The sequence below is a fragment of the Felis catus genome, chromosome D2, assembly GCF_018350175.1.
Source record: "Felis catus isolate Fca126 chromosome D2, F.catus_Fca126_mat1.0, whole genome shotgun sequence".
NCBI lineage: Eukaryota > Metazoa > Chordata > Mammalia > Carnivora > Felidae > Felis > Felis catus.
The window spans coordinates 45479370-45766963 of NC_058378.1; the positions used below are offsets into that span (position 1 = coordinate 45479370).

At 46.7% G+C, this 287594-nt stretch overlaps 5 protein-coding genes across 16 annotated transcripts; 1 reads left to right on the forward strand and 4 right to left on the reverse strand.

Moving 5' to 3' along the window:
- Nucleotides 1-34259: 34259 nt before the first annotated feature.
- On the reverse strand, nucleotides 34260-151979 carry LOC102900063 (anthrax toxin receptor-like). 8 transcript variants are annotated; one of them, XM_045040260.1, is made up of 23 exons: nucleotides 146297-146841; nucleotides 124704-124775; nucleotides 123284-123355; nucleotides 120731-120812; nucleotides 120597-120630; nucleotides 119848-119927; nucleotides 119703-119771; nucleotides 119048-119128; nucleotides 118884-118944; nucleotides 100258-100353; nucleotides 98958-99027; nucleotides 98309-98387; nucleotides 96494-96709; nucleotides 95190-95225; nucleotides 93978-94061; nucleotides 92449-92526; nucleotides 87463-90676; nucleotides 44271-44346; nucleotides 42973-43044; nucleotides 39734-39949; nucleotides 38607-38683; nucleotides 38461-38529; nucleotides 34260-34403 (listed from the first exon to the last, which is right to left on the reverse strand). In XM_045040260.1, exons 1-17 carry the CDS (start codon nucleotides 146557-146559, stop codon nucleotides 90449-90451), a joined length of 1701 nt encoding a protein of 566 aa, XP_044896195.1. In that variant the 5' UTR covers nucleotides 146560-146841; the 3' UTR covers nucleotides 34260-34403; nucleotides 38461-38529; nucleotides 38607-38683; nucleotides 39734-39949; nucleotides 42973-43044; nucleotides 44271-44346; nucleotides 87463-90448. The 8 variants fall into 8 exon arrangements, with proteins under 8 accessions (XP_044896195.1, XP_044896196.1, XP_044896200.1 ...); XM_045040261.1 differs by lacking the exon at nucleotides 38461-38529; XM_045040265.1 differs by lacking the exons at nucleotides 34260-34403; nucleotides 38461-38529; nucleotides 38607-38683; ... (2 more) ...; nucleotides 44271-44346; nucleotides 146297-146841 and adding an exon at nucleotides 151532-151978 and having other exon boundaries at nucleotides 90310-90676.
- On the forward strand, nucleotides 146861-163688 carry ZNF488 (zinc finger protein 488). 3 transcript variants are annotated; one of them, XM_023240646.2, is made up of 3 exons: nucleotides 146861-147123; nucleotides 155066-155212; nucleotides 159328-163688. In XM_023240646.2, exon 3 carries the CDS (start codon nucleotides 159486-159488, stop codon nucleotides 160455-160457), a length of 972 nt encoding a protein of 323 aa, XP_023096414.1. In that variant the 5' UTR covers nucleotides 146861-147123; nucleotides 155066-155212; nucleotides 159328-159485; the 3' UTR covers nucleotides 160458-163688. The 3 variants fall into 3 exon arrangements, with proteins under 3 accessions (XP_023096414.1, XP_023096413.1, XP_023096415.1); XM_023240645.2 differs by lacking the exon at nucleotides 155066-155212; XM_023240647.2 differs by lacking the exons at nucleotides 146861-147123; nucleotides 155066-155212 and adding an exon at nucleotides 152085-152197.
- A 6870-nt stretch (nucleotides 163689-170558) lies between these two features.
- Nucleotides 170559-180017, reverse strand: RBP3 (retinol binding protein 3). 2 transcript variants are annotated; one of them, XM_003994154.5, is made up of 4 exons: nucleotides 176852-180017; nucleotides 174479-174669; nucleotides 172819-172961; nucleotides 170559-171292 (listed from the first exon to the last, which is right to left on the reverse strand). In XM_003994154.5, the coding sequence occupies exons 1-4, from the start codon at nucleotides 179897-179899 to the stop codon at nucleotides 170898-170900; spliced, it is 3777 nt and encodes a 1258-aa protein (XP_003994203.3). In that variant the 5' UTR covers nucleotides 179900-180017; the 3' UTR covers nucleotides 170559-170897. The 2 variants fall into 2 exon arrangements, with proteins under 2 accessions (XP_003994203.3, XP_019669012.3); XM_019813453.3 differs by lacking the exon at nucleotides 170559-171292 and adding an exon at nucleotides 171791-172639.
- A 13301-nt stretch (nucleotides 180018-193318) lies between these two features.
- Nucleotides 193319-199327, reverse strand: GDF2 (growth differentiation factor 2). The gene is made up of 2 exons (XM_003994142.4): nucleotides 198757-199327; nucleotides 193319-196071 (listed from the first exon to the last, which is right to left on the reverse strand). Exons 1-2 carry the CDS (start codon nucleotides 199100-199102, stop codon nucleotides 195131-195133), a joined length of 1287 nt encoding a protein of 428 aa, XP_003994191.2. The 5' UTR covers nucleotides 199103-199327; the 3' UTR covers nucleotides 193319-195130.
- Nucleotides 199328-209131: 9804 nt separating this feature from the next.
- GDF10 (growth differentiation factor 10) lies at nucleotides 209132-222380 on the reverse strand. Of its 2 annotated transcripts, none has more exons than XM_003994143.6 (3): nucleotides 221463-222380; nucleotides 212097-213022; nucleotides 209132-210127 (listed from the first exon to the last, which is right to left on the reverse strand). In XM_003994143.6, exons 1-3 carry the CDS (start codon nucleotides 221776-221778, stop codon nucleotides 209936-209938), a joined length of 1434 nt encoding a protein of 477 aa, XP_003994192.2. In that variant the 5' UTR covers nucleotides 221779-222380; the 3' UTR covers nucleotides 209132-209935. The 2 variants fall into 2 exon arrangements, with proteins under 2 accessions (XP_003994192.2, XP_019669013.1); XM_019813454.3 differs by having other exon boundaries at nucleotides 212097-213019; nucleotides 221463-222372.
- Between the last annotated feature and the right edge of the window lie 65214 nt (nucleotides 222381-287594).

The following is a 287594-nucleotide window of genomic DNA, read 5'->3' on the forward strand; positions in this document are numbered from 1 at the left end:
GAAGAAGGCAGTGCAGTGTTACCATAGTCCTTTGTGAATGAGGGACATTCCTGTTACCTACTCCTGTGTAACAAACTACCCCCAAATTAATGACATAAAACATTTTATATGCGCACAGTTTCTGTGGATCAGAAATGCAAAGAGGGCTGAGTGGGGATGGCTTGTCTCTGCTTCATGGAAAAACATGGAAAACCCATTTGGTCTTTCATATAAATTTTAGAAGCAGCACATCCTCAGTGCTCCCCCAATCTTCTTAATCCTTGATTACAGTAACATTATAGATACACTTGGATGCGTTTGAATCTTCCCTCTAGACTCCCCTATCAGTGAACCTGGCAATGTTCTCATATATCTACTCGTTTTCCAGCACCTTTCAAACAAACTTCCCTATGAAGATCTTCACTTTTTTTCTCAAGTGCCTTCCCTAAATACCTTATATTTTTGCTGTTATTGTAAATGGCATTTAAAAAAATAAAGCTTTTAAACTGTTTATTGGTGTTGTGGACAAATGTATTAATTTCTTGATTATTCAACACAGCTTGTTAAGCTTCTTTATTCTAAAATATATCTGTAGAGTGGTTTTGGTTTTTCTATAAAAACAAAACCCAAAAAACATTGCTCTGACGAGTTCTCCAATGACATGTTGGCTGGAAGGTGTGATGGAGGTATTATTGATTTTAAAGAGAATACTTCTGGGGAAGAGCAAAGATGGCGGAACAGGATGGATGGTTTTTGTGTGTCTTGCATCCATGAGATACAGCCAGACCAACGCTAAGCCATCCTGAACACCCAGAAAACTGATCTGAGGATTAACACAACAATCTGCACAAACTGAACCACAGAACTCAGCAGGTACACAGTATGGAAAGGTGAACTTGGGGAGAGAGAAGCCACGGAGGGCAGGGAGCCGTTTTGCATGCGGAGAGAGGACAGAGACAGGGGGAGGGGAAAATATGGGGAAAGCACCCCCCTGCCCCAAAAGCAGCTGGAGAGAAAGTGGGAAAGTGGAAATAGCCGCAGGGACTGAACTAAAAAGGGATAAAGGAGAAAGGAGAGGGTTTAAATTCCATTAAGATTATAAACAGGGGGAGCTCAGAGACTGAAACTCTGAAGCTTGATACCTGGAGGAGCTCTGGTGGGAAGGGTGAATCCCCAGGAGCAGAGTGGAGTCTGGGGTTCTTCAGGCCACATGGGGAGAGGCAGTTCCCTTGCTGACAGGACACCTGGTAAAGGTTGTGTGGGTTCCCCATAGGCAAGGCCCCAGTGGACCTAGGAGAACAACCACATTTGCTGGTGCTGGAACAAGGTCGTTAAGGGTGAAGCCTGGTGCCAGATGTGTATTGTGATTTTCCCTAATCCCTGAAACGCTGCTGGTATACTATCTCGCAAACTTTTTCTGGGGCAGGCTGGCACCTAGCCACAGTTTCTGGGTACTGGCAGCAGCATGGTTCTGCAAATGTTCCTGGGTGCAGCCGGCACCCAGCCATTGCTTTGTGAGACCCTCCACAGAAGGACAGAACAGGTAAAAGCCGCTGTCCCTCAGAAGTAAGGAGTCGGGAAAAACAGCCACATATCAGACAAAACTCAGGAGGGAAGTGCTTCCTGGGACTTGGTCACAACAGTGTAAAAGTGGGGAGTGGATGAAAGCTGAAGACAAAGGACGGGTGTGCGATTGTTGATTGGGGAGAAGAGAGTTCTGATACTAGAGACTGGGTAGTTACGTGATGCCATTTTCACCACTCCTGGTCATGTGCATATGCACCTACAAGCGCCACAACAATCCACCCCAGTAAGCTAAGCAGCGCTATCTAGTGGAGAATGGAGCTGTTACACTAAGCCCCACCCAACTGGGCCAACCTTGCTCTTCAGGACCACAAGTCTCTCCTCCTGCTTAGTTTATGGACTATAAAGCGCTTCATAGTTTGACTTCTAGGGGAAAATGAAGTAATTTCAGACATATTTCAGTCTGTTCACTGGTCCATCTAAAAACTTTCTTTCTTTCTTTTTTCTTCTTCTTTTTCTTTTTTTTCTTTTTCATTTCTTTTCTTTTTCTTGAATACAGAAAGAGAAGAAATTCATTTTTATTTTCAATTTTTATTAAATATGTTTCTTTAATTTTTTTCTACTATATTTTTTACTTTTGTGTAAATTTTTTCAAATTCTATTTTACTTCCATCATTTCAGTTTAGTCTCCTTCTGTGTATTCATTTTTTCAAATTTTCAAATGATTTCCTTTTTTTTTTCTTTCCCCTTTTTTCTCTCATCTACAAAGCTCCTTTCAACACCCAGACCAAAACACACCTTGGATCATTTATTCAATTTTTTTGTGTGAATGTGTTTATTTTTAATTTTTTAAATTTTAATATTTTTTCGATTTTAATATTTTTACAATTTTAATTTGTTTTACCCCATTAATTCCTTTTCTTCCTTCAAAATGATGAAATGAAGGAATTCACCCCAAAACAAAGATCAAGAAGAAACAACAGCCAGGGACATAACCAACACAGATACAAGCAAGATGTCTGAACCAGATTTTAGAATCAGGATAATAAGAATACTAGCTGGAGTTGAAAATAGATTAGAATCCCTTTCTGCAGAGATAAAAGAAGTAAAAGCTAGTAAGGATGAAATAAAAAATGCTATAACTGAGCTGCAATCTCAAATGGATGCCATGGTGGCAAGGATGGATGAGGCAGAGCAGAGAATCAGTGATATAGAGGACAAACCTATGGAGAATAATGAAGCAGAAAAAAAGAGGGAGATTAAGGCAAAAGAACAGGATATAAGAATTAAAGAAATCAGTGACTCATTAAAGAGGAACAGCATCAGAATCATAGGGGTCCCAAAAGAGGAAGAGAGAGAAATAGGGGTAGAAGGGTTATGTGAGCAAATCATAGTGGAAAACTTTCCTAACCTGGGGAAAGACATAGACATCAAAATCCAGGAAGCACAGAGGACTCCCAGTAGATTTCAACAAAAACGGACCATCAACAAGGCATATCACAGTCAAAGTCACAAAATACTCAGGCAAGGAGAGAATCATGAAAGCAGTAAGAGAAAAAAAGTCCTTAGCCTACAAGGGAAGACAGATCAGGTTTGCAGCAGACCTATCCACAGAAACTTGGCAGGCCAGAAAGGAGTGACAGGATATATTCAATGTGCTGAATCAGAGAAATATGCAGCCAAGAATTCTTTATCCAGCAAGGCTGTCATTCAAAATAGAAGGAGAGATAAAAAGTTTCCCAAACAAAAATTAAAGGGGTCTGTGACCACTAAACCATCCCTGCAAGGAATTTTAAGGGGGACTCCCTGAGGGGAGAGAAGATGAAAAAGAAAACACAAATAAATAAAGACCAAAAGCAACAAAGACTAGAAAGGGCCAGAGGACACCACCAGAAACTCCAACTCTACAAGAAACATAATGGCAATAAATTCATATCTTTCAGTACTTGCTCTATGTCAATGGGCTAAATGCCCCAACCAAAAGACATAGGGTAACAGAATGGATAAGAAAACAAGACCCATCTATATGCTGTTTACAAGAGATCCACTTTAGACCTAAAGACACCTTCAGATTGAAAGTAAAGGGATGGAGAACAATCTATCATGCTAATGGTCAACAAAAGAAAGCCAGAGTAGCTATACTTATATCAGAAAATCTAGACTTTAAAATAAAGACTGTATCAAGAGATGAAGAAGGGTGTTACATCATAATTAAGGGGTCTATCCACTAAGAAGACCTAACAATTGTAAACATTTATGTGCCAAATGTGAGAGCACCCAAACATATAAATCAATTAATCACAAACATAAATAAATTCATTGATAGTAATACCATAAGAGTAGGGGACTTCAACACCCTACTCACAGCAATGGACAGATCATCTAATCAAAATATCAGCAAGAAAAACAATGGCTTTGAATGACACATTAGACCAGATGGACTTAACAGGAATATTCAGAACATTTCATCCTAAAGCAGCAGAAAATACATTCTTCTCCAGTGTACATGGAATGTTCTCCAGAATAGACCACATACTGGGATACAAATCAGCCCTAAGCAAGTACAAAAAGATTGAGGTCATACCGTGCATATTTTCAGATCACAACGCTATGAAACTCGAAATCAACCACAAGAAAAAATCTGGAAAAGTAACAAATACTTGGAGACAAAAGAAAATCCTACTAAATAATGAATGGGCTAACCAAGAAGTTAAAGAGGAAATTAAAAAGTTCATGGAAGCCAATGAAAATGATAACACCACAACCCAAAACCTCTGGGATGCATCAAAGACAATCATAAGAGGAAAGTACATAGCAATCCAGGCCTTCCTAAAGAAGGAAGAAAGATCTCAGATACACAACCTAACCTTACGCCTTAAAGAGCTGGAAAAAGAACAGCAAATAAAACCCCAAACCAGCAGAAGACAGGAAATAATAAAGATCAGAGCAGAAATTAATGCCATCAAAACCAAGAAAACAGTAGAACAGATCAGTGAAATCAGAAACTGGTTCTTTGAAAGAATTGACCAAATTGATATCCCCTAGCCAGTTTGATCAACAAGAAAAAGGAAAGGATCCAAATAAATAAAATCAAGGATGGAAGAGGAGAGATCACAACCAACACAGCAAAAATAAAAACAATAATAAGAGAAAATTATGAGAAATTTTATGCCAATAAAATGGGCAGTGTGGGAGAAATGGACAAATTCCTAGAAACATATACACTCCCAAAACTGAAACAGGAAGAAATAGGAAATTTGAACAGACCCATAACCAGTAAGAAAATTGAATTAGTAGTCAAAAATCTGCCAAAAAACAAGAGTCCAGGGCCAGATGGCTTTCCAGGGGAATTCTACCAAACATTTAAGGAAGTGTGAACACCTATTTTCTTGAAGCTTTTACAAAAAATAAAAATGGAAGGAAAACTTCCAAACTCTTTCTATGAGGCCAGCATTACCTTGATTCCAAAACCAGACACAGACCTCACTAAAAAGGAGAACTATAGACCAATTTCTCTGATGAACATGGATGCAAAATCTTCAACAAGGTACTAGCCAACTAGATCCAACAAAACATTAAAAAAATTATTCACCACAACCCAGTGGGATTTATACCTGGGATTCAGGGCTGGTTCAATACCCGCAAAACAATCAATGTGATTCTTCACATCAATAAAGGAAAGGACAAGAGCCATACGATCCTCTCAATAGATGCAGAGAAAGCATTTGACAAAATTCAGCATCCTTTCTTGGCAAAAACCCTCAAGAAAGTAGGGATAGAAGGAGCATACCTCAAGATCATAAAAGCCATATATGAATGACCCAACGGTAATATCATCTTCAATGGGGAAAAACTGAGAGCTTTCCCCCTAAGGTCAGGAATAAGACAAGGATGTCCACTCTTGCCACTGTTATTCAACATAGTATTGAAAGTTTTAGCCTCTGCAATCAGACAACGCAAAGAACTAAAAGGTATCCAAATCGGCCAGGAGGAAGTCAAACTTTCACTCTTCGTAGATGACATGTTACTCTATATGGAAAATCCAAAAGATTCCACAAAAAACTGCTATGACTGATTCATGAGTTCAGCAAAGTTCTGTGCATGTAAAATCAATGCACAGAAATCAGTTGCATTCCTATACACCAACAATGAAGCGACAGACAGAGAAATCAAGGCACTGATCCCATTTACAATTGCTCCCCAAACCATAAAATACCTAGGTATAAATCTAACCAAAGAGGTGAAAAATTTATACACTGAAAACTATAGAAAGCTTATGAAAGAAATTGAATAAGACGCAAAAAAATGGAAAAAGTTTCCATGCTCCTGGATAGGAAGAACAAACATTGCTAAAATGTCGATACTACCCAAAGCAATCTACATATTCAATGCAATCCCTATGAAAATAACACCAGCATTCTTCAGAGAGCTAGAACAAATAATCCTAAAATTTGTATGGAACCAGAAAAGACCCCGAATAGCCAAAGCCATCTTGAGAAAGAAAACCAAAGCAGGAGGCATCACAATCCCACACTTCAAGCTGTACTACAAAGCTGCAATCATCAAGACAATATGGTACTGGCACAAAAACAGACACTCAGTTCAATGGAACAGAATAGAGAACCCAGAAATGGATCCACAAACATATGGCCAACTAATCTTTGACAAAGCAGGAAAGAATTTCCAATGGAATAAAGACAGTCTCTTCATCAAGTGGTGCTGGGAAATCTGGACAGCGACATGCAGAAAAATGAACCTGGGCCACTTTCTTACACCATACACAAAAATAAACTCAAAATTGATGAAAGACCTAAATGTAAGACAGGAAGCCATCAAAATCCTCAAGGAGGAATCAGGCAAAAACCTCTTTGATCTTGGCTGCAGCAACTTCTTATTCAACAGGTCTCCAGAGGCAAGGGAAACAAAAGCAAAAATGAACTACTGGGACCTCATAAAAATAAGAAGCTTCTGCACAGTGAAGAAAACGATCAGCAAAACTAAAAGGCAACCGACAGAATGGGAGAAGATATTTACAAACGAAATATCAGATAAAGGGTTAGTATCCAAAATCTATAAAGACCTTATCAAACTCAACACCCAAAAAACAAATAATCCAGTAAAGAAATGAGAACAAGAAGGACTAGTTACTTCTCCAAAGAAGACATCCAGCTGGCCAGCTGACACATGAAAAAATGCTCAACATCACTCATCAACAGAGAAGTACAAATCAAAACCACAATGAGATACCACCTCACACCTGTCAGAATGGATAACATTAACAACTCAGGCAACCACAGATGTTGGTGAGGATGCAGAGAAAGAGGATCTCTTTTGCACTGCTGGTGGGAATGCAAACTGGTGCAGCCACTCTGGAAAACACTATGGACGTTCCTCAAAAAATTAAAAATGGAACTACTCTATGACTCAGCAATTGCACTACTAGGTATTTATCCAGGGGATGCAGGTATGCTGTTTCGAAGGGACACATGCATCCCCATGTTTATAGCAGCACTATCAACAATAGCCAAAGTATGGAAAGAGCTCAAATGTCCATCGATGGATGAATGGATAAAGAAGTGGTATATATATATACAATGGAGTTTTACTAGGCAATCAAAAAATGAAATCTTGCCATTTGCAACTATGTGGATGGAACTAGAGGGTATTATGCTAAGCGAAATAAGTCAGTCAGAGAAAGACAAATACCATATGACTTCACTCATATGAGGAATTTAAGATACAAAACAGATGAACATATGGGAAGGGAAGCAAAAAGAATATAAAAACAGGGAGGGGGACAAAACATAAGAGACTCTTAAATATGGAGAACAAACAGAGGGTTACTGGAGGTGTTGTGGGAGAGGGGATGGGCTAAATGGGTAGGGGGCATTAAGGAACCTACTCCTGAAATCATTGTTGCACTATATGCTAACTAAATCGGATGTAAATTAAAAAAATAAAATTTAAAAAAGGAAAGTATATCAATTCTTAAAGGAAACAAGAGAATACTTCTAATATATCACTATTAAGAATAATATTTATGGAAGGCTTTTGGTAGAAATTCTTTATCAAATTATGGAATTTCCTTGCTCTTCTTGGTTTTCTACAAATTATGAATTTTATCCAGATTGTTTTTCTGCATATTTTGTATGAATATATATTTTCACCAGTAATCTATTAATATTTAATTACATCAATGCATGTAAAACTAATTTTAACATTTTACATATAAAACCTAACATGGCCATAGTAATTTTTTAAAAAAATGTTTATTTATTTTGAGAGAGAGAAAGAAAGTGTGAGTGGGGGAGAGGCAGAGAGAGAGGCAGTGAGAATCCCGAGCAGGCTTGCAGAGTCTCACATAGGGTTGATCCCATGTACTGATCATGATCATAGAGATCATACCTGAGCTCTAAATCAAAAGTTGGATTTACTTAGCTGACTGAGCTACCCAGGTGTCCTGGGCATGGTAATTTTTTAAAAAATTGCTGAATTGAGTTTCCCACTAGTTTAGATCACAATCATGAGAGAAGTTGGCTTATAATTTCCTTTTTTTGTCCTGTCCGTATCTGGTTTTGATATTATGTAATATTAGCCTCATAAAATGCACTTGGGAGTGTTTTTATTTTCTTTTCTCCTGGAAAAACTTTGAATATGAAAGATACAATTTATTTAGTATATGCTGAATATCATGGACTGAATTCTGCCCCTTCTTCTGTTTATACTTTGAAGTCCTAACTGTAATTTGACTGTACTTGGAGATAGGGTCTTTAAGAAGGTGATTAAGGTTAAATGAGATCCTAAGTGTAGATGCCTAATCCCACAGGAGAGGGGTCCTCATAAGAAAAGAAACACCAGAATCTTTTCCTATGCACACACAGATAAAGGGGCCATGTGAGGGCACACCAAGAAAGTGGCTATCTATAATCCAGGAAGACAATCCGCACCAGAAGCTTAACCTTGATGGCACTTTGATCTTGGACTTCCAGCCTCTAGAACTGTGAGAAAATAAATTTCTGTTGTTTAAGCCACTCACCTATGGTACTTTGTTATGACAGACCAAGCAGACTAACACTGGATTATTTAGTGCTTGTATGTCTTTTATAAGTCATTTTAGGTATCACAATTTCCAGGAATTTGAACATTTATTCGCATATATTGGTATAAAGTTGTTTACAGTATGTTTGATTTTTATATTTCTGCTCTATCTGCAGTTATATCTTCTTTATAATTCCTACTGTAATTTACTTATGTCTTTTCTGAACGCTATACATTGACAACAGGGAAGATACTGCCCTCAAGGAGATGAAAATTAATCTTACCTTTTAAAAGTATGAAGCACAGCACATAAAGAGATACAGATTATATCTGTGGTATTCCATTATTATTGTTGTTGTTGTTATTAGTTTGACCTTCTTTTATATCATCCAATTTATGTTAAAAATTTTTTTGTAGAATTTCCCACATTTCAGATTTGGTTGATTGTTTTCTAATAGTCTAACTTTTATCCTATCGTCAAATTTCCTGTAAGCCAGTAGTTAGAAGCTAGAAGCTTGGTGAATTTCAGGTTCATTTTTGTTGTTGTTGATGGTGTTATTTTTCCTGCATTACATCAGGAGACACATGTTGTTTAACAGTTGCACTTCTAGTGATGCTAAATTGGTCCGTGGGATCAGGTTTGTGAGTCTGCTACCACCATTAAACATGAAACAAGATTTCTACTTATGGTTATATCCCCTGACACTAAAATTTTTTTTTAATGTTTATTTATTTTTGAGAGAGAGAGAGGAAGACAGAGCATGAGCAGGGGAGGGGCAAAGAGAGAGAGAGAGGGAGACACAGAATCTGAAGGAGGCTCCAGGTTCCGAGATGTCAGCACAGAGCCCGATGCGGGGGTCAAATCCACGTGCCCACAAGATCATGACTTGAGCCGCGTTGGAGGCTTAACCAACTATAGCACCCCTATATCCCCTGACATTTTATCTGATGGTTAAAACAGTTATTGGTAGATGTCTGAACCTATTATTTTAATAGATTCAATAGCTGTCTGAATCTATTATTTCAATTGCAAAAATGGTGATTTCTAATTTTCTTATTTCTTCTGCATTTATTAACCGAGATTCCCCTTTTCCCAGTTTTATTTCGATATAATTGACATATAGCACTGTGTAAATTTAAAGTGTACAGCAAAATAATTTGACATATTATTATGAAATTAATACCACAATAAATTTAGTTAGCATTCATCATCTCATACAGATGCAGAAAAAAATTTTTTTTCCTGTGATGAGAGTTCTTAGAATCTCCTCTCCTAACAGTGTTCGAATATACCATAAAGCAGTGTTAACTATATTCATCATGTGAATTACACCTCTATTCCTTATTTATCTTATAACTGGAAGTTTTTACCTTTTGACCAGCTTCATCCAATTCCTCCTCCCACCCCTGCCTCTGGTAACCACAAATATGATTTCTTTTCCTATGTTTCTAAAATTTGATTTAGATTTCACATATTAAGAGATATCATACAGTATTTTTCTTTTCCTGATTTATTTCATTTACCACAATGCTCTCAAGTTCCATGTTGTTGCAAATGGCAGGATATCCTTTATTTATGGCTGAATAATATTCTTATTGTTTATATATGTTACAACTTCTTTATTCATTCATCAGTTAATGGCCACTTAGGTTGCTTGCATATCTTGGTTATTGTAAATAATGGAGCACTAAACATGGGGATGCAGATATATTTTTGACATAGCATTTTTGTTTCCTTCACATGTATTCCTAGAGGTGGGATTGCTGGATCATATTGTAGTCCTACTTTAAAATTTTTGAAGAACCTCCATACTGTTTTACATATTGGCTATACAAATTTCCAATCCCACCAATAGTGCACAAGGATTACCCTTTTTCCACATCTTTGCCAGGATTTGTTAACCTCTTATTTTTTTTTGATGATAGCTATTCTAACAGGCATGAGGTGAAATATCATTGTGGTTTTGATTGAATTTCCCTTTTGATTAGAGATGTTGAGCACCTATCCTGTATCTGTTGGTAATTTATATATCTTCTTTGGAAAAATGTCCTTCAGGTTCTTTGCTTATTTTTTAATAGGATTATTAATTTCTTTGCTATTGAGTCATATGTGTTCTTTATATATTTTGGACATTTTAACAATATTAATTCTTTCAATCCATGAACATGGGATACCTTTCCATTTATTTGTATCTTCTTCAATTTCTTTCATTAATGTCTTTAAATTTTCAGTGTAGAGATCTTTTGCCTCTTAGTTAAATTTATTCCTAAGTACTTTGTTTTGATGCTATTGCAAATAGGATTGCTTTCTTTATTTCTTTTTGGACTATGTGTTGTTAACTGCTTCTTATCATATATATGGTTTGCAAAATTTTTTCCCATTCTGTAAGTTTTTTTCATTTTGTTTATTGTTTCTTTTGTTGTGTGGAAGCCTATTAGTCTGGTGTACTCTGACTTGTTTATTTCTGCTTTTGTTGCCTGTGCTTTAGGTGTTATATCCAAAAAATCCTCACCAAGACTGATGTCAAGGAGACTTTTCCTATGTTTGCTTCTAGGAGTTTTATGCTTTAAGGTCTTATATTTATAAGTTTTTAATCCATTTTGAGTTAATTCTTGTGTTATAAGGGTGTACTTTCATCCTTTTATATGTGAATATCCAATTTTCCCAGCACCATTTATTGAAGAGACTGTCATTTCTGCATTGAGTATACTTAATTATAATGTATCTCAGAGTAGCCCTGCTGAGATTTAACCTGTTTAGAAGTCTTTTGGATTTTATGGATCTTGATGTCAATTTTTCCAAGATTTGGGAATCTTTCAGCCATTATTCCTTTAAATATATGTTCTCTCCCTTTCTGTTTCTCTTCTCATGTTGGAATTACCATAGTGTGGATATTGTTTCTTTTAATTGTGTCCCATAAGTCCCATAGGCTTTCTTTACTCTTTTCCATTCTTTGTAATTTTTGCTCCACTGGCTGGATAATTTCAAATATCTTGTCTTCTAGGTCATCGATTCTTTCTTCTGCGTGGCTGAGTTTTCTTTCAAAGGTCCCTATTGAATTCTTCATTTCAGTCATCATATTGTTCAGCTCTAGGGTTTTTATTTTATCTCTTTTGATGGTTGCTATTTCTTATTGAATTTCTTACCTTGTTCATGTATTGTTGCCTTAAGTTTATTTAGTTGTCTGTGTGTTCTTGTAGTTCACTTCTTTAACAAGATTATTCTGAATTCTTTGTCTGACATTCATAGCTCCCAATTTCTTTAGTATCAGTTATTGAAGTTTTGTTAGTTACCTTTGGTAACTTTGATTTTTTGTGATTCTTGATTTTTTTATGTTGGTATCTTCATGCTGGAGTAAGTGATCTCCTCTTCCAGACTTTACCGGTTCATTTTGGCAGAGACAGTTCTTCACCAGCCAGCTCAGTTTGGGTTTCTGGTCATATCCTTGGACAGGTAAAGCTTGCCATCAGTCCATTTTAGGGCAAGGCCACTGACTGAGCTCTGAGTTCAGGGTGTCAGTGTTAGTGGCTGAGAACAGTTGGATAGGACTGTTGGCTTAGTTATTTCCCCAAGTGAGACTGTGGGATGGGTCTGCAATTGCCTGGGTTCTCTGGTCAGGCTTACTCTGGTTAGAACTGATACTATATGCAGTAGTAGGTGGGGCTCTAAATTAGTTTCCCTGCCCTGGTATGGCAGTAGAATGGGCCTCAGGGCCAGCATGGCTCACTGTTTGGGAACCTGAAATGACAAAGACTATGCACTAAATTCCCTGGCCAGACAGGGTCACTGGTTTTGCTACACAGATGGGGAAATCCATGGGGTGTGTTCTCTGTTCAAGTGACACTATAATGAGGGGTGGTAGATGGCATACGAAGTCTCCTGTGTGCTCTGGTTAGGTTCCCTGCTAGGGAAGGCTGAAAGTTATATTCAGCAATTTGTGGCACTGTGGATGAATTTCCTTGTCTGGGTAGAGCAGTGGAACCAGCCCCAAGACCCATAAGGCTTTATTTGTGCTTTTTATTTGTGCTCTTTATATGTGCTCGTGACTCAATCCAACTCAAATCCAACTCCTAAGTTCCCTGGCAAATCATGTCTGTAGCTTTGCTCTGCAGATGATTGGCTTTGCATGCCAGAATATTTGCTCAAGTGTTGCTGGGCTAGGACGTTTTCTGGTGTTCTAGCTAGGCTTTCTGGTTAGGTGGGCAAGGAGCTATGCTCAGCAGTGGGTGGGGCTATGAATTAACTCCCCTGCCTGGACAGAATAGGAGGGCCAGCTCCAAACCGTCTTCCAGGTGTTCCTGGTCAGGCTTTCTGGTCAGAGGGACTGGGAGCTATGCTCAGCAGAGTGTGTTGGGTGGGACGTGGGGAGGGACTATGGATTAGTTCCTAAGAAGAGCATGGAAAGGATATAGCTCCAAGGCCAGAAGAGATCTTTGTGGTATTACAACAAGCCAACTTGCTCCCCAAGTTTTCTGGTTGAATGGTGCCTCTGGCTTTGCTCTGCAGATGACCAGCTCTGCCTGCTTTACTCTCTGCTCAAGTGTTGTTGGGCTGTGCAGCTGCCAGGTGTTTTGGACAGGCTTTCTGGCCAAGTGAGTCTAGGAGCTACACTCAGCACTGTCCTGGTCTATGACTCAGCTCCCATGCCTGGGTAGGAGTAGACCTGGCTCCAGGGCCACCAAGAACATTTATTGAATGATTATAGAAGGAGCAGGGACTCAGGGCTGGTTTCCCTTTAAGTTCCTCCAGAATTTTCTCTTCCTTAATTCTCATCTGCTCTGCATCCCTGGCTCAGCTAAAACAATAACCCAACTGGTGCAATTGCACCAATAATTTCAGTTATGTGAGACTCTACTTCCATTTTCTTTTCATTCACTATAGGGGACAATTCTAGGTTTTTCAAGCCTGGCACAAAGGTTGCATACTCAGAAGCCATTCTGTTTAATCTCTAGGATTTCTATCTTTGCTAGTCAAACCCTCCATGGGGAGTTAAGTTCCCTGAAGTCTTTGAATTCTGTGAGGTCACAGACCTCATCAGTATCTGGCAGAGTGCTGCCATTTCACAACTGAGGAGGCTTGGAAAAGGCAGAGAGGCAGGACAGCTCTAGAGCCTTGGAATGGGTAATAAACAACGACAACAACAACAACAACAACAAAAAAAACACGTGCTTTTCATATCATGGGGTGTGTGATGGTTCATTCTTCACAATGAAGCACTTCCTAGGTTGGTTAGCAGAACCCTGGTTGGCAGCCCAAGAAGGGTGGGACCTGAGGGAGAAGTATCCCCTTTGATAGGGAAGGGTGAAAGTGGTCAAAGGTCCTGTCAACATGGGGAGTTCAGTTTCAGAGTTTCAAAAATCATTACTTCATGATCCCATGCCCTAGGGCTCATAAAAGGTTGGACAGTCTGGGATTATTTTGTAGTTTCTTTCATTGTAAAACATGGTGTAGTACTGAAATATGTCTGTGTGGCTCAGGGGGTTGTCTTGCCGAGCTCAGACTGAAAAGAACCAAAGACAAGAAAAGCCTTTTTCAGGACACATAACAGAGACACGAAGATGAGTAAATAGTGTCAGGGGGTGACAGCCCAGAATGAACTGAGGCTATTGAGGACAGTGGAGGGACAGCAAAGGGCCCCTTAAGACTGCATAGGAACAAGGAGAACAAGGGCTGCATGCATACATCCACTGGAATGTCTGGCTGGGAACCGTCTCTAGTGGCAAAGGGCATGGATAGGAAGAAGGAGCAAGGCAGCACCAAGCTGCTGTGCCTGTGATCTCCTGACTCAGAACTCACTGGCCAGGGCATGATGTGATCCCAGAGGTGACATCATGCATCTGCACAGGTCACCTGAGTGCTGGATCACAGGTCATCTGAGTGCTGGATCACAGGGGAGGTGCATGGAGCCTGGAGCTGGATGAGACCCAGAGTCTGATGCTGACCCTGGGAAAGGGCCTGTGAGTCCTTCAACAAGAAGAGACGAGCATCAGGAGCTAGCACAGGCTCACTGGGGACAGGGCACGCCAGGCACATGTCATTTTCGGCTGTGAGAGGTTTCAATCTGGTAATGTCATAGACAGTGGACCAGTTAAATTTTTTTTAATGTTTATTTATTTTTGAGAGAGACCGAGACAGAATGAGAGTGGGTTAGGGGCAGAGAGAGAGGGAGACACAGAATCAGAAGCACACTCCAGGCTCTGAGCTGTCAGCACAAAACCCAACAAGGGGCTCGAACTCACGAGCTGTGAGATCATGACCTGACCTGAAGCTGGATGCTCAACCCACTGAGCTACCCGGGTGCCCCAAGAGTGGACCAGTAAGAGGGAGCCCCAGACAGAGTTTTGTAGGATATTGTATGCACTTGCCTGAGTGACCTTACCTCAGCAGTGCTGATGCATGAGACAGAGGTGACCCTCCGGGAGCTTGGTCATACCAAAGGTCTCCAGCCAGCTCAGTACTCTCCTCCTTTTCATCTTCTTCCTCCTCCTTGTTCTTCTATTTTCATCTCTTTTTCCTCCTCTATTTTCTTTTTCATCTTCTATTTTCATCTTCTTTCCTCCTCCTCCTTGTATAATAGTTGTTGTTGTTATTATTATTATTATTACATCATCTCATTTTCATCTCCCCCTTCTTATTACTATTATTATATATTCATGATATGATTTCTTCCTCCTCCTCTTGTTCCCGTTAGTAAGACTTGGGTGATACCATAGATGGAGATAGAAGTATGGATATCTAACACTGCAATTGGCAGAATCGAGACACACAATGGTCTCAAGAATCTGGGAGGCTGTGTTTAGGAACGTGGCATTTGGTGGGTTGGAGATGATGCACATGTGGCTTCCTATGTGTGGTTGTTAGAAAAATTACATGCAATAAAGAGAATTAAGCCTTCAGCATGTAGACACTTATGTAGTCAATAAATGGTGACTTCTGTAAAGGAGACACCATTACTTCCATCTTTTCAATGAGGAAATTATAGCAGAGATAAGTAACAGCCAGTGAGTGGAGAAACAGGTTGCATTCACATTTCAAAGATCTTTTGGGCTTCTTACAAAGAACAAAATTTGACTCAGACCCCATGCATCCAAGCCCTTCATGACAGATGAAGACCAAGCTGTAGGGAGTGGGGCACATCCACGTCTGCATCCATACATACCAAGGTGCTTTGTCCTGGCAGAAAGAGTATAGATACATTTCCTACAGTGGCACGATGCTCAAAAAGTAACAAACTCTCTTGTTGATAAGCAACAATTTTAACTCCTTTAGACCGTAAACCAAGACTCAATTTCTCTGTCCAATTTGGTACACAAAGAGCTCTTAACATTCTTGGGTCTTGGGGGTTTTAGAGGCTGGGCTATGGGGCTAGGAGTGGCAAAGTAGTTCTGGAGAGTGCGTGGGCAGGGGGAGGCAGCAGTGGCAGCATTCTGGAGGGTGGCCGGGAGCATATGGGAGAGGGGTGTTGGCACCATGAGCAGCAGTTATGGAGAGAGAAGCATTCCTGGCTGGCTGTAAGGCAGATGTTTGAGCCACAGGGCAACTGCCTGCAGAGGAGATTCACTAAGGTAAAGTTGAGGCATCGACCCTGCAGGGAAGAGAAGAGAGAAGATTGCTGAGAATACATTGGAGCTAGAACCAGAAAGCTGTGGTGCCCTTGGCTCAAGAGGTTCAGGCTCATGACCCATCAGGACCCACATGGTAGGACCTTCATGATGCTCTTCCTCTTCCTGGGTGCTGGCCTCCAGGCTGGGCTGTTATTTCAAGGCTCAGTTGGAGTCTGCCCTGCCTCCTCCAGGCAGCCCCAGTGTTCTGACCCTGGACTCCTTCTGTTCTGGTATTGAACTTGTCTGCTCCTCTCTGGACTGGGAGACTCAGGAACAAGAACAAAGCCTGACTGCCGCAGCAGCATGAGCCTTGCCCAGACTTCCCTCCCTCAGCGAATGTGTGCTGAAGGGTTAAGTCCTCACTACAACTCTCAGGCCAGGCACTGGGCTCCCAGGACAAGGGCAGCTAGGGGCATCCTCGGATTGGAGATGGGCTGTGGAGGCAGCAGCAAACATGAACCCCTTGGTTTGGGAAGAGAACAACATAGATGCTTCAGGACAGTAAACTTTGCCCCTAGTTTACTGTCATCCCCTCCTTGTCCCTAGCTCTGAATCAGCTGAGGACTCCTGGGTGAAAGGCTCAGATAAGCCAGAGAGGGTGGCCTGGGCACACTGGTCATCTGGCAGTATCTCTGACCACTCTAGACAGTGGATAAGAAAGGGCCTGCATCTTCCATAGGCAGCACACCTGAGAGGAGGGAGACCATGTTGGCCTTTCCCAGACCTCCAGCTCCCTTCTAGCAAGTAGTTCCTCTAGGGCCACAGGGTCTGCTTTTAACTCAAACAAACCTACCAGCACACCAAGGTAGCCAGACCTTTAGGAACACTGACTGGGCAAAGTCTCTGGGCGTGGCCCTTCCTTAGTGTGGTCTTTGCACACCCCCCTCCACAACATGTACACTTGCACCTTCAGGTCCTTATGACCCACTGCTCATTCTGTGCTGCACAAGGTGCAAAGTGCCAAATTGGACAGTCCCTGCTCTCAAAGGAGCTTCTAGTTCATTGGCTTGCTGTGGTCACTTGAACAATGGCCTTGAAAGATACCCAGGTCCTGGTCCTCGGAACCTGTAGCTGTTTTGGGTTACACTGGAAAAGGGCCTTTGTGTGATTAAGTTAAGGATCTTGAGATGAGGAGGTTATCCCGGGTTATCTGGGTGGCCTGCAGGCGACCACAGGGTTTCTGTGAGAAGGTGATTTAACCACCGAAGAGGAGAAGGTGTTGGGAGGAGTGAGAGGAAGGGAGATTTAAGGTGCTGCTCTGCTGACATATAAATGGAGAAAAGGGCCAGGAGCCAGGGAACCCTGGGAATGCAGCTCCAAAAGTGGAAAAGGCAGGAAGGGGATTATTCCCAGACCCTCCAAAACGAGAGCAGTTCTGGCGAGAACTGGATTTCTGCTCAGGAAAACCCACTTCACGCTGCCAGGCTCCAGGACTGTGAGAACTCCGGAACTGAAACCTATTGCTTTCTACTACTAAGTTGGTGACACTTTGTTAGAGCAGCACAGGAAAGTAGTGCACTTGCTCAACTGAGGACTCACAATGCGAGCAGTCATGCAAAGTGCTGGAGGAAAGAGCAGACTTAGCCTGGAGAGCACACCCCGTTTAGGATTCATGCTGAATCTTTGGAGTTGTGCACACCATTCCCCTGCCAGCTCCCACTTGTGTTGTGCATGTATTATGAGTGGCTCAGGCCACGAGTAGGGTTTCATCCACAGAGGAGGCGGGCAGACTCAGGAAGCAGGAGAGGGGGTACCTGTTCTGGCCCAGCTGTCTTTTGCCTGAGGGGGCCTGGGTAGGCTTTGACCCTCAGTGTTTTTCTCTGGAAAATACAGATCATGCTGCCAGGGATACAGCAGGGGTGAGATTAAGGCAGCAGACGTGAAAGAGCTGTGTTAATGACACGTGTGGTGACAGGCCAGTTAATGACAATACTGTACATACGGAGTGACCTAAGGATAGGGAGAGAGCTGTTGCTATGACATACAGGTGCTTCTGTGCCCCACCTGGGCTGCGCCCCTTGTCCTGGCTTCTGTAGCACCCCTGCCCCCCAATTCTGATGTCTGCTGTCATGGTCCTTACATGTCCCCATTTGTGGCCTGTCTCACTCTTCCCTATGGTCTTTTGCCTTGACTTCCAGTGGCCACAACCAGCTGTTAGGGCAGCCTGCACATGAAGACTCACAGGCTCCAGCACAAGGAGAAAAGGCTTTTCCTGGATGAGAGAATGCATGTCCTCTGGCACAAACTTGTGGCTGAGTGAGATGCTGTGTCTGAGCAGTTGTCAAGCCAATAATGTCACAGCCAGACTCACAGTGGAACTGAAGAGAAGCCAAAGAGAACAGAATGGGGAGGCTTCATGTCCATGCTATGTTCCTGATCTGGAGTCTCCTGGGAACGGAGAAGGATACAGGGGCCTTGGGAATGCCGGATGCTACAGCTCTTTGTCATTTTTAACATGGGTTTATTCAGGACTCTATTCAGTGTGGATGCTGTAAGTGCTCATGGGCCATATACAAGAATGACTGCACTGCCATAGGATTTATTTTTCCCCAAATATCTGTTCTCCCTTTTGCCAGTGTGCTGATGCTAATCTGGTAGCAAGGGTGCTGTGTTCCACCCAGAACAGGCTGCACAGAAAAGACTTTACTTCAAAGAAAGCTGGTGGGGGAGGGGGCTGGCAGGTGTGAAGAAAGACAGGAAAAAAGTGGTTCCTGATGCACTGGATGCCTGTCTTCAGAGGTCCCCATCCCTCTCTGCTCTGGACAGCTTCAGGCCCATCCCCGGCCCATGGGCACACATCAACAAAGGCCATCCGTACCTCACACAACAGCTGCAAGACACACAGTTTTCTCTCCAAGTTTCTCTGGGTTATTATGCCTTTCTGTGAAAAGTTGATTTGGAAAAGCACTAAATGTTGCACACTCTATGTGAAGGGGAAGGAGCTGGTCCCTATTGTGTCTCTGACCACAGACAAGTCACTCGGTATCTTGGTAACTATTTTCCCGTCCTTAATATGGGGCTAAAATATTTAATGTGGTGAGTGGGGAATGGCCATGTCCATTCTTCCTGTATTCCTTGGTAACAAAGACCTGATTTTGTTGGGGGAGGCAATGCACTCAGCTGTAAAATGACATTTCCAAGTCTTCTTTGCTGATCAAGATGGCCATGTAAATCAACTCTGGCCAATGGAAGGAAGATGGGGTTGTTGGACAGTGATTTGTAGAAAGCCCCTGTGCCTTTCCTCCATCTTTCTCCCTGGAATGTGGATGTGATAGCTGGAGCCCCAGAAGCAATCTTGTAAGCATGAAGGCAAATCGAGAGCCTGGACTATTAAAGATTAGGTAGGTTTCTCAAAAGGCTGTGCTCTGGAGCTTAGGATGCAAGCAATCTGATAAAAGTCTTTCTCAGAACCACTAAGTTCCCATTTATCAGTTTTTCTCAGGTTGTTCTGTCTCTGTGGAGTGCCTTTTTTATCTGGCCTGCCTAGGGGATTCCTAACCACCTTTCAAGACTGACTTTTCAGCCTTTCCATGTTCCAAGACCCAAAGCCCTAATGAATTGCTTGGCTCTTTTCTCTTCTTGGAAGGATTTCTGATTTTCATTCTATAGACTTCTTATCAATTGGCTCTCAGCTTAAATGTACTGTCACTGAGATTCTGCTCTGGCAACCAGGCACTAGGCATACTCATGACTTTCAAGTCTCTAGACAGTGTTTTTCACCACCTGATAGTCTTCAAAAGAAATGCATGACATGGCTCCTACCCCCTCTTCCTGACAGGAGATAGCTTTTTTTCTGGCTAACTTCTGTCTCCCAGCACCTGACATGCAATAAATCTTTGTTGAATTAATGGATACAGTTCAATCTGTGAATACGAATTTTTGTGATTTCCTTCCTCTGGTTTAATGCTTACCTAGACACCTAAGCTTAAATAAATATTTGTTTGCATTTTATTCTATTACTACGAGTTAAAGCTTTTAAAATATTTAACTTTCAAAGGTACTTGGAATTTATGTTGGTATGTTGTTAAATGTGCTTTAATTTGTATTTTTCCCCAAGAGCTTGCCAAATTAAAAAAAATCATGTTACAGAAAAGACTCCAAATAGCAAAGCAATCTTGAAAAAGAAAACCAAAGCTGGAGGCATCACAATCCCTCACTTCAAGCTGTATTACAAAGCTGTCATCATCAAGACAGTATGGTACTGGCAGAAGAACAGAGACTCAGATCAATGGAACAGAATAGAGAGCCCAGAAATGGACCCACAAACGTATGGCCAACTAATCTTTGACAAAGCAGGAAAGAATAGCCAATGGAAAAAAGATTCTCTTCAGCAAATGGTGCTGGGAAAACTGGACAGCGACATTCAGAAGAATGAACCTGGACCACTTTCTTACACCATACACAAAAATAAACTCAAAATGAATGAAAGACCTAAATGTAAGACAGGAAGCCATCAAATTCCTACAGGAGAAAAAGGCAACAACCTCTTTGACCTTGGCCGCAGCAACTTCTTACCGGACATGTCTCTAGAGGTAAGGGAAACAGAAGCAAAAATGAACTATTGGGACCTCATCAAGGTAAAAAGCTTCTGCACAGAATAGGAAATAATCACCAAAACTAAAAGGCAACTGACAGAATTGGAGAAGACATTTTCAAATGACATATCAGATAAAGGGTTAGTATACAAAATCTATAAAGACCTTATCAAACTCAACACCCAAAAAACAAATAATCCAGTAAAGAAATGGGCAAAAGACATGAATAGACAATTTTCCAAAGAAGACATCCATATGGCTAACTGACACATGAAAAAATGCTCAACATCACTCATCATTAGGGAAATACAATCAAAACCACAATGAGATACCACTTCACACATCACAGAATGGCTAGAATTAACAATTTAGGAAACAACAGATGAACAGATGTTGGCAAGGGTGTGGAGAAAGAGGAACCCTTTTGCACTGCTGGTGGGAATGCAAACGGGTGTAGCCACTCTGGAAAACAGTATGGAGGTTCCTCAAAAAATTAAAACTAGAACTACCCTATGACCCAGCAATTACACTACTAGGTATTTATCCAAAGAATACAAAATTGCTGATTCAAAGTGGGTACACACATCCCAATGTTTACAGCAGCACCATCAACAATAGCCAAATTATGGAAAGAGCCCACATGTCCGTTGACTGATGAATGGATAAAGATGTAGTATGTATATATATGTGTACACACACACACACACACACACACACACACACACACACACTGGACTATTACTTGGCAATCAAAAAGAATGAAACCTTATCATTTGCAAAAATGTGGATGGAACTAGAGTGTATTATGCTAAGGGAAATTCATCAGAGAAAGACAAAAATATGACTTCACTCATATGTGGAATGTAAGATACAAAACAGATGAACACAAGGGAAGGGAACCTAAAATAATATAAAAACAGGGAGACAAACCATAAGAGACTCTTAAATACGGAGACAAAACTGAGGGTTGTTGGAGGGGTTCTGGGTGGGGGGTTGGGCTAAATGGGCAAGAGGCAGTAAGAAGGACACCTTTTGGGATGAGCAGTGGGTGTTATATGTAAGTGATGAATCACTAACCTTTACTCCTTAAACCATTATTACACTATATGTTATATAACTTGTATATAAATGAAAAAACATAACAAAAAAAGATAAAACCAAAAAAATAATGTTAATAATTAAACATATGTGAGTACTGTCAAGTTCACATGCTCACACAGATGTGCAAACACACATACTCTCACCAACTGGGGCCATTCCTTATTTATACAATCGCTTCCAGTGTATAAGTGTTTAGTTGAATTGAGGCCATTATTCTATAGGATCATTATATTTATTCTTTAAATTGCTGGAGCTTAATGTATTAGTATAGGATAAGGTAAATCTTGCATTGCTTACTTTTCCACAAATGTCTATTTTTAGAGGAGAATTTTAAATGAGTTTGATCAAATTCCCTAAGCATGTTCATTACAATTACACTAAAGCAGAGCTAAGACCATGAGCTCCTTTGGGAAAAGCTGACGATGTGGTCTAGGTTTTCACATATCCAAATCTTCTGTTATAGCAGTGAGTGAAGGTTTGTGGTTTCATTATAGGTCAGTACATTTGCATTACATGTGTGCATGGGTGTGCTGCTGCTGAGAACAGATTGGAAACTTTATTTCAGGCTCCTTTATTTCTGCTTATTTACTCCCGAGCATAAACAGATTATCTAGACCTAGCAACCGCTGTGGGATCTCTCTGATTTCATCAAGGGATGACTGTGGGGCACCTGTGCTGAGCCCGTCCTGTCTCCCACGCCTGAGTCCATCTCCGGGAGCTGCAGGCTGCATCTTCCCATGGACCGCTGGAGAAAAGAGGGGCCCCACGTGGCAGGGGGAACCTGGACGGCCAGAGAGACCCTGAGACCGTGTTGCAAGTGTCATGGGCTGAGTGGAGGGGCCTGGGGGTGGAGGGGAGTCTCCTTCTTCTCTGCCTTCCTACCATTTGATGACCTAAGGCAGTGACCAATTACTGTTTACATCAGTTCAGTGCTGCACAGTGAAAGGATTAATCTTGTATCCACTGGCAAATGGGTGCTAGCCCGAATCTCCATGCTTTGGGGCATGGGCTCCATTACCTCGTTTCCTGCTACTTCATGGGGAATGTGTGCATGTGTCAGCATGTCCTTGCACATGCTTGGGTTGCCTGTGTGTGTGTGTGTGTGTGTGTGTGTGAGCGTGTGTGTGTGTTTGAGTTTCGGGTCAGGGGGAGGAGAGGGTTGCAGAACCCAGGAGAGCCAGCTGCATCACAATCCCAAGGTTATGATCTGAGATCTTCTCAAAGTTCACTGGCTTGACAGACAGCTATCAAGTTCAGTCTTCCTGGAGAGGGGAAACTACGTCCCAGCTTTGTCACACCCCCCTCCCTGATGGAGCTCCCTCCGTGCCATGGGCAAGGACAGAGGACTCAGGAGCTCCTTGGCATGAATACATCATAAGGCCGATCTGTACCCAGGTTCTAATTGTTCCATGGAAGAACACTTTCCCAGCAAACATACATGAGCTCATATTTAGAAGGAGGTCTGTTATCAGCATACCATCAAAATAACATAGTGACATTCACAATTGTTTGCATATATAACACACTGTGCTGTGGACAGATGGACTCTGTGGACTCTGTGGACAGAGCCCAGATATTTCCCTATGACCCTGGCAGCATGATATGGGTGTTGGAGCCTAGACTTGTACGTGAACCTTCCGGGGGTCATCACCTGCCCTGCCGCACCTCTCCACAGCCCCGTCACATTGAGTCCATCATGAAAATTCAGGCACTCAGTTTCCACAGCTGTGACATGCAGAGAAGTGACCACCTTGCTAGAAGAGAAGGAGCCAGGCTGGCGGTGAGGCGTCAGCTCCTGATGCTGGCCCTAGGGCTTCTGGGCAGGAGACTTAACTGTGTGGGGCCTCGGCTTTCTCCCCATGGAATTGTGGGGGGATGAAAGAGTTAGTTGTATTAAACACTTAGAACAGTGTCTGGCCTCGGGAAGCTCTGTGTCACGGGCAGGTGTGGTCCCTGCGGGGTGGCTGTGAGGAAGAAAGGAGACGCTGTGCATAGGGCGTTGTGTGGGGGACACGCAGGGTATGTGCACTGGGACACAGCTCTGTGACCATGAACTACGTGCAGTGGGGGAGGGTAAGGTTGGCCACTGTTGGCCAGATTTCCTGGCGGACCTAGCAGTGGTCCTGTTGGTGAGCTAAAGGGCTTCCCTGGGATAAAGCAACAAAGGAAGAGAATCAGGACCTTGGATGGAAGCCAGGGTTTGACTCAAGATTAAGAAACTAGACTGAGTCTTCTTGGGTCATTCTGTGTATGTGCGTAGGGAGAGACGGTCCTGAAGAAAACAGCCACACTCAGGTCTCCAGGAGGATGGTGAGAGGGACAAAATCACATGGGAGGGACCCAGGAGTGGGAAGGGAGCCCACACCCACAGGGCCTACTTATCGGCTCCCAGCTCTGCTCAGGATGAGGGGGGTTACTTTAGATGGCCCTGGGTGTTGCCACTTGCTCTCTGGGTGGCCTCTGTGACTTTGCTGGCCTCTCAGGACTGTTTTCCCATCAGCAAACAAACGGAGTCACTGTCACTCCCAGCTTGAAAGAGTACTGGGCTGACTCCAGAACTGGCATGGTAGGGGCCTGGCAGAGCGCTGGGCAGCTACAAGTGCCCCACAATCCATGACACTCCCAGTAGGGTCTTGGGAAAGGGACCATATCAGAGGGTGCCCAGTGCCCCTGCCCTCCCCTCGATGGGGTAGGATGGCCCTTTCTGGTATCTCTCCCTTGTCCTCCCTCTGGTCTTGGGCCTCCCTCCATGTCTTGCTCTGTCCCTCTGCCAGGAGTGGACGTGGCTGGGTGGGTTCAGGGCACAAGGCCGGTGTGATACTCTAGTGACCATAATGGGGCTGTGGCCCTGGAAGAGCCTCCAGGAGATCCGGATGCAGAATGGGCATCTGTGCAACATGGCTGGGACCGCGTGCTCTGTTTAGACCCAGAGCCAGGAGCCCAGTGGTCTCCTGAGGAGCCTTGAAACCTCTGACAGCAGACATGGCCCTGCTGGGTGTCAGCACACATCTATGTGTCTCCTTAGCAGGGTTCCCACCCCCAGGCGTGCTCAGGACTCCTAATGCTCACCTGGCCACCAGGGACAGTCATGCTTGCCTGAACCAAGCAAATGACTAATGCAGCCCTCACTGTAGATACTGGGGACACCACGTCCTCCAGGCACCTGGCCCAGTCTGAGGTTCTGATCATGGAGAAGCTTAGGCACATGATTCCCAGGCAAGCCAGGAGCATGCTCTTCATGGGCCCTAATTCTGAGCCCTGCATTGGTTTTGGGGAAACCATTATGGTTTCATGAGTGCTGACCTGATGGGGGGCAGGGCAGTGAGAAGGGTGGAGGCAGGCCCTGGGGTTCAAGTCCAGCTCTGCCACTCCTAGGCTCTGTGACCTGAGGCAAGTTGCTTGATTTCTCTGTGCCTTGGTTCCTCCTTGGTAAAACTGGCATATTAGTAGTACCTGCACGTACAGTTACTGGCAGGATTGAATGTGAAATTATGGAAAGTTCTTAGGCTGGCAGCTGGCATAGGAGGAACTCTAACGATTAGCTGTCACAACCATTAAATTCCAAGGGGGACACCTGTAACATGCAGGCTTCTCCCCGTTGTCACAGGCAGTGGCACGTGGAGGGATTCTACTAGCTGGCAAAAGCACGCAATGTTGGCCAACAACATGGGGGTGTCACCATGCTCTCCAGCATTCCTGGCACATGAGGGAGCTGCCAAGGAGAGTCTCAGAGGATGAGGGTGTGGATCCAGCAGACAGGTTGGGGAGCGTGGTGGGGAGGGATAATGGCTGGGGGTCAGGAGAACTTGCTGGCCTGCCTCCTTCTCCAGCCTCTTTCACTTAAGTTTGGAGGCACTGGGTAACACTCTCCCCAAGAAAGCTTCTTGTCCTTCTGATGGGGACCAGCAAGGAAATGCAGGTGCCCCACCCAGAATCCACACGGGAGGCTCATGAGCACCGCGTCTCCTCCTCTGGGGCATCCTCTCGGAAGATGCCTGGACAGGGCTTTCTGACCCATAGTCCCTGAGCTCAGCTGCCAAGGGCAAAGAGAAAAGGGCGCCTGCCCAGGGAACATCCCTGTGCCCCTGCTTACCGCGTTCCTGGGCTGACACCACATCAATGGGATCTGGTTGCAGCTTTGCACAAAGTCACACAAGGTGTCCAGTTTGCCTTGAAAAGCAGATGTGGCTGTGAGGAAGCTCCAGGGCCTGGCCGTCACCTCCAGAGGCGTAGAGGCCCCTCTGCCTGAGATGGCTCCAGAGGGCTCTGTCCCCAGGAACACACCGAGGCCGCCCTGTAGTCTCCGCCTGGGGCAGGGGCCTGGTGGCCTTGTGTGTTTCAGGGCAGGCAGTGTCACTGTAGGTGACAGATTGTTTTGGAACCCGAAATGAGTCTGTATTTCTGGTGTAGGAGGGGAAGGCAGGGGCTACTTTGAGAGGAAGGGTCCAAGGTGGGCGACATACGGGGTCGCAAGGAGAGGTCTTGCAGGGGAACATGATGTGGACATCAGGGAGCTGGGCAGGAGCTGGGAGAAGAAGACAAGGACCCGAAGTGGGGCACACCAGAGGCAGTAGGGGAAGAGGGCTGATCCCGGGGCTGCTGGGGAGACAGGAAGGGAGGACACCGGAAAGAGGCCCTGGACCTAGGGACAGGTGGCCTCAGGACTTCAGGCCTCTCTGGGCCCTACTGAGGGGGCAGGTGGGGCTGTGCCTTGTGAGCAAGAACAAGCCCCGTGACCTTTGCCCTGTCTGGAGGCAGTTTGGCTTCTTTGAGCCCCCAGGCTGACTGTCTGCAGGCTGTCCTGTTGCCATCTGCGGCTCCTTGCAGGGTCAACAGGAAGACAGCTGGACTAGGACTAACATGCCCGGGCCCTGGTATAGAATGGTTCCAACAGGTGCATCACCAGAGATGCAGGACCAGGAGGAGGGCACAGCCCACAAAGGAAGAATATGGGGTTCTTCCTTTCTCAGCCAGGGTTGCCTGGGGCCTCCCCACCCTGTCTTCATGCTCCCCTGCAGGGCCTGGAGCTCCCTCCCAGGGTGCGGCTCTAGCCCTTCCTGTGAGGATGTTTCCTCACAGCCTCCTCCTCCATGAGGCCCTTGTCCCCATGTCAGTGCGTCCAAGGACAACGTAGTTAGCTTAGTCCCTCACTCTGCTGAGCTGACTCATGGAACAAACTTTGCTCAGAATTTTCCTTAAACGATTCTTTTTCTGACCTGTGGGAGACTGTTTGTGATTGAGCTTGTGTTTTACTCCTCTGCCTGGTGGCCAGGAAAATGGAAGCCTTTGTTGGAGCTGCTGACAACCTCAGACAGCCTGGGACTGGTGGGCTGTGGCCAGCCACCAACATCTGCAAACCTGGGCCCCTTCCAAGCCTGGTGCTGGGCTCCAAGTGGTGTTGGTGATGGCAAGAGCCCTCATAGTCTTTGCCCTCTCCTGGGGCCCGGGATCGGAATGGCCTCTGCAGTTTTTCCCGTGCCCAGGGATCGATGTAGTGCCCACAAAGCTCATCTCCACCCAAGCCATGGTTCATGTGGGGCCATTGACTGGCTGCCTTCCCTTGTCCCTCAGCCCCACCTAAAAGCCCTTCTCACCTCTATCCGTCTTATAGTGTCTTCCTGGTACATACAAGAAGGGACAATCACCGGGGTACGTGTCTGTATACATGTCTCTGGCTTCTAGGAAGAGAAAGCACATTTTGCCGTTTTGTCTGGGAGCTTCGGGTGCAGACATATAACGTCTGTTGCTCCCGCACCTCTCAGTGGCCACTCAGCAATGGTGCATTGGGAGATTTTAAGGACACATCAGTAGCATCCTACACTATGGCAGTGTCCCACATGGTAAAGACCAGGAAATACAATTTATTTGTAAATATGACCTTTTCCCCAAAGGCTGACAAAGTCTCTCCCGTCCCTTTGGTCCCGGGGTCTGCCTTTGGTGGAAAATCCTGGTCTTAGGGCTGTGCAGTGGACAGGAGGGCTGTCAGGGTGGGAGCATTTGCAGGGGCCTGGGCTGCATTCATTTGCCCCTGGCAGATCCAGCCTCCTCAGCCAACAGTGCCATCAGTCAGTACAGCGCTGGCCAGTGGGGTCTTTTTTCTACCCAAACCCAGGCCCAGTCCCCTTCCTCTGACATAGTGTCCTGCTATAACTACTTCCTCTGGATCTCTTTTAGGCTTCTACCCTGAGGATCCACAGACAGCTCACCGGCCCTGGCTCCTTGTGCTCATCTGGGCCGGGCCTGCCTCACAGCTCAATGCCAAGTAACACACTCTCCTCCAACCCCCCCAGCCTGTAGTCACTAAAATATAATTGTGGCCAAACCTCTTGCCCTGGCGGGTGACAGGGATGGAGATCAACAAAATGCAGCCCAACATACATCAGAGCCTGGGCAGGGACCAAGTTCTGAAATCGACGGCTCCTTTTCTGAAAGTTCCCCTGTGTATTGTAATAATCTTCCCTCAGCATGAGAGGCCTCTTCTGGTGCTTGGTCTCCCTGAGTCCTTCAGAAGCCTGGCTGCTGTGATGCCTCTCTTGTCACTGGGCACTGGGGTGACTTCTCCCCAGAGGACAGGGTAGCTCATAGGCCACTTCTGGAAACAAGCATGAAGCAGGGGGTCCCTGAGATACAAGCTGAGTCTCTGCTCAGGAATGGTAGACACAGTCTGTGCCTGTGTTTGCTCATGTGATGAACTGGGAGCTGATGGGAACCTGCCCACTGGCAGGATCAGTGGGTGAGTGGGGCTTGGTTACCTTGTGGCCTGGGGACAGTTTGTGTCATAGGGTCGTGTGGATCACTCACAGGGGTCACTCACCTTCCTGCAGCAACAGAGACAGCAGATCACCACCACGATAATGATCAGGGTTGGGACAAACAATGGGAATAGGTAGTCAAGGGTAGGCTTTTCTGTGACAGCCATGGGTGCTGGTGCCTCCTGTGTGACAACTGTGGGCACTGTTGTCTTCTGTGTGCCAACTGTGGGGACTGAAGTCTCCTCCTTTGGGGCATCTGTGGGCTCCGATGTATTGCCCTGCAAAAAGCACAAAAGTCAGAGTCCTGGTTGGGTCTGGATGGCCCTCACTGGGTGCCTCCCCCCAGCACCTTACACAACACCCGTACATCAGCGTGTTCCCACTCACCTCAGATTTCCCCACCTCCAGGGAGCACTGAAGGCCTGGAGGACAAGACTGCACTCAAAGAGCCTCTGTGGAGCCCTGGGCCACAGAGCCCACCACTGGCTTCGTGCCGAGGCTCTGGCCCAGAGCCCTGACAAGGACCGGAATCCCCATGTGTGACATGCCAGCCCTCACTGCATGCCTCAGCCGCACGCGGTGCAGTCCTGCCCTAAACCAAATGCTCGGCTTTCCCTGAGGCAGGGGAGCTACAGGGGACAGAGTCTGTGCCCAGGAAGGGGAAGCAGGGTGGGGGCCCATGAACTCAGGCTCCTCCTGAGTTCTTTCCTAAATGTGCCTGCTGAGGGCGGCCTGTCAGTTAGGCTCCTGAGGGACAAATGGCCGAGTGTGGTCTGCTGGTCGGTGAGTGCCTGTCCTGGCACAAGTGAACACACAGTCAGAGGACTGTCTGTGCTGCTGGAACCCTCCCAGCTGGGACTGGACACTAGGCTGGTGGCAATCAGACACGGGCATCGCTCCTCCCAGGCAGCCCTCTTCCTGTGCCTAACGTGCTCTGTCGCCCGTGTCATGCTGCCCCGCCCCAGGTGCCCGGGTGACGTGGAGCTCCGAGAAGTGGGCACCTGGGAGCAGCACCCTCTTTCCCACGTGCCCGTCCCTGAGCTGAGTCCCAGGCCCTCCCCACAGCCCTGGCAGCTTCCCACCAAGTGCCGGAGAGCAAGGTCCAGCAGAGGTCAGAGAGTTAGCGGAGACGGAGCACAAGAAAGCAGCAGAAGCAGAGGGGAGGCTGATGCCCTCTGCAAAATGACAGGGGTGTTCCCCAAGTGGGCTTGGGCTTGCGGGCAGTGATGGGTGTGTGTGGGTTCAGCTGTGTCAGCAGCTGCTGAAACACCCTGATTGCACAGGGCCACAGTGGGTCCCACCTTCCAGATCCCCTGTGTCTGGGGCCTGGGTTTGGAGCACCCCGCTGTCCCCAGATGTCCTGGACTCGGGCTCCTAACACACTAGCTTCCCAGCCTCTCCCACTTGCCCAGCTGGAATGCAGGATGGAGCCCTGAGCTCCCCACCGCTATTCTTGGGCCAGCGGACGTGGCAAGGGGCGAGGCGGGGTGGCAGAGCGCCAGCAGCATTTCTGGACTCTGCTTAGAGTTCTAACTGTTCCCTTTCCTGTGCCTTCAGGGACACCTGGTTCCCAGAGAGAGACAGCAGAGGTTCTGTAGGACCTGGACAGGAGGCTACACAGCAGGTGCTCTTGTAGAAGCGCTCCCAGGGTACCTCACAAGCCTGATGTGTGGACAGCTTTCTGATGAAGGGCTGAGGGCCCCAAGCTGGCTCTGAAAAGTTGTCCCCAGCTGCCTGTCTGCACAAAGTAGTTGCTCGGACTGCCTGGGACATTTCCCCTTCTTTTGCCTCCCTGGTGTCTGCTCCTCCCGTACAGTGGTCCTGGACAGTCCAGGAGGGAGGCCGCAGCCCCACCCTGGCCCTCACACAGTCGGTGCCAATGAAAATCATGTTGCCTCTGAATGTTTTGCCCTTTTCCAGGCTGTATTGCACGACGAGGGTCCTAAAGCATAGAAAAGGAATATGGTAACCACCAATCTAGATAGGTATAGTTCTTGCAGTTGGCTCAGCTGTAATCAGCAGCTTTCTATATTGCAATGATTTTGATCATCAGGCACTGGGTCCATCAGTGGGCACGTGGCATGAGTAAGGAGGACTCACCCCAACTCCTACAAGATCAACCTCTGCACTGAAGTGTGTCTAGGCACAAGGAGCCCTGCATGGAGACAGATGCCTTTCCAGGGAGGGTGGCTTGGTATCACCAACACTGACTCTTTTCTATTTACAGTGCATGTCGACTTGGCTCTTGAATGGCTGTCTGGAGCACAGTTACCATCCCCAGGGACATCATCCTCCCAATCCTACCTTTCCCAGCAGAGGCTGGGCTGAGAGAATCCTTGAGTGCCTCTGGGGACCACCACCAGGGCAGGTGGCCAGGATGCCTTGAGTCCTCCCTAAGTTAGGCACGTACTGCCCACGACATGGCATCCCACACTCTGTACACCTCATGGTGGCAAAAATGCCCATCTGACCCCCAACCTGGGGTACTTACTCTCTATCTGTCTTAAATTCATGGCCAGGGCAAAGTACTGAGTCTCCTTTTGGAGGGTAAGGTTTATTAGCTAAGAGAAAACCACAAGAGAATAATGTCAATGAGCATGTCCATCCATCCATCTCCCCTCAGCTGGTCCCTGACAAGCAGACTAACAACATTCTGGTAGACGTGAGCTTCCCTTTGCTGCCTTCCTCTGAGCCCCTGCTACGCACCAGGCCCTGTGCAATGCCTGGTTGGAATGGAAAAGGCAGGCTGACTTCCTGCCCTCAAGGGCCCTATGTTTGAGGGATGGGAGGGAGACAGACAATGAAATAACTAACAAAGAACAAAATAAATGCAGAGAGTGACAAGTCATGAGACAATCATAAGCCACAGAAGGCATAGAGAACAGAAGGGAAGGGACAGCTACTTAGGAATGCAGGGCCTGTCCTGTCCTTTAGAGAAACCATTTCCCTTAGGGGAACTGAAACATTTATCCCACAATGATGTGATGGTTGGGATTTGCTTCAAAGTAATTCACGATGAAGGCATCAACAAAAACAGACTAGCCAGTGTTGATTATTGAAAGTAGGTAAAGCTGTGTCAAGTTCATGATACCATTTTTGCTACTTTTGTATATTGTTGAAAATTTCCATTAAAAATAAAGTATCTTTGAGGAGGAGATCCAGAAGGTGAAACCAGGTGAGGGGAAATCTGAGGAAATATTCAAGGGAAGAGTGTCCAACCTGTTGAGCGGCATGTGCCAAGGGCCTGGGGCAGAGCTAGCTGAGCTTATTGAGGAAAGACGTGAGTGAGGAGAGGTGTGCAGGGCATTGTGGGCCCTCAGAAGGGGTTTGGGTTTTATTCTAAGAATGATGGCTCTGACAAGGGGCTGGCCAGATCCAGGTATGTTTTGGACACTGGGGCAGCAGGACTTGTTGGTGGACTAGATACGGAGTGAGAGCAAAGAGGAACTACAGTTGATGGGCAGGGTTTGGCTGGAACGACTGGGATGGTGGTACCATTTAATGAGATAGCAAAGCCTGAGGAAGGAAGAGGGGCTTTGTTTTGTTTTGTGCTTAAGCGGGAGCTGGGAGGTGGCACTCAAGAGGCCCAGAACAATTCTGTCTCTTGTAGCTGTGGCACCCTCTCTCTCCTGAGACCTAACTCTTTTCATACCCCGAACTTTGGTCACAAGTCATGTATATTCCCTCAGAATGGTTCATTTTCTTGTGGGTGAGCTTTGGCCCTAACTCACCCGTCAGATTAGCTATAAGCTCCTGACCCTTTCACTGGGATGATAACAAAAGTTCATCGCCACGTATGGTTATGGGAAAAGAGTTGTATCGGCGAGGTAGGATGGTTGGGGTTAGTGGGGAAAAAATCCCTAAGAAATGCAGTTTACTTGACAGTAGGGTGTTCCCAGCAGAGAATAGCTGATGGCAGGCAGCCAGCATACTGAGGCCCAGAAGCTTGCCAGAGTGTAAAGTTTTCAAGCCACTATTAACTGATTAAATTGAATACTTAATTTGCCATGTTACAGAATTGCTTAAAACATAAAAACATTATACACTAAAGACAGAAAAGATAAAACACAAAGAAATGTTAATTTTAACACTTTCTATAAGCTTCTCTATATTTTCTAAAATGTTTTCTCAGATGTGTAAATCTCAGAAAAATGTAATTAGAAAAAAAAATCGAATCACTCCTCATCAGTGCATCAGAGGTCTTGGCAATAAAAAAAAAATCCTGCTGGGCCACTTCCGACCAGCCTCTGAATGGATTCAGACTGGCCATCAGCTGAGATGCACAGGAATTTATGCTGGATTCTCCCACGTGAGGCCCTGGCACAGGACCACACTGAGGAGAAACACTGGTGATCTCCAGAGTGGGAACCAGTACAGTCACAGACCACAGGGGAAGTATCTGTGCACATTTCCTAGGAGACAGGTTGTGTCTAATGTTCCCCAAGAACTATCAACTCAGCAAGGCAAAGGCCCAGACTAGGCAATCAGATCACCTGTCTATTTTCTGGCTCTTCCTACACTGGCTCCTGGCCTTGGGCAAAATCATTAATTGCCCCTGTGCCTCATTCCACAGCTCTACTGAGAAATGACAGTAGGCCTATTTGAGAATTTGGGGGATAGCATACGCAAGGTACTTAGCACATTACCTGATGTAGTGAGTGCACTATCAACATTAGTTCTCCATGTAAGTCATACTCAGTCCCTAAGCCACTCCCGAGGAAGTACAGAACAAAGAAAACTCATTTCCTGAGGACATCTACACACTGCAAGTGTGGAAATGTGGCAACAACAGTTCCCTGCCCCATTCTGTGTACCCACGGAAAGGAGAGGGGCTAGAGATGCTCTGGGGGAGAGGATTTGCTATGGGTTTACCAGATGGCCTTGCAGTAAGACTTCACTGCATATAATCTCATCAGGTCCAATGGATGCACTGGGGGCTCAGTGGGAGACAGTCCTACTGTATCACCCTGCTCTCTGGGGAGAATCACACCCACCTCAGTGCTGAGGGCACATCTGTCTGCCCAACTGTGTGCTTCCTCTGACCGCTCACCCACCATGGAAGAACACCTGATGCCTGAGCATTTCCCAATTATAGGCCTACATACGTGATATGACTTAGTCAGCCCAGCTACGATATTGGCTTCATTTTACAGTAGAGGAAAAGGAGGTTGAGAACAGAGCCCTCGTTTGGTCAAGGTCACACATGTGATGTGTGCCTGTGCCAGGATTCCAGGGTCCTGTTCTGGCAGCTGGCATCCTCTCTCAATCCCAGATGCACGCATTCTCCTGGGAGGCTACCAGTGAACCTGGCCCGGACTCGAAGCCCTAGGGCTGCCTGTGTTTCTCTTCAGCAGACTCAATGGATTTGGGTCCTTGTCTCTCAAGGTGAGTAAGAGCTGAGCCAAGGGAGGGGGAATACAGCTCTGGGGCAAACCCAGCACAGCACAGCCATTCTTGACAGGGGTTAAAGCCCTGCTCTGAGAGGCTCTTGTGGTGTTGGGGGTTGATGACTTCCCAGCTTTGAGGTGTAGGTGACCAGGCTTCCCAGTCAGGTCCCTCCTTCTACGTGTCCATGCTGATCTATCCTCACAGTGCCCACAGTGAATGGCCAGCAAGGGCACTGAAGGCCTAGGTGGCTGAGGGGAAGGCAGCCTTTTGTAGGGCATTTGTCACTTGGAGACACCAAGGGGTATACTTCCTAAAGACAGTGATGTTGTTCTTAACATATTTGCAAAGAAGTTGTTTATTATTGGTTAGATCCACGCCAATTACAAAAAATTGTGCATATGTGGTTCTGCAAAGGAAACATCCAAAGATCTTGTGAGGTAGTGCTGAGGGCTGCCTTCCCTCTGATTCTTCCCAGTGACTCCTGTGAGAAAGCAAACATGTCGAAACCTAGATGCGGGACTCCCTGGGGCCCGATCTTCACCCAGTCTCACTCTGAGGGTCCATTCTGAGTGAAAAGGGGCCTTGAGTATTCAGGGCCACTCTCCACTCCTGACTCTGGGACACCATTAAAGGCATTCAGCCTCAGTCTTGCATAGGGGCAATGCCAGCCATAAATTTCTGACCCTGAAATGCCCAAGTACACGCTGAAGGGTGCAGACAGTCCTCTCCATGGGGTCTCCCACATTAATGAGAGAAGACCCAGGACAATGAAGCTGGAGACCCCAGGAGCAGGGCTGGGACTCAGATGAGGCAGACAAAGAGCCCAGGACCCTGCACAGAAGTAAAGATAAGTTAAAGTAAAGATAAAGTAAAGGTAAGTTCTGTCTTAGCTGTGGTTCTGGAAATCTCACATGATTGCTCTTCCCCTGCCTTTGCCTGAGGCTTCATGGACTACACACAACCCACCCGGGATTCAACAAGCACTTCCTCTTTCAGTGTGGAGACACTAATATGTGAGGTGCAGGTCTAGACCCTAGACCTTCCCCAGGCTGCTGAGGCTCCCCTGAAGCAAACACCAGGGGATAGAGAAGACAGCTGGTAGACTGGATCCCTAAGGATTTAGCCAGGATAACATGTGGGTCTTTAACTGCAAGCCCAAGGTCATTAGCCTCCATCACTGCCTCCTGTCCCAGACTGGGTCATTCCAATCCTGGAAGCTTGGTTTGCCCTAGTGCAATTTATTTATTTACACAACCTTTATTATAGCACAACCTTGGACCTGGCTGCCCTTATTTCTCCTGCTTCAGGTCTCCCTGCAGCTCCCATTGATCAGGGCAGTGTTTGCAAATTCTCTGCTTTGAAGAAAATAGATTCTGGGCCTATGGCCCAATGCTGGCTGCTGTTGTGGTTTGTTAGGCATTCAAGTGTCTTCCAAAAATGGGTATCAACACTTAAAGCCTGCACATTTTCCCTAATAACCCAGATCACTAGCATTCTTCAAAAATGGGAACACCTGGAAATGGTGGGTTCATATTTCTGCATGTCAACCATTGTCTGGGCCCTGTTCACATCAGGGGAGCTCCTCAGGGGCCAGCGCCTGCCTTACTGCACTACACCCCACATGCAGTCAACCATCCTTGGCTTGGCCTGACACATGCCTCCTGCTCATGGCACCAGCCTGGCCCCCGAGGGCACTGATGGCAGTGGTCCACCCAGCGGAGGCTTGATGTCTGTAAGTGACACGTCCTCTCCCACACACAGTAACCAACAGTACAATGCTGCTTTGAACTCAGTTGTGCCAGGCTGCCTGCTCAAGGCTCACACTTCATAAGGACCCTTCCCACCATGACACAGGGCTCTGTGATTGGCCTGGAAGGAGCAGTTGGGCTTATCTCCTGTGCACCCTTTCGCCAGCCCGGCTAGGGCCACCCTGAGCAGAGCTTTGGCTCTCAGTCTCAAGGAAGTGTCATCTGCAATTTATATTCCAGGATTTTTTATTGCAAAGAAGCATTTCTTTGCAAGACAGAACTGTAACTTGACAGCCCACACTGTAACTAGATACAGGCAGAGAAGGGAACAGTCAGCTGGCTGCATGTGGACAGATCAGGCTCCAGAGGAGGCAAAAATAGTGAGTAGAGCCTTCCTGCCACAAGCACACAGGCAGAAGGAACCGGAAGTGGGCAAATCTGTGCCAGGCCAAGCCATGTAACACCGGTGTTCATCCAAAATGACACTCCTCACTAACTGGGCATATACTATGGGCAGATCTACACTTTCCTTAACCTCTAATACCCGTGAGCTAGGCATTCCTACCCAAGCTTACAGAGAGGGAACCTGAGGCTAAGAGAGAGCAGGTGGCCTCCTCCAGACCCCTGGCAGGTACAGGGCCAGGATCTGACTTCAAGTACCCATTCCAGGACCCACTTCTGCCCCCTTTGCTCTTGTCTTAGTTCTGAGCAGCTCTCATGAGGCTGCTACAGAGGGATGGCCCCATAGCGCCTGCACTTCTCGGGAAGAGCACATGCTGTCCATATACCTGTGACTCCCTTCCCACCGTGCACTCCCTGCAGCCTTCAGGCCCTGCTCAGTCACCACTTCTCCTCCACAGCAGCACCCCCTGTGTCCCTAGGCACTGCTGCTCTCAGAGGGTCTTGTCACTCTGGCAAGTGTCGGTGCATGGAAGCAGGGTGATGGTGTCAGACTTTCGAGCAAAAGACACGTGGAGTTACAGGATTTTGCTTTGTCTAGTAGTTTCTCCTTCTGCTCCAACACCCCTCACCCAATTCCTCCAACAGTAACACACACCGGAGGAGAATGAAGCCAAGGATGGATGAACACTGGCTTTCAGGGAGCTGTGTCTCTTAGGTAGACTCCCACTGTGTACCTGCTCTCAGGTGGCACAGGGACCATCCAGCCCCTGGCAGGGAAACCGATCCTTCTTTATGAGAGCTTTCTTTCTGGAGGAAGAGTTTTACATCAGGCCTCCTGGGCTCCAGAGAGAGGAGCTGGGAAGGCAGGCAGCCCGCTGAGAAGGTCAGGAGGAAGCCAAGCAGTGAGGAAGGACAACGAACCAACCATGAGACTGACAAGGGCACTGGGTGGAAGTGACCTGCCCTGGGAAGGTCAGGCTCTGGGACACCACCTGCTGCTCAGCACCGGCTCTTTGGGAGAAATTCAACTCTACTGACCAACGTTTAAGCTGGTGTGTCCTCTTAATGATGCGATTCTACTTCTGGAATTGATCCGGGGACTCCTGACCCATGCCCACAGAGAGGTGAGCCTCAGGGTGTGCACAGCCTGTTGTAGCCACATATTAGGAACCACCACAATATCAACCAGGGGAGACTAATGAAAGAAGTTTCCTCCATCCATGTAATGGAGTATGTGCAGATGGCTTGAAAATGTTATGAACTGCATGATCCCATTAATGTAAAAATACCTTGAAAAGCATATATAAATAGCTATTTGCATCTATATGATCAATTATATATGGTAGCTATTTCTGGGAGGCAGTAATAGTAGAAAAAGGGGAACTTTATGATCATAGAGGGACAGTAGCTATCCACGTTGGTGAAAATTGTGTCTTTGCACTGCATAGTGGGTCCTGCCTTTGCCCTTTGGGTCCTACTGCCCCACAGTCCGCTCTACCCTCTGCACACAGTGAGTCTCTTGGCCACCCTGTGGGACCTGTCCACCGGATCTCAGAAGAAAGTCTTCCTCTGCCCTGTGTCCCTGTGTGCCCCCACTGATGTGCCCTGGATATTGGGGTTCTTTGCAGACAGGACACATCAATGATGGCACATATTAGGGGCATCTCTCTGGGCCATCACGTGGAGGAAAAAGAATGACAACATGCCAGCCACAGCCTGCCACAGTGGATGAAAAAGCCTCGAGTATACCCAGCAAACACACAGGAGGGATAAATCTCCAAATCACCATGCTAAGTGCATCAACAAAACACAGTGTTAATACCACATGGACCCATTAAAGAGAGGTTTTTATACAGCAGCCAATGGATGGACAATCAGAACATTAAGTGCCTTTAGGTTTCAGGAGGAAGTTTTGCCAAACAAGGGTATAGAGTGAATTTTCTAGAAGCAAGTGTAATGGTCTGTGTTTTCATGGGGGTGTAGTCACACATCGGTTGTACACATTTGTCAGAAGTCATCAAATGATACACTTACGTTTGTCCTATTTCATAAAAATAACTCTTAACAAATATAGGTCCCTAGTTCAAGATATGCATATGAAGGGTTTGGCAGCAGAGTAGGCTGATGCATGTAATTTACCTTAAAATGTGACAAAAATTAATATGAATTGATGGAGAGAGAGAGAGAGAGAGAGAGCGCAAGATACTGGACAGTGGCTTGTCTTATGCCATGTTAGACTCCAAGGGCCAGACGCTGACCTTGGCCAGCAGCCCACCATTAAGGAAGGGAAAGCCCTTACACCTGCACATGGGTGTGGAGTGGCTACCTGCTGCCCAGACACTAGGGGTGGGTTAGAGAAGCATCCTCTGGTTACCTGTTCAGAATTACCTGGTTTCTGTCATATTCATTGAATGCCACAAAGTAAACTAGGGACTGCTTTCTCACAGCTTTTTTAACCTAAGAGAAATAAGGCTTTCAGTACAAAATACCCAAATATATGCGACAAAATACTGGTAATGATGGGCGGGACTCACTTGGATCTTAGTCTTCTGAAGTGATGTTGTTGATAGTGGTGTGGTGGTCGTAGCGATAATCAGGCTAGGCATAAGGGCTGCAGAGGAGGCAGAGAGTGGTCTGGTCAGTAAAGGCACCCAAGTGACACTCTGCAGGCTGCTGGGTCCACAGCACTTCTCCTCACACCTCATCCTCCAGAGGACAGGCACCCGACCCGAGCACCCACTATCAGAAGGGCCTAGAGGACTAGAAGCCCAATCCTGGAGGGAGGAGGGGCCTTAGACAGGAACCACATTACAGACGGCACTGAGCCCTGCTCCTACTACTGAACTGTCCTTCCTGAACGGCCCTTCCTACTGAACTGTCACTACGACCAGACGCACAACCTTTGCCCTGAAAGGCAACTCTATTGACTTCACTGGACAAGCGTCAGCATTTTAGATGAGCAAAGGGAGTGACAGCCAGACTCGATTGTACAAGGTGTCCTGCAGCTCGGTGGAAGGTGGGGCTCTGGCTCAGGGCAGCACATACAGAAAGACCTGTTGTATCCGTAGGCCCAGGGATCCAGAAGGTAAGGTCAGAGGCTCTCGGGCTGATGATGCTGTGCCCAGCTCAGTGCCTTTCCCCACCAGGTCCATGTTTCTTTCCTGGCAAGGTCTGGGGCCCTAACCTAGATGAACATGGTTCCGGGCAGAGCACAGCCGTTTCCAGTGTTGGAGGCACAGTCACAGGACGACATCAACCAAAGGGAAGGAACCGCAAGGAAAAGGCATCAGGGCCAGAGATATGATGGAGACAAAGTGTGGGCAAGGGAGAAATCCAGCTCTTTTTTTCTGAAAACAGAATCCTGTCTGCTCCTGGTTCCTTTGGCTTTTCTTGTTCAGGCAGCCCAAGTGTTGGTCAAGCACCTCACAGTTACCAAGAGCCTAGATGGTACACACATGATCCCATGTGGTTCTGAGACTCATCACTGGGGGTGGTTTTCATCCTCACTGCATAGAGGAGGAACCTGTGGCACAGAGAAGCCAAGCACTATGCTCCAAGAGTCAGAGATAGGAAAGGGGCTGAGGAGGGTCTGCACCTTGCTGAGGCCTAGGCCTGGCTCTGTCCCCACACCTGCCCGTAATTAAGTCACCAGGAAGCTTACCTTTGTGCCACTGATTATTAATCTGCTCATTTGACTGCTAGGAAATGAAGGAGTGTTGGCGGGGGCAGTGGGAGGACCCAGGATACTCTAAGAACTCCAGAAAGCAGAGATCCTCAGAGCTTTAGATTCGGTACCTCCATAAATGCATACTCTATGTTTGTCTCTCCTGAAGGCTCTAGATTCTTAAGGTCTTTAAGAATGTTTCCTAATTTCGCCCTGAAAAAAAAATTAGAAAAGATTTTGAGGTCTAATTTGGGGTTGAATTTACAAGCAGCCCAAGCCGTCCTGGAGCCACTGTGCACTGTGCAGACTTGCCTAGTCAGGACAGGACACCAGTCAAGTAGCCTGGTCGTGACCTTATGCTCTGTGTCCTCGATATGAACAGGCCTTGCTCAGGCCTCCTCTGTCCCCTATCTGGTGAACATGGTGTGGGGGGAGGCTGCTTTGCTGCTCCCATGGGTATGGCCTGGCTTTTTCTGTACTCACCACTGTCTCAGGCACACTACCTGGGGGACCCTCAAGAGCCCTGCCTTGATCATCCATGGTGAATGTGGGGCACACCCATGGATGTGCCACTGTGAATCTGTACTCACAGTGTAACTGGAAGGGCTTCTAGCACCTACTGGGTCCCTTGGGAAGGCACACTCTTCCTTCAGCAGGTAAGGCTGAGTTTGGAAAAGGTCATCCAGATGATAGCCCTGTCCTGTCCCATCTTCCCCTGTCACAGAATCCTGAGATTGACTTGTACCTGCCCCAAGCCTCTTCCCCTTCTGGATTGGCACCAAAGGAAGGAGAAAGCTCCTTAATGAGAGAACTAGGGCTCCTGGGTTCACATACTCCTGAAGAAAAAGGCCAAAAGCTGGGGAAGTGCCTTGAGGGCTACCCATGGAGGGGCAGTGCTCCCCTGGATGACAAGGGTATGTGGCCAGGTGGCTGCTGTTAAGGGGGATTTCACGGGTGGGACTGGGGCCCTAGATTCAGGCTAATCCCATGTGACAAGCCAAGTTAGCACAGCAAGGCTAGGAGAACTGGGACCCTGAGATGGGTTCTCACTGTGGGGAGTGGAGGTGTTTCTGTGGGGTGAGACCTGAGAGCCTTGATTGGAGCTGGGATCAGCCTGGGATTGGCTTTCCTAAACATGCCCCACTGCCTAGGATTTGAGGAGGCCTGTGGTGAGGTGCCTGGGAGGGACCTCATGCAGAGAGAATCCAGGAGGGGACACTAGTGCCTAATACAGGTGTGATCTAGCCCTGCCAAGCCCAGGAGGTGAGGCCTGGCACCCATGGCCAGTGGAGGCCAAACCAGGTGCTGCTCCACTCAGCAGAAGCCCTCTCCCTCCCTCACCACATACCAGAAGATTTTCTTCCACCCCTTCTCAGTGTCTGGCCCAGGAGCCCCCAGGCTTTTTCTTGCCCAAGCAGGCTCTCCCCAGGGAGTGTTGCCCCTCCAACCCTGCTCCCAGCTATGTCCACGGAGGGGATACCAGCTCCTTGTCTCCTAGCAGTCCTTCTTACTCTTTAACATCTGTCTCAACCCCTTGGATCCCCTCCATCTCTTCCCTGTCATCACCCTCCTCGCCATCAACCCTGGGGGCTTCCTAGCCTCTGGGCCCCTGGCTTTTCTAGTACCCAGAACAAGCCCCCTTTCAACTGTGTCTCCTCAGCCTACTCTCTCCTAGCAGAAAGGGCTCAGAAAGCATTAAGCAGGGTTCCATCCCTGCTCCCACATTCTCTGTAGACCCTCAAGAGTCACACCTATATCAGGCTCTAGTGTCCCCTCCTGGATTCTCTCTGCATGAGGTCCTTCCCAGGCTCCCTGCCAAAGGCCTCCTCAACTCCTAGGCAGTGGGGCATGTTTAGGAAAGCCAATCCCAGGCTGAGCCCAGTTCCAGTCAAGGTCCTATGGGGGTTTGGGAGCTGGCAGCTTTAGGGCCCTGATCTGAGTGTGAGCTGTCTTCCCAGCTGCACATCTTGCCCCCTTACCCTTATTTCACCTCATTTCCACTCCCCTAGGCCTCACTCCCACTCCTGAACCCTGGCTTGGGGGAGATGTTACTTTGTTCACTCTCCAGAGATGACCATGGAGACCCTACCTGGGCTCTCCCACAGCTTCTCACATCTGGGCTCTGAGTCCCCTACCACGGAGGAGGCAGAGGTCTTACCCTCCCCAGCGGGCAGCAACTTCTCCAGAGCCCCCCTGCCCAGCAGCCCTGCATCTCTCTGCCACCTGCCAGTGTCTCTCCCAATGGACTTGCTTCCTTCCACTTTGAACCTATTCAGGTCTCTCTATCCTAAATGCAAAACCCCACCTATGCACAAATTTTTGCCTCCCCTATTGCTTGGGACAGCCAGCCCTTTCTCCCTGCTTGTCCTGGAGTCAGGCAGGAGAGTGCCACCTCCATGCATTGACATCACCACTCTGCTATTCCTGGCTTCTCTCCATGGTCCTGAATGGTGGCTCTGCCACAAATACTGGGGCCCATTCAGTTCTAAGGGTGCTCGACTTCTCTTTGGTCCTTCACTGTCTCTAAATTGGGTTCCAGTCATTTGTGTCCATGAGAATCAACATCTCAACTACTCAGAAGCTCCATTATTTCCTATTTCCAGGTTTTTGGGGAAACTGTTTGCCCCACCATGTTCCACCTCAAGCACCTTATCCTAGCTTTGTGTTCAGGACCCCACTCATGGGCTCCCCTGCCTCAGACACACCAAAGGGCAAAGATCTGTTTCCTTGTGATGAATCAACACTTCAATGCTGCCTATCCCTCCTCACCAATGGCCCAGGGCAGAGAGTGACACATAACAACAGGTGCCCAACATTGGCCAGTGTTCATAAATAAGCTGCACACCTGACTTATCCCATTCTGGAAGTCCTCACAGCTGGTCTCTTCTAAAGACAGGGAAAAGCATAGGCAGAAGGATTCAGAACACATGAGGCCTGGCACCCATGGCCAGTGGAGACCAAACTGGGTGCTGCCCAGACCAGCAGTAGCACCCTTAGAGGCCTTAGAGGGGTGAGGGTGGTCTAGAAGTCCATGGTTGGCCATTGTCAGAGCAGCCAAGGATCAGAGGAATCAGGAGAGTTGGAGCTTGGGGTCACGGTGCACAATGAGGGAATGCCAGCCCAGCCCATGTTGCACAGCAGTGGGTGCCCACTGTGTCTCAGGGAACCTCTTAGCTCCTTGGCTTTTTCTGGGGTCTTGCCCACTAGGACTGCCTTAGGGTCAATGTGACACTTACCTGTCTTTGTTGAGTCGTAAATGGGTGAAGCCATATGAGGCATAGGTGATTATGGAGATCCGCAGATTTATGCTGGGGAGAAGCACATGCTTATGAGAAGTCATTAATGCAGTCTCAAAATGAAGCCAGAGAGCAGGCCACACTACTGGGGACACAGCTCCCACCTCAACTTTTCTATTTTTGGACCCACTTTTCAACCTCTAGAACTTCCTGTAACTTCAGTAAAGAATTCTGAGGACTGTGGCCTGGGCAGACTTCCTGGAAGAGTGTGCCAGAATGGCATCCTGATCCATCCTTATACTTACAGCATTCCAACACACACACACACACACACACACACACACACACACACACACACACGATCATGAGTACAGTGCATCACAAAGAGATAGACACCTTCTCACTTCTGAATGAGGACCTCCCAAATGGCCTCTTCTCTTCTGCAACCTATTTTGGACCTTCCTCTCCCCCTTCCCTCCTTCTAACTCCTCCTCTACCTCCCTTTCTCCTCAAAAAGTTATTCTCCCTTTTGGTAGCCATTCATATATATCCCTCCCTTTCTTCCCCTTGGTTACTGTTTTCTGGTCTGCTGACTCTCATTATCTTTTATCTAAACTATTTTGGTTCTTTTACAACTCATTTTACCACTACTATCCGACTTTTCTTCTTGGAGCACAACTTTGATATTATCACACCCCTGAACAAGAATCATCTGTGGCTTCCTATAGCTCACAGCAGGAAATTCAAGCCCCATGGCTTGGCTTGAGTGACTATGTTTTGGCTCCAAGCTGACCCATCTGGCTTAATCTCCCAACCCCTCCCTGAGTTAACTCTACTCTGTACCCAAACAGACTACTCAGTCCATAAGAAGTCTCCTTGTTCCTGTTATCCTGTCTTTTCCATACTTCAAGAAATAGATCAAATTTCCACACCCCCTGGGAAGACATTCTTGATTTTTTTCTGTGAATTCTTAATTTTTCCTTAAGGTTGCCATGTAAGTCCTGTGCTTTTTCTTTTGACCCCTGATACCTTTTAACCAGGTGCCTAATTACTGTGTTACTGGTTTGCCTGTTTCCTAACCTGTTAGGTCCTCAAGGGCAGCCTGTGTCCCCAGCAGTGTGGCCTGACTCTCAGGCAGAAGCCAGTTAAAGCTGTCATGACCTGATGGAATGACTCTAGTCTGTCCTTTTTTCTTGTGTCACAGCACTGCCCTGGGCTCTGTGCTCCTGACCTAAGGGACACTCATGCCCACTAAGCTAAAGAGCTGTGTACTCTGCCTGGCAGAGGAAAACACACACCTACTTTGTGAACCTCTTCACCACTTCCTCCACAAATTTGTGAATGTCCTTCCAGGACTTCTTTGCACTTTCTGACCTGAAAAACCAAGAAGACATTGAACAGAGGGATTGCATGCCTCCATTGGGTGGGCAGCATTTCTACCTCCCATAATCCCTTGAGCACTCCCTCCACAGCCCACATAGCTGATGTCTGCTACACCCCCTCAGTGGCCTTAGTGGGTCACCTTGGTGATTCTCATCAGTGTAAGTGGTGGGGAGGATGCCCATGTAGACCTGTGCTTGAAGATGGGGGACTTCTGGTGCAAACCTGGATGGGTGGTCATGAAAATTGCCTTGTTAGACAAGAAGGAAGGAGGATGGAAGAGCCCCCAGTGATTCTGATATGTTGTTCTTTTGGCTCCCCCACTTACCAACACATCAGTAGGAGCCATGGCCTCAGCCAGGAAGGATGTGATACTCAGAATATTTTATTTCCCTCTTTACTGTCAGCCTACAAAGCTGAACCACTCTGGACACAGTATGCCTTTTCCAGCCTCACTGCCATGGAAGGTGTTGGAACAGGCCCAGGACAGTGCTGTTCTAGTGTCATCATGATCCAACCATCAGGGAAAGCCACAGGTACCTCCTATCCCTACTTTCAGTTTCTTACTCCCATTGGCTCCCACTTTACTCCCTGGATGGAGAGTAGGAGTATAAAGAATGTTTGTGTCATGATGACCCCTCTGCCTAGGTGGGAAGTACTTAACTGTGCCCTAGGTGCCAAGGGTTCAAAAAGTCTTTGCAATGCTACATCTCTCTATGTCTGTACAATTCCAAATTGTGGAGGCTTATTAAATGTTTTGGTCAGGGTTCTGTAGATGGTGAGAGCAAAACATGCTGATGCCAATACCTGGACTCTTTCCTTGGATCTGTGATGTTTCGTGTCTTTCCCATATCATAGGAGTCAGAGAAACCCACAAGGAGGCTCTTCCTTTCGCCTCCAATTATCCCTATATTCATTAACATCCTGAATGTCATGTTTACATGTGTGATTCCCACACATCCAAAAGCATCCTTATCCTCTCTGCCATTCCTTCTGCCTCCTCTAAGATTCTTCTAAAACTGTTGATAGATGGTGAGGGAACTAAGAATAGATGATTCTAACCATGTCAGGATGATCACCATGAAGCACATATGTATGAAGCACTTTACATGCATGCTTTCCAATTCCAGAACAACTCTGTGATGTCAAAATTATTCCCACTTTACAGATGAGAAAACTGAGGCTCTCATAGGTCAAAGAATTTGGCACAATGGATATGAACTCAGATATAGCTGTAAAAGCCTTGCCATTGGACTTGGGAGACTGGGGTGACACTGCTGTGCCAATAATTGCTGGGAGCATAGCAGTGGACTCCAACAACTTACCCATAATATAGACTTTCTCATGGAAGCTCCGTGCTAAAGTACAAGGAAGGCAATTCCTTTCCTAAGTAATTATAACTCTTCCCACTTTTCTCCTCATTATTACTCTCCCCTGTTTTTCCCCAGAATGAGGAAGATCTTCCAAAGAAGATTCACAGGATGAGTCTTCAACCCATCTACCAGCCCTGGGAAAGCTTGTGGTGGTTTTGAAGGAAGGTCTAGCATCTAGAACATGGAAGAATGTGAGTGCTCTTATGTAGTGGGAAAAACCACAAGGATATAAGTGTCTAGGAGAGAGGCAGTATGGAACAGAGCAACCACATAGAGTTCCAGCACACAGAGCTCCAATCATATTTTAGCACCCCATACCGAAATGAGAATGGAGAGATGGGGATCACCAGACATTTGGGGGCATCTCTACTATTGAAGCTTGAGTCCAAAATATCTTAGTAATGTAACTACTCTGGGTGAATGGAAAACATGGGCAAGGTTCACGTAGGAGAGCCTACATGAACTATAAGAAAACTAAATTCTCTTCATTCCTAGGCAGAAGTCAATAGAGAATGAGTAAACATCAAACAAGAAACAATATCAGTACTAGCATGTTCTTAGAAACAAAGTTGTAATACCAGAAAAAATACCAGAAAAAATCTGGAAGATTTGTAAGTGCCTGTCCCTGGGGAACGAGATGAGAGGAAATGAGAAGTGGTGCAGGAGCCCCAAGTTCTTTATTGTCAAGTTTTTAATGTGTTTAAATTTAAATTTATGGTCAAACATTTCTTCCTAAATGTAAAAAAAGGAATTAGAGGGGTGCCTGGTGCCTCGGTTGAGTGTCCAGCTTCAGCTCAGGTCATGATCTCGCAGTTTGTGAGTTCGAGACTTGTGCTGGGCTCTGTGCTGACAGCTCAGAGCCTGGAGCCTGCTTAGAATTCCATGTCTCCCTCTCTCTCTGTCCCTCCCCTACTCACTCTGTTTCTGTCTCTCTCAAAAATAAACATTAAAAAAAAGACGATTTCTGCATTAGCTTTGTAGGAGCTTCAGAAAACAATGAAAAGTTTATCACAGTAAAGCGAATGTGCAATCAAGAAACAGCCATATTCAAAAATAGAGAGGTTAAGATGGTGGTGAATTAGGGGGACCCTGGGCTTTCCTTGTCCCTCAAACACAGCTGTATTGAGGTCAGATCACTCGGAACACCTAGGAAATCAATCTGTGGACTGGCAGGAGGACATCCATGGTTGGAAGGAGACAATGAGGCAGGTGTGAGGTGCATGGAAGTGAACTGGGGGAGAGAAAATTGTGGTGCTGTGGAAGGGAGGGAACACTTTCTGCAGGGAGGCAAAAGGGAGAGAAAGGGAGAGGGGTTGAGAAAGTGCGGCATCAGGTATGCAGAAGAGGAAAACTTCTCCCAACCACGGACTGGGGAAGGAGAAGTACTGAGTGTCGCACGTTTTTGCAAACAGCATGTGGAGCTCAAACTCTGAGGTTTTGGAAGTGTTTGACTTTCCCCAGAGTGGAGCTGTGGTATGCACTCCCGGGGATAAGGAAGGAGCTGGCCTCAAAATGCATAGCATGGTGTAGGGATTATCAGGGCACATTGGGAGAGAATAGTCCCCTTCCTGGAGTACTTTTGGAAGAGGAAATATTGCCTCTCCAAAGACAAAAGACCCTATAGGTGCCAGCAAAAGGTCTTTCATCAGCAGGGGACAAAGGTGTGCCCAGAGGGAATATAACCTTTGCTACTTTTAGTGGTGTTACACCATAGGTTCTGCACACTGTGCAGACTTGAGATTGTTTTTCTAGAATAAAGGACATCAGACAAAGTGTAGAGAGGCTCCATTCTGGAGGAGGGGGCAGGTATACATGGTGCCGGGTCCTGTAAGATTTTCAGTTTTGAATCCCAGGCACATGCCAAAGACAAAATGCAGGAGAGCTGTGTTGCAGGGCAAGCCACAGCATCCTCACTGCACCCTCACTATTCTGTGAAGGCTGCCTGAACAGCAGGGCTCTGAGATCCCCTGTCTGGGGATGAGATATTGGGGTGGCACCATATTCCTCATATTCCTTCTTATGCCAAGCACTGTCCCCCTTTGGCTGGGAACTGCTTATTTACTGGGGCAAGACTGACTCTGAAGGAATGGAATGGGCCTCTCCTCCAGGAGACCAGCACAGCCAGGTCCCTGCCCACACCAAGCGTACTGAAAATCAAGTGCTTCAGAATGACACCTGCAATTCTGGTGGAAATAGAACCAGGCCTACTTTTTTTTCTTTCTTCTTTTTTTCTTTTGAAATCAGGCTCAAAGTTTTTTGTTTGTTTCTTTGTTTTCATTTCCTTCTCTCTCTCTCTCTCTCTCTCTCTCTCTCTCTGATCAGAATTCTTCTGTTATTTTCTTTTTCTTTCTTTTTCTTTGGAATCAGGCTTATAGTTTTTTGATTGTCCATTTTTTTCATTCCTTTTCATTTTCTCTTTTTTGGAATCATGATTTTCCCCCTTTTTTCCAGGTTTATTTTAACAAACTAATCTAAGCATATCTAGACAAAGGTCCAGACACTCCACCACTGCAAGCAAGGAGGAGATCTGCAGAGGACTGACTAGTGGAAAGAGCAGCCAAAATGCAATAGCAGAGTGCACACAGTCTATACCAGAAACACTTCCTAAAGTGTCAGGCTCTGAACAGTGTGTGACCCCTTTTTAATAGAGCAGTACTCTCGGGTACAGGAAACATAACAAGCTTTCAAAACATGCAAAAGACAGAAACTTAGCCAAAATGACAAGATGGAAGTATTCTCCTCAAAAGAAAGGTCAAGAAGAAATCACAGCCAGGGATTTACTCAAAACAGATATAACCAATATATCTGAGTAAGAAGTTTGAACAACAGTCATAAGACTACTAACTGGGCTTGAAAAAAGCATAGAAGACACAGAGAAACCCTTGCTATAGAGATCAAAGACCTAAGAACTAGTCAGTATGAAATAAAAAAGGCTATAACTGAGATGCAAAACCAACTGGATATAGTCAAAACGAGTACTGAAGAAGCAGAGGAGAGAATGGGTGATATAGAAGATAAAATTATGGAAAATAATAAAGCTGAAAGGAAGAGGGAAAGAAAACTATTAGATCATGAGAGGAGACTTAGGGAATTTAGTGATTCCATAAAATGAAACAACATTCATATCATAGGAGGAAGAAGAGAAGCAGGAAAAAAGGGCAGAAGGTTTATTTGAACAAATTTTGGCTGAGAACTTCCCTAACCTGGGGAAGGAAACAGGCATCCAAGATCAAGAGGCACAGGGAACTCCCATTAAAATGAATAAGAACAGATAAACACCATGACATATCAATTTTAAACTTGCAAACTACAAAGATAAAGAGAGAATTTTTTTTTAAAAAAAGCTTTTATTTATCTATTTTGAAAGAGAGAGAGAGTAGGATAGGGGCAGAGAGAGAGGGAGGGGAGAATCCCAAGCAGGCTCCATGCTGTCAGTGCAGAACCCAAAGCAGGGCTTGAATTCACAAACTATGAGATCATGACCTGAGCTGAAATCAAGAGTCAGATGCTTAACCGGCTGAATCGCCCAAGTGCCCCAAGAGAGAATTCTGAAAGCAGCTAGGACACATGTCCTTAACCTACAAAGGTAGTCACATAAGGTTAGCAGCAGACCTGTCCACTAAAACTTGGCTGGCCAGAAGGGAGTGGCAGGAAATACTCAATGTGTTGAATTGGAAAAATACACAGCCAAGAATTCTTTATCCAGCAAGGCTGTCATGCAGAATAGAAGGAAAGATAAAGAGTTTCCCAAACAAAAACTGAAGGAGTTTGTGACCACTAAACCAACCCTGCAAGAAATTTTAAGGGGGGCTCTTTGAGTGGAGACAAACAAACAAAAGAACCCAAAGTGACAAAGACTAGAAAGGACCAAATAACATCACCAGAAACACCAACTCTACAGGTAACACAATGGCACTAAATTCATATCTTTCAATAATCATTCTAAATGTAAATGGACTAAATGCTCCAATCAAAACATAGGATATCATCAGGGAAATACAAGTCAAAACCACACTGAGATAACTCCTCACACTGGTAAGAGTGGCTAAAATTAAGAACTCAGGAAACAACAGATACTGGCTTGGATGTGGAGAAACAGGAAGCCTCTTGCACTGTTTGTTGGTGGGAATGCAACCTGGTGCAGCTGCTCTAGACAACAGTGTGGAGGTCCCTCAAAACATTAAAAATAGAACTACCCTATGATCCAGAAATAGAACTACTAGGAATTTATTCAAAGGATACAGGGGTGCTGATGCATAGGGGCACATGTACCCCAATGTTTATAGCAGTACTTTCAACAATAGCCAAATTATGGAAAGAGCCTAAATGTCCATCAACTGATAAGTGGATAAAGAAGATATGGTTTATATATACAATGGAATACTACTTGGAAATGAGAAAGGATGAAATCATGCCATTTGCAACAACATGGATGGAATTGGAAGGTATTATGCTAAGTGAAATAAGTCAGTCAGAGAAAGACAGATATCATATATTTTCACTCATATGTGGATCTTGAGAAACTTAACAGAACACCATGGGGGAAGGGTAGGGGGGAAATATAGTTACAAACAGAGAGGGAGGGATGCAAACCATAAGAGACTCAAATACAGAGAACAAACTGAGGGTTGATGGGGGCGGGGGGAGGAGAAAATGGGTGATGGACATTGAGGAGTGCACCTGTTGGGATGAGCACTGGGTGTTGTATGTAAGTGATGAACCATGGGAATCTACCCCCAAAACCAAGAGCACACTTTATACACTGTATGTTAGCCAATTTGACAATAAATTCTATTAAAAAGTAGGGTATCAGAATGGATAAAAGACAAGATCCATCTACATGCTACCTAAAAGAAACTCATTTTAGACCTACCTAAAGAAACCTTCAGATTGAAAGTGAGGGGATGGAGAACCATCTATCATGCTAATGGACATCAAAAGAAAGCCAGAGTAGCCATACTTATATCAGACAAACTAGATTTTAAAATAAAGACTGTAACAAGATATGAGGAAGGGTATTATATCATAATTAGGGGGTCTATCCATCAGGAAGATCTAACATTTGTAAACATTTATGCTTCCAACTTGAAAGACCCAAATATATAAATCAATTAAAAACAAACATAAAGAAATTCATCAATAATAATACAATAATAGTAGGGGAGTTTAATGACCCAATTATAGCAATGGACAGATCATCTATGGACCAGATAAACTTAACAAATATATTCAGAACATTTCATCCTAAAGCAGGAAAACACATTTTTCTCATGGAGAATGCACATGGAACATTCTCCAGAATAGATCACTACTGGGTCATAAATCATCCCTCAAGAGGCACAAAAAGATCGAGATCATACTATACATATTTTCAGATCACAATGTTATGAAACTTGAATAAAAAATTTGGAAATCCCTCAAATACATGGAGGTTAAAGAATATCCTATTAAAGAATGAAGGGTTAACCAGAAAATTAAAGAAGAAATTTAAAAATACATGGAAGAAAATGAAAATGAAAACCTGATAGTCCAAACCATTTGGATTGCAGGAAAGGAAGTCCTAAAAGGAAACTACATTGCAATTTAGGCCTATCTCAAGAAGCAATACAGGTACCAAATACACAATTTACCTTATACCTAAAGGAGCTAGAAAAGGAACAACAAATATAGTCTAAAGCCATCCAGAAGAAGAGTAGAGTAGAGATAAATAATACAGAAACAAACAAACAAACAAACAAACAGTAGAACAGATCAATGAAAGTAAAAGCTGGCTTTTTGAAAGAATAAACAAAATTGATAACCCCCCAGCCAGACTTTCAAAAAGAAAAAAGACACAAATAGATAAGATCACAAATGAAAGAGGAGAGATAACAACCAACACCACAGAAATACAAACAATTATAGGAGAATAGTATGAAAAATTATATTCCAACAAACTGGACAATCTGGAAGAAATGGACAAATTCCTAGGAACTCACAAACTACCAACACTGAAACCATACGAAATAGAAAATTAGAACAGACCCATAACCAGCAAAGAAACACAATTAGTAATAAAAAATCTCCCAAGAAACAGGAGTCTTGGGCCAGATCATTTCCTAGGGGAGTTCTACCAGACATTTAAAGAGGTGTTAATACCTATTCATCTCAAACTCTTTCAAAAAATAGAAACGGAAGGAAAGCTTCTACACTCATACTATGAAGCTAGCATTACCTTGTGTCTAAAACCAGACAAAAGACCCCATTAAAAAGGAGAATTACAGGTCAATATCCCTGATGAATCAGGATGAAAAAATTCTCAACAAGATACTAGCAAATCGAATTAAACATAACAGTAAAGGAATTATTCACCATGGTCAAGTGGGATTTATTCCTGGGCTGCAGGGCTGGTTCAATATTTGCAAATCAAGCAACGCAATACACCACATTAATATAAAAAGGATAAGAACCATATGATCCTGTCAGTAGATGCAGAAAGAGCATTTGACAAAATATAGCATCCATTCTTGATAAAAACCGTCAACAAACTAGGGATAGATGGAACATACCTCAACATAAAAAAATTCCATATTTGAAAGAGTCACAGCTAAAATCATCTTCAGTGGGGAAAACCTGAGAGCCTTTCCCCTGTGGTCAGGAACATGACAAGAATGCCCACTCTCATTATTACTATTTAACATAATACTGGAAGCCTTAGCCTCCGCAATCAGACAACAAAAAGAAATAAAGGTCAGACAAATAAGCAAGGGAGATATCAAACTTTCACTATTTGCAGGTGACATGATACTGTATGTAGACAACCCAAAAGACTCCACCAAAAAACTAATGTATGAATTCTAGAACTAATATACGAATTTAGGAGAGTCACAGGATATAAAATCAACATGCAGAAATTGGTTGCATTTCACACATCAATAACAAAGCAACAGAAAAAGAAATCAATCCCATTTATAACTGCACCAAAACCAATAAGATACCTAGCAATACACCTAACTAAAGAGGTAAAAGATCTGTACTCTGAAAACTATAGAATACTTATGAAAGATTTTGAAGAGGACACAAAGAAATGGAAAGACATCCCATGCTCATGGATCAGAAGATCATTGTTAAAATGTCTATACTACCCAAAGCAATCTACACATTTAATACAATCCCTATCAAAATACCACCAGCATTTTTCACAGAGATAGACCAAACAATCCTAAAATTTGCATGGAACCACAAAAGACCCCAAATAATCAAAGCAATCCTGAAAAAGTAAAACAAAACTAGAGGTATCACAATCCTAGGTTTCAAGCTGTATTACAAAGATGTAGTTATCAAGACACTATGGTACTGGCACAAAAACAGACACATAGATCAATAGAACATAATAGAAAACCCAGGAACGGACCTATAACTATATGGTCAGCTCATCTTTGACAAAGCAGGAAAGAGTATCCAATGGAAAAAAAGACAGTCTCTTCAGAGAATGGTGCTGGGAGAACTGGACAGTGACATGCAGAAGAATGAAACTGGACCACTTTATTACATCATACACAAAAATAAATTCAAAATATATGAAAGACCTAAATGTGAGAGAGGAAACCATAAGAATCCTAGCGAACACAGGCAGAAACATCTTTGACTTTGCTGTAGCAACTTTTTTTACTAGTTGTGTCTCTGAAGACAAGAGGAACAAAAGCAAAAATGAACTATTGGGACTTCATCAAAAAGCTTCTGCACAGTGAAGATAACAATCAACAAAACTAAAACACCGCCTAAGGAATGGGAGAAGATATTTGTAAACAACATATAAGATAAAGTTGTAGTATCCAAAATATGTAAATTACTTATCAAAGTCAACACTCAAAAAAAACCTCAAAAAACAAAAAAACAAACAATCCAGAGAAGAAGTGGATAGAAGTCATGAATAGATACTTTTCTAAAGAAGACATCCAGATGGCTAACAGACACATGAACAGATGCTCAACATCACTCATCATCAGGGAAATCCAAATCAAACCCATGATGAGATGCCACCTCACACCTGTCAGAATGTCTAAACTTAATAATGCAAGATACAACAGGTGTTGGTGAGGATGTAGAAAAGGGGAACCCTCTTGCATTGCTGGTGGGAATGCAAACTGGTGCAGCCACTCTGGAGAACAGTATGGAGTTTCCTCAAAAAACTAAAAATAGAACTACACTATGAACCAGCAATTGCACTATTCACTATTTACCCAAAGGATACAAAAATACAGATTCAAAGGGGCACATGTATCCCAATGTTTATAGCAGCATTATTAACAAGAGCCAAACTATGGAGGGAGCCCAAATGTCCACTGACTAATGAATGAATAAATAATATAATAATATGTGGGAGATATATGTATATATATATGGGAATATTGCTCAGCTATCAAAAAGAATGAGATCTTGCCATTTGCAATGACATGGATGGAGCTAGAATATATTATGCCAAGTGAAGTAAGTCAATCAGAGAAAGACAAATATCATGATTTCACTCATATGTGGAATTTAAGAAACAAAACAGATGAGCATATGGGAAGAGGAGGAAAAGAGAAGAAAGGGAAACAAACCACAAGAGACTCTTAATGATAGAGAAAAAACTGAGGGTTGATGGACGGAGGTGGATAGAGGCCGGGCTAGACGGGTGATGGGTATTAAGGAGGGCATTTGTGATGAGCACTGGGTGTTGTATGTAAGTGATGAAATCTACTTCTGAATTAGTTTCTACTTCTGAAACTAATATTGCACTGTATATTAACTTAAATTTAAAGTAAAAAAAACAACCCAAAATGGTAGTTTGGTGGCATTTTTAATCACCCTTCTCCCACTCTCTTTCTAGCTGGTGGCAGTTTTGGTCTTGATTGGTAGTCTAGTTCCAAGTTCTCCTTGAATCAGAGGGAGCAGTGAGAACCTTACTTACAAATTATTGTGTACATCTGTTAGAATGGCTATCATAAGAAAGAGCAGACATAACAAATACAGGTGAAAATGTGGAGAAAATCTTCCCCCTTATATAAAGAAGCAAATTGAAGATAGTGTATTAGAGGGTGGGTCAGTCCCTTGATATCATTCAGACTGCAATCCAGTTCTTTGAGTAATAAAAACAACTGCACTCATCTTACAAATTGAGTCTTTATAAGAACAGAAAGGATCTATAGAAGTGATTCAAAGCCCACCTATCCTTTTTACCAGTCCCAAGGGAGTACAGTACCAAAGGAACACTTCTGATCAGTGCATCATGGTATTGGAGTCACCAACGAAATCACAGTGGTTGAGCACTGGATGGAACAATGCTTTACTGACATAAAGTGACAGAACAAAATCAACTTCACTAGTGGGCATTGGTCCCCAGGCCCAGTGGGTGTATTCTGGTGGCTGAGTCATGGCAATTGGCCTAAGCACACCTCTCCTGCCACAGTGGAAGGAACCTTGTCCCTTTCCACATAAGACAGGTATAACAGTGGATTGGTCAAGTACCATGTGATGCATATCCTTTAAGCAGAGACAAAAGAACATTCAGAAAGTTAAACAAGGAGCAATATATCCAAAGTGATAAGCCTGACACAGGCTATATAGGCTCTTTCTCTTTGTATCAGGAAGCACTCCATACCCAAGGTCTATTCTCATGTGGCTGAATGGGGGGTCAAAAGCCTGCATGCATGAGACTGTATTTATAAACAATTTCCAAATAAGGTATAAAATACTGAAACAATTTGTTAACAGGTTTATCTAATTTTGGCTTATTATAGAGGAACTAAAAATATTTGGGCTTGTTAATAAATATGTGCCACACTGAAAAAATTCCTATGGGGAAGAATATACTAGCAGAAATTATGAAATGCATTAAAAAATTTGCCAATCTACAGATTGCTGGGATAACAGTCTATACATGCTTACTTCTTGGTTTTTGCAAGAATTTAAGGTTTCTAAAAGTTAATAATTCTAATCAATATATGTAATTAAAACCACTAGAACTAATAAAGAAAATGAGTTCATACGGGGAGAATAGGATGTGTTTCTGGTAAGACAAGGTATGAGGCATGGAAATGTGCTTTTGTTAAGGGGAAAAGTAAAATTGTTTAAAGGAGAATTGTCATTTCAGAATGAAAAAAGGAGGAATAATGGCTAAAAATTAAATAAATGGAACTAAAAAAAGGAAGAGAGAAAAAAATCTTATGTGGTCCAAGTGGTTAAAATGGAATTAATTCATTATAAGAATTTTAAAACTAAGCTTTGATACCAATACTATGCCTATCAAAATTAAAACATAATTCTCTTTCATTGGTTGAACAAAGTTTTCTTGGACTATTGGTGTGCTCTTAATAAGAGATTATGAAAAGTTGTTCTTTAACCTTTTTGTAATCTATCTTCAAAGGAATATTTTGTGTCTTACCAAAATATTTTCCTGCATCTCATGTTGTCATTAGCAAGTCTTTGATTACTTGGGAGAATTGAGTCATCTCTATTCAAAGACCTAAGCCTTTTTACAAGAGCTAGGGTTTTTCACGACTAGGTAACGTCCTGTGTTTGCCTTAGAAATCTCTTGTCACTTTGCTTAAATAGATAACCCAGAATGTATTTAATCAAGTGTTAATACCTTTTGATTTTTTTTTTTTTAGAAACTTCTCTTTGTCAATTTTGAAATGAAGTCTTTTTGACCTCAAGATAACTTTGGGATATTTAAGAGAGTCCCTGGAACATCTCAAAATATTTTTCGTCTCTCCTTATAAAAGAGACATGTTATACTAATTAGGCTAGTTTGACATGTTGAATTACAATGGAAGCATTGTCAAATAAGAAAAGATGTTAAACCCTTTTTAGGTTATATTTGTTTGGATATGTGTTATTAATATGTGTTCCAGAAATTGTATGGAATTCCTAGAAATCAATATGTCTTGGTATTACGTTATTAGTCATAATTCTCAGTCCAACAGACAAGTTGCAAATGGAACCAAGGCAATGTCTCCAAACTCTCCAAGCATGAAGATCCGACCCCTTTGTGGGCCACAAGCTGCCTAATGCACAGCTCACCTTCCCAAGACAACACTCAGTCAGATTTAACTGTTCTGAAAGTGCACACAAACTGTAATGTGGTCTCCAAATGACTGAAGAAAGAAGCAAAACACTTAGCAGCAGGAGGTCAAAGGACTTTCTAAGTAGTGACACTATGAGAATGTCCAACAGAAGTAACACAGCAATCTCTCTGGGGCCCAGTAAAAATAGAATCCACTTGGACAAAAAACAACACAAACAAAAAACCTCACAGATGGAAACTGAAACACATCAAGCTTCTAATAATTGAGAAGGAGCTCCTAGCAATCACCTGCCTCTCCACCTGTAAACGGATATGCAGACCACAGATCTACGCCTTGTCAGAGGAGGGAATGAGAGCCACCCAGAAACCCAATGGTGGCTTTTTTTTTACCTTCCCCAAAGCTCCAGGGGACAAATTCTTGGTGCATTCCTTCTGCCTCAGGATCAAGGGGGACACAGAATAAGGGGCTCTTATCTTGGGTGTTGGTAAGACTATCCCCACCTCCCTTTTCCCAAGGCTGGGGTCCCCTTGAACCCCTTTATGACCTGAGGTCAGAGGTGCCTTGAGGGACACCCAGGGCCAGCATGGGAGGGCTGCTCACATGTCCAGGAGAAGTAGACATTAAAATAACCCTCACAGGTTTTTGGCTTCTCTATCTTGCTCCTGTAGTGCTTGGTGCCCTGGTGTCCAGGCTGGGAGGCGGTGCAGGAAGCTCCCTGTGCTCAGCAATGGAGGTGGCAGCAGCAGGAAAAGGAGCAGGAGCAGGGAGAGTGCAGGGCCTGGCACCCAGAGGCTGCTGCTCCCCATTTTCTTAGTTGTCCCTGAGGCCCCACTCTCTCCTGGAGCACGGGGATCAGCGCTGGCCATGCCCGGCCACCACAGGCTTCTGCCTCATCTGCTGTCTCCCCTTCAACCCTGTGTCCTGGAGCCTTGTTCCCTCAAGCTCTTTCTCCAAGGTGCTCTTAGAGCCTCCACCTGGTACCTGCCCTTTGGGCGGAAGAGGCAAACAGCTGGATCTGGGGCAGTAGTCCCACTACCTGAGTGGCCCTTCCCTGCCCCACAGAGACAGAATTCCCTGTGATGTCCCTTATGATGGACAGGAAGGTTGGCATGGTGACTTTGTGACCTGCAGCTCTGCTCAGTGTCCTGCCTGTTGACAACCCCAGGCAGGAGTCATGGGATCTTTGGATGGGGGATAAGATGAGGCCTCCATTTGTCTCTTACCCTAAACCCTCATAGGTGGCCATTAAAATCTCCAAGACTCTGCCTTTTTGTAACTCAAAGAAGGCAGCTGAGGTGGTTTAGATAAGGACATCCCTGTGGGTGTCCAGGAGGTCGATGAACTGGAAGACTAGAGTACAGTAATTAATGGTCATTGGTGTGAACACTGAAGTCACCCATGGACATGGAAGGATCTAGAAGGCCTAGAAGGTTTGTGTAAACATTCAAAGTTCTTTGTGAATAAGGGACATTCTGGTGAATAAGGGACTGCTGTGTAACAAACCACCCAAATGTAGTGACATACACGAGAACCATTTTATATGTGTACAGGTTCTATGGATCAGACATGCAGAGAGGGCTGAGTGGGGATGGCTTCTCTGTGCCCCATGGAAAATCATGGGCATAGACACCTCTGAGTCTGATTCCATTACTTAGACTGTGATGTAAAAAGTATTTAGAAATTCATCAATCAACTTATTCTGTTTTGTTTTATTTTGTATGCACAAAGGAAGAGTGATACACCATAAAAATCATTCTAAGCCTAAAATAGATCTGTCAATACACATTACATAAAAAGTACAAGTGATGAAAAGCATGGTGTAGGTGTGATTTTTTTTTAATGGTATTTAAAAACATAGGATATCTTAAATAAATGATATTTTGGAATTAATGGAATTAGTATACATCTCTCATTAGCATATTAGCTTTTCTTTGCTTCACAGCCTTTGTAGGACTTGGTATTATCACATTTTTATATTTATCTATTGATTAGACATTTCACTGTGGGCTTAACTGGCATTTTCATAATTTCTGGTAGGATTGGTTTTTTGTTCAAGAGATTTTGGGTCACTCATTTTTCTTCATTTGTGAAGCACTGTTTCCTACCTGTACCCATTTCATGATTTGGGTGTTTAGCTTTTTCATACCAATTCCTCAGCATTTCTTACATAATCTGCATACTAATCTTTTATCAATTGTTGTGAATAACTTTTCCGAGAATGTAGCTGTTCACTCTATTTATTGCCTTTTAATAAACCAGAAGTTCTTGATTTTAATGGAGTTGATGTCATTTAAAAAAATTTTAAGATTTGAACTGTTTTTGTATCTTATTTAAAAAATTCTTCCTCGTTGGGGTGCCTGGGTGGTTCAGTCAGTTAAGTGTCCGACTTTGGCTCAAGTTATGATTTCACGGTTTGTGGGTTCCAGCCCGGTGTTGGGCTCTGTGCTGAAGAGCTCAGAGCCTGGAGCCTGCTTTGGATTCTGTGTCTCCCTCTTCCTGTCCTTCCCCTTCTCGTGCCCTGCCTCTTGCTGTCTCTCAAAAAGAAATAAACATTAAAATTTTTTGTTTTGAAAAAAAAATTCTTCCTTGTTAAAGTGGAACACATTTTATATTAAAGTTTTAAAGATTTGATTTCACATTGAAGTATTTAATCAACCCATAATTAAATAATAAGTGTGATTTGTGCCAGGAATTTAACTTCATGTTTTATTATAGAGCAATGTGTCTCAGCACTATCCTTTTTGATTTGTTGACTATTCCATCTTATAAATGATTTGCTTGTCACCTCTGATGTGCTCCAAGTCCCATGTAGGTGTTGATGTACTCTCTTATCCATTCCATTTATCCATCTATTGGCTTATGTTTGTAGTGTCAATACTACACTATCTTAATTATTATAGTCTGGATGAGTTCATTATTTTTCCTTGCTGTCCCTTCATCTGGTAGGGAAGGATTGTGCTTCCCTGCCACATTCATAGCAGGCTTTGACTTGATCCCACCAATGAAATGTTAACAGAAGTACATGTGCCACTTCTTGACAGAAACTTTAAGAATCTAGGTATGATAAAGGTAGACCCAACAGCCTGGTACCTGAGCAACTGTGTTGTGCAATGCCCTCCTGGGAACCTGAGGCAGATATGTATATGCAGGAGAGTGAGAAATATGAGTGGAAAATAAAGTTTGTGTTTTCAAGCCTATCAGATTTGAGTGTTGTTAACAGAAGATAATCCAGCCAAATCGGATACACACAGAGCATCGGTTACGTAATCTAACATACAGAGTTCAATGCAAGCCTTAGCAGGGTAAGGTAAATCATCCACCTTATTTTTCTTATGGTAATTGTTCACTATTTGTTTTTTGATGTACATTTTAGAATCAGTTCATTAATTCTCCACTCACCCAAACCCTCTTTTTTTAATGATCGCTTTTTTTTTTATTTTGAGAGAGAGAGGTGGGGAGGAGCAGAAAGAGAGTTAGAGAGAAAGAATCCCAAGCAGGCTCTGTGTTGTTAGTGCAGAGCTGGATGCGGGGCTCGGATCCACCAACTGTGAGATCATGACCTAGACCCAAATCATGAGTTGGATGCTTAACTGACAAGAGTCACACAGGCATCTCCTCCCAAAACCCTCTTAATATTTGATGACAACATTAAATATATAGATATACTTGGGGAGATTTGAATCTGCCATCTGGACTCCCCATATCAGTGAACCTGGCCTTTTCTCGAGTAACATTTATTTAGGTCTTTTCAATGCCTTTAATATAAAATTCCCTATGAAGACCTTGATCTCTTTTGCCATTTTTAAACCGTTTATTGGTGGTGTGGAGAAATATATTAATTTATTAATTATTCCCCAAGTTTCTGGCTCAACTTATTCTAAAACATATCTGTAGAATCATTTGGGTTTTCCCACCGTATTACAGTACTTCTCCAGTTAAATGCTATCTAGTAGCTGTGATGGAGGAATTCTTGATTTTAAAGAGAATGCTTCTTACACATTAGCATTAGGAATTATCTATATTGAAGGCTTTTGATAGAAATCCTTTATGAGATTAGGGCATTTTCCTACTACTCTTTGTTTGTAACAAATCATGAATAGTGTTGCATTTTATCTAAATTATTTTTCTGCATATTTTGTGAGGAATATATATTTTATTCAGTGATCTATGAATATTAATACCTGTAAAACCAATTTAACATTTTATTTAAAAAAACCATGGAGCACCTGGGTGGCTCAGTTGGTTGGGCGGCCGACTACAGCTCAGGTCATGATTTCATGCATGGTCTGTGAGGTTGAGCCCCACGTCAGGCTCTGTCCTGAGCACTCAGAGCCTAGAGCCCGCTTCCGATTCTGTGTCTCCCTCTCTCTCTGCCACTTCCCTGCTTGCTCTCAGTCTCTCTCTCAAAAATAATAAACAATAAAAAAATAAAAAAAACCAGCTTGGCCGTGAAAATATGGTTAAAACACTGCTGGATTAAATTTACCATTAGTTTATAATTTACCTATGATTATGAGAGAAGCCGGCCTATAATTTTCTATTTTAGTGCTGTCTTTTTCTGGTTTTGATATTATGTAATACTAGCCTCATAAAATGCACTTGGGAGTGTTTTTACTTTCTTTCCTCTTGGAAAGACTTTGAATATGATCACAATAATCTGCTTCTTGAATATTTGGTATGATATCATCTGTGCCTGTTTTCTCTGTGGGAAGTCTTGAAGTTACTGATACAATTTATTTAATATTCACTGAATGTTATGGACTGAATTGTAGCCTCCATCCCCAAATTCATATTTTGAACCCTAACCTGCAATGTGACTGCTTTTGGAGATGATAGAGCCTTTAAGGGGTGATTAAGGTTAAATGAGGTCATGAAGGTGGGGCTCTAATCCTACCGTCTGGTGTCCTTCTAAGAAGAGGAAGAAACACCAGAGCTCTCCTTCCATGCAACACAGAGAAAAGGCCAAGTGAGCACAGAGCAAGAAGGCAGCTGTCTGCAATTCAGGAAGAGAGGTCTTTTCAGAGACCAACCATACTGGCACCTTGGACTTGCAGCCTTCAGAACTGTGAGAAAATACATTTCTGTTGTTTAAGCTACCCAGCTGGGGTACTGTGTTATGCCAGCCAGAGCCAACTAACATGCTGGATTACTTAGTGCTTCTATTTCTTTTGTAAGTCATTTAGCTATTATATTTTTCTAAGAATTTGAACACCTATTCACATATATTCGTATAAAGTTCAGAATATGTTTGACTTTTATATTTCTGCTCTACCTACAGTTATATTTTCTTTTTTTTTTTTTTCAACGTTTATTTATTTTTGGGACAGAGAGAGACAGAGCATGAACGGGGGAGGGGCAGAGAGAGAGGAAGACACAGAATCGGAAACAGGCTCCAGGCTCCGAGCCATCAGCCCAGAACCTGACGCGGGGCTCGAACTCACGGACCGTGAGATCGTGACCTGGCTGAAGTCGGACGCTTAACCGACTGCGCCACCCAGGCGCCCCTACAGTTATATTTTCTTTGTAATTCCTACTGTAAGTTAATTATGTCTTTTCTTACTCTATGCATTCACAACAGAGAGGATATTGCTCCCCAAGGGGGTGGAAATTCATCTGTTTTTAATTATAAGGCACAGTACATTAGGGAATAGAGTAAATCTGCAGTATTAACATTTCATGGGAGGTTATAAGGAAAAAAATTGTTTAAAAAAGCTCTTGGCAGGGGCGCCTGGGTGGCTCAGTCGGTTAAGTGTCCGACTGCGGCCCAGGTCACGATCTTGTGGTTCACGAGTCGAGCCCCGCGTCGGGCTCTGTGCTGACAGCTCGGAGCCTGGAGCCTGCTTCTGATTCTGTGTCTCCCTCTCTCTCTGACCCTCCCCCCATTCATGCTCTGTCTCTGTCTCAAAAATAAATAAACGTTAAAAAAAATTTAAAAAAGCTCTTGGCAGAGTTTACAATGAAAACATAGTCTGGGTACTCACTGTTATCTGGTACAATCATCCCATTTCACAACTGAGGAGGGTCATCAAAGGCAGAGAGGAAGACGATGTGGTAACTTTCTTCTCTAATCTTTCTGCACTCCACCTGTTGCCATTGCACCAACAATTCAGTTATCTGAGTCGCTTCCTCCATCTCCTCTCACCTGTCACGTCACTACAGGGCAAAGCTCTAGGTTGTTTAAGCCTTGGCACAATGGACACCTACTCAGAAGCCATTCCCATCAGTCCCCACCTTCTTAGCCATTGCCTATTCCACCCTCAATAGGTATTTAGGTTCCCAGGTACATTTGCATTCTGTCAGGTCATAGAACTCACTGTTACCTGGTACAATCATCCCATTTTACAACTCAGGAGGATCACCAAAGGCAGAAAGGGAGAGGGACAGTATAGATTACTATCATTTGTAGTTCCACATGAATTTTAGAGGTTTTATTCCTATTTATATAAAAAATGCCATTGGGATTTTTTTTTAAGAGAGAGAGAGCAAGCACAAGAAGAGGAGAGGGGAAGACGGAGAGAGAGAGAATTTGAAGCAGGCTCCACGCTTAGTGCACAGCCTGATGTGGGGTTTGATCCCGTGTCCCTGGGATCATGACCTGAGCTGAAATCAAGAGTTGGATGCTCAACCAACCAAGCCATTGAGGTGCCCCACCATTGGGATCTTGATAGATATTGCATTGAATCTATAGATGGCTTTAAGGAGTATGGACATTTTAATAATATTATTTCTTCTGATCCATGAACACAGGATATCTTTCCATTTATATATACTCCTTCATCAATGACTCACAGTTTCAGTATGCTGATATTTTTTACCTCCTTGGTTACATTTATTTCTAAATACTTTATTGTTTTTAATCTTATTGTGAATGGGATTGCTTTCATTTCTACTTTTTCAGACAATTCATTGTTAGTGTATAGAAATACTACTAATTTTTATATGTTGATTTTGTATTCTGCTACTTTACTGAATTTAATAAATTTTAATAGTATTTGGATTCTTTGGATTTCCTATATAAAAAATCATGTCATCTGCAAACAGAATATTTTACCTTTTCCTTTCTGATTCGGATGCCTTTTATTTCTCCTGTATTATTGCTCTGGCTAGGACTTTCAGTACCGTGTTTAATAAAAATAATGATGGTGGGTTACCTTGTCTTATTCCTGATCTTAAAACAAAACCTTTCAATCTTTGCTCATAGTATGACATTGACTGGGGGACTGTCATATAAAGCCTTTATTATGTTAAGGTACAGTCCTTCCATATACAATTTTCTGAGGGTTTTTTAAAATCATGAATGGATATTGATTTTGTCAACAATTTTTCTGAATCAATTAACATGATCATAAGATTTTCTTCTTTCATTCTATTAATGGGATGTATCACGTTTATTTATTTGTGTATGTTGAACCATCCTTGCATACCAGGCATGAATCCCACTTGATTATGGTGTATGATCTTTTTAATGTGCTGCTGAATTTGGCTGGCTAGCATTTTGGGGTGGGGGTGATTTTGGCATTATAATCATCAGTGATATTGGCTGGTAGTGTCCTTTCTTGTGGTTTCTTTATCTACCTCTGGCATCAGGGTAATATTGCCTTGTGAAATGAATTTTGGAGTCCTCTTCAAGGTTTTGGAAGAGCTTAAGAACTGGTATAAATTTTTAAAATGTTTGGTAGATTTTGCCAGTAAAACCTTCTGGTTCTGGGCTTTTCTTTTTTGGGGAGGTTTTTGATTATTGATTGAATGTCCTTACTCACGATCACTGTGTTCTGGTTTTTTATTCATGATTCAATATTGGTAGGCTGTATTTTCTAGGAATTTTCCATTTCTTCCAAATCATCCAATTTGTTGGTGTATAATTGTTCACAGTAGATTTTTATGAACCTTTGGATTTTTGTAGTATCAGTTTTAATGTCTTCTCTTTCATTTATAATTTTATCGATTTCGGTCCTCTTTCTTTTTTTCTTGATTAGTCTAAGTAAAGTGTATCAATTTTGTTTATGTTTTTAAAGAACCAGCTATTAACTTTTGTTAATCTTTGTATTTTTTTGTTTTTGATTTATTTCTGTTCCAATCTTTATTATTTGCTTCCTTCTGTTAATTTTATGCTTAGATTATTTTTGCTAGTTTATTGAGATGTAAAGTAAGGTTGTTTATTTGAGATTTTTTTCTTGATGTGTTTATTGTTATAAGCTTTCCTCTTAGTCTGTTGTTTTCCCGCATCCTATACATTTGGTATGCTTTGATTCCATTTTCATTTATATATATATATATATATATATATATATATATATATATATATATATTTAATTTTCCATTTTATTTACTCCTGATCCACCGATTGTTCAAGAGTATGCTGTTTAATTTATATGTATTTGATATTTTCTAGGTTTCCTCATGTTATTCATTTCTAATTCCATAATTCCATACTTTTGTAGTTACAAAAGATACTCGGTATTTCAATCTTCTCAAATTTTCTAAGACTTGTTTTGTGGCCCATTACATGATCTATTTTAGAAAATGTTTCATTGGTTCTTGAAAAAATTGTGTATTCTGCTGTTGTTGGATGAAATGTAACATATATATATCTTAGGTCTTACTTGGTCTGTAGCGTTGTTCAAGTCTACTGTTTTGTTTTCAATTCTGTTTGGATGGTCTTCCTATTGTTGACACTGGGATATTAAAGTTCCCAACTGTTATTGTATTGCTATTTATCTCTTCTTCTGTTCTGCTAGCATTTTATTTATATATTTAAGTGCTGTGATGTTGGGTGCATAAATGTTTAAAATGGTTATATCTTCCTGGTGGTTTGACCTCTTTATCATTATATAAGTACTTTCTTTGTCTCTTGATCACTTTTTGCACAAAGTATATTTTATTTGACTTAAGTATAGCTATCACTGCTATCTTTGGGTACCATTTGCTTTAAATATATTTTTCCTTCCCTTCATTGTCAAGCTATGTGTTTCTTTAGGGCAAAGTGAATCTCTTGTAGGCAGAGTACAATTGGATCTTTTTTTGTTTTTATCTATCCAGTCATTGTATGTCTCTTGATTGAAGAATTTAATTTTTTTTCTCATTAATTATTGACAGGTAAGGACTTAACTATTGTGATTTTTAAAATTGTTTTTGACTGTTTTGTAGGTCCATTGTCTCTTGCTTCTTATCTTGCTGTTGTTTTGTTATTTGGTGACATTTTGCAGGTCTTTGCTTTGTTTTCTTTTTCACAATCTTTGTGTATCTACTATAAAGTTTTTCGTTTGTGGTTATCAGGATGCTTACATAAAATATCTTTTTTGAAGCATAATTAACATACAGTGTTCTATTAGTTTCAAGTGTAAAACATGATTCACATGATTCAACAATTCTCTACATTACTCAGTGTTCACCATAAATGGTGCTCAGTCACCATCTGTCACTAAACAATGTCAATACAATATTATTGGCTATATTCCTTATGCTGAAATTTTCATCTCCATGACTTATTCCTTTCATAACTGGAAGTCTGTACTTCTTAATCTTCTTTACCTATTTCGTCCACCCCCCACTCACTTCCCTTCTGGCAAACACTAGTCTGTTCTTTGTATTTAGAAATCTGTTGTTTGTTTTTTTGTCTCTCTGCTTTGTTTCACAGATTCCACATATAAGTGAAATCATACGGCATTTATCTTTCTCTGACTTACTTCATATTTACAAAATCCTACTTGAAGCTGACAACTTAATGTTGATGCCATATATAAACTTTATTCTTTTACTTCACTGACCCTCACATTTTAGGTTATCAAAGTTATAATTAATATACTTTTATGTTGTGTATTCAATAACAAATTGCTGTAGTTATAGTTAATAATTTTTTAAATATTTATTTATTTATTTATGGTTAATACTTTTTTATTTTTATTTTTTAATTTTATTTTTTAAATTTACATCCAAATTAGTTAGCATATAGTACAACAATAATTTAAGGAGTAAGTTCCTTAATGCCCCCTACCCATTTAGCCCATCCCCCCCCCCCACAACACCTCCAATAACCCTCTGTTTGTTTTCCATATTTAAGAGTCTCTTATGTTTTGTCCCCCTCCCTGTTTTTATATTATTTTTGCTTCCCTTCCCTTATGTTCAACTGTTCTGTGTCTTAAAGTCCTCATATGAGTGAAGTCATATGATATTTGTCTTTCTCTAATTTCGCTTAGCATAATACCCTCCAGTTCCATCCAAGTTGTTGCAAATGCAAGATTTCATTCTTTTTGATTGCTGAGTAATACTCCATTGTATATATATACCACCTCTTCTTTATCCATTCATCCCTCGACGGACATTTGGGCTCTTTCTATATTTTGACTATTGTTGATAGTGCTGCTATACATTGGGATGCATGTGTCCCTTCGAAACAGCATACCTGCAGCCCCTGGATAAATACCTAGTAGTGAAATTTCTGGGTCATAGGGTAGTTTTATTTTTAATTTTTTGAGGAACGCCTGTAGTGTTTTCCAGAGTGGCTGCACCAGTTTGCATTCCCACCAGCAGTGCAAATGAGATCCTCTTCCTCCACATTCTTGCCAACATCATGGTTGCCTGAGTTGTTAATGTTATCCATTCTGACAGGTGTGAGGTGGTATCTCATTGTGGTTTTGATTTGTATTTCCCTGATGATGAGTGATATTGAGCATTTTTTCATGTGTCGGCTGGCCATATGGATGTCTTCTTTGGAGAAGAGTCTATTCATGTCTTTTGCCCACTTCTTCACTGGATTATTTGCTTTTTTGGGTGTTGAGTTTGATAAGTTCTTTATAGATTTTGTATACTAACCCCTTATCTGATATGTCGTTTGCAAATATCTTCTCCCATTCTGTTGGTTACCTTTTAGTTTTGCTGATTGTTTCCTTTGCTGTGCAGAAGCTTCTTATTTTGATGAGGTCTCAGTAGTTCATTTTTGCTTTGTTTCCCTTGCCTCCAGAGATGTGTTGAGTAAGAAGTTGCTGCAGCCAAGATCAAAAAGGTTTTTGCCTGCTTCCTCCTTGAGGATTTTGATGTCTTACATTTAGGTCTTTCATCCATTTTGAGTTTATTTTTGTGTATGGTGTAAGAAAGTGGTCCAGGTTCATTCTTCTGCATGTCGCTGTCCAGTTTTCCCAGCACCACTTGTTGAAGAGACTGTCCTTATTCCATTGGATATTCTTTCCTGCTTTGTCAAAGATTAGTTGGCCATATGTTTGTGGGTCCATTTCTGGGCTCTCTATTCTGTTGCATTGATCTGAGTCTCTGTTCTTGTGCCAGTACCATACTGTCTTGATGATTACAGCTTTGTAGTATAGCTTGAAGTGTGGGATTGTGATGCCTCCTGCTTTGGTTTTCTTTCTCAAGATGGCTTTGGCTATTCTGGGTCTTTTCTGGTTCCATACAAATTTTAGGATTATTTGTTCTAGCTCTCTGAAGAATGCTGGTGTCATTTTGATAGGGATTGCATTGAATATGTAGATTGCTTTGGGTAGTATCAACATTTTAACAATATTTGTTCTTCCTATGCAGGAGCATGGAATCTTTTTCCATTTTTTTTTGTGCCTTATTCAATTTCTTTCATAAACTTTCTATAGTTTTCAGTGTACATATTTTTCACCTCTTTGGCTAGATTTATTCCTAAGTATTTTATGGTTTTGAGCGCAATTGTAAATGGGATCAATTCCTTGATATCTCTGTCTGTCGCTTCATTGTTGGTGTATAGGAATGCAACTGATTTCTGTGCATTGATTTTATATCCTGCCACATTTTGCTGAACTCATGAATCAGTCATAGCAGTTTTTTGGTGGAATCTTTTGGGTTTTCCACATAGAGTACCATGTCATCTACGAAGAGTGAAAGTTTAACTTCCTCCTAGCCAATTTGGATGCCTTTTATTTCTTTGTGCTGTCTGATTGCAGAGGCTAAGACTTCCAATACTATGTTGAATAACAGTGGCAAGAGTGGACATCCCTGTCTTGTTCCTGACCTTAGGGAGAAAGCTCTCAGTTTTTCCCCATTGAGGATGATATTAGCGTTGGGTCTTTCATATATGGCTTTTATGATCATGAGGTATGCTCCTTCTATCCCTACTTTCTTGAGGGTTTTTGTCAAGAAAGGATGCTGAATTTTGTCAAATGCTTTCTCTGCATCTATTGAGAGGATCGTATGGTTCTTGTCCTTTCTTTTATTGATGTGAAGAATCACATTGATTGTTTGCGGGTATTGAACCAGCCCTGCATCCCAGGTATAAATCCCACTGGGTTGTGGTGAATAATTTTTTTAATGTATTGTTGGATCTAGTTGGCTAATACCTTGTTGAGGATTTTTGTATCCATGTTTATCAGAGAAATTTGTCTATAGTTCTCCTTTTTAGTGGGGTCTCGGTCTGGTTTTGGAATCAAGGTAATGCTGGCTTCATAGAAAGAGTTTGGAAGTTTTCCTTCCATTTTTATTTTTTGGAACAGCTTCAAGAAAATAGGTGTTAACACTTCCTTAAATATTTGGTAGAATTCCCCTGGAAAGCCACCTGGCCCTGGACTCTTGTTTTTTGGCAGATTTTTGACTACTAATTCAATGTCCTTACTGGTTATGGGTCTGTTCAAATTTCCTATTTCTTCCTGTTTCAGTTTTGGGAGTGTATATGTTTCTAGGAATTTGTCCATTTCTCCCACACTGCCCATTTTATTGGCATAAAATTGCTCATAATTTTCTCTTATTGTTTTTGTTTTTGCTGTGTTGGTTGTGATCTCTCCTCTTCCATCCTTGATTTTATTTATTTGGATCCTTTCCTTTCTCTTGTTGATCAAACTGGCTAGGGGGTTATCAATTTGGTCAATTCTTTCAAAGAACCAGCTTTTGGTTTCACTGATCTGTTCTACTGTTTTCTTGGTTTTGATAGCATTAATTTCTGCTCTAATCTTTATTATTTCCTGTCTTCTGCTGGTTTGGGGTTTTATTTGCTGTTCTTTTTCCAGCTCTTTAAGGCGTATGGTTAGGTTGTGTATCTGAGATCTTTCTTCCTTCTTTAGGAAGGCCTGGATTACTATATACTTTCCTCTTATGACCACCTTTGCTGCATCCCTCAGGTTTTGGGTTGTGGTGTTATCATTTTCATTGGCTTCCATGAACTTTTTAATTTCCTCTTTAACTTCTTGGTTAGCCCCTTCATTATAGTAGGATTTTCTTTTGTCTCCAAGTATTTGTTACTTTTCCAGATTTTTTCTTGTGGTTGATTTCGAGTTTCATAGCGTTGTGATCTGAAAATATGCACGGTATGACCTCAATCTTTTTGTACTTGCTTAGGGCTGATTTGTATCCCAGTATGTGGTCTATTCTGGAGAACATTCCATGTATACTGGAGAAGAATGTATTTTCTGCTGCTTTAGGATGAAATGTTCTGAATATACCTGTTAAGTCCATCTGGTCTAATGTGTCATTCAAAGCCATTGTTTTTCTTGCTGATATTTTGATTAGATGATCTGTCCATTGCTGTGAGTAGGGTGTTGAAGTCCCCTACTCTTATGGTATTACTATCAATGAGTTTATTTATGTTTGTGATTGATTTATATGTTTGGGTGCTCTCACATTCGGCGCATAAATGTTTACAATTGTTAGGTCTTCTTGGTGGATAGACCCCTTAATTATGAAATAACTCCCTTCTTTATCTCTTGATACAGTCTTTATTTTATTTTTTTTTTATTTTTTTTTTAATTTTTTTTCAACGTTTTATTTATTTGTGAGACAGAGAGAGACAGAGCATGAACGGGGGAGGCGCAGAGAGAGAGGGAGACACAGAATCGGAAACAGGCTCCAGGCTCTGAGCCATCAGCCCAGAGCCCGACGCGGGGCTCGAACTCATGGACGGCGAGATCGTGACCTGGCTGAAGTCGGACGCTTAACCGACTGCGCCACCCAGGCGCCCCATACAGTCTTTATTTTAAAGTCTAGATTGTCTGATATAAGTATGTCTACCCTCGCTTTCTTTTGTTGACCATTAGCATGCTGGATTGTTCTCCATCCCTTTACTTTCAATCTGAAGGTGTCTTTAGGTCTAAAGTGTGTCTCTAGTAAACAGCATTTTGATGGATCTTGTTTTCTTATCCATGCTGTTACCCTATGCCTTTTCATTGGAGCATTTAGTTCATTGACATTTAGAGTGAGTACTGAAAGATATGAATTTATTGCCATTATGTTTCTTGTATAGTTGGAGTTTCTGGTGGTGTTCTCTGGTCCTTTCTAGTCTTTGTTGCTTTTGTTCTTTATTTATTTGTTTTTTTTTTTTTTCATCTTTTCTCTCCTCAGAGAGCCCCCCTTAAAATTCCTTGCAGGGCTAGTTTGGTGGTGACAAACTCCTTTAATTTTTGTTTGTCTGGGAAACTTTTTATCTCTCCTTCTATTCTGAATGACAACCTTGCTGGATAAAGAATTCTTGGCTGCATATTTGTCTGATTCAGCACATTGAATATATCCTGCCACTCCTTTCTGGCCTTCCAAGTTTCTGTGGATAGGTCTGTTGCAAACCTGATCTGTCTTCCCTTGTAGGCTAAGGACTTTTTTTTCCACTTGCTGCTTTCATGATTCTCTCCTTGCCTGAGTATTTTGTGAATTATACTATGATATGCCTTGTTGATGGTCAGTTTTTGTTGAATATAATGGGAATCCTCTGTGCTTCCTGGATTTTGATGTCTGTATCTTTCCCCAGGTTAGAAAAGTTTTCCGCTATGATTTGCTCAGATAACCCTTCTACCCCTATTTTTCTCTCTTCCTCTTGTGGGACCCCTAGGATTCTGATGTTGTTCCTTTTTAATGAGTCACTGATTTCTCTAATTGTTGTATCCTGCTCTTTTGCCTTAATCTCCCTCTTTTTTTTCTGTTTCATTATTCTCCATAATTTTGTCCTCAATATCGCTGATTCTCTGTTCTGCCTCATCCATCCTTGCTGCCGTGGCATCAATTTGAGATTGCAGCTCATTTATAGCAATTTTTATTTCATCCTGACTAGTTTTTACTTCTTTTATCTCCGCAGAAAGGGTTTCTAATCTATTTTTGACCCCAGCTAGTATTCTTATTATCGTGATTCTAAATTCTTGTTCAGACCTCTTGCTTGTATCAGTGTTGGTTAAGTCCCTGGCTGTCGTTTCTTCCTGCTCTTTCTTTTGAGGTGAATTCCTTTGTTTCATCATTTTGAAGGGAGAAAAGGAATTAATGAGGTGAAAAAATAAAAATTAAAATAAAAATTAAAATAAAAAATCTTAAATTTTTAAAAAATTAAAAATAAACACACAAAAAATTGAATAAATGATGCTAGATTCTAGATGTGTTTTGGGCTGGGTGTTGAAAGAGGCTTGATAGATTAGAGAAAAAAGGGGAAAGAAAGAAAGAAAAATGAAATCGTTTGAAAATTTGAAAAAAATCAATACACAGAAGGAGACTAAAATGAAATGACAGAAGTAAAATAGAATTTGAAAAAATTTACACAAAAGTAAAAAATATAGTAGAAAAAAATTAAAGAAAAATATTTTTAATCAAAATTGAAAATAAAAATGAATTTTTTCTCTTTCTGCTGATTTCTCTGGTTCAGGTTGTACAGATTGTTGTGTTAATCCTCAGATTAGTTTTCTAGGTGTGCAGGATGGCTTAGTGTTGTTCTGGGTGTATTCATGGATGCGAGACACACAAAACACTTCCATGTTGTTCCGCCATCTTGGCTCCTCCCCTTTGGTTAATACTTTTTAAACTTTAAACTAGTGTTCTACATGAATTATGCACTACTGTTACAATATTAGAGGATCTGACTTCCACAGTATTTTTGAAATTACTAGTGAGTTTTACAAATATATTTTTATGTTTTCATGATGTTAATTTTTCTTTATTTATGCTTGATGACCATCCTCTAACATTTCCTGTAAGGCAGGTCTCCTGGTGATGACCTCCTTCAGCTTTTGTTCACTGGGAGTATTTTTCATCTCTTCTTCATTTCTGGAGTACAGCTTTGCTGGGTAAAGTATTTTTAATTGACAGGTTTTTTTTTTTTTTTTTAATATTTGAATATATCATCCTTCTTTCTCCTGGCCTACAAAGTTTCTGTTGAGGAATCCAACCTAGGTCTGTTGGGGCTTCTGTGTTTGTGGTAACTTGTTTTGCTTGCTGCTTTCAAAATTCATTCTTTAACTTTGGACAATTTACTTAAAATGTGTCTCAGTGTAGTGTTGTTTTTTTTTGTTTGTTTTTGTTTTTGTTTGTTTTTTGGTTCAACTTATCTGGGTCCTTTGGGCCTCATGAAGCTGGATGTCCATTTCTTGTTCCACATTTGGTTACTTTTCAACCCCTATGGTTTACAAATATTTTCCCATTATCCTTATCTTCTCATTCTGGTATTCTTATAGTTCATAGTTCTGCTGATACTGTCTCATAATTAAGTCTTTCTTTACTCTTATTTCATTTTCTTTTTGTTCTCTTGATGGGATAATTTCAAATGACCTTTTAGTTCATTGATTCTTTCTTTTGCTTGGTCACATTTGCTTTGCTGTTGAAGCTTTCTATTGTATTCTTTAGTACAGTCATTGTATTCTTCAGATCTAGTATTCTATTTGCTTTTTTGATGGTGTTAACCTTAAAAGTAAAATTGTCAGACATTTTATCAGCAAAAATGGGGTTATTCAGGAATAGCAGAGAATTGCAATTTGGGACAAGTAAGCTACAGCAAAACCATAGGCAAGTTCTGAGAACAAAGGAGAGAAATGTTCTTTTATAGAGGAAAAGGGGAATTTGGGAGGGTTGCTTTAAACAAAACATCTATTGAAGTAAACTAGAGGATCAAAGTATAGTGAGTTCATTGGTTAAGTTGAAATAGACTCTCACTGGCTGGGCTGTTGCCAAGAGTGGAGAAAAGCTTTTCTACCTCCTTCTGGGGTAGTAAAGTAGTAGCTAAAATACTATGGACTTACAAGGTTCATCTTCTCTTGAGTTTGCAATTCATGATGGGCGGTAGGGCACAAGAGCTCTCCCTGCTGGCCTCCTAACTCCATTTTAGTAAGGTTTCCTTTTATTAATTTCCACATTTCCCCCTTTTGATCAAGATCTTTTCAAGCATCACTGAGTAAGAGTCAGGTTTTCCACATTTACTGGTTTTGTCCCTCAATGCTAGGAAAGACCTTACCTGGTTATTATGTCTTACATCAGAGGAACCACTTACAGACATATTTAAGCAACAAGAGCTCTCAGACACTTCCCATATAAAGTCTATGTCTTCTCAAGGCATCTGGGTGGCTTAGTCTGTTTGGCATTAAAGTTTGGCTCAGGTCATGATCTCATGGTTCCTGAGTTTGAGTCATGCATTGGGCATCATTTCCCAGTTCATGAGTTTGAGCCCTGAATCGGACTCTGCACTGTCAGTGCAGGGCCTACTTTAGATCCTCTGTCCCCTTCTCTCTCTGCCTCTTCTCCACTTGTGCTCTCTCTCTCTCTTCCTCTCTCTCAAAAATAAATAAACATTAAAAGAAAATAAAATCTGTATCTTCTCAATGTCATAAGTGTTGGAAATCATCTCAAAGTGTTGAGCTAGCCAGTCAGTTAAGTGTCTGACATCAGCTCAGGTCATGATCTTGCAGTTGGTGAGTGTGAGCCCTGCGTTGGGCTCTGTGCTGACTGCTTGGAGCCTGGAGCCTGCTTCAGATTCTGTGTCTTCCTCTCTCTCTGTCTGCCCCTCCCCTTATTGTGCTTTCTCTCTCACTCTCAAAAATACATAAACATTTGGGGCGCCTGGGTGGCGCAGTCGGTTAAGCGTCCGACTTCAGCCAGGTCACGATCTCGCGGTCCGTGAATTTGAGCCCCGCGTCGGGCTCTGGGCTGAAGGCTCGGAGCCTGGAGCCTGTTTCTGATTCTGTGTCTCCCTCTCTCTCTGCCCCTCCCCCGTTCATGTTCTGTCTCTCTCTGTCCCAAAAATAAATAAACGTTGAAAAAAAAATTAAAAAAAATACATAAACATTAAAAAAATTTTTTAAGTGTTGAGTCAGCATCACCTTATGGGATATGTCATCTATACAAAGTCTGACAGACAATTAAAGAATAAAAAGTAATGTGACAATTCCAAATTGCATTATAGTTCTAAGCCAGGACTCCACTCTAGGTCTGCAAACCACCAACTGAAACATTTATTGGCACTTATTCTGACTTAGGGGAGGAAAGTTTTTCCTATGAAGGCTAACCCAAAGTCATGTATCTTTCCTGGAAGTTTCTGTTTACAGCAGCCATGAAAATGGAATAGTGAACACTGCAGAATATACTGAAAAAAACTGAGTGCATTTGGGAAGATACGGTGTAGGTATAAACATAAAGCAATAACTAATGAACTTTTTGCAAGAATAGCAAAACTTCAAAAATGTTTAAAAACTATTTCTCTCAAAAGAACTGTTTACAATCAAATGTATTGTCAGTAATACAATCTGTAAACTTGTAAATTCAGAAATCATGAATTTGGATAAGAGTCCAGGGTCAGTTCATAGTTCAGATAAAGAAAAGACTTTTGTGAATTCTGAACCTTCTGACCCTTCAGAAAAAGCAGGTGGAAGAGTTATTTGTTATAGGATCATGATAAGGCTGTTTCTAAAAGACTATAATCATGGAAGAGTTTTCTCCCTTTTGCAAGAGTTAGGGAAAGGAATATAAGGGTCCCCCCGCCCCCACCCTAGAAAAGAGATAGAAGAAACAACAGTGAGAATAAAGACTGGTCCAGACATCTTGGGAAAGCTGTCTTGTCAGATGTCATCTGCTTCAACTCTAGGAAATCCTTACTTTCTCATCACCAGAATGAGTACAGGTCCAATCAGGTTTGGTGCTTTCTTTAGATGTGTCATATGAATCCAAGAATCTATTCCTGGAGTTTGGCAGCACAAGGGTTGGTTAGTAGTTCCTGATAAGAACCTTTCTAGCAAAGATAAAGAGTCTTTCTGGAGGTGTCCTTTCCAATAGACAAAATCTCCAGGTTGCAAGGTATGATGCCTAAGGTCAACATCTTGGAGTACACTATGAAAAGACTGTTCTACCAAAGCATGATTATTTTTAAATAGAAGCCATTAGGGCTTTACAATATTGAAGTATATATCCTTTTATCCATTGTGGGTCAAAGGAGGCAGGGGCCAAGTGCATTCAACATCCTGTGACTAGCTCAAGGGATGAGTCCATGAGTATCAACAGGGATGGATCTGAGATTTAGAAGGACTAATAGCAGTGCTTTTGGCAAGATGGTTGAAAGTCTCTACACATTTTGCCAAATGAGTCTTAATAGTGATGTTTATGTGTCTGACTAACCCTGAGGATTAAGGATGGCATGCACAATAAAAGTCTTGTGAAAACTCTCCAGACAGCACAAATTTGTCAAGGCACCCAATCAGTAAAATGGGTTCCCCAATCATTATGGAGTTTGAGGGTGGTTCCCCAGGTAGGGACAACATTTTCTTGCAGAATTTGAGCTACAAAAGAAGCACTGTCCTGTCTATAAGGGAAAACTTCAGTCCAGTGAAAAAACATACAAACCATGACTAAAACATCTTTACATCCACAAGATGGGGAAAGCTGTATGAAATCTATTTGTGCAAACAGGTTTAACTGGATTATACTTTGAACAGGTGGGACAAGAGAGGTCTTATTAATGCTTTTTATGGTCTTATTAATATCTCCACACAAATACTGGATCATGAACACTATCATTTTTTCAGTAGACTAATGGTTTAATGTATGTACAATGGTAAGTAGTGAGAATTTTAGAATTTCCGGTAGGGCTGGACTGTTATTTCATACAAACTAGAGTTTTTATCAAGCCAACAGTTATTAGATTTCCAATATTGCTTTTCCATTTCTGGGGCCAACTGTTGGGTATCTCTTGTCAATTTTTTCAAATTATCATTTGGGGGAATATTCCTTTGGATATGACAGAGGTTTGGCTATTGGTTTCCTTGACAGCAGAGTTTTTGGTGGAAGTATCAGTGAGGTGGCTTACTTTTGCTTCTAGGGATTGAGCCTGGAATGCCCAGGAACCTTAATAATACCCAGAGCAGCCAGCAAATGTATGGTATCTAATAAATATGGGGCGGAGGAGTCATTTTAAATTTTATCCCCAACTGGAGGTAAGAATACCTCATTGTTTCCATAATATTCCAAAGTCATGAACTACCTCAAAGACATACTAACTATTGGTATAAATGTTTGTGCTTTTACCCATGACTAAGGTAACAAGCTCAAAGGCATATAACTCAGCCTGTTGGGCCAAAATAGCCAAAGGTAAATGTACTGCCTGAAAGACTTCAAAAAGAAGTTGCAATAGCATACCAATCACAATTTTTATCATTTTCATACTTTAAATAAAAACCATCAGTAAGCCATGAAGAATCCGCAATTGGTAGAGGAGATTCGTATACATTGTCATGGGGAGTCAAAAAGTAATATGTCAGCATCAAACAGTTGTGAAGGGTTTTGTTTAGATCCAAATGCATTCCTTGCTCTGAGGTCAAATGCCCTAAGTATTGAACCTGAATTTGAGCAAAGTGCAATTTTCTCTAGAGCTTTTATGTCTTTTTAAGGCCAAAGATTTTAACAGGTGGATGCTATCTTCCTGTGAAGAGGTGTGAGAAGGGGAGTATTGAAACACACTGTCTAAGTATTTTTAACAAAGTAGAGCTTGAAGAAAATGTTCTATCATCCAAATCAGCTTCTAAGGTTTGTAAAAAGTAAGAAGGACTCTGTGAAACCCTGGGGCATTACTGTCCTGGTGTATTTCCATTCTTCCCATGTGAAAGCAAAAAGACAGTGGCTATACTTCTCAACTGGAATGCTAAAAATGTGCTGCATAGACTAATTACAGTGAAAAGTTCTTTCAGTGGGAATGGATGTTAGTGGCACACGGAGGTTAGGATCAACAGGGTACCAAGGGATAATAGTGCCACGTATTGCTTGAAGATCCTGGAAAAACTTCCATCCCAAGTCATTGGTTTTTCTCACAGGAAAATAGGGGCACTGCAGAGACCAGTGCAGGGAATAGTCAGGCCTTAATTCTCATAATCTTCTATTATGGGCTTAATGCCTTGAAAGGCTTCTTTATTTATAGGGTATTGATTAATTCTGGGGAGAGGGTTTGAGGGATATATATGAATCTTTATGGGAGATGTAGTGTTGATTCTTCCAGTATCAGTTGTAGATTTTTCCCATAGAGGGGATGGTAGCTGATCCAATAGGAACACATGATCATTGTCCCCAGCTCTAGTGCCATCAGAGATGGAGCAAACAAAAGATGTTAAAATGTCACTTAACTCTCCTGGTTGGCTATTTTGATTACTACTGTCAAATTCCAGGATTATTTCCCCCTTTTGAAAGATATTCTGGCATGATAACTTTTCTAAGAAATCTCAGCCCAATAAATGAATAGGGGTAGAGGAACTAAGGAGGAAAGTGTGGGTATATCTCAAAGGGCCTAGATAAAAGGGAATAGGTTCAGAGACAGGAACCTGTTGAGGTTTATTACAGAACCTTACTATCTGAATTGTTTTAGCACTCTGAGACTGGGGCTGCTTTATAGGAATGGGGTTGAGCCCCCAAGAGCATAGCTTCAGTGTCAATAAGGACAGAGACAAATTCATTCTCTACCTGGAGACAAATTCATTCAATTTCTCAGCCATTTAAGAGGGAGATTTGGGAAGCACCCCTCTAGCTCCTTGGAAACCCATCATTAGGAACTAAGAGGACACTGGAAAGACTGAGTAGAGGCCTGAAGGTGTATGGAATCCTTATATTTGTAACAACCTTTTGCTCAATGTTCTGGTGCTTTGCAATAATAACAGAAACTAGGAGGTTTTAAGTTCTCTTTAGGGCCCTTCATTTGCTGGGGCTGAAAACTGAGAATTGTTGTGGTCTTTCTTTCAGGTGAGTAATACAGGATGCAAGTGAGCTGGTTTGCCAAATCCACTAGATCTGGAGTGAACATAGTTTCCCATTCTTTCTTGGTCCTTTTATCTAAAGGAGAAAGCTCCCAGTTCAGTCCATTAATAAAGAGAGTTGAGTCCTATCTTGGTGGATTCAGTGTCTAAATGAAAACAAGAATTTCCTTTAAAAACAATTTATACTCAGTTGTAATGGTCATGGACAGGTTCATCAGGCTTTTGAGGACAAGACTGAAGTTTGTTCTAGTCAACAGGCTTGGGAAAAGCTACTGTAATTTCTCACTGGAGATTTTCAGCAAGTGTTCTAGCATCTTGCCAAAAATTAAGGGGCTGTTTCTCTAAATTCTTTCCAGGATATTATTTGACTAGTTTCATCCAGAGTTTAGCCTTGACCTTACTAAAAAGCATGTGGAGTAATTGATATAAATCTGAGAAACTGGGTTGGTAAGTTTGAAGCACTTCAGCAAACCTACGGAGGCCCTCAATTAGTTTAGGAGGCTCTTTATGCCTTGCAGTTCAGCCATAGTCCAAGGAACATAAGAAATGTGGGGTTTATTTAGATCCTCAGAAGACTTAACTTTAAGGAGTCAGATTTTAATATGTTCAAGAAAGGAGGTTGTGGGGAGAGGTTTAGAGCAAAAGTTAAGTTCGGCAGAGAGGATAGAGGTGGAGTCTGAGCACAAGGTGGCTGCCAAGTGTCTGCAGAAAAAGAAGACAGGGGAAGGGGGAAAAGGTCTTAGAGACCATTTTGACTTCTTTTAATTGTTTGCCTCAGTTAAGAAATAGTGTTTTTGTGAAGGAGGAGTTAAGATGGCAGAGAAGTAGGGGGACACTGGGCTTTCCTCGTCTCTCAGACACAGCTGTATTGAGGTCAGATTACTTGGAACACCCAGAAAATCAATCTGCAGAGTGGCAGGAGGATCTCCACTGTTGGAGGGCGACAGCTTGGCAAAGGAGAGGTGTGTGGATGTGAACTGGGGAAGAGAAAAATGATGGCGCTGTGGAAGGGAGGGAACCCTTTCTGTGGAGAGAAAGAGAGAGGCATTGAGATAGTGTGGCATTGATATTAGCACAAGAGGAAAACCTCTCTGGAACATGGACTAGGGAGCGAGAAGTACTAAGTGTCCCAGTTCATTTTTGCAAACAGCTTTTGGAGCTCAAACTCTGAGGTTTTGGAAGTGTGTGACTTTTTCTAGAGCAGAGCTGTGGTGTGTGTTCCTGGGGAGGAGGGAGCTAGCCCTGGAGTGCATAGTGGGGTGTAGAGATCTCTGGGGTGCACTGGGAGAGAACGATCCCCTTCCTGGAGTACTTTTGGAAGAGAGTTGATTGCCTCTCTGAGGACAAAAGACCTTCTAGGTGCCAGCCAAAGGCCTTTTATCAGCAGGGTGGAGAGGCTCTACTTTGGAGGAAGGGATCCACACCATGCTAGGTCCTTTAAGACTTTGGGTTGTGGGACCTAGCCACGTGCCAAAGAAAAAATGCAGGAGAGCTGTGGCTCAGGGTGAGCTACTGCCCTCGCTATTCTGTGAGAGCTACCTGAATAGTGGGGGTTGTGATTCCTGGTCCAGGCATTCGAGATTGGGGTGGCGCCATTTACCCCCAAACACCAACATGGTGGGACTTCAGGGAGCAACACAGCAACCCCCACTGGAAGTGGAAATGGCTTACATGAAACCCTGCCCCTTGGTGCCTGGCAACTGCTTATTTACTGGGGCAATACTGACTCTGACTCTCCTTCAGACAAGCACAGCCAGCACCTTCCATGCAACCACAGAGAGCTCTTTTTTCCTTTTGGAATTGGGCTCATAGTTTATTTGTTTTTTGTCATTTCATCTATTTTTTTTTTGGATCAGGCTTTTTTATTCTTTTCTTTTTCCTTCTTTTCCCTTTTCTTCTGCTTTTTCCCCCCATTCTTATTGTTTGCTTGTTTGGAATCAGCCTTACAGTTTTTTTTTATTCTGTTTTTGTTTGTTTGTTTTTGTTTCCCTTTCCTTTTCTCTTTTTATGGGATCAGGTTCCCCCTCCCTTTTTCCCCAGGATTGTTTCAGCAAACAAATCAGAGCACACCTAATTAAAGGTCCAAACATTCCACCACTGGAAGCAGGGAGGAGCTCTCCAAAGGACTGACCAGTGGGAAAGAGCAGCCAAAATGCAAAAGTAGAGTGCACACAGCATATACCAGAAACACTTTCTGATGTGCCAGGCCCTGGGCAGTGTATGAATCCTTTTTAATATAATAGTATTCTTAGGTGCATGAAACATAATAAGCTTTTAAAACATGCAAAAGGCAGAAACTTAGACAAAATGACAAGATGGAGAAATTCTACCCAAGAGAAAAGCCAAGAAAAAGTCTCAGCCAGGGACTTGCTCAAAACAGATATAACCAATATATCTAAACAAGAATTTTGAGCAACAGTCATAAGACTAATATCTGGGCTTGAAAAAAAGCATAGAAGACACCAGAGAAACCTTGTGGTAGAGATCAAAGACCTAAGAACTAGTCATGATGAAATAAAAAATGCTATAACTGAGATGCAAAATAAGTTGCATACAATGACAGCAAGGATTGAAGAAGCAGAAGGGAGAATAGGTGAAATAGAAGATAAAATTATGGAAAATAATGAAGCTGAAAAAAAGAGGGAAAGGAAATTACTAAAGTATGAGGGGAGACTTAGAGAACTAAGTTATTTCATGAAATGAAACAATATCTGTATCATAGGAATCCCAGAAGAAGAAGAGAGGGGAAAAAGGGGCAGAAGGTTTATTTGAACAATGTTTAGCTGAGAACTTCCCTAATCTGGGGGAAGGAAACAGGCATCCTAGTCCAGAGGCACAGGGAATTCTCTTCAAAATCAATAAAAACAGGTCAAAACGATGACATATCATAATGAAACTTGCAAAATACAAAGATAAAGAATTATTAGAGAAGCTAGGGAGAACACATCTTTAACCTACAAGGGTAAACACATAAGTTTAGCAGCAAACCTGTCCACAGAAATTTGGCAGGCCAGAAAGGAAGTGCAGGAAACATTCAATGTGCTGACTAGGAAAAATATGCATCCTAGAATCCTTTATTCAACAAAGCTGTCATTCAGAATAGAATGAAAGATAAAGAGGTTCCCAAACAAAAACTCCAGGAGTTCACGACAACTAAACAAACACTGCAAGAAGTTTTAAGGGGGACTCTAAGTGGAGGAAGAAAAAAAAGAAGAGCAAAGCAACAAACATTACAAAGTATCAGAGAACATCACCAGAAACACCAACTCTACAGGTAACACAATGACACTAAATTCATATCTTTCAATAATCAATCTGAATGCAAATGGACTAAATACTCCAATCAAAATATAGGGTATCAGAAAGGATAAAAAAATAAGATCCATCTATATGCTGCCTATAAGAGACTCATTTTAGACCTAAAGAAACCTGCAGATTGAAAGTGAGGGGATGGAGAACCATCATCTATCCTACTAATGGACATCAAAAGAAATCTGGAGTAGCCATACTTATATCAGACATATTTTAAAAAATTTTTTAAATGTTGATTATTTTTTTGAAAGAGAGAGAAAGAGTACAAGTGGGGGACGGGCAGAGAGAGAGGGAGACACAGAATCCAAAGGCTGTAGGCTCTGAGCTGTCATCATAGAGCCCACTTTGGGGCTTGAATCCATGAACTGTAAGATCATGACCTGAGCTGAAGTCAGACACTTAACAAAGCCACCCAGGCACCCCAGACAAACTATATTTTATTTTACTTAAATTTTTTTAATGTTTATTTATTTTTGAGAGACAGAGAAAGAGCACGAGCAGGGGAGGGGCAGAGAGAGAGGGAGACACAGAATCTGAAGCAGGCTCCAGGCTCCAAGCTGTCAGCACAGGGCCTGATGTGGGGCCTGAACCCATGAACTGTGAGATCATGACCTGAGCTGAAGTCAAATGCTCAACCAACTGAGCCACCCAGGCGCCCCTGGGAGAAACTTTTTTTTAAAACAAAGACTATAATAAGAGACGAAGAAGGGCATTATATCATTTTTAAGGGGTGTATCCATCAAGATCTAATAATTGTAAATATTTATGCCCCCATTTTGAAAGCACTCAAATATATATACCAATTAATCATAAACATAAAGAAAATTGATAATAATACCACAATAGTAGGAGACTTTACTACCTTACTTACAGCAATGAACATATCATCTAAGCATAAAATCAACAAGGAAACAAAGGCTTTGAATGACACACTGGGCAGATGGACTTAACTGATATATTCAGAACATTTCATCCTAAAGCAGCAAAATACACATTCTTCTTGAGTGCAATGCACATGGAACATTCCCCAGAATAAATCACATACTGGGTCACAAATCATCCCTCAACAGGTACACAAGGATTGAGATCATACCATGCATATTTTCAGATCACAATACTATGAAACTTGAAATCAACCACAAGAAAAAATTTGGAAAGCCCTCACAGACATGGAAGTTAATGAATATGCTACTAAAGAATGAATGGATTCACCAGGAAATTAAAGAAGAAATAAAAAAAAACATGGAAGCAAATGAAGATAAAACAAGACAGTCCAAATACTCTGGAATGCAGCAATGGAAGTCCTAAGAGGAAACTACATTGCAATTCAGACCTATCTCAAGAAGCAAGGAAGGTCCTATATACACAACCTCACCTTGCAACTAAAGGAGCTAGAAAAGGAGCAACAAATAAAGGCAAAAGCCAGCAGAAGAAATGAAATATTAAAGATGAGAGCATAAATAAACTATAAAAACAAACAAAAAAACAACCCGGTAGAAAAAAATCAATGAAACTAAAAGTTGGTTTTTTGAAAGAATAAACAAAATTGATAATGTCCTAGCCAGACTTCTCAAAAAGAAAAAAATGAGAGGATGCAAATAGATAAAATCATGAATGAAAGAGGATAGATCACAACCAACACCACAGAAACGCAAACAATTATAAGAGAATATGATGAAAAATTATATGCAAACTAAGTGGACAATCTGGAAAAAATGACAAATTATTAGAAACTCACACACTACCAAAACTCGAACAGGAAGAAACAGAAAATTTGAACAGGCTCATAACCAGCAAAGAAATTAATCAGTTATCAAAAATCTCCCAACAGTAAGAGTCTTAGGCCAGATGGCTTCCCAGGGGAATTCTGCCAGATATTTAAAGAAGACTTAATATCTATTCTCATCAAACTGTTCCAAAAAATAGAAATGGAAGGAAAGTTTCCACACTCATTGTATGAAGCCAGCATTAACTTGATTCAAAAACTGGACAAAGGTCCCACCAGAAAGGAGAATTACAGGCCAATATCCCTGATGAACCAGGATGAAAAAAATTCTCAACAAGATACTAGCAAATTGAATGCAACAGAACAGTAGAAGAATTATTCACCATGATCAAGTGGGATTTATTCCTGGTCTCAGGGATGGTTCAATATTTGCAAATCAATCAATGTTATACACCACATAATGAAAGAAAGGATAAGAACCATATGATTTTGTCAATATGATGGAGGAAAAGCATTTGGCAAAATACAGCATCCTTTCTTGATAAAAACCTTCAAGAAAATATGGATAGAAGGAATATACCTCAACATCACAAAAGCCATATATGAAAGGCCCACAGCTAAAATCATCCTCAGTGAGGAAAAATTGAGAGTTTTTCCCCTAAGGTCAGGAATATGGCAGGGATGTCCACTCTCACCACTGTTGTTCAACATAGAACTGGATGTCCTAGCCTCAGCAGTCAAACAAAAAGAAATATAATACAACCAAATTGGCAAGGAAAAAGTCAAACTTTCACTCTTTGCAAATGACATGGAAAACTCGAAGGACTCCACCAAAAAACTGATGATACATGAATTCAGCAGCTACAGGATATAAAATTAATGTACAGAAATCAGTTGCATTTCTATACACCAATAAGGAAGCAGCAGAAAGAGGTATCAAAGAATCAGTCTGATTTATAATTGCACCAAAAACCATAAGATACCTAGGAATAAACCTAAAGAGGCAAAAGAGCTGTATGCTGAAAACTATAGAAAGCTTATGAATGAAATTGAAGAAGACACAAAGAAGTGGAAAAACATTCCATGCTCATTGACTGGAAGAACAAATATTACTACAATGTCGATACTACCCAAAGAATTTACACAGTCAATGCAATCCCTATAAAAATAACACCAGTATTCTTCACAGAGCTAAAACAAACAATCCTAAAATTTGTATGGAACTAGAAAAGACTCTGACTAGCCAAAGTAGAGTTGAAAAGAAAACCAACGCTGGAGGTATCACAATTCCAGACTCGAAGCTGTCTTACAAAGCTGTAATCATCAAAAAGGTATGGTATTGGCACAAAAACAGATACATAGATCAAAGGAACAGAATGGAGAACCCAGAAATTCATCCACAAATGTACTGCCAACTAACCTTTGACAAAATAGGAAAGAGTTATCCAATTGAAAACATACAGTCTCTTCAGTAAATGGTGCTTGGAGAACTACTGGGCAGTGACATGCAGAAGAATGAAACTGGACCACTTTCTTACATCATACACAAAAATAAATTCAAAATTGATGAAATACCTAAATGTGAGACAGAAAACCATCAAAATCCTGGAGGAGAAAACAGGCAGCAATCTCTTGAACTTGGATGCAGCAACGTCTTACTAGACATGTCTCTGGAGGCAAGGGAAATAAAAGCAAAAATGAACTATTGGGACCTCACCAAGATAAAAAGTCTCTGCATAGTGAAGGAAACAATCAACAATACTAAAAGGCAACTAATGGAATGGGAGAAGATATTTGCAAATGACCTATCAGATAAAGGGTAGTACCCAAAATCTATAAAGAACTTATCAAATTCAACACCCCCCCCCAAATAATCCAATGAAGAAATGGGAAGAAGACATGAACAGACACTTTTCCAAAGAAGATATCCAGATGGCTAATAGACACGTGAGAAGATGTTCAACACCACTCATAATCAGGGAAGTACAAATCAAGACCACAATGACATATCTCACACCTGTCAGAATGGCTAAAATTAACAACTCAGTTAACAACAGATGTTGGCAAGGATGTGGTGAAAGGGGAACCCTCTTGCACTGCCGATGGGAATGCAAACTGGTGCACCACTCTGCAAAACAGCATGGAGTTTCCTCAAAAAATTAAAAATAGAAGTACCTTAGAGCCCAGCAATTGCACTACTAGGTATTTATCCAAAGGATACAAAAATGCTGAATTGATATGGTACTTGCACCCTAATGTTTATAGCAGAACTATCAACAATAGCCAAATTATGGAAAGACCCCAAATGTCCATTTACTGATGAATGAGTAAAGAAGATATGCCGTATATATATACATATACGTATATACATATACATATACATATACATATACATATACATATACATATACATGTATATATGTATATACACACACACACACACACACACACACACACACACACACACTGAAATATTACTTGGTGATGAAAACGAATGAAATCTTGCCATTTGGAACAATGTGGGTGGAAACAGAGTGTATTATGCCGAGAAAAATAAGTCCATCAGAGGAAGACAAATATTTTATGATTTCACTCACATGTGGAATTTAAGAAACACAACAGATGAACACAAGAGAAATTAAGGAAAAATTAAGGGAGGGAGGGATAAAACAGAGGGAGACAAACCACAAGAGACTCTTAAAGAGAAAAAGTTGAGGGTTGCTGGAAGGGAGGTGAGTGGGGGGATGAGCTAAATGGTGATGGGTATTAAGGAGGGTACTTGTTAGAATGAGCACTGGGTGTCATATGTAGGAGATGAATCACTGGATTCTACTCCTAAAACCAATACTACACTGTATGTAAACTAACTTGAAATTAAATAAAGTAAAAATTAAAAAATAAAAGAAAAAATAAAATACTATGCACATATATACTTATGTATACATTGATTAACTTTGGAAAGAAACAGAGGGGTTTGTAACTGAGGCTGCCTTCCAGGAAGGGCACTGGGCAGGCGTAGTGGCGGGGAGACTTCTTTTTCATTGCATACCCTCTATAACTTTTGAATTTTGTATATATTATGTATCAAAATGAATTTTTGATTAGGAGTAAATGAATTAAAACACCCCCCAAAAAGACAGAGGCAAACTTAGAATCCTGAAAATGTTTGGAAGTTTCAAGATACCAGTTAAAACAGACATCCCATTCAATTTGCTTGTTTGTTTTCATTTGTTTTTGTTAGCTGAAGCCATGACTTTCTAATTTAATTTTGAAAAAAACAAGTGTGGGAGACTGAAAATTCCCCACAGTGGTCGATGCAGTTCTAAATTACTTTTGGTTAAGTTGGTCCACTTAGTTATAAATGTGCATGAGGAGGCACCACAGATCTTAAATCTAAAGTCCCAGTGGAGGTGGGGAAAGTCTCAAAGCATTTTGATGACTGGGATCCCATTCTTGGAGGGTTTGTTGTTGTTGTTATTGTTGTTGTTAATCTAGAGCAAAAAGAACAATTTCTAAATGGTGCAGTTTCAATAGGAATGGGCTAGTTCCCAAAGGAATCAGACCAAAGGCCAGTACAGTTCAATAGCAATAGTCCATTTCCAAAAACGTGTCAGGCCAAAGGCTATACTCACAGAAAGGACAAGGCCTGAAAACAGATTCTGAATAAAACCAGGAGAACTCATACACAGAGAGTGGAGCACAAAATCCAGGAGAAAACTTACCCTCAAACTCCAGGGTTGGCAAGAAAGCAGTGAGTCCAATTAGCTCTGGGGGTACCACCATCTGTTTGCTCACCAGCCTTGGAATTGTTGGGGGTCTTCTCTAGATCCCACTTCTGATCACCAATTATTGTTAACCTTAGAAATAAAACTGTCAGTTATTTTACCAGGAATAGCAGAGAACTGCAATTTGGAACAGGCAAGCTACTGCAAAACCACAGGCAAATCCTGAGAACAAAGGAGAGGACTGCTCTTTAAATAGAGGAAAAGGGAAGTTTGGAGGGCTGTTATAAAAAAAAAAGTCACTGGAGTAAACTGGGAATCTGAAGTTTAGTGAGTTTCCATTGGCTGAGTTGAGACAGTCTCTCATTGGCAGGGCTGTTGCTGGGGAAGGAGGAAAACGTTTCTTCCTCCTGTCAGCATAGTAAAGTAGTTGTGGACTTTCTCTTCCTATGGAGTCTGAAATTGAGGAGGAGAGGTAGGGCCTGAGAGCTCCCCCTGTTGGCCTTTTCAATTAAAAAAATTTTTAAAAATTTTTTAGTATAATTTATTGTCACATTGTCTAACATACAGTGTGTAAAGTGTGCTCTTGGTTTTTGGGGTAGATTCCATGTTGGCCTTCTGACTCCATCTCGGTAAGGCTTTCTTTTCACAATGTTTCGATTTCCTTGCTGATCTTCTCATTTTGTTCATGTATTGTTTTTCCTAATTTTGTTTAGTTTTGTGCCTGTGTGTTCATGTAGTTCACTAAAGTTCTTTAAAATGATTATTCTGAATTCTCTGCCATAAAGTTCATATATCTCCATTTCTTTAAAGTCAGTTACTGGAACTTTATTAGTTTGTACTCACTGTGTCATGTTTACCTGATTGTGATTTTCAGATTCATTGTGTTGGTATGTACACATTTGACTAAACAGTCTCTTAGTCCTGACTTTACAAGTTTGCTCCGGCAGACACAGTTCTTCACAAGTCAGCTCAGCTTGAGGTTCTGGAAGGGTCAGTAGACAGTGTATTTGAGTAAGTGGGGCTTGCTATCAGGCTTTCTATTTGGGTGAGGCCACTGTCCAAGCCCTGAGGTCAGTGGAGTGATACTGGCTGGGAACAGTCGGATAGCACTGTTTTCTTGATTCCATGCACCAGTGTGGTTGTAGAATGGGCTCTGTAGTTGCCCAAGTTCTCTGGTCAGACTGCCTAGTGCTCTACTCAGTAGCATGTGGGGCCATGAACCCATTTCCCTCTCTAGGCAGGACAGCAGAACAGACTCCAAGATGGTTCATTGGTTATAGACAAAAATCAGGCAGAACTGCCCACGAAGTTCTCTGGCCAGATAGGGCCACCACTTTGGTCCTGCAGTTGGGAAGAGTCGCTGGATGCATTCTTTGCTTGGATGCCACTGTAAGCAGTGCAATAAGATGAGCTATGCAGCTTTCAGGTATTCTGGTTAGGCTTCCTGACTGTGAACTGGAGGCCATATTCACTCGTAGATGGGGGTAGAAATTTGCTTCCCTGCCTGGGTGAAGGGCTACAACAGGCTGTAAGGGCTGCATGGCTTGCTGGCTGGAGGCCTGAATCAGGCAGAACTGCCCAAAGTTTCCTTGACTAGATGGGACCATTGGCTTGGTTCTCTTTGAGAACTACTTGCTAGTATCTGTACTCAGGGATCACCAAGAGGGGGAACACAATCTGCCAATTTCTGAACACTGGTTGCTATGAGACCTTCCTATCTATTCCATCCAAATCAAATTCCACACTCAATCCCTACAGCTTACACCTGTGCTTCTGGTTAGGGAGACCAGAGTAGGTTTTCTGGGAGTGTCCCATAAAGGTGGGAAAGGCTAGATGTCCACCTTAGTCTCTCTCTCCGCCTCCCCCGCCCTGCCCCAGAGAAACCATAGGCCGAAGGGAACCCTTTCACTGTAGTGCAATGACAGCCTGGGAGAGGGGTGGTGAGGTCAGAATGTAGTAATTTCTCCTGCCCTTTTCAGACACCATGGTCCAGGGAAATGCTATAACGTCACTCCCATGTTCTGGAATTTTAAAAATGGAGCCTTGTCTATGGATGGTTTTCAAACATGTTAGTGTAGAAGAAAAACTTTGATCAGGTCAACACAGACTTAATGAGAAAGGGTTTGAACAACTGGGAAGTCTGCCTCTGTCAGGAGGGAAGCAGATTTGAAAGCTCAGGAAAGTGGGCACCACGGTTCTCCTTTGTATCATGAGAAATATTAAGGGTATGGAAAAGGAACTAACATTTTTGAAGGAGGTAGTAAATACCATGGCTTTTCCCATTGGTGTTTTGGAGGTTATGTGGGTGGTGGACCTGGGGGTATACCAACCCCATGCCCTGGTGGCCAGAGCTGAAAGGCTCAGGCATGGTTTCCATTCTGACTGTCCTGACCTCACCAGATATTTCTTGATGTCTCTGAGCTCATCTTTCTGTCCACTCCTAAAACAAAAAACAAAGACATTAGCTACTGGACATCTGAGTCTTTAGTAGGGACCTGGCCCTGTGCTAGGCACACTGCAGTGCACACCATCACCCTAAAGGCCATCCTGTAGAGAAGTCACCATTATCTCCATCTTTTCAATGAGGTAATTGAAACACAGAGAGATTAAGTAACTTGCCCCAAATATTAAATAATAGCCAATGACTGGTTGACACAGGGCATATTCACATTTCAAAGACACTATGGGTTTTCCTCAAAGAACAGAATTTGGCTAAATCTCCACATGACAGATAAAGAGTGGGCTGTGGGGACTCGGGCGCATCAACGTCTGCATCCACAGAACGACAGGGTGCTTTGTCCTGGCAGGAGCAGTATAGATACGTCACATACAGCGAAACAATGCTTACCAGGCAACAAATTCTTGTTGATCAGCCACAATTCCAACTCCTTTGATCGTAAACCAAGACTCAATATATATATATCCAATTCGGTACACAAAGAGCTCTTAACAGTCTTGGGTCTTGGGGACTTTAGAGGCTGGGTTATGGGGCTGGGAGTGACAAAGTAGTTCTGGAGAGTGCATGGGCAGGAGGAGGGAGCAGTGACAGCATCCTGGAGGGTGGCTGGGAGCATATGAAGGAGGGGTGTTGGCATTGTGAACAGCAGCTGTTGAGAGGAAAGCACTCCTGGCTGGGTGGAAGGCAAATGTTTGGGCTATAGGGCAACTGCCTGCAGAGGGGATTCATGAAGTTGAAGATGATATACTTCCCCTGTAGGAAAAGAAGAGAAAGAAGGTCACTGGGAAGCCACTGGAATTAGGACCAGAAGGCTTTGGTGTCTTTGGCTCAAGGGATTTAAACCCTTTGGACCAACACAGTAGGCCTTTCTTGATGCCCTTCTTCTCCTGGGTGCTGGTTTCCAGGCTGGGCTGCTATTTTAAGACTCTGTTCAGCTGCTGGAAGTCTTCCCTGTGTCCCCCAGCCACCCCAGGTTTTCTGACTCAGAACACCCTTTCCCTCTGGTATTGGACTTGATGTTCTCTGTTGGACTGGGGACCTGGGAAGCAAGGAAGAGGCCTTGCAGCTCCAGTGTTTCCCAGGCTTTCTGTGGGAGTATGTGATGAAGGGATAAGCCTTCATCTCAGCCCTCAGGCCAGGATCCAGGTCCCCCAAAGTCAGGGAGTGTAGGGGTACCTTCCCATGGGTGATGGGAAGATGGCAGCAGAACCCATCGGTCTCTTGGTGTGGGAAGAGAATGATACTGCTCAGCATTCTGAACGTCCATCTGCCCAGCCAGACAGTGAGTATTCATTGAATGTGACCAGGGAAGTCCTCACTACAGATACTGGGGACCACAACATTCTCTAGGCACTGGGCCCAGTCTTTGAAAAGGGTGTGATCATGGGGAAGCCCAGGGAATGATTCCCAGGCAAGCCTGGATGTGTGTCAGCACACATCCAGTGTGTCTCCTCGACAGGGTCCCCACTCCCAGGCATGCCCAGGAATCCTAATGCTCACTTGGCCACCAGGGAGAGTCATGCTTGCCTGAACTAAGAAAATGACTAATGCAACCCTCACTATAGATACTGGGGACACCACGTCCTCCAGGCACCTGGCCCAGTCTGAGGTTCTGATCATGGGGAAACTTAGGCACTTGATTTCCAGGCAAGCCAGGAGCATGCTCTTCATGGGCCCTAATTCTGAGCCCTGCATTGGTTTTGGGGAAACCATTATGGTTTCATGAGTGCTGACCTGATGGGGGGCACGGCAATAAGAAGGGTGGTGGCAGGCCCTGGGGTTCAACTCCAGCTCTGCCACTCCCAGGTTCTGTGACCTGGGGCAAGTTGCTTGATTTCTCTGTGCCTTAGTTCCCCCTTGGAAAAAGTGGCATATTAGTACCTGCATGTACAGTTACTGGCAGGATTGAATGTGAAATTATGGAAAGTTCTTAGACTGGCAGCTGGCATAGGAGAAACTCTGTAACAATTAGCCATCACAGCTATTAAATTCCAAGGGGGACACCTGTAACATGCAGGCTTCTCCCCGTTGTCACAGGCAGTGGCACGTGGAGGGATTCTACTAGCTGGCAAAAGCACGCAATGTTGGCCAACAACATGGGGGTGTCACCATGCCCTCCAGCATTCCTGGCACATGAGGGAGCTGCCAAGGAGAGTCTCAGAGGATGAGGGTGTGGATCCAGCAGACACAGGTTGGGGAGCTTGGTGGGGAGGGATAATGGCTGGGGGTCAGGAGAACTTGCTGGCCTGCCTCCTTCTCCAGCCTCTTTCACTTAAGTTTGGAGGCACTGGGTAACACTCTCCCCAAGAAAGCTTCTTGTCCTTCTGATGGGAACCAGCAAGGAAATGCAGGCGCCCCACCCAGAATCCACACGGGAGGCTCATGAGCACCGCGTCTCCTCCTCTGGGGCATCCTCTCGGAAGATGCCTGGACAGGGCTTTCTGACCCATAGTCCCTGAGCTCAGCTGCCAAGGGCAAAGAGAAAAGGGCGCCTGCCCAGGGAACATCCCTGTGCCCCTGCTTACCGCATTCCTGGGCTGACACCACATCAATGGGATCTGGTTGCAGCTTTGCACAAAGTCACACAAGGTGTCCAGTTTGCCCTGAAAAGCAGATGTGGCTGTGAGGAAGCTCCAGGGCCTGGCCGTCACCTCCAGAGGGGTAGAGGCCCCTCTGCCTGAGATGGCTCCAGAGGGCTCTGTCCCCAGGAACACACGGAGGCTGCCCTGTAGTCTCCGCCTGGGGCAGGGGCCTGGTGGCCTTGTGTGTTTCAGGGCAGGCAGTGTCACTGTAGGTGACAGATTGTTTTGGAACCCGAAATGAGTCTGTATTTCTGGTGTAGGAGGGGAAGGCAGGGGCTACTTTGAGAGGAAGGGTCCAAGGTGGGGACATGCGGGGTCGCAAGGAGAGGTCTTGCAGGGGAACGTGATGTGGGCATCAGGGAGCTGGGCAGGAGCTGGGAGAAGAAGACAAGGGCCTGCACTGGGGCACACCAGGAGCAGGTGGGGACGAGGGCTGATTCCGGGGCTGCTCCAGAGAGAGGAGGGGAAGAGGAGGGGAGGACACCAATGAGAGGCCCTGGACCCAGGGGCAGGTGGCCTCCCGACTTCAGGACCTGCAGTTCAGGCCTCTCTGGGCCCTACTGAGGGGGCAGGTGGGGCTGTGCCTTGTGAGCAAGAACAAGCCCCGTGACCTTTGCCCTGTCTGGAGGCAGTTTGGCTTCTTTGAGCCCCCAGGCTGACTGTCTGCAGGCTGTCCTGTTGCCATCTGGGGCTCCTTGCAGGGTCAACAGGAAGACAGCTGGACTAGGACTAACATGCCCGGGCCCTGGTATAGAATGGTTCCAACAGGTGCATCACCACAGATGCAGGACCAGGAGGAGGGCACAGCCCACAAAGGAAGAATATGGGGTTCTTCCTTTCTCAGCCAGGGTCGCCTGGGGCCTCCCCACCCTGTCTTCATGCCCCCCTGCAGGGCTGGGAGCTCCCACCCAGGGTGCGGCCCTAGCCCTTCCTGTGAGGATGTTTCCTCACAGCCTCCTCCTCCATGAGGTCCTTGTCCCCATGTCAGTGTGTCCAAGGACAACGTAGTTAGCTTAGTCCCTCACTCTGCTGAGCTGACTCATGGAACAAACTTTGCTCAGAATTTTCCTTAAACGATTCTTTTTCTGACCTGTGGGAGACTGTTTGTGATTGAGCTTGTGTTTTACTCCTCTGCCTGGTGGCCAGGAAAATGGAAGCCATTGTTGGAGCCGCTGACGACCTCAGACAGCCTGGGACTGGCGGGCTGTGGCCAGCCACCAACATCTGCAGACCTGGGCCCCTTCCAAGCCTGGTGCCGGGCTCCAAGTGGTGTTGGTGACGGCAGGAGCCCTCACAGTCTTTGCCCTCTCCTGGGGCCCGGGATCGGGATGGCCTCTGCAGTTTTTCCCGTGCCCAGGGATCAATGTAGTGCCCACAAAGCTCATCTCCACCCAAGCCATGGTTCATGTGGGGCCATGGACTGGCTGCCCTCCCTCCCTTGTCCCTCAGCCCCACCTAAAGGCCCTTCTCACCTCTATCCGTCTTATAGTGTCTTCGTGGTACATACAAGAAGGGACAATCACCGGGATACGTGTCTGTATACATGTCTCTGGCTTCTAGGAAGAGAAAGCACATTTTGCCGTTTTGTCTGGGAGCTTCTGGTGCAGACATATAACATCTGTTGCTCCCGCACCTCTCAGTGGCCACTCAGCAATGGTGCATTGGGAGATTTTAAGGACACATCAGTAGCATCCTACACTATGGCAGTGTCCCACATGGTAAAGACCAGGAAATACAATTTATTTGTAAATATGACCTTTTCCCCAAAGGCTGACAAAGTCTCTCCCGTCCCTTTGGTCCCGGGGTCTGCCTTTGGTGGAAAATCCTGGTCTTAGGGCTGTGCAGTGGACAGGAGGGCTGTCAGGGTGGGAGCATTTGCAGGGGCCCGGGCTGCATTCATTTGCCCCTGGCAGATCCAGCCTCCTCAGGCAACAGTGCCATCAGTCAGTACAGCGCTGGCCAGTGGGGTCTTTTTCCTACCCAAACCCAGGCCCGGTCCCCTTCCTCTGACATAGTGTCCTGCTATAACTACTTCCTCTGGATCTCTTTTAGGCTTCTACCCTGAGGATCCACAGACAGCTCACAGGCCCTGGCTCCTTGTGCTCATCTGGGCCGGGCCTGCCTCACAGCTCAATGCCAAGTAACACACTCTCCTCCAACCCCCCAGCCTGTAGTCACTAAAATATAATTGTGGCCAAACCTCTTGCCCTGGCGGGTGACAGGGATGGAGATCAACAAAATGCAGCCCAACATACATCAGAGCCTGGGCAGGGACCAAGTTCTGAAAGCGAAGGCTCCTTTTCTGAAAGTTCACCTGTGTACTATAAATAGTCCTTTGGAAATTGATAAAAATTTAAAAAGCCACTAATATTTCAATGAGGATCACAGCACTTGCTGAAACAGGTTATCTCAAGTTACTAATTTGGTGGCAAAGGCCCTGGATCAGGATGTGGCGCACACTTGGGAAAGGTGTTTTGAGTCCTAAAGCCTCCTGAGGCCCCTCCCTGCCGCTCCATCACCCTCTTTTTTCGGCCAGCTCTCTCTGCCCAGGTAGGTGGCAGGCAGTGGGGCAGGGGGTAGAAATGTCCCACAGGCAGGTTTTGTGAAGGTCTGTGTGGTTCCCTTTTGTGAAGGTCTGTGTGGGCACTGGGCACGCTGACATGAGGACAAAAATCAGGACTTACCATTACTATCTTCTGCACTGGTAGCTCCTTGCAGGGCTAGAATGTTAAAGAGACAAAAACATAGGCTGGAGGAGCATGAAGAGCACTGGCTCAGCCATGCAGACAGAAGGGGACCCTACTCAGCAGCAGTGGGACAGAACATGGGCTTTGGGTGTCAGTCTGCGAGCTCACTATCTATGGGATGTGGCCAACCGGCTCCAGCATCCCGAGGCTCAGGCTCCTGGGTTATCAAAGGGGAATCGGACCTCCCTGGAGGTGGACAGGGAGACAGCCAGACTAGGGTGCCTGGTCCCTGGCGGAGGTGTCCATGCAGTAGTTTTCATTTGGAGCCCTTCCATGACATGAAGACAAGAGAACACATCCAATTCCCTTCCTCCTCTCCCCTCACCTCCCACAGCCCGCAGCCTTCCCTAGTCCCCACTCTGTGCTGACAGCCCCCACTCCCGCTTTCTGTCCTCACAGCTCCCCCTCCACAGCAATCCGGCCTGCTTCTGTCTTGCTGCTTTGCTCTGTCCTTTCCCACCTCTGTGGTTTCCTCTTCCTTCACCCAGCTCTGTCCCATGTCCTTGCAAACCCAGCAGCCAGTACGTCTGCCCTTCTCCCTCCCCGGGGGCCAGTGTCTCTCCTTTGCTAAGGCCCTGATGCCACAGCCTATGAGGCTGACATTTTACCCGCCACCCCCAGGTACCAATACCAGAGCAGACACCAGACTGTGAGCTCCTGTGTGCAAGATGGTGGCAGCTCCTTTCCCATCCCTGTGTGCCAAGTATGGGGCCCATCATGTCCTGGCCCTTAGTAATGACTGAGGAAGGAAGGAGGGATGCACTGGTTGTGTGCAGAAATCTGTACTGGTTTCCAAGGCTCAGTTGACCCAGAGGCTAGGAATCATCCTTTCCAGCAGATTCTCTTTTGTGGGCCCCAGTGCCTCCTATGGGACCCGCTTTCCTCTCTCAGCATCAGAGGCCTCTTCTGGTGCTTGGTCTCCCTGAGTTCTCCAGAAGCCTGGCTGCTGTGATGCCTCCCTTGTCACTGGGTACTGGGGTGGCTTATCCCCAGAGGACAGGGCAGCTCATAGGATGCCTCTGGAAATAAGCATGAAGCAGGGGGTCCCTGAGATGCAAGCTGAGTCTCTGCCCAGGAATGGTAGACACAGTCTGTGCCTGTGTTTGCTCATGTGATGAACTGGGAGCTGATGGGAACCTGCCCACTGGCAAGATCATGGGGTGAGTGGGGCTTGGTTACCTTGTGGCCTGGGGACAGTTTGTGTCATAGGGCCGTGTGGATCACTCACAGAGGTCACTCACCTTCCTGCAGCAACAGAGACAGCAGATCACCACCACGATAATGATCAGGGTTGGGACGAACAATGGGAATAGGTAGTCAAGGGTAGGCTTTTCTGTGACAGCCATGGGTGCTGGTGCCTCCTGTGTGACAACTGTGGGCACTGTTGTCTTCTGTGTGCCAACTGTGGGGACTGAAGTCTCCTCCTTTGGGGCATCTGTGGGCTCCGATGTATTGCCCTGCAAAAAGCACAAAAGTCAGAGTCCTGGGTGGGTCTGGATGGCCCTCACTGGGTGCCTCCCCCCAGCACCTTACACAACACCCGTACATCAGCGTGTTCCCACTCACCTCAGATTTCCCCACCTCCAGGGAGCACTGAAGGCCTGGAGGACAAGACTGCACTCAAAGAGCCTCTGTGGAGCCCTGGGCCACAGAGCCCACCACTGGCTTCGTGCCGAGGCTCTGGCCCAGAGCCCTGACAAGGACCGGAATCCCCATGTGTGACATGCCAGCCCTCACTGCACGCCTCAGCCGCACGCGGTGCAGTCTGCCCTAAACCAAATGCTCGGCTTTCCCTGAGGCAGGGGAGCTACAGGGGACAGAGTCTGTGCCCAGGAAGGGGAAGCAGGGTGGGGGCCCATGAACTCAGGCTCCTCCTGAGTTCTTTCCTAAATGTGCCTGCTGAGGGCGGCCTGTCAGTTAGGCTCCTGAGGGACAAATGGCTGAGTGCGGTCTGCTGGTCGGTGAGTGCCTGTCCTGGCACAAGCGAACACACAGTCGGAGGACTGTCCGTGCTGCTGGAACCCTCCCAGCTGGGACTGGACACTAGGCTGGTGGCAATCAGGCACGGGCATCGCTCCTCCCAGGCAGCCCTCTTCCTGTGCCTAACGTGCTCTGTCGCCCGTGTCATGCTGCCCCGCCCCAGGTGCCCGGGTGACGTGGAGCTCCGAGAAGTGGGCACCTGGGAGCAGCACCCTCTTTCCCACGTGCCCGTCCCTGAGCTGAGTCCCAGACCCTCCCCACTGCCCTGGCAGCTTCCCACCAAGTGCCAGAGAGCAAGGTCCAGCAGAGGTCAGAGAGTTAGCGGAGACGGAGCACGAGAAAGCAGAAGCAGAGGGGGAGGCTGATGCCCTCTGCAAAATGACAGGGGTGTTCCCCAAGTGGGCTTGGGCTTGCGGGTTGTGATGGGCGTGTGTGGGTTCAGCTGTGTCAGCAGCTGCTGAAACACCCTGATTGCACAGGGCCACAGTGGGTCCCGCCCTCCAGATCCCCTGTGTCTGGGGCCCGGGTTTGGAGCACCTTGCTGCCCCAGAGGTCCTGGACTCGGGCTCCTAACACTTGCCTCCAAGCCTCTCCCACTTGCCCAGCTGGAATGCAGGATGGAGCCCCGAGCTCCCCACCACTATTCTTCGGCCAGCAGAGGTGGCAAGGGGCAAGGCGGGGTGGCAGAGCCCCAGCACCATTTCTGGACTCTGCTTAGAGCTCTAACCGTTCCCTTTCCTTTGCCTTCAGGGACACCTGGTTCCCAGAGAGAGACAGCAGAGGTTCTGCAGCACCTGCTGGACAGGAAGCTACATGGCAGGTGCTCTTGTGGAAGCGCTCCCAGGGCACCTCACAAGCCCGATGTGCGGATGGTTTGCCAATGAAGGGCTGAGGGCCCCAAGCTGGCTGTGAGAAGTCATCCCAGCTGCCTGTCTGCATAAGCTACTTTCTCAGGCCCTCCAGCATGTGTCCTCTTTCCGTGCCCCCCCCCCCCGCCCCGCCAACTATCTTCTCCTCCAATGCCAGTGCCCTTGACAGTCCCAGGATGGAGGATGCCGCCCCACCGTGGCACTCACACAATTCAGGCTGGTTACTTTCATGCTCTCCTCAATGAAGGTGACGCCATTGTTCAGGCTGTATTGAACGATGACCACCCTAAAGCACAGAAAGGTCATGTCGTGTGTACTACCCTGCAGACGTTTTGTTCTTGCACTTGGCTCAAACCACAGCCTACAGCTGTCCTCATTGTAAAGACTCTGATAAGCAGGCTTTTGGTCCATCATTGAGCACACAGCATGGATAAGAGGGGGCTCATCCCAAGCCCTACAAGGTCAACCTCTGCAGTGAAGGCTGACCAGGCATGAGGAACCCTGCATGGGTCAGATGCCATCGTGGCCATAGGCTAAGTTTCCAAGGAGGTCGGCTTGGTGCCACCATCCTGACCCTTCTCTATTTACAAAGTTTTGGCTTAGCCCTGATAGGCTGCATGTAGCAAAGGCACCACCCTTGGGAACATCAGGTCTCATATTCTGCCCTCCTCAGCAGAGACTGGGCCTCAGCAGAACCCTGAGCATCTCAGGGGAGGACCAATAAGAGTAGTTATGAAGGATTCCCTGAGCCCTCTGAAACAGACATGTAGCGTCACAGCAGAAGTAGCATCCCACATTCTGCATAGCACATGGTGACAAAAACTTCCCACTGGTCCCTGACCTGAGAGGTACTTACTGTCCAGGCTCCTTAAATACATGTCCTGGGCAAGCTAAAGATTCATCATCCTTAAGTAGAGGTTTTTTATCTAGGAGAAAACCACAAGAGAATAATGTCAATGAGCATGCCCATCCATCCATCTCCCCTCAGCTGGCCCCTGGCAAGCAGACTAACACTGGCAGATGCCAGCTTCTCTTTGCTGCCTTCCTCTGAGCCCCTGCCACGCACCAGGCCCTGTGCAATGCCTGGTTGGAATGGAAAAGGTTGAGTCCCTGCTCTCAAGGGCCCTACATTTGAGGGATGGGAGGGAGACAATGAAATAACAAAGAACAAAATAAATGTGGAGAGGGACACTTCTTGAGACCACAATAAACAACAGAAGGCACAGCGAATAGAGGGGAAGGGACAGCTGCTTAGGAATGTGGGGCCTGTCCTGTCCCTAAGAGACACCATTTCTCTTAAGGGACTGAAACATTTACTGTGTAATGTTGTGATGTCTGGAGGTAGCTCTGGGTTTACCAGATGGCCCTGCAGTAAGACATCACGGCACACAATCTCATCAGGTCCAATGAATGCACTGGGGGGCTCAGCGGGAGATAGTCCTACTGTACCACGCTGCTCTCTGGGGAGGATCACACCCATCTCAGCGTGAGGGTACATCTACGTACCCAACATGTGCTTCTAGGCCACTCACCCATCATGGAGGAATACCTGATGCCTGAGTATTTCCTTACATTATAGGCTTACATAGGGGATGTGGTTTAGCTCGACTGTCATATTGACTTCATCTTGCAGTAGAGGAAAAAGAAGCTGAGAATAGAACCCTCATTTGGTCAAGGTCAGACAAGTAATGTGTGCCTGTGCCAGGATTCCTGGGCCTGGGCCTGGCAGCTGGCATCCTGTCTCAATCCCAGATGCACACATTCTCCTGTGAAGCTCCCAGTGTACCTGGCCCAGGGCTGCCTGTGTTTCTCGCCAGCAGACTCAACGGATTTGGGTCCTTGTCTCTCAAGGCCAGTGAGAGCTGAGCCAAGGGAGGGGGAATACAGCTCTGGGGCACACCCAGCACATCACAGCCATTCCTGGCAAGGGTTAAAGCCCTGCTAGGAGAGGCTCTTGTGGTTGATGACTTCCCAGCTTTGAGGTATAGGTCACCAGGCTTCCCAGCCAGGTCTCTCCTTCTACTTGTCCATGCTGATCTATCCTCACAGGACCAACAGTGAATGGCCAGCAAGGGCTTTAAAGGCCTGGCTGGCTGAGGGGAAGGCAGCCTATTGAAGGGAGTTTGTCACTTAGAGTCACCAAGGTGGCTACTTACGGAGGATATTGTCGACATCCAACTTATATCTGCAAACAATTTCATCCATCGTGTGTTGATGTAAGTCAGTATCATAAAATCTCATATCATATTCTTCTGCAAAGTCAATATCCAAAGATCTGTGTGAGGGAGGGATGAGGGCTGTCTTTCCTCTGATTGGCTACTAATAGCAGGTCACCCAAAAACTGCATTTCCAAGGACTCCTCATAAGGAAGCAACTACGTCAAAACCAAGATGTGTGACCCGTGTGGTCAGATCCTCACCTGATTTCACTGAGGGTCCACTATGAGTGCTGAGGGGGCTTGAGCACTCAGGGTCCCCTCACCTCCACCCTTGATATTTGGAGCCCATTAAGGCATTCAGCCTCATCTCCTGCATAGGGGCAATGCCAGCCCTGGGTTTCTTACCCCGAAATGTCCAAATACTCTCTCAAGGGTGCAGGAGGTCCCCTCCATGGGGTCTACCATATACATGAGAGAAGAGCTAGGATAACAAGGCTGAAAACAGCCCTGTCCCATGCCGGAGCTGGTTGTCCAGGCCTGGGTGCCTTATGACTTCCTGATGCATGGAGTTTCCTCCTCCTCCCAGTCTTTCTGTTTGCCTACCACAGGCTGAAGGCCCAGGAGCAGGGATGGGACTCAGGTGAGGCAGGCAAAGAGCCCAGGACTCTGTACAGAAGAATCCCCCAGGTAAAGATAAGTTCTGTCTTAGCTGTGGTTCTGGAAGTCTCACATGATTGCTCTTCCCCTGCCTTTGCCTGAGGCTTCATGGACTACAGACAACCTGCCCAGGATTCAGGAAGCACTTACTCTCTCAGTGTGGAAACACTGATATGTGAGGTGCAAGTCTAGGCCCTAGACCTTTACCAGGGTGCTGAGGCTTCCCTAGTGCTTCCCAGACCCTGAAGTAAACACCAGGAGACAGAGAGGACAGATGGTAGACAGGATCCCAAAGGATTCAGCCAGGATAACATGCAGGTCTTCAGCTGCAAGCCCAAAGTCATTAGCCTCCACTGCTGCACATGTCCAAGACTGGATCATTCCAGTCCCTGAAGCTTGATTAGCCTTAGGTCGATGAACTAATGGAACAATTTCTCAAAATTCCAGGGCAACCTTGGATATGGCTATCCTGATTTCTCCTGCTTCAGGTCTTCTTGCAGCTCCCACTGATTGAGGCAACATTTACAAATTCTGCTTTAAAGAAAATAGATTCTTGCCTGTAGCTGAGCAAGTCCTGCTGATATGGTATGTTAGTCTTTCAAGTGTTTCCCCAACATTGAAGTCAACATTGAAAGTCTACATATTGTCCCTAAAAATCCAGATTACTAGCTTTTATGGAAAATGGGAGCACCTGGCATCAGCGGGTTCATATTTCTACATGTCAACCATTGGCTTGAACATGGGCCACTGTTTTGTTCACAAGGGAGCAGTTTGCCATGGCCAGCAGACCACCACTCCAGAACCAATCACACTGCAGTGAATCATCCTTTGTTTGGCCTGAGCCCATCCTAATGTGCATGGAACCTGCCTGGTACCTAAAGGCTCCTGCTGGCGCTGGCCCTGCCCAAGGAAGCTCATGAGTCCTATAGAAGTGAGAAGAGGGCACTGAGGTTTTGATAGAGGGCAGGTAGGGCCAGTTGATGGCCCTGTGCTAAAAAAATCTGCATGTTGTCCATCTAAGCAGGCTTGATGTCCTTAAGGAATATGTTCCCTCTAACCACGCTTCAGGGACTGGAATGATCCAGTCTTGGACATGTGCAGCAGTGGAGGCTAATGACTTTGGGATTGCAGCTGTGTAAACTGTGGTATACAGTAACCAATACCACAATTGTGTCAGGTTGCCTTCTCAATGTTCACACTTCATAAGGACCCTTCCCATCATGACACAGGGCTCTATGATTGGCCTGGAAGGAGCAGCTGGCTTTGTCTCCTGCAAACCCTTTCACCAGCCCAGCTAGGAGCACCCTCAGCAGAGCTGCTGGCCCGCAGTCTCAAGGAAGTGTCATCTGCAATTTACATTCCAGGATTTTTTGTTGCAAAGAAGCATTTCCTTGCAAGACAGAACTGTAAATTGATAGCCCACATTATAATTAGATACAGGCAGAGAAGGGAAAAGTCAGCTGGCTGCATGTGGACAGATCAGGCTCCAGAGGAGGCAAAAGGCAAGTAGAGCCTTTCTTCCACAAGCACACAGGCAGAAGGAACCCTAAGTGGGCAAATCTGTGCCAGGCCCAAGCCATGTAACACCGGTGTTCATCCAAAATGACACTCCTCACTAACTGAGCATATACTATGGGCCAATCTACACTTTCCTTAACCTCCAACACCCATGAGTTAGGCATACCTATCCAAGCTTACAGAGAGGGAAACTGAGGCTAAGAGAGGGCAGATGGCCTCTCCCAGACCCCTGGCAGGTACAAGGCCAGGATCTGACATCTAGAGCTTAATCCAAGCCACTTCTGCCCCCTCTGTTCTTGTCTTAGTTCCAAGCAGCTATCACGCCATTGCTCAGGATGTAGGGCAGCCACTGAGGATAGGGCTGCTTGACAGCCTGGAACCTTGCAGTGTCTGCACTACTCGGGAAAACTTGCACACTGTCCATACGTCTGTGACCCCCTTCCCACCATGTACGCCCTGCAGATCTTCAGGCCCTGCTCAGTCATTACTTCTCCTCTACAGCAGTGCCCTCTGTGTCCCCAGGCACTACTGCTCTCAGAAAACGTCACTATGGAAAGTCTCGGTAAGTGGAAGGCAGGGTGATGGTGTCAGACTTTCGAGCAGAAGGGACATGGAGTTAAAGGATTTTGCTTTGAAGCCAAGGACAGATGAATACTGGCTTTCAGGGAGCTGTGTTTCCCAGGTAGAGTCCCACTGTGCACCTGCTCTCGGGTGGCACAGGGACCATCCAGTCCCTGGCAGGGAGACCAATCCTTCTTTATGAGAGCTTTCTTTCTGGAGGAAGAGTTCTACACCAGGCCTCCTGGGCTCCAGAGAGAGGAGATGGGAAGGCAGGCAGCCCGCTGACAAGGTCAGGAGGAAGCCAAGCAGTGAGGAAGGACAACCAACCAACCATGAGACTGACAAGGGCACCGGGTGGAAGTGACCTGCCCCGGGAGGGTCAGGCTCTGGGACACCACCTGCTGCTCAGCACCAGCTCTTTGGGAGAAATTCAACTCTACTGACCAACGTTTAAGCTGTGTGTCCTCTTAATGCCACAATTCTACTTCTGGAATTGATCTGGGGACTCCTGACCCATGCCCACAGACAGGTGAGCCTCAGGGCATGCACAGCCTGCTGTAGCCACATATTAGGAACCACCACAATATCGACCAGGGGAGACTAATGAAAGAAGTTTCCTCCATCCGTGTAATGGAGTATGTGCAGATGGCTGGAAAATGTTATGAACTGCATGATCCCATTAATGTAAAAATACCTTGAAAAGCATATATAAATAGCTATTTGCATCTATATGATCAATTATATATGGTAGCTATTTCTGGGAGGCAGTAATAGTAGAAAAAGGGGAACCTCATTGTAGAGGGACAGTAGCTATCCAAGCTGGTGACAATGGTGTCTTTGCACTGCTTTTGCCTTCTGGGTCCTACTGCCTCACAGTCTGGTTTGCCTTCTGCACACAGTGAGTCTCCTGGCCACCCTGCAGGACCTGTCCACCAGCTCTCAGAGAAAAGCCCGCCTCTGCCCTGTGTCCTACTATGTGCCACCACTGATGTGCCATGGCTGTTGGGCTTTGTAGACACTCGCTCTGGGCCAGCCACACACAGGAAAAAGAATGAGAAGGTGCCACCTCCAGCTGTCCTCCCAGACACAAATATCGAAATATATCCAGCAAACATACAGGAGTGATGATTCTCAAAACCACTGTGCCCAGAGTACCTGGCCAAACAGAATGTTTAAATACAATGTTCATATTACATGAGTCTACTGAGAAGAGATTTTAAAGGACTAAACAGCCTATGGAGGAAAAACTGAGAAGAATTGCCTTCAGGGGTTGGGGACAAGGATTGTCTGGCAAGTGATCTGAGGGGATTTTCCAGGGACAATGGTAAATTCTGTCTTCCTGGAGTGTGCATTTTTCAGAAGTTGTCAAAAAATACACTGAAGTTTGCTGCAATTTAAGGAGAGCTCTTAAGAAATATTATTATAAATAGGGCCACCTGGATGGCTCAGTCAGTTAAGCATCTGACTTTGGCTCAGGTCATGATCTCGCAGTCTGTGAGTTCGAGCCCCATGTCGGGCTCTGTGCTGACAACTCAGAGCCTGGAGCCTGCTTCAGATTCTGTGTCTCCCTCTCTCTGCCCCTACCCCACTCATGCTCTGTTTCTCTTGCTCTCAAAAATAAATAAAACATAAAAAAAGAAATATTTGTGTAAATAAAGATATGCAGACTGATGGGTTTTGGAAGTGAGGTAGCCTGATGTCTGTAATTGACTTGAAACACATAAAAAAATAAGATGCAATGTGTGTGTGTGTGTGTGTGTGTGTGTGTGTGTGTGTGTGTGTAAGAGAGAGAGGGAGAGAGACAAAGCACACTGGATAAACAATAAAGAAATATGGTGAGATATTAAACAGTAACTGCAAAATCCAGGTAGTATAGACAGAGGTGTTCATTGTACAGTTGTTTCCACTTTGCTGTAGGTTTGAAAGCTTCCTTCATAAAAGGTTGGTAACACATCAAAGAACTGAATGAGAAGAATCAACCGTGACACAGCCAAGCAGAAGTCATGGCACATTCAAGGTGAGAAGTGACTAATGAGAAGGGCAGACCAAGGGCTGTGGGAATCCAGAGGGGCCAGTGAACCAAGAAAGGGACAAGGATGAACCTCCTATGAGTGTGGCGTCAAAGGATGGATGGGCTGGACCCTGTAAAGTGGGGGGAAGTAGGGTCTTGTAGGAAGCCTAGTGACACCCCCAGCCTGAGAGCTGAGGGAAGACCTGACTGGCCCTGCTGTGGGGCTAGGGGTCTCAGACTTCCAGGCCAGGTTGGGGTTAGGGAAGGGGCTTTCTCAGTGCCCTGAGGTCCTGTGCAGAGGATGGCCTGGAGCACAGGCCTAGAGGCAGGAAGGCCAGCAGAGGCCTCTCTGCCTCATCCTGGAGAGCACCCTGAGAGACTGAAGAGGTCAGGAGTCTCGTGCTCATGCCCTGTCTGCTTCCCAAGGCACCCTGACCCACTGATTTATTTTAAATGACAGCCTGATGAAATGGCTCTTTCTGTTTCATTTGGGGTCCAGGTTCCTGCCTTGAGCTTTGCCTCCAAGTGACTGTCATGTCGTGTGGCAGCTTTCGTCAAGAGGGCGACAATCTTAAAGGTCAGAGCAGGAAATGCTGAGTTGAGCTGTCAGCGGGTGTGTGGCAGGCACCTGTAACCCTGGCCAGGCCGCCATGGGGGATGGACAACGACTGATGTTTGCACCTGCAGTTTGACATGCTGCTCAGACGCCATGACCTGCGTGTGTGCAGGGGACATAATCAGAGGAATGAAGCTGTCAGGTCGGCTGCACGGCAGGGTGCTTTAAAGCAGAAGCAGGGCAAGAGCCTACTTGTGTGGGAGTCTCCTGCCCGCCTCCAACCTCTCACTGCGAGTTGGTTAAGAAGACAGGAAGAGTCGGAGAGCTGCTGCCAACAGCTGGCTCAGCGGGAGACGCTTTCATACTGGTGATGTTACCCCCGCCCCCCCCCCCCGGCCACATGAGCTCAGCCTTGGGGTGGAGGCGTCAAGGATGGTGGGACTATTAGTACCACTACTATTGGTTAGGGCTTCCCAGCTTCTAGATCCTGTGCCGGTCCTTGTAAGATCGCCCAGCCTTACGTCTTACGAGAGATGTGCTAGTGGGTGTTGTTGGAGACGAAAGGGGAGCTCACAGATGTTTGGTAATTTGCTCCAGGTTGCAGCAGAGCCAGATCTGAACACAGCTGTGTCTGACCCCACGGTCTACTGCACGATAGCCTTACAGTTAAGAGCACAGAGGCCGACCCGGTCTCTGGGTCTGCGTTTGGCCAGATCCAGCTGTGTGTGCTGTTACCAGGGGAGTAAGTGTGCTCATCCACTCTCCTCAGTACCAGTCTCCATGATGAGACATATAAGCCTGTACACACAGAGCTCATCGCTGGGAGGGGGCTTCTATCACAAAAGTCACTGCACAGGATGTCCTCACCAGACTGACTCAGGGACCTTTGTAGGGGGGGAGAGGGCACGCTTGTGAAGTTCCAGATGTCGGGGAGAGGCGTTCCCCATAGAACAAGGTGTGTTTAGTTGTATTTGTGTGGATACCTTTTGTTGGACTATGTTTCTAGTATGATGCTGGCCATTGAACTGTATCTAATTCTTTTATATTTTTTTCAAATTTTTATTTAAGTTCTAGTTAATATACATTGCAATATGGGTTTCAGGAGTAGAAATCAGTGATTCATCACTTACAGATAACACCAAGTGTCCTTATAACAACTGCCCTCCTTAATACCCATCACCCATTTAGCCCATCCCCTGCTTACCTCCCCTATCAAGCCTCAGTGTGTTCTATATAGTTAAGAGTCTTTTGTGGTTTGCTTTCCTTTCTTTCATCTCACTTTCCATATGGTCATCTGTTTTCTTAAGTTCCACATAAAATGAAATCATGTTATTTTCTTTTCTGACTGAGGTATTTCACTTATCATAATACACTGTATCTCCATGGCAAGAGATACACTGTATCTCTTTGAAAATGGCAAGATTTCATTCTTTTTTATGGCTGAGTAATATTCCCTTGTGTATATATAGGGCATCTTCTTTATTTATCAGTCCATGGACTTTTGGGCTTTCCATAATTTGGCTATTGTTGATAATGCTGCTATGAACATCAGGGTGCATGTACCCCTTCAAATCTGTATTATTGTAATTTTGGGGTATATACCTAGTAGTGAAGTTGCTGGTCATAGGGTAGTTCTGTTGTTAAATTTTTAGGGAACCTCTATACTGTTCTTCAGAGTGGCTGCACCAGTTTGCATTCCCACAAACACTGTAAGAGGGTTCCCCTTTCTCCACATCCTCACCAACACCTGTTGTTTCTTGTGTTGTTAATTTTAGCCATTCTGACAGGTGTGAGGTGGTATTTGTTTTTGTATTTGATTTTGTTTCGATTTGTATTTTGATTTTTTTGATTTGTATTTTCTGTGATGATGAGTGATGTTGAGCATCATTTCATGTGTCTGTTAGCCATCTGTATGTCTTCTTTGGAAAAATATCTGTTTATGTCTTCTGCCCATTTCTTCACCGGATTATTTGTTTTTTTGGGTGTTGAGTCTGATAAATTTTTTATAGATTTTGGAAACTAACCCTTTGTCTGATATGTCATTTGCAAATATCTTCTCCCATTCAGTAGGCTGCCTTTTAGTTTTGTTGATTGTTTCCTTCGTGGTGCAGAAGCTTTTTATCTTGATGAAGTCCCAATAGTTCATTTTTCCTTTTGTTCCTCTTGCCTTCGGAGACACATCTAGTAAAACGTTGTTATAGGAAAATCAAACAGGTTGCTGCATGTGTTCTCCTCTAGAGTTTTGATGGTTTCCTGTTTCACATTTAGGTATTTTATCCATTTTGAGTTTATTTTTATATATGGTGTAAGAAAGTGGTCCAGTTTCATTCTTCTGCATGTCACTGTCCAGTTTTCCTGACACCAATTGTTGAAAAGACCGTCTTTTTTCCATTGGATATTCTTTGCTGCCTTGTTAAAGATTAGTTGACCATTTAGTTGTGATTACATTTCTGGATTTTACATTCTGTTGCATTATCTATGTGACTGTTTTTATGCCAGCACCATATTGTCTTGATGACTACAGCTTTGTAATATAGCTTGAAGTCCGGAATTGTGATGCCTCCAGCTGTTTTTCTTTTTCAGGATTGCCTTGGCTATCTGGGGTCTTTTTTGGTTCTATGCAAATTTTAGGATTGTTTGTTCTAGCTCTGTGAAAAATGCTGCTGGTATTTTGATAGGGATTGCATTAAATGAGGAGATTGCTCTGGGTAATATAGACATTTAACAATGTTTGTTCTTCCAATCCATGAGCATGGAATATTTTTCCATTTATTTGTGTCCTCTTCAATTTCTTTCATAAGTGTTCTATAGTTTTCAGAGTATAGAAATTTTACCTCTTGTTAGGTTTATTCCTAGGTATCTTATTGTTTTTGGTGCAATTGTAAATGGGATCGAATCCTTGATTTCTTTTTCTGTTGCTTCACTATTGGAGTATAGAAATGCAATGAATTTCTGTACATTGATTTTATATCCTGCCACTTTGCTGAAATCATGTATTTGTTCTAGCAATTTTTTGGTGAAGCCTTTAGGATTTTCTACATAGAGTATAATGTCTGAAAATAGTATGGGTCTGTTCAAATTTTCGATTTCTTCCTGTTTCACTTTGGTAGTTTGTGAGTTTCTAGGAATTTATCCATTTCTTCCAGATTGCCCAGTTTGTTGGCATATAATTTTTCATAATACTCTCTTATAATTGTATCTGTGGTATTGGTTGTGATCTCTCCTTTTTCATTTCTGATTTTGTTTAATTGGGTCCTTTCTCTTCTCTTTTTGATAAATCTGGCTTGGGTTTACAAATTTTATTAACTCTTTCAATGAACCACCTCTTAGTTTTGTTAATCTGTTCTATTATTTTTGTTTGTTTGTTTCTCTATTATTTATTTCCTCTCTAGTTTTTATCATTTCCCTTCTTCTGCTGGCTTTATGCTTTATTTGCTGTTCCTATTCTAGCTCTTCTAGGTGTAAAGTTTGGTTGTGTATTTAGGACTTTTATTGCTTCTTACGGTATAGCTGTTTTGCAATATACTTCCCTTTGGGACCACTTTTGCTACATCCCAAAGGTTTTGTAGTGTTGTGCTTTCATTTTTATTTGCTTCCATGTACTTTTTAATTTCTTCTTCAATTTTATGGTTAACCCATTCATTCTTTAGTAGAAGGTTCTTTAACCTCCATGTATTTGTGGTCTTCCCCAATTTTTTCTTGTGGTTGACTTCAAGTTTCATAGCATTGTCGTTTGAATATATGCATGGTATGATCTAAATCTTTTTGTACTTGTTGAGGGCTGATTTGTGACCCAGTATGTGATGCATTCTGGAGGATGTTTTTGTGCACTCAACAATAATGTGTATTCTAATGCTTTAGGATGAAATGTTCTAAATATATCTGTTAAGTCCATCTGTTCCAGTGTGTCATTTAAAGCCATTGTTTTCTTGTTGATTTTCTGCTTAGATGATCTGTCCCTTGCTGTAGTTGGGGTGTTAAAGTCCCTACTATTATTGTATTATTGTCAATGAGGTTGTTTGTTATTAATTGATTTACATATTTGGGTTCCTCCAAGTTGGGGGCATATATAATTGTTAGATCTTCTTGATGGATTATGATATAGTGCCCTTCTTCATCTCTTTTTGGGTAGACAAAAGGACCACGGAAGAGGGTAGGAAGGGTGGAGAGGCGGTGCATGCTACACAGACTGGTGGGAGGGAGCCAGGGTGGTGGAGGGGCAGCCCGCCCAGAAAGGCAGAGCCCCCGAAGTCTGGCTAACAAAAGCAGAGGGGCCGGACTCTGTGAGTTCTAACAGCCAGAGGGACTTAACATCTGGAATGTTAAAAGTCAGCAGCTCTGCTCTTGGAGAGCAAGGAGGGCAAGGGGACACCAGGAGGGAGAGTTGTTGAGACCCAGAAGACAGAGCTCAGCTTGGCAGGGAACAAAGGCTCTGGCAAGCGCCATCTCCCTCTCCCATCCCCCAGCTGAAATTCCAAAGGGAACCAGTCCCCATCACCAAAGTTGCTTGTACCATGCAAACACCCAAAGCTGTGCTTCTGTGGAGCCATCCCTCTGACAGGGCTGCCTCCCTCCCTGTGCTGCAGGGCCCCTCCCACAGGGGACCACTGATGGCAAAGCAAGTTAAGCCTGTCCCTCCTACCCCTTTGCACCTTGCGGATCCAGCCCGGCTAATATGCCAGATCCCATCAAAGCAGCACCACAAGCCTGGCAGTGTGCAAGTAGCCCAGACAGGGGCCACACCACTCCACAGTGAGTCCTGCCCCTGGGACAGGGGAAGATAAGGTACACACCAGTCTGACTGTGGCCCCAGTGGTGGGCTGGGGGCAGACACTGGGTCTGACTGCAGCCCCACCCACCAACACAAGTTACTCCTGACAGCACAGGGGAAGTGCTCTGCAGTTTGGAGCCACTACAGGGACCACCCAAAATGATGAAACGTTAGAATTTTCCTCAAAAGAAACATCAGGAAGTAGCGACAGCTAATGAATTGGTCAAAAACGATTTAAGCAATATAACGGAACAAGAATTTAGAATAATAGTCACAAAATTAATTGCTGGGCTTGAAAAAAGCATAGAGGACAGCAGAGAATCTACTGCTACAGAGATCAAGGGACTAAGAAATAGTCATGAGGAGCTAAAAAATGCTATAAATGAGGTGCAAAATAAAATGCAGGCAGCCATAACATGGACTGAAGAGGCAGAGGAGAGAACAGGTGAATTAGAAGATAAAATTATGGAAAAAGAGGAAGCTGAGAAAAAGAGAGAGAAAAAAATCCAGGAGTATGAGGGGAGAATTAGAGAACTAAGTGATGCAATCAAACGGAACAATATGCATATCATAGGAATTCCAGAAGAAGAAAAGAGAGAAAGGGGCTGAAGGTGTACTTGAACAAATCATAGCTGAGAACTTCCCTGATCTGGGGAAGGAAAAAGGCACTGAAATCCAAGAGGCACAGAGAATTCCCTTCAGACGTAACTTGAATCGATCTTCTGCACGACATATCATAGTGAAACTGGCAAAATACAAGGATAAAGAGAGAATTCTGAAAGCAGCTAGGGATAGACAGGCTCTAACTTACAAAGGGAGACCCCTAAGAGTAGTGGCAGACCTATCTACTAAAACTTGGCAGGCCATAAATAAATGGCAGGAAATCTTCAATGTGATGAACCAAAAAAATACGCAGCTGACAATCCTTTATCCAGCAAGTCTGTCATTCAGAATAGAAGGAGAGATAAAGGTTTTCCCAAACAAACAAAAACTGAAGGAATTAATCACCACTAAACTAGCCCTACAAGAGATCCTCAGGGGGATTCTGTGAGTGAAATGTTGCAAGGACCACAAAGTACCAGAGACATCACTACAAGCATGAAACCTACAGACATCATAGTGACTCTAAATCCATATCTTTCAATAATAACACTGAATGTAAACGGACTAAATGCTCCAACCAAAAGACATAGGGTATCATAATGGATAAAAAAACAAGACCACATCTATTTGCTGTCTACAAGAGACTCATTTTAGACATGAGGACACCTTCAGATTGAAAGTGAGGGGATGGAGACCTATCTATCATGCTACTGGAAGTCAAAAGAAAGCTGGAGTAGCCATACTTATATCAGACAAACTAGACTTTAAACTAAAGGCTGTAACAAGAGATGAAGAAGGGCACTATATAATAATTACAGGGTCTATCCATCAGGAAGAGCTAACAATTATAAATGTCTATGTGCCGAATATGGAAGCCCCCAAATATATAAAACAATGAATCACAAACATAAGCAAATAAGAATGTGGTAATTGCAGGGGACTTTAACACAGGGGACTTACAACAATGGATAGATCATCTAGACACAGGATCAATAAAGAAACAAGGGCCCTGAATGATACATTGGATCAGATGGACTTGACAGATATATTTAGAACTCTGCCTCCCAAAGCAACAGAATATACTTTCTTCTCGAGTGCACATGGAACATTCTCCAAGATAGATCACATACTGGGTCACAAAACAGCCCTTCATAAGTATACAAGAATTGAGATCATACCACGCATACTTTCAGACCACAATGCTATGAAACTTGAAATCAACCACAGGGAAAAGTCTGGAAAACCTCCAAAAGCATGGAGGTTAAAGAACACCCTACTAAAGAATGAATGCATCAACCAGGCAATTAGCGAAAAAATTAAAAAATATATGGAAACAAATGAAAATGAAAATACAACAATCCAAATGCTTTGGGATGCAGCGAAGGCAGTCCTGAGTGGAAAATACATTGCAATCCAGGCCTATCTCAAGAAACCAGAAAAATCCCAAATACAAAATCTAACAGCACACCTAAAGGAAATAGAAGCAGAACAGTAAAAACACCCCAAACCCAGCAGAAGAAGATAAATAATAAAGATCAGAGCAGAAATAAACAATATAGAATCTAAAAAAAAACTGTAGAGCAGATCAATGAAATTAAGAATTGTTTTTTTTGAAAAAAGAAACAAAATTGATAAACCTCTAGCCAGGCTTCTCAAGAAGAAAAGGGAGATGACCTAAATAGATAAAATTGTGAATGAAAATGGAATTATTACAACCAATCCCTCAGAAATACAAGCAATTATCAGGGAATACTATGAAAAATTATATGCCAACAAACTGGACAACCTGGAAGAAATGGACAAATTCCTAAGCACCCACACACTTCCAAAACTCAAATAGAAAGAAATAGAAAACTTGAACAGACCCATAACCAGCAAAGAAATTGAATTAGTTATCAAAAATCTCCCAACAAATAAGAGTCCAGCACCAGATGGCTTCCCTGGGGAATTCTACCAGACATTTAAAGCAGAGATAATACCTATCCTTCTCAAGCTGTTCCAAAAAATAGAAAGGGAAGGAAAACTTCCAGACTCATTCTATGAAGCCAGCATTACTTTGATTCCTAAACCAGACAGAGACCCAGCAAAAAAAAGAGAACTACAGGTCAATATCCCTGATGAATATCAAGTAAAAATTCTCAATAAGATACTAGCAAATCGAATTCAACAGCAGATAAAAAAAATTATTCACCACGATCAACTGGGATTCATTCCTGGGCTGCAGGGCTGGTTCAACATTTGCAAATCAATCAATGTGGTACATCACATTAATAAAAGAAAAGATAAGAACCATATGATCCTCTCTATCAATGCAGAAAAAGCATTTGACAAAATTCAGCATCCTTTCTTAATAAAAACCCTCAAGAAAGTTGGGATAGAAGGAACATACTTAAACATTATAAAAACCATTTGCAAAAAGCCCACAGCTAATATCATCCTCAATGGGGAAAAACTGAGAGCTTTCCCCCTGAGACCAGGAACACGACAGGGATGTCCACTCTCACCGCTATTGTTTAACACAGTGTTGGAAGTTCTAGCATCAGCAATCAGCCAACAAAAGGAAATCAAAGGCATCTAAATTGGCAAAGATGAAGTAAAGCTTTCACTTTTTGCAGATGACATGATATTATACATGGAAAATCCGATAGACTCCACCAAAAGTCTGCTAGAACTGATACATGAATTCAGCAAAGTCGCATGATACAAAATTAATGTACAGAAATCAGTTGCATTCTTATACACTAATAATGAAGCAACAGAAACACAAATAAAGAAACTGATCCCATTCACAACTGCACCAAGAATCATAAAATACCTAGGAATAAACCTAATCAAAGATGTAAAAGATATGTAGGCTGAAAACTATAGAAAGCTTATGAAGGAAATTGAAGAAGATACAAAGAAATGGAAAAACATTCCATGCTCATGGACTGGAAGAATAAATATTGTTAAAATGTCAATACTGCCCAAAGCTATATACACATTTAATGCAATCCCAATCAAAATTGCACCAGCATTCTTCTCAGAGCTAGAACAAGCAATCCTAAAATTTGTATGGAACCAGAAAAGACCCCGAATAGCCAAAGTAATATTGAAGAAGAAGACCAAAGCGGGAGGCATCATAATCCCAGACTTCAGACACCACTAAAAAGCTGTAATCATCAAGACAGCATGGTATTGGCACAAACAGACACATAGACCAATGGAATAGAATAAAGACTCCAGAATTGGACCCACAAAAGTATGGCCAACTAATCTTTGACAAAGCAGGAAAGAATATCCAATGGAAAAAAGACAGTCTCTTTAACAAATGGTGCTGGGAGAACTGGACAGCAACATGCAGAAGAATGAAACTATACCACTTTCTCACACCATTCACAAAAATAAACTCAAAATGGATAAAGGACCTGAATGTGAGACAGGAAACCATCAAAACCCTAGAGGAGAAAGCAGGAAAAGACCTCTCTGACCTCAGCCGTAGCAATTTCTTACTTGACACATCTCTAAAGGCAAGGGAATTAAAAGCAAAAATGAACTACTGGGACCTTATCAAGATAAAAAGCGTCTGCACTGCAAAGGAAACAATCAACAGAACTAAAAGGTATCCAACGGAATGGGAAAGTATTTGCAAATGACATATCAGACAAAGGGCTAGTATCCAAAACCTATTAAGAACTCACCAAACTCCATACCCCAAAAACACGTAATCCAGTGAAGAAATGGGCAGAAAACATGAATAGACACTTCTCTAAAGAAGACATCCAGATGGCCAACAGGCACATGAAAAGATGCTCAATGTCGCTCCTCATCAGGGAAATACAAATCAAAACCACACTGAGATACCACCTCACACCAGTCAGGGTGGCTAAAATGAACAAATCAGGAGACTATATATGCTGGAGAGGATGTGGAGAAATGGGAACCCTCTTGCACTGTTGGTGGGAATGCAAACTGGTGCAGCTGCTCTGGAAAACAGTGTGGAGGTTCCTCAAAAAATTAAAAATAGACCTACCCTATGACCCAGCAATAGCACTGCTAGGAATTTGCCCAAGGGATACAGAGGTGCTGATGCATAGGGGCACTTGTACCCCAATGTTTACAGCAGCACTTTCAACAATAGCCAAATTATGGAAAGAGCCTAAATGTTCATCAACTGATGAATGGATAAAGAAATTGTGGTTTATATACACAATGGAATACTACTTGGCAATGAGAAAGAATGAAATATGGCCCTTTGTAGCAACATGGATGGAACTGGAGAGTGTTATGCTAAGTGAAATAAGTCCTACAGACAAAGATAGATACCATATGTTTTCACTCTTATGTGGATCCTGAGAAACTTAACAGAAGATCGTGGGGGAGGGGAAGGAAAAAAAAAAGTTAGAGAGGGAGAGAGCCAAACCATAACAGACTCTTAAAAACTGAGAATAAACTGAGGGTTCACAGGGGGTGGGAGGGTGGGGAGGGTGGGTGATAGTCACTGAGGGCACCTGTTGGGATGAGCACTGGGTGTTGTATGGAAACCAATTTGACAACAAATTTCATATTAAAAAAAATCTAGTTCATCTGATATAAGTATGGTACTCTGGCTTTTTTTTGATCTCCAGTAGCATGACAGATTATCCTCCATCACCTCACTTTCAATCTGGAGGTGTCTTTAGGTCTAAAATAAGTCTCTTGTAGGTAGCATATAGATGGGTGTTGTTTGTTTGTTTGTTTGAATCTATTTGATACCCAGTGTCTTTTGATTGGAGCATTTAGTCCATTTACATGGAAGAGTGATTACTGATAGATATGAATTTAGTGCCATCATGTTACCTATAAAGTTGGTGTTTCTGGTGATGTCTTCTTTTCCTTTATACTCTTCGTTGCTTTTGCTCTTTCATTCCCACGCAAAGAGTCCCCTTTAGTATTTCTTGCAGGGCTGGTTTGGCGTTCATGAACTCCTTTAGTTTTTGTTTGTGTGGGAAACTCTTTATCTCTCCTATTCTGAATGACAGCCTGGTGGATAAAGTCATTTTGGCTGCATATTTTCCCCATTCAGCACAGTTTATATATCATGCCACTACCTTCTAGATTGTCAAGTTTCTGTGGACAGATGTGCCATGAACCTGATCTGTCTTCCCTTGTAGGTTAAGGACTTCTTTTCCCTTGCTGCTTTCAAGATTCTTTCCTTGTCTGTGTATTTTATGAATGATATGTCTAAGTGATGACTGGCTTTTGTTGAATTTGATGAGAATTCTCTGTGCCTCTTGGGTTTTGATGTCTGTTTCCTTCCCCAGATAAGGGAAGGTTTCAGTTAAATTTGCTCAAATAAACCTTTTTGCTCCCTTTCCCCTCTCTTCTTCTGGGATTCCTATGGTATGTTACTACACTTTAAGGTGTTGCTGAATTCCCTAAGTCCACATTCATGATCCAATACTTTTCTTCCCCTCTTCTTCTCAGCTTCATTATTTCCCATAATTTTATCTACTATATCACTGAGTTGTTCCTCTATTTTGTCCATCCTCTGCATTGTACCCAGTCGGTTTTGCATCTTGGTTGTAGCATTTTTAATTTCAGCCTAACTAGATTTTAGTTCTTTTATTTCTGTAATAAGGGATTCTCTAGTGTCTTCTATGCTTTTCTTAAGCCAAGCTATTATCCATCGTGATTACTGTTTTAAATTCTGGTTCAGGAATCTTACTCATATCTGTTTTGATTAAATACCTGGCTGTGATTTCTTCCTGTTATTTCTTTTGGGATGAATACCTCCATCTTGTCATTTTTGTCTAGGTCACTGTTGTGTGTGTGTGTGTGTGTGTGTGTGTGTGTGTGTTAGGAAAGGCTGTTATATTCCTGCTCCTGAGAATAATGGCTATAATAAGAAGGGGTTCTATACTGTCTTGTGCCTGGTGCTTCAGGAAATGTTTCAGAGTGTGGACTCTACTGTTGTGTTTTGGCTGCTCCGTCCCTCAAGTCAGTCCTCTGCAGAGTTTTTCCTTGCTTACAGTACAGAGTGGTTGGACCTTGTCCACTATATGGAAAGTTTTAGGTGTGTTTTGGTCTGCTTGTTAAAAGAAGCTAGATCTTATTTCCTCTAGGCTGAAGCTTTGGAGCACTGTATATGATCACTGAACTTGGTGCATGCAGGGGGTTTGTTCCAGTCTTCTGGGGGAGGGGCCTGTTGTGCTGGTACTCAGAGTGACTTGTCCTTGTAAAGATGTACCTGCAGGTGCAGTGGGGCAGGGCTTGGTGTAAGTCGCTGCAGCCTCCGGTGGAGTTGATGTGCTGCTCACCGAAGTCTGTTTGTATTAATGTGCAGGCGGAAAATGGTGTCATCCCACTCTTTCATCCCTGGAGAAGGGAGTACACACCTGCCACTATTCAGGAAGCCATCAGAGAAGAGCAAACAATCTCGACTCTTGTATCCCAGATTTATGTCAGAACGCTGCCTTCACCCTGTCTGTCTGAGCCGTCTGTCTGCCTGGCAGCACAGTACTCCTGTGTTTTATCTCAGGCACGTGACTGGGTTTCAGAGCTCCAAATTTAGGGACCTGGTGTGGCATGGACCCACACTGATCCTCAGGGGGAGGGTCTTGGTGTGCTATGGCTGGTGTTTATTTGTGCCAGAAAAACAGTTGCATGACTGTGCAGTGGTTTGACGTTTATGGTAAAGCACAGAAAAAGCCATAACCAAGGTTTGCTGCCTTCAGCAAGTGTCTCTGTTCCTATTCTAGTGAACAGGGCAGCATGTTGGTGCCCACCAGCTCTTTTTTTCCTGGGAAGCCATGCCACCTCTCCCAAATGCATTCCAAGAAGAGGAACTGTCTCCCTGTGTGTCTCGGGGGATCCTCAGACCACACTGCCCACTCCTGGGCTTCTGGTCTCCTTCCCCATAAGAGCACTACTAAGCCCACCAGGTACGACCCTGGCAATGTCATGGACTTCTAAAACTTCAGCCTTTGAGCTCTGCTGCTTATAAAACCTTGTGGTAGTCAGTCCCTCTCCTTTTCCCAGTCCATGGTTTTGGGGAAGAGTTTCTCTTGTGCAATCCCCTGCACTCTGCTTTCTCTCTCTCTCTCCCCCCCCGCCCCCACTCTCTGTCTCCATGATCAGGGCTCCCTCCCCTCCAGAGCACATGCAGTTCTTTTCTGCCCTGAATAAACTCTCTGCAGTTCCTACATTTAACAATGTGGCCATTTTTCTCCCTCTAAATGTGCAGTTTATTTTCTCAGCCCTCAGATCGATTTTTTGGGTGCTCAGAATGATTTGATATTTATCTAGCTATGTTGAAGGGACAAGGCAAGCATAGGATCCCTCTACTCCTTCACCACCTTAACTCTTCCCCCCCTCTAATTCTTTTATTCATCCATTGAGATGATCATGTTTCTCTTCTCCACATTGCTGATATGGTAAGTTACATTGATATTTGAACTATTGAATCAGACTTGTATTGCATGGGTGGCCCCTAATTAGTCTTGATGTTTTGTTCTTTTAATATGTTCTCAGATTTCATTTTGAAGTGTTTTGTTGAAGGTTTTTAAATATACTTTATTCTTATTTTGTTTTAAACTTTTGGTTTTGAGATTAAAAAAAAGTAATTACAAAGATCTTATTGTGGTAATCACTTTACAATATATGCATGTCAAGTCATTATATGGAATACCTTAAACTTATACACAGGTGTTTGTCAGTTATATCTCAATAATAATGGGGAAAATAATTACACACACAAGCACACCACAACCCATGCTTGACATGCACACTCCAATCAAATGTAGACACACCTGTATACCCCAGGCACACTCATATATCCAACATATTTCTACACTATCATGCTACACATGCACAACACACTCAGACACCCACACACTACCCACATGCCACATATTCACACACCTCGCAGAGCCCCCCCACCCCGCCCACCACTCTCCATTCTGCTAGAACAGTGACTATAGCTCTTACCTCCTACACAAACAAAGTAACTCTCCCCAGCCATAATTTCATGACAGGAATTTACCACCAGCTGGAAATAGAGAGAGGGGTGGCAGGTCAGGGATAGTGACATGGGGGGAGGGACACGGTGAGAAGCCATCCCATTGCTCTTCTCACATTTAGCCCACACTCACCATGTTAACGATGTCTTCCAGGGACTCGAATCCACTGTTTACCCCATAAAATTGGTCATTTCTTTCTACAATGTCTTTTAGCTACAAGAGAGAGAAGGCGCCTTGGGTACATGGCCTGGGCTTGAGGACAAAGAAATCTCCACCCCAGGAGACAGTCTCTTCCCTTATGCCGTATTAGACTCCAAGAGCCAGACCCTGGTGTCAGGCAGCAGCCCACACTTATGGAAGGGAAAGCTCTTCTGCCTCCACTGCTGGTGGGCAGGTTTTACACGCTGTTATTCATTTCTGGAGTGGCTATCTGCTGTCCAGACACCGGGGTGGGTTACAGGACCACCTTTGGGAAAGCTGACTTTGTTTTTTTTTTTTTAAATTTTTTTTTCAACGTTTATTTATTTTTGGGACAGAGAGAGACAGAGCATGAACGGGGGAGGGGCAGAGAGAGAGGGAGACACAGAATCGGAAACAGGCTCCAGGCTCTGAGCCATCAGCCCAGAGCCTGACGCGGGGCTCGAACTCACAGACCGCGAGATCGTGACCTGGCTGAAGTCGGACGCTTAACCGACTGCGCCACCCAGGCACCCCATGGGAAAGCTGACTTTGAAAGCATACCCCACTTGGGCTCGCAAGGGGCACCAGGTTACCTGTTCTGAATTACCTGGTCATTCTTATAGTCTTTTACACCCACAGAATAAACTTTGGCGCCCCTTTCACGAGCCTTCTCAGCCTAAGAGAAAGAACCCTTTGAGTACAAAGTACCAAATACATGGGGCAAAACACTGGTACTGATGGGTTGGACTCACTTCAGACTTAGTCTCCTCAAATGTCCTTGGTGTCAGTGGTCCTGCGGTCAGACCAATAATCAGACTGGGAGCATTGTTGCCTGCAGGGGAAATGGGGAGTAACCTCATTGGTAAAGATACACAAAGTGACTCTCTGCAGGCTGCTGGGGCCACAACACTGCTCCCCATACTTCCTCCTCCAAGGAAGAAGTGCCCAGACCTGAGCACCTGCCATCAGGAGTGCCTGGAGAGCTAGCATCCCAGTCCTGGAGGGAGAAGGAGACTTCTCTCTCTTAGATGAAGACAGTTCTGGGTAGAGCACAGCCTTTTCCAGTGTTGGAGGCACAGTCACAGGACATCAGCCGAAGGGAAAGAACTGAAGGAAAAAGGAGCCAGGGCCAGAAATGTGATACAAAGTGTGGGCGGCAAAGGGTAAACCCAGCTCTTTTTTTCTGAAAAAGGAATCCTTCTGCTCTTGGTTTCCCTGGCTTCCTGTTTTCTTGTTCAGGCAGCCCAAGTGTTGGTCAAGCACCTCACAGTTACCAAGAGCCTAGAAGGTACACACATGATCCCATGTGGTTCTGAGACTCATCACTGGGGGTGGTTTTCATCCTCACTGCACAGAGGAGGAACCTGTGGAACAGAGAGGGCAAGCACCTTGCTCCAAGAGTCAGCGCTAGGAAGGGGCCGAGGAGGGTCTGCACCTTGCTGAGGCCCAGGCCTGGCTCTGTCCCCACACCTGCCCGTAATGAAGTCACCAGGAAGCTTACCTCCATAGATTGCTTTTTCAATCTGCTCATTTGCCTGCAAGGAAATGAAGGAGTATTGGAGAGGGCGGTGGGAGGACCCAGGATAATCTAAGAACTCCATAAAGCAGAGATCCTCAGAGCTCTAGATTCGGTACCTTTTTAAATCCTTCATGCATGTTTGCGGCTCCAGTAGGCACTATATTCTGAATTTTTTCAAGACTATTATGTATTTTACTTCTGAAAAAAAATTAGAAAAGGGGTTGAGGTATAATCTGGGGTTGAATTTACAAGCAGCCCAAGCTGTCCTGGAGCCACTGTGCACTGTGAAGACCTGTCTAGTCGGGACAGGATACAAGTCAAGTAGCCTGGTTATGACCCTATGCTCTGTGTCCTCGATATGAACAGGCCTTGCTCAGGCCTTCTCTGTCCCCCATCTGGTGAGCATGGGGTGGGGGGAGGCTGCTCTGCTGCTCCCATGGGTATGGCCTGGCTTTCTCTGCACTCACCACTGTCTCAGGCACACTACCTGGGGGACCCTCAAGAGCCCTGCCTTGACCATCCGTGGTGAATGTGGGGCACACTCATGGATGTGCCACTGTGAATCTGCACTCACAGTGTGACTGGCAGGGCTGCTAGCACCTACCGGGTCCCTTGGGAAGGCACACTTTTCCTTCAGCAGGTAAGGCTGAGTTTGGAAAAGGTCATCCTGCTGATAGCTCTGCTCTGTTCCATCCTCCCCTGTCACAGAATCCTGAGATTGACTTGCACCTGCCCCAAGCCTCTTCCCCTTCTGGATTGGCACCAAAGGAAGGAGAAAGCTCCTTAATGAGAGAACTAGGACTCCTGGGTTCACGTATTCCTGAAGAAAAAGGCCAAAAGCTGGGGAAGTGCCTCGAGGGCTGCCCATGCAGGTGGAGGGGCAGTGCTCCCCTGGATGACAAGGGTATGTGGCCAGGTGGCTGCTGTTAAGGGGGATTTCACAGGTGGGACTGGGGACCTAGGTTCAGGCTAATCCCATGTGACAAGCTGAGCTGGCACAGCAAGGCTAGGAGAGCTGGGACCCTGAGAGGGCTTCTTACTGTGGGGAGTGGAGATGTTGCTGTGGGGTGAGACCTGAGAGCTCCAGGTCTAGCCCCACCCAGCCCAGGAGGTGAGGCCTGGCACCCATGGCCAGTGGAGATCAAACCAGGTGCTACCCAGCCCAGCAAAAATATTCTCCCTCCTCTTGCCACATTTTGGAAGTTTATTTAACTGAGCTCCCAAATCTGGGGCGACTCTCATGCGTCCCCAGTCTATGGCCCAGGAGCCTCCTGGTCAGGCATATGGTTGCCTGAGCCAGTGCCCTTAAGGGAGTGCTGCCCCTCCAGCCCTACTCCTAGCTCTGCATTTGGAAGTAATACAGGCTCCTAACACCCTCAGCTAGACTCCTTCCCTTAAAACATTACTTCCTCAGAAAAACATAATTTCATATAGTTTCCATGCCCCTGGCCCCATTCCCACTCCTGAACCCTGAATCAGGGAAGACATTACTGTGTTCACGTTCCAGAGAGGACCAGGCGGGTCCTCCCTGAGCGCCCTCCCCGCCACAGCTTCTCACATCTGGGCCCTGAGCCCCCTACCTTGGAGGAGGCAGAGGTCTTACCCTCCCCAGTGGGCAGCTCTTCCTCCAGAGCCCCCTGCCCAGCAGCCCTGCATCTCTCTGCCACCTGCCAGCATCTCTCCCAATGGACTTGCTTCCTTCCACTTTCAACCTACTCAGGTCTCTCTGTCCTGAATGCAAAACCCCACCTATGCACAAATTTGTGCCTCCACGCTGCTTAGGGCAGCCAGCCCTCTCTCCCTGCTTGTCCTGGAGTCAGGCAGAAGAGTGCTGCTACCTCCAAGCATTGACACCACCACTCTGCTATGCCTGGCTTCTCTCCATGGTCCTGAATGGTAGCTCTGTGCCACAAATATTGGGGCCCATCTAGTCCTAAGAGGTGCTCAACCTCTCTTTGGTGCTTCATTGGGTTCCAGTCATTTGTGTCCATGGGAATCTTAACCTCCTTAACCAGCTATTCAGAAGCTCCATAACTTCCAGACTTTTGCCCAAACTGCTGGGCTCACCATGGCCCACCTAGTATGCAGGCATGTCTTATCTTCCTCAAGCACCCTATCCCAGCCTGATGTTCAGGACCCCACTCATGGGTTTAGACCCACCAAGGGAGCAAAATTCCCTCCACTGGAAACATCAATGCTTCGATGCTGCCCATCTCTTCCTCCCTGGTTCTGATCTGTCTCCCACCCACCCCTCCTTACACACTGGCTCAGGGCAGAAAGTGACATATAACAACAGTAGGTGTCAGACTCATATCACTGTTCATAAAGGACCTGCACATCTGCTCCCTAAAATCCTGGGAATCCTAGCTAGCCCATTCTAAGAAAAGGGAAGAGCATGGAGGGAAGAACTCAGGACAGCTGTAGGTCAGGGCTTAGTGGGGTGGAGAGGTCTAGCAGCACATAGTTTGCCAGTGTCAGTGCAGCCATGGGTCAGAGAGAGCTGGGGGCCCAAAGCTAAGGATCAGGGTACACAAGGAAAGAAGTCCAGGCCAGCCCAGCCTGCACACCAGTGGGCTCCCCACTGTGGTTTCAGGGAACCCCTCAGCCTCTTAGCTCTCCCTAAGACCTGGTTTTCTAGGTCTGCCATTGGGGATCATATCAGTACTTACCTGTCAGAGGTGAGATTCATGATGGTGTAGCTCTGTGTGGAGTAGGTAATTAAGGACATCCTCATTTTTGAACTGTGGAGGAAGCATGTGCTTGTGAGACACCATCAACACAGGCTCAAAATGAAACCAATGAAGCTCAGAAAAACAAGGCTCAAGGCAGCCAATGAGGTGGTCTATGTCAATTTCTATACTTCCCACCACAACTCTTCTGCTTTGGGACCCATTTCCCAAACCTGAAAGTTGCCGTAAATTTAGTGAAAAAATTTTTAGACTGTAAGATGTGTGGCCTCCTTAGAATGGAATGCCAAGATGGCATCCTGATCCATTCTTACACTCTTACATTCTTACAGTATTCCAAAAGACAGACAGACAGACAGACAGACACACACACACACACACACACACACACACACACACACACACACCCCAAGCCATGTGAACAGTACATTGCAAGGAGATAGACACCTGCACATTCCTGCATGAGGGGTTCCCCCTGGTCTCTCTTCTACATTCTTTGGACCTTCATTCCTTTCTCTCCTAACTCCTTCTGTACTTCCTTCTCTTGTCAAAGAAATTAATTCTCTTTCTTGGCAGCCATTTATCTAAATCCCTCTCTTTCCATCCTCTGGCCACTGTCTTCTGGCCTGTTGACCCTCATTATCACTTAGATAAATTGGTACAATAGGTCCCTAGCTGAACTTCTTATTGTTCTTGGCTCTTGATTCAGCTCATTTTATCCACTATAATAAGAATTCTTTTCTTGAAGCACAACCTCGAGCATGTGAGACCCCTGCTCAAAAATCCTATACCCACCTATTGCGCACAGCAGGAAATTCAAGCTTGTGGTCTGGCATAATGAGCCCCTATGTTCTTGGCTTTTGGCTTACTTGTCCAGCCTCATCTCTGGGTCTTCTCCTGACTAAACCTACTCTGCAGCCAAACAGACCATTTCCATCACAAGAAGCCTCTTTGATGGTTCCTGTTATCCTGTCTTCCCCTATCTTTCAAGGCCTAGTTCAAATTTCCACATCTTCTAGGTAGCTATCCTTGGCTTTTTCTCTAGGAATTCTTGATTTTTCCTCCATATTGCCATGCAAGACTTTTGTCCCTTTCTCTTGGCCTTCAGCATCATTTAACCAGGTTTTCGGTTACTGAGTCAGTCTGCTTTAACTTCCTCTCCAAGCCTGTGAAGTCCTCAGAAGCAGACTGTGTCCCCATTAATGTGGACTGACTCTCCAGCAAGAATCAGTGAAAGCTTCTAAGAACTAATGGGATCAGTGTGATTTTCCTTTTTCCCTTTTTCAGAACACCACCATGGGCTCTGTGCTCCTGGCCTGAGGGACTCCCATGCCCACTGAGTCTAAGCAGCTGTGTATCTGTATGGCAGAAGAAAATACCCTGGAGCATGGAGAAGCCTTACTTTGGAAACCTCTTCACCAGATCATCCACAAATTTATAAATGTCCTTCCAAATGCTGTTTGCATTGTCTGACCTGAAAACAAAGACTTGAGTCAGAGGGATGAAAGACAATCATCAGGAGAGCAGTTTCTGTCCCCACCTCCCACAGTCCCTTTAGCAAGCTCCTCTGCATCCCACAAAACTGAAGCCTGCCACATACCCACCACCCTGGTGGTGATTTTCATCAGTGTGAATGGTGGGGAGGTTGAATAACCAGGACTGTGTCCTTGGGACCAAGTGACTTTCATGGATTAAGGACTTTGGGTGGCAAACCAGGATGGTTGGTTTGGCCATGGTAGGGAGACAAGAAATGAAGGAGGATGCATTCATTGGAAAACACATTCTGATTTTGAAATGTTGGCTCTCTTGGCCCCCCACTTCCCTTTGGAATAACCATTAACACTGTCCTCTTCTACCCCTTAAAGGTGTGTAGTGGGATGCAAGACAGGGTTTTCTTGCACCACATTCCATCAAATGCCTCTGGAAAGCAATACATCTAGGCTGAGAGAGTGACCCAAGCTTTCCCTGTAATTCTTTAATGGACTCTGGATTCTTGGGTATCAGAGCTATCCTGACATACCTCCTTAGGTTGGGGATCCATTTGTAGGCCAAAGTCTGACCTGCCAACCATTCCTCATGACACACACACACAGATTATGTTCATACTTTCATGTTTTCCAGCACTCACAGAGTAGGAAAAGACATTCCCAACAGGAGCCTGCACCTCAGGCAAGGGAGGCTATGCTACTCAGAATATTTAATTTCCCTTCATCCTTAAAAGCTGAGCCACTCTAGACACAGAAGGCCTATTCCAGCACCACTGCAAGGGGAGAGATAGGAATAGACCTAGGATACTGATCTTCTGTCACCATCATGCTCTGGCCAGCAGGGAAAGCCACAGGAAAAGCCACTTCCTCTTCTAATTTTCAGTTTCTCACACTCATAGGCTCCCACTTTAGTTCCTAGTTGGTGAAGACGCTCAAGCAGGTTAGAGCCTTATGATGTCTCCTTCTGTCTAAGCAGGAAGCCCTTCAATGAGTCTTACCAGCTCAGGGTTCAATGATCTTTGCAATCCAACATCTCTATAGTTCTGCACTATTCCAGGTTATGATTGGCAAATGTGAGGGTCACTAAGAGTCTTGGTCAAGATCCCATGGATGTTAAGGGGTAAAACTGTCTGATTCCCTGGCCTGGATTCTTTTTCTGGATCTGACAGTTCATGTCATATGAATTCGAGGAACCCACAAGGAGGCCCTTCCTCTTTCCTCCAGTGATAACTTTGTCAATAAACATCCTAAATGTCATATTTATATGTGTGGTCCTCATATCCAAGGACATCTTCCCTTTATCATTTTTACTGCCTCCTCTAAGTTTCATCTAAAACTATCAACAGATGGTGAGGAAACTAAGAATAGATGATTATAACTATGTCAGGATGATCATTCATGGAGCACTATTTATGAAACACTTTATATGCATGATTTCCAATTCCAAATCAATCCAATGATATTAGCATCATTCCTATTTTACAGATGAAAAAACAGGCTCTCGCAGGTCAAGGAAGTTGGCACAATTTCCATGAATAGCATGGATATGAACCCAGATCTTCCAGCAAAGCCCATGCTCTACCTATTGGACTTGGGAGACTGGGGTGACACTACTGTACCAACAGTTGCTGGGAGCATAGCAATAGACTCTGACAACTTACCCACAATACAGACTTTTTCATGGAAGCTCCATGATAAACTACAACAAAGGCAATTCCTCTCCTAACCAATGGTAATCCTTTTCACTTTCCTTCTCCCTACTACTCTCCTCTGTTCTCCCCCAGAGTGAAGAGGATCTTCCAAAGAAGATTCACAGGATAAGAGTCTTCAACCCATCTACCAGCCCTGGAAAAGTTTGTGATGATTTTTAAGGAAGGTCTAGCTTCTAGAACACAGAAGAATGTGAGTGCTCTTGTGTAGTGGGAAAAACCACAAGGATATAAGTACCTAGGAGAGAGGCAGTATGGAACAGAGCAACCACATGGAGCTCCAGCACACAGAGCTCCAATCATGTTTTATCACCCCACACTGAAATGAGAATGGAGAGATGGGGATCACCAGACATTTGAGGGCATCTCTACTGTTGAAGATTGAGTCTAAAATATCTTACTGATGTCACTACTCTGGGGGAATGGAAAGAGTGGGGGAGATCCATGTAGGGGAGCTGAACTATAAGAAAACTAAATTCTCTTCTTTCCTAGGCAGAAGTCAAAGTGTTTGCTTTTAAATTTATGTTCAAGCATTGTTTGACAAATGAAAAAAATGAAAATACAAACAAAAACTAATAGCATAGAGGATGTCAGCAAAAGGCAGATTCTGAAACTCCAAGCCTTCATTCCCCAATAATAACATTCCAAAAAAAAAATAATAATAACCAAAAGCTTTCTTCACCAACTTTCTACTCTGTAGGAGCTCTACAAAACAATCAAAGGTTTATAGCAATAAAGAAAATGCCCAAATCAAGAAACAGCCTCTTCAAATGACAGGTAAGATTTGTGGCATTCTTAATCATTCTTTCCCCCACTCTCTTTCTAGCCTGGTGGAAGTTTTGGTCTTGATCTGTAGCCCAGTTCAAAGTTCTCCTTGAACCAGAGGGGACAGCATGGACCTTACTCACAAATTACTGTGTACATCTCTTCTAACCTGGCTGGGGTCAATTAGAATGTACAAAAGCAGGTGTGGACAAAGGTACATCTAAAAAGCCACATGTATGCCCAGTCAGAAGCATGCTTGGAAAAAATCCCATAAAAACCCTTAAGCTTTCACTTTGGGCTGATCTCTAGGCTCTGAGCAAGCCTAACTAAGTGGTAAAGGAATGCCCACCAAAGTACCACTTGCAAACACACTGGTTGATGTGTTTGTTCTCTGTGTTTTGTTTTGAATTTTTGGGCTGTTTTATGTTTGCTCTAGCTCCTGGCATTCAAGGAAATCTCTGTCAAAACCTTAGCTGAATGTGAGCTAAAGGAACAAACACTCCAGTAATCACATACAAGGATATTGTTACATTCTTTACAAAAAATGTTTGGAAATCTCACAAAAGAAACAAAAATCTACACACTTGTACCATAGATAACAAAAGCAAAAGCAATCTAGTATCCATGGGGAATTCTGATTTCCAGAGTACCACATTAAAATAATAAAACACTAGGGGAGGCTCGGTGGCTCAGTTGGGTAAGCATCCAACTTCGGCTCAGGTCATGATCTCACGGTTTGTGAGTTCAAGCCCCGTGTTGGGATCTGTGCCGACAGCTCAGAGCCTGGAGCCTGCTTCAGATTCTGTGTCTCTTCCTCTCTCTGCCCCTCCCCACACCCATGCTCTGTCTCTGTCTCTCAATAAATAAACATTAAAAAAATATTTTTTAAAAAATAATAAAACACCCAATTTTTAACAAAAATAAATCACAAAACATACAAAGAAATAGGAGAGCATGGCTCATTCAAAGGAACTAAATATAGAGAGCCAAAGCATAAGAGACTCTTAAAAACTGAGAACAAACTGAGGGTTGATGGGGGGTGGGAGGGAGGGGATGGTGGGTGATGGGTATTGAGGAGGGCACCTTTTTGGGATGAGCACTGGGTGTTGTATGGAAACCAATTTGACAATAAATTTCATATTTAAAAAAAAAAAGGAACTAAATATAAATTTGCAGAAACTAACCCTGAGGAAGCCAAGACATCAGACTTAATAGGCAAAGGCTTAAAGCAACTATCTTAAATATGCTCAGAGGTAAGGGAAAAGTAAGGACTAAGAATCAAGGAAATCAGGAAAATGATATATGAACAAAATGAGAATATCAACAAAAAACTAATTATTAAAAAACACAAATCTGAAGGTGAAATTTTCAATAATTTTATTGAAAAAATTATTACAGTGGTTCAATAGCATATTTGAGCATACACAGCAAAAAATCTGGGAAGCTGAGGATAGGAAAATTGAAATTTTCAAGTGTCAGGAGTAGAAAGAAAAAAGAATGAAGAAAAATGATAAGCATCTTTGGGACCTACATGAAACCATGAAACAGACCAACATCTACACTTCAGGAATCCTAGAAATAGGTAAGAGAAAAGAACGTAAACATTATTTGAAGAAATAGCAGCAAAAAAAAAAGTCCAAAATTGAATATTATTCAGCTATAAAAATGATTGAAATCTTGCCATTTGCAGCAAAATGGATATATCTAGAGAGTATAAATGCTAAGTGAAATAAATCAGGCAGAGAAAGACAAACACCATATGATTTCACTGGTATGTGGAATTTAAGAAACAAAGAAACATGCAAACAAAACAAAGGAAAAGAAGAGCCAAACCAAAAAAACAGACTCTTAACTGCAGAGAATAAACAGATGGTTTTCAGAGGGGAGGCGGGTGACAGACGGGTGAAATAGGTGAAGGGGATTAAAAGCACAGTTATCTTGATGAGCACTGAATGAAGTATAGAATTGTTGAATTACTATATTGTACACCTACAATTAATATAACACTATACGTTAACTATACTAGAATTATTTTTTTAAAGTACATGATTGTATGAAGTATATAAATCAACCTATCCAAGAACCTCAATGAACTTCAACTGTGATAAACTAAAGAGACCCACCCTAAGACATATTATAATAAACCTACTGAAAGACAAAGACAACAAAAGAATCTTGAGCAGGAAGGAAGACTTGTAACATGCAGGTTGTCCTCACTAAGATTATTTCTCATCAGAAACCTTGGAGGACAGAAGGTAGTAGAGAAAATATTTAAAGTGATGAAAGGAAAAAAAATCAAATTAGAACGCCAAATTCTACAAAACTGTCCTTTGTAGGTAATAGAGAAATTTAGATATTCACAGATAAACAAAAGATGAGGGAGTCCACTTCCAATGGACCTGCCCTAACATTAAGTAATGTTAAAAGAGCCATACAGATTAAACAGGAGGGCACTAACCAGTAACTTGAAGTTATATGAACATAAAAAGATACAGACTTAGCTTTCTGGTAAAGATAAATACAAGAGCAAATATAAAAGCTAGCATCATTGTAATCTTGGTTTGTAACTGAACATTTACTCTCTATAGAATTCAAAAGAAATGCATTGAAGTCATTAGAAATCTGTTACTGGGCACACAATGTGTAAAGCTGTAATTTGTGACACTGATAACACAAAGGAGGGATTGTAGCAGCTTAGGAGTAGAGTTTTTATATGTGATTAAAGTTAAGATGGCATTAATTATAATTAGATTGCTATAAATTTAGCATATTACAGTTAGTGGTCATGTAATCATAGAGAAAATATCTATAATAGAATGCACAGAGGAAATGAGAAGGAGATAAAAACTTGATTATTCTATTTTGTACTAATAAGTTGTGATTCCCTTCCCAGAAGTAGGCAGTAAAGGAGAAAATAAGGAGCAAAAGGGCCTAAGACAAACATAAAATAAACAGCAAAATGGCAGAAGTAAGTCCTTCCATATAGCAATTATTTTAAATGTAAATGGATTAAACTATCCAGACAAAAGGGATAGATTGGCAGAATAGATGAAAGAAAGATCTAAGTGTATGCTATCTACAAGAGACTCACTTTGGATGTAAGGGCATAAATAGGTTGAAAGTGAAAGAATGCAAAGATATTCAAGGCAAACTGAAACCCAAAGAGAGCTGGGTAACTATATTATATAAAATAGACATTAAATAAGAAACTGTTATAAATAACAAAGGACATTATATATTCATAAAAGGGTCAAATAATCAAGACAGCAAAACAGCTATAAACAGATATTCACCAAACATTGAAGCTCCAAAATTTATGAGGCTAACATTGACAGAATTTAAGAGGGAATTAGAAATCTCTACAATAAAGGTTGAAGACTTCAATATTCTACTTTCAATAATGGACAGAGAAACTAGACAAAATATCAGGAAATGGATAAGGGAATTGAGGATGTGAACAACACTCTAAACCAGTTGTACCTAACAGATATATAAAGAACACTCTATGTGACAACAGCAAAATGCATTTTCCTCAAACGCTTGTGAAATATTCTCCAAGGTAGAGAATATAGGCCACAGAACAAGTCTTAACAAATTTAAAATGATGTAAATAATTCAACAAAGAGATAGAAACCATAAAAATAAATCATGCAGAAATCCTGGAGTTGAAGAATATAATGACTGCACTGAAATATTCAATAGAGAATTTCAATAGCAGACTCGAAGAAGCAGAATAAACAATCAATGAACTAGAAGACAGGACATTTGAAATTATCAGTCAGAGAAGCAAAAAGAAAAGAGAATAAAAAAGAATAAGGAAAGCCTACAGGGCTTATGAGAAATCAACAAAGGAAATAATACAGGTATTATGGAAATACCAAAAGAAGAAAAACAGAAAGGGACAGAAAGTATATTTAAAGCAATAATGGCTCAAAACTTCCCAAACATGGAGAAAAAATAGAAATCCAGCTTCAAGAGGTGCAATGCACTCCAAATAGGTTAAGCCTAACAATGGTTACACCAGACACGTTATATTTAATTTTAATAAGTCAAAGACAAAGAGAGACTTTTGAGAGCAGCAAGAGAAAAACACAGTCACATATAAGGGAACGTACCATAAAACTGTCAGAAGATGTCTCAACAGAAACTTTCTAGGTCAGGAGAGAACGAAATGATATATTCAAAATAATTAAAGAAAAAAATTGTCAACCAGAATACTATACTGAACAATTCTGTTTTTCAGAAATGAAGCAGAGATAAAGACTTTCCTGAATAACAACAAAAGAAGGTAAGAGAGTTCATTATCACTAGACTTGCCTTATAAGAAATGCTATAGGGAGTTCTTCAAGTAGAAATAAAATAATGCTACTTAAATAATAAAAACATAACATTGGTATAAAATCCATTGATAATACTAAATATATATTCAGAGTCACATTCTCTAATAAATTGGTGGTTCATAATTCACTCACAAGTCTAATTTAAAAGTTAAAAAACAGACATAATAAAATTATTCATAACCACAGCAATTTGTTATTGGATACACAATATAAAAATGAATAAGTTGTAATATCAATAACCTTAAATGTGATGGAAAGAGGTAAAAGTATATAAAGTTTAGTTAATGGTAGCAAAGTTAAGTTGTCAGGTTGTATGTCAGGTAATGTTATAAATATAAGATATTTTATGTAAGCCTCACCATAACTACAAAAACAACAACATACGGTTGGCCTTTGAACAACACAGGAGTTAGGGGTGCTGACCCCCCAATGCAGTTGAAAATCTATGTTGTTAAAAAAAACACAAGCCCCAAATAGCATCACTTAGGTTAAGGTCCCAAGTCAGTAAACCAAGACAATATTTAAAAAAAAATTTTTTTTAATGTTTATTTTTGAGAGACACAGAGAGTATGAGATGAAGGGAGGGGGAGGGAGAGAGAGAGAGTGAGATACACAGAATCTGAAGCAGGATCCAGGCTCTGAGCTGCCAGCACAGAGCCTGATGCGGGGCTCAAATCCACGAACTGTGAGATCATGACCTGAGCTGAAGTCGGATGCTTATCCAACTGAGCCACCCAGACACCCCAAACCAAGACAATATTTAACCTAACTCAGTTTCAACTCCCCATAAATGTAACCATTAACTAGTCAGCATGAAGATTTCCTGGTCAGCACTGATAGATCCCTTCTGTTCCTCCCAGGAGTGAAATCTTGCCTAAAACAATGAATTCTTTGCTAATAATTTCCATTTTCCTACATCCTTTCTACATTTATTTTTAAAATGTTTATTTATTTATTTTTTAGAGAGAGAATGAGTGTGTGCATGCATGCGTGCAAGTGGGGGAGGGGCAGAGAGAGTGGGAGAGAGAATCCCAAGCAGGCTCTGCACTGTCAGCATGGAGCCCAACATGGGGCTCAATCTCACCAATTGTGAGATCATGAGCTGAGCCAAAATCAACAGTTGGACTCTTAACCAACTGAGCCACCCAAGCCCCTCTATTCCTTTATACATTAAAAAACCTTTCCTTTTCTGTAGCCCTCTGGGTCTCCCCTCTACTTGCTGGATGGGGTACTGCCTGATTCATGATTTTTTAAAAAATAAATTCCAATTAGACCTTTAAAATTTATTTGGTTGAATTTTTGTTATTTGACAGCATATAACATTTGACTCACCCAAAACTTAACTACTAATAGCCTACTGTTGACTAGGAGCCTTACTGATAACATAAATAGTTGATAAACACATATTATGTATTTAAATGTACTATATACTATATTCTTAAGATAACATAAGCTAGATAAAAGAAAATGTTAAGAAAATCATAAGGAAGAGAAAATACAATTATAGTACCACATAGTATTTATGAAAAAAATCCACATATAAGTAGATGTTTATACCTGTGTTGTTCAAGGGTCAACTGTAGTAGTTACACAAAACAATTATGATAAAAGTCAAAATATACTGTCACAAAAAGTCATCAAATCACAACAGAAGACAAGATAAGAAGGAAAGAACAATGGATTTATCAAACAATCTGAAAACAATTAACAAATGGCAATATAAATGAATTAAATTCTCCAGTCAAAAGACACAGAATGACTGAGTAGATAAAAACATAAAACCAAAACCAATAATAACACAGACCCAATGATACACTGTCTACAAGAGACTTACTTTAGCCTTAGAAACACACATCTTAAAGTAAAGGGATGATAAAAGATATTTCAAGCAAATGGTAACCAAAAGAAAAGAGTGGTAGATATATTTACATCAGACAAAATAGACTTTAAATTTGAAATGGCCAAAAGAGGGGCGCCTGGGTGGCGCAGTCGGTTAAGCGTCCGACTTCAGCCAGGTCACGATCTCGCGGTCCGTGAGTTCGAGCCCCGCGTCAGGCTCTGGGCTGATGGCTCGGAGCCTGGAGCCTGTTTCCGATTCTGTGTCTCCCTCTCTCTCTGCCCCTCCCCCGTTCATGCTCTGTCTCTCTCTGTCCCAAAAATGAATAAACGTTGAAAAAAAAATTAAAAAAAAAATAAAATGGCCAAAAGAGACAAAGAAGGTCATTATATAATGACAAAAGGGTCAATCCATAAGGCAGATATAATAATTGCATATATTTATGCCCCAACATCAGAAAATCTAAATATATAAATCAAATACTAACGGAAATAAAAAGGGAAATAAACAGCAATACCATAATAGTTGGCCCAGGTCTTTAATACCCCATGCTCAACAATAGACGTATCATCCAAAGAACGAATAAGTAAACAACAAATTTTAGTCATACTATAGGTCAAAAGGACCTAAAAGACATCTATAGGATAGTTCATCCATCCATAAGCAGCAGGATACACATTCCTCTCAAGCACACAAGGAACATTTTCCAGGATTGATCATATGTTAGGACACAAAATAAGTCTTAATACATTTAAGAACACTGAAATCACACCAAGAATCTTTTCTCACTGCAATGGTATGAAACTAGTAATCAAACAGGAGGAAAACTGGAAAATTCACAAATGCATGGGAGTGAAGAAAATACTTCTGAACAACCAGTGGATCAAAGAAGAAATTAAAATGGAAAAAAAGTATCTTGAGACAAATGAAAATGGAAACACAATATACCAAAACTTATGAAATGCAGCAAAAGCAGTTCTAAGAGGGGCGTTTACAGCAACAAACGCATACATCAAGGAAAAAGAAGTATTTCAAATAAATCTATCAACTGAATGAATTAGAAAAAGAACAAATTAGAAGCTAAGTCCAGTTTAGTACAGAAAGGAAATAATAAAAAACAGAAATAAGTCAAGATAACAAGAAAAGAATACAAAAGATTAAGACTTGGTTCTTGGAAAAGATAAGCAAAATTGACAAATCTTTAGCTGAACTAACCAAAAGAAAAAAAAAGAGAAGTCCCAAATAAATAAAATTATAAGTGAAAGAGGAGAGATTACAACTGATACCACATAAATACAGAGGAACATATGAGATTACTATGAACAACTATATGCCAACAACTGGGCAATCTAGAAGAAATGGATAAATTCCTAGAAACATACAAACTACCAAGACTGAATCAAGAAAAAAGAAAAAACCTAAAGAGACCAGCAATGAGTAAGGAGATTGAATCAGTAATCAAACCCCTCTCAACAAGGAAAAACCCAAGAGCAGATGGCTTTACTAATGAACTTTACCAAACATTTAAAGAATTAATGTCAATCCTTCTCATCCTGTTCTAAAAATTGAAGCAAAAGAACACTTCTAAACTCATTTTACAAGGCCATTATTACCCTGATACCAAAGCCAGATAAGTATACTATTAGAAAAGAAAACCACGGACTAAATCTCTGATAAATAAATAAATATTTATACAAAATTCCCAACATAATACTAACAAACCAAATTCAGCAACACTTAATAAGATCATACACCATGACCAAGAGGGATTCCTCCCTGGGGTTCAAGGACAGTGCAACATATGCAAATCAATAAGTGGGATACATTGCATTGGTAGAATGAAAGATAAAAATTATATGGTTATTTCAATAGAAGCAGAAAAAGCATTTAACAAAATTGAACATCCATTTATGATAAAAAAAACTCAAGAAATTAGGTTTATAGAAATAACACACTTAACATAATATAGGCCATATATGAGAGCCCACAAATAACATCATACTCAATGGTGAAAGTGTGAAAGAAATTCTTCTAAGATAAGGAACAAGACAAAGATGTTTACTCTCATTACTTCTATTCAGCACAGTACTGGAAGTTGTAGCCAGGCAGGAGAAAAAAATAAAAGGTATCAGAATTAAACAGGAAGAAATAAAGTTGTTCTATTTCCAGATGACATATTTTATACCTAAAAAATCTTAAAGACTACACACACACACACACACACACACACACACACACACACACACATCTAATCAACAAATTCAGCACATTGGCAGGATGTGCTGCCAGAAGCATTTCTATATATTAGCAATGAATTACCTGAAAAAGAAATAAGGAAAACAATCTTACAATAACACAAACAATAAAATATTTATGAATAAATTTAACCAAGGTGAAAACTCTTTACACTGAAAATTAGACATTGATGAAAGAAATTGAAGAAAACACAAATAAATGGAAATAAATCCTGTGCATTGAATGGAAGAATTTATATTGTTAAAATAGCCAAACAACTCAAAGCCTTCTAAAATTCAATGAAATCCTTATCAAGATTCCAACAGCATTTTTCACATATATTGGAAAAACAGTTCTAAACTGTGTATGGAACCACAAAAGACCCCAAGTGGCCAGCCAAAGCATTCCTGAGAAAGAAACTAAAGCTGGAGGCATCATAATTCCTGATTTCAAACTATATTACATGCTATAGTAGTTAAAAACAGCAGGATACTGGCATAAAACAGACACAGTGATCAATGGGATAAAATTTAGAATCTGCAAAATAAACCCATGCTTATATGGTTAATTAATATTCAACAAGGAAGTCAAAAATATTCAATGGAGAAAAGACTATCTTTTTAATAAATGGTTCAGGGAAAATTGGACATTCTAAATCAAAAGAATGAAACTAGATCCTTATATCACTCAAATTAACTTGAAATGGAGTAAAGACTGAAATGTTAGTGTTAAAAAAATGAAATTTCTAGAAGAAAATGTAAGAAAATCATTTATTGACTTCAGTCTTGGGAATAATTTTTTAGTTGTAACACTTAAAGACAAGCATCAAAGGCAAAAATAAACAAGTGGGACAACATCAAGATAAAAAGGCTTTGCACAGAAAAAAGATCAACAAACTGAAAAGACAATCTATACAAATGGGAGAAAATATACGCAAATGATATATTCTGCTAAAGGGTTAATTTCCAAAATATATAAAGAACACATACAACTCAATCACAAAAAAACAAACAATCAAATTTAAAAATGGGTGTATGACCTAAAATGACATGTTTTCTCAAAGATATTCACATGTCTGAGAGTTACAATATAATAATTAAAAACCCAATTTTCAACAAAGTAAAATCACAAAACAGAGAGAGAAACAGCAGAACATTGCTCATTCAAAGGATCTAAATAAATTTACAGAAATCATCCCCAAGAAAGCCAAGGCATCACACTTACTAGACAAAGACTTAAAAAACTATTTAAAATATGAGAGGAGGCAAAAATAAAGTAAACCAATTTTAAAATGGTAAAAAACCCTGAAGAGACATTTTTCCAAAGAGAGTAACAGGTGCTCAGGATCACTAATAATGAGGGAAATTAAAATCAAAACCACAATGAGATATCACCTTACATCTGTTAAAATGGTTACCATCAGAAAGACCAGAGATAACAAATGAGAATAAGGAGGTGAAGAAAATCTCCCTGATATACAAATTGAAGGCAGTGTAGTTAGAGGGTTGGTCAGCCCTTTGATATCATTCAGAATGGAATCCAGTTCTTTGAGTAATAAAAAATAATCTTACAAATTATTTCATTATGAGAACAAAAAACTTCTACATAAGTGATTCAAAGCCCACTTATTTTTTTTTAAATTTTTTTTACCTCTCTTAGTTACCTAAGAGAGGAGACTACTGATCACTAGTTAACAATTCCAGGCGAGAACCCTAACACTTTTGATCAGTACATCATGGTTGGGAGTCCCCAAGAAAAACCCAATAGTCAAGCACTGGATGGAACAATGTTTTACTGACATAAAGAGACAGAACAAGATGAACTTCACTAGTGAGCATTAGACCCCATACCCAGTGGGCCTCTCCTGGTGGCTTAGGCATGGCAATTGCCCTAAGCATGCATCTCCTGCAACAGTGGAAGGAGCCTTGCCCCTTTCCACAGAAGACAGGTGTAACAGTGGATTGGTCAGGTACAATATGATGCACATCGTTTAAGCAGAGATAAAAGAACATTCATAAAGTTAAACAAGGAGCAATGTCCTCACTCAAGGTGCTAAGCCTGACACAGGCTGTATGGGTTATCTCTTTTGGAAAAACATGTTCCAGGCTCAAGGTTTATTCTTATGTGGCTGGATGCACATGAGTCTACACACATGAGACTGCCTTTTCCAAACAAGATAAAATATGGAAACACTAATTATTCAAAATAAGGTTACCTACATTGGGCTTATTACAGAGGAACTAAAGCTATTTGGGTTTGTTAATAAACGTGTCTTATGCCACACTGAAATATTTACTATGAGGAAGAATATACATACTTCCAGAAATTATGAAATTTATTCACAAACTTGCCAATCTACAGAATGCTGGTATAATAGTCCTTAATAGCTCAATTTTAGTTTTCACTAGAAATTAAAGGACTAAAAATTTGAATCAACATATGCAATTAAAACTACTAGAAATAATAAGAGAAATGACTCTATATAGGGAGAGTAGAATGTATTTTTGTAAGAAAAGGTATGAGGTATGAAAATAAACTTTTGTTAAGGGAAAAGAGTAATTTTGTTCTAAAAGAATGGTCATTTTAGAATGAAAAAGAGGAATGGAAGATTAAAACTAAATGGAAATAGAAAGCAGAAAGTGAGAGAAACATTTTACTTGGTCAAGCTCGTGAGAAATGAATGATTTTATTAAAATATTTTAAAAATAAGCTTTAATATCAATAGTATACCTATGAAAAATTAAAATGTAATTCTCTTTAATATTTTGAACAGAAAAAGTGTTCTTAAACTATTGGTGTGCTCTTTTTAAAATTTATTTATTTTGAGAGACAGCATGAGTAGGGGAGGTACAGAGTGAAAGAAAGAGAAAGAGAGAGAGAGAGAGAGAGAGAGAGAGATTGAGAGAGAGGAGAGAATCCCAAGCAGGTTCTCACTGTCAGTGTAGAGCCCAACATGGGACCTGATCTCATGAACTGTGAGATCAAGACCTGAGCCAAAACCAAGAATTGGATGCTTAACCAACTGAGCCACCAAGGCACCCCTCTTGGTGTGCTCTTAATAACAGATTATAAAAGGTTGCTCTATGCCCTTGTATAATCTATCTTGAAATCAAATATATTGTGTCTTACCAAAATAATTTCTTGTGCTTCATGCTGTCATTACTGGGTCTTTGATTACTTGGGGGAACTGAGTCTCCTCTATTGAAAGATTTTTTTTTTTTGTAAGAGCTAAGATTTTTTACAACTATGTAACTTTTTATGTTTGCCTTAGAAATCTTTATCACTTAAAAAAATTTATTGTTTATTTATTTTCGAGAGAGACAGAGACAGAATGTGAGTGGGTTAGGGCAGAGAGAGAGGGAGACATAGAATCTGAAGCAGGCTCCAGGCTCTGAGCTGTCAGCACTCGAACTCACGAGCTGTGAGATCATGACCTGAGCCAAAGTCAGACACTCAACCGACTGAGCCACCCAAGCGCCCCAGAAATCTTAGTCACTTTAGTTGGATAGATAACCCCGATGACTTTTAATCAAGTGTTCAAATCTTTTGCTATTTCTTATAAACTTCCCATAATGAAATTCTAAATGAAGTGTTTTTTTTTTTATCTCAAATTAACTTTGGGATATTTTGGAGGGTCCCTGGAACATGTCAAAAGTTGTTTTTCTCTTTCCTTATAAAAGAGACATGTTAGACAATTAGGCTAATTTAACATGTCAAATCACATGGGAATGTATGAAATTCCTTAGAATTCTGTTATGTCTATGTAGAATTCTGTTATGGTATAACGTTATCAGTCATAATTCTAATTATTATCTTAAAGTTTATGTCAGAAAAAATAAAATTTCCTTATCAATTTCACTGTAATAGGCTCTCATAAGATCTTTAATATTGGCCACTTTTACATCTTTTGACATTTACAGTTATTGTTTTACTCTCATGTTTTTGCAAAAGTGCTTTCTCTTCAAAGAGATTCATAAAAGGGACTGCCAAGTACAGATTCTGAATAACCTTAATGTCATACCTTGAGCTGGTAATGCCATGAGAATTTTTTGAACTCTAGTGGAGAAACTGATAGATTCATAAAACTTTTAACAAGAATTAATTACATGGAGCACCTGGATGGCTCAGTTGGTTGAGCATCCAACTCTTGATTTCGGCTTGGGTCATGATCCCAGGGTTGTGGGATCAAGCCCCGCATTGGTTCAGCATGGAGCCTGCTTGGAATTCTCTCTCTCCCTCTGCTCCTCTCCCTATGTCCCTCTCCTATGCTTGTACACATTCTCTCTCTCTCTCTCTAATGATTTTTAATTTTTTTAACGTTTATTTATTTTTGAGACAGAGAGAGACAGAGCATGAACAGGGGAGGGTCAGAGAGAGAGGGAGACACAGAATCCAAAACAGGCTCCAGGCTCTGAGCTGTCAGCACAGAGCCCAATGCGGGACTCGAACTCACGGACTGTGAGATCATGACCTGAGCTGAAGTCGGACACTTAACCGACTGAGCCACCCAGGCGCCCCTCTCTAATAATTTTTAAAAAGAATTAACTACATGGAATGGGACTGAAATAACTGATGAGGATGATTATAATTTTTTATGACTTTGAAACACAGCTGTTTCTTCTACATTTTGTTTTCCATACTTAAGAGGTCCCTTTTCTTCTTTCTTTTAACCTATCTATAACTTATAGCAATTTGGTAAAGCAAACTTTTTTAAACAAAAATGCAATACTGCTGGTTTTTGTACAACATCAGTGTTAGGGGTGCCAACACTCTGCACAGTTGAAAATTCACATATAACTTTTTCCTCCTCTCAAAACTCAACAACTGTGTTTAACATTGTGATTTAAAAGTATAGAAATTACCAAATGACTAGAAGTGAAGGGAAGTTGGAGCAAAGATGCAGAGAAGGCTGGAACAGCAGAGTTCTGGTCTGTTCCCGGCACTCCTCACTCCAGTACCTATGTGAAGCTCATATCATTGAGGTCTTGAACTGAGAAGCACAAAGAAACCAGTTCTGTGAAGGGATTCTTGCCAAAGTGGTGGGTCCAGTACTGGTCAGAGTTGGCAAGGACCACAGAATAGGAGCTCTTCGGTAGGGAATCTGGGAGAACACCAGGGCAGGATGGCACCAGGCAGAAGCAGCCTGGGTCTTAGAGCAGACAGGAGTAGGGGCGCTGTCCACGGTGCTGACAGTTCTCTGAGGCAGCACCAGGAAACTGGAGGCTCACTGCTTGCCAGAACTTCCTGCAAGCAGAAACTGTACTAGAACCACATAAGAGGGGTCAGGTAGAGCAAGTGACCTAGGGAGATGGTCAAAGGTACTCTGTCTTCTCCTAGACTCTGCTGGGAAAGAGGGTTCCCATATTCCTGGGTAGAAAAGCCAGGAGTAGGTGTCACTCCAGGATCTAGCTTTGCTAACTTTGGGTGGAGATGAAGAGACGTGTAGTGCCTCTTTCTACGAATGTCTTGCATTTATAAAAAATTCATGTGTAAGTGGACCCATGCAGTTCAAACCCCTATTGTTCAAAGGTCAACTGTATTTCTCTCTTTCTCTCTATCTCATCCTTCTATTATCCGGAAATTCTTGAGTATTCTTACTGTACATAACAATACAGACATTTGCGTAAATTCAGTGAAAATCTGTTCTTATTACAGGACAAATTTGGCCAACTGCTTAGTTTGGCTTCTTAGAGTAAGGAAGCTTTTAAAAATTGAATCTAAGTCATTTCCAATTTTAAGAAAACAACATGGACTGTATAAAGACAATCCCTTTAGATATCACCAAAGCTTTAACTGGAATATTATATTTGAGAGTATACATAATAGTACATATACATATACCATAGTATATGTACATATACTATGTACAATACATAATAGAACATATACTATTCTTGCTGCACATATGCAAATAACTAGACCCAGTTTAATAAGACATGTTTTGTAAACAAATTAGTCTTATTATGATTGTTTTTGGTAGAAATTGGGGTAATTGTAGAGATGAAAAATATTTTCAGTAAAACCTACAACACACCCTAATGGATATCAGATTCTAAACCTGTTCATTGTCTTTGAGGCACTGTTATCCATTTGTAAAATGGAGTGGATACTAAATTATTCTATTTTTCTCCAATATCTGTCTACAACTTTCTAAATTAATGATCCCAACTTTCTTCCACCCTTCTGATTTGAATAAAAACTGCCCTTTTCCCAAAGTCCTCCAAACTGAACTGGATAACTTGATATAAACTTCATAGAAATCAACACAATGGCTCATTTACAGTAAACCATTGTGTCTGATGCTGTGTGGACCACTCAGAACAGTCACTTGAACACCCAATAACATCACCAGAGACAATTAAATTACACAAGAGACGCTTTGAACCCACATCTGGGTCTGGAAGTCTTCTCAATTGGCTGCTCTCTGGACTCAGGACCTGATGTATAGTCTGCCCCAATCATTAACTGTTTCCTTGTTTTCACTGAAATATCTCTTATTAAATATCTGATTGCTTACATGGTATAGGTCTAATTTTGGGATCCTACCTGCAACACTGCCTCTTGAAATGAGACATCACTGTTTAACTGAGTTGACCTATTCTCAAGATGAAGGGATGGATTCAATGACATGAAACAAGCTACCAACTCAACTTCTAGACTGAAAATTCTTGGGGAAATTTCAAAGGAGGTAGATAATAGGTAGTAAATTATGCTACCCCAAAGTATGCCTCTTTGTTTCAAGGATTATTTCAAGCTGATAAGGTGGTTTTAGAAAATAGAATTTGTTTAGATTCCTTACTGGCTAACAAGGAGGAGTCTCTTCCATAGCAATTACTTCCTGCTGTACCTGGTCCAACACCCCTGGTATTGTAGACATTGAAATATGAGAAATTAACAAACAAGCCACTTAGCTAAACAGGTTGATGCCTCTTGTGATATATTCTTTGATTTATCTGATGCCAACTGGTTTGGTTCATGTGTACCCTGGCTAAGGAACCCTGGCTTTAGTCTCTTGCTGGCTAAGGAATATTCTTTAGTCTCTTGCTATTATCCTCCTGATAGTCAGCATGGTAGTCTCCATGGAGTGCTGTATTCTCTCAAAGGTCTTAAATATGTGTCCACAACCATCATCAATACATCAGATGGTCTCACTGCACTTGGAGAAATAGAAAAAAATGAACAGATGAATAGCAAAAACAAACAATTCTTCCGATGTTCCTGACATCATTACCTACAAGTTTCATGAAAGACAAGAACAACTTAACCCTAATGGTAACTAAAAGTGGCACTAATACTAAATTGTTGGTCAGTCTCTCCTGTATGAGAGGATGACCAAAAGGGAGTAATTATTAAAGTATTAACATGAAAAGCCATTGGACTGAGGTAGCTCTGATACCTTGAAAGCCTACACAGGCACACCAATCACAAGCAACAAAATAGGCTTTTCCAAATAAGGCTAGTAACTACTTAAACTACAATCATTCAAATAATTTCTTTGATATTCTTTCATATATTCTCTATATAAACCTTGACACTAGATCCTGTCAGTGCTCCTAATAACTGAGATTTGGTGTTTCCTGATTCCAATTCATATATGCTCAAATCCTTAAAAATTACAAAGTGTTTCAGTTTACCTTTTAATACTAGGAAAGACAGTGGTGAGCTCCTCTCCAATCCCCAATGCACCCACAGTGGCAATGCCCAGAGTCCCAATGTCCCCAGAATGAATGGATCTACTCTCTACTCTCTACTTCTCTTCTCTACACTAGCCCCTCTTTATGCATCCATACCACACATGTGGGAGCTGCCTAGCAGTCTGTCTGCCCATTCTCCTTTCACAGGGCACATCTGCTTTAGGTTCCTACATATTTTCCCCTAGTCTCTCAGGCCTTCTGGGAACTTCTAAGACCTTCTCTTTTTCACTGCAGCTGCTGCTTCCATCCTTCCTCCTTCTTACCCATCCTTCTCAAGGAATCCAGTGCCTCTAATAAAAGCATAGATCTGATCCATCTCTCCTCTGTTAAAAGCTTTTCTTCTATTGATCCCCAGTTGCCCTTAAGGTGAAGAACACACCTCCTACATGGGCCCAAGGCCTCCTCATTAGCCTGTCCTCTTCCTTCTTCCACTCTTTTTCCTTCTTCCTCCTTATACTTGGATCCTCTGGGATCACCGAGGGCCTCAGTGCTCAGGTCTTTGCATAGACCAGTCCCTCTGCCTGGAGCTCCCTGGCTTTTATATGCCACTGGCCAATAAGGCAGGCACATGGGAACACTCACTCATTTTCATCCTGTTCAATCTAATGAATGACCAAATTAATAAGGAACCTAATGAATAAGCTGAAAGCAAACCACTCAAGACCTTCCTGCAGGTGACAAATTCCGTTTGTCTTCAAGGACAATCACAGGTATTCCAAGAAAGCTACCCAGCCTTGAAGTCTTTGAAATGAGCTTTGGAATAAGACACTTCAGAGTATCAATTCTGGGTCCATGTCTTCCTATATGAGAAATGTGAATGAGGCAATGCCAAACCTTAAGGGCCTCATTCCTTCCCCTGAGCAGCTTCCTTCCCTCATCTATAAAATAGGGATAATAACATTTACCTACAGTTGTGAGGAAGATGCAGTGATGAAGCTGTTTTCCTACCTTACTCTTGCCCCCAGTCTGGGGTCACACATTGCCTCCCTCATCCAATCTGTCTGGATTCCTGTGACCTCTAGTTTCAAATAAGATGCAGAACTTGGCCACTCATTATTACCATGCCTACCCTATTGTTCTATGCCACTATCATGTCGTCTGTGGACCTCTGTGCCAGCCCCTCACTGGTCTCTGCCTTTGTGCTCAACTGTGATTCGCTTAAAACTAGTTCCAATCATACACCTCTTCTGGTCAAAAACACTGCCCCCGCCTGAACTCCTCACAATCCTGTCTGTCAGCCCTGACTTTCCTGACCACCTCTTTAGAATGGTACCTTTTCATACCCTTACTTTACACCCTCTTTGGGAGAGAGGGGAGGAGACCAACCCCTATTATCTAATCTTTTGCAGCAAACTAGCTTAATTGACACTGAGAAAACACTGGACTCTCCAGACTCCGTTGCATCACCCTAAAATAGGAAAATAGATCCTGTTCCTCTAAGCAGGAGGAGACCAAAGTGGTCAACACATTGCCTGGCACACAATCAGTGCTCAATTAATGTTTTTCTCACATGTCCTACTTGTGCAAAGAGCCCTTCTTATCCATTGCAGGGTTGAACCGTACCCACATCGGGCCTAATGGCAGAAATATGCATTGGCAGGAGCACTGTAACAGCATGGCACCTGAGGGGGCCCTTTGGACTCATTACCATCCTCTTCAAAGACTGACCCAGAGAGGCTTTCATTCCTTTACAATGCCCATCCGTCTCCCAAGCCCAATGCCCAAGAGAGAAATCACCATCCCTCTGGGCTGTGCCAAGTATCAATGAGGCATAACCTGCTGAGGACAACTCAGAAGTCCCTCCACAGGACAGTGAAGAGGGACTTATTCAGTGGGCATGGTGGCTCCCAGCTCTGCCGGCTTTCCTTAAATGCTAGTGGGCTGGGTACACAACTCCCCAATCATCAGCCTCCATGGAGAATAGAAGGAATCAGAGGCAGTACAGCCTGGAATGCTGCCATCAGGACACACATGAAGCCTGAGTCTTGCCAGTCCCACCAGTCTCAGTGCTACTTCATCAAACTCTAGATTCCATCCTCTTTCCAGGAGATTGCAAATGCAAATACGTCCATATGCTACATGTTGGGGTGCTCCCCACCCCCTGACCCCACGATGATTATGAGGATGACAAAAGTATAGAAAATGGGCTCTGGAAACCAAAAAGTGCTATACTGACACTATATTGACAGTCATGCTACTGCTACCACTGAATCAGTAAAGTTTATTCCCAACCCACCAGAGGAGTTGAAAAGGGAACCAAGGCAACCTCTCCAGTCTCTCCAAGCACGAAGATCCACCCCCTTTCCATCAAAGACCATAAGATGCACATCCCAGTTTCCTAAGACAAAGCTTGATCAGACCAAATTGTTGTGAATGTGCACACAAACTGTAACATGGTCTCCGAGTGGCTGAAGAAAAACCAAAACACTTAGCAGCAGGAGAGCAAAGAACTTTCTAATCGGTGACACTATGACAATGCCTAACAAAAGCAACATGGCAATCTCTGTGGCCCTGTAAAAACAGAAATCATTTGGGTAAAAAACAAAGCAAACAACAACCAAAAACCATAGAGAGCTTCTAACAACTGCTGAGAAGGAGCTCCTAGTAATCACCTGCCTCTCCAGCTATATAAGGAGCATGCAGGCCACAGATCCAGGCCATGCTGGTGGGGGGACTGAGAGCCATCCAGCAACTCTATGGTGGCACTTTTTCCTCTCCAAAAAGAGAAGTCCCAGGGAACAAATTTTGGGCGCATTCCCTCAGCCTCAGGAACAAGGGGATTGCAGAGGGTCTTATCTTGGGTCTGATCAAGACTGTTCCCACCTCCCCTTTCTCAGAAGCTGGGGTCTACTTGAACCGCTTCATGCTAGCAGTAACCCTGAGGTCAGAGGTGCCCTGAAGAACACCCAGGGTGGGAGGGCTGCTCACGTGTCGACGATCAAGTAGAGATCAAAGGCACCCTCGCAGGTTTTTGGCTTCTCTATCTTGCTCCTGTAGTGCCTGGTGCCCTGGTGGAAGGGTGTCCAGGCTGGGAGGTGGTGCAGGAAGCTCCCTGTGCTCAGCAATGGAGGTGGCAGCAGCAGGAAAAGGAGCAGGAGCAGGGAGAGTGCAGGGCCTGGCACCCAGAGGCTGCTGCTCCCCATTTTCTTAGTTGTCCCTGAGGCCCCACTCAGGGGATCAGCGCTGGCCATGCCCGGCCACCACAGGCTTCTGCCTCATCTGCTGTCTCCCCTTCAACCCTGTGTCCTGGAGCCTTGTTCCCTCAAGCTCTTTCTCCAAGGTGCTCTTAGAGCCTCCACCTGGTACCTGCCCTTTGGGCGGAAGAGGCAAACAGCTGGATCTGGGGCAGTAGTCCCACTACCTGAGTGGCCCTTCCCTGCCCCACAGAGACAGAATTCCCTGTGATGTCCCTTATGATGGACAGGAAGGTTGGCATGGTGACTTTGTGACCTGCAGCTCTGCTCAGTGTCCTGCCTGTTGACAACCCCAGGCAGGAGTCATGGGATCTTTGGATGGGGGATAAGATGAGGCCTCCATTTGTCTCTTACCCTAAACCCTCATAGGTGGCCATTAAAATCTCCAAGACTCTGCCTTTTTGTAACTCAAAGAAGGCAGCTGAGGTGGTTTAGATAAGGACATCCCTGTGGGTGTCCAGGAGGTCGATGAACTGGAAGACTAGAGTACAGTAATTAATGGTCATTGGTGTGAACACTGAAGTCACCCATGGACATGGAAGGATCTAGAAGGCCTAGAAGGTTTGTGTAAACATTCAAAGTTCTTTGTGAATAAGGGACATTCTGGTTATCTACTGCTGTATAACAAACCACCCAAACGTAGTGACATACACGAGAACCATTTTATATGCGCACGGGTTCTGTGGATCAGAAATGCAGAGAAGGCTGAATGGGGATGGCTTGTCTGTGCCCCATGGAAAAGCATAGGCACTGACAACTCTTGAGTCAAAAGTGACTGCAAAGAGTCAGTATGAGATGCAAAAAGTATTTAGAAATTCCTTAACTGATTTATTTTGTTTTATTCATTTTTTGCATGTACAAAACAAGTGTGATATGCACTAAAAATCCTTCTAAGTTTAAAATAGAGCTTTCAGTATGTATTTACAAAAAAGTATAAGTGATAAAAAGCTTTGTGTTGGCAGTTTTATTTGGTTTTCTATTCTGTTTTTTTGGGGAGTGGTATTTAAAGCCATGGAATATCTTAAATGATACTTGGAATTGATAGGATTGGTATGCATGTCATTAGCATATTAGCTTTTCCTTGTTTGACACTTGCTATTGTCATATTTTTGCATACTCATCTATTGATTAGACATCTCATTGTGGGCTTAATTTGCATTTCCATAATTTCTGATGGTTTTCTGTTCAAGAGATTTGGGGTCATTCATTTTTCTGTTTGTGAAGTGCTTGTTCCTACCTGTATCCATTCTCTGATTCAGGTGTTTATGCTTTTCATATTGATTCTTTGGCATTCCTTATACATTTTGGATTCTAATCCTTTATCAGTTGTTGCAAATATTTTCTTTTAGCATGTGGCTTATTTTATACTTTAAAGATTTGCAGGATTTTGTATCTGACTTAAGTAATTCTCCCCTGTTAAGGTCAGGGTGAGACACACTTTATCCTAAAAATTTTAAAGATTTTAGGGGCGCCTGTGTAGCTCAGTTGGTTGGATGTCCAACTTCAGCTCGGGTCATGATCATTCAGTCAGTGAGTTCAAGCCCCATATCGGGCTCTGTGCTGACAGCTCAGAGCCTTGAGCCTGCTTCGGATTCTGTGTCTCCTTCTCTCTCTGCACCTCCCCTGTTCAGGCTGTGTCTCTCTGTCTCTCTCAAAATGAATAAACGTTAAAAAGAAAAAATTTAAATTAAAAAAAGTTTTAAAGATTTCATTTCACATTGAAGCCTTTGATCAAACTGTAATTAATTAATAAGTGCAATTTGTGCTAGGGATCTTACTCCATGTTTTCCCAAATATATGTCTCAGCACCATCCTTTTCTATTTGTTGACTATTCTATGTTTTTTTCAATGATTTGCACGTCACCTCTGATGTGTTTCAGATCCCATATAGGTGTGGATGTGGTTCTGTGCTCTCTGTCCTATTCCTTTTATCCATCTTTTGGTTTGTATTTATAGTGTCAATACCACACTATCTTATTATAGTATGGATGATTGTGTTATTTTTCCTTTCTGTCCCTTACTCCTGTAAGGAAGGATTGTGCTTCCCTGCCACATTCATAGCAGGCTTGGACTTGATTCCACCAATGAAATGTTAACATAAGTACATGTGCCACTTCTGGATAGAATCCTTAAGAATGTAGGTATGATTCAGGTGAGCACCTGTGTTGTGCAATGCCCTCTTAGAAACCTGAGGTGGATATGTATATGCAGGAGGGTATGGAATATAAGTGGAAAATAAAGTTTGTGCTTTTAAGCTAATCATATGTGGGGGGCTGTTACAAGAAGATAACCCAGCTGAATCTGATACACACAGGGCATCAGTTATTTTATCTAACATACAGAGCTCTACAGCAAGCCTTTGCAGGGCAGGGTAAATCATCCGCCTTATTTTTCTTATGGCCACTTGTTCTTTCAGGTAAATTTTAGATTCAGCTCACCAATTCTCCACTCCTCCCAAACGCTCTTAATATTTTATTATAATAACATTAAATATATAGATACATTTGAAAGGATTTGAATCTGCTATCTAGCCTCCCCTTTTGGTAAACATGATAATGTCTCTTATTTATTTGGTCGTATTCAACGCCTTTCATATAAACTTCCCTATAAAGATCTTAAACCATTTTGCCAAGTGCCTTTCCCTACAGTGTGTATACATATACATATGTACTTATATATATACATACATACATATACATACATACACATATATTTACATAGATATATATATACATATATAGCAGCTCTTGTAAATAGCATTTTTAAAAACGAAGTTTTCAAACTATTTATTGGTGTTGTGGACAAATGTATTAATTTACTGATTATTCACCTAACTTGCTAAGCTCCCTTATTCTAAAATATATCTGTAGAGTTGTTTTGGTTTCTATAAAAAAAAAAAAAACAAAAAACACTGTACTGACTAGTTCTCTAATGACATGTTGACTGGAAGCTGTGATGGAGGCATTCTTGACTTTAAAAATACCTCTAATACGTCACCATTAAGAATGATATTTATGAAAGGCTTTTGGTGGACATCTATCAGATTAGGGAGTCTCCCTACTCTTCTTGGTTTGCTACAAATCATGAACGAGTGTTAAATTTTATCTAAATTCTCTTTCTGCATACTTTGTGATGAATATAATTTTTCTCCAGTAAGTTATTAATATGATTAACTACATTAATGCATATAAAACCAATTTTAATATTTTATAAATAAACCTGACTAGGCCATGATAATTTTTGTAAATACTGCTGGATTGAGTTTACTATTAGTTTAGAATTTTTTTTATCTATGAACATGAGTGAGGCTGATCTGTAATTTCTTCTTTTTGTGCTGTTCTTAACTGGTTTTATATTAGGTAATAATAGCCTCAGAAAATGTGCTTGGGGTGTTTTTACTTTCTTTCCTTTTGAAAGTAGTTTCAACATGATCCCAACAATCTACTCCACGTATACTTGGTATAATATCATCTCTGCCTAGTGTTTTGTGAGAATTTTTTAAAACTACTGATATCATTTGTTTAATGTTTACTGAACATTATGGACTGAGATGTGCCCCCCCATCTCAATTAATATTATGACGTTCTAACACATCATGTGACTGTATTTGGAGACAGGCCCTATAAGGAGATGATTCAAGTTAAATGAAGTCATAAGAATGTGGCCCTCATCCTAAAGGAACTTTTTTGTGGTACTTTGTTATGGCAGTCTGAGCAGACTAACACACTGGATTATTTTGTGCTTGTATTTCTTTTATCAGTCATTTAGGTACCACATTTTTCTAGGAATTTGGATATTTATTTCCGCATATTGTTATGAAGTTGTTAAGAATATGTTTGAGTCTTAACTTTCCGCTCGATTTGTGGTTATAGCTTTTTAATTCCTAATATGACTTGTGTCTTTTCTCATTCTATGCATTCACAACAGGGAGAATATTGCCCCAAGGGAGTGAAAATTAGTCTCACAGTTTTTAATTATAAAGCACAGTACATAAAGAGATATACAATAAATCCTTGGTACTAAAATTTCATGAGCCTATAAGGAAAAATGTGTTTGTAAAAGCTCCTGGGGGGGGGTGGGGATGTTATAATTTAAAAAAAAAATTGGGAAGCACTGTCTTGTTTTACAATCAATTTCATTAGAATATGATTTATATTAACAACTTTTCAAATAACCTTTGGCTTTGTTTTACTATTTTACTATTTTCTGTATTTTTTTTCTCTAATGTATTCTCCCTTTCATTTTCTTTGGGTTTAATTTTACTACTCTTTTTCAACTACTTTAGGTCAGTTATTAACTCCTTTATTTTCACCATGTCCTCCCCCATAACATAACCATTTGGGGGCACAAATTTTCCTCTAAGCTTCTCCTTCACTAAGGCTATATAAATGCTCACATTAGGGATTTCCATATTCACCAAAATCAAAGTTTTGCTTTGTGGACCACCCCGCAAAGTTTTAATGTTTATTCTGAATCAGCTTTCCCCACCTCCGATTTAGCATCATTTCATTCCTTTACAATCTTATTTGTGTAATAGGGACTCCAAAACCTGGGGAAAAGCACAGAGCCTGTCACCTTATGTCCCCGCACCCTCTGCCTCCCCAAGGGCGTCCAGAACATTTACAGAGTGACTGAAGGAAGGAAGGCGCAGGGACTCACGACTGGTTTCCCTTTCAATCCCTCAATGTCCCTTCCTTGGTCTCATCCGCTCTGCGCTCCAGTCTCTGTGCTCATGCCCTGTGACCCGCACATCTGGCTGCCCCTGCAACAATTCTGGTTACCTGAGACACTTCTCCCATCTCTTCTCTCCTGTCACCACGAGGTCATTCAAGCCCTGTCATGACCGTCGCCCACTCAGAAGCCATTCCCTCCCGTCCCTCAGCCCTTCTTTGGGGCCGAGTCCGTCCCACCCTCCGTGGGTGGTTCGGTTCCCTGCCACCTTCGCTTCCTGGGAGGTCGCAGAACTCACCATGACCTGGCGCGGTGCGGCCATCTCACAGCTGAGGAGGCGGCGAGGCGGAGGCACGGCTCCGCTGAAGTGTGGGAGATTCTCGGGGGGCGCTGGGAAGATGCAGTTTGCCCGGCCGCTCAGCGGGCAGGGGAACGACTGCCCGGACGCCCGGGGGACCCGCAGCGGCGGGGCGCAGACCGCGCGCACGGACGTCCCGGCCGTAGCCTGGGGGCCCGCCGACCCCAGCGAAAAGTCGCGGCGTCCAGGGCGAGGGAGCAGAGGCAGGGGCGGTTCCGCCGCGGCCCAGGCGCCGCCTCCAAAGGCACCCGGGCTTTCCGCGCGGCTCGGCGGCCGGCGCCCGGACGCCCCCTCAGGCTCGCCGCTGCAGCCAAGGCGGAGCCACCTGGCGGCGGCCGGGGGTTGGCGGAGCCGAGCGCACCGGGCGTCCGTACCGCACCCCTGGCGTAGGGTCGCGTCTACTCCCAGGCCCCTCCCGGCAGGGGCCGTGGGGGTGGGGTGCCCGAGGCCCCGCCCCGGAGGCGGGAGCAGTCCGGGAGGGCGGGGTCCGGCCGGCCCCCGGGGCTCGCGCGCTAGGTTCCCACACGCGTGTCGCGCGGCGTAACCTGCAAGCGGCCGGGGCTGCTAGCGCGTCTCCAGCGCCCAGAGCGCCGCGGGAGAGCTGAGGTGAGACGCGCCGTCCTGCCCCCGGGACGGGCCGCGAGTGGACGTGGGGGGCGCGATTCATCCCACTTCTACCGGTCTCTCCCTAGGGCAGAATGCTCCGTCCTGCCCTTGACTGCCCGCTTCTTTCCTCCCCTCCGGCGCCTGCTTCCTTGGTCGCACCCTCCTTTTTTTTCACTCCGTGCCCCCCAGTCCCTGCCTTCTGCCTCTGTCTTTTGTCTCCTTATCTCTTCCTGTTTTTCTCTGTCGTCTATCTCACTTTTTCTTGTCTGTCTCTTCTTCATTACGTATTTCCCCTGTCCTACCCCTTCTTTTCTTCCTTCTGTCTCCCTCGGTGGTCTTTCCCTTTGCCCCCACCCCTCCCCGCCCCAAGGATTCGTCCTTTGATTTTTCTTCTCCTAGGTTGACTTTTGGGGCAGCGATTCTTTTCATTCATCCATCTATCCATCCACCCATCCTCTCATCCTGTTGTTGCTCTGTCCCTGTCAGCTAGGGCTTGTGCTGGGCACCAGGGTATTGGTGCATCTGCCCCAGATCCTTTCTTCCAACAGATTATATCCAAAGATTTGAGAACCTAACACATTCAGTGTCTGTTTTGGGGGAAAAAAAAAACCCATAAATGATTCAGTCGTAAATATCTGAGTTTTTATGGTGAGCTGGAAGAAAATACTTGGTTTTACAGACAAGGAATTGATTGAATCCTTTCTTGACACTTGCCTTTAGTAATAGGCACAGACAACACACCGGGAAACTAAAGCATGCAGAAACATTTAGGGGACATTGGGGCCCACACCTTCCTTCTGGGGAAGTAGGGTAAAGCCAGGTTGGTGGGGAGGGAAGGGGTGGAAATCAGAGCTCAGTTGTGGGAAGACAATAGGGAGGTCAGGGCTTTGCGTATGAAAACGTTAGCTGAGAGTTAAAACATGAAATTAAGTGTATATTTCTAAAATACATACTTGTCAATGGTGCTGATGTGCAGAAATTAAATTACTGAATCAGACTGTGTTGAATCAGACAGGCATCTTATAGCAATTATTGTGCCATTTAAAATTAATGTTTTTGTGTATGTTGGGTAGGACCACAGTTGAAAATATCTTAGTATCAAAAATTATCTTAGACACATATTAAGTGAAGAAATCTAGAAAAACAAATCTGACTCATTTGGGGAGAATAAAGTAGAGGTATTGTATGTTAAAGCAATGTTTTATTTCTTGTTAGCAATGTAATTTTGTCAGAGACATAATGTTATTATTTTATGATATTTTTATGACATCTATAAAGCTCTATGTTCAAACACACATATACACACATGATACATATATATGTACCATATATATATATATATATATATTTCTCATATGGTTGTAAAAAGAAAACCTGTTTATTTTTAAAGCTATTAATTGCCACCTAACACTTGAAGCTTTTTTCAAATAAATAATTTAACCTTTTAGTTTATGATTTTTAATGATTATTCAGTTTATTTGACTTTTCAGTTGCTATGGAAAAGGAAATTTGTCATTACATAAATCACACAAGAAGTAAACAAAAGTGAAATATGGAAGAGGATTGCAGTGTGTTTATTGAAAGAATTTTTTCATTTTAAATCAAAGAATGTTGGACAAATTCTTAAGTATATGCTTGGAACTTTGATTCAGGGGACTATTTTCTGCATCGAAGAGTCAAATTGCCTTTTATGTCATTGTACCACTGACTTCCGATGTGTCAAACTTCTGGAGGGGTGGAGTGAAAGGGATGCTTTGCAAATGACTTAAAAATACCATACCTTCTTTGCTTAGCAGATTTCTTTTTCAGAAACCCAGGAAGTGACAAATTTTCTTTAAAACAGAAAAATCACAAAATTAAAAAAATTTTTTTTCAAGGTTTTGTGTTGAGCTCCGGTGCTTTTAAATTTCTTTTCCTTCTTTCAGTAGGCTGTGTTTCTCTTTTCTAGAAGGTTATGCTATCATTGGCATCAGGTAGAATCTGGCTGAACAGTTTGATGTACAAGCCATGGACTTACCCTTGAAGGCTGCCACTGAAATTGGTCTACATGGCCAAATTGTGTTAGGACTCCTGCTGACGTCATTATGGCCCTGATGTGTGGTTGCATCCTGGGAGTCCTGCATTTGGTTTTGCTTGAACACAATACACATTGCTGCTGAAACGGTGCAGACAGAGCTGGACATAGAGCCCGTGGGGACTGGCTGGGAAGCCTTCCCCTCTCCCAGCTCCAATGGCACTACCAGCCAGCCTCCAGGAAAGCCTGGATAACTCTCCAGTTTTTAATTTTCTCGGGGGTCCAGAGCTAGGAAGATGCATGTGTATTTCCCTTCTCAGGAAAACCCAGGACATCACAATCCATATGTAGAAGAGATGGATAGATAATTTTCCTCTGGAATCTTCCTTCAGGGTCTGAGAAGCATCTCCAAAGTCTAGGGAAATCAAATGATTGGAGCACAGGAGATATTATCTGCTCCTGTTTTAGCTAAAAAGGAAGGCAGACACAGGAAGACACTAGCTGGTGATATAAATGGTATCGTTGAATAAGATCCAGTTTCTGAGTGAGCTGCAGCTTGGAAAAGCTGGAGACTGGCCAGCTGACATAGGCTGGAGAGTACCTGCAGATATCTCAGGAAATGAGGTTGCCCAGTTGTTTGCTAAAACCTCTTTCCTATGTGAATGAAGGGGGAAGGAGGAAAATGCCCAGGGCATTTGGTCACTCATTAAACAGTATTGTGCCCTGGTTCCGGGGAGCACGTGAGTAGAGGGAAGGCAGCCATGAGGTTGACTCCGACCCTTTGTACTAGTGTGATAAAATTGATAAATTGATGCTACCTAACACTTACTGAACCAGGCTCTTTAATACTTTAGGTATATTAATCCATCTAGTCTTTACAACCACCTGGTGAAGCGGACCCCAGGATGATCCTTTTTAGAAAGGGTCCTCTTTTAGATGAGAAAGTCGTCAGAGAGAGGATCAGCACCTTGCCTATGGTTACAAGATTGGTAAGAGCAGAGGTGGGTTTGATCCAGACATCTGATGTAAGAGGCCATGCACTTAACCTCTATGTGATGGAAGGCTTGATGAGTACATGGGATGGGCCAGTCATAGCACAAACAGAAAAGTAATATGGAAGAATGCGGCCAGTGTTTCCCAGGTGAAAGGATGATTGGAGTCTGCACTCAGTGCCTTGGAAATGGGTAATAAACAGAGACACACATGCTTATAACACTGTGGGGTAGGTGAGTCTTCATCTCCAAGTGGGTAGTCGTTCCTGTGTTGGTCAGTGGAATCCTCACTGTGGCCCAGGAAGATTGAGAGTCTGAGGGAAAAGGATCCTGTATGACAGGGAAGGCTGGATGTGGTCACACCATATCAACTTAGGAAACTCAGATTGAGAAGGTTTCAAAGATCATTACTTCATAATCCCACAATCTAAGGGCTCAGAAATGTTGCAAAGTATGGGATTGAAATCAGGTCCTCTCAGTAAGAAGACACGGGGTGGCACTGAACAATGTCTGTGTGACTCAGAAGACTATCTTGCTGAGCTCAGACTGAAGAGATCCAAGGAGGACAAGAGAACCCTTCTCAGGACACACATAACAGAGTGAAGAGGACGAGTAAATAGTGTCTGGGTCGAGAGCCCAGAATGAACTGAGGCTATTGAGGACAGTGGAGGGACAGCAAAGGGCCCCTTAAGATTGCATGGGAACAAGGAGAACAAGGGCTGCATACATCCACTGGAATGTCTGGCTGAGAACCGTCTCTAGTGACAAAGGGCATGGGTAGGTCCACGTAGGAAGAAGGAGCAAGGCAGCACCAAGCTGCCGTGCCTGTGATCTCCTGACCCGGAACTCACTGGCCAGGGCATGATGTGACCCCAGAGGTGACATCATACATCTGCTCAGGTCATCTGAGAGCTGGATCACAGGGGAGGTGCATGGAGCCTGGAGCTGGATGAGACCCAGAGTCTGATGCTGACCCTGGGAAAGGGCCTGTGAGTCCTTCGACAAGAAGAGACGAGTGTCAGGAGCTGGCACGGGCTCACTGGGGACAGGCCACGCCAGGCACATGTCATTTTCGGCTGTGAGAGGCTTCAATCTGGCAATGTCATAGACAGAGTGGGCCAGTTAGAGGGAGCCCCAGATAGAATTTTGTAGGACATTGTTTGCACTTGTGTGAGTGACCTTACCCCAGCAGTGCTGATGCATGAGAAACAGGTGACCCTCTGGGAGCTTGGTCATGCCAAAGGTCCCCAGCTAGTTCAGTACCCTCGTCTTCTCCTTTTCTTCTTCTTCTCCTCCTCAATATTATTATTATTTTTTTATTTAAAAATTTTTTAATGTTTATTTTTGAGACAAAGAAAGAGAGAGAGAGAAAAAGAAAGAGCGCATGTGTGTGAGGGGCAGAGAGAGAGAGAGGGCTGAAGCGGGCTTGAGGCTCTGAGCTGTCAGCACAGAGTCCGATGCAGAGCTTGAACCTATGAACTGTGAGATCATGACCTAAGCTGAAGTCAGATGCTTAACTGACTGAGCCACCCAGATGCCCCAATATTATTATTATTATTATTATCATCATTATTATTATCATGTCCTTTTCTTTCTCCTCCTCCTGTTGTTCTCATTATTATGATTAAGATTTGAATAATAAAATTGATGGAGCATGAAGATGGGTGAATGTATAACATAATGATTGGCAGAATCCAGGCCCATATTGGTCTAAGAAGCTGGAAGGCAGTGCTGCCTTTAGCAACGTGGCATTTGTCAGGTTGGAGATTAATGCCCTTGGGGTGGATCATGCAGCTTCCCTTGTGTGGTTATCATGAAAATTCCATGCAATAAGGCATACGAAGCTTTTTAGCATCTCTGGCACGTATTCACTTACATAGTCAATAAACAGTTACTTCTATTCTCATATCACAAAGCATCCCTGGTAGCAAATATTTCGTCCTGCAGTAAGATCCCATATTCTAAATTTGAATGCTGAAAGCAGGGTTGTGACATCTGTGGCTCAGGGCACTCCAGACACTTCTGAAAACTAGGTCTACATAACTGTGGTTGGCAAAGCTGTGAAGACAGCCCAGTAGAGCTGTCTGCAAAGGAATGTAGGGGTGCAACAGGACCGGGGGGACAGCAGGGTGGGCTCCAGCCCAGGCTCAGGGAAGACATTGTATGGTTCTAAAATATAATCTGGAGGGCTGTCTGAGGCAGAGCTGGGTGGAGAAAGAGAGAAGGGTTAGAGAAGGGATGTTTGTGTGTGTATGAGTATTCCAGTGTGAGTGTATGTAAGTGTGTGCGATCATATGTGTGTGTGTGTGTGTGTGTGTCTGTGTGTGAGTATATGTGTATTTGAGTGTGTGAGTGTAGTGTGTGTGAGTACATGTGAGGGTGTGAGTGTATCTGGGTGCGTGTGCATCTTTGTGAGCTCAGAAGCTCAGCAGTGGGGCTTCAAGCAGACCAGCTATTCTTTGAGGATGAGGGAGAATCGGCTTCATCTCAAGTAGTCATACACTGGTAGATCTGGAAAGCACAGTGAGATAATTTAGCACCAGCTCTAGTTTATAGACGGGACATTGAGGTTGAGAGAGGTGGGATGGTCAGTGCAGGGACACTTGGTAGACTGGCGTGGTCGCCTCTGCCTCTTCAAGAAGCATAAGCTAGCACTAAACTTTGATGCCAAAGGCACCCCATTTGAGAATGAATTCGGAAAGGATGTTAGGAGTGGCTTGGACTCCCCTGGAAGCATATAGTTTGGACTCGGTGCTCACCACTTGGGGTATCATGAGGGCCACATGGGCAGTTCAACCAAAGCGTGCTTTGGGGACACACCCTTGGGTTTCATTCCCAGCAGTGCCTCATACTGCAGAGGACTTCAGACGGGGTGTTCAGCTTTCCAGAACCCATGTCCTCTTCCTCTGTGAAAGAGGGTGACGGTCCTCCAAGCGCAGTGAAGGTGGAAGGAGGTAACACGTGCAAAACACCTGTCCACACTCTTGCCACTGAGACAGAGAGAAGGAGGGCAGGGTACCTGTGCTTCCGTTTACAGGTGGGCAGGAGCTGACTTGAGCCCAGTGATGTTTATGAATAATAAACCCATGGAGGTCCCTGTGAGGAAGGGGCTTGGTCGCCCACTCATCACGGTCCTCCTGGGACTGAGGACCTGAGGATAGGACCTGAGGACCTGAGGACCTGAGCAGGCCTGAGGATAACTGCTTTCTAACTATGAAAACTCAGAACACTCAGTGGGGTCTGGTTCAGCCAGTGCTGCTCACCAGCTGGGGTTGGGGAGCTTGAAGATGGGTGTCCTGGTTTCAAGAACTGGCTGGTGGAGTTGATTAGGGGAGGGCAGGTATGAAAGCCTCCCCAGCAGGGCTGGTGGCACTCTCTCCTCTTCAATGCCACCTCACATGTGGCCGTGAGTGTCTTTCCTCTGAGTCTTGAGCACCTCCAGGCTGAAGTGGAGGCTGGTCTCCCTGAGTAGGCCCAGCAGGTTGGCCGGCCTGAGAGGACAGTTGACAGGGGAGCAGAGGAGAAGGAAATGGATTAATGTCTGAATGGATACAGGGTAGACTCATGCTTGTTCCAAGGGGCAGGGCCAGGTGGACAGGTGGCTGCCCCCCAGGAGTGGGAGTGGGGCCAGGTACAACCACAGACCTACTCGGGATGCCTGGACATTTACTGTCCAGCTTCTGCCCTCTGGCCACCTGTGCTGCAGGAGCTCCAGTCCCCAGGTGCTTGTGCCCTGGCACTTCTGATGCTGTGGAAGAAAAATTGGCATGCTGAGTAGCAAGAATGCTCTAACCAAAAATGAAAACTTTCATAAATCAGGGTGCAAGCACATTAGAGTTGGCAACCAGGTCAGAACTGCCTGGTGGACACCTCGTGTGCTGTGTGAACACGGCAGCTGCTGCCTGGATGCTGACAGGTGCGGGGCAATGCTGAGCCATGTCCCTGGGTGGCAAGGTCACGCAGTGTGGTCCTTCCTCCCCGACGGAGTCCTGGAGGTGAAAGCAGGTAGCATAGCGCTCTGAGTCAGGGTGAGCTGTCGTGTCTATACCAGTCAGGATTCTTTGGATGCAAACAATGAAGATGGAGGGCTCGTGTCTCACTGCTGTTGCTTCCTCTCTGTGCAGAGTCCTGTGGTCCAAGTGTGGCTGGCCCAGCCAACAGGGGAGCTCTCCAATCTCACGGTTCCTCCCCGGGGCAAGGCCTCCGCAACACCAAAGCCCTGAAGACTGACAGCTGTTGGAGCGTCCGCCTTCTTCAGCTGGCTCACACCCTGCTGGTCGTCATGGCTGCTGGGAAGGGTGCTCTGCAGAGCTCTTCGGCTGAAAACACATGGAGGCTTAATGAAGCTGACCAGGGCTGGAGCTGCAAGCCAGTGCTGCTGGAAAAAATGAACAACCTGGGCTCTGAGGCTGCCATGGGTGGTGGTGGCCGGGAGGAGACCTCTGCTGAGGTGGCACTGTCAGCAACCCCAGGAAAACTCAGACTGGGAAAGCCAATGGCCCAGAAGGTGTGCTGGGAACAGGGGCAGAGTGCTTTCACAGAGGTGCCTCGACTCAAGAAGAGGCTGGAGGGTGTGCAGGCCAGGGAGAGGGAGCATGATAACCCCACAGGCCAGCCTGGTCCCCAGAAGCTGACCCAGGACACCCCCAGGGACCTGGCTGACAGCAAGACCTCTGTGTGGCCCAGTGGAGCCCGAGGGGAGCAGAAAAGCGCCTTCAGCAAACCAGCCAGGTGTCCAGCAGGGAGACCTGGGCCAACCTCCGTCTTCCAGACACATGGACCTGCAGATGCCCTTGGGGAGCTGTTGGGACTCAGCAACACGGTAGACATCCCTTGTTGGGATCAGCTTTCAAATTCTAAGTTTTTGGTGGGTGATTTCTGGAACCTGCAGACGTTGCCACAAAATGCTCCTCTCTGCAGTGCTTTCCTGGGAGCCCCCACACTGTGGCTAAAGCATGCCACAGCCCAGATGTCCACACCGTCATCATCCTCTTCCACTGCCACTTGGGCCCTGCTGCCACCTACATTCACCTCCCTGGGCCTGTCCACCCAGAACTGGTGTGCAAAATGCAACCTCTCCTTTCGCCTGACCTCCGACCTGGTCTTCCACATGCGGTCCCACCACAAAAAGGAACATGTGGGGCCTGACTTACATTCTAAGAAGCTGAGAGAAGAGGCCCTCACGTGTCCCATTTGCCATGAGTATTTCCGGGAGCGCCACCATCTCTCCAGGCACATGACTTCTCACAGTTAGCAGGTGGCTGTGGAACAGACCTGTAGATTCAGCTTCTAGCATTTGGCGGTGGGGCGGAGATGGCTCACTGGTGCTTCCTTTGGAAAGGCTCGTCATCGTTGTCTGCAGAGCTGTCTGCATTGGAGTTGATAGATGAACTTGGTCATCATTTGAAAAAGACGGTCCTTGGCTCTGATGTATTTTGATGGAAATAAAGTCATGAAATAAAATGACACACTTTCCTAATCTAGGGTATCAAGACTGCTAGGCACGGAGTAGAGGCCCTGCTCCTGTTCCATATGGAGGCAAGTTTGACACACAGCCTGGGCTTTGGAGGCAGACAAACCTGGATGCTAACCTTTCACATATTAGCCCTGACCTTGGACACATCGCTTTCACCATCTGAGCCCCAGTTTTCTTCTCTGTAAATGGAGAGGGCGACACGTGTGTCTTAGGGATGTTGTCATGGTTACGTGGGAAGGTGTGTGGAAAATAGCCAGGATGCCACCTGGCACAGTGTGATTCCTGAGTGAATGATATTTGTTATCATTGTCCAGATTAGTAAGCTGTTGTTCCATGACAGAGTCTCAGCGGCAAGCAACCCAAAGCATCTAATTCTCGCTCGAAGGTCTGTGGGTTGGCTGGGTTGGGTTGGGCTTGGCTGGGCTTGGCTCCAGGTTGCAAATTATATTTAGGTTCATGTTCTGTTACTCTAGGACTAGTGGGCTTCCTAGATAATACTTCTCTTATGGTCATTCCCAGAGCACAAGAAGGAAAATCCAAACACACAAGCACACCTCAAGTCTCTGCTTGGGTCACTTCTACTAGCAGCCTCCCAGCCAAAGCGAGTCAATGACCAAGCCCAAAGCAAGTGGGTGAAATGTGCCACCTGCCCACAGGGAAGCCGTGATGAGGGAGCGGATGTAAGGTCCTACTACAGAGGCATGAAGAGTTGGGACCAGTCATTCAGCTGACACACTTGGTCCATGGTTCTTCACATGCTGAATATGTGGAAGGGGGAGAAAGGAGCAACATCCCCCCACCCACACACCCCTTATCTCTCAGCAAGCAAGCATGGTGTAAAAGCTTAAGACTTAAAACATGGTGAGAATTTGGAGCGTTGTGGTTACCATTATCTACTGCATGTTGCGCTTCTCTCGGTGACTGTTCTTTTCATCTGCATTTGCCCTTGCAAACCTCAGGTCATAAACTCTGATGTAACTCGGGCCAGTTTGTGGCAAGGCCATTCGTTGGGAGCTCTTTCAAGTTAGGCGTTCTTTTGACTGGTTTCCCCCGCACTTTCAGGATTTGTTCATTTGACCAGCAGTGTCCAACCCTCTGGTGGGGCCTCTGGCACCGAGCTCAGGCTGTGGTTGGGAAGGAGCTGGTGTGGGCATCTCAGACAGTGGCCAGTGACCCGTCCAAACACCCCCCAAGCTCCCATCTCTTCTCTCCCTCTCCATGCATACACAGGGTCCTGGTGAGAGCCTGTCCCACCCGGCCCACCCTCCTTCTCACTCACCCTCTCCCCGCCTCCCACCCACACACCCAGCCATTCTGCATCCATCGCCAGCTATTCAGTCACCCATTTATTGGCCTCCCTGGGTACCCTTGCTATGCCAGGCTCGGTGTCAGGCCCTGGGGGAGGCCCAGTGAATTCGGCCCATGGTCCTTGTTCAGGGTACGCAATGCCTGGTGTGCAGCATGATGGATGCCAAACAAAAGCCCGTGTGGGGTGCCTCGCACATGGGAGCAGGTGTACCTCAGACCTGTGGGAGTAAGTGCAGTGCCCCCTGAGTCCTCCTGAGGAGCGGGGGCAAGAGCAGATCATCCAAGTCCAGCAGATGCTGGAGGTGCAGGTGGAGGGTAGTAGCTGGGGAGAAGGGGAGGCAGAGCTACAGAGGCTCTAGGATGCTTCAAGGCTGGTATGAGGAGGACTGAGTGGGGCCCTCTGGGATGGAGATGTAGGAAGGCCTCAAAGGACAGGAATTTGGCCCAGGGCACGGGAAGGATGGCTCCAAGAGGCACTTTGGAGGGGCCTCTGGTTGCAGTGAGAAGGGTGGGCTGGAGGAGAGGAGAAGACCCCCTGAGTCATTTCCTCTGCATGTGGAAGGAGCCAGCAATGCTCCCTGCAGGCACCAACAGAGCATCTCCATTCTTGCAGGGAAGTTTGGAGGACCCCCACCCTGAGAGAGAAAAGGGAGGCTCTGCAGGGTGGTCCCTTTACCCACAGAGGGGGCTGGAGCTGGGGGAAACCTTCCCCTGCTATCCATGTGATGCAGGAAAGGGCATCTGAGGGAGTGTGAATCTGAGGCTCCCCACTATGTGGTGACATATAGCCTTTAACCTATGACAGGTGCAGGAGGTAGATATTTAATTCCCATGTTACTGAAGAAGAAACAAACCACCGAGAGGGTAAGCTTCTTTCCTAAGATCATAGGTTCAGGAGAAGCAGTGCAAGAATAAGGCCCCAGGACCACTCACATCCTTCCCAGCCTGCCACACATCTGCTCAGCATGTGGGTCACATGGTATCATGGATGGTTTAAAAAGTAGGATTTAGGACCAGGCATTGACCCCTTCTGGAATTTAAACTTGCAGCCTGCATACACCCCCACATTTCCTATCACCCTTTTCTTAGCACTTCTCTATATCTTGTATGCTCCATGAAGTTTTCTGATTTGTGTTATTTACAGCGTCTCTCCTGTTACTAGAACCTAAGCTCCACGAGAGATTTTTGCTGTTTTGTTCACTGCTGTATCCCCAGCAGGAAGGACAATGAAGGCACATAGTAGTTGTTCAACAGACTTTTGTTGCATGCATGAATGAGATGCCTAGATCCAGTCTCGCCCCTCACAAACCCCGAGCCAGCTGCTCATAGTGTTTTGACATCTGTCAAATGGTGTGCACAGCCATCCTCTTCTGGCTTATTGGATTGGTCCGTATTTCTGTGAACTCCCTTTTTAAAGTCATAAGTGCACTTAAGACCGAATAGAAATTTAAAATGGAAAGGGACTCTAGACTTCCAGTCCGTCCTTCCAGTGTATAGGGGTGAGCACTGAGGTCCACTGGTGAGCTGACCTGCAAAGTGATGCAGGGCAAGTGGTGGTGAGGTCAAGGCTAGGACCCCTGAAATGCCGGTCCAGGCATCTTCCCTGACCCGCCCGCATGCCTCTAAGAACATTGCCTGTGGCCGCACACAGAATTACTACTAACAGCAACCATGTCATTTTCAAGCAAGGGAGACATTTTGGAAAAAAAAAAGTTAATCAAAAAGAAGTTATGAAGAAGCATAACAGAACATCTTCTCCCAACTCAACTTTGTAAGATGGAATTCATTTTAATAAAAACGGATGGACATGCGAGGTGCTTTGCAGCCATTTAAATTGACAAACTCCAAGATGACTTATGGAGGTGAAGACTTTGCAGTTGATTAATGTGGCAGCTCCTACTTATCACCAGACTGGGTTCCCAAAGTCCCCTTGGCCGTCAAATCCTGTCTCATCCCTTCTTCTCTCCTGCCCTTCCAGCCACATTGGAGAGTAGTCACTTTTAATCATGACTTTGCCCAAGGTCCCTCTGCCACCTTCCATACTAGTTAAGAGTTTGGCTGGTGATGTTGCCACAAAACATCACATCAGCAGGTAAGAATTTTCCTCTATAATTCTGGAGTAAGAATTGCCACATTTCTTAAATTCTCTATATCTAATTTAATCTGCTCTGTACCCTGATCCTGTAGGTTCTGGTAGGATACGCAATCTGTTATTTTCAAATTCCTCCCCTGTCTTTCAAGTTCGCAGAAAGTTCCACAACATGCCCCACCTAAGAAGGTAATCTCTCTTAGCATCATGCGGTCTCCCCATACTGCACTGGTGTCTTTGCCTCTGTCTCCAATGTGTTCAGTCTTCTCTCCTCCACCTCTTCCAGGATCTTGGGCCTTGATGATTTTCTGCCAATGTTGTCATTAGGCATGTCACACAAAAACCATTGAGTCAATGATCAGAAAGTCTTGGCTAATTTCTTGGAATAGGCTAGGGAAAATACCTTATAGTGGCTGGGAAAATGGCAACGTATACCTTTTTTTTCGAATGTTTATTTTTGAGAGAGGGACAGAGTGCAAGTGGGGGAGGGGCAGAGAGAGAGAGAGAGAGAGAGGGAGACACAGAATCCAAAGCAGGCTCCAGGCTCCAAGCTGTCAGCACAGGGCCTGACAGTAGACAGCCCTATGTGGGTCTCAAACCCACAAACCATGAGATCACGACCTGAGCCTAAGTTGGACACTTAGCCGACTGAGCCACCCAGGTGCCCCAGCAATGTATATATAGAAATCTCCCAAGCAGCAGCCATTCAAATTAGATTTTTAAGAGACCCCAACACGTGCTAATGAGGCTAAAATAAGACATTCGGAATTCAGGTCCGTTTTAGTTCTCAATTTTAACCAAAATCTGCCTCCTCTCCCACCCCCTGCCACCTGCTTTTATCTGGAAGAGGAGTGAAACCTTAACAAGGCTGGTATCCTGGATTTCAACTTCTGGCCCCTTCCTGAATCTTAGACCTTGAAGACAGGGTATCCTAGTCAAATAACTGTATAATTAGACTGTATAATTAATGAACAGGAGTGAAGTCCACTGAGCTTAGGGAAAGGGAGTGTAGAGGAGGGAGGTTGGACCTGACATCTAGAGCTCTTTTGTCCTAGGTGAAGGCTCTTTAGCACCAGGCTGAATGCAGGCCTCAAAAGAGGTTGAAAATCAGGACTGTATGTGAAATTGGTGATTCAGTTTTTAAAAAACCAATGCCCAGAATAACATGGATTTAAGGAAGCACAGATCAGGGGCTGGGGGAGGGGGAGAAACGACCAGCAGTGGAAACCCCTGACTCTGTTACGCGACCAGATTTGGAAGAGGCTGGGTGCTGGGCCTGGCCCTATTCTTCTGGGCACAATAAGACAACCCCTCACATACGGGAGAAATTCACCAGTTGTTCCAAGGCAAATTTTGCATCCTCCCTTTCCTTGGAAGGTTCTTGGCTCCCTCTGGAGGCTACAGACCTCCCCTGCAGGCCACTTCTCTTCAGAGAGGGCTTTACACACCCTGGTTAATTGTATAATTTGTTTGTTTTGTTTGGAGAAGAAGTCTTGAGAGAGGACTAAAAATCATATCATAAGAGATAGATCCCATAGAAAAAAACTTCTATTTTAAAAATAAATTATTCTCCAATAGGCTTTGATTTGTACCACTTCTTAGGGATTTTCAGACACTAATTTTGAGTGGGGGTTGGGAGGCAGTACATTCTGGAAGGAGGGTTGGGGTTCCTTAAATTTAACATCTTCTTTCTGTGTCTCCCTCTCTCTCTGCCCCTCCCCCGTTCATGCTCTGTCTCTCTCTGTCCCCAAAATAAATAATAAACGTTGAAAAAAAAATTAAAAAAAAAAAAAAGGGGCGCCTGGGTGGCGCAGTCGGTTAAGCGTCCGACTTCAGCCAGGTCACGATCTCGCGGTCCGTGAGTTCGAGCCCCGCGTCAGGCTCTGGGCTGATGGCTCAGAGCCTGGAGCCTGTTTCCGATTCTGTGTCTCCCTCTCTCTCTGCCCCTCCCCCATTCATGCTCTGTCTCTCTCTGTCCCAAAAATAAATAATAAACGTTGAAAAAAAAATTTTTTTTTAAAAAATAAATTTAACATCTTCTTCCCTGGCCATCTTGTGTTGTCCTGGGGTAGGAGACAGGAAGCCAGTGGCCTCTGATACCCTCGCTATTTCTAAGCCGCTTGGATTAGCAGGCTATTTTCACTTCCAGCCTCTCTCATCAGCAAGGAAGCAAGGAGGTCCTTAGGCCAGGTGGCAGCTAATCCTATGGAACCCAGGAAATGTGAGACAGGTGCCCTCCAGTGGGGATCTCCTAGGCAGGCTTCTTTGCCCACAAGTAATTTGGTATGCATCCTTTTTTTCTGAGTCATGTTCTCTCATTGCATTAAAGCTGTGTGGATAACCAAGGCCCTCACTGACACACAAACACGACCATTGGCCATGTGACGGGCTGAGTAGGCAGATGCAGGGACATAGGAAGCAGGAAGGTGAGTGAGATGGGAGAAAAGCTGGGGTCCACCACTCTGATGCTCCAGTGTGGTCCCTGGCCTCTGCTGGACTGGGGTCTTTGGCCAAGTCTCCAGCAAGGATCCTGATGGTGAAGTAAAGGTCCAGCCTGTCTGTGGGCTGGGGTTACCTTTGGGAGATGGGGAGGATAGCCTGGCCCGGTCCCTCTCACCACAGATCAGTGGTGCCTTGGGGGGGTCCTCAAGCAGGGGGAGACCTGAGAAGGCTACATGGCAGAACAGTGGCCCTGACTGCAGGCTGGGCCACAGAAATGGGGTAGGAGGCTGTGGTGGGGATTTAGGAACCAAACCAGGACTCCAAAACAAGGGAGAGGGGAATGAACTATTAACTATTAATTCTGACAACTCATTTAGTGTCCTGGTGATCATGTAGATACCTGGGTGGGAGTGGTGGTGGGAGCAGAGAGGAGGGAGCTGGGGTTAACTCTCATATCTCTGCCCTAATTTCAGAAGGGAGGGGTAGTTGTGTACAGGATGGGGTCCTGGGGGCAGGAGCAGATCTTATCCAGGTAAGGTGAGAGAAGGTGGAGGTGATGAGCTCATACTGGGACATCAAGAGCAAAAGGGGCCTGTAGTCTTTCGGAACAGAGGCTGCTAGGCAGCTGTGGGTCACCTCGTTCTGCCACCAGAAGAGAAGCCTTTCCTTTTCCTTTTTCTCCAGCCTTCTGTCTCCAAGCAGGTGGTAAGAGTGTAAGAGAGCTGGCTCAGGAACGCTGACCCTTTCCCTTTGGTCTGCATGGGACCCTCTGGGTCTGCTTCTCCCACTATAGACCCTCTCCCCGTGCTGGGCCCAGGACCTCTTCATGGTATGGTGGGAACATCAGGGTCTTTGGAGCCAGACAGATGTGGGTTCAAAGCTCGCCTGCCCCTCGCCTGGATGTCTTGAGGGGAGCCTGGGCTGTACCCAGTATTTGATGGGCAGGCTGGGGGCTTGAGCTGGACAGTGGGCAGGAAAAAGGAGCTGGTCAGCAGGACCTCAGCCAAGGTCAGCCAGGGTGGCCTATGGAGGATGTTGCTGCCATCCCTGCTGAGTAGGGGCATGGCTATGCTGCCCTGCCCATGGGGCACCTGGCCACTGCTGCTGCCCAGCTATCACTTGCTTAAACATTCAACTTGTTTGGGGCTCCTGAGTGAGTCAGTCAATTAAGCGCCTGACTCTTAGTATCAGCTCAGGTCACGATCTCATGGTTTGTGAGATCGAGCCACACATCAGGCTCTGTGCTGACAGTAAAGAGCCTGCTTGGGATTCTCTCTCTCCCCTCTCTCTCTGTTCCCCATCCCGCCCCCGCTTCTGTGCATGCTCGCTCTCTCTCTCAAAATAAATAAATAAACATTAAAAAACCCATTCAACTTGCTCAAACAGATTAAACATTCTTCATAGGAACTTCTGATTGGCCCAGAAAGAACCCTGTGCCCGTACCCTGCTGCCAGGAAGCTGGAAAAGTGAACTTGTGGTGTGTCCAGCTTGGTAGTGGGGAAATGGTGAGAGGTGACATTGGCTGGGCACTGGATTAACCTTTTTCTTTTTTTTTTTATAATTTTTTTTAACGTTTATTCATTTTTGAGGCAGAGAGAGACAGAGCATGAATGAGGGAAGGTCAGAGAGAGAGGGAGACACAGAATCTGAAACAGGCTCCAGGCTCTGAGCTGTCAGCCCAGAGCCCGACGCGGAGCTCGAACTCACGGACCGCGAGATCATGACCTGAGCTGAAGTCGGACGCTCAACCGACTGAGCCACCCAGGCGCCCCTGGATTAACCTTTTTCATCTTCATAGCCCCAAAGGTGCTATTGTGGATCTCATTGTACATATGAGAAGACTGAGGCCTGGAGAGGCAAAGTGACTTGCCCTGAGTTCCATAGCTGGGAAGTAGCTGTCCTGGCCTATCCACCCAGACAGGGCTCCCAAATGCCTCACTGCTTCTTAGGGAGTCTGTTTCCCACAGAATCAGATGGGGAGCGATTCTCTGAACATTCAGAGGGTGTGCCTTTGCTGGGTGGCCTAAAGTAGGGAGAATGTCTGCTGTGCTGCCTATGTGAGCCTCTGTGAATTACTGAGCTTGATTGAGTGTCCACTGACTCCTGCAGAAATGATAAGAATGGTTGTGCAGTGCTCGCTTCGGCAGCACATGTACTGAAATGTCTGTCTATGGTACTGAGAAGATTAGCGTGGACCCTGCACAGGAATGATATTCGTGAGGTGTTCCATTTAAAAACATGGTTGTCTCTGCACTGTGAAGCCCAGAAGAGAGAAGTATGTCTGTCACCCACCCTAGGAGCTGCTCCACCCCTCCCCCTATTTAAGACCCATCGAGACCTTTGCCATCTGCAAACCCCACAACACCTAGCCTGATACCGTAAACAAACTAAACAGTCAACAAATGTCAGTGGTGCAAATCAAAGAAATCCAAGTGATATATAAGGAAAACCCGTGGGAAAAAAATCAGCAATCGCTAATGATCACTAAGGTATGGTTAGGGAACCAAGGTACAATGTATCTTATTTTATTTTTGGAAGAATGCTGTATTTGAAAATAATAATACATGCTTATTATAAGGATTTAAGAAAAGAGAAGAGTTCAAATATTGCCCCTGGTTCTACCACCTAGAGGAACCATTGTTTGATGTAGGTGACCATCAGATAGCTATGGGTGTGTGTGGGGGGGGGGTGCGAGCGGGAAGGAGGAGGGAGGAGAAAGAGCCCCCAGAATATAAGCATGTAGGGGCCTCACACATATGCCTGGATGTTAATAGGTCTAATGAAGAAAAAGGTGAAATCCCAGTATATGTGATGCTGCTAGAATTCAATCATGCCCTTCATGTTACTTGAATTTAGCAGAAGGGAAAGGACCCAGAACGCCTTGTATCAGAGCTTTCCTACTTCAGCAGGGTTGGTTCAAGGTTTTCCAGGTGGCGAACCTCCTAGATATTGGTGGTGACCCAGGGGTGTGCCAGATTCCACAGCTCCCTGGAGACTGGGGAGGGGGCTGGTGGAGTCAGGGCTGTGTAGTGAGGTCAGCCCGGTGCCCTGGGGAAGTCGCCTGTGGCAGCTGCAGGCTGGACTCACCAGACAGCGAGGCCAGATGGCAACGGTCCCTCATCCTCCCTCACTCAGACATCTTGGAGCCCGGGGCTCTGAGAGCACTGATTGGCAGGGTTGGGGATGTCCTTGCTGTAACGGCTTCATCCCCACCGTGACTTTGGGCAGAGTCCTGGAGGTCTCTCACTTTTGGGTCCCTGTTGATTCTAGTGGAGTAAGGTTGCCTAGCTCCCAGGGGCCAGCCAGTGGCTGCCTTCCTCCAGGTCACCCCCGGGCTTCCTGTCTCCTCCTGGGGCTTGCCCGGTTCTGGAGATCTTGGGGTCTTCAGCCTTCTTGCCCTATTAGGAGTGGGCTTGGTCAGCACAGCCAGTGCAGTGACAGACTGCCCTAGGCCAAGAAAGGCAGGCACCCAGACCACCGCCCAGGGCCACTCTACCCTCAAACAGCAATGCTGCGTGTCTAAGTGCCGCATGACACCAGAGCTCACTTTGGGGGCCCTGGCGGAAGCCAGAGAACAAGGCCTTGGGCGGAACACACGAAGGGAAGACAGACTTGCTGCCAGATACTCACGTGCATTCCTGCACCAGGCTCTGTGCTAAGCGATGGGCAGTGGGAGACGAGGGTGAGCACGATGGCTGCCACCCCTGAGGAGAATGCTGGGACAGAAATGATCCCAGGGCAGGAGGGAGAGGTGCTTTAATGGGGAAGATGTGGAGGCAGGGAGGGCAGAAGGGGGACAATGTGCCGGGGGAGTGGGGGTCCCTGACCTCTGGGCCTGCACTGTCCCACAGGGGATCCGCCGGCCGCAGGTGGCTCCTGAGCCCCAGACATGTGCATGAGCAAGGGGAAGCACTGTACGTGCAGACTACCTACCAGATTTCAAAGGCTCCGTGCAAAAACATCTCATTCACGATCATTTTTATATTGCTGAAATGATACTACTGTGGATATAGTAGGGCAAATAAATCACACTAGTAAAATACACGTCACCTGTTTCTTTTTACTTTTTAAGAAGGTGGCTACTAGAAAACATAAAGTGATGTGAGTGCTGCGATCTGCGGCTCACGTCGTAGCTCTGTCGGATGGAGCTGCTCTAGGACCAGGGCTTGGCAATTAAGAAGCATGGGTAGGAGGTACATCTGACTTCGCCTCCCCAAAATAACTACTATGGAGGGGGTTGCCTCTGAGGGGTGAGCTGCCTGTCCCTATGTGCTCAGAGATGTTGGCAATGGTGAAGAGACCATCGGGTGAACTCCAAGGGTGCCTTCAACTCTAAGCCTACTGGGGCTCAGCAGGTCCCTTTTCTGAACCCGGAGGCCTCAGGCAGGACCACGTGCCGGAGTGCCCTTGGTGTGTGGCCTGGAGGTCCCACCCATCCTGGGGCTCCTCCTCGCCCTCAGCAGAGTGTGCTGGAGCATCTCCTTGGCTCTGGTGAGGGCTCCTTCAGCAGGGACAGCCACGTGGGGCACCACACCCACCCCTTCCCAGGAGCTGCCATCCACAGCCCCCACTGAGCGGGCCGTGGGGATGGTGATGTAGAGATGAGTGTCATCCACGTGGTAGGTTTGTGGTGGCTGGCAGCCCCCGCTGGTCACTTCCCCGATGACCAGCGCCCGGCCCAGCTTCTTCATGATGTAGGTAAACTCCTCCGCGGCGCCGGCTGTCAGCGCGCTGGTCAGAATGGCCACGTTCTTCTTGGAGCCGTAGCGTTCACCTGGAAGACAGAAGATGGGGAGTCCAGTCAGCACTGTGGGGCACCTGCCTTCTCCGTACTGCGTGGACCCGCAAAGAGGAGGGCCTGGGATTTGGTTCTGTGGCCTTGTGTCCACAGGCAGGGCATTCCTTGGTGAGCCCCAGTTCTGCAAGTGTCAAAAGGGGCGACGAGCGTGTGCCCCACCCATCTCCAGTTTGTAAGGGCTTGACAGCTGCTTCATGCACTTCTGGCACTTTTATCTTTGAGTGACGGGAAAAGCCTTGACTCTCCCGAGGAAAGGATGTGCTTCCTCTTCATGAATCATAAGAATGCCTAACTTGCCAGATTCTTTTTTTCACTTTGGACTCCCGGAAGACCCAAACTCGTGCACGACAACAGCCCTCTAGGGCAACGATGTCCGATAGAAACACAACGTGAGCCAGAAAGTGAGCCACAGATGTCGCTGCAAGTTTTCTAGGAGTCACATTAAACAAGAAAAAAAAAAAGGCACAGATGACATGAATCTTAACCATATTTTCTTTAACTCAACATATCCAAAACAAATTTGTCTCAAAAATGTAATCAGTAACATTGTGGACATATTATACGTCTTTATTTTTCCATAAAAAGCCCAAAAATACCTGGTGTATATTTTACACCTGTCACATCCCAATTCATATGAGCCACATTTCAGTGCCCAGTGGCTGCATGTGGCAAGCGGCTCCCATACTGGACATCATTGCAAATCTAGGACCCCATGCTCTTGCAGATTTGAGTCTGTTTGTAACTCCTGGTTTTGAATACTGTTTGAATTTACAGTTCACCCGGTTCTAATTTTTATTTACGTTTTGCAGTCTTTGTGAATGTGTGCCTTGGAATCTCCCTCGAATCCTTGTGTGATAAGGAAGTGTACAAATGAAAATTGTGGGGTGCTTTTCTGGCCATATGCACCCTTCCCCCCACTGCTCTCCCAGCCCCTTGTCGGATGGGAGCGCAGGTTTCTTGGTTTGTCATTCTGAGCAAGGGAGTCAGAGTGAGCCTATCACCCGTGAGGGGGACCACGAGAGCCCTGGCTCTACAGAGCGTGGCTCCTGTGCAGGGCAGAGGCCCCATCAGAACCACAAACTTTATTCAGGCTCAGTGTGCTGAGCTGCTGCTGACAGCTCAGGGAGGATGAGCACCAGAAACTCTGTGGGGTTTGGTGAAGGGCAAGGGTCCTTCTAATTCTGCTGTGTCTTGCATGCTGATGGTTGTCGTGGCCAGAACGGAGGGCATTTTGGTTTTAGAGAAACCGGCATTCGGATTTGGGCGCTTCTACTTATTAGCTGGGTGATGTTAGACAAGAGATTCGACCTAGTCGAGGCTCATCTAGAAAATAAGCATAATGGTAGCATTTTGTAGGGATTAAGAATCATATGTAAAAGTGCAGCGCATGCAGAGCTTTATATTCCATTTACTGTTACTTTTCCCTGGACCCAAGCTGTCTTTCCCTGATTTTCCAGAAGCTTCTAGAATGAGAACAGGAAAGGGAAAGCATCTGTACATACCTGCGAGCCGGGTGTGGGTCCAGAGCTCACTGACAGAGTCGTTGGGCCGGCTGTAGATTTTGTCCAACAGAATTGGAGGACCTTCATCAAAGAAGTAGGAGCACAGGGCAGAGATGGAGGAGGTGGGGCCACCGATGTTGAACCTAAGGGAAGGGAAGTGGGGGTCATTGGGGCAGAGCTCACAGGGAGGCCCTCGGTTCCCCTCTGGGAGCCTGGGAGCTTTGCCCTGAGGAGGACACTAATTCCAGGCAGCCTCCCTGTCCCATCCTTCTCCTGCAGAATTCTGTGGTTGGCATTTCCCAGAGTACAAGTCTCTTGAGAAATTTCAAACACTGGTGCCATACCTGCCCTTTCTGATCACATATTAATACATTATGTGATACATATTGTGTCCATTACATTAAAGGCTCTGACAAGTCCTGCAGTCATGAACTTGCTGATAGATTTTCCTCATTAACTGACCATGGACTGCTCTCCACACCCATGCTGCCTGTGAGGACACTGCTTTCCCAGCTGCATTCTCTATAATTTCATAAGACCCACTGGGCATTTTTGTTCAGGTCTCCTAATGAGCTGCTACTTAGTATAGCCGAGTGCTCAGAGTTGTGGAACCACACTGGATGGGGAGTGGAAGAGTGGGGGAGGGGACAACCTGTGCCTGTCCTAGGACGTTCGGATTTGCCCTGTTATGTGAACTCTTTGGGACCCTGTCTCCTCATCTGTGAATAAGAAGTGTGGGCTGGTGATATGATAGGAGTCTCTTCTGGTTGAAGGTCTAGGGTGGCCCAGCTGGGTTTAGGGCCTTTGACCTTAGTGTCTGAAACTCCAAACCTCAGGTTAGAAGGGTCTGGAAGCACTCTGTAGGCTGGGCCACTTCCTCTTTTACAACTGTAGCCACAGAGCCCTGGGAGAGGTTTTGGAGAACAAGCCTCGGAGATCTGGAGCCCTCTAGTGACAGACAAGAACCACAGCTGAGCTGCAGACAAGCAAGTCCTGACTTGGCCAATTCTGGCAGCCTGTCTCCTGCAGCTGCAAAGTGGGGTTCTGTATCCTGGGGGAGCAGCCTGCCCCTCCCTGTGTCCATGGAGGCAGGGGCCTGGTCGCTGGGGGTGGGTGTTCTTCCACCCACTCCAGGAAGGAGGTCTCTACCTAAAAGCGTCCCTCCACCAGACATTCTGTGATGCAAAGAATTCTTTTTGCCACAATAGTGGCTTATTCTCAAATTCTCTCAGGGACTCTGGCTTTCCAATTCTCATGATAAGGGTGGCCACGGGCTGACTTTGTATGACATAAGAGGCACAATGCAGGTGGTGGCCTAGCTAGCTGTCCCAAACATGACTGATCACCAGAATCACCCGGGGTGATGCCTTTCAGATACACAGATGACTGGGCCTCACCCCGGAGCTTTAGATTCAGTAGGGTCACGTTAAGCCCCCAGAATCTGTTTTTAAAGTCTCCCTTCCCCCTCTCTCTCCGCTGAGTCCTATGGCCAGGCAAGTTTGGAAACCACAGGAGTAGCCCAGTGATTCTCAGCCTGGAATTAACACTGGGATCATCTGAGGAGCTTAGAAAGATCACCGATGTTGGGGTCCCCCACGGCCGATTACGCCAGAACCCCTGGGTTGGCTGGCCAGAGACCTCTGCCCCCCCAGCCACTGACCTCATGTCAATGATCATGGCATCCGTGTGCACGATCTTCTTCCAAACATGCTCCACCAGCAGCTCTGACACCTGGGTGAGCAGCTCACAGTCCCCAAACGTGTCAAACCTCAAGTAGCCAAGGTTGTCCTCAAACACATTAGTATGAAAGGAAAACTTGATCAGGTCCTCAAAGACTTCAGGGGAAGGGATCTGAAAAAAATGGGTGGGGGTTCAGCTCAGTGTCAGCAGAGGAGCAGATGTTACAGCTCAGGAAACTGGGCACCGCAGTTTTCCTTTATACGTGAAAGATATTGAGGGTATGGGAGGGAATTAACATTTCTGAAGAAGGTTTCCAATGGGGCGCCTAGGAGGTTATGTGGGTGGTGGGCCTAGGATGTGGACCCAAATGCGGTTGGCAGACTCCTTACAGAGAACGTTCATGCATGTCAACCCCACACCGCGGTGTCCAGAGCTGCAAGGCCCAGGCGTGGTCTCCACTCTGACTCCCCTGACCTCATCAGATACCTCCTGATGGTTCTGAGTTCATCTTCTTCCCTAGGGCTGGGAGGGAAGACATTAGCTAGCTCCTGGGCCCCTGAACCTTTAGAAGGGGGTTTGACCCTGTGCGGAGCACACTGCAGCCCTTACCATCACCATGAGGGCACCCTATAGCATCCCCATCCTTTCAATGAGGACACTGAAGCACAGAGTGATTAAGTAACTTGCCCAAGGTCACACAGCCAGTAGGTGGTGGAACCAGAAGCTGAATCCATATGTGACTCCAAACCATGAATCCTGGCGATGCTGGAAAGGAGTGAGTCCTCGATTTGGAATCTGGTGGCCCTGTGAGTCTAGCACAGTGCTGGCACATTCTAGGCTCCCCCAACATGTTTTGTGCCTCATCTTCTCTCTCCAAGACTGCTAGAAGGACACAGGCTCTGTGGGCCGGAATGTTAACTGGGACACCCAGCCTCCAGGGTCTGCTTTGCCCTTAGTCACAAGCTCTTCAGCCATGGGTCACACTCCTCTGCACCCCTCTGGGTTTCCATTTCCCTTTTTGTAAAACAGGGGTGATGATTCTGCACTAGATGCTTCTGGTGCCCTTGGCCCTCCTCTGATTTTTGCTACAACCGCCCCTCGCCTGACAGGGCCTTGCCTCCAGCACACCCCTATGTCTTTCCATTCTCGATTTCAGGACCTTCTCCAAGCTGCCTCAGTTTGAGAGAGTTCATGTCCCCAGGGGGACCTTTAGCCAAAGAAGGACAGGAACTGCTGGATCCCGTCTGTAGATGGACGGCTCTGGGAAGCCTTCCCCACCCTTGTTAGGGTTCCATCGGAATTTTAGGAAGCAACAGCTTCTATAATGCCCTTACCCATCAGCTTTTCCTCCTTTCCTATCCCCTTCTCCCTGCCCCCTCACTCCTGCTTCAAAGACGGCCTCCCACCTGAACTGCCTGCATCCTAGACCTTCTTTCAAGGGACCCCGAGACAAATGCTGCCCTGACTACTTGTGACTCTGCCACAAAATCACAGAGGATAAACGACGTGGAGAGATGTTGTAAATGCTGCTTCCCGATGAAGCTCTTAGCTTATGGGAGTGCTTGATGAATCCATGGCCACTGGTCTAGAGAACTTCTCTCTCATCCACCCAGCAGCAAAACTCCTCAACCTTGATTTACCTTTTCAGTGTTTTCCCCAAATGCCATTGCCGGCTTTGAATATACTGACCACAATAGCCTTGCTCGGAATTTCCCATCCAGCTGGCCCTTGGACCAGACTGCACGCCCACCAAGTGCAGCTCCTTCCGGATGCTTTGCATCGTGGGAGGGGAGGAGAAGGCAGGTGGTGCCTGACCACTGCCATGATTCTCCAGGCTGTGCACCGTCAGCATCCCTGACCATGCCACAGCCTGTGTCTAGGCTCCATGCTTTAGCTCTGAGGCAACTGTGAGGCCAAGACCTCTGCCTGCTCCTCTCTCTCCATCTGAAACCCCCCCGAGGCAGGCAGGTGGTGAGAATGAACACAAACCCCGCATTTCCAGGGGACGAAACCGTAGTGACCTCTCATGACCTGACCTTTCTGCCAACACTGATGATGAGAAGAGCTGCAAACATTTGCCTTCCACCGCGCCAAGAGTGCCACTCCTTCTCTACCAGGGGTTTTCAAACTGAGTCCTTGTGGGTTATCGGTGCTCTACAGAGGTGCTCAGGGACACCAGAAGGAGAAGGGATGACAGGATGAGAGGAAGGGAAAGACGTGACTAATGAGAACTTAAACACGAAAACGAGTCTGGAAGCGATTGCCCGGCACCGTGCACAGAGCCCTGGATGTGCAGACAACCGGTCGGCTCATTGCTGGGACTGTGCTAGGCTCAGTCTCCCTTGTGTCTCACCTGCATGGGCACAATCCCAGGAATGCGGTCCTTGGCATCCTCGGGGATATGGGCTGTCTTCAGGTGTGGGTCTCCGGACAGCATCTGCAGATCGGCCCCCAGCATCTCAGCCAAGGCCCCTTCTGAGGTCACCCTTGAATAGCGGCTCTGCATACGGCTCAGTTTGGCCGCCATCTTGGCCCCCAGTTCAGGGGAGGCATAGTTATCGGCTACCAGCTTCCCAGTTGTCTGCAGCACAGTGGGCACCTTGGCCCGCAGGGCCACTATGTCCCGGGCTGTGGAGAGGGCCTCACTCATGGGCACGGTGATGTCGGGCTCCACCCCAGCCAGGTCCCAGGCTTCACCTGTGCTGGCGCTCAGGGCCATCTGCGTGGGCATGGAGGCGTATAAGGGGCTGCTGCCCACCTGGTAGATGCCCACAGAGAGTGCGCCTCCAGCTGTGGGCTCCCCAATGACGGTGGCCCGCTGCAGGTCCTGCATGGTGTGAGCAAACGCCTCAGCTGCCGACCCGCTGATGTGGCTCATCAGGATGTAGAGGTCTTTGTGGGGGCCGTAGCGCTTGCCAGCCACCTGGGGCAGCGTCCACACTTCCGTGACCCTCGAGGTCGCCCTGTCAAAGACAGAGTAGAGGTGCTGACGGGGCTCCGCTTCAAAGAAGTAGGAGCAGAGTAGCGGCACAGCCGTGGAGTAGCTACCAGGGTTGTAGCGCAGGTCGACAACCAGCGCGGCCGTGTCCACCAGCCTCTGCCACACCAGCTGCACCAGCTGTGGCCCGATGGCCTTCACCGTCTCCAGCTCGGCCATGGCGTCGAAACGCAGGTAACCCAGCCGGCCAGGCAGCACCTCTGTTTTAAACAGGGCTTCGATGAGGTAGGAGACCTCCTCTGGGGAGGGCACGACAGGGGGTGGGGGGGGCACCTCCTCCACCACCATCTCACCGGGGCTGTGGAACACCAGCAGACGGTGGTCCCCAGACATCTCCTGCAGGTCGGCCGTGAGCTGGGAGGCCAGTGACTCCAGGTCCACGGCAGTACGGTAGGCCCCCTGGGCCAGCTTGGCTCGAAGCAGGGCACTGGTCTGCCCGATGACCTCTGGCCGTGCATAGTGAGCCTCGACCAGGTGCCCCGTGCCCTCCACCAGGGCCTCCAGGCTGCGGTGGAACTCCAGCACCTCCTGGGCCCTGTCCAGGGCTTCCTCGGCCAGCACGATGGCATCGGGCACCACGCCACCTCCCAACCAGCACTCGCCGTGGTTGTCGATGAAGGTGAGCACAGGCACGGTGAGCACCAGGCCACCCTCTGGCGTCTCCAGCAGGGGCACCGTGCAAGTGTGCAGCAGGCTGCCCGCGGTGATCTCGCCCACCAGCGTGGCCCAGCCCAGCGACTGCATGAGGAAGGCCAGCTCCTCAGCCGCGGTGGCGGTGCGGTGGCTGGTGAGCAGGTACACGCCGCGCTGGGTGGGGTAGCCCCGGCCCAGCAGCTCCATGCGGCTGAAGTGCTCCTGCGTGATGTTGGTGCGGCGGTCATAGGTGGTGAAGAGGCGCACGGAGCCGTTGTCGGGGCCCTGGAAGTAAGACAGTAGCAGGGGCACAGCAGAGGACGGCCCCCCGGGGTTCTGGCGCAGGTCCACGATGAGGTGCTCCGTGCCCTGCAGGGGCGCCCACACCTGGCGCACAATGTAGGGGCTTAGCACCTCCAACACGGAGGCATCGGCGAAGCTGTCAAAGCGGAGGTAGCCCACGTTGCCTGGTAGCACTGACACCTGAAACATAGAGACCACCAGGGCCTGCCGGGCAGCCTCAGCTCCGGGCACCGTGGGGACTACCTCCGGAGGCTCATCCTCGCCAACCTCGGGCGCAGAAGAGGCGTCCTTGGCCCTCACGGCCCGCACCAGGAGCCTGGGGTCCTCAGACACAGTCTGTAGGCCAGCGTTGAGTTTGGTGACCAGGTCCTCCTCCGAGACTACTGCGGAGAAGTCCATGTTGGCCAGGTGGTGCAGCAGGCTGGGCACACGGTCCACCAGGGTGTAGTAGGTCTGCAGCGCCTCCTGCAGGCGCTGGACAACTCCTGGCAGGGCCCGGCGCAGAGTGAGGATGGCCAGGGCTTTCTCTAGGGCCTGCTCGGCTGGTGTCCCCACACAGGGCAGCACCCCACTGCCCTCCCATGTCTGGCTGCCCCCTCCCAGGGGCCCTAGGGACCTGGACACGGGCACGGTGAGGAAGAAGTCAGACTGGCCTATCCTCAGCTTCTGGAGGTCCAGGGCACCCCCCACAGTCCGCTCACCCACCACGATGGCCCTGCGCATCTGCTTGAGGATGTAAGTGATGTCCTCAGCCACGCCCCCAGTGTGGCCGCTGGTGAGGACCACCACATCCTTGTCGGCACTGTACCTTTCTCCCAGCACCTGGGGCAAGGTCCAGATCTCAGTGGTCGTATTGGAGGGACGGTCGTAGATGGTATCCACGTGCAGGACCGTGTTCCCTGGGTGCAGGTAGGAGATGACATAGGGGATGCCGGAAACGTGGCCCCCGGTGCAGTGCCGGAGGTCCAGCACCAAGGCAGAGGTGCCCATGAGCTTCCTCCAGACGCTGGCCACCAGGAAGCCCCCCAGCTTGCTCACCACCTCCTGGCTTGGGATGTCGTCCACACGCAGGTAGCCCACATTGCCCTCCAGAACCTCGTGGCGGATGCCCTTCTGCAGCCGGGCAAGCATTTCCTCTTTTGTGAGGTTGGTGAGTGCTGGGGCTTGCCGGGGAGCCTCGAGGGTGCTGGGCTCGTATGAAATGACCAGGCGAGGGTCGTTCAAGGAGCTCTGCACCCCAGTCGTCAGCACATGGGCCAGAGTCTGAGGGTCCGAGATGGCGAGGATCTCACGACTCTTGATGGCCTGCTCGATGGCTTCCTGCATCCCCATCAGGTTCTCTGGGAAGCAGTAGTTATCCAGGAGGACCTTGGCCATGTCCAGCACCAGGCTTGGCTGGAACAGGTGCGTGGGGCCAGCCAGGCCACAGAGCAGCATGGACAAGAGCAGGGCCCATTCTCTCGTCATGGGGATCCAGAAGGAGAGCTGGCTCCCAAGCAAAAGCTCCCTTGACTGTGCGTAAGGCCACGGCACTGCCCTGTGCGGCTGCCTTCCTCCCTCGTCCTTCTCAGCGGGTGGACAGAAGGTCCGGGGCTAAACTCGGGAGTTGGGGTGCGGCTTCCAGCCCCAGTAAGCCTTTAATCCTGTCTAATTCAAGCGCATCAGCCCTGGGGACTGGGGAGAAGGGCCCGAAGTGGTTTGACCCAGAAGGTATGTTGGATCTCATGCTACTGTGCTATCTCTGTGTATAGTAATCTGAATAGCCACCGTTTATTTGCAGTTCCTGCCGCATGCCGGACTCCGTGCTTCATGCTTCACACAAGGTGACAGTTTTCACCAGAGCCTTGCAAAATAGAGCTGTTAACCTGCTGGAAATAGCATCTTCCCACTACACTGGATGATCCACGCCTCTGGAATTAGGTAGAGCTCACTGGAGGCCCGGCTCCGCGACTCACTGCTCTGTGGCCTTCGGGAAGTATCTTACTTATGGTGTAGATCACGTGAGAAAATACGTGTAAAGCATTTCACGGTTTCAGGCAAGACGGAAGCATTCCGTCGCTGATAAGTTCTCCCTGGTAGGTGTTATCTCTGCTGTAGAGCTGAAGAAATAGATCTCAGTAGCTTACTGAAGCCCATCACCTTAGGGGTGAAGGGGACATTGAGAAGAAGTCTGGGGGGACTGCAGTCAGCCCAGACAGTGCAGAGGCTGAGTCTGGGGCTCCCATCTACTTCAGGGCTTGAAGCTTTTTTCTATATCTTGGTAATGCATCCAGGGAATTGGGGTGGTCCCCCCCTTCCGCCGCCACAACAGCTTTCAAACAGTAGGAATACGATGTCCGGACCTCAATGGAGGATGTGGTGAGTGGGAGGGGCATCTGCCTTCTAGACACCATGGGACCAGCGATTCTAGGTCAGGTGAGGTTAGCTCTGAGACCTCACAAGTGTCCATTCTCCTGGCTAAAGAAGACCCCCCGCTGGGTAAGGGCTCAGCTATGGCCCGCTGCTTGCGGGAAGAACCCAACTGCAGGACTTAGGTGTCTGTGGTCCCAGACCTCACAGGCATCCAGATCATTCCCTCACCTGCACAGAGCATACAGGCCTGTCTCAGGTGAACAGCTGGACCCTTAGGCTCCCAGATCTTGCTCCTTGGCATGGAAGGGACATGGGTCCTGCTGAGGGCTGACTTGCCACAGATCTCCAAGCGTATCTGCCATGGAGCCCAGAGTCTAGAAGCCCTGCTTTGTCTCCGCACCCCTCTGAGGGTGGGCACTTTGCATATTTCTCAGACAAGCACGGCTCAGACTACACAGCCAGGAAGAGCGCTGGGAGAGCGGCCTGCCTCCACTCTTCTCACTTGGTCCTGTTATCGCCACCACACACTTCTTGAGTCGTGTGGGCAGCAGGCGGGCACACATGTGTCCCTCAGCAGGCACCCCCGCAGGAGGTGCTCCGGGAGACGGGGGGCTTTCTCAGCGCCCCTGAGAACCACAATCCGCTCTCTGGAAATCGTTGTCTGAGGATGTTTACCAAGTGGTTTATGAAAGCCAAAGAGGTCAATTAGCTAAAACAAACATGTTTTTAGCTCATTAGGATTTGTTTAATGCCCAAGTGACATATGGTCACATCACTCCACTATTTGCAGCCAATGAGGTGAGCCTGATTTATTATAACAATAAGGCCTCCTTAGTCCCTACTGGGAAGATTGGGCCTTTCACTCTGGCCCCAACTTGGGGAATCACATCTCAGAGTATGCCATCCTGGGCCTCTGAGGGCACTTCTCCGTCATTGCGTGAGCTCAGGCAAAGCCTCTGGGCCAGGAAGTGCAGAGGATAAAGACAATCAGGAAAAGGTCCTTCTTTGGGGAAGGCGCTTCCCCTGGACATTCCTTAAAATGCAGCCTCAGGATGGGATTCCTGCAGCTGTTGCTGGGCCCTGATTTGTGGGGATGGCCCAGAGCCTCGCAGAGGATGTGGAAAACAAAATGAGGGTCCACTTCAAGTCATCAGGGGGGCAGAGTTAGTGCCTGCAAAGGGATGTGATGTGTCCTCTTGTGGGTGAAGAGAGAAAATTCTGTCCCCAAAGTTCTCCAGTCTGTCAAGGAACCAAGGATGTTCCCTGGTCCCCAGGTGAGGGGGAACATAAGTACTTGGCAGTCAGCTAAGGACAGTGTACCTCAGACAAGTCCACGGTGAAATCCAGGAGGAGAGAAATTCCACACCTTCCCATCCAATCCTTGCTAGCCATCAGTCTAGGGGGCTACTGAGAGTCCCATGTGACCTTGGGTTGGATTTTGGAGTTGGGATGAAGTCAGAAGCCCCTGCCTCCCTGTCACTTGCACAAGCAGCCATGCAGGCAGAGATGTCAAGAGTACAAGCTTGGAAGCCTCCCCCCACCCCAACCAGCCCTACTACTTTCTAGGGTAGAGACCTTTATTAAGTAACATGACTGCTCTGTGCCTTGGCTTCCTTGGAAGGGAAACAGGATAAAGTTTGCATTGTTGCAACAGTGTTGGCAGGTGTAACAGAGAAGCTGAGGACTCAGTAGGAGTTGGTGAGGGGCAGCCTATGATCAGAACTCCCCTGTGGGGGTGGGGAGAGATACCCCAGCAGGCAGAAATTGCCCTCGGGCCCCTGGCATATGGAATGTTTCTGAGGCCCCAAACCTTCCATTGGCCTCGGTGTGTCTGGAGAATCTGTATGCCTGAGAAAAGCTCGGGCTTAGTGTTCACTCCAGAGCACAACCCGCAGTGATCCAAATGTCAGATTAAAAGAGGGATGAAGCACAGAAGATATGCTGTTGGGATGGTCACATGGAACATGCCTGGAGCCTGGGCAATCCAAGAAGGAGCAAATCACCTGTTACATTAGATTCACTTTTTGCTGTGGGCAGAGGCCTTATCTCTGTCTATTATCCATCCATCCATCCATCCATCCATCCATCCATCCATCCATCCATTGTTTGATGTTTATCTTTCCCTCAATGTTCTTTACGGACATTTTCAACAAGTACAGCCAATACCCATGTACTTAGATTCTAACATTGACATTTTATTACCCTTTCATTATCTCACCTCTATCTCTCTGACCCTCTCCCTAAATCTCAGACCAACATATATTTTTTTTGGATGCATTTCAAAGCACATTGAATCTTGTCTTTATTTTAATCCTTATTCTTTCTACTCTTTAAAAAATAAGAGTGAAACATACTCCTTTTTACAAGTTAAAGAATTCATAAATGTGTGAACAATCTTTTTCCAAAGCCATTCTAACCCAGCCAATAATAATATGTATTATACATACATAAATGTTTAATGTGTAGCTGTCCTCACCTTTCTCTGCATTCATACATGGAAGCACATATGCAGGAGATGTATTGTCCATTCACCTATGGATGCTTATCCATCTGTCCATTTGTTTAGTGTTACCTATGTATACATAATGTCTATACTGCATACACATAGTAGTTTGTATCTTGTTTTACTTACTTAAGCATACAGCAGAAGCAACCTTCAATGTTGAAGCTTATACATAAAGTTCATCCTTTTAATTGTTGCATTGTAGTCCTTGATAATTTATTGATCTTTTGCTTCTGTTTTTTGCTTCTATGGTTATAAACTTTCTCAAACATGTGTTCACAAGGACTAGTGCTTCTTGTTTCTGTAGACTAAATGTCCAAACCTTGGCTCAACAAATCAACAAGTACGTGCATTTGTTCACTTCAAGTTCACTTATCATAAGTTCACATGCACTTATGATATTTTCTTTATCATATTTTCAGGAACTTTTAAATTATCTAATAAATGTGTATTTTTTTCTGTTTTTTTTTTTTAAACACGTAATTGATGTATAATTGACATACATTGAACTGCCTGTTATCTGAAGCATACAGATACAGATGTCTGGTTTTGACATGTGTATTCACCCATGGAGCTATCACCAAGATCAAGGTCATGTATATTTCCCTCTCCCTCTGTTTTTCCTCATGCCTCTTTGTTACTGACCCCTCACTCCCTTGCATTTGCCTTCTGTCACCACTGTGGGTCAGTTTTCATTTTCCAGGACTTTAAATGGGATTATAGTATGTTAGTATGTGTACTGTTTTTTTTCCCCTGTCTTTTACTCAGCATAATGATTTTGAGGTTCGCCTATGTTGCGAGTTCACCATTAGTTTATTTATTTCATTGCTGAGTAGTAGTCCACTGTATGCCACAATTTTTTTTTTAATTTTTTTTTTTAACGTTTATTTATTTTTGAGACAGAGAGAGACAGAGCATGAACGGGGGAGGGGCAGAGAGAGAGGGAGACACAGAACCGGAAGCAGGCTCCAGGCTCTGAGCCATCAACCCAGAGCCCGACGCGGGGCTCGAACTCACGGACCGCGAGATCGTGACCTGGCTGAAGTCGGACGCTTAATCGACTGCGCCACCCAGGCGCCCCCACAATTTTTTATCCACTCACAGGTTGATGGACTCGCAGGTTGCTTCAGGTGTAGAACTGTTACAAATGCAGCTGCAGTGATTGTTTAAGCAGAAGTCTCTGTGTGGGTATATGTGTTTATTTTCACTAGAACAGAATATATGTCTAGCATTTTAAGAAATAACCTGTTTTCCAAAACTTAAACTTATACCAGCAGCGTATGAGCCTTCTGATTCCTTCACATCAATGCCAACAATTGGTATGTATGGTCAGACTTTTTGATTTTAGCCGTTCTAATAGGTATATAGTGGCTCCTCATTGTGATTTTAGCTGACATTTCCTTGATGACTAATGGTGTTGAGCATCTTTTTATATATTTATTGGCCGTTTGTATATATTCTATGATGAAAAATCTGTTTAGGTCTTTTGCCCATGGGTTGGGGCGGAGGTAGAATTGCTGGGTCATGTGGTAATTCTCTGTTTACCTTCTTGAGGAACCGCCAAACTGTTTTCCAAAGCAGCTGCACCATTTTACCTTCCTGCCAGCAACATGTGAGGGTTTTGATTTCTCCCCATCCTCATTGTCAACACTCATTCTCATCTGGCTTTTTGATACTAGCCATCCTAGAGAGTGTGAAGTAGCTTTGATTTGCATTTCTTTAGTGGCTAACAATGCCCGCTATTTTTTCATATGCTTCTTGGCTATTTGTACAACTTCTTTAGTGAAATGTCTCTTTGAGTCCTTTGCCTCATTTTTTTTTAATTTTTTTTTAACGTTTATTTATTTTTGAGACAGAGAGAGACAGAGCATGAATGGGGGAGGGTCAGAGAGAGAGGGAGACACAGAATCCGAAACAGGCTCCAGGCTCTGAGCAGTCAGCACAGAGCCTGACGCGGGGCTCAAACTCACGGACCGCGAGATCACGACCTGAGCCGAAGTCGGACCCTTAACCGACTGAGCCACCCAGGCGCCCCCTTTGCCTCATTTTTAAATTAGGACAGTTGTCCTTGTATTATCGAATTATGAGCACTTTTCACATGTTTTAGGAACAAGTCCCTTATCAGATATATGATTTGCAAATAGTCCCTCCTATTCTGCGGGCTATCTTTTCACTTTCTTGATAGTGTCCTTTGAAGCACAAAAATTTTTAATTTTTTGATTATGTCCAGTTTACCTGGTTTTTCTTCTGTTGCTCTTGCTTTTGGTGTCATACCTAAGAATCCTTTGCCAAATCCACGGCCATGAAGATGTATCTTGCGGTATTCTTCAAGAGTTTTATAGTTTTAGCTCCTATATTTATTATGTCTTTGATCCATTTTGAGTTAATCTTTGTATATGATGTAAGGTAGGGGTACAACTTCATTCTTTTGCTTGTGGAAGTCCTGTTTTCCCATCACTTCCTCCTTTGATCTTCAGTAGTGGACCCAAGGAACAAGATGTGTGTGTGTGTGTGTGTGTGTGTGTGTGTGTGTGTTTGTGGAGAGAGAGAGAGAGAGAGGGAGGGAGAGAGATGATTTATTTTTAAGAAATTGTCTCAGGCAATCAACTGTGCAGGATGACAAGTCTGGAATTTGTAGTGCTGGCCCCTGCAGGCTGGAAACCCAGGCAGAGTTTCTATGTTGAAGTCCTGAGGCAGAACTTCTTCTTCATCAGGAAACCTCAGTCTTTCCTCTTAAGGCCTTCAACTCATTGGATGAGTCCCACCCACATTATACAGGGTAATCTGCTTTACTTAAAGTCAACTGATAGTAAATGTTAATCACATTCACAAATACCTTCCAGCAATATCTAGACTAGTGTTTGGCCAAACAGCTTGGCACCAAGCTTTGTTGACATAAAATTAACCATCATTGTTGATATTGTGATATTGTTCCCATTTTATAGGTGAAAACACTGAGTCCTGGAGAGGTCAAAAGTCTTCTCCAAGGGCACAGTAAGTAGCTGAGTGAGAACTTGAACTGAAAACGAGCTCCAAAAAGTCATTCAGCCCTCACATCCACACGAGGCCTTTCTGTTTGTTCTGAGAACAGTCTAGGCTCAGAGAACACTTGAGTACTCTGCAAACAGGTTCCAGAAAGAACAGTTTCATTGACCACAAATACACACATACTGCAAGTGACTTGAACTTCTCTAAAACCTAAATTCCTCATTCCACTGCCCCTGAATTTTTAGCCCCAACGGTGCCCTACTTCTCACCAAATGAAGTCAGACCTAGATTTCCTCAGCTCTCTTTCTCCAGATGTCCAGAGTGGCTTGGGCTCACTCCTCCATCTGTTCTGCCAAGGCCTCCAAGAACCGCGCACTTGCATTAGAATGGCCTCTCCTCTTTGGTGATCCTGTGAGAGTTTGCTTCATCATCTTCTATCCTCAGCTCTTAACAATGTACTGTGCTACCCTGTCTCCCCAGGACTCGGCAATTCAGGGGTTCGGCCCAGTGCACGGCCTAGCCTAACTAGTAAGGACGGCCCATCTCTGCTGGTTTTGTGCATGTATGTGTGCGTACGTGGGTATGCACGTGTGTGCACACAGATACTTGTGTGTATTTGTGTGCTCACATTTGTGTGCATGAGATCACACTGTGCTTCTGAGCATACGCTCCTTCCTTAGGAGCACACTCTGTGCCACAGACTGACCGCATGGCCTAAGAACAAGCAGGAAGCTGGTCCACACAAGTCTGGCCCGCAAAGTCACCAGGGCAGGGCCACGCACTGTATTGCTTTTCTGTGGCTCCTGTAACAAATGACCACAAACTGAGTGGCTTAAAACAACTGAAATTTACTCCTTTTCAGTTCTGGAGGCTAGAAGCCGGAGATGAAGGTGTTGAGAGGGCCACAGTCCCTCTGGGGCCTCTAGGGGACAATGTGTTCTTCACCTTTTCCGACTTCTGGTGACTGCACCATTCCAGTCTCTGTCTCTGTGGTCACCCCCCACTCCTCCTCTTCTGTCTGCCCTCTTCCCTATCTCGTGAGAATACATGTGATTGCATTCAGGGCCCACTTGGATAACCCAGAGTATGGCCCTCCTCTTGAAATCCTTCATCACATCTTTTGCCAGTAAAGTGATAGTCCCTCTGTGCCATATATGGTCATACTCATAGGTCCTGGGGTCCATGTTCAACCCACCACAAGGCCGAGCCAGGCTTGAGATCTTGTTAAGTGATGCCACAGCCCCTATGCCCTGTGTCCTCTGGGTCCTGTGCAGGGGGCCTCACTGAAGTCGGGGTCTGTCTCTCCAAAGGACCCCTCTGCCTTTCCATCTTCCATCAGCCCTGGCTGCTGCTGTCTCCTTGGTGATGTCGCGTGCTTCCTCCAAATCTCATGTCTTTTTACATCTAATTTCAATTTCTCCAAACAAATGACGTTTAATGCAAACCCTGCAAGAGGGAAAGACAAAAGTGATCAGAGGCAGAACATAGGAAGTGAAGAATTTAAAAGCAGCTCACATTCTGCCTTAATGGCAACACAATTAATAAGAACAATGGTTGTTGTTGTCTGCAGCTGGAAGGTATTTTTTGCAGATCTGGTGAGCAAATTCATAGTCTGAAGAAAGAATGCTTGATGGATCTTCATGGAGACGACTACCAGTGTTATGGACTTGCATTCCCTGGGTGGTCTGTAGGACAAGAAACTTCTAACGTGGGAACCCCCCTGGGGGGCTGGGCGATGGCTAGTCTGCCTGTGTCAGCATTTTCAGACCCATAAATTTTTTTCCAGTGTAGCCAACATGCTGTACTTCATCCATTCTGTATATTAGGAAGACCCAGGATTGCCCCTAGACAGGCTGCGTAGGGTAATAACTCTCACAGGCCCTTCCCATCCAGGATCCTGGATTGGTGGGTGGCCCCAGGGCCCCACCCATAGGGACAGCTGTGCTTTTGCTGCTGGACATGTGTTTGGGATTTAGCTGGTAAGTTGGGACATACGCTTGTTTCAGCTTATTCTCAGTTTCCACCGTTTTCTGTGATTTGTGTGGCACGTATCTGTCGGTAGGTTCCCACACAGCACACTGCTCACTGATGCGAGTTCACAATTTCCAAGAGAGGAAGTCTTGGTCAAACATGTTGTTAGAGTCTTGCCATGTTTTTTCAACACCTCTTCAAAGGACCAAGCTGCAGAAGGAGGTCGAGCTGCTGTTCTGTCTGTGTATGTGACAGCTTCTCCCGGTGGCACCGAGACACTATACTGTTCCGTCATGGGGTCCTGGGCAGACGTCCTGTACCCACATGCCAGCTCCGGGAGCGGCCACCTGACTGGGGCCTTGTCCAGCAAAGGAAGGAGAGTCCAACACTGACATGGAAGACCTCAAAGGCTCCGGGAGGTGGGGTCAGGCACGGCCTCCAGAATGTGAGCGTGACATTGGGGTCCTGAGAAGGTCACAGAACTCATATACTCACTGTCCAGCTCTATAGTCCCCTTCTATGTTTTTAGCTCTACCTGTTACCTACATCAGCACAGAACAACCTAGACAGGCCTCAAAGGCTCTTCCTCCCTAAAAAAGTGGGGAAAAGAGGAAGAGAGGGAACACTTACGTGATTTGGGGTCCATTTTGGCACTGCAGTTGGCTAAAAGAGACCTCCATGAGGAGGCCCAGAGACCCCAGGTTGGGGACTCAGGAGCACGGCCATTTCTTGGGTTCCTTCTGGAAGTGACGCTTCAGTGCTTCTCAGGCTGCATTTCTTCCCGAGAGGATATGTGTGTGTACCTGGCATTTGCCCAGCTGGCCCCGGCTTCTACATCTTGTTGATGGGAGGTACTTTCCTGTCAGGGATTTAGGTGGGCAGCTGGTATGGGTCCCGCTGAGCAGGCAGAAGGTGGGGCATCACCAACCATGTGAAGGGACAAAGAACTTGCCGTAAATCGTATCTGAGAGTGAGGACCAATGTCAAAACCAGAGAGGAATGAGAAAATGGGCATCATGCATGGGTCTGTGGTGGGCAGGTGCTAGGCACTGGTGTCCAAAACCAGGAGTCTGTGAAGAGAAGGACCAGACCAGGAGAGGCATGATCGGAGGGCACGATGGTCTGGCCAGATTCTGCACACGGGGGCTGCAGCTGGGCCCAAAGTCCACAGGTCCCAGATGGAGGTCGGCAAGGTTGGCTCCCTTCATGGATGTCACAGCATCTATAGGCATGCCTGGCTGAGGGGCTTCTGTTGAGAACTCCCAGGTCCGTAGGTGGGGAACAAACTGAGAAGGAGCCAAGGACTTGGGTCATAAAACTATAATGGTTCAAAATCCTTTTGAATAGTGTATTTTATTTTGCCCAGTATGGACATTATAAAGAAGAAAATCCTGTTACCTGTGAGGTCCATCATTTCATTAAAAAGGAGGAGATGTTTGAACTGCACTTGGCTGTTGTAAACAATACTTGCTTGCCCTTAGTCTGTTTACTTGATCCCGATTGGAGAAGGCTGCTGACCCCTCATAGGCCCATGCTGGCCATACCTGCCGCGGCAAAGCCCCTCAGCCCCTATGCAGATGGCTGGCATGTCAGAGCTCTCCTGGACCGCAGGGACCCGTGAGCAGGAAAAAACACTCACGGGAGGGAGCTACAGGGAGGCAGACTTGGGCCCTTGCTCAGGCATATCTTTCTGAGAACCGGAACTGCCCACTCATGAAACAGGCTGCTTGGAGGAGGGGCAGTCCTAAGTGGGAAGTGTTCCGGGAAGCTGAGGCCCATGGTGTTAGACTTCTGCCTGATTTAAAAAATAAAGAATTTCTGGAAGTTTCATTCAGTCTGATCCAATGTAAGCCACCTGTGTGCAGGGCTGCCTGCTTTGGGTATAGTCACCCGTCCCCACGTGAAGGCAAGTCTGGGAAAGGCCGCACCCCTTCGTGTCAGGCTGTTCCAAACTTTCTCAGCAACATTGGATCCCCAAGGAGCTGCCACATGGGTCTAATAGGCTTGCCGTTGAAAGCCTTTGATCACACACTGGAGACGCCTCTGGGCCCCCTCTGCAGGCACCAGAGAGAAGGGGGCAGGGCCAGTCCTTTCACTCGGACCCTGGGGCAAGCTCTCAGCAGCAAAGCTCAGACTCCCTGGCACATCAGAATCACATCAATGTGAAGGTCTGAAGCAGCCTCCAGGGTGTCCCTGGGACTTGGGAAATCAAGTGCACACATGCATTCAGGATCAGCTACACCAGTGTGTGAGGCCAAAAGCAGAATGGAAACGCAGGACCCTTGTTCAAAAATTATTGTGAATTTCGAGATTGCAACAGCAGAACATTAAATCAGGCAGGTCCCATGCTATTGCCCAGGCCACAGGGGTGCCTGTGTGCATTCTAGAGCGGGGTGAGTGCAGGTTCCCTGTGGGGAAGAGGCTGGCAGGGGCCTCTCCTCATGTCGCTTAGTGCCATCATAGCTAATGCCTGGAGCCTGCTGCAGACTGCACCCACAGAGGTGAGCTCGCCCTGGATTCCTCACTATGCCCTGCAGAGGAACTGATGTCCAGGACAGAGAGAGCTGGTCAGATGAGCTATATATGGAACCACAGCCTTGTATATTCGAGGAAAAGAGTTTCTGAGTTCAGAGGGATGTGACCTCCCACACCCGCCTGTGTTGGCCCTGCTCATATGGGAATTCAGTTGGGCTTGGAAAGAGAAAGTTGCAAGGAAGGATTGACTCAAGGATTCCTGCTTTCTCCCAATTTTGATAGAATTCCGGAAGAGGTACAAGCCACGGTGTTTCTGTTACAGGTAGGAGAGTCTGCATTGTGTGAACGGAGGTGTTGATTCTTGGATTCCCCAGGAATCGTGGGGATCCACCCTGGAATAAAGACAGCCAGAAGGGAAGTAGCTCGAAGCAGTTTGTGAAAGTGAAAGTACACTTCCAAGGTGGGAGAGCTGGCAGGCCTTAAGGTGGCCACTGCCCTGAGGCTTTTGTGAGCTGGGTCTCAGGTCACAGACAGGGTGGTCTCTGATGGAGGCTGCTTCCAATCTCTTGGGAAACTCCTCCCACAGGGTGGGAGAGGGAGTTTTTATCCCTCCAAGGTTTGTACTTGAACCAGCATGGCAGCCTTCCCCCATGGCAGGGGGCTAAAGCTGCAATGTGAACGCATTATGGTGACTCTAGGGGCTGCCCTGGGGCAGAGGTGGAAGAGGAGAACATATGTGCTACACCTGTGGCTCTTGGTCTGTCAGTCCCAGGATGCTGGAGCCAAGAGGTCAGAACTTTGAGGGGTGTTGGAGGCCACAAAGTCAGGATATTGTGCCCCCAGGTTTCTAATGTGTAATCTACTTATCACTGTCCTTGCCTCCAGCTCCTGTCTAACTAAGTGCCTACTCTATCATTTCGTGACCCAGCTGATAGAATGTTAATCACAGGGGACAAGTGTGTCCTTCTCTACCTTCTCTAGTCCATCGGTGCCTGGCTGACCAGAGGTCTCCGCACAAGTAGCACCAGAGAGGAAGTGGCCAAGGAGGGAACAGAAGGTGGCACTTGCCCAGGAGAGCACAGGCTTTGTCTTTGTTTCTTCCTGCTAATGTGACCATGACCTTCACCGTAGAGAAGGTCGTTAGGACAGAGGTTAGGGCAACAGAGCGAATTTGGGCTTAGCGTCACAACCAGGGTTCAAATCCTGGCTTTAACAGTTCCTGGCTAGTGGCTCTGAGCAAAGTGTGAGGCCTCCAAGTGCTTCCACATTTGCAAAAGTCTTCTTCATTTGCAAAAGTCTGGATAAAAATGTCATTTATTCTGAGGTTATTGCTTGAGCCACTAAGTACAAGTCCCCAGCCCTGCCTGGTCCTCCAGGAGCCCCCCAGCCTTCCTCCCTGGCTCTTCTCCTGGCCTCTCCACGCCACCACCATCTCTCTGTCTCTCTGTGTCTGCCTGTGGCTTTCTGCTTGACATCCTTGAACCTCTCTCTCCTTTTGCTCCTTGCCTGGAGAGTAGGTCACACGAGGAACAGGGGACGGCCCGTCAGCCCTGCAACTGGTCATCTCACTGGGCTTCAGCTTCTTCATACGTGTGGTAGCGGTAATATCACCACCCAGATACGACAAAAATGAACGCGCTTTAGGACACGTTAAAAACGCAGTACTAAGGGTGCTGGTCATTAGGCACAGGGCTAACTGCATAACGGAGTGTCCAGAGGATGGCGCTGTTGCATTTTGTTCTCTGCCCGGGGGTGAAGAAAGCTTTGGGGAATCTGGTGGGAAGAATAACCCAGGGAGGTGGAAGCCAGACAGCATTTCTTGGGGATGCTCCTTGCAAGTTCTTTTCCCTGCACATCCATCCAAGTCAGTTTGTCCTGAGCCACAGCCCACGGCAGCCCTCTGAGAGTGACCGAGGTCAGAGGCTCTCAGGCCTTGCCTCCTGAAGACTTGGTGGCACATGCGGTGACAAGACACCTCAGACAAGAGGTGAGCAGGTCCCCACGCTGAGCCCATAAGACCCACGAGACAGAAGCACTGTAGTGCTCTTCAGAGCAGGAAGATCAGAGCCGGAGAATCAAGAGAGGGGACAAAAGGGGTGCCACTAGAGTCAAGCCTTCACGGATGGTGACTTGGGCTCTGCAGCTGGAAGTGAGGTGGCCAGGCAGCTGGCTGAGGGCATCGCCAGGGAGTGGCCCTGGGAGTGGGCTGGAGCTTGGCATCTGAGCGGGCACATACTGGGAGCCGATGCTGGAATAGTGGAGCAGGACCCAGGCCACTGGGCAGGGGTGACTCATGACCCAGACCTCCCTCCCCTGACATGGGGGAAGTGAGGGACAGCATGGGGCTAACTGCTGCCTGCTTGCAAACATCTGCTTTCTCACATACCCACACACATGCCCTTATATGGACACGTCCACTCTCCCTGCAGACAGAGACGCTGCCCACACCTGTCCACTCGCCACCGTGGCAACTCTGTCTCCATGCCCTTCTCCTCTGCCCCCCACCCAGGGAAAGAAGGGCCTGTGGGGAGGGGTGGTGAGGGTATGGCACTGAGGAGTCGTCAAACCCAGGTCTCAGATTCAGGAAAAGTCCACAGTTTAGACATTTGACTTTATTTCCAAGTGAGACTTTGATGCAGGCACAGAATACACCGCCAGGACTAAAAGATGTTCCTCATCCATCTTTATGATTGAGCAACGTTGTCGTACCAGGAATTAGTACTTTCTGTAACTCCAGTAATTAATTGTATTTAAATTAATTAATTTGCATTCATTATGTTAAAGCTCTTCATTAGTTCCTTGTAAACATCTGGCACAAATCACTTTTTAAAAAAATATACTGAGAGCTTCAACCAGTGGGAATGGCCTGGGCCTCTCTAGGCCTCTTATAGGCTCTGCTCTGGCCAGCGGTCAGAAGGGCCATGGAGTGGAATCTTCACCACCTCTAGACTCTTCCTCACTCCACCCCATTCCATGTGTGGCCTCTAGAGTCAGAGAAGAGAATGAAATTCAGAAGAAATGGAAACTCTGTCCCGTCTTGGGGTCAATGGGGGCTGAGTCCAGTCCTGAGGCCCAAGCCCAGGACAGAGCTGAACACACACTGCTCGAGGAAGCCGGCAGGTGCAGGCAGAGCTGGATGTGGCCACTAAGGACCTGAGTTCTTCAGTGGCTGGGAACCCTCCCCCAGGAAGGCTGGACATCATCACTTGAACACATGTCACCGAGGAGTAAAAATAGGGACATTGCAAATACCAAAGCAAGAACGCATTTATTCCAACAAATGCAAATCCAGGTCCTGTCTCCCACGGAGTCCTTGTGGGAGGGCAGCCCACAGATGTGTTCTGCTGGTGAGCTGGTTATGCTGAGTAAATTAACTGCAGAGATGCGGGCCGTAGGCTGCCCCATCCCTTGGGGTAAATTGTGCCTGCTCCTCCCAAACCATCTCAGAGTCTGAGTTTACGGGCAGCCGGTGGCCCCGTGTGAACCGCTGGCTGTGCAAGCATCATGCCACTGGGTCCAAGCACCTGCAGCCGTGGTACAAGCTACTACCCGAGGGCTTCTGTCATGCCCTCTTTCCATCCTGCAGATGGTTTTGGGGGTAGTGTTTAGTGGCTCAAGGGTCATCTTAAAAAGCACTGGGCCACTGATGCAACACAGGCACCAGCAGTCAGAATGTGCTCCGGATGCTCCAAGCAACCCAGTCATCCGGGTGGGTACTGGCCAGGGCTGAGCCCAGCTTGCCCCTCAATGCCTGCCTCCCGGCATCTAATGGTTCTTCAGCTGAAAGGTGACCTGATAAACTTTGATGGGATATTTGAGAAGCTCCTGGGCTTTGGTGGCCGACAGACCGATGGAGACCTATGGGTTGGAATCATTCATGCCTTTGACCGGTGTTACTTGGACTGCATTTTGGTTTCTGCATGTGTAAGCTGGGACTCGTCACACCCATCTCACTGGGTTGTGGGAACCTGTGAAGTGATGGGTGTAGGGCACATAGCTGTCCCTGTCCCCTTCACTCCCTGAAGTTACTGGAATGCACCCCGTCCTTCTTGTCTCCATAAATCTCTGCCCCATCTGTCTGTACTCCTCTGCCTCCCTTCTGTTCTTTTCTGCTGGCTCTGGATTATTTTTCTACTGGCCCCTTTTGGTTGTCTTCCCTAGCACCCCAACAATCCTTCTAGGCTTTCCTCTTCTCCTAGGCTCTCACCCCCAGCCCCTTGCTATTGTCTTCCCCTGAAGCTGGACCCAGTGGTGTATGTGTGGGCAGGCTTTTACCTCTAGGATGTGGCAGCTTCCTTTCCTTCTTCAGGCTGGCATGCAGACACACTTAGTCCCTGTCATGCCCAGAGGGACACAGGACCTCTCAGCAGGACCCCTCCACCCTGTCTCCCCCTGCCCGCAGGCCGGCACTACCTGCACCCACACTCTGCCACGCTCATCCCTTCGTAGTGGTACTTGAGGGTGGGGACCCCCATGTCATCCTTGTAGAGGATGGAGATGGGGCTCAGTTTGGTGGGCACGCAGCAGGCCTTGCCCACTTTCATGGGGAACTTGAGATGCACCAGGGTCTGCACAATGGCGTGCTTCGTGGGGGTCACGTCATCAGCCAGGGGGAAGAAGCAGCCCCCTTTACATTCGTACGCATCATACTCCTTGGGTGCAATGATCCAGCTGTCCCAGCCGATGTCCTCGAAGTTCACCCTCAGGGAGGTCTTCTGACAGTGGTTGTTGGCCCCGGCACTTCTCTTCCGTCTGGCTAAAGATGACCCTGTGGCCTTGTGACCTTCCCCATCCTCATCCTTGTTGTCCCCTGCTTCTGCCGGACCATTCTTGGACAACTTCTTGAGCACACTCTCCTGTTCATGGCCAATCATCTCCCTGAGCTCCAGCCTGGTCTCTTTGGTCCCATTGCTGCGGTCATTGGAGAAGACGACGAAGAAGGGCAGATTTTTGGGGCCTGGGGGGACACTGATATCCAGCTTGTCACAGCCCTTCCTGTGACTCTCCACAGTCACTTCCAGTTTATTTTTGCTCTTGGTGGAGTCTGCTCTGGCCCACCGCTTCACGGCACTGGAGACCTCAAAGGTCTCCCAGCCCTCATCCCGAATGTCCTGGGACACCAGGAATGTCTTGGTTCCCGTAGAAGCATCCCAGGCATCTGCTCCATCCAGAACATCATAAATGGCCATGTTGCCTTTCAACTCATGTGAAGAATCTCCGTGGTTTTGACAGGAGGCATAGAGTCGGAGCTCGGCCCTGGTGATCTGCTCATGCCTGGGAATGGAGATGTTGAAGAGCAAGATGTGCTTCTGGAAGGGAAACTCTTCCGTGGCCGCAAGAGAGACAGCATCTGAAATGCAGGCACACAGTCAGCCACGGGCATCTTTCATTACACCAAAACAGACTCATGGCTCGTGTCAAAGGGCACCCAAGATGACATTGACCGATTCTACCAAACCTTTATTGGGTTTCACCTAAGCCCTTAATGTAGAAGAGAATTTTCAAAGTTACATTTAGGATCTTCCAAAGAAAACCAGAGGCAGGAAAGCCTTGCATTGGAGTTCACGGGTCCAACTCTTTAGTAAGCATCTAGTCAGTGCCCAGCCTTGCACTACAAGCTTTGCCTTCTATATTTCACTTTGCTTTTTTCACTAACCCTGCAAGGGTCTAATTGTTATTCCACTTTTACAGATGTGGAGACTGGTATTTAGAATGTTTAACTGCCAAGCGAACACATCCTGTAAAGCTCTTCACTTAAAAAAAAAAAAAAAAAAGAACCAAATAACATAGCAAAGCACATTGTCAGCCTCAGAGTGCAGATCCTGAGTGTATGATGTTAAAGGAGACACCCTGGGAGGGGGCGGTGAATTTCCAACATCAAGACAATGTTAAAAATCTCAGCGTTTAAATAGTATAGAAATCATTCAGAATGGTAATTTCTGAGCAAAGTTAAAGTGGATTTTTTTATGTTTGAGGAAAAAAGGAAACATAATAGCTCCACTGCTGTGTCATGGTAGGCAAAAACAGGCTTGCCTTGCGGTGATATCCAGCGGTGTCTGACAGGCCAAAGTGCTAATCCAGACCTTGCCCTTTCCTAGGCTTGTGACCTTGGAGGAGTCCCGCGTCTCTCTGGGCCTCCATTTCTTCATCTGTAGAATGGGGCTCATCCTACCTGCCTTCCAAGGTTGGTGTGAGGCTTCCACAAGAGGGCACATGGAACTTACGGACACAGTCCCTGCCTCACAGCTGATGCTCAATCAATCTTTCGCCGCCTTCCCAGACCCTCCTCCCCAACACGCGTTCCCCTCTCAAAGCATGTGTCCCCTCACCCAATGTGGCTGTGCCATTCTAGCTCCCGCAGAACGTATGTGAAGAGCGAACGAGGGGCGCCTGGGTGGCGCAGTCGGTTAAGCGTCCGACTTCAGCCAGGTCACGATCTCGCAGTCCGTGAGTTCGAGCCCCGTGTCGGGCTCTGAGCTGATGGCTCAGAGCCTGGAGCCTGTTTCCGATTCTGTGTCTCCCTCTCTCTCTGCCCCTCCCCCGTTCATGCTCTGTCTCTCTCTGTCCCAAAAATAAATAAAACGTTGAAAAAAAAATTAAAAAAAAAAAAACAAGAAAGAAGAGCGTACGGGCTCTATGAGCATCAATGCCCTACCGTGCTCTTACTGTGGCCTGCTTTGCAGATGGCTGTGGGACCACATCACACATCTAGAAAACAAACACCCTCCCCACCTGAGCTGCACGTGGACCATCTGTAAACGGAAGCATACCTGCCCTCCACAGGAGTGCTGGCCACAGGCAGGGCTGGGATCGAGTCAGAACACTCGTTTGGGGGGCATGGACAATACTGGGCGGGGGAGGGAATGGTAACGGAGATGGCTCCAAATGCTGGACTCCCAGATTCTGGGATTTGGTGATGAGATCCAGCCGAAGAAGCTCACCCTTCTCCTAAAGCGCAGGTTACAGGCACGCCCCATGGGGACGGTGAGATGCTGGCAGCATCTGGGTGACCCGCACATTGTAGTTTTTAAAATGAAGCCAATATTTTAAAAATCAGGCAAGTTCACATAAAATCTAGATTATTCTTCTTCTTTGGGGCAATCAGAAAACGCAGCACTGCTGGGCATGTATCATGACTCTCGCGTCCTTTAGACGGGGCATGAGCTCTGCAGGTGGGCAGGTCTGGCCTACCATGGTCCTGGGCAAGGCCTGTTAGGGGTCGGCAGGGGTCAAGTCCTGGAGGAGAGAGGCCGCGTGTGCCTGGCTGTTCGGAGAAACAGCAGAGGCAGGAAAAGCCTGAGCTTTGTAGGCAGGTGGGGCCTGGGTCAGAATGCAGCTGCCGAACCACTGTGTGACCCGGGTAAGTTCCCTCAGCATCTGCAAGCCTTGGCTTCCTTCCCTGCTCACAAGATCATCTCACCTATGTCACGGCCATTAGCGGACACAAGCCCTAAGTCGATGTTTGTTATCTTCCAGTCCTATTAAAGCAGGCAAATCATTTTGTATTTAGAAAATAAGAAAGCTGTCCTCTGATGTTTCTCTCACAAAAATTGATCAGACTTGTAGATACTTTTTGGTGGGAGAGAAATAGCCATTCTTTCAGAGTTAAAAAAGACACCACTTGGGCGAGGCTAAATAAATTGTCTGTTTCAAAGTAGGAAGGGGACATAAAGGAAGGGGAAGAGGAGAAGGGATGGAAGAAAGGGAGCTGGCATTCGGGGGCACCTAATGTGTTAAACGTGGCACCGGGCCCGGGGAGGGAGAACCTTCTACAGCAGAGCTGTCCAGTAGGACTTTCTGCAGCGATGGACGGGACCCGTTTCACACTCGGCACTGTCCTATAAGGTAGCCATTAGCCACACATGACCATTGAGCTCTTGAATTGAAGACAGTGAACTAAATTATTAATTTTATTTCATTTTAATTTATTTAAATAGAAATGCAAAGAGCCTCGTGGGTCCAGTGGCCACCGTACTGGGCAGTGCAGCCGTGACCCCTGAGTCCCCCCGGGGTGCCCCGGCGGAGCCGACTCTACCTTCCACGCTGAAGCTGCGCACGATGTTGGATGCGGGGGTGGTCGACTTGTCGGTGGTGTATCTGTTGTACAGGTCGATCATGTACTGCGGTGGCTCCGCTCGGGTTTTGTCCTGGGAAGGGACCCCGCTCAGGTTGAGGCTGCGCAGGAAATCCACCTTCATGTTCTCCAGAAACATCCTCAGGTCGAAGGTGCCTCCCTCCCGGTCGCCTCCGGGCCCCCCTAGCAAGCGGTGGGCGTCTCCCCCCGCGGGCGCGCGCCCCCGGCTCTCCAGCGGCTTCCCCTGCGCGGAGCAGGCCAGCAGGGAGAGCACGGGCAGGGCCACCCATAGCGCCCCGCAGCACATCTTGGGACGGCGCTGTCGCCCTGGACAGGAGACTGCGGGCGGCCGCCGGGGGTGTTAGCGGGCGCGGGGAGGAGCCCAAAAGGAGCGCGCCCGCATTTTCTTGCCTCTGCACGGAACCCCCAGGCCGGCTCACAGGCTCTCAGCCGCAGTCCCCGGAGTGGCCTCCGCGCGCTCTTATCTGGCCCTCGATGCTGCGCTCCCACCTCTTATCTAAGCGAGCTCTCCGTTAATGAAGGCTCTATAAACATCTGACAAACACGCAGGGCTTGTGGGAAGCCCACGGCCTGCTGCAGAGAATCTGAACTTCTCCGTGGGGTTATCGCCCCCCTAATTAGGATCCTCTCTCATTTCCTTGCCAGCTCCGTTCAGAAGAATCTAGAGACAGGGTGACCCAGGCTCCATCTCCGGGGCCACAGAAACAATTCGGGAAACAGAGAAGACCAAAAAGTCCTCCAAATATAGAAACAACACAAAACTCCCAGAAGACTTCCACAAGAGAAGTGGTGGGTGGGGTGGGTGGCGGAGCGGGGTGCCCCAGGGTCAGTGGGAGGCGGGCTCCCTACAGAACACATGTGTGCCTGTGTGTGTGTCTGGAGAGCCCGGTGTCTGCGTTGTCGTCTGTCAAGTGAGATCCCTGAACATTAGGGATCAGGGAGGATGGAGGCTTTGGACCTCTGAGAGGAGGGTTCAAACCCTGGCTCCCTCATATACCACCCACTAGTGTCACATCACCTCTATGACCCTGGGGTCCAGAAAAGAATTGTGTGGAATCTAAGATGATTCTATGCTAAACATCATGGCACCATCTGTTGGGTGGCCACATTCTGGCTCCTACTTCCTGTGGTTCCCCGGCCTGCCCTCCGGGGACACCACACCCACCCTGAGACCTGTTGCCCAAGCCCCAGAAGCGCTCTGTGCCTGGGCTTGGGGGGCTCCTTGCTCATGTCAATTGGGCCACACTCGTCAGCCAGCAGAAGTGTGCAGTCTGGGGAGAGGAAGGGAGGCAGGGAAGCCCTGAGACCAGCATATGCCCAGGAGATGTCTCCCTGGCCCCAGGAGGCCAAGGTCCCAGGGTCTGTGTGATTGTAAGAGCATCGTGCCCACACGTAGGCTCTGTTCATTTCCATTATGTGTGGCATTGACCAAGGTAAGGAATGGGGATAGTTAACAATCTTGGGGGCCTATTCTTTTTTTTCTTTTTTTTTTCAACGTTTTTATTTTATTTTTGAGACAGAGAGAGACAGAGCATGAACGGGGGAGGGGCAGAGAGAGAGGGAGACACAGAATCGGAAACAGTTTCCAGGCTCTGAGCCATCAGCCCAGAGCCCGACGCGGGGCTCGAACTCACGGACCGCGAGATCGTGACCTGGCTGAAGTCGGACGCTTAACCGACTGCGCCACCCAGGCGCGCCATTGGGGGCCTATTCTGAGGGGTATTTGAACACGAAGTTTTTCCATGCTGGCAGGACTCCTGGGGAGAGGTAGCACTGAGCTGAGTAGCTTCAGGAAGACGTAGGCGGGGCCTCGGCAGGCCAGCTGGCGGAGGTCAGAGATCCCGGTGTGTGCCCAGTGTTCTTCCCACCCCTAATGGGGGCAGGGTGAAACCAAGAGCCTCAGAGTTGCCGGGCCTGAACAGAACTTGCTGTCCCCATCCTCTGGGGACACTGTCAAAGGAGGGTGGACGGGAAGGGGTGCAGCTTCAGAAGTGCTGCTTGGAGAGGGGGCAGGAAGCACGCTGGGCGTTGAGCCAGCTCAGTGCAAGAACTCCCTGGGGCGGGGAAAGGATGACGGGGTGTGGAGCCTGAAAATGGAGCTGCAGCAAAGAAGGCCTGGGAGGAGCTGGGAAGTGAGCCAGGCGTCCCCCATGGTGCTCCAGTTCCTGGAGGTAGCCCAGAATCAGGTCCCATTCAAGAGGCGGAGCCAAAGGACACAGGGGTGTGGCCTGAATGTGGGTCAGGGGAGCATAAGGGGGGGTCAGGGGCTGCTACCTGATGTTTTCTTAAAAGCATGGTAGGTTTTATTTTCTGATTTATCCCAGTAGTACATAGTGCAGATAATTGGGGGAATGCAAAACATGAAGAAGGAAATAAAAATAACCAAACGTCTCCCCGACCAGCGATGCCCACAGTTAATATTTTGAAATAGAGGATATGCAGCTCCACAATCCTGTATCTACAACCCTTTCGGCGAGGAGTGTTTTGAGATTCTGAGATTTTCAGATTTTGGAAATTCGGTATGGCACATATACCGTACTATCCCAATGGGGTTGGAGATAATACCTTATAACCAAATACATTAACATTTCTGCAGTGACACAAATAAAAACACACATATCCATTCAATTCACGTTTTGCCAGAAAAAGAGTTAAAAGGAGCTTCAGGTTTTCTGATAGTTTTGGATTTGGGATCTCAAATAAAGGACTGTGGACCTGTTTACATATGGGGTCACCACATGTGCCCATGGAGACTGCACATGAGCCCTGCCTGGAGGCACTGGTCACATAGACTGTAATGTGGATGATGCCCGCAGAGCGGTGCAAAGCAACATGGCTGTGTATTTCTATAATGCTCTGCCCAACAGACGCAGGGTATCAATATATCCATATGTCGTTTGTTGTTTTTAACTAATTGCATCAGGCCTCCTGATCCATGTTATCAGGAAGTCTGATCCATTGCCTACATTGTTCAAGTGTGCTATAGGTTTATTTAGTTCAAATGAGGTGGAGGTAGATGGTACAGTCCAGCCTCTTAATGCCAGAAGTGGTTGGGGAGAAAGGGCTCCTAGCAGGTCCCAGCTGCTGTGGCTTCTCAATGACACCTGGTTTTGTAGTTGGGGGTGGGTCCCACACATCTAAGAGCTGCTTGAGCACAGCTGCTGGGATGCCCCGGCTGGTTCAAGTTTCTGCCCAGATCTCCGTGATGTCCTCTTTTGGGCACCAAGATAACAGACTTCTCAAGCACACTCCCCGGCTTACCGTTTTTCAGAAGGCAGGTGGCTGGGGTGAGAGAAGAAGCTGTCCATGGCCACATTCTGATCCCATTCTGCTCTCACACAGATCTCTAGGCTCTTGTAGGGAGCCTGGGTCACCAGCTCTGACTCCCACTTTCCTCAAGGTGGTGTGAATTCAGAGACCTTGTTACCTTTTTGTGCAAATGAGCCTTGGTCCAGCTGGACAGATCCCCCTAACTCCGTGCCTTAGGGAACAAGGTTTGGGTCTCATTCTGTCTTTCCCAACAGATGCAGGGATCCTCAAGCAAAAGGACCCCCTCCCTCTCCTGCCACCAGTCAGGCCTCAGGCTGCCTTAACTGAACCACAAAAGATAGTATTTACCCTTCTTCTCCCAGTTTTCTCCTCCCCCAAATAGAGTACCATATGGCCCAGCAATTCCACTTTTGTGTATATACCCAAAAGAATGGAAAGCAAGGTCTCGAAGAGATATTTGTACGCCTACGTTCATTCATAGCAGCATTATTCACATAGCCAAAAGGGTTGAAGCATTCCTAGTGTCCCCTGGTGGAGGAATGGATAAAGAAAATGTGGTACACACATATGATGGAATATTATTCAGCCTTAAAAAGGAAGGGAATTCTGGCACATGCCACAACGTGGATGAAACTTTAAGACATGCCGAATGAAGCAAGCCAGTCACAAAAGGACAAAGGTTGCGTGATTGCACTCACAGCCAAATGCATAGAGACAGAAAGTAGCATGGTGGTTGCCAGGGGCTGGGTGGAGGGGCACCGGGATGTTATTGACTATTGGGTACGGAGTTCTAGTTTTGCAAGATGAAAAACGTTCTGAGGAGGGACGGTGCTGTTGGTTACAGAATAATGTGAATGTACCAAATACCACGGAGCTGCCAATGGTAAATTTTAGGATATGTATCTTTTACCACAATTTGAAAAAGGAATTTAAAAAAGTATATCATTTAGAGTTCCTTTTCTCGTAGACTACAGACTGTTAAACCAAACAGGTTTAAACAACATGGATTACGGCTAATGAAAGCTGCAAAGTCCAGGGAAGCTTTGGCTTAGCACAGTCTAGTCTGGTCTAGAGTCTAGGCAAAGTTGTAATAATGTTAGAGCTGCCTTCCACTGTGTGGTCTTCACCCTCTGCCTCTCTGTTTTGGCAAGTTGACAGCAACAGGTCTGCATCCTGGGGAGGAGGGAAGAAGGAGGGGAAGGGAGAAAAAGCCCAACTGGAAGTCCCAGTTAGTCTCTTGGTGGCTTCTTGGTCCTGATTGGGTCATCTGCCCATGCCTTAGCCAATCATTGCGAACGAGGGGAATCTAATGCCCTGATTGGCTTAGGTGGGGGTGATGCCGCTGGCGGCAAGGAATGGAAGATTGAAATAATTCCCCCAGAGGGGGTTAGATCTGGTCACCAGAAGTCGCTACTAAAGGATGGTACAAGTATCTTCACATGCCATGAAAATCTTTCAAAAATTCATTTTTTTAAAAAATGTTTACTTATTTATTTTGAGAGGTGGGGGAGGGGCAGAGAGAGAATCCCAAGTAAGCTCCATGCTGTCAGTCCCACCAACTGTGAAATCATGACCTGAGCTGAAATCAAGAGTCAGACCCTTACCTGGTTGAGCCACCACATACTTCATTTTTAATGACTGAAGACTATTCAATAGTATGGACATATCCTAATGTATCCAATAGTCTCCAACTGTAGGACAATTGGGCTATTTATTATGATAATGTTGCAAGGCACTCTGGTATAGTCTACATTTTATCTTCAGGCGGTTCATCAGAAGAGGGATGTCCAAATCAAAGTGTAGGCAAACGTCTTCAAAGCTCTGGGTAAACATCGCAAGTTGCTTTCCTGAAATGCTCTTTCAATATTCACTTACATTAGCAGAGCCTAGGAGTACCTGTCTTACCACCCCTCAGCGGTAGCTTTTTCTAGTCTTTAGGAATTTGATGAACAACAAAAAATGTGAATTTGCTTTGCTAGCTGCGCCGGACTATATTTTCTCCATGTTTTGATGAGCCACCCCACAGGGTCTGGACTTTAGTCTTCTGGAAGGTACAGGGGTAGCCGCCTCTTACCCACACATGGTCCAGGGCCCATGCTTGGCAATCCTACTTGGTACCACGCTGTGTGTCCAGGGAGAGGGCCGGAGGGATCCACAGATGCTGGGTGCTCCTCAGGAACACTGCGTACCTTTAGCACAGAGCCTGGCACATGGTAAGTGCTCAAGAAATACTCATTATTGCTCTTGTCTGTACAAGGTCTGATCTTCCCATCGCTGTGTCTATTTCCCCTGTCTTCTGTTCCTCTGCCCCTGCCTTCTGCAGAGCCCCTGCTTTAGATGTGCTTTCAGTTTGGGATGCCTCATACTCACTCTCCCGCTGCCCTCCGCCTGGGCCCAGTCCCTCCTGCCTTTCAGTGCTTGCCCAGGACCCCTCCACCACACAGCCTCTGTGTTCTGAGTGACACCATTCAGACATCTGGAACTGCCCGACAACCACTATGAAGGGCCCTAGGACCACTGTCTGCTGTTGGCTTGAGCTGGCACATCCTTCCTGCAATCTGACATGCCCAGAGAGCTGGCCCTGTGCTCATGGTGGATCTGAGGCCTTCCCTGGGCAGGCCTCTACGCTCATGCTGCACTTGTCATGAACACCTCGGGTTACTCCGGGCAGTGTGTTGGTCAGGCTGGCTCTGCCCTGGTGGCTGCTGACCCAGCCTTGTCCCCCTGTCTGGACTTGATGGCCAGATAGTTTGGCATTACTATGATATGGTGATTTTTTTAATTTTTAATTTTTTTTATGTTTTTATTTTATTTTTGAAAGAGAGAGACACAGAGTATGAGTGGGGAAGGGGCAGAGAGAGAGGGAGACATAGAATCTGAAGCAGGTTTCAGGCTCTGAGCTGTCAGCACAGAGCCTGACCTTGGGCTCGATCTCACTGACCTTGAGATCATGATCTAAACTGAAGTCGGATGCTTAACCGACTGAGCCACCCAGGGCCCCCTGTGCTATGGTGATTTTTAACGAAAGCCTCTGTAGTACCATTTTTCCTGAAACTTATGAATTACAGAAATTGAGTCATCCCATGCAGTTGCTACAGGAGAAGCACAATTTAATTAACAAGAGAGGCACATCTGACTCATCCATTTATTCCAAGGATCGCTGAAGCTCATCCTTCCAGCAGACAGACTTCAGCCTTCATTTATGGAGGTAGGAGAGGATCTGCCTAAATTTTTATGATAACAGCTGCCTCCTGGGGGTCAGGAACCCCTTTGTCCCAGGAGGCATGGCAGGAGGACACCTATCGCTCTGTGAGCTTCTCCGACTCCAACGTTTACCCACACGTGGCTCAGAAGAATGAAAACTGGACCCACCTTAAGGCTGTAAGGAGAGAGAATGAGCCATGCAGAGCAAGGCCTAGGTCCCTTCCCAGCTCTGCGCCCAGCCTCTGTGACGCCCTACTCCTATTTGGCACACGGTAAGTACTTCCAATGCGAGCAACCTGTCTCAGGGCTGCATCCAGCTGGGCAGCACATTTAGTAGAACAGTGGTTCCTAAGGTGTGGTTCCTGGCCCTGCAGCAGCAGCACCTGAAAGCTGGTTAGAAATGCAAAATTTCTGAGCGCCTGGGCGGCTCAGTCGGTTAAGCGTCCGACTTCGGTTCGGGTCATGATCTCACGGTCTGTGAATTCGAGCCCCACGACAGGCTCTGTGCTGACAGCTCAGGGCCTGGAGCCTGCTTCGGATTCTGTGTCTCCCTCTCTCTCTGCCCCTCCCCTGCTCATGCTCTCTCTCTGTCTCAAAAATAAATAAAAACATTAAAAAAAAAAAAAAGAAATGCAAAATTTTGGCCTGAGTCAGCAGCCCTAGAGGCAAGGCCCAGCAACCTGGTCAAGTCCTCTGTGTGATTCTAATGCACATTCAGGTCTGCACATTGGTTTTGATAAGAGGAGAATTCATACAAGCCTTCCAAGAGATCAAGTATGTGTATACTCTATACATACGTGTACGGTATTTGGCACACAGTAGGTGCCAAATAATTGAATACACAGGTGCATTCCTCTGCTCACCCCCTACTCATACAGACAAGACTGCTGGGGGAGACGGAGGAATTTAGAATGGGATTAGAAATAAAAGAGGTAGGAAAAGTACTGCAAAGCTTGAGTGAGCATCATTTTCTCTGAGAGTAGAAAAGAGAGAGGGAATAAAAAATCTCAGGGGCACCAGTTTATCAGTGAAGGATTTTATGTTTGCAGCTTCTGGGAGCAGGAAGGAGACTTGAACAGCCAGGGCTGGCAAGCTGGGCCTGCCCTCCTGGTCTTCCCACCAGAATCTGGTCCAAGCCCTAAATGCATTTTGCACCAGCTGGTACCTGTGATGTCTTTATGTGACCAGCCAATCTAGCTCTTCCATCCCGGCAGAGCCAACTGTATTCCTTTCCCCCTGGAGCCCCCTCCTCACCCTCCCACCCTCACCCCAGACCTCTGCAGGCTCCTCCAGCATGGCCCTACATCCATCCTGGCCCCAGAAGGAGCATCAGTTGTAGGTTACAGCTTGCGTGGCATTTTATGAGTGACTCAGACATACAGAGGCACCTATCAGAAGGCCTCGGGCAAGACACTTGGTAGCACCTGGACTCAGTTTCCCCACTTGTCAGCGAAAAGAAAAAAGATAACATCAGAGGTTTTCCAAAGTTTCCCCTCCACCTTAAAGTCGCTAGCTCTTCCTTTTACTGTCTCTATTTGTCACACGAATTAATATATGAGGCCCTACCCTTCCAGAGGATATAAACACTCAAGAATAGGGCTCTGCAGGTCACCACACTGCCACCTCCAAGCTGATACAGAGGCGGTTGGGTGACCTCAGGGACCCACGCACATCTTGGCTGCGTCCTGGAGCCTTTTGCCTTTGTGACAATGTGATGTTGATATTTGGCTTTTGAGAGGGACAAAAAAAGTTGTTTCATCCGTACATTTCTTTCTATACCTTGCTCTCCTAACAAGGTCACTCAGTGCCACTGGGAAAACCCTAATAGGCTTGCAGTGGGGGCCACTGTCCCAGAAGCTGGGGATCAGCACCAGCCACAGAGGCCTTGAATCAGGCATCCTTGAGCATCAAAGCTGACATGGCCTGTGGTCTTGGTAAGTCACGGGGGCGGGGCATATTATTACCCCATCCTGAGCCTGTGTTTCGTGGCAACAATTGGGTAATCCACTTGCAAGTTTGCTAGGAGGCTAAACAAGATGCCGTGTCGAAACCTCGCGGTGCCTTACAAATGTGAGCAGTCACTGATGACACCAGTTGCTTCCAGCGCACTCCGCAGTCACCACCGCCGGGTGACAGCCATCCTGGCACAAGCACAGAGGCTCTGCACGACGGGACCCGGGGGTCATCTTCCCAGCCTGCTCCCTGTCCTTGGAAACCAGAAATGAAGGCCCCGAGACTCAGATCCCCCAGACACTGCAAGTGCCAGAAAGACTAAGACAGAACTCTTGTAAGACACCCCAGCTTTCTCAAGAAATGGAAAGAGAGCAGTGTATGAGAAAATAATTGAGGAGGAGGAGGCGGAAAAATGAGGAATCTAATATTGAGAAGGAAGGCATTTGGAGCCTTATCAAGACCCAATAGTTTTACTCGTTTTGTTATTAATTTATATCCTGTAATGTTCCAAAAAGGATTAGATGTGGCCAGCCAGGCGCTAAGTTTGCAGATCAGTTTGAGACGCCCCAGCATCCAGTGAACGGACCATTGGGGTGCAGCACAGTCCCTGTAGGAATAGGCAGTGTGCGGGCTAGGGACTACCCTCACCTCACTTAATCTCTGCCGAGGCAGGGCCACGGGCCCAGGGCTGCTGTTCCCACACATGTCCCAAGACCCTTGGAGGAGAGGTTGGGCAGACTGTGCTGGGTCCCCTGGGTGCCCCGAGACACTGCCTCACCTACCTGTTCTGGGCCCTCCCTCCAGGGTCTTTTGCTTTGCCTCTAGCTGCAGCCACTGTGGCCTTCTGCAGAGGCCACTTGGGCTTCCAGAGCTACTGTGACCACCTATGCAAGGGGCCAGAGGCCTGGGAGTAGCCTGGAGAGGAGGTCTGAATGTCCAGCTCCTTTGCCTCAAGGCCGGGCTAACCTGGAGGTGTAATTAAGCTCCAGAGCTCCCCACAAGATCCAAGATCTGGGATGCTTGGCTTCTCGGCCTCCTGACCAGCTTTACCCCTTCCTTACCTATTTCTCCTGGGAGCACTTCCTCAGCTATCACTTTCCCAGGAACACTGGACTCAGTGGCCAGACTTAAGACAGATGCCTTGGGTTTCTTTTCTCCTCCTAAGTCCCCTCTCAGAGGTTAGCTCATGGCCTCTCAGTCTCCTCCAAACAAGACTCAGGGCCATGTCACCCTCTCAGGTCCCAGCCGAAGGACTGTTACACACCTGCCCCAAACTGGACCCAGATTCTTCTTCAGAAATGCTGGTCAATCAGCTTCAGTCACTATAGTCGTAAGGTGATGTCAGCTCAGAGATAAGGGAACCATTTAGAGGAACCTATTTTGGGATGGAGCTGCTGACGAGGAAGCAGGGCGGCTGTTCTACAAACATGCACAGGGAGAAGCAGACATTCTAGTTCCCCAGGAGCCCCTGGACCTCAGGAGACACCCCTGACTGCTTCCCATTGGATCTCTTGCTTGAACTACCCCAAGTAAGAGGTCTCTACCCAGGCAACCACAGACGTTCCTTTGAATGTCTCAGACACCTTTCAGTCACTCAATGTCCCTTCTGAAGCTAAGGATTGAGAAAGCTCTGTGAGACCACTGTGCCTTCCTGGGGCCCTGTCCCGCCTGGATGAGCCCAGGGTGGCACCTGTGGGGCAAAGTGGGTGGGCAGCATGCTGGAAGGCATAGGAGTAGCTGTTTTCTGGAGTTCAGGATAGAGACAAGAAGGTGTGAAGAGGCCTGGGGGGGGGTGCAGCTCTGCTCCTAAAGGAGACTGTGTCCCCAGCAGCCCCCAAGATGTCATATTTATAAATAGGGATCCTTCCATATTTTGGAATGGGTGACATTCAGTTTTTCAAGATACCACTGTACCTTTAATTTATTAGCATCCCATAAAAACACATAACATACACAATCTACAGTATAGAAAGTATAATTTACAAAAATATAAAAATCTTGGTTATTTTTTAGTATTCCAACATATTATTGTAGGTGTTATTTCAATAAACATGTTTAAACAATGCACACTTAACCGGCACAATTACCTCGGCGGGGAATGGCGTCCACCCCCTCCTCTTTGTTTTAAAATAAAATATATATTAAGAAAAAGAAACCAAAATTGGTTATAGGTGCATACGGCTTCTGTGAAAGCTGTTGCAGCAGAGTTTGGAAGTTTATACCGTTATTTAGGCCCTGTTTTCCAGAATCAGTATGTGGCCCAGAGTGTTTTAAACGGATTCTTTAAACAGAGGTTCTTTCTTGTGAAGACAGCAGGTGCCCTCAAGTTTGCAGTCTTCTCCCAAGGTTTTGAGATGATGGTCACAAAAGCCAACACTACAGACACATCCGGCTTTCAGGTCTTCAGAGCAGAGGGGATGGGCAATGGGCAGCCTTCAGGCGAGCCCTAATTCCCAGATTCCTTCAGGGGATTCAGACTGGCATGTAGGGGGCTAAGTCATTGGCAATGAGAGACCCCAGAATGTGCCCCAGGGGACAGATCTTTCTGGAACCCAGCCAGGGTGCCTCTGAGCTCTGCCCCACATATACAGCTGCACCCCTCATCAAGGCCTCACCCCAGAAGGCCCTGAGGATGCTACCCTGCTGGATGTGGGGTGGGGCGGAGATTTCCTTCCACCCGGAGTGGCTGGTCTTACCGGCAGGCACAGGTCTCCACAGACATGTTGGGGTACACCTTCAGAACCACGTTCCGGTTCTCGTCCAGGAAGAGGACCCCAAGAGAGTTCATCTTGTCGGGAACGCAGCAAGGCTCTGGGATGCCCGGGACGATGCCCACAGCCCTGACGATGCTCTGGATGGTGGCATGGTTGGACGGGCGGACCATCTGCAAGGCAGGAAAGGGCATGGTTACCTAGGCGCTCTGCCCTCACCCACCCACTGTGCCACCAGAGCATCCTTGACTGAGGCCACAGAAAAGGTGTCGATCTAGGAGAAAAGGTGACTTTCCGGGGCTGGGCACACATTTCCTCTGAAGTCAGCCACAGACTGCGTCCCAAGGAGATGTGCAAGGGCCTCGGGCCTTCCTGCCCCTCACGTCTCCCGGAGGGAAGACACATCCCTTCATGGCACTGGCCACTTGGGGGCACCTGTGCGTCGCTCATCCCCAAGGAGCTCCTGGAACTGGGCAGGAGTTATCCAGAGGGCGATGCCTAGCTGTTCTGCCTGGGCCACAGCTGCCCAGATTTCACAGTCCGAGGAGTTCAGACATGCTTCCAGTGGGAGGGTGTTCTCAGCACTGGAGGGGAAGGCCCGCAGGCGTGGGCGCGCCAGCATGATGGGGCTGGAAATGGATATTTCCCAGAAGGGTGTGACTGCGGGGAGGGGGGGGGGCCGGGGGGAGGGATGTCAGGGACTGCTTCATCTCGTCATAGTATCAGTGGTATGGGGCGGGACTACCTTAATTCTAATAGGAAATGGAAGCTTCAAATGTCAAAGTAACCTGATCAAGACCGCTCAGTTAGGAAGCAGCCAAAAGTCAAGGAAAGTTGGAGGAGCCACGCGGGTTTTCTTTCCCTCCCCAGGCGGAGTCGCATACCCAGAAGAGCCTGGGCCGTAGCCACAAACACAGAGAATGCTGTCTCACACACCTCCAACAAGAGAAACAAGACCAAGCCACGGGAGTTTCAGCTCATTTCGGGCCAAAGGAAGTTTTATATACAGTGCGTTCATGAGGAAGCCCCCTTGCGTGGGGAGGTGAAAGGAGGGACATCTGATTTGTGGGTTCAGGCTGCTGTCAGGGAAGGTGGCAGGCAGCCAGCTAGACTGATAAGGTAAGTGCTGGGTCAGCCAGCTGGAGCCTGCCGACTGCTCATCCTGTATCTGCCCAGGCCTGTGCTAGGCTCTTCCGGCCAATACCTGTCTCCCTGTTGGGCACCTCCCTTCCTCTCTCTTGCACATGCGTGGCTTTAAGGAAAAGCCCCTTAATTCCCCAAACAGGTTAATGCTGCCTGTGTCTGCGGCTGGGATTTCCCAGCTGACTGATTTATTTACATTCAAATTGGATTTATGCACTGACTTCCTTTCTGGAAGGGGAAGGAATGACCTGGAACTCAGCAGAGGAGCTAAGCTGGAGGAAAGTGTGCACACTGTGGGGAGGGGCGACATCAGCTGGCAGCCAGCCCACCACAGCTCTGGCTGTGGGGAGCTGGATGGACAGAGCCACAACCCAGACTGGAGGGAAGGTGAGGGTCTGGAACCCCAGGGCCAGCACAATGGCCTCATGCGCTGTTTCCTGCAGACTCGTACAAGTGAAAGCTAGTTGTCCCTTGGGTTCCTGCCCCGAGTGGGAGGCGGGGAGCAGGGAGTCCATACAGGAAGCCACTGAGGCCAACTCTCCACTGGTCACAGATGCCAACACCCTGAGTTCCGGGCCAGGAACAGAAATGAGAGCCTTGGTGAGGAAGGGGCTTCAGAGGCCTGTCCTGTCTACAGGGGGGCAGCATGGACTCAATCCTTGTAAGGCAGCTGCTATGTGGGAACACACACCTAAGGAGATGGGTTCTCCTTTTCAAACGAAGCAATGTTCTGATTTAAAATTCAAACTCCACTAAGTCAGCACTTTCAAAAGCACAGCCAAACCACGTCTGTCTGTGGGCTCTATTCACCTGACAGGCTGCTGCTCTAGGACCTCTGCCTACCTGTCCCCTACCTTGACTCGATGCGAGGTGTTCCAATCCCCATTTTACAGACAGGAAGCAGGTCCCAGGGCAGAGGGACTTGCCGGCAGGGGCCGTGCGGAGAGTCACAGAAAGACAAGGGGCTGAACGCATCGGTGTTACTCAGACACAGCCTACCTTGGGCATGGGGAACTCGCACACGCCGGCGCAGTAGTAGGCGTCGAAGGACTTGGGCAAGATGATCCATTCATTCCACCCGATGTCTGCGAAGTCCACCTTCAAATACCTGCGGGAGCAGACCCTCGGCTCGGCCCACTGCTTCCTCCGGGCTTTCTGCATCGTCTTCTCGTCGAAGTCCAGCACCCTCGAGGAGCCCACGAACACATCCGGGCCCTTCTTCCGGCGGTCCTTGCGCCCAGGCCGCGGCTTCAGCGCCCGGAAAGGGCCGGGCCACAGTTCGTGCTTGTGGTAGTGCTGGGCGTGGGAGGCGTGCGCCGGCCTCTCGTCCAGCCCTGGCAGTTCGTTGTCCTGGAGGGGTCCGGTGGCCTGCGTGGCCCGGCGCACGCGGGGGTCCGCCGAGCTGTTGGGGGCAGCGCCGGGCTCCGGGTCCCCAGCCTGGAAGGGGTCATATCTCTGTAGTGTCACTGCCACACTGTTAGGCTCCGAGATGGCCAGGTCGTCAGCGTAGACGAGGATGTAGGGCGCGTGCGGGCTGGGCCTGGACCCCCCGGGGGCCTTCTCCCCAGGATCCAGCTGAGCAGAGAGGATCAGCTCGCCATCTTGGCGGGCTGCCTTGACGATGGGGGAGATGTCCTTGGCCTGCCACAGTCCCCGTGGCGGGGGCGCCAGGGCCATGGCCCCGCGGAGCAGCCCCTGTGTGGCCGTGTTCTGAGAGAGACTGCGGAAGAGAAGGTGCTGGCGAGCGGGCAGGCCCAGGGGCAGTAGGCGGCAGGACACATTCTTGGCCCGCTGCTTGCATGGGGCCTCTCGTGCCCGGGGCCACCGAGGTTCTGCGTAGAAGTGGAATGTGGCCGCGAGGATCATTTCTGAATCCTGCATAGAAGTCAGGTTGAAGAAATACACAGCTTTCTGGTCGACCACTTCTGTGAGGGAAGAACAGACCGTAGTAGGTTAGGTTCTTTCTAAGATAGGTCCGGGTGGTCCCTGGGTCTCCCTCCAGGGGCCAGGTTGGAAGAACAATGCCCATTTAGGGAGCACCTCCAGGCCAGCCAGGCTTTCTTCCTCTCATGTAATCCTCACAGTAAACTGAGGAGGGTACCCTTACTTATCCTCAATGAACGGATGAAAAACTGAGGTCAGAGCAGTTGGGGACTGCCAATAAATATATCCTTGCTCCAAGCAAAGGGTAGGAGTCACATAGGGGCTCAGGTCTGCCGGGCCCTAACGCACATGCCTCCTCTCCCTGCACTCCAGTGCCATTCAGTGAACAAATGGCCAAACATCACTGACAGCTGGTGGAGGAGATAAAGTGGAATCAGGTTTCTGGGATGGGTTGGGTTGGGTCCAAGCCCTGCTGACAGCCCCCCTCCTGTATCTGCCCAGGCCTCTGTTTCACAGATATCAAATGCAGTCATTCTTCCAAACGAGGTGAATGAAGTGGAGCCCCTCTTACCTTACTTTCCCTGCATTGTGAGTGCTTTCTGAGGAAAACTGGCCTTAAGGGCACAGCTGTTTGGGTGTCTTCTATTTGTTTTGCCTAAGGGTTTTTAAAGCTTTTTTTTTTTACAAAGAAAGGGCAGTATCAGGGTTGCACAAAACCAATCAACAGAGTCCCCAAAGACCAGGTTGCTCTCCAGAGGCCCAGATCATGATAAGCACTGGGATTCCTCAAACACTGCATTTGCAGCTCTAGAATGCTCTGGCCCCTGCATCCCTGAGGCTGTCAGGCACCTCTTTCTTGGTTCTACTAGGTGAACCCTAGGGCCACGGAGCAGAACATCCTCATCGGTGGCCCCAGGAAGCTGCCCCAAGATCAGGCAGCATGAGTTCTCTGAATGGCCACATCCTCTGGAAGGTTCGAGTAGGAGGGAGGGGTCGTTCCCAAGGCCTCCCTATGACACTGCAGGCTGGCGGGACACCAGAGCCGCCAGGTTGGCTGCCTTCCTCCAGCTGCTCTACTTCCTGATGCCAGGTGTCTGTCTGCTGGTGAAGGCTTCTGGGAAAAGTTGCCAGAAGGATAGAGCCCCCAAGCATGGGAGTGTGTATGTGTGCAGGGACACTGGGCCCAAAGGGCATGTGTCAGGTCCTTAGCTTCTCTAACACCTGCACCCACAGAATCAGCTTGGATTTGTTTTTTTTTTTATTTAACCGAAATCTTCAGGTTAAGGCTATTTCCTTCTATTAGGAAGAAGGTATAATTCGATTGGGAATTGTCGTGTACTCTTAAGGGACTGCGAGAGAAAGAGGAAGGAAAGGAAAAGCATATCCAAGGAGGGCCTGATAAATGTCAATCAAGGTTTGGATGACACCCTAAAGACCCTGCCTTTTGTGACCCCTTGGAGCAAACCCGCCGGAGACAGTGGCAGCCTCCCAACACGCTCCACACACAAGGAGCCGGGCAGGGGGCCTTGAAGGCCATTTACACTTGGCTTCTCCAGACACTGCAGCCTGGAGTGTTACGGGCTCAAGTTCCACATTTCCCCAACTTCCTGATCTCTGCTCTCCTCCCCTGGAGATGCTGATTCAGAGGGTCAGGGACAGAGGGGCCAAGGAATTTGTGTTATGAACAGCATCCCGGGGGATTCCAGCCATCAGGCCAGTTTGTGAATCTAAGGTCGATGTGTGGGTGGGGAGCAAGCTCCCCAACAATGCAGCCCCCACACCCGTCGGGCTAGAAAGGGCCGCAGGAACCAGGCCCCCAGGCTGCATCAGGACCACCCCAAGCTCATCTGCCCCGGACAGACAGTCGGGCCTCCATCTCACATAATTCTCTGCAGGATTAAATAAAGAGCATACGTAGTGTGCCAGGCACCAAGGAAGAACCCCTAAGTGTGGTTCCCTCCCACTGCTATCCAAACATCAAGGCTGGCGAGCAACTCGGTGTCCCCTCAGTGATCCAAATTATCTGAGTTGTAACCCAGCTCACAAGGCAGATGAAGTATTTCTTCTTTCATCCAATTTGAGCGTATTTTTCTGCTACAGATTCTTTGCTAGAAAATGCTGAAGAGGCTCTAGGATGGACATCTCTGACTCTTTCCAAGGAGCTTGCCCATCACAGCAGGAAGCAAGCATCTCCGGCCTAGGAACTTAGAACCTTTGGTGAGCAGCAGACTGGGAGCACAGAGATGGGCCTCCCCAGAGAACAGCCCCTCAGCCTCCCTCTTAGTGGTGAAGCTAAAGGACTACAGGGTCTATGAAGAAGGTCGGCTGTGACCACCATGGCAGGGCCAGCAGCTTTGGCCTGAGACAGGTGTGGTCCAAGGAAGGTGCTGGGAGGCCTGCCCCCAAGGAGCCTCAGAGGAGAGCTGGCCTTCCCTGAGGGGTATTTCTGCCCAGGATGCAGGAGAGGGACAGTAAACGCTGCCCCGCTCTTAAGGCTCCGAACCGCAGAGAGGGGGAGAGACCTTTGAGGTCACGCAGCCTGATCCATCCCACTCAGGACAGGAGTCCTTCCTCCGTTGGGCTTGAGCCACCTTTGGACACCAGGAGCTTGTCCCTCATGAGGCAGCCTGCTGCCTGAAGACCCGCTCTGCTGGGAACTGTGGGTGGACATGGGTCCCCCCCCGTCTCCCACCTGCGAAGGGCCGCAGGCTGGGTCTGCTCTCTGACCGCTCCTGAGTCACGTAGTGCAGGGGGCTCTGGGCTGTGGCTGAGATAAGGGGAACCTACGTGAAGTCTCCCGGCTTGGATGAGCCTGGGCCTCAAAGGCGAAACACCCAAGAGAACTTCCTATTTCCTGTGAACGGCGCTGGTGCCATATCTCATGGTCAGCAAGAAAAGTTCCTCCCTCCCTCCCTCCCTTCTTTTCTCTTTCCTCTCTCCCTCCTTTTATATGCTTCTTTTCCTTTCTCTTTCTTGCTTCCCTCCGTGCCTCCCTCCCTTTCTTAGTAAACATTTCCGAAACTCCTACTCTGGGCTAAGTGTTGGGCTGATGGGGGGGTCCTGGAAAAGGTGGCCAGAGCCACCTCAGGCCATAGACAGGCCATCGTGATGACGCCATCTGCTGCCCTGTCACAGCTTTGCAGAGCACTGTCCAAGGGAGGCCCTGGGCATTCACTCACAGGTCACTGCCCTGCTCAGAGCCCTCCATTGGCCCTAAAGCAACACTGGACCCCTTTGCAGAGGCCCTGCTTGACCTGGCCTGCCTCCGACCCCACCCCCATCTCTGCCCCAGTCACCCTGGCTTCTGGTCCTTCCAACAGGAAGCATCCTCTCTCAGGGCTTTGCCTCAGCTGTGGCTTTTTGGCCATCAAGCCTCCTGCGGCAGGCACCAGCCCCTCTCCCCTTCAGGTCTCTGCTCAAACTTGCGCTCAGAAGTACGTGGTGAATGACGGGGGAGAGTGGGGTCTTTGCTAGATCTGTCTGCCCCAGTTAACAAAGGGTGATTCCTGGCCTGCTGCCCTGGGGTTCAGCAAACACATCCTGAAAGAAGTCCAGAAAACCTCGTTCTTTAGTAAGACAGAAAACCTCGTTCTTTGGTAAGACAGAGATGATACAAATCCCCCTGGAGACAAGGGGCAGCAGGATCTTTGTCCAGTTACTTTCGCTTGAGCCTCAGTTTTCTCCTCTTTAAAATAGGAATAATCTTGTGTACCAGTTATGGAGGTCCAGGCTTCCAGCATGTATGCATGTTTGATTCCACATTTTCCCAAAGAGGAGAGCAGACGGGTCATTCACTCTCTGAGAGAAGATGGAGCTTCAGAAAGGGTATCTAACTTGCCTAAAGTCACCCAGCTGGTAAGGGGCAGAGCACCCGGGGCTGTCTGACCCCAAGGCCATGCTCCCCTGTGTACTCTAGATAGAATGGTGATTTACCTAACAGCAAATGTAAAAAAGGCCATGTGCTGTGAACTGTAAAACATTTTGCAAACACAAGTCATTATTTGGATGGGTTGGAATTCTGCCTCTCCAAGAAAGAAAGGACTGACTTTATTTAGACAAACCCATCTCTCCTTGGAGTTTTTGAAATCTCAGAACCCTAACTGGGTCTGCTTTGTGGGCACTCAGCCTCCTTTCCGAGGGTAGTGGGGATGGGACTGGAGGTGGAGGGAGAGGTAGCTCTATCCCAAGGGTTCCCCAGGTACCCTGCTGGCCAACCTTCAGGACAAGAGGACCTTCAGACTGCTCTGCCCTATAGGAACAGAACCCAAGCCACATGGGATTTGTCCCTTCATCTACTGCCCTGGAAACAGCCAACAGGGAGACCAGAGGGAGAACGTGAGGCTGAAGCACCCATGGAAGCTGGAGGAAGGGAGCCATGGGCCAGCCATGGGCACAGAGGGAAGAGAACGAACATGCATCAAGCATCTATTTTCAGGCAGGCCCCAGAGGAATCCTGCTTGCATCACTTACGAGCTATGGAGCCTTAGGCAAGTCATGGGGGGCCTCTTTTTGCCTCAGTTTCCACACTAAGCTGAGCAGAGTATTTGTAGGCACTTCCCAAAGTTGTAAGATCATCTCTGTAGAGCTCACGGCATGGTGCCTGGCACCGAACACGTTCAGAACATACTGGCCGTGTGGTGTCACCAACTACTGCTACGCTCAGGGCACCTTGTCCTTGCCCCCTCCCTGTCTTCCTGTCCACACCTCTAGAAGGAGCCAGAGAGTCTCACAGCCTCTCTCCTCCTGCGTCTGACCAACCGCAGTTCCTACTGGCTTTGTGTCCTGTTTCTCCACAGCCATCCTGAACTCTGCAGCCCTCCACCACTGTCCTTACCCATGGCCCCTCCTCAACTGCTACTGTGGCCCCAGATCACTGTCATCCCTCGCATCACACTCATGCTTTGTAAGGAAATCTATTACAGATGAAGAGTCAATATCCTTACTACACAAAAAAGCTTCTACAAATCAGTAAGAAAAAGTCAAGAACCCCATCAAGGAGGAAGCCATTTCCATAGGGAAAATTGCAAATGGCCGACAGGCATGAAAACCAATTCGGGATGACCAGTAATGGGTAAAAGGTAACTTCAAATGAGGATATAGCAACTTTTACCTGCATGTTAAAGATATGATCTTATTAGATACTGTACATATATAGAGAATATAGTAATACAGTTATATAAACTATAATATATATGTATTAACTCTGGTTTGTGATTAGGAACGGATTCTTTTCTTTAGTGTGATTTTCTATGATTTGCAGGTGAGCACAAATTTATTTCATGCTCTCTCTCTTCCCCCTCTCTTCCCTTGCCTCCCCCCCCACCCCCCACCCCCCGATGTCTGCTCACCTGCTCTGGGAAGGCGTCACTGGCCCCTCCCCACTGGCCCTCTCCCTGCTGGGTCAGTGTCATCAGGTCCCTTGGCCCCTGAAACACGCCCACAGCCCCTTCTCACTGCACGGCATTTATTTCTCCTTGACCCACCAGCTCGTGCATTTTTCTGAGCAGGGCCAAGAGTGTCTGCATCTTTGCATCCTCTGAACTTACAGCACCTGCCACCTAGTGAAGTGCTCGGGAGAACTGAAATGAACGTGACTTTTGGCATTGTTGGCGGATAGGTATGTAATACTACTCTCATTTAAAGATGAAGAATCAAGTTCAGAGAGGTTAAGTAACTTGCCCAATCTCACACAGGTCAGTGGAAAAGCTCAGGTTTAAACACAAGTTGTTTGGGGCAGTGGGGGCAGGGAATACCTAACCTTAACCCTCAGCGTCTGGCTCAGAAACTCTCTCCACTGCGGTAGACTTAATAGGGAACAAGACACATTTCAGGGAGCAATGGAAGGGAGGGAGGCAGGGGTGGCTGAAGCAAAAATAGTAGCATCTAATAAATTACGGACACACGTGCCAGGCACTGTCTTAAGCACTTGACATACCTCAGTTCATTTAAAAAACCCTATAAGGAAGGGAACATTACTAGCCCTGTTTTAGAAGTGAAAAACAAAACCTGAGTGGTGGACAAGTTTAGTCCCTTACGCTGGTCGCAGCCTCAGGATTTGGACCTTACCAGTCCAGCTCACAGCCCACACTCAGCACTTGAGCTATGGTGCGTGGTGGCATGCAAGTTATGTGGTTCCATTGCAACAAGGAATGTGGCTGCAGGGACTAGACCACTGGGGCTGCAGAGGCCACTGTCAGGCCACAGGATGGTACCAGTATGTTTGAGGGCTGGAGCTAAAAGCCCCACATTTGTGCCTCACCCAAAGACGAGGGGCCCTGCCCAGGCTTGCAGCTGGATCGCGGGGTCACAAACCCGGCATCTCTGAGGGCTGGCGAGGGGCTTGGTGTGAATGGAAGGAGGGGGATGAGAAACCAAACTGCCTGGGCCTACGCTATGTCAGGCACAAACCCACCTCATCCCACCGCATCTTCCCCTCCCCACTGTGTGCACAAGAAACCCATGCCCAGAGGGGTAAGGCTGGTGGAGCTGGCTGGGGCTGGTATTCATGGCTGTCAAACGGTTCCAAGTAAGCGTGCTGCATTTGTCAGTCGCACACTGGTCCAGAATAATTCTGATCTCCCAGAGAATTGTCTGTTCTGCCCTCTGTCTCCTAAGTCCCGGCTTTAGTTCTGCTGAAGGTGGGAAGAGGATGCTAGCAGTGGGGACAGCAGATGGGAGGTGCCACTGTGAACAGCCCCCTACCTCAGCCTCAGTTTCCTTATCTGTAAGATGGGAGGGCTGGATTTGAAGTACTGTCTCCAGGTCCTGCTCAGGGCTAACATCCGATGCTTCGCTATTACTTCTACTGCCCCCATTCTGTGAAAGTGGAAAGACAAGGCCACGCACCTCCATGCCCGGGCTGCGGCAGTGGGTGCGCTCAGTGGACGCGCTCACCCCTGTTGCAGCAGTGACTTGGCTGACGTTGCTTTCCTCAACTACAAGGCTTTGAGGACTGCTCAGTGGGTGCAAGGTCAAGTCTTCACCTATATGAACACAAATGCTTTGTATTCCCATGGAAACAACATGCACCAATACCTCATCTGGCCAGTGCTGGGCTCTGGGCAACCCCACAGGAAAGATACTGGCATGACCTGCCCATTTTGTAGATGAGTACACTAAAGTCCACAGAGCTTTAGTGATTCGCCCGCCCGAGGTCATTTTTATGCTGGCTAATTCTTGAGTGGCTTAATTTAATAATGATGCTCCAGACATGGACTCCATGCGGTGAATAAAAAGTACAGGGGAGGACAGAGTTAGATCCGGTTGGAGCCCAGAAACACTGACCAAGTGGTCTGCTAAGTGGGGGGTGGGGGGGACAGGCCTCTCCGTGGCAGATAGTCCCCAGTACACAGTTACACACGGCCAAGCTTCCCAGGTCTGGCTTTGAAACCATAGGTGTTACCTTGAGTCACACAACCAGCAATCAACAGGTGGCCGGCCTGATCCAGCCTGTCTGGCCCCAGTGCTGGGCTTGTTCCCCTCCACCTCAGGAGGGACCTTAGAGACCAACAGTCTTTCTCCTGATAAATGGTCTTCTCCCCCACAAGGGCTGCAGGGACCCCTACCCACATTTTCTGGAATGATATTCTGTGACCATGAGTGGTCTCCATGACAACCAGGGTTTTCCCGCCACTCCTGCCACCAGGCTGCACCTTGCCCAGGGCCTGGAGTGGTAGCCCAGCCGGGGCTGGTTGATAGCTGAGGCCACAGCCCCAAAGTGCTCTCAGTGCAGGGCGGGGGGGGGGGGGCGCTCTTTAAGTGGCCTCTGTCCAGCTCCCTCCAAGAAATGAGGAGAGGGGAAAGGATCTGCTTGGGTGGGGCAAGGGTGGGAGGGGAGTAGGATGCCCCCACTGCCCAAGCTTCTGGACCCTTCCTCAAAGCCCTGTGGTCTGAACATTTAAGGTTAGTGCTGCATTTCATGGAGGTCTCAGTTGTGTGTACCCAAGACAAGGCACCCAAAGCCCTTCTCAGTTCACTCTGTTGCCCCAGCCACCCAACTCACCGTGTGCCCCAGTTAGAGCTTCACGTCCTCTGCCTGGGCCGTGTCCGGCAGTATCTGGACTGCCTTATGCCCACCTGACTGGACCCACTCAGTGTCAAGAGCCTTCTCGTCTGTCAAGAGCCAACACGTCTCACCCCTATGACATGGATACCACCCACCATGAGCTTCCCCAGCCCAGTACCATCTCACCCTACGCTTAAAGCTTTGTGTATGGGGTGGTCTATGTCTACACAAGTGTGACACCCTCCCAGGTTTGGCAGCACGCTAGGGGCAGGAATTCTGTGTCACTGCCACTCTGGTGTCTCCACTGGAGTCTCAGAGCCTGGCATAAAGTGCTTGCTGAATAGTGAATGAATGAATGAATGAATGAGTCTATGACTAGAAGGAAGAAGCAAAGAGGGTGCAGTGGCAGGGGAGGATGAATAAGTGAGGAAGGGGGACTAGGAGAAGAGGGGGTGCCCGGGGCCCCCTCTACTTACCCAGCCGGGCCCGGAAGCTGCGAACCGTGTTGCCCCCTCCTGGCCTCGCGCCCCTCCGACTGTATTTCTCATAAAGCCGGAGCATGTGGACAGCGACCATGTCTTGGGCGCCGGGGCCCAGAGTGGTGGCCGCGTCCCCCAGGGACCGCCAGGGGTCCTTGATCCCAGCCAGACCATCAGAGGCTGCAGGCGAGGCGGACCAGGCGGGGGCCGGGTGGCTGCCGCCCGCGTCCCGGAGCAGCAGCAGAAGCAGAGGCAGCAGCGGCAACAGTTGGGGCCGCCTTCCCGGGCTCGTCCCAGCAGGGCCACGGGCCATGGTGGGTGGCGGCGGCGAAGGAGGGTCGAAGCCTGGGAGGAGGAGAGAACTCGCGGGCGCACCGGCGACTGCGGACGGACCCTGTGGCGGCGGGAGGGCGCGCGGGGCGCTGGATGCTGAGAACCGCGCGGGGCGCGGGGGTAGAGCGGGACCCGAGGCGAACGCGCAGGTCCGTCCTCGCCGCCCGAGCCGCGGGCCAGCGGTCACGGCCGTCCGGAGCCCCGCGGAGCCGAGCCAAACCTGAGCCGACGCGACGCCCCAGCGGACTCGCGCGGCGAAACTTTGCAGCCCACTGGGCGCCCTGCTCCGCGGGTTCGGGGGGCGGGGCGGGGCGGGGCGGTCGGTGGCGCCCTCGGGGGGACCGGTTGTGCGCCCGGGACCACGCGGGGCCGCCGCCGACACGGCTGTCCCTGGCCCGGCTGCGGTGTGCGTGCGCCCGTGTGTGGCGGCGTGCGCGCGCAGGGGTGTGCGCCCGAGTGTGCGCCCGGGAGTGTGGGGGGCGTGGGCGTGGGCGAGCTCGCTCCCCGCTCCCCTGCAGAGAGACGGAGACCCGGACCGGGCCGGCTCCTGTGTGTCGGCGCCACAGCCTGGCCAGGGTTGCGCGGGGGGCTGGGCGGCCTTGGGAGAGGGGCCCGCCTGCCGGGTTGCCCCTGTAATGGCATGTGATGACTATGTAGTTGCAAGATGACAGCTCCCCCGTGAGGACCCGAAAGGGGATGTGTGTGTGTGTGTGTGTGTGTGTGTGTGTGTATGCCAGGTTGCCTCTGAGCCGGTGTGTATCCAAAATGCAAGAGTGAGGCGAACACGGACCCTCCCGGGGGCAGCCTCTGAAAAGAGAAATCCTAACTCCAAAGCTTAACCAACCCAGGGCAACTGGAACCAGATCCTCATTAAAATTCAGAATTAGTCCATTAACTGACCCGTGTTTGGCAACAACGATTCCAGTTGTTGAAGGAGTACATCAAAGGTCTTTATTAATCTTTGGACAAGTAGCCATCAGGATTGTCTTGCAGAAGGATGTGGTTTCAAATTGCTTTACAAAACGTTTCCAAGGCGTCAGGACAGGAGGAGAGAAAGCAGTAGATTTTCCAAGGTTTCACAATAAAGTGACAGGATAGTGAGTCCCTGGCCCACTGCCCCTCAGCTTAGCCTTGGGTCAGAAGGTCCTGAACTTCATCCTGCCTTTAGTGTGGTTTCTTGTCCATGGAGAGAATTTCTGGGGGTCTGTGAACTTGGATGGGGAAAATTTACATTTTTATTTTCAATAACCTGTAACTGAAACTTAGCATTTTCTAATATTAGAAATGTAGGCAACCAATCACAGTGGCATTAAACATACCCGAGACTTCCATTAATTAATAAAAAGGCAGTTAGATTACTATGTTGGAAAGTTGTTTTTAAAAATATTTGGAGTGCTCACTTCGGCAGCACGTATACTAAAAATATTTGGATAACTATATTTTAATGGAATTGGCTTCCTTGTATATTGTATATTAAAAAAAAAAAAACTCTTTTGAAAAAGTGTCCACAGGTTTCATCAGACTGAGAAAATTGTCCAAGGCCCACACAAAAAGTTTACAAATCTCTGTGAAGGAAGGAAAGGACCTCTTCAAACCCATGTTCTTCCAGAACTATCTAGGATACTGCCTATGCTACATTTCAAAGGACTGCTTGCAAACTTGTGAACACCCTGTTCCCTTTACTTGGTAACTTTGGGCTCCGTGAGCCAGAATCGTTACTTTTCTTGGAGGGCTCACAATGCAATAATTGAAAAATTGCTGGAAAAAGCTTCTGTTAGTGTGTAAAACACAACCTATTTGTAATTCTTTTAAATCTTGCAGTGTCTGATTAGAGGCCATCCTATTGAAAGCCTCTGACCCTCAGGCCTGTAGCTTTTGGAAGACTATAGAGAAGCATTTTATTTATTTTGATAATTATCTCACATCACATTCAACTTCCCGTTAGTGTAGCTCCCGTTTGTTCTGTGAAACAGCTTTCAAAACTGCTCGCCTGGAGGTAAGATGATCAAGTCACAGCCTTAGACTTGATGGATCTGCCCTTATAAACGATCCACACAGACTTTTACAGCTCCTTTTCCCCCACCCCCACCCCTGCTTTCCTCCTTCTCCATGTGTCCCTCACTTCCCCTCTCCCCTCCTCTCCCCTTCTCCCCCAGAATGCCTCTGACCTGTACCGGCTGGGGGTAACCTCTGCTCATGGGTAGTTTTGTCTCTGCTGGAGCCATACACAATCGAGGCCTGTGAAAAGGAGGGTTAGTCCGCAGGAGGCCGGGACAAGCTGGGCTATTCGGGATCTGTGTCCATTAAAGCCTTCTTGCTCTCCTTAACTCATTCCCCCTCCATTCAAGCCAGCCTGAGGGTCAGGCTTTAGCCAGCACTAAAACCTGTAGGGTACAGATTCTCTGAATTGTTGGGAAAGAATTAAGGCATCAGCCAGGGACGGCTAATATTTCTTGCCTCATTTTATTGCTGAACAGCGGGACTTTAAGTCTTGAACACTGGAGCACTATGGCCCCCTTTCATGTAGCCGAGATGATGGGATAAAAATGTGTTTGGTGAAGCAATTCAGATTACCACCGGGTCACATCCTCGCTGGCTCCCAGCACGGCCTGCAAACAGCATCGCTAAGACAAGAAACAATTGCTGTGCAATTTCAGCTCATGCAGAACAGTGTTTCTAGCGTGGAAATGAGGCTAATTGTGGAGCTTGCCAACGAGAAGGTTTTGTTTTTAATAGCTCAGGCTGTAGCTCAGAATAAGAGTTGAGATGGCGGACTCTGGATTCCAGTCCTGAGAGCTGTGATTTCTGACAGCTTCCTCCTAAAAGGATCGGGGTCCTGGGGGTGTCATACACTGTTCTTATCGGGAGCCCCGAGGTCTTGGACTTGACGACTGGGATGGGGAGGAGGACTCTCTTCAGAGAGGTGAGAAGTTGTTTGGGGGCCCTCAGTCTTCCAGGTCTGTCTGCCACACTCTGGTTCCCTGAAGCTCAGAAACCCCCAGGGAAGAAGCGAAGAAGCTCAAATAGTTAAGAAGCTCGGTGTGTGAGTAAAGGAGAAACCAAAGCGGACAGTTCTGAGAGGGAGGCTCATTTGGTTTCTTCCAGAACCTCTCCCCAAATAAACACCGCGTGAAAGTTCCTGAGCAACCGTTTCATGATCTTGTCCAGTGAGCTGGTGGGAGGGTCAGTTTCCGGCTCTCACTAGCTCGGTCCCCAGCCCCATCGCCTCTTTGGAACCCCAGCAGCCTCCCATTTACAAGAGAAGCCTGACCCCTGGGCTCTGTTTCAGTTCCCACACTGGATGCCTGAGGCTGTGGCCTCAGGTCAACCCATCCTTGGAAGTGAGAGAGACATTGTGACCTTTGGAGTCAATTGGGACTAGATTTGTGTGCCTGTTTCCCCCACTACCCAGCTGTATGGCCTTCAGCAAGCTGTTTGAGCTTTCTGGGGCCTCAGTTTCTTTAGCTCTAAAATGGGGACAGGAGCAAGGTATTCTGAGGATTATTAGCAGGGTTTTAGCATGAGAGAGTCCTAAATAGCATGGATCCCTGTTACAACTCTTTCTTTGTGTGTTCAGAAGAGATTGTAGCCTATTTAAAGTGGACGCAGACTTGGAGAAATTTGGTGAGAGGTTCTGCCTAGCCTCGCTCTGCAGAGGAAATGCATTTCTTAGTGCACAGCGCCAAGAGCTAAAAAGAAAGGGAAAGGAAGGAGAATGTTTCTGTGATTAGGAAGTCATAGACCTCTACCGGCGGTATCTGTGGGTCCCTGTCCAGAGATTGGTGGGGGCGGGGGTGGGTGTGTGACTGACAGCCCTTCATCTAGACTTCCAAAGCTCTGGGCCCTCACGGACAAAAGAGACGTGAGTGAGTTCCTTTTCTCTTTTGGGGTATGAGCTGTGAAAAAGCAGCCGACGGGTTTGCAGGGGCGCTGGAGACAAGAATCCCAGGGCCTCCCCAGGCCGCCGGGCCCGAGTGTAGTAAATCTGTGAAGTAACAGGCACAAAGGACTTTATAATCAATGACAGATTTTATTTTTGCTCCGGCAAAATCCATCCGTGGAGTTAACATTTTATAGGGAAATAGCTACCCACTTTGTGACTCCTCCTCAGCCCATATTCTCTTTCTGAAAGTCGGGAAAAGCTCGGAGAATCAAAGTCAGTTCCTCTGAGAACTGTGGCAGGAGAAAGCATGACTTCCCCTGGGCGGGAACCCAACCCTCCCGTTACTTCCTAGGGTGGCTCGGGCCATTCATTTCTGTTTTGCTAAAATACCCGTGACATGTGAATAAACCAGGATTACAGAACATTGTCTCGGTCAGTAATCTGAGCCGGCACGGGCTCTGGTTTGATGAAATATGGTGCTCTCTGAGCAAACATGGGAATTGGTATTACTTCTCGTTAAAGCTGAACAGTGGGACTATTTAGAACTGACGCATGAATGCGGCACTGTGGGGAGTGACAATCTGAAGGGGCCGATTTGGGGGAGGGGGCAGCGGTGTGTGTGAGTTGGCCAGAGCAAGGCAGTTAGGAGACATCTGCGGGGGAGGCAGCCAAAGAGACACTTGGGAATTAGGACCCCCTTTGGGGCTGCATGGGCTCCTTACAACCCCAAAACAATCCTTCTTGGAACCTTTGCAGGAGGGACAAAGCCTTACATCCTTGTCCTGGCATTTGAGCCCTTAATGTCTGGCCTGACTGTCCCCCGACTGTCTCAGTGAGCCTCTCTCCAGTCCTGCCAGTTCTCTCGAGCCCCGGATTCGGAAGGACCCACATTCTCTCAGTACGATGCCAGCCTCCTCCGGCTGTGCTTTTCTAGAGTCACACTGTGCTGTACCACCCAGCACCTCTTTCAGAACCCAGGTGCACATCCCCCCAGCTGCCAGGAGAGCGGTCTCCTGATGGCTCACACCTGAGAACCTCCCCAGGAATTGCATCACCCAAAGCCGTCCGCTTCCCTGGGACAGCCCAGATGCAGCCACCAGGCTGAAGGGTGCAAAGGCCCCACCCCCTTGTCCCAAGGCAGGACAGCTTTGAAGGGCCGTGGGCTCCAGGACTCGCCGTGGGCTCTGCTGAGGCTCCTGTCACAGCCACATCACATTCACCTTCTCGGTCTGATGAATCCCGTTTTCCACGTGCGTGTTCCCATAAACCTCTGCATGCACATTTCCATCGCACAGTCTGTTTCCTGAGACACCTGACCTATGATAGTTGGTGCCAGGAGAGATGTGAAGAAGTGGGCTCTAAGATGGGATCTGGGGGCTACATCTACTGTCCAAAGGCAAAGAGGACTCTGCTGTCACTGGAGTCCAGATAGCCCTTGGCATATGTAGTGGGGAACTGGAGGGCTCAATGTCTCAAATATTAAAGGTTCAGGGAAAGTGATCATTATAAAGACAATGGAAGTAGTCGGTTCCTGCTGAGTGGGATGGATTCATGGGAGAGAGATAATGAAAGGTTGAGGGTGATCAGTCACTAATTTAAGCCAAAGTGTGCAAATCAGAGAGCCTTCCCAACAGCCTGTGAAGAACCCCCTGCAGCTGGTGCAGCTGCGGAACAGGCCCAGGACTTACATATGAAGGTAGCAGAGCTCAAGTGATGGCTGAATTTTTCAACCCCAGCAAGTCCGTTATGCCAAAGTCGGGGTCCTAGTTGGGAAGGAGAGGAACCCTGAGACTTAGAATGGGGGCATCTCGATTGATGCACTCGAGAACATGAAAACTCTATACCTGCTTGCATGCTCTGAGCCCGAGGAAGTATCTCATGCTCCCCTTGCTCGAAGATGATGCAGGTATAACATGTGTCCCTCTCGTAATCTACCCATCACCCCCTTTCTGGCTGCCAGGGTCATGTCACCACATAGCTCAGCCAGGAGAGCGCTGGGCCCACCAACAGGGAAAGGTACAATAGATTGCAGTGTTTTAATACGGAGTCAACATGCACCAGCAGAAGATGATTGGGACTGGCTCCTGGTGGTGCAAGGGGGCAAGGATATAGAGCTGGATAACGGAGTGTTTCTCAATACAGAAGCCCTGTCCCATGCTGCAGGGCTTACACCGTGGCAAGGGCCCCAGTAGATGAGGCTAATATGCTTGTGGGTTGGCTCTTGGATGCTTGGGAAAAGTAATGGCCCTCACTAAGTGAAGTAACAGTGACAAATCGCCATCGTAAACGCTGGAGAGACAGATTAAAGGCTCAGAGAAGTGGATATGTGGCAGTGGAGAGGGTCTATAAGGGCAGAAAACCACAAGCCTATATGTTCCATGGAAGGTCTCAGAGGACTCTCCACTTACCAAAGTGACACGCAATTCAGTGGTGAGAGGAACACCAAATTATGAAAAGCTCAGTGATGGCTGTTCTCTGTGGGCTAGGGCTCAGGTTGGGAGTTGTTATTGATGAATTGGGACATCAGCAGAAGTGGGACAAAGGGATCCCCAAATAATGGAGCTCTAAACTATTCAAGTCAAAGTGAACACAACTTTCAAAACAAAGGGCATATGTAGAGTGTAGCCAGAGTACCTAACTCACACAGAGATGGGGAGGAGCTTACTAGAACACAGAGGCCCTAGGGGGTAGAGAGATGGGCAACCAACAACAGTATTGCTTACTTCATTCAATCAATTTGTACAATCAGAACTAAACCGAGAATGAATGAATGAGGCTGAGGGCAGTTACCCTAATAAAAGTCACACTCCCTTCCCCAATTTCTAGATCTAGACCAGTTTTTAGGCCTAGGTCACATTGACTAGAGAGGCCAGATCTATGGGAGGAAGGAGCCGGCAACAGCACAGCAAGGATGATTGGTGATAATTTCTCATCCTTCCCCAAAGGGACCTATGGCCATTTGCTTAGGGAACAGCTATATATGGGGGACGGGCAGCATCCAGACACTTCAAGGATGGATAGACACAGGGTCCAACTTGACATTGATACTGGGTGCCCCAAACAAAACTATCCCTCTGTTAGAGCAGAGTGTCTGGGGGTTAGTGAGTAAATGGATCCTGGCCCATCCCAGATCACTGGGCCCACAGTCTCATACAATAGCCACTTTCCTAAACCTCGGATGCATAGCTGGAGTGAATGTCTTTGGCAGCCACCAGAATTTTCACAATGGTTTCTTAGTCTGTAGGGTAAAAGCCATGGCCGTGGGGAAGGTAAGTGGAAGCTTACAGTAGGAAAGTCTAGGTAGAAGCCTCTGAAATTGTTCCCTCACTGCTGCCCTAGCCATATTAAGAAATCAAAATCAGTATTATGTCCCAAGGGGAATGGCAAACGTAAAAAAAATTAAAAGCACAAAGGATGCTTCACCAGACTGGTCTCTGCAGAAACCAGACAGATGCTGGAGAATGACAGTGGACAACCACGAACTCAATCAAGTGTAGTGTCAATCACCCCAATTGCAGCATTGGTGCCTCAGCAGTGTCTCAGCTAGAATAGATTGACATGGCTTTGGGTACATGGCGTGCAGCCTTTGATCTGGTGAGTTTGCTCTTTTCTGTATCTTTCAAGAACTTAGAAATACTTTGCATTTATGTGGGGAAGGTGCCCTTATACATTTACTAGTATGTGTATTTCTTTCCCTAGGGCCATGTTAATTCTACTGCCTCTGTTGCAATAGATCAAATGGACACTGGCAGGCATAGAAAGCCTAACCACGGGACATCACATCAGGTGATCACCCGAAGTGTCCATCATGAGCTATGTTCTCTTACGCTCACCAAGTCATGTGTTTGGGTGGGTGCTGTAGTAATTCTTCCGAGATGGACACAGTCCATCTGAGACTGGGCCTGAATAGTGCCAAGGGTGCAATGAAGCTGTGCGACCAGGTGGTTCAGACCTCTGTGCCATCCACAGATGACCACAAAGAGAGAGAAACCATTGCTCTTGTCTCTCTCTTTCCGCTTACACCTATGAGCACTTGGAGCGTTCCCTATGATCAATTGATGGAGAAGGAAAATGTATGGGCTTCATCCGTGGATGAGTAGGCTCGGTATGTGGGCACGAACTGAAAATGGATTTCTACTGCATTGCAGCCTCACTTAGAGATGGCCCTGAAAGCCAGTAATGAGACGAGATCCTCCTTACAGGCGGAGCTTCATGGGGCACACCTGGTCACCACCTTGTGTAGAAAGAAAAGTGACGTCAGGTAAGAATATAGGTAGATTTGTGGGCGATGGCAAATGGCTTGCTTGGTCAACTGGGGACCTGAAGAAAACAGACTGAAATATCAGGGATAAAGGAGCCCAGGGAACAGACATGTGGATAATATATAGGAGTGGGCAGGAGGTGAGAGGATCTTTGTGTTGTATGTTAGTGTCCACCAGAGAAAACTCACTGCAGAAGAGGCACTAAACAGCCAAGGAGATAGAATGGCTTGGTCGGTTGACGTCAGCCAGCTTCTGTCATCAGTCACCCCAGTGCTGACAAGTTGGTGTGTGAATGGAGCAGCATTAGTGCCCGCTGCCCACAGCTAACCTGTGCCCACTGCCCACAGCTAACCCTGAGTGAGGGGCCATCTCACTCAGTTGTCCAGCCTACCAGCGAGGGAGACCAATGCTGAGCCTGTGCTACGGCACCACCCCAGGATGAGCTTAAGTTATTTGGTGGATGGATGATGTCATTGAATTCATCCCACTCTTCCCTCAGCACCTCAGCCAATGCCACCAGACTTTCAGAGGGTTTGATGCACTGACACAGGGTCCCACATAACATAGTCTTGCACTGACGGACTAATTTTACAGCAAAAGAGGCACAACAGTAGACACAGGCCAACAGATCTTTTGGTTCTGTCACAACTCATCAGCTGCCAGCCTGGTCAAGCATTGGAAAACATGGCTGAGGTACCGTCTTGAAATGATACTCAGAGGATGGGGTGCCAACCCTTCAGAGAATGACACATACTCTGAATCAATGACGAATATGCGATGCTGTGCCTTCAGCTGGTCGAATTCATGGTCCAGGAACCAGGCTGTCGAAGTAGGAGTGGCACTGTCACCATCACTGTCAGTGGCCCATTAGGGCAAACTGTGCTCCTGAGTCCTTAACTTTTGACACCCAGGCCAGGAATGCTTCTACTAGGACGCATAGTAGGATTTCCTTTCCATGTTCAGTGCCAGGTACTGGCCAATCCCTCCCAGCAACTGTGCTTAGAGGCCAGTGGGGAAGGACAGGAGTCACCATCCTACACAGGTAATTGGTCCTGCGCTGTCACACACTGGGGCAGAGAGGCTATGTTTAGCACCCAGTTGGCCCAGTGGGACATCTCCTGGTACTCCCTGCCCAGTTCCAACAGCAAATAGACATTGGCAGGAGCCACAGCTTGAGAAGGACACAGTGGCCTCCAAGGGTGACATTCTGGGTCACCCCACCAGGCAAGCCCTCGAGCCCAGCAGAGGTGCTAGTGGAGGTGGAAAAGAATCTAGAACGTGTAGTAGGGGAGAACGATGATGAGTATCGGTGGTCCTAAGCCCAGCTAACTTTCCTTATCCCTCTAACCTTCTTCTTATATGTTTTCCCAGGACGAGAGACCAAGCAAAATCTTTGGGACAGGGTTCCCAGATAGGGTGGGATCAAGACAGGAAGCAAATGGACCCAAGCTCCAGAGAAGGCAGCCTGTGTAGATGGTGTGGTGCCACCCAGCTGCCCCTTCAGGACCCAGCCCCTTACTCCTCCCACATCTGGAGCGTTGTCTGCAGATGATTCACTGCCAAGACCCTCCCTGGGAATAGCCCCAGCTGCCTGAAGAGCTGTCCGGCCCGTGGTCATCATGCTCTTTTTCTCCAGGGCCACCTTGTGTCCTTTGGCTGGTCCATATGATGGTACAAAGGCTTGGGTTCCCTTGGCTTAATTTTGGACCCTTTTGAGGGGCCATCTCACTCCAGAGGCCCCTGTGGGAGCAACCACAGCCCCCACTGAAACCACTTCTCCCTCACCTTCTTGCTCTGCCCAGCCTGTCTCTTCACCCCTCATGGGTGATGTTCTATGTGCCTTCCCCATACACCTGCTGCACTAGAATCCATCTCTGCACCTGGTTCCTGGGTGGCTGGATGAGAGACTGTTGTCCGGTGTGCCCACTCCATGGGTCATTCCCCGAGAGACATCCCAGTCTCATCTCTTTTTTGCACACTGGCAGCTGCCGTCAGTCCCCCTGACCTGCCCCCCTCCCCGTAAGGTCTGGGCTGGGAGCGGAATGTGCCCATCATTGCTCTTGTGGACCCTCTGAGGACAGAGCACCTCTCCCTCACTGCTGCAACCAATCCTTCCTCCTTGACCTTCACTGTGAGCACCCGGGATGGCCTGGCCTCTCTGGGATGGTCCCACCTTCCACCATCTACCCTTCCTCCAGCCAGCAGCACTTGGACCTCCCCTGGGCCACCTGCCAGTCCCTACCCTGGGTTTTTCAGAGCCCCACGCTGGGCCCAGGCTACTGGCTTCTCACCCTGCCAGCCTCACCCCGGCATCCTCCTGCTCCTCCCAGCATGTCTCTCCCCTTCTGCATGTTCTCCAACTTCACACATGTTCAAGCCTCCCTTTCCCGAGTGGAAGGCCCAGCGTCTATACCCCTGAGAAAACTGAGGTCCCTGCAGTGGCCAGCTGTTGTTTCGACTGCCCAGGTGGTTTCTCCCTTGCTTTGTGACACAGCCCTCTGCTTCCCGTGCAGGAGGGAGGCCCCCCGCCCAAACCACACATGTGCTCAGTGTGGCTGCCTAAAAGGCTGCCCTCCAGCTGTATCAGTGGGTCCAGTTCATGGTAGCCAGTCCAACACCTGTCCTGGTCACGGTGAATCCCAGAGAGGAATCGCTAGCCGGCTCAGTCATTACTGATAGGATGTTTCCAAGCGGATTGGATGGGATAAATAAGCCCTATTCGTCAGTTTGTTCGTGTGGAATGATGCCTGTTCTGGCCATGTTCTCTGTAACACAGAGATGCCCATCTCTAACAGAAGACACCTGTGCCAGCCGAGGGAGGAGGCGGGGAGGGGCAGAGATGAATACAGGAGGGAAGGGGAGGATAGTCATCTATTGCTGTGTAACAAATCACCCCCAGACTTACAGTGGCTTAAAATAGTACACTCTTATAGTTTCTATGGGTCGGTAATCTGAATGTCGCTTAGATCAGACTCTTTTTCAAGGGTGCAGTCAAGGTGTCGGCCGGGACCACAGTCACCTTGAGGTTCAAGTAGGGCAGGATCTGCTTCACACCTCCCTCATGAGGCTCTTGGCAGGACTCTGTTCCTCGTGGGCTGCTCGGCCCAGCGCCCCAGCTTCTTGCTAGATTCTGAGCTCCCGCTTCTCTGCTGTTCCTCTACTCCTCTTTTTGGATGACTCCAACCAATCCCAGTTCTGAATGTCCATCTGGACCTAGGTCTGGATCGCAGGCCAGTGTGTCCCATTGGCTACTGGATATCAAAACCCTTTCTTGGATCTCAGGCTTTTCCCTCCACTCCTGCTTCTGCTGTGATGGATGTATGTAGACCTGAAGCTCCAGGTCCACTTCTGGCTCCTCCCCTCTTTAACCACACCCCTAAAGCATGCACATGGCCATCCCCTTCTCCAGGTCTTTGTCATCTCTTGCTTCCTGTCCCCATCTGGCTTTACCTCTCATTCCCCTCCTCCTGGACAACACAGTAAATCCTTCTCATGTCAGAGTTGACTCCGTCGCTCTCCTGTTTATAAAGCATTACTCGTTCCCCTCGCCCCTGGTACAACAGACCCTCTCGGGCTAGCCCTGCCTCCACCACCAGTTTCCTCCACACCCTCTCCTCTTGGCACCCTGGTTTCGCCTGTCCCTCCTACCTACGCCCATAATTCCCCCAAGCAAGACTTTCCTCAGCCTAAAATGCCCCCCCACCCTAGACCCACCCTTGTAATCTTATCCCACCTTCAAGATTCAGGGTCAAGCTCTGTCTTGTCCCAGAAGCCCCCCTACAGCCTCCTAAGCCTCCAAAGCTCTTTCTTCACCTTCAGAATGAGACTTGCTCCAGACAGACCTATATATAGAGAGGTTCCTGCATGTGGCCCGTCCCTGTACACTTGGGGCTCTTGGGGAGACTGTGGCTGTTGAGTGTCTGTCCTGTGGAGGTGCTTAGGGAGCAAAGACAGGTCTGCTCCAGGGCTGCAGGAGGGGAGAGGGAGACTCAGAGGCCTGGGGACGATGCTTCTGCAGCCATTTACAGCTCCTTGCCCCCTGCTTCCCTCTTGCCTCCCCTTTGAGACCTCGAACACAAGGCAAGAGAGAAGAAGAGTAATGATCAGCTCTGAGCGTGTTGGTAGTTTCCTCTGGTTCTAGAAGGTTGCTAGTCCTCCGTGATTTACTGAGGATTGATGGAAACCAAAGTTAAGCTAGCACAACTGAGAAGGAGGGGCTCACCGGCTCGGATAACCAGATTGTCTAGAGCAAGCAGTGCAGCCGGCCTTTGGGAAAACTCAAACCCCAGACCTCCACATTGCTAGCACCCTCCCCCGCTTCCTTCCTTCTTTCCGCTCTAAAATGAAAACAGCTCTAATGTTAACTGGTTATAGTTACTACTTGGCTATTGTAAAAAAAAAAAAAATGAGAACGATTTATAAGGTACCCCTATTAACATCCTGGTTACCATCTGGACCCAGGGTAGGCAAGTTTTCTTTTTTTTTCTATAAAGGGCCAGTTAATAAGTATTTTAGGCTTTGTGGGCCACGTGATCTCAACTCTGCCTATGAAAGCCATCGTAGACAATATATAAATGAAAGGGCATGGCTGTGTGCCAATAAAACTTTATTTACAAAAATAAGTGCTGGGCCGAATTGGGCCAGTAAGCTATAGTTTGCCACCTCTTGGTGTAGGCATTTTCTTTCTGCCTCAGTTATCAGCTTCATTCTCTCATATGCCAGAATGATGGGGGGTAAGAGTGGTGGGGTCATAGGTCCAGCAGCTCTCTGTTCTGTCCTCCATTACTTGTGGCCAATGAGGAAAGGCATGACTCCCTACCAGCCCAGTATGAAAATCTGGGGCGAGGACTTTGGCCTGGCTCAAGCCAGATGCCCAACTCTGGAGCAATCTTGAGAGAGACCTGTAGGAGGGGTTATTTGACCGCTTCCTGGTGGCGGAGTGCCACACCACGTCTTAGATGAAGGTATGTAAAACGCGGTTTGAGATATAGAAAACAATCAATGTGCAGTACATTCTATATCCCTTGAACATAGCTCAGCTTTTGTGAAAGCAGTCTTGATTATTACTATGGCATGATTTTAAAAACCCAGATTTTTTTTTTTCACATATCGTGTTCCATCATCTGCGTTTTCTTGCTAAGAGTTTAGTTGGTCCCCTGACCACTTTTCACCTTTGTAAATGCACTTCAGGCTGTAGTATGTTTCTCCCAGTTGGTATTCTTCCATCCAGATAGACTCATAATTTTGGTCTCCTGGGACCTACTTGGTTTCTTATTGACATTTCCTCCTTTCCCCACAGCCCTTCTGCCAGCCCCACTTCCTGCCTTTAAGAGGTCAGATTCTAGGGGGCATGAGCAGGCTCATGTCCAGTCAGACCCTACAATGGCCAAAGCTGTGCTCTGTGATCTTCCTGCTTCTGCCGCTGTTGGTAGAGCTCCCCCAAGCCCCATACAGTGGACCCAGTGGAGCCCAGCACAGATTTGGGCATCTTTCTGGGCCAAGGCAAAAGTGCTGTGGATTCAGGCTGTTTGTCGAGCCCTTTGGCACCTTAGAGACCCAGGGGGAGACCCTCTCCTCTGTCTCCTTCCCTGGTTGCCCAAGGTCTTCATGCTGGGCTCACCTCTGGGGTCAGCCCATCTGTGTGCAGTTTCCTCTTAGGCCGGCCTGTCTGGTCTGGCTGACTGCTCTCCCTTCCCTGGCTCCCATTCGCATCCGGCCCCAGCTTAGACCTCAGTGTGTATTATTTAAATTCTGGCCCCCTGGAAATCACCATGGCCCTTTGGAAAGAGACCACATTGGGGTTTGTGGACCAGGGTCTGGCTGCTGGCTTCATCCTGGAGCAGGTGTGGCACTTTGGCAAGCTCTGTTTCCTCTTCTGTAAAATGCAGATAATAATGAACTTACCTCATGGGGTGGTTGTGAAGAGATAACAACTGAGATAATATGTACTGTTTTGGGCCCATCACAGGACTAGGGCGCCATGTTGATTGGCCAGGGACCTTCCCGGTTTTAGCACTGAAAGTCCTGCCCCACCCAGGGAACTCTCAGTCTGGGACAAATGAACACTTCAATAAACGCTACAGGGCCATCAATTCTAGTTTCTGCCTCTCTCCCCATGGCCCTTCCATGGAGACCAATATCCTCGCACACCTCCATTTCCAACTTTGAGATGTTCCCAGGTCATCCCATGGCTCCTTGCATGCCCATGGGATATCAGACAATCCCATGGTCTGATATCCTCTGTGTGCTGGGCTCAGTCTTAGCTTTCCCTCTAGCCTGGCCTATCCCAGGAGGATCCGGGCCCCGCTGGAAGGGGGGAGACCATGCCCTGCTGCCACTAAGCCTATGTCTGGGCTCCCCCTGTGCTCATGCTGATGCTCACTCAGGCCTGCTTGCTGGAGACGGGGCAAATGTGCCAATGGAAACTTCCACCTCCCTGCCACCACCTCTGTCAACTGCACTGCCAGGGCATCCCTCCTCCTGCTGCACTGCCAGCGGCATCCTCCATCCCGCTGCACTGCCAGGGCATCGCATAACCCAGCTGCCTCCCCTGTATGCCGCGTGCTACCTCTCCGGACTCCCTCTGTTCATAATGATACACATTGGGCTTTTTTACGACCCTTAGCTATTTTCAGGGAAGAGTAAATGGTTTGGTGCACTCAACATGGGGAGCACGGGAGGGTGGGGAACAGAGTGGGAAGGGCTGGACTGAGAAGGCAGCTAGGCACCAGTCTGCAGCCTCCGTGAACATGGGAGCCCTGGGGGGGCTTGTCTGTGGGAAGGGGCTGACCAGGAGGGGCTTGGAGGACTGACTGGGGAGAGCCTGGGCTTAGGAAGCCCCCTGGGAGGGAGGTAATGAGAGGCCCCCCTACCCCCCTGCCTGCTCCCTGGAAAGGACTCAGACGGTTAAGCCTTCTCTCCTCCCGTGTTCCCAGTGCCGACGGAGAGCTATGGATGGAGGATGCAAGGCCATCAGTTTCTGCCACTTTCTCTATTGCCAGGGCTGAGTTTAAGAGAGTTAAAGTCAGTTCCCCTCAAAGCGAGCTAGACTCACAGGCCATTCTAATGCCAGTTTGCCCAGAGGCGCCCTTGCCTCAAATTCATATTAGCCAAATTAACATTTTGTATGGCAGAGGATCGCCCCATATGAGATTGGTGGTAATCTCTCAGGATTTTCCCCTGCTTTCTGCTTTGTGAGCATTTGGTTTTACCCCACCCAGGACTCTAGAATTTATCACATTTGTCTACTTCAGGTAAAATTCATCGGATGTAGTGCTTTTTTCAATATGTGTTCCTTCGTGTGGTGTAATGCTTACTCTTGTTCCCTTTTGTGCATGATACAGAGTTTGGTGTCTGTCCCTGGTCTCGTGGGGACACCTTGGTGACCAAGGACCCTGAGCCCACGGTTGTATTGGTTCCAACTCAACACATCATCAGACTGTAAAGCAGAAGTGCAGACGTGGGCAGAATCCTTTTAGCTTTGCTGAGGAAGGGTATTTGCTTATTTATTATACATACACTTAAAACTCATTGGAGAGCATGTGGTGAATATAAAAAGGCACCTGTTGGGATGAGCACTGGGAGTTGTATGGAAACCGATTTGACAATAAATTTCATATTAAAATAAATAAAATTAACATACAAAAATAAAGCAAAGGTAAAAAGGATTCCTTATTTTTGAACCACACAAAGTCATTTTCGACAGGCTATTCAATTCTCTCCCATCCTTACTCTGTGAATGCCTTCCTGTTCACACAGCTGAGATCATTCAGTGTTCGCATATTTGGGTCTTCCTTTTGCGACCAAACATTGGAACATAAGCATTTCTTTATGTCACAAGAAAACTTTTCAAAAGCATATTTTAATTGACGGCAGATTTCTCTGGTTTGCTTTACCCATGGTAGAGTTAACCAATCTTCCCTCATTGATTATTCCCGATTTTCCTATTATAAACAATACCAAAAGGAACATCTTTGTGCAATAAAATATTCCCCACATTTAGATTTATTGTGGCTTTGGCAAATTATCTGCTAAATAATGCCAAATAACAGATTTACGTTAGTGGAATTATATGATCAAAGAATAAAATAGTATACGGATTTTGTACATATTTTAGACTGTTATCCCCAAAAGCAACATCACTAAGATCAGTTTTTTAAATGTACCAAGTTTTGCATACTTTATAAAATCAGGTCTAATTCTTCTGGTACCACTGATGCTTCTAAGCCTGTCACAACCACCCACCCCCACAGGGGTTAAATATTGAATTATATTTTCTTCCTGTGTGGTTGACTCTATTTCATCCCCTGCTGTTTGGTGTGGGTGGGATTTCCTGGGCCCATGATGTGAGGTGAGGCAGGTGAACTACGATGGCTGACTTATCACTTACCTGGGGCATGGAAGTTAGGCATAAATGGACCTCCTGAGCCACATTCCCTCCTCTGAACCCATCGGTCAGCCTTTGTACATCCTTCCTGGTGACACAGAGGGCTTCCCTTCAGGGTTGTAAGGAAGGATGAGATGCTGTGATGCTCCATGGAGCCCTCTGGCAAGGCTGCACTGTGGAAGAGGCAGCCCGCACCCCCAGGTGGCCACGGAGGCCTCCTTCCTGTGTGGTCGAGCTGTCTTCTCTGTATCCTTTCACCGCTCCCACCTCGTCCCTCGTTCTGGGGAGCCCCAAGGTCCCTGAGCAGCCAGGCTGGCCCCTCACCCCCAATCCTGGGCAGCCACTCTGCCAGCGTGGGGTCTGGTGAGAAGTACCAGCTCTGGTCCCCCAAGCAGATAGATGGCAAGAGATGGGAACCGGTGCCAGAATGCCTCATCACAAGCAGCTTGGGCAGGCACCGGCCCTACCCTCACCCCGGCCTGGCTCACAGGGCCTTTTGGAGTCCTATTTCTGGACTCTCACTGTACTCAGTGGGATTTGGAGATATTTCCTCTTTCACAACCACTTGACAGTGTTTCCCAAGGGTCTACCATGAGCTGAGCACTGTGTGCAGGTAGTTCTGGGGGTGCAGACACAAAGAGCAGGAGCCCAAGACTATAGGCAGTGTGGCAGCTCCTAGGAACTGAAAGCATAGTGGGAGGGGACACAGATGAGGCTGGAAAGGTGGGCATGGGGCAAGAAGGGAGCATAGCTATCTCACTTGGCAACCCTAACTGAGCCAGGGTGAAGTCCAGTAGGGCTTCCTGGAGGAGGTGGTAGCTGGCTGAGAAAGAAACCTAGGGGGAGAGGAAGAAAAAGCATTCCACGTCTCAGGATACAGAGAGGCAGACAGAGAGGGAATAGGCATGGTCTTCCCAGGAAAGGCAAGTAACTGGGTAAGATGAGAGACAAGGATACCCTTGACTCTTGTAGACCTTTCAAACAATCGCAGCCACCAGGACCACTGAGTTGGACCATTGGGAGAGAAGGAAGAAGCACATGGCATTTCCTGAAACAGAGAATGAGTTTGCAGTATGTCTCAGAGGAACATAAGGACTCTGTGGACAGAGGCATAGAGCTGGGGTCCTCCTGCCGGCAGTGAACCAAAGAATGTGTGAAGCAGGACTGCCATCCATCAGCCTTCCAGAGCCCATGGCCTTATTGGGAGCTGGGATTCTAGAAACAATGGCTTTCTACTCTCCCTGGGGAGGGTATCTGGCCTCTCACTGACCAGGAGAAGGTTCTCTGAAGCCTCGTCCGTGGAGGGGAGCAGGCAGGAAGAGTTGCCATCCAAACCAGACAGCAAAGGTAGAGGATAAGCCTCTGCCTGCCGTCTGTGTGACTCTGGACAACCTTGAACTTCCCAAGCATGGCATCTGTGTCTGGTATACGATCCGCCCCACCAGTGCATGCCCAGGTTGCAACATCATTCCCTAAATCACTTGTGATGCCTGGTCTCTTCCACCTCAAAGACAGAGGGCCCCCAGGCGGTGTTCTTGAAACCTGCCACCATAGCCTTACCTCGGCAGCTTTCTGTGGCAAGGTGCCACGTGCCTGGGGATCCTGCGTAGCCCAGCGTGTCCTGGACCCTCACCACCTGTCTCGGGCTGGTGAGCATCTCTCTGGAGCTAGCAGGGGCATCCGGCAGTGGGCTGGCAGGCAGGTGGCTTTTATATGCCTAGTATTGTTGGGCCAGGCAGACCTGCGTCAGACAAGGCACACGGGTGGCTGTGGGCATCTGTGCTCCTGGCTGGGCCTGAGCAGAGAGCAGAGGACACTGGGCCATGCCAGCAGGCACACCTCAGGGAGGCCCAGCCACAGAATGACGACACCAGACCCTCCTCATCTATGGCTTTCCTCTCCTGAGATACTTGTTTCCATTTGTTCATGAAAGGGCTGGACTGAGCCAGGCCCAGGGGTGGAGAACGTGGGGTGGGCAGGCCCCAAGTTGGGGCCTGCTGTGTCTTCTTGTGCAGGCAGAGGGCAGGCTCCTAGGAGCCTGCGACTGATGGGGAGCTTCCGGGCCACGAGCACTTTAGAGCCGGAGGATGTCCCTGGCCCATTCAGCCAGGTTCCTCCGACCCCCTGGAGGGCCAGTTCTGAGCCCTGGAAACTTATGGTCCTGCCCCGTGAACTTGTATTCTAGTGGAGGTGAGCAGATAAAGTACGAGACCTCTTCCCGCAGGGTGGGCTCTAAGAAAGACCCGAAGCAGGGCCACCGGGAGAGCGTGACAGCGGCAGGGTGGTCAGGGGGCTTCTGGGGAGGAGAGACCTGTTGCGACTGGATGAAACCTAGAAATTGTATTAAACATATCAGCATGACTCCTTATGGGAGGGTGGGATCGGGGAAGGGACTGTGGATCGCAGCTGCAGAGAAAACAGATGGACGGACACAGACAGGGGCTTGCATGGACCAGTGGTGGGCTCTGAATGGAGGAGTTGGATGTGCTCAAATCTGTCTTTCTAACATCAAAGCAAAATACAAAATTAACACCCAGACCGAGGCACCAAAACTGATTGGAAACTCTGGGTACAAGGTATGCACGGGGCTGAGGATTGGAGGTGGTCTGGTGAGGGTCTTCCAAGTGGTATGATCACGTGGAGACATGGCCTTTCCACCGGGGGACCCAAGACGTCAGTTCGCTGTCCCACGGGCAAATGAGGAGTGCTCCCATTTCTGGGCACAGGCGTGCCTGGCTGCCAGGGTGGCCGAGCAAATGGACGGGGAAGGAGCTGAGGACTGGAAGGTTCGCCTCTAGAAGTCCAGTTATCCCCCCTTTTGGTCAGGCGCCTCCCCTGAGTCTGTGGCGGTAATTGCTGTCCCTGAATTCAGAGCTGCTTCTCTCTGCTTCCCCAGAGAGGATGCTGCACCTGTTTTGAGGGAGCACCCCTGGCTGTGCGGGGTGGGGACAGGATGGAACAATATAACCTTCCCTATCCCGGGCTTCCACAGCATGTCTGTTTTCAGCCCACCTCTCATTCCGTTCACCGGTCCAGGACCTCGAGTTCCAGAGCCTCCCCATGTTTTATTGAGATAAATCAGCAGATTTCTTATTGCCCACTTTACCATAAGTGTAACTTCTGTTTTTCTAACTACCCCGAAGTTCTATTGACCTCTCTAATCTGCCGCCATCCCTCTTTTTCTTTTTTCCTTGATAGATTTATGGCTTTAATTGTTTTTCCTTTGGCCATTTTAATGGAATTTGGGAGAGTAAGTGGACAGAATGCCACATGTACCCACCATGTTTGGTTGAAATTGACACCTCACCATTTCTCTGACCCTCGGTTTTCACCCTAACATGGGGGTGATGGCACGAGAGTCAAATGAGCTCCTGGAGGCAACCACGTCGGGGGTGCGGGGGAGGGTGGGATTGAAGATAAACATTCCTGGATTTGGGCCTGGCCCTACCACACGCTGACTAGGTAGTTTGACCAAGTCCCCTACTCTCTCTGAGCCTCAGTTTCCCCATGAGTAAAAAGGAGATGGTGACACTGCCCCTTGGCAAACCACCAGGCATATGGCGGGTGCTCCCTCTGTGCTATTTTCCTTCCATAAGGGATCCAGCACCGTCACGGAGACGTCTGTTGTATGTCCTAGTCATGGCACTGTGACCACTGCACTGAGTGTCCACAGCAGGGCAAAATCCGGTGGGGTTGTCTCTAAGGATGTCTCTCCCAGCCGTCTGCCCTTCGCAGAAGAGGCAGATTCCTTACGCCCAGCATCTGAACTCTGAGGCCTTCAGGTAGAAGGTGGGCTAGTTTCCATGTGGGAACTCATGGCTCTGAGCATCACGGAGCAGGATGGAGAAATAAGGAACGTCTCTCCTTTATGTGTCTTTATGTAGCGGGTGGTTAGGGAGTAAGTAGCCCACTAGCTGGCAACTGAGGACAGAGCTTGCAGGTAGAAAGTAAGAGTTCTTTGAGTTCTGAAGAGCCCAGGGCTTCCAGAACGACTCCACCATCCGCAAGTGATACATGAAGTTCCAGATGTCTGTTCCTTGGGTCATTTTCCTGCTTGACTACATTCATGAGAACAGTGGCCCTTTGATTACCAGGTTGCCAATGGTAGAATACATCTTAGACCCTGTCCTAGTTCTATAAGGAATGTGAGTCAGCCAATCCCCTTCTCCCCAAGCCTCAGTTTCCCCCACGTGTAAGAGAAGCAAGGCCACAGCATGAAGACACCTCAAGTATGCAGCTCTAATGATCTCTGGCCTGAGGGCCCCCACCCTCTGTCAAAGTCTCCAGCTGTCCTAGTTGGACATGAGTCTTTGTGTTGATCAGTAAGAGATTTCCTAGCTAATCACTTTGCTTATGGCTCTTAATCCCTTAGGAGACAAATGCTCTTTGAGGGACTACAGTATTATTTTTGCACAACTCTGTGGGGTCCGGAAGCACATGCAACTGAAGGACAAAAACATCCTCCTTTGGTGGGGATAACAGGAAAATAACATTGGTGATGAAGAAACCAAAGAGGCATGCCAAGTCCTGCCACGTATGAGTCATCTGACTACTCCTCTGGCACAATGGTCATGGCCTCTGGGGCTGGCAAATGGGACACATGTGGCAATTGTGTCTCTCTGTCCTGGGGCCAGACCAATGGTAACAGTGAGGAAGTCTTTTATTGTGTGACCACCAATATGAGGAGACAGGGGTGAGATCTGGTAGACTAGGAACACACAGTCCACTGTTGGGTATGTCCATCCACGGGCTGTATCCAGAGGCATCCAGGAAGGTAGCGGTCGCCTCCCCTGTAGGCACATGGGGGCTGAGCATCACCCCTGGAGAATAGTCAGGTTTCTCTGGGGCCCTGTGGGGACTCCTGTCAGGATGGCAAGGCAAAACCCTGACCAATGGAACTAGCTAGCAACTTTGTCCTCAGGCAACTTTCTATGGATTATGAGTCTCCAGGTTCCATCAAGTCCCATCAACATGGAAGTCTCCTGCATTGAGAAGCTTCTCTGTTACCGGCCCACTTACAGAAGCATAGAAGGTCTGCTGATTTGCTTTAAGCCTGAAGTTACTTTGTAAGACATCAAAATAATTATCAGACATATCCACTCATCGGAGGCAGTTTGGAACATACCAAAAAGAAAAATATACATAATCATCATTCCTATCATACAGAGTTAACTACCGTTGTTATACCATTCCATCCTTGACTTTTCCTGGTTGTGTTTTCATCCTTTTGTGCAGCCATGATTATACCATTGTACATTTTCATATCGTGAGGTTATATTTTTTACAAATGTTCCCTAAATAGTACAAGTTTGGTCAATCCTGATTGTTGCTTAATTAGTCCATTTCAAGCTTTGGCTGTTGTAAATAATAGTGCATTGATCATCTCTGGGTATTTTAATTTTTAAGCCTGGGGTCAGCTCTTTAGCATCAATTTCTAGAGTGGAACTGTTCCATCAAAGGGTATGAACACTTTTATGTTCTTTATCTCCTATGGGAAAGGCTGACCTTAGGATTCCACCTGCCATGTGCCCAGAGGGAGCAGGGAAAGTGCTCTGTTCACAAAACTCTTGTCCCTTTGTCCTAGACCAGCCAATTGGCCTGTGAGTCTGCCCACAAAGTACTCCATGAGCCCCCCACAACCTCGCCCTGTTCCCTCCATTCTCCTCTGTTGTCCATAACTGTGGGTAACCATGGTCTTCAGAAGCCTTGAAGAGCATTCTGGGCTGGGCGTGCTTGGCTAGTGTTGGACAATTCCACCAGAAGTCATTGTTCCTAGGCGTGCTGGTGCCTGCCCGTGGAAAGGCCTATAGTGCTAACACATGTGATCAGGCATTGCCCCCCAGCATGGCCCCACAGAAAAGGAGTGACTAACGCGAGTGCCTTCCTGTCTTCTCAAAGTTCAGGCCAGGGGTCCCAGGTTCAAAGAGCTGTGTCTGACTCATTCTTTCCCATTCCCCAAAGGCAAGTGCAGTTTGAAAACACTGAGAGCACGTCCCACCCTACCCAAACAGAAGCCCATTCCTGGGGTTCACTTAGTCCAGGGTCCAGGCACGGCTGGCAAAAACAGCATCCAGGCCAGGGCAGGCACCTACTGTGGCCCCAGCTCACCGGAAGAAGTGCTGGTCTGGGAGTCTCTGTCAGCCTGATGGGGGGCCAGGACCCTGAGGTCACTGGGATCTGGGGAAGGGACAAGAAACGTGAACTTTACTAAAGGGAGATGTATTTTTCAGAAGAGAAGAAGGTTCCAGACAAACTCTCTAACTTCACAAATTTGCATGTGTAGCTGACGAAGGGCCCCAGTGCTTAGGATACTGAGGAACGGGTAGTAGGTGGGCCCTCTGAGCTCCATGGAGACACCCCAGCTGTGTCAGGAGTTGTGTCTACACTTCCAAGCTGAGGGTTGGAGGTCCTCACTGAACAAAGGCCTTCACCCTGGAGCACACACAGCAGCTACTCAGATATCTCTGGGGACCCAGAGCCTACCTACAGCCTCACAAAACAGCTTGCTGCATTGGGCTACCCCCCCCCCCCCCCGTTCCTTTCACGTATTGTCAATCTTTGTAGGAATAAGAGCAGAAGTAAATAAGTACATTCCTCCTCATTGGAGCGAATCTTCTCTCTCCCAGAGAGCCCACCTGCTGGCTGCTCTCCCATCCGAAGGAGCCCGCAGAGTGAGGCTAGAACTTTCTTCACATGCTGTGACTCCAACATTTATTGACTCTTTTCAATGAAACACTCTATTCCTCCAATTGTTTCCACGAGGCATGGTTCCTACCTGTTTATCTTCCTTGGGATAGGCTCTGCATTTAAATTTCCCTCTTAGAATGTGGTATGGAGAACTAAACCGTCCTTCAGATGAGCCCACATGCACAGGAGCTGTTGGTGCCTATGTTCTGGGTGCCCCATGCCTCCAGAATCCATCTGCCACGTCGAGTAGTGTGGACAGCCACAGCCCAGAGGGGTCTTAGACCCAGCTTAGAGTCACTGCCCTGAGTATGAACGGCCAGACAACAAAGCCAGGATAAGACATGACACAATATTCAGTGTATCTCAATTGTATTTCATCTCAGTTATATTTTATAGACTGGCTGTACGAGACTGTTTATCTCCAGGTCTCAGAGGTGTCGTCACATGTAGCTCCAGGAGGTGCTTCGAGGCCCCTGCGACCAGGAAGTGAGAGCCCTGCAGGTAAGAAGCCTCAGAGGCTTCTGAGCAATGTGTGTGGAGTGGAGGATGGGGGAATGTGCTCTGGGCAGCCGTAACTCCTTTATATCACACCACAGCAACACCGATCTGTCACAATGCTCTACTCATCAAGGACAGAGTCCATGTTTCAGAGCCCACGTTAAAGAAATACAAGATCAAGTCATATAGAAACTCCCCCTCAAAACTCTAAACTTTTCACACAGAATAACACCGAGGACTTTCTTTGTGTGGTTTCACATCTGCTCGCTCACAGTGCTTGCCCAGAAGCCCATCCTTGCAAAGTCACCAGCCCTGCACTTGTGCCGATTAAGAGAGTACGGACAGCCTGCTTTTCCCTTCCTGTTGACTAGGGGGTTGGAAACAGACATTGAGGGGGTTTCTCCTAGGTAACAAGCTCCTGGTAGGCGTTCTGTATGTTGGACTCCTCCTGGTCCTTGCCACATCATGGGGAAATGCATTCTTATCTCCACTCCACATATGGGAAAACTGAAGGTCATGGAGGTTAAATCATTTGCCCTTGTTGACAAAACTGGTAATGACAGTTTGGATTGGAGTACAGAGCTGTTGACTCAGAGGTCCATGCTTTGTCTATGGCCTCAGACTCTACACCAGCGCCATCCAATAGAAATAGAATGTGAGCCATAAGTATGAGCCAAATACGTAATGTTATATTTGCTCGTAGCCACATTAAAAAAAGGGAAACCAGGTGACTCATTCCAGTAACCTCTCTTTTTTAAACTCTGTCGATCCAAAATATTGGTACTTGAACATGGTAATCAGTATAAAATTATTAACTTCACATTCTGTTTTTGGAGTATGTCTCTGAAGCCCATCGCGTAGCTCCCACTCACCGCACATCTCAAGCTGGGCCAGCTGTACCGCAAAGTGCGCCGTCACCACACATGGCTGGTGGCTATCATCCTAGATAGCTCTGCTATTAAATACAAAACTATCGCTTCATGTTCTCCCTTAGCCATTCTTTCAAGAGAATTTCATTTTTTTTCTTAGCGCTTTTGAATATATTTGCACTTTTTATAAGAAATAGACTGAAATGGGGCGCTCGTGTGGCTCGATCGGTTAAGCATCGGACTTCAGCTCAGGTCGTGATCTTATGGCTCGTGGGTTCGAGCCCCGTGTCGGGCTCTGTACTGACAGCTCGGAGCCTGGAGCCTGGAGTCTGTTTCGGATTCTGTGTCTCCCTCTCTCTCTGCCCCTCCCCCACTCGTGCTCCATCTGTCTGTTTCTCTCTCAAAAATAAGTAAACATGAAAAAATTAAAAAAAAAAGAAATAGACAATGAATTCCTATTAAAAGTGAAACTGGAGTGCTTTCTGACTTGTCTCAGTCTGCTTGGGCTGCCATAACAAAACACCACAGGCTGGGTGGCCTCAGTAACAGACACTGTTTTCTTCCACAGCTGGTGGGCAGAAGTCTGAGATGAGGGGGCCGTCACAGTTGGGTTCCTCTTCCTGGTTTGTACATGGGGACCTACTCTCTGCCCTCAGGTGTCGGGGAGATAGGGAGACAGAGAGGATTAGCTCTGGTGTCACTTTGTATAAGGGCACTAATCCCACTATGACGCTCTACCTGCATGCCTTCATTGAATCCTCACTATGTCCCAGCATCCCTGTCTCCAAGTACCGTCATATTGGGGGTTAGGGCTGCAGCTTATGAATCTAAGGGGAGACAAACCTTCAGTCCAGAGCATCACCAAATAAAAGGGAGGATGAGAACATTTCTCAGCGCTCCGTGTCGTTGCAGTTACCTCGGGGGGACAACTTGGAAACTTCTGTTGGTGTGAATTGTGAGGCCTGCATGTTGCAGAAATGCCCCTGCGAAGTAAACCCGTGCATTCAAGCCCTGCCCTTCACAACTCTTGGCCCCTTTCCCCCCTGAGTCTTTACAGCAAGGGGCAGTGTCCTTAACCTCATGTTTGCAAGTCAAACCTGGAGGCTCTGAGGTTTGGTGACACGTTGGCAGCTGAATGGGTAGATAGAGCGGGAGCCGGGGTTTAACCGCTGGCCTTCTGAGTACAGGGTTCTCTCCTACAGTCTGCTGTGCAAAGACTTACTGATGCCTATTGCTATCCCCCGGGGATACTGGGGCTGTCGTAGACCCCGTTCTGCCCACTCTGGCCTTTGTGTCCTTTCTGAGCGGCAAAGAGCTCTCACAGGTGTTGGGTCATTATCTGTGCCAAGTGCCTGGTGGCTTGGCCAGTGGGCATCTGTGCTAGTGCCCAGAAAGACAAGATTCCTTCGCACGCGACTGGGGGAGCTTCTGGGGAGGGATGCCTGGGGAACAGGCCTTCGAACTGGTTTCACCTTGTTATGGAAGCTGTTGGTCCACTCTTGGGGGTACATAGTGATGGTGTGGCAGATCTTGGCTTTCAGCCGTCACAGCACAGAGACATTACGAGGACCAAGGCAGACACGTTCCTAAACAGAACCTGTGTCAGCAAGGGCATTGGTCTACCAGAAGATGACAGTAGGCCCGAGCCCCTGGGGGTCAGGGGAGATGTCGCTGGCCGCCCAGGAGGTAGAATGCCAGGACAGCCTCGCTGAGGGGCAGGTGCACAGGACAGAAGCAGAGTAGTGTGGGTATCACCCCACCTGGAGAAGCCACCTCAGACAAGGGGGTCTCTTTCCCAGATTCGTCAGCTCTTTAAACCCAGATGATACCAAGAAGAAATACGATATGCCAGTCACTTTCCGTAGGTCATTTGTTATGGGTTGAATTGTGTCCTCCCCAAATTCCTATGTTGAAGTCCTAACCCTTAGTACCGTATCTGGAAACTAGTAATTAGAAGTAATTAATTAAGACAAGGTTATTGGCCCCTAATCCGACAGACTGTCCTTATTTTAAAAGGGGGGGGAATTTGGGGACATATATACGCACACAGGGAGAACACCACGTGAAAATGAAGGCAGGAATTGGGGTTATTCTTCTACAAGCCAACAAACATGAAAGACTGAAAGCAAACCGCCGAAAGCCACAGGACTGTTAACGTCCACATTCTTCCTTATAGACTTCAGAAGGAACCCAACCTGCTGACACCTTGCTCTTGAACTTCTAGCCTCCGGATATGAAGCCTCAGGCCTCTATCTGGCTCAGGCCTCCTCTGGTGTAACTGTGAAACAATGAATTTCTGTTTGTCAAGCCCCCAGCTTGTGGCGCTCTGTTAAGGCAGCCCAGGCAAACTAACAAATCATGTCATTTCATAAGTATTCTGGTCCTGTGACAAAGGTGGTTCCGTGCCCACTTAATACAAGAGGAAAGCAAGGTTCAGAGAAGTGACTTACCCAAAGTTACTCAAAGGTGTCACACCCCAGCCCACTACATCCTACGACGTTAGTGGTTATTTCCTCTCAGGCTTTGTGCGAGTGTCCAACTCAGGGAAGGGCCAGACCATTCCCTCATGAAAACACTACCTTCTCTTAGGTACCTTCTCCAGATTCTTCTGAAAGGCAAGACGACCCACTGGGAACAGGGGCTGTGGATCACTTTCCAGGAACCTAGCTCCTGGACAAGCCAGCTCCACTGGTCCCCCCGAGCCAGGCAATAGACCCCAGCAGTGGACAAAATGTTTATCTAGTTCAGGCCTCCCCCAGATGGAGCTGTGCTCCTGCCTCAGAACCCGCCCTGGATGAAAGTCTCCGTCTGACACAGATGAATGGATACCCCGATCGTGCGTGGCTCATGACTTTCATTCACTCGGTCCCCTTACAGGCATGCACGCCTTTTCATCTTCTCTACAACATGCAATGGAAAGCGAAGCTAAATCTCTAAAGAATTTTTATTGGCCCCGCCTGTCATTTACTTTGGCTTCATAAATCAAAGAGACGTCAGGCTGCAAAATACAGGCAGCCCCCTAGTAATATTCCATCAGGATGTGCTGTGGGCACTGTATATTGTACTTACTGGGTCAAACAAACACCTTTTCAGCTGTCTGTGAATCCGGGTATTGGGAGGGGGCTTTCTTTCCAGTTAGTTTCACTCCTCTGGTGACACATTCAGGGAACTGGGCAGTTCTTATGCAAGGTTAACTATTACTCTTTTCAGTGTTTTCCCCATTAGCTTGACCTAGACTCAGAAGCAATTTTTCAGAGGCCATAGTATAAAACCAATTACCCCTTCGGCCTCCTCCACTTACCCCTGCAGGAAGACATAGGACACAGTGGAAGGTCCAACCCATACTCAGCCTAATACTGAACAGGTTCACTATGACATATGACGACGTCAAAGTACTCCTGGTGATTTATCCCTGTCAACTTCAATTCCTTTCTACTTTTAGTTTTTTTCTGAAGAATTGCGAAAGTAAAACACGTTCATTTTATAATATTGCCTGTTTACAGAGGTGTGTGAGTAAAACATGACCATTATTTTGATGAGAAAACAAATCATCCCATATAGAGCCCCGGGTGGCTCAATCAGTTAAGCGTCTGACTTTGGCTCAGGGAATGATCTAGTGGTTCATGAGTTCAAGCCCTGTAGCCAGCTCTCTGCTGACAGCTCAGAGCCTGGAGCCTGCTTCAGATTCTGTGTCTCCCTCTCTCTCTGCTCCTCCCCTGCATGCGCTTAGTCTCTCTCTCTCTCTCTTTTTTTCTCTCTCTCACTTTCTCAAAAACAAATAAAAACATTTAAAAAATTTAAAAAAAGAATCTTCTAGATTAGTAGAGATTATCAACTCATTTGAATTCCTTCTGTGTTTTCCATATTTTGTTTAACCATTCCCCTGTAGGTGATATTTAGGGTGTCTACAATTTTTGACTCTCATGAATAATCCAGCTATTAGCATCTGTGTTTTTTGTTCAAGTGTTTCTATAGGATACATACTTAGAATTAACTATTTTCGAACGTTTATTTATTTTGAGAGAGAGAGACAGAGAGAGAGAGCAAGAGCATGAGCAGGTGAAGGGCAGAGAGAGAGGAAGAGGAGAGAGAATCCCAAGCAGGCTCTGTGCTGTCAGAGCAGAGCCTGATGGAGGGCTCGAATTCATGGACCGTGAGATCATGACCTGATCAAGAGTCAGACGCGTAACCGACTGACCTACCCAGGCACCCCTAGAATTAACATTTTTGATGAGAAGAAACTCCCACTTCAAGTATTGGGAAATGCCACCCACTTCCCAGTCAAAGCCATACTTCTTTGTTTTCCCCAATGCCCTGGAAGAGAACCTATCTTCCCACGTTGTTGCACCTTGGATATTATGTATGATTTACATGTTTTGCTAGCCTGAAGGGCAAAACTGATATTATGTTGTTTTAATCTGAAGGTGTTTGATTATTAGGGAGATTGAGCGTCTGATGCATCTATAAGCCTTCCTTCCTCTGTATGTGCCCTTAATAGCATGGCCCTGCCTTTTGCTATTAGATTGTTTCACGTTTTTATGCTTCCCTCAGCCAGACCTTTGTTTTCAAAATAATATGTCTGGTTCGTGTCTTGCTTCCAAAAGCCTGTCTTTGACTCAAGATTAGAAACTTCTTTGTGCCTGTCCGTGTTCTTAGTTGCGAGGGATAGCAACCAACTTTATTTAACTCAGAAAAGAGATTTATTAGAAGGATGCTGGATATCTTAGTGAAAGGTTGGGGTGCTTGGAAACAAGTTTGGGGGGAAAAAGTCAGAGTGGAGGGAAGTCAGAGAACCAAGAACACAGCAAAATGATACCACGGGGACAGCGTGGTCACATGAGAGTCCTTGTCCCTGGATGCTTCCTGCCAAGAGGCTGTTCTCTTGATTCTGCTGGCATTGTCTACACTAGACCCTGGCTACTGGATGCTGCTCTCCCACCAATACCACCCCCACCACAGCACCGCCATTGCTGCCAGCACCTGCCAGCACCATCTCCGTCACCACTGCCTTTAGAGGGAATTCTGAACTGTCCCGATTCTGCGCAGCACTGCTTTCAGACTCCGTGTTCTCAGTGGGAATCTTAAGTTGTCCACACGCAAGCTTTAGCTGTCAGGAGTCAGGGAGAATAATCTAACGTTTGGATTGCTTGTGGGGAGATTGGTATCCTCATTAAGTCTTGCCATCTAGGAACATGGTGTGTGTTAAAACCAGCCACATTTCCAACAATTTTCGTTCATCTGAAACCCAAGTCTGATTTTTATTCATTTATACGTGTTTCTGTTTCCTCTTTATCCTTTGTGTTTTCAAATGTTATCTGATATTTTTTCACTCATCCTAATATGAGTCATTTTAATATGAAGTTCCTTTTCCTTACCTTTCTGCTCTATGTTTTGCTAGATTTCCTTGGTTTTATCGTTTTGTTCACTTAGCAATGAATATTTTGGGCATGCGACATGGCGGAACCCATTTAAAATGTCTAAGAAGATGTTTCGTTCCAGAATATTCTTTTATAGATGTATTATCTTCCCGAATTTTTGAGAGTACTAATTAGAGTTTTTAGTTTGTTTTGTTCCCTGAATGATCTGTATGCCCACTGTGTCTATTCTACTACTGGCCTCTTCAGTCTTCACTTTGTAGACTGTAGACGCTTAACCTGCTTTATCTCCCTGGTGCATCCCTGTTTGAAAACTAGGTTGGTTTATCCAATGTGGGTATAGTGGTCCCTTGCCCAGGAGGCTTTTTTTCTGATTGAACTGGGTGCTTTGGGGATCTGGGCACCTGGGCCAGGCCAACAGCCTCCCCCAGCGAGCGAGGGAGAGTAGTTGTTTAGGCTGAAGGCACAGCTACCGAATGAGTTCAGTAGTGTTGAGGTCAGAAAGCAGGAAACTTCCTCTGGGCCCACCTGCCTCCTTTCCAGCCCCTCCGGCTGACCTGGGGTGTGCCGGCTGCAGAGGGGAGACCCCTTTTCCCGTATCCATTTGTCCAGAGGAGCTGACAAATGGCTTCCTCTGAGTTCCCACTTTGTGCTGGTGATTTTCCATCCCAGTCTCTGGCCTGTGCCAGTAATAACATTTCACACTTGTCTGACACCTTTTCTCTTCTGAGCTCCAAGCATTTTACAAGCAAACAGTTACTATTATTGCCCTCTGAATTCTGATGGAAAAGCTGAGAGTTACAGGATCAAAGCTGCCACAGTTGGGGGTGAAGGTGAGGCTCCCAGACAACCTGACCTGCTCCCAGTGCAGGCAGGACTGACCGAAGAGAGCACCCTGACCTCCGGGGAGAGGGGGACCTAGGCCTTTAAAGAGGTCCTCGTGGAGAGGTGGCCCCGGGGGAAGGCTATCAGCCCTGGCTCCCTGGAGGCCCCCTCAAGGCCCTCTCATTCCAGTGGGAAGCTGGGGCCTTTGTTCTTTGCAAGTGACAGCAGAAGAGAATGGGGCTTTTGAAGCCATTCCCTGAAGGGAAGTGTGGGTGGATGTTTGTGGGGTTTTCTGGGGGATGAGAAGACTCACGGAAGCTGCCGAGGGTCCGTCAGCTTGCATTGAGGAATGAGGAGCAGATATTTGCTGTGTGGCCCCAGACAGGAGATAGGATTCAACTACTGAAAGCTACCTGAGGCCGGGTTTCGCTCTACAGAGGCCCTGCTGAGACAGTGAGCTGCCTAAGTGGGGTGAACGCCTGCTGCTGGTGGAGCCTCAATGGAAGCTTCTTCGGCTCTCAGTGCGGATGTGCATCAGCACGCGGGGCTCGGGCAGGGTGACCCATAAGACCTCTTCCACCCAGACATTTGCATCCTAAGATTTGACTCTCACCCTCTGTCCTCCGGGTGCCAGAAGCTCTGAGGCTGAGACCCTGAAACCCTGGGACGCGCTGCATCTTGCTGGATCTGCACAGCTTCTGGCTGTCGCCTCCTTCTTTTATTCAGCAAGCCTTGATTTGGGATCTGCATCTCCCCTCTTTGGTAGGCAGCTTTGCCCAGTGGCAGCTAAGGATCCAGCTGGAAGGAACCACATGATTTTCAGCAGCCAAACGAGGCCCCGTTGACTCAAGTATCTGCTGAGTTGGAGTTGAGAGTTAGCCGTGAGTGGAGGGAGTGGTGCGTGTGCTGAATTCAGCTGCTCCCAGTCAGGTGGCTGGAAACTGGCCTTTATTGACCTGGAAATACATCTATTTAGGGAAGGATTCAAGGTGCCATGAGGATGGAGGGGACACCTAGCCAGGCAGCACCTGAAAAGTGGCCATCTCTTACCCCACAGAAGCAGGAGGAGGCAGGCAGCTGGGGCAGACTGGCCTGTGTGACTACAAATGTGTGACTACATTTGCTAAGCAGATACAATGCTGAGCACATCTGTATATGTTATAACCCAGTTAGACCTTTCACAACTGAGTGATGGGTCTTATAATTCCATTTTACAGGTGGGAGATTGGGGGTTAAGTAACCAGACCAAAGTCTTAGCACCAGCTCCGAGCAGAGCTGGGATGTGAACCCAGTTGTCCTTGTCTCTGAGGCTCTTTCTCCTCAGTAACTGCCTTGAAGTTAAGTGCTACTAGCGGGGTCCCACAGACCGTGCCTGACAGGCCTGGAGCCTTTCCTGGCGAGCAGAGCCCTCCCGGGCCCCGAGTACTCTTTCCCAAGGGCTGGCTGCCCCATGAGCCCCGGGCAGCTCCTCGTGGGTCCGCCCCTGAGCCTCGCAGACACTATAGAGAGCTCTGGGCCCAGGCCCAAGCACAGCAGGGCAGCCCTTGTCCAGCCCTGCGGTTTGTGATCTGGCCATTCAAAACTGGCTCTGAGCAGGCACTTATCATTCTTCCGCGACCACCCAGTCAGCCCCACGCTGCTTGGAAATGAAGGCCGAGCTGCCCAGGCCAGCGGCTGCTCAGCCCTGGGCTCTGCCGCTCCCGCCTCTGTCCGCCACCCCCTCTGCAGCTGGCCCAGCCTGCCCAGCCCAGGGGATGCCGGAGCCCAGAAACAGCAGGGCCTGAACGTCCCCCACCAACCACAAAGGGAGATTCACAAATCAAAGGGGTCTGAGAAGACAAAGCTGTCACATCAGCCCATCATGGAGCCGGATCTCAAAATAACGCCGGGCCAGAGGCCTGCCAGCTGCGAATCACCACGCAGCCAGAACAGCCACGGAGGGCCCCCGGCCGTGGGGAAAAACACCTTGGTGGCCAGCTGGCTGCTCCCGGCCAGACCTGGGAGGTGCGGGTGTCTGCCGGGCGGTTCCACGCTTCATGTCACGGCGGGGGTACCGGGAGCAGAACTGGGGGGCAGGAAATGGCCGCGGTGATGGCTCCTCTGCCTCTCCCTGAGGACAGTCTGGCTCCCTTCATCCCATCACCTGCTCCCAGCCTCCATGATGAAGAGGGCGAGGCTGTCATAGCCTTTCAGGTCACTCTCTAACCTGACCGTGGTCCTATGCTGCTGGCCCTCTTCTTCTGCGGCACTGAGGGGAGTCGAGATGCTGAAATGCGTTGAGCTGAAATGATACGAGGCCTGTGCCAACTTGGAGACCTCAGGTTCAGCCTCAATGTTCTGGGTCCCTCACTGTGCGCCTCCTTCCCCTCAATGCTGATGGCCCGCGGCACGGACAGGGAAATACATGCACGTGTCACCATCTCCCTCTCCTAGTTTAAGAATTTCCCTGACGTTCCTCTTCCCAATTGTCACACCATCCTGGACCCTTGTTCCTTCCTGCACCTTTTACTTCTGCTGCCTTCAAGCAGTGACTTCTGCTTCCGTAAATATGAAACGGACAGGATGACAAAACACGTGGTTCCAATTGTGTTTTTGTTACTAACTCCTTTCTTTTTTCCAGGCCTCCTTTCTTCATTGCTGGGATGACGAGGTGATCTCAGAGAGATGTATTCTAAAGGTTCAGGGGGCCAGAAGATGGTCTTTAGTGGACTCAACATTACTTAGGAGAATGTGTTTGATCTTGCGGAAAGGACGTTAATCTAAAGAAGGGTAAGGAATCCCTCCTTGCTTCTCTCCCTGTGAATCGTCTTGCTGCCATTTCTTCACTGGTTTTCCCTACCCACTCCCCCACCTGGGGCTACACACTGGAAGAACTGACTTTGGGCACCGTGGTGATCAGGCAGAGGGGGGCAGGGCATTGATTTGAGTGAGGTTTCGCTCACAACCATGCCCCAGACAAGTGACCAGGACCTTCTTCACCTGCAGCCAGAGTCCACCTGTCCCCAGCCCACAAGTGAGCAGGTGGGGGATGTGAATTACAATGTCCTTTTCAATCTTGGCTGGCCCTTTCCATCCACATATAGCTCCTCTCTGTGAGGCTGACAGGTGATATTCACATAATATGCAACCAACAAAGTGGACAATTGAGTGGTGTTTCGTGTATTCACAATGCTGCACAGCACTCTGCTCTCTCTAGCTTCCAAAGTCTTTCATTACCCCATAAAACGCCCCATATTCACTAGTAATCAGTCTCCATTCCCCCCTCCTCCCAGCCCCTGGTAACTTCTAATCTGCTTTCTGTCTCTGGATTTGCCTATTCTGTACAGATCATATAAATGGAAACATACAATGTGTAACCTTTTGCGCCTGGTTTCTTTCACGTAGCAAGATGTTTATGAGGTTTATCCCAGTTGTACCGTGGATCAGTACCTCATTTCTTTTTTATGGCTGAATACTATTCCAGGGTCTAGATAAACCATAATTTGTTTATTCATTTATCCCTTTATGACGTTTAGGTCATTTCCATCATTTGGCTATTATGAATAATGCTGTTATAAAATTTCACATACAAGATTTTGTGTGGACAGATGTTTTCACTTCTCCTGGGTATATGCCTGAGAGTAGTCATATGGTAATTCTCTGAGGTCATATGGTAATTCTTTGTTTAACTTCTTGAGGAGCTGCCAAAGTGTTCTCCAAACAGCTGCACCATTTTACTCTCCCACCAGCCGTGCAGGAGAGTTTCAATTCCTCCATATCCTTGCCAACACTCATTATCATCTGACTTCGATTATAGTCATCCTAGTGGGTGTGAAGTGATATCTCATTGTGGCTTTGATTTGCATTTCCCTAATGGCTAAAGATGTCAAGTATCTTTCACTGGCCACTTGTGCATCCACGTTGGAAAAATGTCTACTCAGATACTTTGCCCATATTTAAACTTTTTAAAATCATTACACTCTGGGAGTTCTTTATATACGCTGGATACTAGACCTTTATCAGATATATGATTTGTGACTATAGTATTTTCTCTCACTTTATAGGTTGTTCTTTCACATCCTTGATAATGTCCCTTGATACACAAAAGTTTTAAAGTTTTTTGAAAATTTTTTTAATGTTTGTTTGTTTTTGAGGGGCAAGGGAGGGGCAGAGAGAGAAGGAGACACAGAATCCAAAGCAGGCTCTAGGCTCTGAGCTGTCAGCACAGAGCCCGACACGGGGCTTGAACTCACAAACCGTGAGGTCATGACCTGAGCCAAAGTCAGACGCTTAACCGACTGAGCAAGCCAGGTGCCTCATAAAATGTTTTAAAATTTTACGATGTCCACTCAACCCAGTGTTTATGTTTGTGTGTTGATATCGTATCCAAGAATCCTTTGCCAAGTCTACGATCATGAAGATTTTTTCCCTATGTTTTCTTCTAATAAAGTAATAGCTTTAGTTCTTATATTCAACTCACTGGTTGATTTTGAATTAGTTTTTGTATATGGTGTATGGTTGGATCTAAATTCACTCTTTTGCATGTGGATATCTCGATGTCCTTCTCGAATGGGTGTTTGGATGAGAAAGAGAGCTTGTAAAGTAATTTCTGTACCAGAGTTCCTACGTTTTGTTTTGTTTTGTTTTGTTTTGTTTTGTTTTTTGGTTTTGGGGTTTTGTTTTTTGTTTTTTGTTTTTTGTTTTTGGTTTGGGTAAACACAAGTGTCTGCATAGAAATACATGCAGGTCGCTTCACGTTTTTTCAAGTTCATGGTTGTTACGTGAATTAAATTCGATAGTGTATGCAACACTTATCCAGCACAGAGTTCAGTGGGATCTAATAGTGGCAGTTACAGTCAGTTTAGGGGATATAAATTGTCAGACTCTTAAACAGGAAAAAAATTTGAGAATCCATCTCCTCCTGGGGAGATTTCCTCTGTTTCTCTCTGAAGCAATGGCCGCTCCAAAGCCCTGTCCTATATCTCATCTCACACCCACCAGATGTGCTGGTGACATCTCCCCTGTTGCTGGGTCATTTGGGTGGACAAGGCCAGCCCTCAGAGACCTTGCCCTGGGAAAGCAAGGCTGCTGCCCTGGAGCATCCCTAGAGACCACAGTGCCTTGCTTCTGACTGTGGGCTCAGCCCTGGCTGTCTCCCCATTAGTGGAGGACTGGTTCTCAGAAATCACCTCCACGCACATAGCTGTTCATCAGCAGCAGGAGCGTGCTGTCCTGAGAACGTGATTTTCCGTGGGTCCACAACCCAGGAACGGGATGCCAGATGAGTCTCAATGGAGCTGAGAGGCTCAGCAGTCATTATCATAGGTGGCCACTGTCGGGGGTGATGGTCCCCTCTCCTGGACTCCAGCTCCTCACCTGACCAGCGATAGTGACTACGACTGCTCCTGTTCTTCCCACTGATGCTATCGATGGTCCAGAACTAAATATTCTCACTTTCCCCTTAACGTCCTTCTTTATAGCTGTCTCAACAGATCATTCTGGAGTCACAGCACTGGATGCCCCAGACCAGGGAGCCCTCTGCTTTCTCCCCTCTCCTGGGCTCCTGCCTGCCTTCATCCATTCCTCTTCTGCTCAAGTCCATGAAGCAACTACAGCCTTTCTCTTACAGGCATCTTCACGTCTTTTGTTTGCTCTCCCCAGGCTGAGTCCTCCTGGCCACACCCCAGTCATGAACTGACCCAACTACCCTTTCTCAGAGCTGATATTCCGTGCGTTCTGTGCTGCTGGAGAAAATCAGTGTGTGCCCAGCGGAGCCATCAGAATCCCTTCACCACCATGGTTACCTCCAATCTTCCTTTTTGCTCTCACCTCCTACCTTGCAGCCCCCAGGGAAGAGGGGTAAACTCCCCTTCCACTGTCTCTTACACACTTCCCTGTGCCTCCTGGGGCTTTGCCTTTGGGGGGCCCTTCCCCCCCTTCTTGTAATTTTCTTTACTTACCCTTTCCTTACTGGTTTCTGCTTCACCCTTCCTTCTTACAAAGAAATGAGTTTCAATTTCCTTCCCCCTGCCCCCCAATTACTGCTTGGATGCTCTCTCTTTTCTGACCAAATATCTTGTTTCCCAGCCTCACGCCCACACCCCTCCTCTGTCCACTGGCTTCCACCCCCCTGTCCCCAGCAAGCCTTCTCTGCTGAGCAGCTCAGCTGAGGGCTGCAGCCCACAAGCTGAGTGAGCACCTTGTGAAAACCAACCCACAGGATACCTTTCAGCCTTCAGCCTCTGTGACTTCTCCGCGACACTGGAACATGCGAACCATTTCCTCCTTCATTTTCAGGATGCTACTTGTTCATCTCTCCACCCTCCTGGAGCACTCCTTCCCCATTTCCTTCACAGGCCCATTTCTCTGCTGGTAACTTAGATGTTGGGTCTCCTCCAGACCTGTCCTTGTCTGTCCTCTCTCCTGCACCTGTCCGAGCCTCCTGGCACACCTTGTCCACTCCGAGGTCTCCTGCGGTCTGGGAGGCATGGAGGTGGGTGTTCCCTTCCTAGCCCTCTGTGGGTCACACACAACCTGCATGGTGGCTGGGCTGGGAGGGTCCGCTGCCTCTACCAAGGATGCCATGTAGACTTTGGCCTCTGGGAGTCTGAGCAGAGGACCCTCTGGAGAACAGAATTCTGGTGAGATCTTCAACTCTTGCTGCTCTGCGGCTTGTGGGGCAGCAGGGTGGGCACCGCCCGGGAATGGGTCAGATACGCAGGGTCTCAGCCCCTCCCCAGGGTCCTGATCCAAACACGTGCATTGACAAGGCCCCTGGAGGCTATACGTGCACAGCAGAGCGGGACAGGCTGCTGGGACCTGCGTCAGGCAGAGCAGGGGAGAGTCCCAGAACTCAATTTCCTCAGATGCTTTGCCTCCAAATAGAGGTCTGGTTTCCAAGAGAAATCAGATGGAAGGAGCCCTATATTATTTTCTGATGAGGTGGAAGCTTATGCTCAGTAAACAAGACGGATTCTTGTTTGAAAATAACTCTTGCCCCAGCTTTGCGGGCTACCAGGGGGAATCAAATTAAAGGGAAAACAGTAGCAGTGTAGATGTGTGGCTGTGCCAGAGGCAGGCAGATTGCAGGCTCAAACAGCCTGGGCCTGATAACAATCCGGGGGAAGGAGATGAGGCGGGTTTTCTTTGAGGGGCTGGGCGCACCCCTAAATTCCAGCCTCCAGGGTTCCGCTTCTTCCCCAACCCTCCCCACTCAGGCCCTCAGGGCCAATATGCATACCCTTTGCTCGCTAAAACCAGGCCTGTAGAGCACACGGCTAAACACGACCAAAATCAACCCTGGCTTTTGAGTCGTCTCCTGAGGCCAAAAACAATGGTCCCTCCTGCTGCACATTAACAGGGCGGTCTGGGTTTAGCTGGTAACTCACCCCGACGCCAGCCCTGCCTCCATAACCAGCAACCCCCCCGGCCAGGCAGACAAGGCCAAGGCTGTTCGCAGGAAACAAGAGCTCCGCTGTGGGGCCTGCGTGCTCTGGTTCCACGCTCCAAATAAAGATGATGGGGACGGGGAGGAAGTGAGTTGGGACAGCCCCAGGCTCAATGGTTTCAGGCAGAATTGAGAAGCCTGAAATAGAAAGCTCCTGCCAGCGCCCAGAAAGGGCCGCGGGATCTGGGCTCCAGAACAGTCCCGCAGCCGCAATCCGGGGCCTCTGCTGTGACCAGCTACCATCTTGTGACCTCCTCGTACGCACTGATCCCAGGCCAGTGGCCTTTTTTCCTTTCTCACTGGGTACCGGTCACTCACTGTTTAGCTCAGGTCTTAGCTGTCACTCTCAGGAAGGCTCCCTGTCCCCCCAGGGCTGGGACCTCTGGCATCTTAATAGCACTTGGGCCTGCTAGCTCCTGGGGATGGGGCTCTGTCACAACCGCATCTTGCTTTCACTTGTAGGGCCACTGTGGTGGGCTCTGAGGCATACTGCTGGTCCCCCTTTAAGGGAGGCTTTGCTACTGCCTAGCTGCCAGAGGTATGGTTAGTTGACAGCCTTGGCTGCTTTCTCGCCTTATCACACTCTTCCTAGGACAGGCTCTGTCACCACTGAGCAAGGTGGTGATACCAGGGCATAGCTCTTCTCACTCACTGGGGTCTCCTCTATGGCAAGTGTCTGCTCTAGAGCCTCCAGGAGCTGGTGGAGACTTGGTCCCTTCTGCATCCCAGCCTGACCACTCCCTGACCAATCCTCTGTCCTGGCTACCTTCACAAATGGTACTCCCCAGCGAAACGTTTATCGTCTTAACTCTGCCTCCAAGCCTGCTCCCCAGAGAACCCAGTTGGGCTTGTCTGGCAGGGATGGAGCTTCGGAGGGCCTCAGAGAAAATAAAGTGGGAGAAGGAATGGATGGATGGATGGATGGATGGATAGGTAGATGGATGATGAGCTCAGTGCAGCATTTCTGTCCCAGCGTCCCACAGGCCCAGGGAAAGTTCTGGGCCTCAGTGCCCACTTTGGAGAAGACCTGATGGCCTGGAGGACCCTATGAGGCGCTTGCTTTTGAGGATGCGGCTGTTGAGATCTGAAAGGAAGGTAATAAAACAGATGCAGGGAGGCCAGCAGCAAAGATGACATGGGCGGTGTGGCCAAGCAGGAGCACACAGAGCTGTAACCCTCGCTGCAGACCATGTTCCCACCTCCTGGAAAGGGAGTGAGGAGCCAGGCTATCATCGAGCCTCCTTTCCTGCTTAGGCTGCCTGAGGCACACACTCCCTGACAACAAGGTTGCAGGATGCCTGTGGCGCATCCTGTGGCCAGAATCAACCTCAGATGGGTCTGTGTCCCCACTGGGAGTGGCATAAGAAAGGCCGGGAGAAGGTCCTGACCCACGGGCACCTCCCTGCCTGTCTTCTAAGGCCTAACACATCACCATTTGGGAGGCTTGTCTTTGTACCTGCAAAGCTTCACTTTTGGGGGGGCAAAATGCTGAGGACATTGTGCAGCTTTAGGACCCTGATCCGGCCTCAGAAAAGCTGCCTTAGGCTTCAATGCCTGCCCCCTCACGCCCTCCCCTGGGCTGCTAGCCCCATGTTGGGGCTCCATAGCAGTGATGTCCCCTGGGCTACAAGTCTGCTGCACAGCAGTCTTGATCAATTACACGCCTGCCCCTTTCAGCTGAGGCTCCCTCATTTCTCTCTCTCCTCCCCTGGCACTGCCTGGCACAGTGAAGCTCATCTAATGGAGAATGGGGTGGAGTCAGACCCAGGGGAGCAGGAGGTAACACCGTCAGTTAAGGCTCCGCGTTGAAGGCTGGTTTACTAGGTGTTGAGGGAACTGTCCAATTTTTTTCACTTAATCCTCATAGCAGGAGGTCAGTGCTGTTATTGTCTCCATCTCCTGAGGGAGGACTGAGACACAGAACAGTTAAGAACTTGCTTGGAGTCACACAGCCTGGGGGTCAAGACACAGCAGGAAAGGGAGGGCTCCCTGCAGGCTGATGCTGGGTGGCCTGCAAGGGCTCCAGCTGTACCTCCAAGAGCGGTTTGTCCCCTTGCCCCGTCCAGCATGCATTGTCCTAGTGGATTGTCACACAGGCCCAGGAAGCCTGGCAAAGATGAGAAAGAGCACTTCGATCCGGGGCATCTGTTTCCAATGATACGTCCACACTGTGTGTGCCGCAGCCGGACCTCCCTCCAAAGTGTCAGCTTCCAGTGCTGCTCCCTGGACGTGCCTTCTTGGGTCTGTGCTGTGCTTACGGGCCCCATCTGCCTGGTTGTCCCAAGGAGGCTGGGGGTATGGTGTGGCGCGGTATGTGACGGGAGGCCTGGGCCTCGTATAAAAGCAACCTTAGCCCACTCCTTGTGTTTAAGCTGCGAGGGCCCCTTCCTGGAGGACATGGGCGCAGCACCACCTTAAATTTGTGCCTAAGTGCTTGTGAGCTGCAGTCACTCCTTCCACGTTTCCTGAATCCCATAACACCTCTGGCATCTCCCTTTTATAGATGAGGCAATAGACTCTGAAATCAGGTGACTCTCCAAAGGCCTCCCAGAGGGCGAGCAGGACAGCAGCCAGGATTCGGACCCAGCACACGTTGTGTGTCTGAGGCTTATTGGTAAGGTACTCAGTGTCCCCAAGTCAATCTAGACCATTCTCATTTGGGTGAGAAATTTCAGAGGCATGTGAAGGAGCATCCAAAGAGCCTTGAACCCCATGCACATGAGGGGCCATGCCCCAGCTGCCGGTCCTGCCTACGTGTCCCATTTGTCCTGGGTGTTTCCTGGGGCCATATCTTTATGCATAGGAGGGAGTGCAGAGGGAGGACCGTCACTGGGTCTGGATATTAGACAAACCGCTGGCAGCAGAGGGATCTCCAGGGAGAGGCAGAGGGGCTCAGAATCTGTGCGATGCACCAGGCCCTCACATAGATGCCCTTGTCCACATGTGCAAGAGGCTCCTAGAGTCCCTCTGACAGGGAGTCTTCACGTGGCCTCCCTCAGTCTTGGCTTCCTCCTCTCTAGGTCTGGAATACAGGGCGCCTGGGTGGCTCAGTCGGTTAACTGTCCAACTTCAGCTCAGGGCATAATCTCACGGTTCGTGGGTTCGAGCCCCACATCGAGCTAGCTGCTGTCAGTGTGGAGACTGGAGCTTGCTTCGGATTCTCTGTCTCCCTCTCTCTGCCCCTGCCCTACTTGCACTCTCCCCAAAATAAATAAATACTTAAAACTAATATATATATATATATTTATTTATTTATTTAATAATAACACCTCCTTGCAAGGTAGTAGGGAGGATGTGAGGCATGGTATAAACTTTAAAAAGCTGCAGATATATTAACTATTACTATAATGAGAAGCTGGGACAAGTATGGGGGCAACATTCAAGTATGCAAAGTGAGTGTTGGTCTTTAGAGCAGGGATTTACAAATTTCTGGCCAGGGGCCTCATCCATACCCTGCCTGTGGCCAATGTCAGGAGAACCTTCAAGGGTCCTAAGAGACTTGGCTTGGCTTCTATGACTCACTGGTGAGATGCCACCTGGGCTTTTATTGAGCCAGTCAGTAGCTGTAAGCCAGGCTGTAAAGCTGACGCTGGGCCTTACCTTGGACATGTCTGTATGGGTGGGTCTGGTCCAGGGGGCGCCCTGGGGGCTCTAGAGAGGAGGTCGGCCATGCTGGGAGGAATGGCCCATCAGTCATTTTTCATCATTTCAAGTGACGACAGGCTGCCGCTAGCTCTGCCCAAGAAGACACAGATGACACAGCCCAGTCCCTGGAGGCCCGTAAGTCAACAGAGGCCTGAGTGTCTTGCCTGCTGTTGGCGAGGTTTCCCTGAGTCCTAGGCGGCTCCTCCTGGTTTCCTGTTCCTTCTTTGGGGCCTAGTAGGCCCCTTCTTTCTGCATCTTGGGCAGAGGGGCTGGGAGAGTTCACTTTCTACTTCTACTCGGAGCCTCTGGCTTAGGCCTGGGTTAAAGCCTTCCCTGTGTCTGCCATTCTCCCCTCCCCTCCAACATTTTGACTAGTCCTGGTGGCCTGCCCTCATCAGAGAGGTTGCCATGCTGGGCCACATGGAGCTGAGGAGGAAGTGATTGGCAGTTTCACTAGCTTGTTGTGGGGTCAGGAGGCCTGGGTTACTCCCAGACAGAAGCAGCACAAGGCCAGAGAACCACACAGAGGGCCACGGGTGTCCACGTGATAATGACAGATGGCACTTGTCATCCCCCAGTTACAGTGCGGAGAAATACAGCTCAGCGATCTAGAATGTGGGCTTTGATGCGGCAGGACCTGGATTTAAATTCACAGCGTTTCCAGCTGCGTAACTCGTTCCCCGAGCCTCAGTGCCCCCATCTGCAGCTGGGGAGAACATTTGTCTCCCAGGGCTGTGTATGGGTGTCCTGTGTGGTTAAGAGAGATAAATCCTTTACTCAAATGTCTGAGCCTTGTGTGCAAAGTCGTGGGGAAACCATGGGATCAGTACCGGTGTCATGGCAGGTATATGGTTCATCTCAGTCCTTAGGATGGAAGGTGAGGGATTATGGTACCCATTTGACAGATGGGGTAAGTAAGGAAAAGACGGCTATACATATGATTTGCCCCAAATCTAACTGTTAGTAAGAGGCAGAGCCAAGTTTGGAACCCAAAGTCTGAGCTGCTGTTTACTACTTTTTACGTGATCTCCAGGAGGTGTGGTTTTATGTACCTGATCCTCAGAATGCTAGCAGAACTGGGTTCCTCCGGGGTGAGACTTAGAGCAACAAGCTTGTTTTGGTACAAACCCAGCCATTATTGTGCACTTGAGAGAGATGAGGCGGTATTACCTTCTCCTTCCCCTCACGCCAGCTCCACCCCCACCCCCACCCCCAAATCGAGGCGGCTTCTAACAAAGATACATATAAAAATATTATGATACCACAAAAATAACAAGCCAGGCCTAGGGGAAAATCAGTAAATGGAGAGAAGCAAGACTAGGTAATAACACACATATATCAACTGTGAGGACCAACTTCGGTGCTATAAATGAGCTTTGAGTTTCACTCTGAGCTTTGGCAGCAAAAGAGAACTTTGTTGATTACATCATTCTCATGGTCACAAAGAGAGCCCACCAGTTGCTCAGGAAACCAGAGGTTTCCACAGTAGAGCTTGGCAATGTTCTTCTTGTGTGGCACTTACACAGGGGCTTCTAGAACTTTCTAACCACAAACACAGCAATAGGACTCCCTTGGCCACCCCAGAGGCACTTCCTCTGTGGAAGCTGAGGCCTCTGACTGGACGAGGTTTCTGCCTTGCTGCAAAGGGGGAAGGTCTGCTCCTCTCCTGCAGAACGCACCCAGACAGCTGGTCAATTCCGTTCAAACTCCATCACTGGATTCGGGAAGTTATCTAGTGGGGAATATCCATCCGAAAGGCTGTTTGGCTTCTAGACAATGACTGTATCTGTCCCAGAGGATCCTATTTTCTAGAGACATTCTGGCTTCCTGGACACCCGTGGCAGCACCCACACAGAAGCAGGCAGGAGATTCTGACGTTGAACTTGGCTGCAAAGGGCTGAGAGGTGGGCTTTGGGGCACATGGGGCCATGGTTGGAAAAGCGATATTGTTGGTGAACCAGTTCATACGTCCTCTTGCTTCGCTCTGGCCACCTCAAAGGGAAGTCCAAACATTTTCTCAGCAACATGTACTTAGCTGTGTGCCAGGGGTGGTTCCATTTGACCTTTCTTGAGGGTGATGCCACAGAAAGATTCCTCTGAAATGCAAGTCTGTTTATTCCAGACTCCAGAGGGTGTTCCAAGTTCAAATGCCCTGCTCCAGTCTATTCTCCTGCCCTTCCCTAGAGGGGTCTCCGTTATGAACCCGAGAGAGAGCAAGGGGCTGCCTGGGCTCTTGGCTTGAGCAATTCTCCAAATTTCATTTTAAAAATAGAAGTGTGAGCAAGGAGGGTAGCAAATAGTTCCTGAGCACTCAATGTGTTTCAGTAGGATGGCCAGTTATCCCAGTCTGCCTGAAGCGGAGGGGTTTCCCGGGTCTCTAAAACCGGGACCACCCAGGCTCTGTTGCTCCCACAGAATTCCTGCCAGGCAGGAACTGTCACTGTACATTGCGAAGGATAAAACAGGGGCTTTGAAGAGGCCATCTGACCCACCTGCGATCCCCATGGTCGCGTTCTTTCCACTAGCACATGTTGTCACTCCCGAGGGGATGGGAAGACTTTCAGATGCTACTAAGAAGATCAATCTAAGTTCTCTGGGAACTCCCAGATTTCCCAGGGCTGCTCCTGTTTGCTGGTAGGAAGGATGCTTCTTCCCTTGACCCCATGTTTCTATGGAGAAGGAATCCCCCCAATAACACTCTGGGCCTTACCCTTCTTCCCTCGAGGCTCAGAATGGGAATTGCCAGGCTGTGCTCAGACTCCCTTCTCTGTCTTGGGATCTCCCTGTCTTGCAGAGAACGGGTGTTCTGTGCACTCTTGGCCACATGGGATTGGAGAAGAAATGTCTATAGGCAGGCCCATTTTGCTGCATATCTAAGGGCATCTTCTCCAATCAGCTTTGCTAGTAATAGAGGTGACGTTTGACAGCCTTTGGTATGACTCCTCTGTTTATCTCCCGATGGATGTGTGAGAGAAGCACTATATTTTGAACCCCCATGACTTAGGGAATTTTTTCATCTGTCCTGAGACCTCTGGCAAGATTTGTGTGTGCACACCTTTGCAGCTCATCCCAGACACCCCATGGAGACCACAACCTCCTTCCTTAGAAGAGAGGAGTCCAGTGCAGGAATTGGTGCGAGTCCTATGGGAAGCCCAGGAAAATAGATGCTGAGCCAGGGCCTTGGGGCCAAATCCTCCTGCTGCTCCCAGAAATAGGAAGGAATTGACAGCCCATGGTGCTGCTCAAGAATGCAAGGGCTTTAGAAATTTCCTCCCCAGAAATGCCATGTGGCGCTGCAGGAGATCTCTGTATCTTTTCTGCCCCAAGACATCCTGCCCCTCTAGTTTCTGGCTGGAGCCAGAAAGAATTCTGCTTTCCTTCCCCTTCCCTCCTCCTCACTCCGCCTGGAGATCCTGAAATCAAAGGGGACCTCACGCCTGGCTTACACTTATCCTGATTGGTACCCCAGGCTGCCCAGCTTTGCATTTTCTATTTTCAGAGGGCTTAGGTTAATCTGAAAGTCCTGCTAGAGACCACCCACCTCCCTTAAACAAACAGCTCACCTTTCAGCCCAGAACCAACCTCGCTGCCTGGGATGTTTGATAGGCCGGGTGGCTAATTAGCCCTAACATCTGTGCTGCTTTCACAGGCATCAGAGCCAGAAAGCCGGGTCGGTGGAGCCACTTCTTCTGAAAGCCATTTCTTTGGCCAGGCTCCCTGCTCCTGGAGAGTGAAGGTCAAAGCTGAGGAGGCATGTGGAGGCGATAAGCGCCGCAGACTCTTGGTTGGAGGATGGACATACAGAGCCAGGAATGCTCCAGACCACCGAGTCACACATGGGGATCCTCATGCTTCTCTGCTCCAAGATGCTCCTGGGGCAGGGATTGGGGGCTAAAGGTCAGAAGGAGCTCAGAATTTGTTCACAAGACTTCGGGAGCTTCTCCTGGTTATCATCTAAAGAGGGAGTCACCACCTTGGGCTAGGAATGGCATGTATGGAGTATGCTGGATATTTCTGATGTCACTTCTATGTGCTTGTCACTCTATCATCTCATCTCTGCCCCTGCAGGGAAGCTGTAGAAAGAGACTTAAACTGGGGCGCCTGGGTGGCTCAGTCGGTTAAGCGTCCGACTTCAGCTCAGGTCACGAGCTCACGGTCCGTGGGTTCAAACCCCGCGTTGGGCTCTGGGCTAATGGCTCAGAGCCTGGAGCCTGCTTCCGATTCTGTGTCTCCCTCTCTCTCTGCCCCTCCCCCGTTCATGCTCTGTCTCTCTCTGTCTCAAAAATAGATAAACGTTAAAAAAAATTAATTTAGAAAGACACTTAAACTGACAAAATCCCTGGGCTTATCTGTGGGTAGGGCAGGCAAGTGGGGAGTAATGGGGAGTAATGCTAAGCAACCGAGAGGAAGCCACAGTAGGAAAATGAAAAAGCAGTTCAGACTCTAGGGTTCAGGCAGGGGAACCAGGGAGCCTGGGTGCATGTAGGTCTACGAAAAGCTGTTTCAAGGCTCAGCTGGATGGTTCTTATGTGGGGTGTCTCATGTCATTGCAGTCAGACGGTGGCTGTGCTGGAGTGTCTGAGGGCTTAGCTAGGCTGGACATCCAGGACAACTCACTGACATGGCCAGCTGTTGTCATGGGAGCTCAGCTGGGATTGTCACACCTGCACCTGGTCTCTCCATGTGGCATCAAAGTGAGCCGCCGAGGGCATCCCCCAAGCAAGTGTTCCAAGAGGCCCAACTGGAAGCTGCGAGGCATCTTTTGGTGTAGTCCCAGAAGTCCTTGAATATTATTCCCCCCACACACTGTACTGTCAGGTGGGTCTGCGGCCAGTCTGTTTTCCAGAAAGGGGATTAGACTTCATCCCTAGATATGAGGAGTAGTAGCGTGTGCCTCCAGGGAGGGAAGGACAAGATGGTGGCAGTTTGGAATCTTTCTGCTCCTGGACTTGCCGGGTAGAATGTGGAAGGCTGGCATGAGGGGTTTCTCTGGGTCCCGTCTGATGTTGCTGTTGGCTACAGCGATAATGGTGAAGATACTTCACATATGTACTTTACAAGTGACTTTCCTTGCATGAGGTGAGTCTGCTGCCATTGGCTCAAGCTCAAAGCCCGCTCGTCCTGGCAGGAGATGCCCTCGCTGGATTATGCATCCTCTTGCCTCAGCCTCTCCAGCACTGTCAAGCCCTGGTGGCTTCTGTCCATGCCTCTTGGGCAACAGGGTCACTCTTGGGTTCTGACCTGGCTCTCTTGCTCCTTGCTTGATGCCCAGCTCGCTGGCTTTACTTCCTGATGGCTCAGTTTTTCCATCCTTAGTGTGAAACAAGGCAGGACGGGGAAGCAAGAAAAGGAGTCAGAGAAAGCAAAACCTCCCTGGGTGGTGCAGAGTGGGCTTTGGGAATTGCCAAGAGGCAAACAAGGCAGCCATTTCTAGCTGGCCCCACTGGTCCCTCCCTGGCTGACTTCGGGCTCCTCCTTTCTAGGCTGCTGGTCCAAAGGGAGCACAAATCAAGGGCTGCTGGCCAGATTCCCAACCCAGGACAAGCTCTGAACTTTCAGTTGTGTGTGGAACCTGCAAACTGCACCAGTTTCTGGGCAGTGGAAATATGAAAAGTAACACTACCAAAATGCACTAAACTCACTCAGGGTCACGCACATGCGTGAGTATGTGTTCACGCGTATGTGTATGTGTGTTTAATGAGTTGGTCAATAATTTGAAACCATTGCATTAATAGGCTGTTTGCATTTACCATTCCTACTCGAGCCCCCACCCTACTTCTTCCAGGTCTTAACCATCTGGGGTTGGCCTTGGCTAGTAGTGGGGTAAACACAGGTGAAGACCATCAATCAGTAACACTGAATGTGACAGCCAGTCTGGAAATCATGGGCACAGATGCCAACAGCATTGACGGCTGGCCCCTCAATGTCACGTATTCGTACCTTTCTGGGACCCTCGACTTGAAACTCTGGAGAACACGATGGTCACGCCAATGAGGAACCACAATATACCTGTGGTGGGGGGCGACGAGGGCTTCATCTGTGGAGGGTGTTAGTTTGTCTCCCAAAAAGGAGAGAAATGGAATTTTCACCCCAAGAAGTAAGCCCTGGGACAGGACAAGGAGGAGAGAGCTGACAACATACAAAGAGGATAAATCTCTGAAATATGACTTTCCTCCCCCCAAAATGTAGCCCGGGAAATGCCACCCCCAGTTGCCAACATGAATGCTTAGGTGCAGCCTCGGCTGAGGGCCAGAAGTAATAAAATGTAAAATACAAGCAGTCCAAGTCAACAAGCAAAGAGAGTCAGGGCATGCGGTGTATTCCAGTCTGACCCGGAAGATTCTGTTGGGCACCCGTTCCTACAGCCTCCTCCCTTGCCAGGTCGTTCCCATATTTCCTCGGTGAGGTCTCCCGGGGCCTAGAATAGGCAGCAGCAGGGCATCTCACAGCTCTAGGGTGAAGAATTGGAGACTCAGCTAGGGGACGCACGACAGGGTCCTAAGTGTTGCTCAAATCATGGTGTGCCGCTAGAGAAGTTAGCAGCCAGAAGCAGGCAACCCCCGTGGGTTCTGTGAGCTCTGGCGAGTCTCTCAGCTCAAGAGAGAAATGTGGAGAGGGCTGGTGTCTATGGATGCTCCACACCTGGGGAAGCTTTTAAAGCCACTGGGGGGCAGGGGTGACAGCTCGCCTCTTACCCTGATCCATGAAAATGGTCTGAGTGTCTGCAGAGTGGTCCACACTTGGCTCTTTAGGTCAGTGTTTCGGTTATCTATTTCTGTATAATAAACCACCCCAGAACTTAGAGACAAAACATTTTGTCATGTCCTTTCACGAGTCTGTGGGTTGACTGGACTCAGCTGGATGATTTCTCGCTCATTCACGGTCAGATGTCATCTGGAGCTAGAGTCAAATGAAGACTAACCTAGGCTGGACATCCAAGGGGGCTTTTCCACTCTTGTGCCTGGTGCCGGGGCTGGAATGGCTAGGACATCTTGGAGCTGGCTGGGAATCTTTCCCTACACACGGCCACTTCTTTTGGCTAGCGTGGGCTTCCTCATATCATGGAAGCTCCAGGATGGTTGAACTTCTTCCAGAATGTCAGGCTTTCCCCACAGCAAGAGTTCCGAGAGACAAAGGCAGGGACTTCAAGGATACTCATCACCTAATGTGGGAAGTCACACTGCGTCACTTCCATTGCATTTCATTGGTTACGTTGGGCGAGGCCAGATTCCGTGAGGGGGTGGATTAGATGAAGATGTGAATACTGAGAGGCATGATTTATTGGGGGAGGGTGTCTTAGAGACCAGCTGTCACAGGTAGAAAGAGAGAATCTAAGATTGGGAAGGTTTGGAAACCTTGATTCCTTCTTACACTCACCATAGAGCCAAAACGACCGATGGTGGGGGTCGCCTGATTCATTACCTCTGACTGACAGATGGAACTTCTGGAATCCTGAGGGTTCCGGAGCCATGTCTGGATAGACCCCTGATCTATGGGTCATCCCACTATCACTGTATTCTGAAAGGCTCCTCAGACAACTCTGTTCCTTGTTTTCATGTGTCCTACTGTTCTGTTTCCATAGAAACTCAGTATTGGTCCTTGGCTCTTCATATTTTGTAGCGATTTTCTCTTCAATTGCTTTCATTGTCTGTAGCTTCTCATCTGTCTTCTCAATCTATGGAGCACAGGGTTGCCAGAATAATTGTCATCCGATGCTGCTCTTAGCCTCATGTTCTCATATACACATGAAATACAATTCATATGACCACAGAATTCACTCTTTTAAAGTTTACAATTTGATGGTTCTTAGTATAGTCACAAAGTAGTGTAACCATCACTCCTGTCTAATTCCAGAATATTTTCATCACACCCCAAAGAAAGCACGTACCCATTAGTATTTACTTCCCATTCTCCCCTAGACAATGCCAATCACTAATGTACTTTCTGTCTTTGTGGACTTGGACATTTTGGACATTTCCTTCAAGTGGAATAAACACATGGCCTTTTGTGACTGAATTCTTTCACTTGGTATGTTTTCAGGGTTGATCCATTTGTAACACGGATCACTACATCACTCCTTTTTTATGGCGGAATCATAGTCCAGTGTATTGATATGCCACCATATTGATGCATACTCGGTTGTTTTCCACTTTTTAGCTGTTATGAATAATACTGTTATGATCATTCATATGCAAGTATTTGGGTGGGCACGTTTTCATGTCTCTTGAGTATATACCTAGACATAGAATTGCTGGGTCATATGGTGATTCTATGTTTAACTTTTTGAGGAACTGCAAGCCTGTTTTCCAAAGTGGCTGCACCATTTCACATTCCCACCAGCCAAGTGTGAGAGTCCAGCTTCTCTGCGTACTCACTGACATGTGTCGTTTTCTGTATTTTGGATTTTAGACATCCTAGTGGGCGTCAAGCAGTATCACATTGTGGGATTTGTTGCATTTAAGAAAGGGAAATGAAAAGATAGAAGTGTAGTTGGTCCACATATGAACAACTTTGGGATTATGAGGGCAGAGTTGCAATCCAAACGCTCAATGGGGAGAATTCTGGCCTGTTTGCATCATCAGGTCTAACGTGTCCTTCCTTGATGGCACAGAGCTGAGCCTGACGGCTCAGAGTCGGGTCTCACAGACTCCTTTCGAATCCTTACAGCATTGACTTCCTTCAAAAGGAGCCAGAGTCCCAATCGCTTTTACTTTTTTTTATGTTTATTTTTTTTTTTTAATTTTTTTTTCAACGTTTATTTATTTTTGGGACAGAGAGAGACAGAGCATGAACGGGGGAGGGGCAGAGAGAGAGGGAGACACAGAATCAGAAACAGGCTCCAGGCTCTGAGCCATCAGCCCAGAGCCCGACGCGGGGCTCGAACTCCTGGACCGCGAGATCGTGACCTGGCTGAAGTCGGACGCTTAACCGACTGCGCCACCCAGGCGCCCCAATGTTTATTTATTTTTGAGAGAGAGAGAGAAAGAGAGAGAGTGGAGGAGGAGCAGAAAGAGAGGGAGACAGAGAATCTGAAGCGGGCTCCATGTTGTCAGTGCAAAGCCCAATGTGGGGCTGAAACCTACGATGTGAGATCATGACCTGAGCTGAAGTCGGACACTCAACTAAGTAAGCCACGCAGGTTCCCCACCCCCAATCCCTTTTAACAGAACCAACTGACCAGCATTCTCTTCACTGTGGGTAGGACCTGGCCCACTGAGGACTTGACATTTTGTGGAGGCAGGGGCCTCACTGATGCATTTGAGCCAATAAGAAAAGAAACCAAGGCAGGATGCTACATGAACAGGCAGATGTGGGAGGACCAGCAAAGCAAACGCATTGACCTTGAGGCAAGTATTCTGGGTTCCCTTGGGCTCCTCTCTGGCTCAGCTGACACATCTCAAAGGTGAGCAAATGGGACTGTTGACCTTTAAGCTCCCTTCCAACTTTATTGCATCTGAAAGAAGAAAATCAATATTCTTTACCTATGTTAGTTTTCTAGGACTGCCATAACAAAGCACCACAAACTGGGGGGTTTAAAACAACAGAAATTTATCTTTTCACAGTTCTGGAGACCCGAAGTCCAAAATCCAAGCACCAGCAGGGCTGTGCTTTCTCTCCTGTTTTCTGGGGGTTCCAGCAGCCCTTGGTGTTTCTGCAACTGCCTGCACAGCTCCAGTCTCTGGCTCTCCTGTCACCAGCTATGGTTTTCTTCTTTCTGTGAGTGCCTGTCTCTGTGTGCTCCTCCTCTTTTAGGGACACTGGTCATGTTGGATTAAGGGCCCGCCTTACTCCAGCATAACATCATCTTAACTTACATCTTAGTTACATCTGCAAAGACTCTGTTTCCAAAAATGGTCGTATTCACAGGGTCTGGGAGTTAGGATTTCGATATATCTTGTTAGAGGACACAATTCAATTCACGATACTGCCCATGACCCAGTTTCTCTTACTGTATTTTTTTATTCTGTTTCTGGGTCCAACACAAGTGCCTTCTTTTTTTTTTTTTTTCCTATTCCCCCCAACGCCATCAAAATCCCCGAGTTGGGTTCCTTCAAACTCCCACCATGGTGGCGCCTTTCTCAAAGCCCTCATGGCAAAAGCCATAGACTTAGCCACCATCTAACACCTGTCACTAAGTCAGACCTTTCTCTGAAGTTCAACGACATGGAGTCTTTGGACAGTCTCTTCTTATCTTCAATTTCAGAAAGCTTGCAGTCCTTCCTTGCACTGACCTTGGCTTTTTAGCAGGTAGGGGAATGTAGAGTTGCCTAGAGAAGGATGTGCAGTTGGTTCTGTGGTTTGCATAGAACACAGTGTTCCCCCAACCGCTAGCATGCCTGAGACCGTGTCAATAGCGTCGTTTCTCCACCCCGCCCCAAATCTCTTGTACCAGAAACTCTGAGAGGGGCTCAGCATTGTTTCGTAACAAGTCTGCCGGGTGATTTGAACGCACACGGAAGTTTGAGAGCCATTGGCATACAGAAGTACTTTAGATTTCTTGGAGAGGTTGATAAGTCAGAAGACAGGGAATGAAATGCAAAAGACGGAGAGTCCACAAGTGAGGAGTGCCAGCCCTGTGCTGTCTGGAGTATGGCAGGTCCAATATGAGCTGGCCTGGCAGGAACTGTCCGTAGGGACTTCCAGACTCTGGGGGCCTCAGAAAAGGCAAGCCCTCAAAGAGCTGAGGAATTGGTGGCCTGGTCCCAGTTGTGCTGCCACGGTGAGACAGCTCATCACCTCTACATGGGGGGAGGATCTGAATTCAGGGATGAGATGTATCAATTTTTCCTTGCTCTGATTCTCAGTTGCAGGTGCCGAGGTCTGGTGTGTTGAAGTAATTACAAAGGGTAGGAAACCCCACCCTTTCCCTAAAGATACAAAAAGTAAGCCTCTTGAAAGGCCCTATTCAGGCTTTTTTTTTTTTTTTTTTACCTTCAACCCAAATGTTATGTTAACTTTTCCAACAGAATTTATTCTTTTGTTCTTTCTCAGACCCATCAAAATCCCTCAGTTTAGGGATTTTACTCTTTGATCTCTTCAGTCTCACTTTTCTTTCCTTCTATCACCAACTACTACCACCCTAGCACCTCCATCAGAATAATGTGACATGAATGCTCTGCTGATGGAAGGTTTGTGTATATGAGTGTGTGGGAGGAGGGGAGAGAGTGTATCACAGGACCAGCAGTGACAAAGGCAGCGACCACAATAATTGCCCATCAATTCCATTTAACAACTGAAATAGATTAACCTTTACTTAAAAGAGGCAAATTAAAAAAACCCTCTTTTAATTATAAATAATAGTCATTACAATTTAGAAAATACAGAAAATTAAAAAAGTTTTTGTTAGTACCACAACTCCAATATTTTAAAAATATTGCTTTCCCTTTTTTTTTGAGGCAACCTCTTATATTTACATAGTTGCTGCTGAAATGAACATAATTTTCTATCTCATATGTTTCACTTAACATTTTTTTAATGTTTATTCATTTTTGAGAGAGACAGAGACAGAGAGACAGAGCACGAGCAGGGGAGGGGCAGAGAGAGAGGGAGACACAGAATCTGAAGCAGGGCCCAGGCTCCTGCTGTCAGCACAGAGCCTGACACCAGACTTGAACCCACGCACAGTGAGATCACGACCTAAGCATAAATCGGACATTTAACTGACTGAACCACCCAGGCACCCCTCGCTTAACATTTTTGTATCATTAGGATCTTTGATCTCTTCATAGATTTCATTTTAATGGGTCTAAATGTGTGTGTGTGTGTGTGTGTGTGTGTGTGTGTGTGTGTGTGTGTGTGCTTGTGCGCATGCCTATTTGGGGGCGCAAGGTCATTTCTCTGTGGTTGTAGGAGGAGCCTTGGCTTAAGTTCACAGCTTTTATAAATAACACCTCCATATATATACCCTTTAGCTTAAAGCCTTTGTTATGATAGAATGTTTCTTAAATTCGCACAGATGGAAACAGGGAGTTGAAACATGCTCCTGGGATTGACACAGGATGCCACATTTTTTCTCCAGGGGCTCATGGCTGTTTACACTTTCACCCCAGGGCAGAGGGGGACCCACTTCATTAAACACTGCTCATCCTTTTGAGTATTCCTCCAGAGGAGAGAAATCATTCTTCAAGAGGCTCTGGCTTTTGTTCTCATTGTTACCTAATGAGGCTAAAACTTTCCCTTCTTGTTCATTTGTATGTTTTGCAACCATGTAATTTGCTGCTTCTGTCCTAGTGTATGGGTCCAGGGTGGCCACCCCCGGCCAGGTTTCATCCTGCTCAGCTTTTCAGCTGTCAGGTCACGGGTCAGCTATCTGTCCCTGCATCTCGGTCAGCTTTCTGAGCACCCTGGGAGGTTCTTAGGTTAAGATCTGTGAATGAAATGAACTAAGTGAAATCTTCATCAGGGCAGTGAGGGCTGTTTTGCTCTCCGTGTATCTGAGGTGCCCACACAGCGTCCCTGCCTCGTCTGTGCTCGGCGTTGAGGGAATGTGTGCCCTCGTCCCCGTGGTATCTGATGAGATACTTTGAGCTGTTACTTCCATCTTGGCATCTTGGTCTCTGGTTCTAGAAGTGTGGCTGCTGCTAGCTCTTCCATTTTCTCACAAAGTAAATCTATCTGAGCTTCGGGAATCTTCAGTGCCTTCTCTAGAAGTCCCCCACCCCCACCCCACCCAGGCACATGACTGCTCAGTCAATCTACCTGGGAAGCCCATCTGTCCCAGAGAGTTCAGGAAACTGAGATGATCGCATTTATCAGTTAGTTAAAGGGTTCATTTAGCCCCTGCCCTGAGGCATGCACAGAGAAACGTTTTCTTGGGCAAACTTAATTATTGCATCAGAAGAAAAAACATGTTCTCATGTTAGTCTTGGGGAGGTAGCAGGAGTCAGCAAGGCTTCCTGTAATTTTCATTACCAGTAATGGCATTTTCCACGATCCTGAATTCATTGGGTTATTTTTATTCTTTTTACATTCCTTGTCTAAACGGTGGCAGAATCTATCAAGGGCAGGCTTGATTAGCAGTTTTCATAAACTGAAGGAATTGTCAGGAATTTTGAAAGGTCACCTAATCCATGCCTCAACCCTCTGGCAGCGGAGTCATGGCTAGGTCTTTGTGGCTAGAAACCTCACGGATGGGTCAGGATTTCCAGAGAAATGACTTTTGCCATCTCCCATAGAAGGAGCCATTCTATGGTCTAGAAACTCCCAGTCAGGGAGACCTCTGGAGGTCCAACAGCTGCCGTTTGGAATACAGCTGAGGTGGAAAGGTGCCTTTCATTCCGTCACAGGGCTCTCGATCTGGGCTGGATACTGAGGTCATCTGGGAAGCTTTAGATCCTGAAACCCATGTCACTCCAGATCAATTAAATCCACCTGAATGGAGCCAAAGTGAAGCCAGAGTTGACACTCACGGTTCTGTCTCTACTGATTCCTCAGATGCCTTACTTGGAAGGAACATTGAAAAAAAAAATCTGCAAAGATTCATTATTCCCGCACTGTCTGATATTAGAATCATCTGGAAAGACTAAACAGCCTGTCGATGTCCAGCCCATCCTCACAGGTGCTGACTGACTTGATCTGGGGCTTGGCTACTTTTTGAGAGTTCCCAGGGCTCTCTGTCTAGGCTTAGGAGTCACCCAGTTGACCCTTTATGAACCTTCGTTGGTCCCAGGCCTTCAGAGGAACTAGGGAGAGCTTCAAGAAGCATCCACATATTCATGAGACCAATTGTGCAAGAGGTCTACAGATGAGGCCCATCTGGAGACTCTAGTGGTTCATGGAAACTCATATAACTCCACCTGTTCATTTATGAAACAGAAGGGAAATACTTAGAGAGATCTAGTGACTCACCCAGGACTAGGACTCAGTGACAGCAGCTCATCAGGAATCCTGAGTTCTTCTGTCAACTAACAGCTCTACCAGAATCAAGCTGCCACTCCATGTGGGTTACTCAGAAAGATGACGTCTCACTGCCTAGTGTGGTAGCCTGAGATGTGGCCCCCAGAAGATACCCGTATCTTTATTTCTGAAACCTACGAATGTTAATTTACACGTGAAAACAAGGTCTTTCTGGATGTGTTTAGGTTAAAGATCCATCTTGTGTTGGAGAGATTGTCCTGGGTTGTCCCCAAAGGCCCCACATGCAAACACAAGTGTCTGCAAGAGGGAGACCAGGCGAGATTTTATACACAGAGAGGAGAAGGTGATGGGAAGACTGAGCAGAAAGATATTTGAAGATGCTGGCCTTAAAGGTTGCCATGGTATGGCCACAAGCCAAGGAGAGTGGGAAGCCACCAGAAGCTGAACAAGGCAAAGAATAAATACCCCCTTGAGCCTCTAGAAGGAGCAAGACCCCGTAACACGTTGATTTTGGACCTGGTTTCCAGAACTGTGGGAGAATAAGTATCTAAATACGCCACCAAGTTTGTGGGAAACTGTTACAGCTAGATAATGAAACCTTAGGATTATGCGATGGAGTTTGGAGTATATGTCTATGGGACTATTTCTAGCCCACATTTTCCTGGGGTACCAACTCAGGGATGCAAAGTTACAGTCCATGTGTGGGGTCCAGATCTTCCCACAAGGCCCTCCAAAGTTGATTCCTGGCCCTCCAGTGGCTTACCTTGGCCTTTCAGGGAACATCCCTCACAACCTGGGAGCGCCAGACCTCAGGCTCCCAGGTCTACCTGTACGGAAGGTCTCCTACCAGGATGGGCACCAGCAGACTCCTGGTCCCTGCAGTGCTGAAGGAATGTGAGCTGCCTCTGATGCTTTCTTATAGCTGAGCCCAGGCCCACTGACACCTTGTCCAGGTATGGCTAGAAGAGGGAGGGCTTCATGGGGCCCTCCTCTGCACCACCGCCACCCTCTTCACTATAACCTCAGGCTCAACAGGACCTTCCTTACTGACCAAACACACATGTTGGATCTGCCCATTAAGAACAACTGGAATTTCACCCTTCGGAGTTCAATTCAAACATCCTTTTCTCTGAAAGCTTCCTTGACCTCCCAGTCTAGGTCACTGGGTCAGTTGGGGTCCCAGCAGGAAACAGATGGTATATTTAAATTGCGTAATTTGATGAGGGTTCAATGAAGACACTGGCTACAAAGTGGAGGCTGGGGTTAGGGAAGCCTCGAGGGGTAGGGTGGTCCTCCGAGGCAGTGGGGCTCACTTTTGGGGAAGGGATCCCTAGCTCTCTCTACCCACGTGGGCAGAGCAGGAGTGGTTCTCAGAACCTGGAGGCGGTCTGGAGGCAGAGAGGAGCGGAACCTTCCGCAGAGGACGCGGCCAGTCTGGGCCTGCAGCAGGCCCACGTCCCGCCTCCTTCCTCCACCGTTTGGTCTCCCTTGGTGCACCCGTGGGTGAACCCAGCCGTAGGCTACAGGCCCTGCGGGGACTCAGATCTGCACACCTTGCCTGTGGGCCTCGTGCGTCTGTGTGACCGTGCGGCGACTGCCCGTCTGGCGCCACACGAGTGTGAACTCCGCGAGGAAGTGAACGGGTGCTCGTGCTGCTTGCTGCGTGGCACTGGACCACACCTGCTGTTCACCCCATGTGAACAGCATGTGAACACCCCATGTGAACAGCTCGCCGATGGGGGTGCCACAGAGACAGGTGGGAACCGGAAGACACCCGGAACCCAGTACGTGATCACAACCCCTCACTTCCTCTGTCCTCTCTCACCTCTTCCTGTACCTCGGGAGGGCCTGGAGGAGAGGGCGGAGGGGCAAACCCCCCACCAACATAGCATGCTCACCTCCACAATGCTGCGCGCTGACAGGCCATCCACAGGGCTTGACGTTTCCTCAAACATACGGCGACTGTCCCAAGATATTTTTGTTCTTCCCCTGCTAACTCCCCTCACACCCCCCGCTATGGACTGAACGTGTCCCCCCCCCCAAATCTGTGTTTTGAAGTGCTAACCCCCAGTGTGATGGTACTTGGAGGTGAGGCCTTTGGGAGGTGACTGGGTTTTGATGAGGTCACCAGGGTGTAGCCCCCATGTGTAGTGTTCACATAAGGGGACAAAGAGACCAGAGTCACTCTCTCTCTCTCTCTCTGTCTCCCTCCACCATGTGATGACACAGCAAGAAGGAGGCTCCCGGGATGGGAGCCCTCACCAGACCCGGCCATGCCAGCATTCGTGTCTGGGATTGCCCAGCCTCCAGAACTGTGAGGAATAAGTGTCTGTTATTTGAGCCGCACGGTCCGTGGTATTTTGTTAACGCTGCCCAAACTGACGAAGAGCCCCTGACAGCCTCCTCCAGGCCCCTGGCTTCCCTGGACCTATCCCCTGACTCTACTCAGGAAGTTTCTCTCCTGTCCTATGTGTACAGCTTCTGGGGGCGGTGGGGGTGGGGGTGGGGGTGGGGGGAGGGTTAGTGTCCCTGCGTGGTGGTGGCTGTGTCCCTGCCTGGAAAGGACACTGAATGATGAGAGGAATGGCTCTGGTTTCCCACAGAGCAAAAGTTAGCTCTGGAGCAAGGAATCTGCCATGCGGGGAACCGACCCCTCTCCATCCTCAGGGGAAGACGCAGGTCCTCAAAGCTGTCTCTTCGCATGGAGAGGGGGACAGGCCCACCAAGTGATGAAAGAGAAGCAACTGTGGCTCCAGGTCAGTGGGCTAGCCTTGGCACCATGGACAGGAGGGGTGCAGTCCCAAGGGGCTTGCACCTGACCACCAGGCAGACAGCCAGAGGCCATGTTAACTGTCAGTCAAGAGCAGTCTGGGGAGAGTGGAGGACTTGAGCTGGACCAGGCCATTTGCAAGACTCAGAGAAGATTCTGGAAGAATCCCTGAAGAGAACCTGTGTCTGCTAAGACCAACAGACAGACGGCTGATAGGGTGAACTCAAAGGCATGATGACTCTCAAGTCCTAGCTTCAGGTAGGTCTCAGACATCCTTCTGTTGTCTCCAGCCTCTTCTCGTTTGACTCATGCAAATAATAGCTTCACAGTCTCCTAACCAGGTGTCTTCAGCCCTGGCTGCCCACTAAAGTCACCCAGGGACCTCTAGGAAAAGATGCTGACCCTGGGACCCCTCCCCCAGAGATAAGTATTGACCAGGCTGGGGTGCGGCTGGGGGACATGACAGTTGTTAAACCTCCTCCAGTGATTTTGATGTGTAGCTGGGGGTGAGAATCACTAGTGTAAGAGGTATCTTAAAGGGGGGGTGAGCTCTCTCTGTGCACGTCCCAGCCAACAGGTGGAAAACACTATCCCGGAGTCCATTCTTTCTGCCTTGGGAAACAAGATACCATCCCGTTGATCTTATTTGTGTGTTTTTCAAACCAATGCTGTTCTTTGGAAATGAGTGTTCATAGGCTCCGGGAGGAACAAAGGCTGAGTGCCGACTTTTCTTCCCTTGGAACATCAGCTTGTGGGAGCAGGCGGACCGTCTGCGGGGTCACTCTGCTGAGCCTGGGAGGGAAGCTTTGACTGCACCCGTGAGAGCTCTAGAAAAAAGTCACCATGAGATATTAAATGTCATCACTTCCAAATTGCCATGATTATATACATATATAACTTAGAATAATTTTAAAAGCCACTTGAGAGATCATCTGAAGACGTGTGGACAGAGTATTATGCACAGATATGCACACTGGGAACCACCGGCTTCTTCAGCGAGAAGGCGGAGGTTATGCAGTGGAGAAGACAGTTGGACACAGGGAGATTATGTCTAATGTCAAGCCAAAGGAAGATAAATAAGATCCGTACATGAAATATCAAAAATATCATCTCAACTGTGTAAAATACAAGGAAATAGACCACAGTTTTCAGGTATTGAAGTCTTTCAAACATCAGTTCATGGAATTATGGAGGAATTATTATTTCATTTTTCTTGTTTTTTAGTTTTTCCTAGATTATACATCAGGTGTGTATTATTTTCATAATCAGAAAAGAAATTCTCCTTGAAGGTAGTGTTTCTATATTTAGCAAATATAAAGGGTATTTTGTTACATTTGCATTTTAGACAAGCATCAAACTTTCAGTAGAAGTATACCCCAAATATTGCATGGGCACATGCCTACTAAAAAAAGTAGTCATGATTTACCTGAAGTCGAAATGACCTGGGCATCCTTTACATTTATCTGCCAACACTACTCAGGGGAGAAAGTGAGCAGGCCCAGGCCAAGAGGGTGGGGGGAAACTTCCAGCAAAGGCCCCTGAGAGCTCCCAGGACACCCGGGACAAGGGCCCTGCTGGCCTCCCTGCCCAAGGTGACGGAGGGCACTGTGCATGCAACAGAGCACCTCCTCTCACACTTTCCCCCAAGTCCTGCGACCAACACGCTCCTGGTTGCCTAGACCAGCAGTACAGCTGCTTATGTTGTATGTTAAACTTCCCAATGGACATCATATTCATTTTTTAAAATATTTATTTATCTTGAGAGAGAGAGAGAGAGAGAGAGAGAGAGAGAACAAGCAGGGGATGGGCAGAGAGAGAGAGAATCCCAAGCAGACTCCCTGGAGCCTGACTTGGGGCTCGATCTCACAAACCATGAGATCACGACCTGAGCCAAAATCAAGAGTTGGATGCTCAACCGACTGAGCCCCCCCGGCACCCCTGGGCATCATATTCATAATTGCACTTAGGGATCTGTATCTCTGATGGGTCACTCAGCAAGTGGCAACTCCTCATACCTTCTGTAAGGTAGGGACAATTCTCAGCCCCGTTTCGAGGGTGAGGAAACCGATGCTCAGAGACAAGGGCAGAAAGGTGCTCATGCAGCTGGAGGATGGCAGCGCTCATTGCCCCCACTCAGGTCTGGCACGGGAAGTATGTCTCTGCACGGTGCTCTGTCCCCTCATCATTTTATCCCTTTGGCCTCTGAAGCAACTCGTAAGGTAACTATGAGGAGGGAAAAGTAAGGCCCCCGAGTTCCCTCCCCATTCCAGCAAGATCCCATTGCTCTCTCCTTATCTTCCCCCTCCCCCTTCCTTCCTCTTCCTTTCTTCCCCTCTCTTCTTTTCCTCCCTTTTCTTTTCCTCCGCCCTTCCTCCTCCCTCCCCCTCCTTTCCTTCCTCTCTCCTCCTTTCTCCCCTCCCACCTCCTCCTCTCCTCACTTCTCTCTCCCTTTCCCTCCCTCTTTCCCTCTCTCTGGCTCCATATCCCCCCACCCCAACTCTGCAAGCTGCAGTGAAGGCTTCTGGAATATTCTAGTTCTGCTAGATTCCATCACTTGCCCCAGGACCTCAGGCAAGTCCCTAGAGGGTTCTGTACTTCAGAGTTCTTACTTGCAAAACAAGAAGAACAACCCAGACTCAGAAACTTGGCTCTCAGTGGAAACCCCCTCCCCCACTGGAGTCATGGGATCCCCAAGTCGATTTCAAGAATCCTTCCCCCCATTCTCCAAGGCTTTTACTGCTTATTAATGGTCCTAATCAAAACACACAAAATTGCATTCACAAGGTCGTTGAGTTTCTGGCTTGATTTCTTGCCAATCTGACCTTGTCCAAAGAGAACCAAGATCAAGACTTTGAAGGAAAACCCCTGCATCCATCCAGTTGTACTTATTTCTTGGTGAGATCCTTAGACTGAAGTCTTGTTGCAAACAAATTGCTTCCCATTCTTCTTCTTTTCCTCAGCTCCTTCAAAGTCTTTCACCAAACCAAGTCCTGAAACTTTTTTGGAAATCTAGAAAATTAAGTGAAACAAGAGCACTGTAGAAACCTAAGAATATATTAAATGGTCTGGCACAAATTAATGAAAACCTCTTTGCTTGTAAAAGAGAAATAAAGATTCAGTTCATTCAAACAAGGAGAGCTCTGTGGAGGAGGCATACATTTTCCATTTGGCTTCAACACCTCCAGCACCGTGAGGAGGTGAGGAGCACGTGCCCACATCGTCTACACGTGCGGAGTGAAGGCCGAATCCTGTCGTGAATGCTGAGAGAGGGAGGGCCATTTTCATTTTCGGAACGAGGAAACAGGCACCAAGTGGTGTAGCGACTTAGCCAGGGTCACTCAGCCAGTGGTCGTGATCTTGGACCTGACCCTATTTGCTCCCCAGGGGGCCCAATGCCTCCAAAGCCTAAAGAAGGAAGGCTGCGTCGAGGTGCCTGGGTGACTCAGTCCATTGAGCGTCCAACTTCGGCTCAGGTCATGATCTCGCAGTTCGTGAGTTCGAGCCCTGCATCAGGTTCTGTGCTGACAGCTCAGAGCCTGGAGCCTGTTTCAGAGTCTGTGTCTCCCTCTCTCCGTTGCTTCCCTGATCATGCTCTGTCTCTCCCTGTCCCTCAAAAATGAACAAATGTTAAAAAAAAATTTTTTTTTAAAAAAGAAGGAAGGCCACATCAAAGGTCAGAACTGACCCCATGAACCTGTGGTTGGCCATGGACCATCTCCAGGTCCTGCCTTTTGGGCCTACCCTCAATGCTCTGGAGAACCCCCTGAAGATTTCTCATCATCTTTATGGTCATTCTCGGGCCCCTTCTTCAGCCCGTCCAATTACAATATTTTTTCCAGCTTCACTATAAGGGAGAGTGCAAAGATCGTTGATCTCAACCAACAAATAAACTGTCTTTGAGTCCTTTTCATGGACTTGGTGGGCTGGGGCAAGTTATTTGACCTCCAAGACTTAGTCTCCTCATCTGCAAAGTGGGTATGCTAACTATCTCTCCCAGGGCTGCTCTAAAGATTAATTAAATGCTGATGATGCCAAGTAGCCTCCTCCTGTTCCACTGCAGATGCTATTCCCAACTCCCCCCAGCCTCAGAATGTTCCAGATCAGCCAGAGCCCTGCATGCATGAGGAAAAGAGCATGTGCAGAAAGCTTGCACACGGAGACACACGACATCCCTCTCTCGGCACACAGTAATGCGCATCTAGTCCCGAGAATCAGCCTGGACTGCAACTGTGTCTATGGTAGAATGATGTGCAAGGACATTTGATCTCTTTCTGGGGTCAGTGGGGAGTCAGGACTTGGAGAGATGCTCTTTGTACAATCAGGGTTCAGATCCAACAACCAGGCACCTGCTCCCTGGTGCTCAAGTAACCATCAGGAAGCTCTTGGAAAAGTGAGATCCTGGTGACACCCTGAGATGGTGGTGTGGCCGGTTCAGGTGACAGACTCCCAGAACCCAGGAAGAGTAGTGGAGGAGCTTCAAACTGTTTCCTGGCCCCAGCCAGAAGGAAATGTCCCTGCCAGGCGTCCTGGTGCTGGCCTGGCTCCGCGTCCCATCCACAGCCCTCTGCCAAAGACTGAAGTCATGGCCACCTCCTCTTCCAAGGCCCGCTCTGTGGCTATGCCAGAAGTTGGGCATTAACTTCCTTTCACTTATTTAGAAGGGATGAATTATGCTGGGGCCGCGCTAACCATCATTTGGAGATTATTTTTGGAGACAGAAAACTCTTTAGCAGCAGGCGTTGGAGGTTAACAGTGACTATGAGAGTGACATCTCGGTTAGTCCAGGCAGAACTGCCAAGGGGAGGCCGTCATCAGATGGCACCCAGGGGACCGCGTTCACAGACTTACCTTTGGAAGATGCTGCAGCGAGCGTGCCGTCGCTCCAGCCAGGATGGGGCCTGCTCTGCTAGGACTGGACTCGCCCTCATTTATGTTGGGGTGGTGCTCAGGGGTGGATTGATGGAAGGAAATGGAGCAGGATGCAGAAACACCCACTACCTCACTCATGTTATCGCACACAAGGGACCCAGTGTCAGCCGAATGAGCACCTGACCCTGACGTTTCAAAAGCCCGGTTCTTGGGACGCCTGGGTGGCTCAGTTTGTTAAATGTCTGACTCCCACTCAGGTCATGATCTCGTGGTTGATGAGTTTGAGCCCCATGTCGGGCTCTGCTGACAGTTCAGAGCCTGGAGGCTGCTTCGGATTCTGTGTCTCCCTCTCTCTCTGACCCTCCCCTGTTCATGCTCTCTGTCTTTCAAAAATAAATAAACATTAAAGACAGATATAGATAGATAGATAGATAGATAGATAGATAGATTTAGATAACAAAAGTCAGGTTCTTTTTAATCCTTTGCTGCAAAGGGCTGTCTGGCCCCTGGACTCCTTTGGCTAGCTCCCACGGACTTTGTGTGTTTCTATCTTCATGACCACAGCCAAAGCTACAGTCTTTGAAAGCTTCTCAGAGGCCCACTGTACACCTTGTCTCTACCCTGCGTGGGTCACACTGGGGGGCCCTCATGGGAGGTGCTGGCGGCTTCCAGAGACCCCGAAGGAAGCTTCTTTGCAGATTGGAGAGCAGGGCTTTATTCTTTTCAACCTCCAAGGAGTTTTAAAATTGGGAGGAGGCTTTGAGGTCATCTAAGCCCGTGACTGAATCCACCATGAGAATTGCATTATATGTCTGTGTTAGTTCGCTAAGGCTACCATGACCAAATACCAGACTAGGGGCTTTAACCACAGAGATGTATTCCTCACAGTTCTGGAAACCAGAAGTCCAAGATCAAAGTGTCGACAGGTTTGGTTTCTCTGAGGCCTCTCTCTTTGGCTTGCAGACGGCTGCCTTCTCCCTGTGTCCTCACATGGTCTTCCCTCTGTGCACGTGTGCCCCTGGTGCCTCTTTGTGCTTCCAAATTTCCTCTTCTTACAAGGACACAAGTCAGATTGGATGGGGGCCCACCCTAATGTCCCCATTTGACTTAACCACCCCTTTCAAGGTCCTATCTCCAAAATATGGTCACATTCTGAAGTACTAGCTGTTTGGGCTTCAACACGTGAATTTTGAGGGGACACATTTTAGTCCATGACAGGGTCAAAATTCAGTACATCGGGATAAGTTTTAATCAAAATATGCTTTATAGGAACCATACTTACCCTTACCGTGTGTGAAGCAATGTGATATTTGCTGTCCTATTCAAAAATAGGATTCTATTAAGTGCTGCGTATGACCCACCAAAATGACTTCACAAACCACTAATGGCTGCAATCCACAGTTTTTCAAACTGTGGTCAAGGCCAAACACTGTGAGGATTGATTTCAACACTGATCTCAGGAGATATGCAAATGCTAATCAGGGCCAAAGCCCTTATCGTAATGACAAGGGAGCTGAGATCCTGAGTGGTTTTGAGCAGGCCTGGCCAGGGAATGCTGGTTATGTCTGCAGCCCAGGGCTGGGAACCTGAGGATTTGGGCTCATTCCAGAAAGGACAGTGACAAGAGAAAGTCAGGATAGAGGGTGACTGAGAACGCTGTCTGAGACACAGTGCCAAGGGTCAAAGTAGACCTAATTTGCTCCTATTCAAAAAGAAAGTGCAGGGCAGAGAGTAGGACCCCCTCCCTGTGTCTCCCCACCTCCCCTCCCAACCCTACCTTGTCCCCAAAAGGGTCAGAAACTAGGCAGATGCAAAGATAAAGAGACAAGCCAGGGACAAGTGTCATGAGAACACCCAAAAGAAAGTCAAAACTCATCTATATTAGGGGCAGGCAAGTGGCCTGGAGATCAGTTCCTGCATACCGTGGGCTAGGTAAGTTGTCCCACAAGACCACCTCAGCTTATGAGCCATTTTTTATTAACATTTTTTCTAAAGTTTGTTTATTTTGGGAGAGAGAGATAGAGAGCACAAGCACAAAAGTGGAGGAGGGGCGGAGAGAGAGGGAGTGAGAAACCCAAGCAGGCTCCATGTTGTTAGTGAGGATACCTGGGGCTAGATTCCACGAACTGTGAGATCATGACCTGAGCAGAAATCAAGAGTTGGATGCTTAACCGACTGAGCCACCCAGGCAACCCCTTATTAGCTTTTTTGCTGAAGGACAAGGAGGAGTTCTGACTGGGAGTATAACAGGACATCTCATAACTGAGCAGTGCCTTAATTCTTCACAATGAAATGCTCAAGGAAGACAAGGAGAGAAGGCTTTAACTTCTGGAAAGTCACTAACGTATGTCAAGCTATATAGAAAGCCATTTCTAAAATTCCAAGATAATCACCCTAGTACTTTGCCAGTTACCTTCCTAAAGCATAGATATAATTCAGTCAAT

What these genes read in the sequence shown, in the direction of transcription:
- LOC102900063 (XM_045040261.1), bottom strand. Translation starts at nt 146,559, where the DNA reads ATGGCCAGCGCTGATCCCCTGAGTGGGGCCTCAGGGACAACTAAGAAA. An exon ending in AAGTAACCAGCCTGAATTGT is followed by an intron (nt 96,710 to 98,308) that starts GTGAGTGCCACG and finishes TGCTTTTTGCAG; the next exon opens with GGCAATACATCGGAGCCCAC. An exon ending in ACACTATAAGACGGATAGAG is followed by an intron (nt 92,527 to 93,977) that starts GTGAGAAGGGCC and finishes TCTGCTTTTCAG; the next exon opens with GGCAAACTGGACACCTTGTG.
- ZNF488 (XM_023240646.2), top strand. Translation starts at nt 159,486, where the DNA reads ATGGCTGCTGGGAAGGGTGCTCTGCAGAGCTCTTCGGCTGAAAACACA.
- RBP3 (XM_003994154.5), bottom strand. Translation starts at nt 179,899, where the DNA reads ATGACGAGAGAATGGGCCCTGCTCTTGTCCATGCTGCTCTGTGGCCTG. An exon ending in GCCATGATCATTGACATGAG is followed by an intron (nt 172,962 to 174,478) that starts GTCAGTGGCTGG and finishes CCCTTCCCTTAG; the next exon opens with GTTCAACATCGGTGGCCCCA. An exon ending in GACCCACACCCGGCTCGCAG is followed by an intron (nt 171,293 to 172,818) that starts GTATGTACAGAT and finishes TCTGTCTTCCAG; the next exon opens with GTGAACGCTACGGCTCCAAG.
- GDF2 (XM_003994142.4), bottom strand. Translation starts at nt 199,102, where the DNA reads ATGTGCTGCGGGGCGCTATGGGTGGCCCTGCCCGTGCTCTCCCTGCTG. An exon ending in GCGCAGCTTCAGCGTGGAAG is followed by an intron (nt 196,072 to 198,756) that starts GTAGAGTCGGCT and finishes CCTGCATTTCAG; the next exon opens with ATGCTGTCTCTCTTGCGGCC.
- GDF10 (XM_003994143.6), bottom strand. Translation starts at nt 221,778, where the DNA reads ATGGCCCGTGGCCCTGCTGGGACGAGCCCGGGAAGGCGGCCCCAACTG. An exon ending in CAGCTTCCGGGCCCGGCTGG is followed by an intron (nt 213,023 to 221,462) that starts GTAAGTAGAGGG and finishes CTTCCCTCACAG; the next exon opens with AAGTGGTCGACCAGAAAGCT. An exon ending in GCGAGTTCCCCATGCCCAAG is followed by an intron (nt 210,128 to 212,096) that starts GTAGGCTGTGTC and finishes CCTGCCTTGCAG; the next exon opens with ATGGTCCGCCCGTCCAACCA.